The 288358-nt window shown below is 40.0% G+C and overlaps 15 protein-coding genes and 2 long non-coding RNA genes across 66 annotated transcripts in view; 8 read left to right on the top strand and 9 right to left on the bottom strand.

Moving 5' to 3' along the window:
- The window catches only part of LOC105689444 (ankyrin repeat and fibronectin type-III domain-containing protein 1), a 50363-nt gene extending 20696 nt beyond the window's left edge, over positions 1-29667 (top strand). For 2 of the 6 annotated variants that reach the window (XM_020854207.2, XM_020854208.2), the window contains exons 6-16: positions 3780-4036; positions 20946-21080; positions 21293-21371; positions 21839-21942; positions 24594-24848; positions 24941-25243; positions 25327-25766; positions 25861-26240; positions 26341-26950; positions 27067-27810; positions 28441-29667. In XM_020854207.2, coding sequence (XP_020709866.2) covers positions 3780-4036; positions 20946-21080; positions 21293-21371; positions 21839-21942; positions 24594-24848; positions 24941-25243; positions 25327-25766; positions 25861-26240; positions 26341-26950; positions 27067-27810; positions 28441-28776 — 3643 coding nt within the window. In that variant the 3' untranslated portion in view covers positions 28777-29667. Of the gene's footprint in view, positions 1-3779; positions 4037-14233; positions 14850-16834; positions 16884-17447; positions 18765-20945; positions 21081-21292; positions 21372-21838; positions 21943-24593; positions 24849-24940; positions 25244-25326; positions 25767-25860; positions 26241-26340; positions 26951-27066; positions 27811-27959; positions 28040-28440 lie in introns of those variants that run through there. The other 4 variants (XR_001103246.3, XM_012406457.4, XM_048651387.1 and 1 more) reach the window with 4 other exon arrangements.
- On the bottom strand, positions 8197-9256 carry LOC125500081. Its single transcript, XR_007277264.1, has 2 exons — positions 8990-9256; positions 8197-8384 (listed from the first exon to the last, which is right to left on the bottom strand). It is a non-coding gene; the product is annotated as an uncharacterized LOC125500081 (long non-coding RNA).
- Positions 29668-31473: 1806 nt separating the features above from the next.
- LOC105689345 (calpain-C) lies at positions 31474-46546 on the top strand. 2 transcript variants are annotated; one of them, XM_012406260.3, is made up of 16 exons: positions 31474-32219; positions 34874-35017; positions 36373-36442; positions 39269-39551; positions 42938-43124; positions 43214-43288; positions 43366-43535; positions 43608-43780; positions 44006-44100; positions 44180-44412; positions 44508-44677; positions 44829-44887; positions 44993-45140; positions 45843-45959; positions 46042-46100; positions 46172-46546. In XM_012406260.3, the coding sequence occupies exons 1-16, from the start codon at positions 32211-32213 to the stop codon at positions 46196-46198; spliced, it is 2019 nt and encodes a 672-aa protein (XP_012261683.1). In that variant the 5' UTR covers positions 31474-32210; the 3' UTR covers positions 46199-46546. The 2 variants fall into 2 exon arrangements, with proteins under 2 accessions (XP_012261683.1, XP_048507345.1); XM_048651388.1 differs by lacking the exon at positions 31474-32219 and adding an exon at positions 34624-34641.
- A 1224-nt stretch (positions 46547-47770) lies between these two features.
- Positions 47771-51341, top strand: LOC110117188. Its single transcript, XM_048651250.1, has 3 exons — positions 47771-47969; positions 50809-50942; positions 51318-51341. The coding sequence occupies exons 1-3, from the start codon at positions 47771-47773 to the stop codon at positions 51339-51341; spliced, it is 357 nt and encodes a 118-aa protein (XP_048507207.1).
- A 691-nt stretch (positions 51342-52032) lies between these two features.
- Positions 52033-54945, bottom strand: LOC125499787. The gene is made up of 3 exons (XR_007276773.1): positions 54713-54945; positions 52229-52329; positions 52033-52044 (listed from the first exon to the last, which is right to left on the bottom strand). It is a non-coding gene; the product is annotated as an uncharacterized LOC125499787 (long non-coding RNA).
- Positions 54946-56860: 1915 nt separating this feature from the next.
- LOC105689392 (endothelial differentiation-related factor 1 homolog) lies at positions 56861-58274 on the top strand. Its single transcript, XM_012406372.3, has 4 exons — positions 56861-57111; positions 57194-57245; positions 57362-57522; positions 57637-58274. Exons 1-4 carry the CDS (start codon positions 57037-57039, stop codon positions 57790-57792), a joined length of 444 nt encoding a protein of 147 aa, XP_012261795.1. The 5' UTR covers positions 56861-57036; the 3' UTR covers positions 57793-58274.
- A 112-nt stretch (positions 58275-58386) lies between these two features.
- Positions 58387-59647, bottom strand: LOC105689389 (proteasome subunit beta type-1). The gene is made up of 4 exons (XM_012406363.3): positions 59413-59647; positions 59051-59240; positions 58740-58976; positions 58387-58639 (listed from the first exon to the last, which is right to left on the bottom strand). The coding sequence occupies exons 1-4, from the start codon at positions 59508-59510 to the stop codon at positions 58454-58456; spliced, it is 711 nt and encodes a 236-aa protein (XP_012261786.1). The 5' UTR covers positions 59511-59647; the 3' UTR covers positions 58387-58453.
- Positions 59648-59704: 57 nt separating this feature from the next.
- LOC105689388 (endoplasmic reticulum mannosyl-oligosaccharide 1,2-alpha-mannosidase) lies at positions 59705-64500 on the top strand. The gene is made up of 11 exons (XM_012406361.3): positions 59705-59998; positions 60094-60255; positions 60375-60531; positions 60603-60788; positions 60881-61029; positions 61123-61311; positions 61402-61589; positions 61679-61805; positions 61898-62062; positions 62144-62299; positions 62383-64500. The coding sequence occupies exons 1-11, from the start codon at positions 59900-59902 to the stop codon at positions 62599-62601; spliced, it is 1797 nt and encodes a 598-aa protein (XP_012261784.2). The 5' UTR covers positions 59705-59899; the 3' UTR covers positions 62602-64500.
- A 375-nt stretch (positions 64501-64875) lies between these two features.
- LOC105689390 lies at positions 64876-82302 on the bottom strand. 12 transcript variants are annotated; one of them, XM_048650995.1, is made up of 4 exons: positions 77202-77831; positions 75295-75568; positions 74896-75210; positions 64876-66075 (listed from the first exon to the last, which is right to left on the bottom strand). In XM_048650995.1, exons 3-4 carry the CDS (start codon positions 75033-75035, stop codon positions 65733-65735), a joined length of 483 nt encoding a protein of 160 aa, XP_048506952.1. In that variant the 5' UTR covers positions 75036-75210; positions 75295-75568; positions 77202-77831; the 3' UTR covers positions 64876-65732. The 12 variants fall into 12 exon arrangements, with proteins under 12 accessions (XP_048506952.1, XP_020709973.2, XP_025602541.2 ...); XM_020854314.2 differs by having other exon boundaries at positions 75295-75352; XM_025746756.2 differs by lacking the exon at positions 77202-77831 and having other exon boundaries at positions 75295-75473; positions 75541-77176.
- A 136-nt stretch (positions 82303-82438) lies between these two features.
- LOC105688545 (juvenile hormone epoxide hydrolase 1-like) lies at positions 82439-91075 on the bottom strand. Of its 9 annotated transcripts, XR_007277184.1 has the most exons (11): positions 90191-90619; positions 89475-89595; positions 89164-89356; positions 88866-89104; positions 88654-88769; positions 88359-88555; positions 88063-88297; positions 87725-87972; positions 85804-87089; positions 85369-85639; positions 85059-85296 (listed from the first exon to the last, which is right to left on the bottom strand). XR_007277184.1 is itself a non-coding variant. In XM_048650989.1 (9 exons), the coding sequence occupies exons 1-8, from the start codon at positions 90247-90249 to the stop codon at positions 87735-87737; spliced, it is 1398 nt and encodes a 465-aa protein (XP_048506946.1). In that variant the 5' UTR covers positions 90250-90619; the 3' UTR covers positions 86336-87086; positions 87725-87734. The 9 variants fall into 9 exon arrangements, 8 of the variants coding, with proteins under 8 accessions (XP_048506948.1, XP_048506950.1, XP_048506951.1 ...); XM_048650989.1 differs by lacking the exons at positions 85059-85296; positions 85369-85639 and having other exon boundaries at positions 86336-87086; XM_048650988.1 differs by lacking the exons at positions 85059-85296; positions 85369-85639; positions 85804-87089 and adding an exon at positions 87247-87591 and having other exon boundaries at positions 90191-90617.
- A 529-nt stretch (positions 91076-91604) lies between these two features.
- On the bottom strand, positions 91605-94816 carry LOC105689317 (juvenile hormone epoxide hydrolase 1-like). Its single transcript, NM_001308546.1, is given in 6 exon segments — positions 91605-91913; positions 91988-92222; positions 92294-92493; positions 92752-93100; positions 93197-93389; positions 94547-94816. Coding segments are annotated over 6 exon segments (1392 nt in total). The 5' UTR covers positions 94724-94816; the 3' UTR covers positions 91605-91675.
- Positions 94817-100226: 5410 nt separating this feature from the next.
- LOC105689422 (thyrotroph embryonic factor) lies at positions 100227-179608 on the bottom strand. 24 transcript variants are annotated; one of them, XM_048651089.1, is made up of 9 exons: positions 179337-179607; positions 179155-179272; positions 142802-142831; positions 117628-117660; positions 106026-106168; positions 104398-104629; positions 103982-104133; positions 103353-103490; positions 100227-102376 (listed from the first exon to the last, which is right to left on the bottom strand). In XM_048651089.1, the coding sequence occupies exons 2-9, from the start codon at positions 179240-179242 to the stop codon at positions 102290-102292; spliced, it is 903 nt and encodes a 300-aa protein (XP_048507046.1). In that variant the 5' UTR covers positions 179243-179272; positions 179337-179607; the 3' UTR covers positions 100227-102289. The 24 variants fall into 24 exon arrangements, with proteins under 24 accessions (XP_048507046.1, XP_048507047.1, XP_048507048.1 ...); XM_048651090.1 differs by having other exon boundaries at positions 179340-179607; XM_048651091.1 differs by having other exon boundaries at positions 179361-179607.
- On the top strand, positions 164126-167630 carry LOC105689274 (golgin subfamily A member 6-like protein 2). Its single transcript, XM_012406189.3, has 2 exons — positions 164126-164945; positions 165031-167630. Exons 1-2 carry the CDS (start codon positions 164740-164742, stop codon positions 165563-165565), a joined length of 741 nt encoding a protein of 246 aa, XP_012261612.2. The 5' UTR covers positions 164126-164739; the 3' UTR covers positions 165566-167630.
- Positions 179609-184232: 4624 nt separating the features above from the next.
- Positions 184233-190915, bottom strand: LOC105689351. Of its 2 annotated transcripts, none has more exons than XM_048649888.1 (5): positions 187006-190915; positions 186648-186898; positions 186431-186571; positions 186210-186357; positions 184233-185270 (listed from the first exon to the last, which is right to left on the bottom strand). In XM_048649888.1, exons 1-5 carry the CDS (start codon positions 187065-187067, stop codon positions 185201-185203), a joined length of 672 nt encoding a protein of 223 aa, XP_048505845.1. In that variant the 5' UTR covers positions 187068-190915; the 3' UTR covers positions 184233-185200. The 2 variants fall into 2 exon arrangements, with proteins under 2 accessions (XP_048505845.1, XP_048505844.1); XM_048649887.1 differs by lacking the exon at positions 184233-185270 and adding an exon at positions 185307-185926.
- Positions 190916-191809: 894 nt separating this feature from the next.
- On the top strand, positions 191810-213385 carry LOC105689275. The gene is made up of 11 exons (XM_020854229.2): positions 191810-192534; positions 204126-204174; positions 204277-204489; positions 205249-205480; positions 209205-209288; positions 210811-210944; positions 211036-211172; positions 211292-211446; positions 211618-211859; positions 211936-212125; positions 212227-213385. The coding sequence occupies exons 1-11, from the start codon at positions 192500-192502 to the stop codon at positions 212439-212441; spliced, it is 1686 nt and encodes a 561-aa protein (XP_020709888.2). The 5' UTR covers positions 191810-192499; the 3' UTR covers positions 212442-213385.
- A 2306-nt stretch (positions 213386-215691) lies between these two features.
- LOC105689276 (muscle segmentation homeobox-like) lies at positions 215692-250176 on the top strand. Its single transcript, XM_020854206.2, has 3 exons — positions 215692-217922; positions 245630-245635; positions 248012-250176. Exons 1-3 carry the CDS (start codon positions 216326-216328, stop codon positions 248368-248370), a joined length of 1962 nt encoding a protein of 653 aa, XP_020709865.2. The 5' UTR covers positions 215692-216325; the 3' UTR covers positions 248371-250176.
- Positions 250177-271634: 21458 nt separating this feature from the next.
- LOC105689277 (homeobox protein engrailed-2-like) lies at positions 271635-275995 on the bottom strand. The gene is made up of 2 exons (XM_012406192.3): positions 273596-275995; positions 271635-272500 (listed from the first exon to the last, which is right to left on the bottom strand). Exons 1-2 carry the CDS (start codon positions 274395-274397, stop codon positions 272148-272150), a joined length of 1155 nt encoding a protein of 384 aa, XP_012261615.2. The 5' UTR covers positions 274398-275995; the 3' UTR covers positions 271635-272147.
- Between the last annotated feature and the right edge of the window lie 12363 nt (positions 275996-288358).

Raw genomic sequence — 288358 nt, 5'->3', positions numbered from 1 at the left:
CATCCTCATTTCATCCCCCCCCCCCTGAACGTCAATTTTTCTCTTATTTATTTGAACGTAAAGATCGGATCGCCTGTTCTTTTTCTTCGCTGATTGTAAAACTCTTTGAGTATTATTTAATGATTTGGCATAAAAAAGTTTTTTTTTTCTTTTTTTTTTTCAACAATCGTTCGTCTCTCCGTTGATTAATGAACGAAGCATTTGCAATTTCGAACGTTATTTTAATTCGTTGTGTATTATAGCAGTTTTTTTTATCGAAGATCATTTTTATCGGTTATACAGACCTTTTGTTAAAGGGGGGAATCGAAATGCTGGTTTCGGGTGTGAACCCCGCGCCGTACCGGTCCGTATGATAAAATTGAGGAATTCGGGATATTTGAATTTCAAAAGCGGGTCAACAGTCCCAATTACTATTCCGCGCAAATAGGGTGCGGCCGACGACGCGGAGGCAGAGTCTGAAGTCACCTTGTCGAGTTCTTGGCTTTCGCGGGACACCGAGAATTCTCTCGATTCAAATTCACCTCGGTTCGCCTCTCTTGCTCGACAATTTTTTTCACCTTGTAAAAGACAATCGAAAGATCAACCGGAGCAGATGCCGTGTTCTCGTTCGCTTGTTAGGGCAAATATTTGACCCCTTTTTCGACGCTTTCTCAGGACCATTGGGTCATGTAAACGTCCTTTTTACGTTTGAATCTCGTTGATTCAACAGAGAATACTTTTCGCCATACCCTCCGCGAGGTTCGAAAGGTGGAAAGAACCGTTCAAAGAATATATGATCGGATTACGAGAATATTTGCAGTTATGGTGGAGAAATTTATATCAGCAGTATTTTATTCTCCTTCGTTCCTACTTTCAAAGTTGAAAAATCTCACCCCTCATTTTCTCTCTTCGCACAACTTCAGGCTTGAAATTGATCAAATTTCCTGTCGAGCGAAACTTTAGTCTACTTTTCGATTGACAAGTTCCGGAACGCCGATACTTTTTTTTATTTTTTTTTTTTTCTCTCATTATTTATTCACCCGTATTGGTAGGTAAATTTTGGAAATCAAATCCGAATATATATCAAATGATATTATCGAACGGACGAACTACATGTTAAATTATTCATCGGATGTCGGAGATTCGTGTGTGCGTATAGCAACCGCATTTCTCTGTGACGAAAGAATAACGAAAGGCAACGGCAAATTGATGGATACGAGTGACGGGTCAAAGGGCAACCTATCGCGTTTGATAACCTGGGCATCAACATAAAATACCTACGAGGTTAATCCCGCGTTTCATCTTCGAGGAATTCATTATTTATGTAGAAATATATAGAATTTCACGAACGGAAGTGCAAATCGAACGTGGTAGATAAAAATCCGTGGATGTTATCGACGTCGATCCAAGAGCCGAGTGAAAATAGCTTCCCTAAAGAAGAGGCGGAGCGAGTAATTCGACGAACGTCGACGTTGTGCCTGAATTACTTCCGTTTCCGTTTCACGAAGTTTCGAAATAACCTTTTCCTCCCATTAGAAAAAAAAATATCCAAATTTTTCAATCTCGTTCGGTTTAAAAGGAATCTACAACAAAAACATTCATCGCCCATTTCTGCATATCAGCGGGTGGCGTAATGACTAAAACACAAAATTTAAAAATGATCAAAGTCATGTCGCCTCAACTTATGATGCCCTCGAGCGTTCTCATTCTCCATCTGTAAAATGCAGTTTGCTCTCATGTATGATATCTCACCAACTACTACCGTACGATTGTATTTAATAATAATGATAATTCAACGAATTGAGAAATTTCCTGGGCGTGGGTTTTTCGTCTAATGACGATGACGGAAAAGGGGACAAACGTTTAATCAACTTGATGAAAATCTGCTACGCGACATCAAGATCGTAATATTCTGAAACACTTTTCTCGATTTCGGGACGGGGGTATCTCCTTTTCCGCGGACTTCAAAGCTTGTCAAGCTGAAAGAAACACGATAAGTAAATATAAGGAAAAATGAAAAAAACAAAGGTAACGAAGATAAGAAAAATAAGAATTTATTACGACGGCAGTGGAGACGTACGAGCTTTTATTGTCGTTGTACAAGGCGCGGAGCGTACCAACCTCAGTGATTAAACACCCTATTGCTGACGGGGAACAAAACAGATTGGGTATATTGTTTGACCCAGTGAGCAAAAGTGGGCGTGGATTGAGTTCGACACTAAAGTATAGGTGTAGGTAATGTGCACCCCTTCGTTTCTCAATCGCTCCGCTTCGCCCGACCCTCGACCTTCGAACTTCGACCTTCGATTTATAATCCATCAATAATCTCAGCTGCTACGAGGTTCCAGCCTTCCTACCTTCCTACGCTCCCTATACACAGTGATGTGCTGGCGGAACGTTTTCCCGGTGACGATAAAGAGGAAGAAAAGAAATGAGAAAAAATAAAAGTAGCTATCCAAAGAAGTAGGCTGCGGGAACCTCGCCCCTGCATGCACGTTAACTTGGCTACCCTACGAGCAGGCGCACTGTCGTCTGTTTTCTGCAAACGATGTAGAAGAGAGAAAAAAAGGATTTCCTCCTACCGTTACCCCTACACCTAGATTTTCTCCCTCCAAGGGCGAACGTCACGTTCATTGACATACCTACGTGATATATGACCGTGCAGGATGAGTCCGCGTTACGACTATTTTTCACTTCGTCTAACTAACTGAGTGAAAAATTTAACGATCGGGGGAACGGGATGTTTGTCTCGATGTGACTCGACTTTCAACTCGAGAAGACAATCTGAAACTTTCGAAAATTGAATGTTTTCAATCGAGAAGTACGTCGCTCCTATTCATACACGACACACGTGTCATACCTAGACGTACCAATTTGTCGCTGGTCAAAAAAGAATTTCAGTTAAAATTCGCGGTTCATTCGTCCAGAGATTGATGCGAATTCGCGGAATGTTGCGGTGATGAATTGCTACGGCGATCCAAATATTCGGCGAAAAAAAATAAAAATAAAAATAAAATAAAGATTGAAGTTACTCGTTGAAGAGAAAAAATATCCATTCGCCAAAAATAAGATATTTATTTTCGATTTGTCGGAAAGTAGTTTTTTTTTTACCTCAAAGTTGACTCGCGCGTTGCGATTGTATCGTTAGTTCGTAGAATCACACCGGCATAGATAGATAATACACCGTTGCAAATGTTTGATAATGTCGCGGATGATCGAATTGATTGAAAATTAGGTACATGCAAGCGATTTTCTGCCGCCCATTCCGCCGGGATGTACGTGCGGGGGTTGGCCGATACTCATCCGTATTACAGAATAGGATATAAACTTGTAAAGAAAAGAGATCCTCTTTTTTCTGCACAGCTCGTAGAGGGTTGATAGGGAGTCTCGGATATTCTTGAATTTCTTTTGTTTCGTTCGTTGTTGGAACCGATACGATGGTGAGCCGGTTGAAATTAGATTCGGCAAGTTGGCAAATGGATGGGACAAAAATAGAATCCAGAACGCGGAAGGGTTTCGAGACAGCTATAGCTATACAACGTATTACACGAGGTTCAACAACATGATATTGCGGTCCGAACGTGACGGTGAGATTGATTGTTTTCGACATTTATCAAATATTCGCTAACTATCTACCTCCGCGCGGCACCGCGTTATATATATCGCCGTTGTTTTCATTCGAATGATTAATCCCGATGCTTTTCGTCCACCGCGAATCGCAGTGGCGAACCTCGGCGAGATTTATTCCACCGATCCGAATCAATTAACGAAAACACGAAATTTCACCTGGTTTCAATCAGGCGAGAAGGTAGCAGCACCGGTTCCTGTCTTCCGCGGAGCAGTTCGATCGACAGTGTGGCGGAATGGGGACTCGTCGGAGGAGTCGGTGGCCTTGGAAGTTCGAACGCCATAGCTCAGGGTAGCAGTTATGGTTTGGCCGTGGAACACCCTCCTCCCCGAAGAAGTCCGAGCCCTCTTCTGGGATCGAGGAGCGATCGGCTGAGCCTGGTTTCTCCTAACATCGGTAGACGGATCAAAGGACATCGAGCGGTGGTCGGTGAGTCTGATAATTTAATCATATTTAGATGGGTAGAATTTTTTTTTCAATATTTCCGCGTCATCGTCACGGTATCAACCCGTGCAGCATTCTAATTTCCGTTACACGTATTATGGGATTACGCTACTGCATCACGTCCTCGGGGGGGGGGGGGGGGGGGCACGCCTCTCTTAGTTTATTTCCTAACTACTGCAGTCCATACCGCTCTCTGGAATTTGAATTGGAGAGCAAACAAGTTTGAATTACGTCATCGGTGGCGTAACCTGTAACCCGAAGGCGGGTGTATATGTATATAATACATGGTGCGAGGGTGACGAAATTCCTTAGGGGTAGAAACCCGATTACCGCGAAACCCTCGGGTCGGTGAGAAACGCACCAAGGTTCTCGTCGGATCAAGTCAAGACGCCCAATTTCGCACGTCCGGTTTCTTCTACCCCGAAATCCTTCGTCCTGCAACACCGCACAGCTCCCCATATCTCATTTGACCTCAAGAATTTCCGGATTCAACCAGTTTCCCATCTCGCTTCGTTCGCTCACCGGTCGTTAGCGGGGGAAAAAAGCCCGTAATCCAGCCGGAACAAGGGAAGAAGAAAAAAGACCGCAGCAGACATTTTCGGAGCTGAAGAAATCACCGAAGAACGTGCGAAGCGGAGGAGCTTGTCGAGTGAATTTCCTTGGGAAGAAAAATAATGATGGCGAATTTTTCACGGTGGGTGTAAATCGCGACCGCGGTTAACTCGATGCCTCGCTCTACGTGAGTTATCGGACTGACCGCATCTGTTTTGCCGAGATACATCTGTAACACATTTACCTGGAATATGTGTTTAAGGTTCCACGCGGATAATGTAAACGGAATAAATATACCATAAAAGGCAAGATCCACCTTTGACCTTTTCTGCGAGAATACGAGCCCGCAAATGTTATACCTTGTACGTCGTCATTGTACGAACCATCTCACCACCGCCGATCTTAAACGTTTGCAAGACTGTACGCTCGGTCTCGTAACCGAAGACCTTATATATAATGGGTACTCGAAGTTCATGCAACAACTGCAAAATGTCTATACCTCTGATGGGAAATAAAAATTCGATTAGCCGTAAAATCCTGTACCGTAATGTCGCATGTATTAAATGTGGTTACAAACGTACGATGATGTGCTCATCCAACTATGAATTTCGAATAATTCAGACAGTAGTGAATCACATACATTATAATTGATTCGTCGATCTATACGTTATTTGAGGGGAGGATTTCAACTTCGGCAAGTGACTCCTGTAGGCGTAGTATCCCTAAATTATTAATTACCTGCATCACCGAGGGTCTAATATGACATGCTCATAGGTTGTACATACTACTTGAAATCGGGTTAAGCAGCGTGACACCGTATTAAACTATTAGCGAAGCCAGGCTGCGTTGATTCAAAATAATAAGGCGGAGGAGTATTTGGGGTGTATATCCACGAACCATTAATAACTATTAATAAGATTACCCGTCAAGACTCACGAGTAACGTGGCGTTACTCGGAATTGGCTGGATGGCGCGATACTTTGAGCTTTGTTCGTTGTTTTCGGTTCTCAGACCGGAAATCAATGAAGAGGTAGATAAATAAATCTCTACGCGAACTTTTTGGACCGCGACGAACGAGAACAATATTCGAAGCTTCGAGAATCTCTTTGTCCGTTAATGACCGTGAAATTTGTTTTTCATTTCTTCGTCGTCTCACCGTGTGTTTATTTTACGCACCGAGTTTCTAAAATTAGACGAAACTTTTTGGGCAAAAAATGGGACGGTTGAGGAAATCTTACGATCTTCAGGACTCTCGAAAGCTTTCGGACTCCGAGAGCTCACGATCAGACTCAAGAGCAACGAAATTGAAAAAAAAAAGAATTCCACAGTTTTCGACAAAGTTAGAAATCTTTGAACACTTGAATATTCCTCTTTCTTCGCAAACTGAGCGCGTCAATTTTTCCGTTAGTAATAAAAATTAAGAAAGGATTGAGCTCGAAACGCCGTCACTCAAAGCCACACGATTCGTTTTATATCCGCCTATGGTTCTTCACCCTACTTGCAAACATCCCTCTTTTATAGGGGATGAGAGATTGACGTTCCAAAGGGAGATTTTCATCCGGAGCGCTTTAAGCTGGGTAGATTCAACTTTATTCTAAGATCGAGATCCTTGTCCCCCGGTATCGTACTATGCTAAATCCGACGAATTGCCGCTGATTTTGAACAGCGCGAGGGACTCGTTTTGTATAAATATTTCGCGGCTTTTCTCTCCACTAATTCTCGTCTACTTCGGCCGATTTCTAATATACTTTCACCTCGGCGTATATATACTCTCGTATTGAAGTTGGCATTTTAGCGACCCTTCGTCATTCGAGATGCTCGCTAAGGGTTGCATAGCAAATTTCTAACCCCCTCGAACCGCCACGGAATTCAACCAGATTAAGATATTTCGAAATCCATTACGCCCGACTCGTGGAAAATATCTACGGTAATATTCACGGCACGAGTGAAATTAATAGCAATAATTATTATGGAACATTTTTCAATCCCGCGACTCTTTACTCCGTCGTTATACCGCTATTGACTACATTCGTAATAACGTTCGGAACCGTATATTACAAATGTACAAATCTATTGATAACATTTCAGTATGATTTGGCGGCCATCTTTGATGTTTTACCTTAAGAAATTAGACCGAATAGGTAATTCCTTTCAGCGGTATTCGATCGACTCCCCCGGGCGGCCAATGGAAACGTTTTATTCGCGGTATTTCTTGACCAATAAATGAGAGCCTTTGGAATATCGTGTCCCCTCTCCCCTCGGAACGCGGTGGTTCTCCCCCCTCAGGTGAAAAACCGGTCGCCCCCGCCACGTTCTAAGGAGAAGAGTGGTCATTGGGTGAAGAAACGAGTATGTCCTTCGAATTTAAGAGGCACTTGTGGCTCTCGTGGAACTCAAGAGGGGTCGGCATATGAAGAAGAAACTAGAGGGACTCTATACAAGCCGATTCACGAATGGCTGCGTGACGTACGGAGACGAATCCTAATAGTAATTTTATTATTATAACTGCACCGCAATTACGAATACTTGATAAAGCCTGGAAAACACGACCTCCATTGTTCTCGTTTTAAACCGATTTCCAATATCTAGAAAGGAGCCAGACCGTTGAAAAGAGTTTAATTAAAACTATATACTGACGAGGATTCGTGCATCCGTGACGCCATTCTGTGTGACTGATACGCGTATACGACTGCAGTTCGTTGAATCCATTAATGGAATTTCAACACCCTCTTGTTTTTTTTTTTTTTTGCGAAGAACGTCGCACGTTCGCGTATCGAACTGAAATGAATCCGCGAATCGGCTCTAATCGCAATATAAACTTTCGAACGTCGAATTTGAACGAAGCTGTATCGAACGAATACTTCGGTACTTGGACCCTTGTACGTTCCTTCTCGTAGACGATCGCCGTTCAAATATCACCGTTAGGAAGTTTGTAGAACCGGCGATCGGTTGAGCCGGAAATTTTTTCAATCTATTGCTCGAAAATCTATCCGCCTGTTAACTGTAGTGTTCAAAAAAAATCAAACCTCAACATCTCGCGGTTCGAACGTAAGAATTTTTCGAACCTTATGTACGATGGGTCAATTATTTTCAAACTCTGGTCGGTTTATGCGTAGGTACCTGGAGCCCAGTCGGCGATGTGGTTCTCGTGGCGACAGATCGGTTTGCGAGAATGATCTCTAAAAATGTTCTAAAACAATGCAAATATCGCGGAAAGTTTAGTGGTGCGGAGATAACGTGGGACCGTGAATTCGTTTACGTTTTTTTCTCCCTCATTTTTATTCTCGGGGACAAAATTCTCGACCGGCAAGAAACTCGAGAAATTCGTTAGCCGTACCTAGGTCCCTCGTACCTCTCCGAACGTGGGTGTTGGTTTTTGTGAACAAAAAAAAAAAAAAAAAATTTAAGTAAAAAAAAAAAAAAAAAAAAACAGAACTTGATTGTAATTCTTTCGGGACCAGACGCGCCGTGGACACTCCCGCGCAAATTGTACTCACCGTACGTACACGACCTGATGCGATAATTAGAGTAATTGCTTCTGTGCAGGCTGCTAATTGAAACCGGGAGGGACGATAGAAAAACTCACGACCATATTACTCAACGCGACATTTATTCAGTTATTTAATCCTCGAGCTTTATTTATTTGTTCATATGCTTTTTTTTTGGCATTGTTTTAGCTCCATGTTTCCAATCGATTACATAGAAATTCCCCTCGTTGCACCGATTGCCAGTACGTATCGGACATTGTCGAAAACATCCTCGAGCATCTCACGTAGTGCACCTATAGAAATTAATGCAGTTTACCGGAGGTACGAAGTTTGCAGACCGGCTAATACTATGCATGGTAACGAATTATCCCGGGCTAGAAAGCCCGGTCGTGTGAACGAGACCGAATATACATGTATAGGGCCGACTGCAGAACGTAGAGAGTAATTACACGTAGAGTAGCACGAGAGGGTTAGTAATTGAGTAAACTTTTCCGGGAGAATTTCATTTTTTTTTTTGTTTTTTTTTTTTTTCTCTCTTCTTTCGATCAACCCCCGCGTGAAAATTATAGTTGAGGTACGAGTTGAGAATATTAAATGCGACAACGTGTACATATAAGAGGATATTTGTTTAGCCGAGCCGACGACGAAATTTTGTACATATTATACGGTGTATAACAATTCCTGCGAACGTGTGCAGGTATGGCGTGGGTATAATACGGAGTACGAGGCAGGTGCCCAACCCTACCTGATGTCGGATCCCCTTTTACCTTTCTTCCCTCCTTCCTTCCTCCGTCGTCGTCACTCCAACGGTCAACCCGCATGCCCAACTCCTGCAGGTACAGTCGGGCCTCGGAGTAAACTATAATAACGTCTGGAAATTAACGAATTCCCAACTCACCTGCTGACGCTACACGCCTCGATGCTCCTACGGCGGCCCTACAGCTGCTACTCTTGCACTTTTCGTACCTCGCTCTCTTTAGTTTCGTTGGTTAGTCTCGTTTTCTACTCCGAGAGAATCGGTGGCGGTTTTATACTCGTTACACATCGTCGCCGGAATTCAATTCCTCCCGTACAATTTCATTCGATTTAGGTTTTGCCGGAGAAATCAAACCAATGAAGACTGTTAGTAAACCAAACGTGCGATATACGTGCTCCTAACGCAACGCGATGATATTCCAGGCGAAGCGTTAAACAAAACAATCGAGTGATTCAAAAGCTCGTGACCTCTGAGAATTGCTGCTCGGAACGACATAGCAAAAACTTGTAATACCGCGTCATCGCCTCCGCGCAAAACGCATTGCGAAAATACGTGAAACGAAAAAGAAATGATAAACTGAAGAATTGTCGTTCAATTTTCGAGACACTCAAAAATCGCCGGAGCTCGTGCTCGCTAAATATGTGAATCAATGCCAAACGTACGCCGAATAATTACAGAGTGGGGGTTTCGCATGGCGAATTTGGGACAAAATTAAACGCCTGTATAAATATGGATTGTTTGCATTTCCGTGGATTGATAGAATAACCGATGAGTAGCGACGCTTATTCTACACGAGGCAACAAAAGTGACGGATGGATCGAACAGCGAGTAATATCTTGAAATACGCTAATTTTCACAGAGTTCAAAAATGGCTGACCGACCACTAAAGGTCTCCGAAAAGGATATTTTGCGATCAATGGTTCTCCGATAGAAGTTGGAAGGTACGTCTACGCATTTATTCGTTATTTTTCTCTCACCGCGACCCGGTTTACCGGGCGTCATGATTCTTGAGAGTTATGTATATTAAAAAAATGAATATCCACCTTCTTCCCCAGTCCGTGCGAGGTGTATATAGAAAAAAACTGAAAATTCTGCTAGAGTTACAACCACGTACTGAATACAAAAGGCATTGTATTATAGCAGCGATGTATAGTGTATTCCGCTTCTAGTTCTCTTTTATATTTTTATTACGAATAGACGTAGACGCGGGTAGATGACGACAGTTATTCTCATTCGTCAACTTGCTGTTAACTATACCAAATCGTATACAGGGTGTCGTAGTATTTGAACCCAGATAAAACTCGAAAGATTCCTAAATTTGGTTCAGTAATTTCTAATGGAAAAAGTCTCAAACTTTTCCATTTGAATAAAATAAGAGTTTTATCATTCTGCAATTAATTTGTTTCCTCGTTTTTCTCCAACCGCAGTGTTGATTATCCGAACTGCAGTAGTTCGTCGATAACTTTCCTAGGAAAAATATTAGTTCGGATGTTGTTTCACCTCGTCAAAAGTTTATTTCATTAAATAGAACTGAATTCAGAACAAATTTCACGAATTAGAAATACACGAGGGTTTTCGATGTTATTTACAAATATAAATTCGGAAAGATTTTAATTATTGGGATTATTCAAATCGGATATGACCTAATCGAGTACCACCCGACTATCACATTTAGTCCTGTCAACATTACGTACCTACATTTACGTACAGGGTGAATCTTACCGAAGCTACACAGAATGGGTTGGACTTACCCGATTTGACCAATCAGGCGAGTAATCGTAGCGGGTAGTTGGGCGGGGTGGGAATGAAGGAGCGTGTATGGTATATCAAAGGAAGAAGTTCGAAGACCTGATGATAACTGTGTACCCCGTGATAAAATTATTTTTAATCAACTCTCCGGTCGTTTTGCGAATCTCTAGGAAATCGACTCTTTTACCACCCCATTCCCACCCCGACGATTATTAGCCTGATTGGTCGAATGGGCGTATCTTCCTGAAAACCAAGTCCCGCCCATCCTGAACATTTAATAAGACTCACCCTGTATGCGTACAAGTTCGAAGTGCAACGAGTAAATACGGTCTGCAGTGCCTGCATTATATAACAACGTGACGAGTAACAATGTGACAATGATTATATAGGAGAATAGGAGGAGTTGGAGCTCTATTCATCAGGCTCTGATGTCGTTTCGTGGGAGACACGGAATACTGCAGGGAATGGGTTAGCTTTACCGAGGAAATGTCAATTTTACCGGGATATATAACTATTTCTGTTTCCAATAGCAGTTTCCCTAGCGTCCTTGGATTCGCAGTGATCCTCACTACTCGACTCGTGTGTTCCCACTCGGTTTGTTTGTTCGACGTCCGGCCGATGGCGAAGAAACACTCTCTGTAGTGCCATAAACATCGGACGCCAATATTGTTTAACGTTGGATAAAAATCAGCGATCTATCCGTTCGAATCCATACCCCAGATTACGCGAATCGGTCGGATTTTCATGAACAAGATCGAATCTCGACACACCTCAAAGAATTTCTGTGCGAATTGAAGAAAAGGAATGTAGTTATGAAACAAGGGGAGCCTCTTCACTTGAGGAAACGGAAAGGGTTCCGCCCTTCGCCTGCAGGACTCTAGACCGGCGCAGTAACCTGCTATTTTTGATCCGTCCGTTAAAAACGTTCAAGTCCAACACAGGCGCACGGTGAAGAGAATATCGCTACACGTTTATAGGTACGTGACATACGCTCTTCGAGATACGCCCCAAAGAAGCGTTGAAAAAATTTTAAAGAATGAAAAGCTTCGTCGAAGCCTCTTCATCCGACGATATGTCCCCTACGTTCCATGGCTGGTGGTGTCATGCTACAATTTCCGGTGTCTGAAGACGTTGTGATACAACGTCCTCCGGTGAGAGACAGTTTGATGAGAACTGCCGGGCTGTGGAGACGTAAAAATGTGAAATTCGAAAAAATCTGTGCAATTTGTCGAAGCGCAACGCGCAAAGTTCACGTGGAAGAAGAAGCCATGAGAAAATTGGCATACGACTACACAACGCGGATTTGAGGTGCATATTTTAATTGGCAATTTACATACAAACGCGACTCGCATATCGGAACTTTGAAGAAAAACGAATTCGCTTCGTGTACATGCATATATATATACATATACATATACGTCTGTACGGTGTACGATTCGTCGTGTACGGTGGTGCGGATTTCTAGCAAAACCTGAAATTGTCGGGGCGTAAAATGATTTTCCCAAACGATTCGTCGGAGCGAAGCAGGACAAGATTTCACGACAATTAAGGCTTCGATCGAAACCGCACGGTACGATGCTGCAGTTCCATTCATCGAACAGTTTTATTCATTAACGAGTTACAACGTACGTACGTCGCAACTTTCACAGAGTTTATAATCTCGTCCAACTTCGGGCTTCAATTTCGCCCGCGCATGGTATACGTACATACATATATGTTCCGGTTAATACGAGTAACACGGTTACGTCGGACATGTTCGAACTACATGTAGAGATTTGAAGAGCAATCGAAGGTGTTATTGGATAACGTGAAAGAACGTCTCGGAAAAGTCGTTTTGAGTATCTCACCCTGTTCTGTCGACCCTCGTCAGGGGAGCAAAACTTCTCCATGGATCCGACCGATTTTATTTTTATTTTATCTTTTTTTTTTTTTCGTTTTTTCTCTTCTCTGTCCCCTTTTTTCTTTATTTCTCGCTCCTCCATGCATACCTTATATACGTAGGCATCCAGGACGTAACTGACTTGTCGAACGTAGAAGAAGCAAAAACAACCCACCAGCATCCACCAGCCACACTTTATGGCCCTATACACGGCTCGCTCCGTTCCATTATATCCCTACCGCCTCCAGGGATGATGAAAAACAAAAAAAAACAAAAAAGAAGAAGAAAAAAAAATCCCACATGGCGCAGGGGTTAAACAAGATTTTCACCAACCCCTGGACCAATCGTCTAATACCCGGATCGTCAATCGCGTTCGGATGTTGGAGCGACACCAAAATGTGACCTTCACTTTTTTCTTCTGGGTTTTGGTTGAATTTGTTTTTTTTTTTATTTTTATTTTTATTACCTCTGGATGCAGAGTGTAAACGAACCTTTGGGAATGAAAAATAAAGTGTTCCCGATCGATATCATAAAACATGGTTAACCGTATAGCACGCACGGTTCGATGGTGGGAGAACACGAGTATTAAAGCTATATTGTTTGATCGACGTTGGAAAGCGGTGGAATATAGAAATAGGTTTCTCACCAACCGGAGACAATGCCTTCTACGTACGTAGGTGAAGCATGTGTCCCCGCCCCTCGTGTGAACTGGGATTCAAGTTTTCACTTTGAGCATATTATACTTTCATCGGAGATTCGCAGGGCGCCAGATTCGAGGGAAGAGGGGGGTAAAGAACTTTCTTTCGTTTATCGTTGACTCACGCGTTCCAACGCCGGTTTTCCTCGACGGTATTATCGTATGGTATGTATTATCGTAAAGGGGGGAGAAAAATTTACTCCACCAGTTAGCATGGCGTTCTCGAAGTATCTCCGAAAATTCGGGCAAGCACTGCGAGCAAGGCCGTCGTTAGTTTGCTCTCCACTACCTGATCCTGCAAAGGATATTCAGTCCCCAACGCATCCGATGTACAAGGAGACTGAAAAAAAGATCTTTCTAAGAATTGAGACGCTCGAAGCCGCACCTCTTCGAATTGCCGGAAACGACCGTGGAGAATTATATACCTTTGAACACCGTCTTCTTCAGGTAAAAATTCACCCCGAATAAGAAACTTGGAGCATTGCGACTCGCTGTACAGTACGAAAATTTGCCATCCATTTCGTTTTGTATTTACATCGCGGATCGATATGAAGTTTCGATGTAAAATTACGGAGACCGGTCCACTCTCTAATGACAAAATGGTATAGCAAACAACTCGAGATATGTACCGAGTTGGGAGTTAGAAGCACCGTCCGCGCTATGATAAATCTCGATGTAGCTATGGTACGTACGCGAAAACTTCCTACAGTTTATTTATTCTCTTCTAATCGTTCGAGAGAGAAACTACGGAGATTATCATCCGCGTACAGATTTTATTCGAGTCGAGTCCGCTGCTCCGATAATCGCTATAGCGAGGATTATATTCTTCCCTGAATCGTTAGCGATCCGATGATTCTTGGTTCCGTTTATGTTCAATTGGTAAGCGAAATGGAGAACGATGTGGAGGGGCGTAACGTTTGAATTTAACAACTCGACGAGAGTTCCGTACGAGTACGGAGAGCGCGATATCACAGAAGCATATCAGAATGAAGCGGAGTGACGTCGGACAGGGTATGGAATGGGGTCCCCCAGGTCTCTTCGGTTTGGTAGGGATAGAAAACGGGCAGCTGTTCGTTCAGCCCGCAGGCAGCCAGCAAGCTAAGCCAGCCCCGTGTACCCATGTGCTAAGGCAACACAATCAGACGTCGGTCGAGTTGTTGGACGCTGTTCGAAAAATTTTCGAGTAGCTTATGCGTCCGGCACGTTGCATGGGTGGAAGTGAAAAAAAAAAAAAAAAAAACTAAACGTATATCACGGTTGTCGATAAATTTTTCAGTTTTTTTTTTTTTTTCTCTTTTTCTACACATTTTTCCTTTAAATAAACAGTCCGGGAAAGTGTAAATAAAGTGAAATATGGAAAGTGAAGTTTTCAATGGGATACATGAAAACGGAGTGCTTTCGTGGAATTTCAAATATTCCTGGCACTTGAACGGAAAGGAAGACACTCTATTCGTCCGGATACGTTGAGAAATTTAATAATAATAACGATAGGCGTCAACCAAAGTTTTGAAACGATAGTGTAAATGAAAAAACTTTTGGACAAAAGTTTGTTGCGATTATATCGTGGTGAATACGTTTCGTGTAAAAAGTACATTCGGCACAATTTATATTCTACGTGAAGAATAATTGTCGTTGATACGAGGCCGATCCCGACTGTGATAAAACAATACATATAGGTAACTTTCAATGGTTTGAAATTGTAACTAGAAACGAGGGTCCCGGAAACTGGTTGAATCAAGTGCGACTAATTACGAGACTTTTAATTAACATAATCACGTAGTTGCGAGAAGCTGGGACGTTTGCGCGAAAGCCAGCTTATTCTTCCCGATTTAATTATTTGCGTGAATCATTGCGAATGAAAATCCCGCTCAGCTTACGCTGGGATAACCTACTCGTGATCCCCGCGGTTTCTCTGTTACGTATACGTGTACACGCATCGCGATCGACAATTATACATTATTTTCCAGAATATTGCGGGGGAAAATTGTCACAATTCTAATTCAAGCGGTAGTTGCCTATAAAAAAATGACGATACCCCGTCGACGGATATGACGTTCCGTAAAACAAACATAAACCCCGGGGAGACTTTTTCACCTTTTTTTTGTTCGACACGTTTCACGTAGCTCGAGTCCCTGCGACGTTTTAAATATGCGCACCGCATACCTTATGCCTGCTCGTCCGTGTATGTCCTCAGCCATTTCGTTGTGGCCAAATATAATTGTTAACAATGCGAGTACCGGTGAGAGCTCTAATTTGAAAGCGAGAGGAAACGGGAGGCTGTTATACCCACACCGTTTCCGGTTACTCTTCGGATTTAGAAATCAGGTTTCCCTCACCACCGATTATGCGGGGTCTTAAATTTTTCGTGGGGAAAATAATTATTTTGACGGTTCATTTTTTTTTCTTCTTCAAACGATCCCTTATCGTTCTATTATCCTCTATTAGCACACATATGCCGCGCATTGCAATCAGCGAAAATTCGATTACGGGTTTTAGATAATGGAGAATGTTATGTGGTCAATAATACCGTAAAACTTCGGATCGCTCATGGCTACGGATAATCAGCGCAAGCTGTAGATATTCTTTCAGTCGGATCCGTTCAGCCGTTGAACGTAATTAATTGCGATCAGAAGCGAAGTAAAAACCACGAAATGCGACCCTGAATCTCGCGGCGTTTACCTCAATTTTTTTACGTATGTTTTTTGTTTTTTTTTTTTTCTCTCTCGTGCGATCAGCACCATCGAAAATCCTTGGATACGGTGAACGGAAATACAAGATTACCTTCCAGCCCGAAGGAACGTATTTAATACGCGTGTCCTTCCGTTGAGGTTCGTACCACATTCGTCGCGAATTTATCGCGCTGTGTGCACCGTGAATTCCGGTTTTGTTTTTTTTTGTTTTTTTTTTTTTTCTTTAGTTTTCAGCAACGCCGATGAATAATTAAAGTTAGCTCGTAATTTTCATTAAAACGTCGCGTGGACTTGGCTTTGTAACTGTGAATAATTTTGCTCTGTTTGTCATTACGTGGGTTCGCATATTTAACGTTTACTCAAATAACTGTGCGGTCGTTCGTTATGAATGTATATCCTAAAACCGACGTTAGGATGTGACCTACGTCGTTTCATCAGATTAAACTCGGTAAGAATCAACCGGTTCAAACCCCTTATAAGGATAATGTTTCAAAACCACGCGACTTTTCCACACCGTACATGGTTCTTAAGTCGTAACTGGTTAAAAATATATTATATATATATATAATATATATAATTTCACACAGTGCAGCGCTAACGAAAGTGTGAACGAAAGTCTTATACACGCGCCCGCCCATCTACACTAATGTTGAACACGTGCTAACGCAGGCGAATAATTATAAGAAATTTTTTTTTCTCATCATTTCCTTATATTGCGATAAGGTACGAGCCAAACGCAACATCCGTACGAATACTATGCGACATTAATTGTGACCATAGTTGCGTCTGGTTGTTAATTCATTTATTTATTTATTCAATTTTCGCGATAACTAAAACTTTATCAAATCAAATTGCGATAACGCTATCAACTTCCTCTTGTCATGAACTGCGGCGTTAAACGCGTATTCGTGTTGGTATGTTGGCTATAAAACTAGAATAACTCGAGCTTTCACCATTGTCTGTATTTTCGAAGCGTGGAGTGTGTAATGATAAAAAAATTTTGTAAGCAGCAGCTAAGTGGTACGTTGAAAAATTGAGCACTGCTTTTCCGTTCTATCTAGACAACGAGCGCACCTAAAACTGCTTGATTATTTACTTGGGGTTGAAACGCTTAAAATACGTTAAGTAATCCTTCTATACGTCCATACAATTGGCTATTAAGCTCCGACGATAAAGACTAGGATAAGTCAAGGGGTAATCTTTCTCGGGTGGACACTTGGTCAATTTAGTTCTTCAATAAATTTTATTGTTGGCGTCCGTCCGTTGGTCGCCAAAGTATAATAATATGTTATAAGCTCGAGAACCGTACATCGCCGACGATCTGGAAGATCTCGCCAACGTTGGCGGGAGCGGGGGGGGGGGGGGGGGGGAGGGGGGATTAAAACGCAATTAACTCCTCCCACCACTGACGATGGTGTTGATGTTGAAAAGATAAACAATTTGCAATTATTACTGGAATTATTATTAACGAACACAGTCGCACTTGATTCACAGTTTCTTATGACCGCAAACTCTGAGGGCCCGTCGTACTTCGGTTACGGTTACAATCTTTGAAAGAATTGAGTTTGATTTTCAATTTTGCAGCTTTAACCGAGCCAAAGAGAAATAATTAATCGGGAGGATGCTAGTGGTATGGCATACCTCGTACACGGCGGAATAAAAGTTTTAATACGGAAAGATATATTCCGATGAAATTTCGCAAGACCATCTCAACCAGCCCTAAGATGGAGCTGTTGAGCAGGAGATCGTCGAGTAACCCAATTTCATCGCTGAGGAGATCGCGGTCCGTGAGAGCTTCGCTGAAACTGGTTGCGAAAATTCGAAATCATGCGAATCTAAGTGTAAATTCCCACCCCGTTCCACCACCTCCGGTTTCTCTGAATCCCGAAGGGATGGCTCCGCATCAGGGGAAAAGTCCCCTTCGACAGAAAAACACGGTGGAAGATATCAAGGTAAAGGGGGAAGCGAACTCTCGTAAGGGTAGATCCGAAAGAACGGCCGAAAAAGGAAAGAGGATCCCTCCCTCGGAAACAAAAGAAGGGATATTGTATCAGACGATGAAAAGTGTTGGATCTGATCTGGACGAGGTCGTGAGCCAAACTTCTGGAGATAAGAGAGAGAGGAAAGCGTCAAAAAGTGAAGAAAATCGCCTAAGCACATCTGCTTTCACGATCAGGTCCGAAAAATTCTCTTTTACGGACCGCATACGGGGTAGACACAAAAAGAATACGCCCGAAATATTTTCGGAGGGGAAAATAGTGCCGAGATCATCGCCGAAAAATGAAAATACCGTCGCCCCCTGCGGTAAGGAACAAATCGCAAAATCACCGAAAAGTGGCAACTTCTTTCGTCGAGATAAATCGAAAATTGTCAACCCGGTAAACGTCGTCAGCTGCGGATCTCCGGATCGATCGATTCTGAGACTCCAGACGCTTCGTCAGATATTAGGAGAATTTAACTCGTACGAAAATCCAACGTTCAGTTTGGATAACTCGACTAATTCAGACGTTTCCAACGTTCAATTGGATGTCACGGAGTCGTGTAACGCCGGCTCCGATGTCAAAGAAGATCAATGCGAACTGAAAGAATCATTTTACAAGGACTTCGATTCGAGCGAATCGAAATCGAACGTGAGCGACGAAAGTTTGAAGGAAATTCGAAGCTCGAACGAAGGGACGATTTTACCAGATTTACCAAAGTCCTCGAAACCAAAGACGATGGACAACATCGCTAATTTTCTTTATAACAAACGGGGAACAAGCCTCCGTGTTAAAAAATCAAAAAGTAAAAAATCGAGCCCCAAGGATTCCAGAGAAATTGAAACCAGCCAAAAATCTACAGCGGAATTATTTCAGCCAACCAACACTCGACGAAGGCTGAGTACTTCCGTTTCCAGTTCGAGTACGTTATATGGCTTTTGCACACGATATCTATAGTAACGGCATCACCGATGCTTTTCGATTTATTGGAAATATTCATTCCGGCGGAAGCTTTTAATTAGCAAAGTACCACCATCAAGGGTGTCTTAATTAACTTTTGTACACAACCGATAATTAATCAAAGCTGCGCGTTATAAAATCACGCCTCGGCATACCGATGTGATGTATACATGCACACAAATACTACGCAATTTCCGAACGATCGTTGTCATTTCTCCGAAACGACGGTAAATTTAATCGAATTAAATAAAACCGAGGTCCGGTTTCAATTCCATCGACTTCGAAGAGTTTTCATTTCAATGATTTCTACGATTCCACTTCCTATTCGTGATTTCTGGGATTGCCATTTCTAATTTGTTCATTCCGCACGAGTTCGTAGCCGTGTAACGCTTCTCGAAGGAACGTCGTCGTATAGTTCTCATCCATTTCGCTTCCGGAATACAAACTATGTTAGAGAATCTTCTTACCTGTCTGACGACGTCAAAGACGGCCAAATTGATTCGCGACCTACGTTCGAATATTCTCAACACTTCAATAATACACAGAGGGTGATCAAAAATGAAACCGACCCGCATTTCAAGCCGTAAAATGAAAATCGAACGCCTCGACGAATCACGGCCAGATACACATCAAACCTGGATAAATTTTCGATCATCATTTTTTTTTCATAATCACCGGCGAATTTCTTGAACAATTTCTATTGAGTCGGTATGATTCGACGGCGGATAAATGTTTTTTTTTTTTGGTTCTTCAAAGCGGAAACGTTCGGTTTAATTTCTCTCTTCAGTCGGCGGAAAAAGTTTTTGCCCAAGGATTCGTCGAGCTGTTCATCTCTTCTGATTGAATACCTTTTTTTTTTTTTTTTTTTTCTTTTCAATTCCTAACCACCCTGTACGTAAGGAAAGCATAGAACTCGATTTTCTCTCAGAACCTGTATAACTTAACTAGCGAAGAACCTGCTGAAAGAGCTGCATTCAATGAATCTATAGGAGACACCGGTGCAAGGTGACTTCCATTACTTTACGGAATGGAATTTAATTCGATGGCGCAAAATCATCTCGCGATTTATCGTATTAATGTACCATCGCGTATTTACAGCCAGCGCCGCTATCGTTTTACATCATCCACAATATGTAGAAACCGTAGAAACTTGACTCGCAACTAATTCGTCCGGAGTTTAGATTCCCCGGCGATTTCGCGCTAGCCTTTAGAATCTCCGGAGTGAAGTTTTGTTCTTTTTTTTTAAGTTTTTTTTCTCTCGTTTACTCCAAAACGGTACTCCGATTATCTACTTCACGTATTCCGACGGATAGGCGTGTACCATATGTGTGTTTGAATATAATTAGTGGAATACGGACGCTTATTTACATCCACTACATTAGAACTTTGCTACCGCGCACATGTAACGTTTGATTATATATATGTAGAATTGTTACGCGCAGCTGCCGCATACAGGGTGTATTGTTTCGAAACGGAGGTCCGATTATCCGCAGAAGTATAATCACGTTCGAAATTCCGGATTTGAAAAAAATCACGTAGAATTTCGTACCCCGAAAAAATGCCGAGAACCGTTTTCTCCGATACGGCGATTAATTTTCGTAACAATCGAAACCCTCGTTCGAAACGTGACACCTTGTAGGGTGATTCGCAAATCACACGTTGCGTAAGTCATGTGCAAACCATCGGTAATGTCCAGCACAATGCTACCAATTTCTCGACGCGATGCCGAGCTCTCGACGTTTGACATTATAACGGTATCAACGGATCAACCCCCGCGATGGCGACCGCAGGATATGCGATCGGTCAGAGCGCTAAATTTCTCTATAAAATGATTGGGGGTACTATTATACATTTGAAAAAGCAATTCACGCACGTTCGTAGAGCTGGCGTTCGTTTGTCCCGCAGTTAGAGTCCCATGGAGGAGAGATAATCTTGGGAAGCGCGCGCGCGGTCGGGCGTTATTGTATCATCGGATTTCCGTCGAGCGTTGTACCCCACGTATAGCCTGCGGTCGGGGTATTTTAATTTAATTTAAATTCACGTTTAATTTATACGTTTTACTTGTTACGTTCGCTTGTATTATTTTCCCCCATTTGTTTTTTTTTTTTCTTTGTCTCACCTATTTTTAATTTGTTTTCGACAGTGTTGCCTACGCGACAAGGCATGGAGTTCCTGGAGGGATTTGGAAAAAAAAAGCACCAACAACAAATTCAACTTGTCTCGGCAACTAATTTGAATCCACTTACGGCACAAGCTAGTCTCAACGTACATTTACACGGTATCTGATTATTGGTTTATGATTTACATTTGATAAAATCCCGCTTCAGTTCTTTCACCTATTCCCGATACTTCAACATCACCCAGTTTCACCCCCTCGCTGTGTAAAGTTGACCTTTATCGATCCGGTAAAGAAGAGAGAAGACGTTTTGCGTAAAGTCGAACGTGAAAATTAACGAAACGATAATGAAGATTCTTTATCTTTAATTACAGGTCTGTTCGCTGCGGTGGAGAACGGGCACTTGGACAAAGCGAAATCGATACTCGAATCTACGGACGTTGACGTAAACAGGTAGAGAATCCAACTTTGTTACACGAATTCAAAGTCGATCGGTAGAAAACTTTATAAATTTTCAAAGCGTTACACTCGTGCCGGTCGTATAGAGACTGTTACTCCTTGGCCCAGTATTTGGTTTATCGCCTTGACATTCTGATCTCATGGTAAAGTTTCAACCTTGCTTCATAACCAACAGCGAGCTGAAAAATACCCTCCACTTTATAGGGTCCACCGGGCGACGGAGGTCGCGAGGCAATTCTGCCGAACTGCACTGCGCTATTCCCATATACTTTTCTCTTTTATTAAAAATTTTCACCGCCGGTATTAGTCTTATACTCAAGGTACCGCGTAACTCCCCATTCGCCTTGATATTAAGTTTTAACCCGTTCAAACTAATTGAAAAATCTTTGGACGTTATAATTATAATTTGCTCGGTTAGCATCGTTTGTATTGTAATTGATGTTGTTATTTTCTCTCAACAGTGTGAACAGCGACGGGTTATCGCCGTTGGACGTTGCTGTTCTCAGCAATAACAGACCACTCGCAAAAATGCTGGTCGCATTTGGCGCTCAGGAAGGAAACCAATGTGAGTCGACGAAAATTTTCATATTCACCCACAGCCAACATCCCGATGACGTTCGACCTTCGATACCGATTATTGAAATTGAAAATTGTATCCGTATATTATTTATGACCGAGGAAATAAATGCGGAGTTCTTCATATTCTTTTTTTATCCGATACCGCGAAGGATGATAGAGATATAGATATAGACATATATATATGTAGAATAAAAGGAAAAGTCGACACGTACGTGACGCGCGAGCGGTTTGGTATTTTGATTGCACAATCATAATCGAGTTACGCACGTAGTAAACTCGATATGACGTATAATTGTAATAATTAATGCTCGCGGGATCGTCTAAGGCAAAGATCAGGACAACGGAGGTGATCGATTATCGGAACCGCAAGGTCTTTCTAGTTTCCGGTAACGATATCATTTAAAGAAGAAGTCCGCTATCGCGTGAAGTCTCGGCCGCGTGGTGATCGCGCGGAAGACAATGATACGTGCAAAAATTCTGGGCACGCGTTCACCGAGTCACAGGCGACGCCATGCGCCTAAGGAACTCTGTGCCGTCTGTGAGCACATTACCATTTCATCGGCATTCGCGTTTCTACATGGGTGATTTCACGACGAGCGAGTGAGGGAACTCAAATTATTTCCAAAACATATTTACAACGATCTACATCGAAAAAGGAGGTAGTCTCCGAATTGTACCGGAATTGTTTCCCGACGAAATTCGGGGGGACCGGAGCAACTTCGTTCGGGAAGATATGTACATTGGTTTTCGATGTGGATCGTTATAAATACGTTTCGGTAATAATTTGTAATTTCACCGATTCTACCCGGTCTCATTTGACATGAAATCGTCCACGTTGTACGTAGCTACGTATCAGAATACACGTAGAAAATCTGATACCCTAGTCCTACCCACACATCGATCGTCCTTCTACACATGCTTATCAAGTAACTATACGTATCGACCAACATACCTATCTTTTTCTGAGAATCATACACACGAGTACCAAGAGGGGGGCAGCATTAACCACTACCATAACATGGCTTGATTTGTTCCTTTCTGGCTTTCTCGGTGAAACGGACAGACTAACGGACGAACGGACCATCGGGAGGTCTGGCTTTGCTGCTTAGCTCCAGAGTGTTCGCTCGATCGCCACCGGCAACTTATCCTTAGTGTCTCGCGATCGTCTCGAGTATTTGAATTTCCAGCAGATCTTTGTCCGAAGGTGTTCGCTTTGTTTCTCGTCCGAGCTCCGATTCCGAAGCAAAGAGTAATAACGGGTCTTACGGTGTGAGCTTTTTTGTTGTTCGAAAAAACTGAGATAGTACGGTAAACGTATAAGTTGACCAGACGAGATAGAGAGAGAGGGGGGGGAGCGGGAGGAGTTTTATCATTTGAAAGTGAAAAGTTTTAAAAAGTCGGTATGCGCCGTGATACTGCAACAGTTGTGATAGAATCAAAGGAAGATTGTACCGTGGAGGAAATGGATATTGTGAATATATTAACGTTGAGGAGGAGCAGCCGAGAAGCGAGTACGCCGTATTCCTCTGCCTCGGGTCAAATGTCTGCTTCAATTTCATCGGTTTTGTAGACGGAATCAGACACGGCGGACTTCTCTAACGAATAAAATTCATTCCAAGATGATTCTGGCGAGCTGTTTGGCAAAACTTTATATGAACACGACGTTTATTGATACCAACAATATCAATTTTCTCGATATCCACAACGCTGATGGTATGGGAAACACTTCGAAAAAAAAAAAGCTATAAGTAAAATATTTATAGTCTGGCATTCGTACTTACGTGTATACCTGTATTCGCGAGATGAAATATAGTTTATGCGACACGAACAACCTGGCGCAAGTATACCTGTACACCTCTCAAAGTGATAAAGATCTTTACGCATATACGTACACGTATATGGTCGCATCAAACGTCAAATGCAGCCTCGAGTGTATATAGCTATTACAAAAGCGTGTCTCTGACGTTGATGTGGAAATGTTTTTCAGACCGTGCGTATACTTCAATACATTGATGTTATACCGTGTAAAATATTTTCATACAGATGTAGCAGTTATACTCGTTATCTCGTTCGTGTCCGCGAGGATTCACAACGAATAATTATAGATCTTTGCCATACGAATGGAGAAAAGGATGATACCGGCGATAGATATTGATTTTTTCCTCATTACATCGTATGTGAAATCCTTGAGTAATTTTATACCCTGTGATTACTTTTCATTTGCCGTATGCATCTATCGCGTACGAGTATATATGATAATATTATATGATCGTGTAACGCTCTCTCCGCCGACGCGTTCGTACCGTTAACATCGAATGGTCCCTCGAGCCCAACTCCGAGTTGAACTTTAACTATAATAATGTAATATTCCCTTATCCTTCTGCACATCCCCCTGCGCTGACTAGATTTAATATTCCAGCGGTCATATTCCCGGGGATCCCCACGTCATTCACTCGCGCAAAAAAGGTCGACTGAAGAAAATTTCATACACCGCCCACGGTATCTCCCATATCATTGTCAGTTTCAATTGCAAACGAGAACAACAGTATGGAATAGCAGAAGATTAGGGTTGATTTTAGAAACAAACGATGAATAATGGAATCTTCAATCCTACAGTGACCCTATTCAATTTTTTAGTCAAATCTCCGGAGTCTTTGGGAAGCCATTTAGCCTCCTTACTTTCCGAAGCGGAACACAAAGTCCAAGAACTCGGCGGAAGCTCGAGTAGCACCGGAACGACGCTTCTGGAACCTCCGAGTCACAGGGCGAGTTTCTCGACACCTCACAACAATCTAACCGGATGTGGAGGCAGCGCGGAAGACAAGCAACTTGCCATCTGGGAAAGGAGAGCTCGAGCATTGAGGAAAATGTTACTGGGTTTCGACCAAGCTCGTAAGATTAATTCACCTTTTGTTCGCAATGCTCGGGAATTGAGAAATTCTCTTTATTGAAAACTTTCGGCAATGAACCGTCTCCGCTTTCAGGGCCACCAGATATGCCATTTTTAGTGGCTGTTGACGTCACCGGTACGACCTCGGTCACGGTTAGATTTCAAGAACCAGATTCACACGATTCTCCTATATGTACAAAGTTCAAGGTTCAGTGGAGCGTTAGGGAAGATTTTTCCATTATATGCGGAGACAGGGAAGTATTGGATATGAAACAACGGGAATGCAGGGTAGACGATCTCACACAGGGGCAAAGATATTATTTTAGAGCTGCTGCTGGAAATTTGAAGGGATACAGCAGGTTCAGGCCGTCGACACCTGCTCACGTTACCCCAAGCAGTAAGTGGTCGGAGTTAATTGGTTCGCGAAACATTCGGAAAATTACCAACGGAGTGACACTGCTTTTACTCCCTATTCTTCAGGTTGGAGGGATATCGACGGTAGATTGCCACGTTTCGCCGGTCGTCTTCAGCAATTGGATACTTTATTTACGGATATACGACGACCGGAGTATACGCAAGAGACGCCGGCGGTTCAGCGACGAAATCATAGAAAAAAAACCACCATCAAACAACTCTTTACCGCGACCAGCAAATTTCAAAAGAATTTAAGAAGAGGCGTCTTTTTGGCTTGCTTGTTGTACCACGAGGACAAAGTACTCGTTACGAACGAGGACTTCTTACCGGTCATAGAAATTGATGAAACTTATCCTAGCTGCATTTACAACGATTTTCACTGGCTCATGAAAGTCGCCTGTACCTGGGACGACGTGAAGTCCCTCAGACAGGATATGGAGAAGAGTCATAGCAGTTCAACCATTCACTTTAGGATAAAATTACTGCAGGCTGCCGCTCAAATGCAAGTAAGTTTTCGGCAAATTTAAACTCCACGAATTTTCTTAATTAACTACTTACGAAGCTAATTAGAGCCGAAACTAATTAGAGAAATGGTTGCAGGCTGCTCTCTGCATACAAGATTTGGGTCAACTGTATCATAAACCAATCAGAGATGTTCAGGGAACGTTGGTGCTATCCACTGTGAATTACGTTAAATCGCCAAAGCTGGTGTCTGTCCTAAATAGTCGCTGGTTGCCACTCAGCAAAGTTACCAAAAAATTGATTACCCACGAAGATAGCAGTGTCGCCGATATCCTCATGGCTAGCATAGCAGAACAGATGACCTACCACCAAGTCAGCAGCGTCAATCTATCCAAGGGATTGTATTTGGGATATCTGAAGATGCAAAGCAGTGTCGACTTGATCCAAGTAGTCGTGCCCGCAAAATCTCCGAACGTTCTGCCTCACTGCAAAATTCGCGACAATCCTCATGTTTCTGCGTGAGTATCACCGTTCAGTAATCGACCAGTGTTTCGATCAATGTACTCCGCCAACGATTCCGCGGAGAATGACGATGCGATAAAAATTTTTAAATTCCAGAGAAGAGTGGGAATATTTGAAACGCTTGACCAAAATTCAACCGGGTGATCAAGCGGTTCTGGAGGACTCCGAGGAGAAGGAGAACGCGACCAACGAATCGCAAGGAACCGAGCAGCAGAAATTATTTGTGGATCTCGTGTCCGCGACAGCCAGAAGACTCTTCAGTTACATGGAAATAAACCCGGACGATTCGTTGAACCATCGATTGTACGACGCCGAGGTCATTGATTTGACACCGACCGTATCGTTTCTGATAACGGTACCTCCGGCTGAAACGGCTTGTTCCGTACCAGGGACGAGAGAAATCCTCTTGAAGAGGGGTGACCTCCTATCTTTGCCTATCCAAGTATTCGAAATGGTGCACCTGAACACCTATCAGAAGGACGTGATAAACAGATACTCCCGATTGAGCTGCATCCTCGAACTCGACACCGCTCTGGCGCAGCACAATCACCGCGAAGCTTTCAGCTCCACCGAGCTCAGCGTAGCCAAGGACAAGTTGGTCAAATTACAGGATTTGCAGACTCAAGTCAACACCGTTTGGAAAGGGGCTAGGTGGCTCATCGACGTTATATCGTTCGCAAGAGACAGAGGTTCGTCGCAGCAGAACGTGAGTCGTTGTTTTTTTTTCAAAATTTTTTCCATGATCTATTGTTAGTCGATGTCCTTGGTACACCAGCTCGAAAGATTTCTGGTATTCTGATCAGAGTTACTGACTCTTTCCAGGTGGGTGGCCAAATGGCAGGAATTCCGATGAAACTTCTGCTCAATCTTGATCGTAATAAGAACAGTAACAGTCTGAAGCGTAGTTTGTTGCAATTACCTCCACGGGATCCCAAGTTGGTAAAATCCAGCCCCGGGCGCGGCAGTTGGCCAGGTCCTAACATAACGAATTCAACTTCAAATTTGTTGACGACAGAATTCAGTAAAAGTGAACAGCAACTTCCGAGCGGTCAGTACATCCGTAAGGGTAGCAACACCTCTAATATATCAACTGGATCCGAGTTGATGAAAAGCAGCGTCACGTCAAAAAACAATCTGATCCCCGTTCAGGCACCCAGACTTCCTCCGTCGAAATCTGAGGACACGTTGCTTTTGACTCATTACAAGCATAGCCCCAGAAACAGATCCGCCACGATAACTTCTGCGTCCGCGAGTACGAGTCCGTTGTTGAGTATAAAACCGATTCTGTACGGGGGATCGCTGCTGAGTGTTTCAACGGCGATGACAAACACTACAAGCATGTTGAGCGTTAGCAATACCAATTCGGACAGTCTTCATTCGTTGAGCAGTGACGAATACTCCACTCCGAATTCAAGCATCAGTCATAAAGCTAGCCACGTCAAGTCCAAGATTTCGAAGCCGACGGCTAGCGTAGCTGCGATAGCCACTTCCGTGATGGAGAGTCAATTGGCTGAGGAAAAAGATGAAGCCACTATGATGCCCGCACCGCTTCCCGGGATACTGCAGGTAGATTGGAAATAGTCTTGTCACGAAGGCGTAACAGGTGCCTTTGTTAAAGTTTCAATTGATCGTCACGATTTCCATTATTATTACATAGATCGAAGACGCGTCTGCTATGCTATAGAAATTAAGTTTCACTAATATTTTTCTTGTAGGAGACTCGAGTTTGACGTGAAAATATTACCAGCTCCACACTCGGTCTCCTATCGTAGCCCGATCGGTATAAGCGTTATAAGTAAGCCTCGCATTCAAATTTTGCTTTGCTTGAAAAAAAAATATATGAGCTAATCGACGTGATTGGTTACGCAGCATGATGAGCTTTGAAAAAGTTAAAATTTTGTCAGTGTGAATTGAAGAGTTTTTTTTTTTTTTTGGTCAAATTTCCGGAAGGAAATTACTTCTTTTTTTGCACAGCACCAATTGATTGGGCTATATTAGTGGTGCGTTTATTTTTATGTCATACCGTTCGTCAATTTCACTGTTCATTCGAGTGCATAATCTGAAGAGTTTTTTTTATTTTTTTTTCTGTGTCTTATTGGCTGTATCGAGTTGCGCAGTGGGCTTTTGTGCCGTTACATTATCACGATGAAACGAATCGACAAATTGTTTTAGTCATGACGCTTTGATTTCCGACAGGTATACGCAGCATACGAAACTGGTCTTGCATCGGGTACGAGTCTGAAGCTACACGTTACTCCAAGAACAACCGCGCGCGAAGTTGTGGATTTGGTGGTTACACAGTTGAACGTTGCGGTGGTCCTCAAGGATCAGGCAGGGCCAATTTACACCGCTGACGAGCTACCGAATTTTTGTTTAGTCGCCGTTATTGGTGCTAGGGAACGTTGCCTGAGGGATGACTTCAAACCACTGCAGCTGCAAAATCCTTGGAAAAAAGGGAGGCTGTACGTCAGACAGAAACAAGATGTGCTAGCTGCCCTGGAACACAGTAGCAAGCACACCGCGTACTTATAGCATAAGGAAGTTGACGAAGAGAAATAAAGGACAGCTTGCTCCGACCAGATTTGCCAACTTTGAAGTACATCGAGTTATAGTAAAATGTTGATTATGCTTTTTTCAGGAGCATGATTGTTGCGAATTATTTTCCTTCCACCTATGTTTCACATTGGTCGTTCAATCGTCAATCGAGTGCTGTGCATTGATTCAGACGTGAAGATTTTACGACAAAACTTATCTTTGTTACATCGGAAGTAAACATTAGAGTTGGAAGAAATTTGAACGAATATTTGTCTCGGTGAAAAAGTATTTTTCAAATCCCTTAGTTTGTATAAAATACTCGTGTTACGAACGATTATATTTTAGGTACCGATCTCAGTGTGTAAATTATGTTGTATGAGAATGAGAACGCAAGTCCAAATGACGGATTGGCGCGATTGAAAACGCGATTGAATAATTGAATCAAATTTGATATGAATATCGAACAGCTGACGTACCAGCTTGTCTATTATATAGAAATATTGAATCACAGAGTATGAATAAATTAGGTAAAAAAAAATAGAAGTAGAACAGATCTGATTACCGTACGAGCTATCGAGTTATCAGACGGAAAAAAAAAAGAAAATTAATTTGCGATGTGTCAAAAATTGAGCACTCAATGACGAGTGTAGATATACGTGGTGTAGATTTTTGAAAAAATATGACTATTTATTTAGAGAAAAAAAAAAATGTTATTGATAAATAGATATACCGTGAACACATGACAAGGGCTTATAGACTGCTTTAGGCTAGGAGAAATAGAATGTATAATTTATAAAAGATAAATCGTTTCCTGTTATTTTAGTTTTATGTTTGATATAAATGTTGAGTTATATATACAATATATAGAGACACAAAATTACATGTAAATTTGCTAGAGGCTTTTTTATTTCTACATTATCTCCTTCCTCGCAACGGAATTGTATGGATTTTGTTCCCTCATAAATTTTGACAGGGTCCCCGCAGGTTTTACAACATAACGTCGCAGTCGCGATTCCCGTTCAATTTCATTGTGCGAAAATCGTTCGCGAACCGACTTGATGTTCAATCGATACTCTTAGAACGTATAGAAAATTTTATGTGGTAAAATCGTTGATTAAACTTGTATATATAGACATATATGTATATAAGTATAGGTAATATACATCAGTGTTTTTGGGAACATTGCGAATTACTCTTGGACACCAACTACTTTTAAAAATCGTATGTTAATTATCGTAAGAAGAATAAGGTGCCCTATTCTACCGGGTAGGCGTTTGTTGTCCGATTAATTCTAATTACTATTCGGTATTGGACGAGTTGCAATGGCCGATATCCAATCGGTGGAAATAACGCATTATAAGCAGACACTGGACGATTGATTCTTTTCTGCGACTAAAATTACTAGTATCGGATATGTAGGGTGTACGTAATTGACAGGCTGACTCGGGCTAATCGGTTAACATTCTCTCTTTCTTTATTCGTCATTTACGCAATTTGGGCAAAAACGAACGAACTAAAATCAAATCATATAAACCAAAATTCTTGAAATAATACCAAGTGGCAAAAAAGTACACGAATAGGACTGCGAAACTATTATGCAATTCCCTCCCCACACACGAGTCAGTTTGGCACAAAAAATGTCTACTCCATATTGTTGAACGAACCATCCCAACGAAAAGATATCAAACATAAAAAAAAAAAAGAAAAAAAGGTGATTAATATTAAAATAGTTGTTCACATATTTTTTTATCCGACGACAAAAGATAATGTTGTAATTGTACGAGATAAGCTTAGTTTTATCGATGAGTGTTAAAAGTGGATCTATGTTGGATGTAAAAATATTTGATTATAATAGGTAATATTGAATATTAAATAGGTACCTAGATAGAAAGTAATAATTTGAGTGAATTGATTATCACGTATACATCATACGATTACACCCCCATGAATAGATATATATGTATAGGCATTTAACCAGCTGATGGCAGCCCGCGAAATTGTACATAAATTATTAGGGCTTAGATATTGATTTTTAAATTTTTTTATTGACAAAATTCTTTCTTTCAACTTTCCCTTTTCGTTTTAGCTCGTGCAAGTAGGGATTTTGAAAACCAATGTTATAAAAATAATTGTTATCAATGGTCACATTCTATCATTATACGGGGTCTCCAAAATATCACTTGACATTGGGCTTCAAGTAATTCCAGTTTCTTCGTGTTTTTTGTTCCGAAAATTTACTTCGAGCCCCAGATGATGAAAATATATTTCGGACGCCCCGTGGGAAATAAATATTGTATTATTAAAAAACCAAAAAAAAAAGTTATATCAATAAGTATACCTATGTGTATCATAGACTCGGTGTTTATAGACAAATGCTTTTATTAAAGTCACTGTGTACGAAGAACTTGCACGAAATAAAATCAGATATCATAAAATTAAAGAGAAAACTGTGAACGCCGGTAAATCGAGACTTTTGCCAAACTTCGAAATTGCCGGAGAATCAAGTTTTTTGCCGTGTAATACCTGCTTTAAGTCCCAAGCGATACGAAGCGGTGTATCAGCCCGCAGAGTGCTCTGGCTTTCACCTGAGCAAGCCATAGCTCGCGGCAGCAATCAACCTGATCTCTAGGCTCCCCTTCCTAACGTACAAAATGTAAAGACTGGCAGCTCCGGGAATCTTTGAACGTTGAGGACCTCTACTCGGATCCAGTACAATAACTTCGACGCTAAGGCCCAAAACCGAGCCGCGCAATCAACCTTTTGAATCGATATAATACATAATTCAGTTTCGCCCGTTTTCGACCAGATCCCATTTAAAATTGGTCCCCAAGCCGAGTGACTCAAGCCTGCATTTTTCCTGCCTCGATGATGCGGGTGTTGTAATTCGATAATGGTAATGGTAATAATGGAAGAGCAGTGATTAATACGGGGCCAGTATTGCGAGGGTGTTAAGCATTGCGAGAGGGGCCTGAGAGGTGAGGGAAAATAAACCGAGCTGGTGGGCCCTAGGCCAGGAGTTCCAAGTCCCTCGTCAGTCCCCCGCCGAACTCTGACGCGAGAGGACTTCTTCGTAGCGTTTAGAAGTGCTAAGAAAGTGATCGTTTCATTCCCCGAAAGGGGCACCGTCGTTGACCTCCGAAACGTCGCCGCAGGTCGTCGAACGCCCGGGCCCAAAGATAACAGAGAACGTTTTCAACCAAGTCGAATACTCGCAGCGTGGAAAAACTATTCAGTGCCGCGTGGAAAACCTTGGGGGAAAAATTTCGAGGCATGTGAAGGTGAAGTGTGTGAGGGACGGAAATATAGTGCTAAGGAAAGTACGACGGCTGTGTGTCGCATAAATTCGTCGCGAATTGTCTTGAACAGTGAATTAAAAAAAAAAAAAAAGGATCTCATCCTCGATATAAAGTGATTTGGAAAACCATCTCCGAATGGTGAACGTAAGTGATATTTTTTTTAAATATCAAAAGAACCGAATTATCATATCGAATATATATGTATACGTTAACAAGATGCAGGGGCCGCGAAAGATTCGCTCACGACTGTCTAAGAATCTGGGGCGATCAAAACCTGCGATAGGAAAACCCAATTAGTTTGGCGTTTACTTAGCTAGCGTATAATTTCTCTCATAAATAAAAGCTGGAGCCAATTATTTCCGCTTTTTAAATCCGACTTCTCCGATGGTAGCTGACTCGAAGAACTATATGGGCTACGCGTAATCGGTAACCGAAATTTTTTTTTTCCCTCCATTTTCAAGTACAACGATAATTCGTCGTGCATGTGAAGATAAAGGTTGAGATTTCCGTTTTATTTGATAAGACATTCCTCAGTACGGTTTCCAGGAATGAAAAAATGAGGTAGTTACTCGATCGAATAAAAATCTTGCAACTACGGGGATGAAGCTAAAAAAAAAAAACAAAAAACATGAGGGTGGAGTTCACAGGGTACGGTTATTATCAAGATAATTACCCACAGAGTGAGAAAGAAGAAGGATAAGCGGGTTTTCGGGTCGGAACCAACCGTTTGTATCGCTCATTACGAAATGAGGCGCGAGAATAAAACGTCACCCTGCGTATTACCATCGGCCAGCGGACTTCGTTTGGTAATAATTGGTGGGCAGTTGTGGGCGTTGCGGGTACGCACGGGAAACCATACTTCGTTCTGCACCGCAGGCTATTTTTACTTTCAATAATCGCCCACGAGGCATGATTCGAGCTAGCTGGGGTCGTTCGGAGCGGTCCTTCGGACAAGCTGCAGGATCTCGAAGTGGGAAATTAGAGGAATCACTTCAGGATTTCTTCGTTAATCCCTGTTGTTTCATTATTTACAAGAAAAACGCCGACATTATCTTCACGCTTTATCCATCTATATTCTATACGTTGGAAAGGATCGGGGACGCAGGGACGTGGGAGGACGTAGCGATGAACCCTACGGAACGCTGTCAAGGCCATCGGGACCCCTCAAAGCCGTAGGTTGCCTCCGTAAGTCCCGAGAGACGATCGTACTCGGACCTTACGAGTTACCGGATCTTCATGAAAGTCGTTATGGCCACGGCGAAGCCGAGAGATATCTCGTTTGTCCTTACCACAGCTGAGGCGCGCGCGCTGTTTCGCAGCCCACCGCGAGTACAAAATAATCTAAATTAATTCGACCAGAATATTTTTCGGTTCAGTTCCTTTTCCCTAATTGCCACACCACACGAAATACAAAATAGAAAGCTTAACGCTTGTTCGGTGGATAATAGCCTCACGTGATTATCGAAATATTCGAATACCGTACCTATCCGATCGCCCGCAGCACCGACGTTATTTATCCAAATATTAACGATCACGAAAGTTGAAACCAAACGAAATTGAACATAGATACAAACGAATAGACGTTTGCGTCTCTGTCTACTGTAAAGTCGACGACGTAACAACTGAGTTTAACAATCGTTTTGTAACAAGCTGACTATCTCAAAACAATATGCATTCTAAAGGAAGTGAAAGTAAGAAACTTCAGATTGTTTGCACATTATATCTCCTGCGCGCGGGAATCACATGCCAACAAAAGCACACGGCTGCGTGAAACAATTAAGAATCGCCGTATTCGCGGTTTGACTAGACTTGGAAAAAAGAAAAATTCAAAAAAGAAAACCGAACTAACGAATCGAAAATTCGGCCGAATCATCGTCTTTTCCATCGTGGATACCGCTGAACGATATAACCCCGTCATTTCCGGTTAGACAATTATTCTTTCTACCATTTCCGGTCGAAGAACGATCCGTCGAAATACGTAAACACCATACCTCGATTTTTGGAAAGGTGAAGAAAACGTTGAAAAAATAATTTACAAGTTCGTTAAGATCTCCACGGCCAGTGGTTACATTTAGCGAGCTACTCGACCTGTTGAACTCCATTACCGCAACTGTAAGACGAGAAGCACCGACAGCGTACAGTGGTCGGATGATGTCATATTTTATGCACAATAATAATCTCCCTCTGCTGTATTACAGCTAGTTTTTGTTACATATACCCTCCCACTAACGCTGATACTGTAACAACGTTATATCGTTCCTCGAGCTGGCCATTCCGCAAGACAAACTTTTATTATGGCTTTTCTAGACGCATGGGTACGATCATACGTTCTGTGTAATAATAATACACTCACATCCTCGGATCTTGACCTACCTTACGCACTGCAAACGTAGTTCTTGTCCATTCTACGAACGCGCACGTCGTACGGCGGAATATATTATGTGTGTAATATACTTTGGCAAGCGAAAAAAAGAAACGAAATGAGAAGTAGTTCGTCGTTCGTTGCGTCATACACCAGGTTCGGGACACTGCGATATTAGATCAACTGACCTTGGCACTAATCAGAGTAAACAAAATTTCTTCTTGTTACTAATGAAATCTTCCTGAGAAATGTAAAGTACAATTTTTGAGTCCTGCCCCTGGCAGATTCTTATTGCCAATCGAATTCTTTTCAACGATTGTCAATTGTATCTAATTTTTTGCTTTCTTTTTTTCAATTTTTGAAAATAAAACTGTGCAGGAGAAATGAAAACAATGGCAGCTGAGACATTAATTCCTTGTTGTTTTTTCGGCTTTAGGACGTGATGAGCGAGTACGAGCGCATCAAGCGAGCGTGCTTGAAAAGCGGAGAGCTCTGGGAAGATCCCGAATTCCCGGCGACCCAGGCTACCGTATTTTACCACCAGACACCCCCGTTCCAATTCCAGTGGAAACGGCCCAAGGTGAGTCTCAAATTTGTGCGATTAGTTTCGTGCGATTCCAAACATTTGGAACATTGAAATAACAGCGTTTGAACCGCAGCGCTTCCCTTACAAGAATTCACTACGGTTCCCAGGCTTTCGGCGGGACGGTGACATCCTTCGCGATTCCGCTTTATCTTTTATCGAATATTAAGCAACATTATACAACGAATATGGTTGTAAGATGTACGTTTTTTGTTTTTTTTTTCATACATGTGAAGAATTCACTGGTCCACAAAGGTCACGTTCGCAGCGGAATGTTATACCGACTCACAATATTCTGGGTTTTACACGGGCCCGTGGGGATTCCATATTATCATTCCTGATCTTCAACGATACATTCAAGCGAACTGCACAATTCTCGAGGCAACCGAAGCACGTCGGATATTTGCTTATCTTTTATCTCGTGTCGCTATGGGCCATAGCGTATAGTTTGAATCGAAACTGTTTCTATTACGGTTTTTCTACCAGACGACGCGGTTCGTCCTCTCGTTTAACGAGGAACTGGAGCATCGTCGGTAGACAGCCTGGAAACGTTGAGCGCGCAAATTTTCACCAGTCTTTTGTAGAGTATCGTGAAAAAGTATGAAAAATTATTGAATTGAACACTCCTAAAGAATTCATGTGATTTCTGCAGTTGAGTCATGATAATCTGAATCGCAATACGACCGCAATTCAACCTTAGACTTAACGCGCTGTACAGTCGAGAAATTAGGATTTCAAGGCCCCGAAATCGGGGCCAGGATCTTCGTAGCATCCCATATCATGTTATGGTATATGAAACGCATGAATTATAACTGATTGCGCAACGATTCATGTAGTGTGTATTCAAATAAATAACCGGAAGAACTTCGTGAAGACCTCGAGACGAAATAAGTGTGCGTTCTTATAGCAAATCCTTTGGCTCCAAGACTCCAGGGACTGCTTGTATCGCTACAGCAGATGTTAACCTTAGTTTCACTTTATTCCGATTGACTGATCACACTTTTATCTCTGTCCAACGGAGCGATCGAGTCAGCCTAGTAGTACAGCTGTTGCTGTGTAGAAAAAAATGTCAAAGAAATAAGGAGCGAGTCTTGTAAAGCAAACTTTATAGACGTCAGGCCCGAATTCACAGTGCGTACAACGGTGATTATTTCCGGTCGCGGAAAGGAAACGACAAACGTGGTTGGGATAGTAAAAAATGCTTCCCCCCTCGCTCCTTATGCCGCTTATATTGTTCTCCGAGAGTCGTCGCGACGTATAATATCTACGTCAAAAGATTCGACTTTGCATACGACAATCGAAATGAATTTTTTTTTTTAATATTTATTTTATCTATGCGTTTTCTCTTTCAGGAAATCTGCAACAGACCGATATTCGTCAGCGATGCACCAACACAGTTCGACGTCGTACCAGGAAAAATGGGTGAGTTGCTCAATCCTGATTTCATTTACCTATTCCACCTTTGATTCGGTCAAAATTCTGTGAAATAAGAAGATTCGTTTTTACAATTCAGGATTTTGTTGAAGTCGGATGACTTTCGAGAAGGTTTCACAGGATCAAACGGCCATGACTAATGTTCTATGAAATCCATTATACTTGAGAAACTATGTGCTTTTGATTCCTCGGAAACTTTCAGAAAACGACACGTCATTTCAGCAGAAAACGTGATCTAAGTATTCCCGTTTTCGGAATTTAGTAAAAATTTCTGCATTCAGAAAAATAGCTACGAATCGCGGTCTCGAAACGATCGGAAGAGCATAATCGAATATTCCCAAAAGGCTGGTCGAATGCTCAAAATTCCAAAGAACGAGTGTAAATCGCTTATTTCTTTTCTCTTTTTTTTTCGTCCAAAAACGAGTCTGCAGCTCGCACCCGAGATGCGCCACTATATAACACGTAATGATACACTTTGCGTATATGCTCGTGCATCGGGAGTTGGAGTTGAAGAAAATTATCAAGAAACCGGTTTCTCGTCGAGCAGCGTGGTCGTCGTCGTTCTCTTCCTCCACTCCGACGGTCTATTTGCTCTGTTTTTCTTTTATATCTTGCCCTAAGATTATTCACCCATTCCCCCATTTCTCTCGCTCTACCTATAGTTATATCACATAGCCGGCTCGATATATGATCGTTCCTAAAAGTTTCGGTCTCGGGTGCGTTACGTAAAACTCGCTCGTGCTCACGTATACCTTTATACGTACAGGCACATACGCGTATTGTACACTACAAAAAATGTACCATTTGTCAGGAAGTAGAAATTATTTTCTCACAAAGAATTTACATTCCCTGGTATAATCTCCTTGTACGATTACTAACTTGAGAAAAATTAACAAAATAAAGACGAGGACTGATATCTTTCTATTTATACGTTTAACACGAATGTTATCCTAGGGGCCCCGACTATAAAACCTGCGCGGGATTGGCCACGAATAATTCATGAGCACCTTTCGAAATTGTGCCAGCTAAAAAATTCAGTGAAAAATAATAACATTGATTATGTAGACGCGTTCGTGTTTTTTATGTACTCCGATACATAACATACATGTGTACGACACACATCTATACACCTGTAATTTAAAATGTACGCGTACATTACGCACGACTAAAATTCCGATTAGCGCCGCGCCTCTTTGAAGCTTCGCGAATTTCTATCGTTTCCAGCGTGTATATCATTATGATGAATATTATCAACGTCCCATTGACTCAGGATTACGAACCACTGCTCTTGGTCATCTCGAGTCGTTTTCCCATTTATTATGTCGCCGCATTAGTATTCTCCGTTAATTTTCTTCGAATAATTTTCCATAGTCAATCGATCAATGGTATAACGCGTGTATCTTGTTCTTCCCAGCGATATTATATCGGCCATAGTTTTACCGCATCGAAATATCTGAGCTATTATTCCGTCGAAGAGAAATTCGTCTAAGAATCGATCAATGGGAAGTCGCACTTTCTAGCGTATAAGGTGTACGCACGCTCAGGAATGTAAACGTCGAAGTTGTGAAATCGGGAGCCCCAGTGATGCGTATGGTATGAAAAGTATGCTTCAGAATGCGCGAATAGCACAAATATGCCTCACATCTACACAGATCGCACACACCCGTACCTGCATCATCGAAACAACAAAAAGGCACGTATGTACGTAGTACGTATGTACGATTCGATTGTCGGCGATACATATTTATCATTCGAATAAAAGTATATCGTCGCAATCAAGAAGAATTAATAAAATACAGCTGTCGCCCGTAGCTAAATGAAAAAATTATCGTCCGTTGAATAAACGATGAAAAGAAAAATAGATAACAACTTGAAAATTGCAAATTTTCTTTCTCCAATTCGATATCGAAACTGACTAGTTTCTGATAATACATATAGTTATAGGCGAAAAATAAATTTCATTTAAGTTACCTGTATGAAACGATCTGGCGCGATCGAGAATTTTCTAAAATTTCTTCATACGATCATCAGGGAATCGGAAGCTGGAGAAAAAAAAAGAAGAACAGAAATCCCTCTTCGTCCGCAAATGCTTCACACATTAGTCATTGTCCCACGTGGTTTATTGAGTGACCGGCACGCGTGGCTTTCTACTCGTATCGTGAGGATTATTAGGTTCACGTTTCGAAGCCTACTTCCTCGCACCGTTCGTTGATGTACGAAAGTAACTACGTACTACATGTACACATACTTACAATTAGTTACGCGCACGGATATGAGTGTGTGTATATATGTATTTAAATATTCATATTTGATGTGTATTGTATTGTAGTTTTGAAAAAAAATCCGCGAAACTGGCTCAAGGTGAGCCAGAATGGGCACACCCCGCAGAAATCCTCAACGAGAATTAAACGCCGAGGTATTCAGCAGCAAGAGATGCTGATGACTTTTGCTTCGCATGTAAACATCGATCTTCGAATATTACGTGTGTTGTGAATAAATTGAATTGACTGAAACGAAAAAATTGAATAAACCTACAATTTTCAAAATGTCGCGATCTCCCACGGAGTTTGATGGCTATTCTGATTAGAATCGAAATTCTGTAACGGAGTTCGAAGCGTATATACGCGTACATACATCATGAATATCATACTTTCAGCTACCCAAGGTCGTCACTTGAATCATTATGTATGTACCATTAAAAGAGAAACTAAAATATTTACGCATTAATTATACTATTCTTGGGAAGCTAAAACGAAATTGTCTCACAATCATTAAAATTTCAACACTCAATGTTCTTTTCCCCCATTGTTTCAGGCGACAAATGGCTGGTTTCCTGTCTGGGAGTCCTTCACCTGAGTAAAGGACTATTTTACAGGGTGGTACCGGCTGATCAGGGTTTCGGTGGTACGACGGAACTCCCCGGATCCCCGACAGCGGAATACGCCGGCGTCTTCAGGTTCCGGTTATGGTGGTGCGGTGCATGGGTCGAGGTCCTCGTCGACGATCGTTTACCCGCCATATTCGGGAGACTCGCCTTTGTCCAGAGCAGGCACAGCGATCAATTCTGGCCTGCTCTACTCGAAAAAGCTTACGCCAAGTGAGTTTCAAATTTTTCATCCGCATACGAAAATCGAAGCGATGAATAATATTCGAACAATTTCGCTAGCATTCATATTATACCGTTGATTTACGATAACTCGTGTTCAGAGCGAATTCTGGAGTCGGGGAAAAAAATCGAATGTCTTCAAAAATCTGAGTCAGTTCTCAGAAGGTCAGGGTTTTTTGGTCAGACCGGTATAACTTATTGCCCGATTATCCCACACGTGTACATACATATGTATATGTATACCTGTGTACATTTTACAATCGATACATCGACACGTGCGAAGGCGTCTCGTGGGCGTGTTTCTCCGATGCAGTCCGGAGAACGCAAAGGGCCGTAACAAACTCTTTGATTTTCTCTTGAATTTTTTTTTTCTCTCTTTTTCTAATATATTTATCGTTTACAGGCCGTTATATACTTTCATCTACGCGGCGTATAGCAACCTTCTGCAATGCAGCTTCGGTTGAGAAATATGTACACGCTCTATAACCATTACATGATCGTAGTGGCAACCGGACTGCCGGACTAGAGCCGGTATAACCGCCATTAACTCTATAGGTGCTGGTCGTTGACCCGATGAACACTTTGAAAAAATAAATAAATATATAGAATAGGAGAGGAAAAAACGAGACAATTTTCACGTATTATTATTCTCATATTATCGAATAGGAAACAGCCAAGCGAAACATACAGACGATTGTAATAATTTACACGTATGGACTTTCCTTTCGGTATTTTTCATCTCTTTCCTGAATGGACTTGAGAATTAACCGCAGGTGCATAATGTGCTGCAGCTGATTACTACAGGTATAAGACACATGTACACGTGTATCTTCTGTAATTGTACAGCTTTTATCGTACCGATGTCGAGCGAAAGGTTCTTGCATTATATGCGTAGATATGTAAGTACGTACGTACCTACGTACACGAGGTTCTCTTACAAGTAAATTTATACTGTGAAGCGAGAGAAATTTCTTAATGCAATTTTATTGGCTCATAATTATAATTGCATATTATATGGACGTTTCCTCGCACGGTTTATTACACTACGTACACGATTGTAATAAAGGAATTATGTAAAGATTTTACATATCCAGTTCCGGTACGGAGGAGTGTATAGGCATTGATTGAAATATTCATCAGACGATGATATCGAATGGTTCATTAATCGATAAAAATCCCGATTAATTAATGTCCATCTAATGACTCTGCCGCAATAATTATGTGAACATGATTATATCATACGATTATTATTTAGACTCCACGATAAATATATAAATATATATAAATATAAATGCTCGCTCACGCCATGCACTACCGCACGGTCTGTCTCTTGCGAGGAATCTCGTTCTTGCGCGGTTCGCAACCGGCCGGCCAATTGCGGATCTTTGCGGATTATAATAAAATAGAAAAAAGAATCGTAACAATAATTATAATAGCGACGAAAAAATCGAATAATAAATACGCGCATTCTACAAGACCCGCGAATAGTTTATCTGTAGACACATACGCGGATGAATATTGGAAAAAGAGAGAAAAAAAAATACGTTCCTCGGCTGACCCATGTGCCAAAATAGTCGAGACGATCGGTCTGAAGACTGAATTATGCTTTTTTTCATAAATAACTTATAAAATGAATACTCAATTCTGTCCACTTTTTGGCAATGAATACACAATATACAATCAAGTATACGAAGAGGTGAAATGTTTAAGTGAAAAAACGGAAGCCGAGATAGAGGAGGAATAATTAACGGCGTTAATTTTTTGATACGGACGATAAATTATCATTTTATACACATGAATATAATGACAAAATTGTGTAAGGAATTACGGAATTTTATTACGCATGTAACTCGTGAGCAGGTAACGATATTGAATGACGTTGGGTGTATACCTGTATGTAGTAGGTATATGTCTTCTTCGGTGGAGCAAATCTCCTTTATAATCGGTGAATCATTTGCCGCGTCCATTAACCGTTTTACTGAACATCAACCTGAAACTCTGTGCAGCAGGAATGGTCGCATGCTGTGCACTGTATGTTTTTTAATCTTCTGATTTTTTTTCTTCTCCTCGTTTTAATTTTTTTTCTAGATCATCTCTCAAAACGTGTTTTCTCCGTGCATACATATGCATGTGCAGGCTAATTATATATGTATATGCCAATGTTCGTACGTTAGGTATATCGTATATTATACATGGATCGATGTACTCTGATGAATTCAGACAACCAGGTTTTATGTAAAATGTATTACGCCGCACGCATCACGCAACTGTATGGGAAATTTCACGGATCGATCGATCCCCTTCCGTAATCAGTGATGTGTGTTTTTTTTTTTTTTTTTAATTTTTTTATTTTTTTTGATTTTGTAATTCTAAAACGAACGATGCGGAAGAAAGAAGTCGTTCTGTTAAGAAATCACGGAACGGCGGCATAGCCTTAGGTATGCCGCGCAAACCAATCGCCAATCGATCTCGACCGCTACCGATTGCCTATAGTCCTATACGATCGGCGATATCAGATAGAAAGCTCGTACTGCTTCGGAGATCGACCGGCACGTCGACCTGACTCAGTTGCTACCGGTTGATTTCCAATAGAAATTGGAATAGCTGTTGGAATATTACGGAGTTATTGAAAATCGAAATATTATCGCAGATCGGATTTGATTTTGCGATAGACTTGGAAATATTCTGGAGGCCCTATGGTTCCGCGATACTGCAGGAAATCCGAACATTATCCCGGGTGTATTTTCCCATTCAACTTTCTCACGTTGATTATTGTACTACGCGTGCACAGAGAAATAATTTTTGAATCGCTCGATGCACACTTTCTCTTTGAAATTACCGATCGCGTAGGGACGGTGTCAAAGACGGTGGAAAAATTGCGATACAAATGTACGTGGTTGCATGTACTAGAGGGGAAACGGGTGCCTACTAGCTACCGATCACCTACGCAGGGTCGAGGTGGAAAGATGAAAGATCGAATCAACGGAGTGGATAAGAGGTGCGCCTACTTTCACCGGGTATGTACCCGATCAGGGCCGAGGTCGAGCGGGCTTCTATAAATTAATAAATAATATATAATGGTCGGACTCGGGTGCCCCTGGCTGACCTACACCTCGAACATCGATCGAAATCTCGCAAGAGAAATTCTCGTCATTCTCTCGCAGTTGGCTACATTAATGCGCGACACAGTTGAAAAATTATATAGCTGTGTGGGAACCCACTGACCATGCATAATGCATGCCCGGTTCAAATTGTCGACCCTATTCCGACGTCCGTCAAAGAACCTTTACTCCGAAGCTACCTGCGTCAGCTTCTTTCACCGGCGATCAAAAAATCCTCCGATTGTTGTTTTATTATTTTATTATTTTCCTTTGAAGATTGCACGGGTCGTACGAGGCTCTTAAGTATGGCACTTTGCTCGACGGGCTCTCCGATCTTACCGGGGGAATAACAGAGAGCATCGCTATTCGTCAGGATCCCACAGCCTGCGGACGCGCCCTTACAAAATTACTGGACATGACCTCTTTGATAACGTGCACCGTAAATAATACGAGTCAACAACAGGTTAGCGCCTCATTATCTAGTACCGTTACCGAAATTTGAAAAGCAAATTGTTTGATTAATGGTCTCACGAGTCAATTTCGTTGTTATAGATTCGAGCCAGTACAGAGAAACTGGCGAACGGAGTACAAATGGGGATAAATTACAGACTTTACGCAGTCGAAAGGGTGAGTTTCTTCTTCGTTAGCATATAACGGGTATGGATTGTCCCGCATGGCTTATATTGAATCTGTCACTTAAACAGGTCGAAACCTTTAGTGGCGAGGCTGTTCAGCTCGTCAAATTGAGGAACCCCCTCGGTCCCGGTGGCGAGTACATCGGAGCCTGGGCACGGGGTGGACTTGAATGGGATGAAGTTCCACCGGTAGAGAGAGAGCGTTTAGCGGTGAGAAACATGGCGGAAGGGGAGTTCTGGTAAGGAATAATAATGTCCTCGCGTTCGGGTTGCAACGACTCGGGATTGATGTTTACGATTTTTCTTTCTAGGATTTCGTACTCGGATTTTGTTAAGACGTTTACCCACCTCGAAGTCGTTCATCTAGACGCTGAGACGTCGCGTGACGAACCTTCCCTCCATACCAAACACACGTGGCAAATGAAACTTTATCAGGGTAGCTGGAGGAGAGGAGTTACGGCTGGGGGATGTAGAAATAATCCAGGTTTGTTTTTATAAACACTTATGCGAACCAAGTTCCGTACGTATCGGCTCGTGCATGATTGACCGGTGGGAAAATGAATCGGATGCAATATTGGCAAGTGTACATATACACCCACGTGAGCGTGCGAATCGCGTTTCTATCGAGGTCACATCGGGTAAACTCAACCCGTAATCACCGCAATCGATTTTACGTAATGATTAACGAACGTTTATATCGCAATTACAGAAACATTCCATATAAATCCTCAGCTCCATCTTATACTGAGTGAAATGGAGGAAGTCATCGTATCACTGAATCAGCACTCAATCGTCGAACCTAAAGTGCGTAATCCGATTCCAATAGTATTGTATACGAATTGATATTAATATCGCGATGTCCTAATCCATTTACTTTCTACAGGTTGTAGGGTTCACAGCGTATACTTTGCCAAAGAATAGCACCGAGTCGATAAACAAACAGTTTTTCAAAAAAAATAAATCACTGGTCAACTCACAATACACGAATAGCCGGCAAGTGAGCCACAGGTGTCAACTCGATCAGGGTGGATATCTTCTCATTCCCACAACCTTCGAACCCACCCAAGAAACTAGTTTCACGCTCAGGGTTTATAGCAGCAAACCCCTCAAACTCAAGTACGTGAAAACTGTCACCTTTCGTGCGATAAATACATATAAGTGAACATTTCATAAGGAATGCAATAATAAGATCAATTCGATCTCTTTCGCAGACTACTCGACACCCCCCCATCGCTGATAAAACCTGCTATCGTTAAGGCTCACGGTCTCGAGGGAAAAGGATTCTCGCAATACGAGGCCGTTTTCCTACAACTTGCAGACGAACACAAAACCGTCAATGCTTTTGAACTCCTCGAACTTTTGGAAGCCTGCTTACCCAATGGTGTGTATCCAGTGTTTGAGATATAAGAAAATTTTGATACCGTTCCGCGATTAATTCGAATTGGATTGGGTGTAACTTCTCGAGATTTCACGAGGGAAGACGTAGCTTTCAAAAAGATGAGTCAATATATAATTTCAAACTCTCGTTTCAGACTATATCAAAAGCTGCGCTAGTTTGGAAGTCTGCAGACAAGTAGTTCTCACAATGGACGTATCCTTTACACTCGATAAATAATTGAAAATTTTCAAACTGCATTGGCTTACGCCGATCTGTAGACGTATTTCGCAGCTGTATTTCCCTAACCGTGTTGTACAGAGTTCTGGTGGCGGTAGACTGAAATTCAACGATTTTAAGGATTTAATATCGAGTCTGAAATTCTGGCAGCACTCTTTCAGAAATCACACGAAAGAAAAAACGGGCATACTTAAAGCCGAGAGGCTAAGAGACGCCCTCCTAGAAGTTGGTAAGTTGGATTCTCGCAAAAGTACATCTGTACACAAACCGTGTTCATAAGTGGAGCATGTAAACATTGCGCGATTTGATTCAGGTTCACGCAAAATATCCCTCGTCGAATTTACAGCAGCACCACAGCAGAGGTGGGGGGATCGCAACGACCGGCCAAGATCTGTTATGATTCACCGCGTGTTTACCGAAAATATTAGAATGTATCTGCCGATAATATCGTAGAAACCACGACCGATGTTGTTATTTTGGTCAGAGAAATGACATGGTGAATTAAATAGGATAGGATTATCTCCGTCGATGACAGAGTAAACACTTGCCATTGATGCATTCGAAATGAGTGTTGTAAGAAAAGGACAATAAACGAGACGCATCAAGGATAATAATTGCATGCTAACTGCTAACTCCTTCAGACTGCCAACGCGTCTCGTTTATCGTTAAATCATCGTTGAATGGCTGTATCAGTTTCGTGAGGTAAACACGCCGTGGATCATAACAGATCGTGGCCGGTCAATGCGATCCCCCCGCCTCTGCTGTGGCGTTGCTGTAAATTCGACCAGGAATATTTTGCGCGAACCTGAATCAAATCGCGCAATGTTTACATACTCCACTTATGAACACGGTTTGTGTACGTAACATTGATAACAAAAATTATACGAAAATATAACATTTTGGGCGTGAAGATAACGAAATTCCTCCGCAGGGTTTCAACTCAACACCGACGTTCTGTCGATTCTGATTCTCCGATACATGAGGAAAGACGGTACCCTAAGATTCGGCGATTTCGTATCGGCCATTCTACACCTCAGCGTCGCCTTTAGTAAGTATTTTCTTGCGATAATTTTCCCACTTTCTCGACGATAGGTCATAATATTAATCTAGAACCCTCTACTTTTGTCCAGATGTATTCGAGAACAAGGATCCACTGCAAAATGGAACAATAAAACTGGGCTTATCAGAGGTAATTTTAATCAATATGGACACGAAACGCCTATTTATTTTTTACCATCGTTAACATTGTTTTATTTTTAGTGGCTCCGGTCCTCTCTGATGTGTTGAACATCCGTGCGACACCGATCCAGCAGGGTTGCCGAAGGCTTCCAAATTTTGTAGATAATATAATAGGTATACGTGGTACCAGATGTGCTACCACGGAACTCTCGTTATAGTCTCACCCTAGCCATATTAACGATTAAACAATAATTAAACGTTGCATGTAATTATTTTTCACAATTTTATTCGTAGAGAAGTAAAAAATAATACGAATACTGCCCAGAATATGCTCTCATGCGACTATTGATATAGTATACCTGATCATAAGTCATTGTTAAGAATTAATGTACAAAAAACACTGTACCTATAAGCATTTTATGCAATCTTTGATGTAAATAAATTTATTTTCTACAACTCTATGTTCTCTCGTTCAAAGCACTAATCCTATAAAAATTCGTTAAAAGTTCTAATTATACAGTATCCAACGAGACAGTTATACGATTGATAGTCCTTTCCCCGCTGTCTGTATACTCAACAAAGGCAATGAGATGGTGCCTAAAATATAAGTGGAATCTTCCGAGTAGTCACGCAGTTTGCATCCATCTGCATTACTAAGTAAATAACGCTATTTTCTATCTATACATAGTAAACTCACATTTGATAAAATCGGAGTTTCTGAGCTGTAAAAATAAACATCTGTTTATTCCGAGCAACCCCATATCGTAACGGCCATTTCTTGAACCCCAGTATTCAAGCTTATGGGCAGAAAGTACTCAGAAGCGATACCGATGCCTAAAAGCATCTGCTGATTTCGAGCTTTTTACAGCAGTTGGAAGTACGAAACCTTCATAACCTCCTGCAGAACACGGTCTGTTTGACCCTCGAAGGGTGTCTCAGGACAATCGATTAAAAGCTCAGTTGTAAAACAGCCAACTTCTTTACCGTTCGTAAATACCTGTTTTCTCGAACAGGACAAATAACTTTTTGCAGCAAACTGCGGGAAATAGCAGAGCTTTTCAAGTTGAGTCTGATAGCTCTTGATACTCAACACCTCAACTCACGATAATTCTCCGAGCTGTATTGGATAAGTTGTAGTAACCATCTTCCAAAGAATTACATGAAAATTGTTACAAAAATTGTAGCAAAAAACCTGAAAGAAAATCACGATTAATCAAAATTAGAATAACTCTCCGCAACCCCATCATTCCAACCTGGAGCTCCTTCGATCATCGAAGTCCCCACTGGAAATGACAAAAAAAATTGCGCAAAAAGTTCTGGAAAAAATTAAGGCCATCCAGAAGTGAACCCGTGCAACATTTCACCTCTGTGATATTGTTTCCCGAACTCCATATAGTTCTTGGATTAGGCCACAATTGCGGAATATCGTCTTCCTTCGCCAAGAATGCAATAACAGCGCAAAAAAAAAAAATGCGGGAAACTTGGTGGAACATGAAAATGAAGCTCTCGACACCCCGTTTGGTTTTTCGGAAAAAAAGTTCACGGAAATTCTTTCCAGGGGATCAGGCAGCGAATTTTCGGATGGCGAAAAATTTGGGAAAATGGCCACGGTTGAAAATTCGTACCGAGATGAGAAACTATGGTAAATAGTCCCGAAATGAAGCTGAATCTATCCGAGTAATGTTGAAACGGTCAATTGCGAACGTGCGGTTCGGTATCCTTCTTGCGGTAGATCCTTCTTTTCCGGAGCAACGGCAGTACAGGTGCGACAGCCGAGGCGGTAACGTCGTTAGGAGCGTCATCGATGGCAGCGCGTACATCCTTGGAGAAGAGAAAGAAGAAGCTATAGAGGAGAGAAAGAGAAAAGACATACATCGGGGTAAGGATTAGTACGTAGTTACTGCGGCGCCATAGTTCTCGGTTTTGTTGAAGTTACTCCAGTCGCGTTTTGAACGTGTACCAGGAAGGAGAATCGAACGAATTTTCCACGCGGTGAGTCCAGTTTCCAGTTAACATTGGCCGATGATTCGGAAAGTAGTGTTAACTTTGATCTGCATATTTCAAAAAAGTACCCAACTATCAGTAGCTACTGAAAGACCAATATCATTGGAAATTTATCGAACTCCGTAACTCTGACATTTCTCCGTGAGCAGTGGTGAGCAGTGTAGTTTTTACCGTGACTATCACTCGACATCATACCAGTCAAAAATTATTGATAATTGATCGGTGTGATCTCAATGCGTCTGAATATATGTGTTTCTTTATTCATTATTGATTTAGTTAGTCATCAAGTTATTCATTTATCGGATTTTAATTTCATTCGTTATGCATGCCTCTATACTCTGAATGTGAAGCAATCGTAGCGACTATGATTGCAGACTGTTTGAGTAATCAAATAATTCATTATCGATATGAGTAGATTGAACTATCTGACAATTGATTAGTATTTCAATTGCATTAATTTATTTATTCATTCGGTTATTCATCTATTACTCCAATTATCAGATCATTAATTCACGTATGATCTCTATAAAATCATATGTCAAGCCATCGTCGCGTCAATGATTGCAGACTGTTCTAGTAATGAAAAAATCACTTGCTCTTATTAGTATTTGAAACTTTTCGATAATTCATTAGTATCTCGATTGCATTTATCCATTCATCAATTCATTGGATTATTCATTCGTTCGTTCGACGTTCGTTCATTCATTCATTTTTTTATGCAGATTTTCATCTATTCATTCATTTGTTGGACCAATCATTCATCCATGATTTCTAGAGAATCACATCCCATCGTCGCGACTATGATTGCAGACTGTTCTAGTAATCGAAGAATCATTCATTCCTATTGGTATTTGGAACTTTTTGATGATTCGTTGGTATTTCGATTGCATTATCATCCATTCATCCATTCATTCAATTATTCATTCGTTCCTTCATTTGTTCATTCATTGATTTATTCATTCATTCATTTATTCATTCGGTTATTCATCTATTGATTCATTTCTTCCTACCCTGCTTGAAAGTGCGTGTGTCGTCCCTGCCTTCCGGGGACGTAGGTGCTTTTTTTTCTCCCTACTATCGCTCCATCACTTATTGTTAGCAGGGAGCAATTATTTATTTGCCGGGATGTGAGTTTTTAATATCGCGAAGATAAAAACTTTTCCCCGACCCGGGCTCGAACTTCAGACGTCAGAGTAGAAATCTGCAACGCTACTCGCTAGGCTAGCCGACGCTCATAATTGATGAGATTAATTTTTTAATATTTCGGGAACTATCGGAGGAATAACCCATGCAGCTACTTCCTCCAAAGCCAATCAATTAAATTCAATATCGCAATGCGATGATTTTGATGATAATTTGAATGAAAACCAAAAAGAGGATATCGGGAATTCAGAGCCATCTACTTCCAGTAATCGAATCCTTTCTTCAAACATGATAACAGCCGGTGAAATTGCTCTGAATCGGAAACGGAGTTTCATGAACAAGCCTCCAATAAAAGTTTTTGAAAAATCTGGAAAACTCTGAAACACCAGTGCGGAAAACGAGGACCTTATTGTTAGACCATGACCGACGATCTGAGACCATAACCTCAGAGACTTTCAATAATCTACATTCCAATATTGATCGGATTTCATCTTTTGTAAATTGTACTTTCAGTAATTGTGTTTTCAATATTACACCTTGCTCGTGTAATAAAAATGACCGTTCCTAAATAAAAAAATATAGATTAAAATGTTCATTTTTCTCTTGATGATCTGAGAATACCCGCCGTCGGCGAGCAACCCTCGCTTTGCTCGGGTCGCAAATGCCGGCGCGCATTCCCGATAGACATGAACATGCGATGACAATAATTACGTGCGAACGCATTTTCAAGCAGGGTAGGAAGGAAAATAGTATACACACTACGGGACGTGAGTGAGACTTACGTCCCTAGTTGTGTAATGTACTATTATCGAATCAATCATTTATGCATGATTTGTAAAGAATCACATGTGAAGCCATCGTCGCGTCTATGATTGCAGACTGTTCTAGTAATCAAAGAATCAATTATTCTTATTGGTATTTGAAACTTTATGATAATTCATTAGTATTTTGATTGCATTCATTCATTTATTAATTTATCCATTCATTCATGCATCAATTCATCCATTACTTCAATTATTAAATCATCAATTCACACATGATCTCTATAAAATCACATGTCAAGCCATCGTCGCGACTATGATTGCAGACTGTTCTAGTAATCAAAGAATCAATTATTCTTATTGATATTTGAAACTTTCCAATAATTCATCAGTATTTCAACTGCATTTATTCATTTATTTATTTATCCATTCATTCATGCATCAATTCATCCATTACTTCAATTATTAAATCATCAATTCACACATGATCTCTATAAAATCACATGTCAAGCCATCGTCGCGTCGATGATTGCATACTGTTCTAGTAATTAAAGAATCATTTATGCCCCTTCGTATTTTCTATTATAAGCTTTGCTAAAAGACGTATATTGCTAACGCACTTAATGCCGCTCGCGAATCATTCCTCGGGATTCGCGGGATGATTTTACTATGATTTACTTTATTCCTCCTTTCAAGTAGATGCTCAAAGATTTATTGATCTTATTCTTGGATACAAAAATAATATAAATGTAAGTGATCGTTATACCGTGACTTGAACTGTGCATTTGATATTTCTTTTCTTTCTGGCAGATGACTATCGCGCGATGGAATCAAATCGGGACATCAACGAGTCTTTCCGAAGATTGACTACTCTTATTCATCCCGTCCTGGTAAAGATGATGGATCTGCAACACCTGAGACGTGCAACTTCTCTTTTTGCAGAGGTATGATTCATTCTATTTATCCCTTCCGAGAGTCCCTCGTATAATACAGCATTCGGAATCTCAGTATATGAATCGCACCCCTTCGGATAAGATTTTCGAAATCCTCCTCAAGAAATCAGATCAACCACTCTCATCCGATGGACTTGGTACATAAATTCATGCACTCCCATGATATAATTGATCAGACACGCCAATAATGCAAGACAGTGATATATTATAATGTATAACTTGGTACAATTTAATAAAATTCGAGCGTCTTATACTTATGTACTGAAAATAAGTCATTGAATAAGTCATAGTTTCAATTACATGTTAGGTCATTGAGTAAGTCATGTATAGCGTTAACTAATTATTTATTTGTTATTTGTGTTACAGGTCGCAGTTCCTCCGACATTGTAGCCCGGACTCCCCCTGTCCATCGGGGGGAGTCCATGGACTGTCCCCTGGGACAGCGCGGCCTCCCACCGCCCCCGGGGTCCCAGGGGACCCAGTCCCCGAGGACATGTCTTCGGGGATGCGGTATCCCCGTTGGAGGGGATGCCATATCCCGAGGGACATGTCCTTGGGAACTGGTCTTCGGGGAAGTAGTTCCCCCAGGGACACGTCCCCGGAGATGCGGTATCCCCGCTGGAAGGGATGCCGTGTCTTTGGGGGCGTGGCCTTGGTGGAATACACTTCCTCGAAAATCCCGGGAAAAGGAGGTCCCAAGCGGACACTTTGTTTTTCGTTTCTCTAGAGAAATCAAGAAAACGAGTGTCCGCTTGGGACCTCCTTTTCCCGGGATTTTCGAGGAAGTGTATTCCCCCAAGGCCACGCCCCCAAAAGACACGGCATCCCCTCCAGCGGGGATACCGCATCTCCGGGGACGTGTCCCTGGGGGAACTACTTCCCCGAAGACCAGTTCCCAACGACATGTCCCTCGGGATATGGCATCCCCTCCAGCGGGGATACCGCATCCCCGAAGACATGTCCTCGGGGACTGGGTCCCCTGGGACCCCGGGGGCGGTGGGAGGCCGCGCTGTCCCAGGGGACAGTCCATGGACTCCCCCCGATGGACAGGGGGAGTCCGGGCTACAACTATAGTGACAGCATCCCCGAGAACCTGAAACATACAGAAAACTGAATAATAATGAGATACTTATAAGAATATATCATTATAAATATTATATTCTACGTTGATCTATTAATTATATGTTATAATATATTATATGTCAATATATTGATGCCAATGTGTTGTTCTAATAAATTGTATTAAATATAATTTGATAATATATTTTTATAATCACCTGTAAACGTATCGTGCGATTCCATGCAAGTCCTGTCCTTCGTGGTCGGAAGTTAAATGAGTAATGCGATGAACCAGGCACCGTAATAACAATTTGAGAGCCTAAAAAAAAGGCATTCAAAGAATGAAGTGAAATTGTGAACCTGGAACTGTAATATACGAATAAATTTGGTCAAAATACAATAGCAGAGATTATTTCTGAATGGTAAATTCACAAATTCTACAGATAGACGAGGTATAGCGTTTAAACACGGGTACCACTATCCCGCGGTTGAGAATCATCTTTTTCCCCCCAAAAAAAAAATAAGCTTATGACCAGAAATTTTTCTTGAAATCTGATACCGACGAATTGATCGGCAGTTCAAAATACTATCAGTAATCATTATTGTTCATCCACTAAAACAATCTGCAATCATAGTCGCGACGATGGCTTGACATTTGATTTTATAGAGATCATGTGTGAATTGATGATTTAATAATTGAAGTAATGGATGAATTGATGCATGAATGAATGGATAAATAAATAAATGAATGAATGCAATCAAAATACTAATGAATTATCATAAAGTTTCAAATACCAATAAGAATAATTGATTCTTTGATTACTAGAACAGTCTGCAATCATAGACGCGACGATGGCTTCACATGTGATTCTTTACAAATCATGCATAAATGATTGATTCGATAATAGTACATTACACAACTAGGGACGTAAGTCTCACTCACGTCCCGTAGTGTGTATACTATTTTCCTTCCTACCCTGCTTGAAAATGCGTTCGCACGTAATTATTGTCATCGCATGTTCATGTCTATCGGGAATGCGCGCCGGCATTTGCGACCCGAGCAAAGCGAGGGTTGCTCGCCGACGGCGGGTATTCTCAGATCATCAAGAGAAAAATGAACATTTTAATCTATATTTTTTTATTTAGGAACGGTCATTTTTATTACACGAGCAAGGTGTAATATTGAAAACACAATTACTGAAAGTACAATTTACAAAAGATGAAATCCGATCAATATTGGAATGTAGATTATTGAAAGTCTCTGAGGTTATGGTCTCAGATCGTCGGTCATGGTCTAACAATAAGGTCCTCGTTTTCCGCACTGGTGTTTCAGAGTTTTCCAGATTTTTCAAAAACTTTTATTGGAGGCTTGTTCATGAAACTCCGTTTCCGATTCAGAGCAATTTCACCGGCTGTTATCATGTTTGAAGAAAGGATTCGATTACTGGAAGTAGATGGCTCTGAATTCCCGATATCCTCTTTTTGGTTTTCATTCAAATTATCATCAAAATCATCGCATTGCGATATTGAATTTAATTGATTGGCTTTGGAGGAAGTAGCTGCATGGGTTATTCCTCCGATAGTTCCCGAAATATTAAAAAATTAATCTCATCAATTATGAGCGTCGGCTAGCCTAGCGAGTAGCGTTGCAGATTTCTACTCTGACGTCTGAAGTTCGAGCCCGGGTCGGGGAAAAGTTTTTATCTTCGCGATATTAAAAACTCACATCCCGGCAAATAAATAATTGCTCCCTGCTAACAATAAGTGATGGAGCGATAGTAGGGAGAAAAAAAAGCACCTACGTCCCCGGAAGGCAGGGACGACACACGCACTTTCAAGCAGGGTAGGAAGAAATGAATCAATAGATGAATAACCGAATGAATAAATGAATGAATGAATAAATCAATGAATGAACAAATGAAGGAACGAATGAATAATTGAATGAATGGATGAATGGATGATAATGCAATCGAAATACCAACGAATCATCAAAAAGTTCCAAATACCAATAGGAATGAATGATTCTTCGATTACTAGAACAGTCTGCAATCATAGTCGCGACGATGGGATGTGATTCTCTAGAAATCATGGATGAATGATTGGTCCAACAAATGAATGAATAGATGAAAATCTGCATAAAAAAATGAATGAATGAACGAACGTCGAACGAACGAATGAATAATCCAATGAATTGATGAATGGATAAATGCAATCGAGATACTAATGAATTATCGAAAAGTTTCAAATACTAATAAGAGCAAGTGATTTTTTCATTACTAGAACAGTCTGCAATCATTGACGCGACGATGGCTTGACATATGATTTTATAGAGATCATACGTGAATTAATGATCTGATAATTGGAGTAATAGATGAATAACCGAATGAATAAATAAATTAATGCAATTGAAATACTAATCAATTGTCAGATAGTTCAATCTACTCATATCGATAATGAATTATTTGATTACTCAAACAGTCTGCAATCATAGTCGCTACGATTGCTTCACATTCAGAGTATAGAGGCATGCATAACGAATGAAATTAAAATCCGATAAATGAATAACTTGATGACTAACTAAATCAATAATGAATAAAGAAACACATATATTCAGACGCATTGAGATCACACCGATCAATTATCAATAATTTTTGACTGGTATGATGTCGAGTGATAGTCACGGTAAAAACTACACTGCTCACCACTGCTCACGGAGAAATGTCAGAGTTACGGAGTTCGATAAATTTCCAATGATATTGGTCTTTCAGTAGCTACTGATAGTTGGGTACTTTTTTGAAATATGCAGATCAAAGTTAACACTACTTTCCGAATCATCGGCCAATGTTAACTGGAAACTGGACTCACCGCGTGGAAAATTCGTTCGATTCTCCTTCCTGGTACACGTTCAAAACGCGACTGGAGTAACTTCAACAAAACCGAGAACTATGGCGCCGCAGTAACTACGTACTAATCCTTACCCCGATGTATGTCTTTTCTCTTTCTCTCCTCTATAGCTTCTTCTTTCTCTTCTCCAAGGATGTACGCGCTGCCATCGATGACGCTCCTAACGACGTTACCGCCTCGGCTGTCGCACCTGTACTGCCGTTGCTCCGGAAAAGAAGGATCTACCGCAAGAAGGATACCGAACCGCACGTTCGCAATTGACCGTTTCAACATTACTCGGATAGATTCAGCTTCATTTCGGGACTATTTACCATAGTTTCTCATCTCGGTACGAATTTTCAACCGTGGCCATTTTCCCAAATTTTTCGCCATCCGAAAATTCGCTGCCTGATCCCCTGGAAAGAATTTCCGTGAACTTTTTTTCCGAAAAACCAAACGGGGTGTCGAGAGCTTCATTTTCATGTTCCACCAAGTTTCCCGCATTTTTTTTTTTTGCGCTGTTATTGCATTCTTGGCGAAGGAAGACGATATTCCGCAATTGTGGCCTAATCCAAGAACTATATGGAGTTCGGGAAACAATATCACAGAGGTGAAATGTTGCACGGGTTCACTTCTGGATGGCCTTAATTTTTTCCAGAACTTTTTGCGCAATTTTTTTTGTCATTTCCAGTGGGGACTTCGATGATCGAAGGAGCTCCAGGTTGGAATGATGGGGTTGCGGAGAGTTATTCTAATTTTGATTAATCGTGATTTTCTTTCAGGTTTTTTGCTACAATTTTTGTAACAATTTTCATGTAATTCTTTGGAAGATGGTTACTACAACTTATCCAATACAGCTCGGAGAATTATCGTGAGTTGAGGTGTTGAGTATCAAGAGCTATCAGACTCAACTTGAAAAGCTCTGCTATTTCCCGCAGTTTGCTGCAAAAAGTTATTTGTCCTGTTCGAGAAAACAGGTATTTACGAACGGTAAAGAAGTTGGCTGTTTTACAACTGAGCTTTTAATCGATTGTCCTGAGACACCCTTCGAGGGTCAAACAGACCGTGTTCTGCAGGAGGTTATGAAGGTTTCGTACTTCCAACTGCTGTAAAAAGCTCGAAATCAGCAGATGCTTTCAGGCATTGGTATCGCTTCTGAGTACTTTTAGCCCATAAACTTGAATACTGGGGTTCAAGAAATAGCCGTTACGATATGGGGTTGCTGGGAATAAACAGATGTTTATTTTTACAGCTCAGAAACTCCGATTTTTTCAAATGTGAGTTTACTATAATATTCGGTTTTTTTTAACACAGTAGGCAAAGTAGGTTGCAGAAGAAAAAAATCAACATCATAATAAGGAATAAAAAATTTCCTCACAAGGTACTGATCCTAAAAAAGCAGCTCGGTGCAAGAAAACTCTGCCAAGTACATTATTCTATTCAAATTCATCCTCTTCAAAAAGTCGTATCTCAAAAATGACCACAAAATGAAATTTTGCGGCGAAAAGTGATCCAAATCAATCCCTGTGCTAAGTACATACACGCCTTAATGTTACTTTGCGAGTATTTTTTTTTCTCCGAAGCACAGACTTCCAATTGCGTTTACACAATAAATAATTTTGGATGTTGATACAATTCATATAGTCGGCAATAAATAGTAAATCCCCTAGGGAAAACTGCGCTCGATGTGACACGTCTATAGTAAGTATATGTATAATATATTCTTCCAGCAGCAAACTTTAATATAATGAATCTTTATGGTAGCTGAAAGCTTTTCGAAAGACAGTTCTCTGTTCTGCCGCCCCGTTATATAGCAAACTACGTCGACTGAAGATTTTTAAAAATCATCAGTCAATGGCCTCAGTCAAGGTGGCATCAATAATTTTCTCATTTATTTTTTTGAATATCGCGGTCGCCGGCAATCTAACAATTTTAGGTCGATGGTCGGCGATGTGGGAAAGTGAGATACGTGAAAACGATAGTGTGCCGTCAAATATAGCGCAGTTCAACAAATTGCGAGGTTTGGAACTTATCAAGGAATTGCTAAAATAAACTCTGTGGATATTGTACATAAGTCTTGTAAATTTTCATCGAAGAATCAATTATTTTTACTCGTAACTCTACAATCTGATTTGAAATCATCATGTCCGATTGGGATACTGTGCCAATTACTTTGCGTAAACGCGCTCCAAAGGCAGCTGCCATGAAATCAGAACAGGTAAATTATATTTCTAGGATTAGCCCATTAAACTGTTACCCTATTTACTCATTTTTAGAAGAGCTAATTTTTCTTATTTCAGGCCGTAAATGCAGCTAGACGTCAAGGTGTTGCCGTCGATACACAGTCCAAATGTAAGTTTGATGTTATTTTTCTGTATGCATGTGGATATCTCTTCTTCGTACAGCTGATAAAACAAGCAAAATATTTTGTAAGATCGACGGAAATAGAGCCTCATATCAATTTATAGGGGGTGGAGGTGCGAACAAACAGCATGTGACTACCAAAAACACTGCTAAATTAGATCGCGAGACCGAAGAACTCAAACATGACAAAGTTCCCCTCGATCTTGGAAAACTTATACAACAAGGACGCCAAGCGAAAGGATTATCTCAAAAAGATCTTGCCACAGTAAGTCGACTGCTGACGTGTCTAAAAACCTACAAGTATTGCTCTATTGGAGTGTAGTTTTCTGCTTGCTTTATGTCATCATTTTCCGAATGATTTTCTCTCTTCCCAATCCAGAAAGTAAACGAGAAACCACAAGTGATTAATGATTACGAAGCAGGCCGAGGAATACCTAATCAACTTGTAATTGGAAAAATCGAACGCGTACTGGGCACTAAGCTACGTGGAAAGGATCGTGGCCAGGTTCTGCTGCCCCCCGGGACAAAGAACTAAAATCTCGGGGGAACAAATTCTCGAAAATCTTTCTTGAACGGAAGAAAAAAATACAATTAAAAAGCAAATAACGTATAAATGGATAGTAACTAATACTTTATACATATTTTATAATTGTTTTGCCGAAAAAAAAGAAAAAATGCTGCATTAGAGATTATTCTTCTGTAGAATGTGATTTATTGCTGTTTTCTGTGTTTTTCTTTGGTTATTTTGATATCATCATAATAATAAATTAGGCAACGTTTTTCCTTCGTACGGAATAAAAGTTTTAAAAAAAGTTCAACAATAATTTGTTCCAATAAACAAATAAAATGATGAAACCAAATGAGTAAGGATGCATTGAATGAAATCAGAATTGTAATAAGTGTTATTATTGTCAAGTGAATCCAGATATACTTAGCATAGAAGGCTGTAATGACACATGTTATATAACTGTATACTAGATGAAGATGAATAAAGCTTATCTCATAATTTATTACCTATTTCCACGAATCAACAAGTTTATTGCGTTTAGTATCCTATGTATTGGATTTATCCGTCACGGACTAACAATATCGTAGAATAACTGGACAGTTCTTGGGTAAGAAAAGAAAATTTGAAATTACCATATTTTTATTAGAAAGCAGATATCATTATCCAGAATTTGCATAATTTCAGCAAATTAATCTTTCCTTAGCTCAAATTTGTCAGACTTGATACCGTCTTTTGTAATAATATTTATAAAAATACCATCACCAGTATAAATATCCCTTTCGGCTGCGGATATAAAAACATCTTTTAGAATGGCCAAAGCACGATCCTGGGATATAGGAGTTTTCTCAACACCTTCTTGATTTTGGTAACCAATCTGAAGAAAACGAACGGAAGAAACAGACGGTTATTGATGATTAGATGTAGGTCTTTTTGAAAAATATATCAAACGCGACTTCTGGAGACCGGAGTGTTACCTGATTGTCCAGTAATGGTTGAAGAAGAGCACCAGCAGAACCTCCAGCTCTGAAGTTGGATCTTTCACAATGTCCAATTGGATCATAACTGAACACACACCCCTTACCATTCTCATCAAGGCCAGCAAGAATGTTGCTTATATAGTATGGAAAGAATCTTTTATAGTATAGCATTGTTGACAGCATTTGAGCGGTAGCGGGTGTACTTAAATCTTTATGATGCTCGTGTTTATACATCTGGAATTATAAATATTTTCATTCTAATAAGGTCAAGATCTAGACACTGAAATTTGGTGAAACAAGGTGTTCACCTGCATGCGTGCTCCAAGAATCCTTGTTAACGTCAGGGTATCACACCAGCATCCAGAGCATCCCAGAACAGTAGTGCTCGACAATGGGAACAACTTTTGCTGCTCACGAGTGAAAATAGAGAAGCCAGTACTTAATCGTGAATCAGCTGCAATTATCGCATAATCCTCACCAGCTATGGCCATTACACTCCTGTTAAGAAATAAAGAAAATGAATTTGCAAGTCATCATTCCACTGTAGAGTGCATAGTTATGCATCAATGGTTTTTATTTTATTCATTTAAGAAAAAACTCGTATTATCTCGTACGGGGTTATCGAAATCATGAAATCATGTAGGATTTAAGTGAGGTTATAATTTCGTACCCTCCATTGTCGGCGTAAGGACTGAAATGTACTTTTTTGGCTCCCTGGACCTCGTAATCCGGAAAAGAGCCGGCTGAATATCCTCCAAGGAGAGCCATGTTCAAAATATTTATTTAATGGAGTTTGAAATTAACAACGCTCACTACACTTTTCGGATGACAACACACTTTTCAAACCGTTTATGAATGTCTGAGGTTTCTTGGGTTTCTTCTAGCAGGACCGTAAAACGTAGATGGCAGTCCCGGCTCAATACTTTTAAGATTTCCTGTTGCCAGCTGTTTCCTTCAAAATACGTACACTAGCTCTGCGAGTACGTCAAGAGCAAACCCCCACGAAGTCTAAAAATCTGTAAAACACGCTGTTCAACATTTCATGACTGATAACTACGGGGGTTGCCAATTTAGTTATGTGAAAATAAACTCCATACCAAAACGTAGTTTTTCAGCGTGGTAAATGTTCCCTTTCCGATAAAAATTGTAACCCAACAATGTACTCACCCAAAGGATTAACTAGAACCGATTATATCAGTTTAAATATCAATGACACTGCTGCCTTTGCTCGAGGTACTTCCCAGAGTCTCTGGAGGGTGAGTTCTTGTGGAAACAGTCTAATTGAATACTTATATCTCTAAATGTAACTCTCAAGACTTGGTTCAAACAAACAATTACTTTTATGTTACAGAGATGGAATCAATTGTCTAGGTTTCAGAGAAACCTAGTTTATTTTTCAGTAATCACAATATGTTTAATCATTCTATATTTCATACCAAACGATGCAAAGAGTTCAATTATAGATAAAGAGACTAACCACGATCAACTACAGAATATTGAAAAACATGACAAGGTACCTTTAAAAAGAACAATCATCTTTTTGACACAGATTATTCATTATATTCATCATTGTGCATGCTAACATTATGTTGCATGACTTATTCTCCAGGATTCACACTCTCGTTTTTTCAGCTCATTGAGGAATTAGTGGTTGATAATGGAGATCAAGGTGGTGGTGCAGGTGGTGGGGAGGTGATAGAAGAGCCAGAATTTCAACCTGAAGTAAACCAAATTGATGATGATCAAATAGGTCCTCCGCAGCCAAAACCAAATGCAATGAAGTTCAATGGTAAGCCTCGACACCCCCTCCAAAATCGGTACACGTTTTTTGAATCCACCTGTTAATTTAATCATATTCAGGTCCGCAAAATGAAAGGCAACGAGCGGTGGTTGGTGCTTTCCTCCATTCATGGAAAGGCTACAAACAGTATGCATGGGGTCATGATAATCTTAAGCCAATATCAGCTGGCCATCATGAATGGTTTGGTCTTGGTCTCACAATTATTGATGGACTTGATACAGCATATCTCATGGGTCTCAACGCAGGTATTCAAGAGTAATAAATCATAAGTGTAACACTTTCATTTCGTATCTGAGTATCCAGGCTATCAGCAATACTAATAAACATTACATGGTAGAATTCGCAGAAGGAAAGAAGTGGGTGGAAGAAAGTTTAACATTTGGTCCTAGCAAGGATGTGAATTTATTCGAAACTACCATCAGAGTTTTAGGAGGACTACTGAGTGCCTATCATATGTCAGGGGAAAAGATTTTCTTCGAAAAAGCGGTAAGCTTTTTATGAAAAAAATGAAGATTTGAATGTATTCTCAACAAGATCACTACTTCTTGTTTCTACACAATCTCCAAACTACGATTACAGCTTGATTTGGGCGACCGATTAATGCCTGCATTCTCAACGAGGTCTGGTGTCCCTTACTCGGACGTGAATATCGGCACTAGAACTGCTCACAGTCCGAAATGGGGCCCTGACAGTAGCACCAGCGAAGTAACTACCATTCAATTAGAATTTCGTGATCTTGGTCGGATCTCACAACAGCCTAAATTCGAGGTACGAACATACTATTTATAACAACAATACTATTTATGCGGAAGTAGCTAACAAATTAAATTCGAGAACATTGTTTCAACTCGTGTCTAGCAAGCAGTGGCCAGGGTTTCGGAACATGTGCATCACCTGGAAAAATACGATGGACTCGTTCCGATCTTCATAAACGCCAACACTGGAGCATTCAGAGAATTCTCGACCATTTCTTTCGGGGCACGTGGTGACAGTTATTACGAATACCTACTGAAACAATGGCTGCAAACCGGAAAAACGATGGACTTGTAAGTTTTCTATTAATTTTTTTACAAATGCCTAGCCGTTGATGCCACGCTGATAAGGAATTAACACGTAGTCTCATTTTTTCATACAGTTTGCGAGAAGACTACATTACAGGGATATGGGGTGCAGAAAAACACCTTGTTCAGTACACGGCTGCTAACAAGTATCTATTTCTTGCCGAATTAACCGGCTCGCAAAAAGACATTAAACCAAAAATGGTAATTGGCATATCTAATTTTCGAAAGCATATAAAAGTAAATCTATGTTTCGTAATCTGTAACACTTGGTTATATTTTTAAATATCGAGCAGGATCATCTCACGTGCTTCTTGGGTGGCACATTGGCTCTGGGAGTACACAATGGCTTGCCGCCCGAGCACATGAAATTTGCAGAACAACTTGTGCGTACCTGTTACCAAACTTACGCGATCCAGCCAACTTTCCTTGCTCCTGAAATCACCTATTTCAACATTCAGGTGAGTGCCCAACTTCAATCAAGTCCATATTGCGGCATGTGTTGCATATAGAAACATGTATTTGTTCTATCTTCCTTGCAGACCCCACAATCAGGTGATGCCAATCAATTAGACATGTTTGTGAAAACCAATGACGCCCATAACTTGCTACGTCCGGAATTTTTGGAAAGTTTATTTTACATGTGGTACTTGACGGGCAATAAAACTTACCAAGATTGGGGTTGGCAAATATTTCAGGTAAAAAAAATCACTGTAGTTTCCATCCGATTATTCCCAGAGATGTTTATACACCGTTGCATTGAATTATCTAATTATTACAGGGTTTCGAAAAGTATACAAAAGTACAGCATGGATATACGAGCATTGGTAATGTAAGGAATACTCAAAACACACGTCCCCGTGATATGATGGAGAGCTTTTGGCTTAGTGAAACTTTGAAATATTTATATTTATTATTCGATGATTCTCGTAAATTAATAGATTTGGAAAAATGGATATTCAATTCCGAGGGTCATATTCTCCCAGTCTACGATTCATAATGCATTCTAAAGCACGACTGGAGGTCTTATTTTGGTGAAAGAAAATCATTTCCAGAAACATTTCCGATGGAATAAACTGCCTAGTTAACAAGTAGGAAAGAAATATTGGATTAGTTTTGTTTATAAGAAAATAAATCATCGAATGTTTTTAAATTAGATCAAAATAATTAATTAGCCAAATTTAACTTGAAGATTTATCATTGTTAATAACATATTGTCATGTAAGTAGGTGTAATTAAATAACACAATTTTATATTGACTCGATAATAATCCACTGTTAGAGAGAATGTGTGTTTTGTGTGTTGAAAACGGTAAATCAGGATGATTTGCAATCAAGTCGTACTTAAAGTACAATACTTAAATCTCTTCAGTCCCAAATTCAAGCGACTCGAGGTCCAAGCCACAAATAATAGTCAATTTTTGCACAATCAAATCTGTGAAGATATTAATAATACTGGTATTAAAACAACGAGTTAAGAATTTGATGTTTTTTTAAGTTGGACTAGGGAAATGGTTCAAGTCAATGAATCTGTACAATACAATTATTACGAGAATCAGTGCTCTGGCACTGAACAAGGGTGTATTATAGTTGACATTATTATTACGTATCGAATTTTCTAGTCGTGAAGTTGTCATCGTGGAAGACTCACACCAAAGCGAAATTGGCACTGGTGTTTACGTTACAAATCAATACCGTCGAATAACGCAGTATAAATTATTGAGTTAACTAATCATATTGATATTCGTTAATACTGTTTCTAGTGAATAAATAGAGAATTAGAAATTAATGATGAATCTAAAATTTCAGCAATAATTCAATTCCAACAATCCGTAGACTATCCTCTCATTAACGGCGTCCATTAACTCGCGGATAGAAAATGAAAACGAAATTTATATCATTCAAAAAAACGAAAAGGTAAAGATATTGCGGAACCGCTTTTGAGTGTAACAAGAATTTGTTGGAATGAAAAATAAATTAAACCTCATAAAAAAATCACCGAATCACCGTCTCACTTTACATTCGGAATCTTTTCGAATTGCTCAAATGTTCCCGTTCTGCAAAAGGTATTGGTCATTGTAACGTCATAGGTGGTACGAATATGAAAGGTCATCTAAGACATTATAGCGTGTGCAAATTTGAATCATGGGCTTTCCAATGAAATTCTAAGATCTACCAACGAACTGATCGATCGTATAGCGTTAACAGTTGTAGTTATGATTATCATACAAATTTTTCGCGTTCCTATCTAAAGATCGAAAGTTTTGAGAACAGACGAGTAGATATTGAAATCTGTACCTTGCACAAGGCTTAAGATACTGTATGTAAAATAAGTTTTTAATTGCTGAGAGTTGGTTCATTTGTCTTATTCTCTTTTTCCCCCATTATCTACTTGTACATAATGAAAAAATTAGAAAAAAAAAATCGTATAACTACATACTACAGTAGCCACTTTGAGACATGGCTTCAAGTAAAGATGGCTAGCTTCATATCAGCTCGCGAATCTGAGTTGAAGCTGCCAATGATGAGAACGGAATTTAAAAAAATATCAATATTTTTTACAACCGCAAGTTTAAAAGAGTTTAACAACCGAACAATAATGGAATTCTTTTAGCCATGGCTCAAAAAAATAAATACCATTTAAGAAATAAGTATAATCAATAGATGACATATATTACCGATGACATCTGAAAACGAATTGCACTTCAGTTATCTGAATCAGTCATCTCCATAACATTTATAATTCAGTGATCTTTTTTACAACAAATTGAATTCACCGCTATATTTACATACGTTATCTACGTAAACTGTTATACCGAGTGATCATTATTATAAATATTTCGATTTGTAATAAAACCTATCAGTTGTGTAAATATGTAAATATTGTTTCTTTTTCATCACTTACCAAATTGTTATAATTATTACCCTAAATATTCATAGGCATTTTTATGAGATCTCATAATTAGCAATTTCCTGCACTCTATTGATGGTACATAAATTTCGATAAGTCTTCACTCTCTGTTACCTTTTTATCAGATCTGATTATGAAGAGAAATATTTTTTATTACCTCACTATTTACATCCACGCTTCGAATAGCACCTTATAATTTAAGTATGGAAAACTAATGAATTGAGCGGTAAATACACAAAAATAATCAGATAAAAACAGAATATTTTCAATCTGTGGCAAAAATTTCTTAACAGATCATTTAAAAATGGACGATTTATGGTATATGATAATGAAAAATAATGTCATGATATCAATATCAAACGTATAATCAGAATCGAGCAGCAATGTCATATCCAGAGTAGAAACACCCTGAAAAAACACTGCTTATATTATTTATATTTAAATCGATAAACATTACAGAACGATAATTTGAATATTTTACAGTGCGATCTTAAATTCTAACATTTTTTCCATTTCATTTACGTAGAATAAATTAGTATCAAAGTAATATATATTTAAATATATCCATATAGTATGTGTACGTACATCACTTTTTCACATCTTTCTATCAGTTTCATTTTGCTTTTTATTTCACAGCTTATCAATCTGCAGCTGTTGGACTATCTACACGATTACATGGTAAGTGTAACACAATATACATACATATATATGTTTTCTTCAATAATTCAGTCTGTACAAATTAAAATATCCACCGGATAACATTGTGATTAGACATGAGTTCCGGGAATATTCAAGGCTGGTATGAAAATGAATAAATATATATATGTATGTACATAACAACAATTTGATAGACATTTTAGCTGCTCGCGAGAAGGAATGCCCAAAAAAGCTTTTGTGTATAATCGGTTAATGCCATCCCGAGTAATTCTAAAATACATAATCCAAATGTAGGGTTTTTGTTCCTTGCATTCTACCAATTCTACTGATATAATAATTTACTTTTTTTTTTTCCTGATCAAAATAACGCCACACCCTACTATGTTTGTAGATTTCGTAATATCGTTTATTAGTAATATACCTGACAGTATATTGAATCAATTTGCCCATCTAGTTATTTTCAAAAACGAAATGTTCATGATATTTTACGTTCTGATATGAAACGTATTTTAAATCTATTTTCATTTTTATATATATATATTCTTCATACGTAATAACCGAATCTCACAGTATCGTACAATCGCAGCACTGTTGTGTAAAAGATAGGCACTTTATAACGCATGAATTGTCTTCGTTATCGTAATCGACGATTTTTTTTCCGTCAGGTGTTTCGTAGTGAGAACCGTTTTTCTCAACTTTTGGTCTTGGTTCAGGGGCTGGTAAGGTTTTCTCGACAATCGGTACCGCCTCTTCAATCGCTTCGGTATCCGAAGATCTCAAGGTTTTCGACGTCGTACTTGTCGGTGAAGTTTTTCCGGTTCTAACGTCATCCGGTACGTCAAAACCAGGCGATGGGGGAACCGATACTCTGCAGAGAGGAGGCGGCGAGTCGCCGGACATCATAACACTGGAAACGAGGAATTAGAAAGAACGTATAAATTGAAGAAAATAAATTCAAGCTACGATGGTTCATACGGTTTTTAGCTGATGATGGGAAAGAAGCAGAAGCTAGTAACCATCACAATGATAATAATGAGTAAAGTTGCAAAGAGACACACGGGTCTAGAGTTACTGCAGTAAATGAGTAAAAGTAGGAGCTGGCATGATGAGCAGGCTTTTTTTTAAACTGAGTATGCAAATGACTCAGATTTGAATTTCGATTCTTATAGCTGTCTGCCGCACAATTACGGGACCATAAATTACGCAGTTCAATTGCAGATGGGTGTTATCGGAATATACACAATATTTATGTAATACATATTTATTATATGTACATATATACACATATTATGTACTGCACGTGTGCAATGAGAGTCATTTAATACGGGTCGTGCAGTTCTAAATATGACATTTGAAACCTACTCAGCTGGGTCATGTTTCCAACCATGGATATACGTATATTGTAAGTATTACAGATATACTTCCAAGATCTGAACTCAGCGGCTACCAATAAGGAAGATGTAGCACAGATGGACAACCAAAGTCTATTATATAGTATTCGATTTTTAAACTCTTGATTATCCTTCAACTCATCTTGGCATACCCGCCGTTTATTACGTACATACATAGGTACCTATATGTGATTTCGATAAACTACGAGGACTTAGTACTAAGGGTATAAAAAAACGAAGGATCGTATATCAATAAATTTTAGATCTATCTAATCTCGTGTCATCATCATAATCGCATTGCTCGAGATTCCAGAATAATATAGAATAATAAAATTCCATGTTACAACCGTCGCTTCTTCGTCAAATATTGAAAATACACGATGTAATATACGTGGATAAATTAATTGTATCAGTTGACGTCGACCTGCAGCAGAAGAGACGTGTGTTATACCTACACGTATACTAATATATGGAGTTATATAACTACGATATATATGAATATATGTACATAATCTGAATCAAGATTCTCGAGTGTCAGTTCGTCGTGAGGTCGGATTCGGAGTTCAAAGGTTGATACGTACGTACAGTAACGTCCCTGACTGTAGATCTTATAGAATGTTATGAATTTTAAACTCCATTGCAACCGAGATTAGAACATCAAACGTCTTATCGTAAAAACATCCATTTTTTGCCTATAGAATTTATAAAACATTGCATGTGTACTATTTCGAATTTCACGGTGATTGTCGATCTGAAATTCCTCGCCTCGAGAAATTCGACAATAACACAAAAATAATAAGTGTCATAAGTAGATATAGATAATCCACACAGTCCTTCTAATCCGACTGGCGCATTGGTACATATCGAAGAAAGCGTAGTAGATTATATCATTCAAGGGTTAAACGTACGTCGCCGGCCCATATAATTATCAATGAATTATATTCAATTTCTCAAATAGATTGATAGCATATAATTACGAGAAAAAACCTTATCAATGACATACCACCGAACTGTTTTTATAGGATGCATTCTCGCCTCCTCTTCTTTTGTCAACGACAGATAAGACATCCTTGTCATAATACGCGCGGAGCACGTCTTGCAAAGTGAGAAAAAAAATCCACAGACAAAAAAAAGAACCGCTAATATATTTATCCTTCAAGTCTATTCGACGCGTTTATTATCAGATATAATTTATTCACGTCTCAAAGTTTTCTCCGTTCATAGCCAAATCAATATAAATTTATACTGCAGTATCACCATCATATTATTTCTCATATGAACTTCACTTCCAACAAAATGTCACGCACTAACACCGGTCGATATAAATGGGACAATTTTTTAAACGATCGTACACACCGAATATTTTCGATGAAAGTTTGTGAAATAAAAATTTTTTTTTTTTTTCCTCGTGCTGGTTGACACGAGAAACGAAAACGTACGGCACGACCACTCGGCGCCAGAACGTAGACGTGAATATCCAGCAATGGTAGATGGCAATAGATATTCAAGCTATTAAACTATCCCACTAATTGTAAGAACCGCCTGGAGGCCTCCGATCCTCAAACTACCACTGGAACAAGAACTTCACCTCATCTCATTCCATTTCATTCCACTCCACTAATCGTTAATCAGCGATCACTTTCTAGATTAGCTTCGTGAGATCAAACACATTGTTTTATTCTCTCACCGGTCGTATATCCGTTAAAAATGTATAAGACAGGAAAAAAGGGTTTTCGGACAGACCGCGGTTGGTTTTTATTTTCCGCAATGTTTCGGCCTCACTGTATACAACCGGAACGTTTTCTTTCAAGGGACGTGGAATTTTCGCAGCTGCCGGGTGGACCAAATCGCACCCTATTTTTACCCCTCGAAGGGAACAGCCATCGTGGGTAATACAATGAACGAATGACGTGTCGTTATATACTTATACACGTCCACATCGCATTCGGTTGTAACCGATAGCAACGAAATCCACGAAAGTCTCACATCACCACGACGACATACCGTTGAATTATACGTGTAACGTACTTATACTTGTACAAGTATAAAAGTTCCTCCAGGGCACCTTATTTCGGTTGCTTTTATCTTACTGATTAGAAAAATAATTAAAATCAAAAATTGTTGCACCGTCACGATCTAAATCTTGGTCACAATAAATTGGGACTGTGTATAATTGGGTTCCTTTCATTCTTCAAACGAATTAATTTATTTATTCATTTTTTCCATGTGCTGTGAGCAATTGTTGAACGTGTAGTGTAGCGCACTATTTGAAAATGTATTTAACTTTATAAGCGGAGAGAACGCGAACTACATCCGTAATAACGATGGTGATTAAATGATTTAATTGATGATAATCAAGCACGTTATCAGAACGACCTATTATTTCCTATTTTCGAGACACGCTGACGGTTTACAACTCGTACGAGAGGAGGACGTGCACATACGCTTCGTATGCCGGCTAACAACTAACTGAAGTAAGCTGTATCATCATCATTATACCCATGTAATATAGGTATATAGGAGCAGAGGAGTACCGAACGACTGCTGCAGCAGCCTAAAAGCGGCAGTCTCATTTACGATCTAACAAAAGTGCAATTTCTCAACAGGGTTTTGGAACACAGGTGAGTTTGGGGAGCAGGAAACCATACATAAATATCTACGTTCATTAAAAGACCACCCCGCTTTGGGGCAGAACAGAACTTAGGCTGCTTGATGAAATTGTACAATTCCATTTCGAAAAAGCTCGTAATTCTATCTGACGACGAAAGCTTGAGCCCGTGAAATTTGTGCAAAAAATATCAAAAAATTTGCAAAGGTAAAAATTTGCCACGACCGTTAACATTCAGGCGCGTCAAACCTTATATTTATTCGAAATACGATACAGGCTTATATTTTCGATAGAGAAATCTTCAATGTGGTATCCCATATCAATATACTTTGATGTGGTGGGTACACGCAAAACCTCCGCAGAATGCCAATAAGGGTATTTTCACTTTGTATAGTTTACGTGTAACTATATACCTACCTGACTTGAGGTCCGATATATCTCGGTATAAGAATTCAAGCATTTATACGAGGGCAATGAATATCCTGTACCTACTACATTATATTTTGATAGTATGCAAATTATTATGAGCCTCAACCAAAGCGAGAACATAATTTATTAAAGTTTTTTTTCACACTTTTTCATGCCTTACTTTATTTTTACTAAAGAATTGTCGGAGAGATCAACGGGCTCGACTTGCATAAGAAACGTCTTTGCCGTCTCCCCCTCTCTGTATTCGCCTACGCCCAGGCAAATCGATTATTGGATTATGTGAATTTTTTCTGGTATATAATGATGCTAAACTAACGGTGTGCAGCAAGATTGATGTTATAAACTTAAGAAATAAGCGAAAAAATCAAATAAATAAATAAATGGATGAGAAAAATTGAGAAAAAAAACTCCTCGGATAAAATGAACGGGACTTTTGAGGACGGTTCGCATAATAATATCAACGATCATAAAAATATCAATAATAATAATGCACGCCGCATCCCAGAGCTTCCCTGTATAAAATCGTTATCAATTTTTAGATAAATATATATGTATATGTACGGGGTGCAAGTCGCATCGATTATGTCATTAGAGTTACTAAGTACACCTACTAAAATGAGAAGTGTCCAAGGCACATGAAGCATCGATTATATTTTGTAACCGGATAATAACTAGACATGGCCGATATGGAATATGGTAGGAAGGAATTCTTAGGAGTGTGCAGTGTAATAAATGTACACCGTTCGTCAAATAGAAAAAAACTCAATCAACTGTTGACACATCACAGATAATTATGAACAAACTTATACCTGTGATCTTAAACTTTTTTATGCCTGTGTACTCATGTTTATAAGCCGCATAAATGATGTCATTCCAGAGAGGACGAAGGCATCACACGTGGTCCCAAATTCATAGAATCTTTTTTTTCGGCGTCACATTTCATTTTTATTTTTTTTTGCATTTGCTCGTGTATAAGATATTACGCTCGATTCGATTGACGGATATAATTTTTCTACCAAGGTCTCTGACCAACACCGCGTGGGCGAATAAACTAACATATACATAACTAACATATGTACATACATATTTGTATATAAGTGTGGTAGCTATGCCGGAAATCTATGATATCTGATTGTTGGTTGATCTCGAGGTTGATTCGAAAGACACGTTTTCTTTTTAAATTCAGCTACGTTTAAAATATGTAATCTCAGCAGTGTAAATGGGTATTGCAATCACGTAGTGAAAATTTTTATCTAATCACTTAATAATTTCAGAAATTGTAGAACACAAAATTAAAAATAGTCTATTATACTCATACCAAACTCAGGTAACGAAATATAGCAAATTTTTTGACTTAACGATTCTTCTGAAACGAATATTCGTTGAACAAAAGAAGGAATAAAAAACGTACCCCATATAGTAGAGTAAGGACATATTTTCTTCCTTGAACATCACCATTATTTTATTTCTTCAATTTTGTTTATTTTTTTCAAATTATCTTCGAGTTTTTCTCAATGATCCGAACTCGAAAATAACGCTCCCAAGGTGTTACAGTGGAGCGGAAGAGGTGTTAGCGCAACAGAGGATTTTGACGGACTAAAAACGTTGCGTGTATCGTGGTCGCAGTCGATTACTGTACTATGAGATTCCAGTTTGGCATAGACGTAGCTATACATTCAAACGTGCAAAAGGTAGAGAGCAATTGAATAAAAACTCCACCTGAAGTACCTCCATACAACCACCTACACTCGGAATTATTACTCAACATTTGAAGAATATCACATTATGCAGCTAGGCAGATTATATCTGCTGGTGAAGAGGAAATTTGAATACAGTATCATTATAAACTTCGAATCACCACGTATGAAGGTCTGCACACTTATGTTATATCTACAATACAAGCATAACATAAATTTTTCCTCGGGGCAAAACAAAAAAAAAATGTCTTTTTTCATAAGCTCATATACCTTCTCTGCCAGCAGGGATTGATTTTTTCTTCGAATCGCGATTTGCGGACCAACTATCTACGGCACTGCCTGTTGTATGTAGAATTTAAAGTTATACATATAGTCACTTGCGAGGGGAATTCTAATGCTGTTATTTCTACTATATGGGTGACGAATTCCTGCAGTTATACCTGTTCATGAGTGATGTACAATAATACGTCATTTCAGCGAGTAAATGTTATACTCAACGTTAAATAATTTTTACAAGTATTTTTAGTCGCTGATCTAACGTTAACGCTGTGACTGTGATTTTTCTGTTATACATATGCGTACGTTAATGGGATTAAAGATACAAATGAAATAATTAGGTTTTGGAAATTTCGCAAAAGGATAGTTAAATTTTTTGTCAATTTTCTTATTGTGAAAACCCCTTGATGAGTACAACGCGATTAAAATTCATTCATGTGCAGGTATTTTTGAACGAGTTCGAGTTATTGAACCTGCAGATTTAAAAACTGACACGTATACATTATACATATATTTAGAGATAACTACGTGTACATTATGGGTATGTATACATGCATAGTGTATACCTGTTACATGAATTATACTATGTGCTAAGGTGTTAACGAAAACTAAAGCCGGTCAATAATTATATTTATGATTAGATATGTTTCGCCTCGAGATCTCTAGGACACGGCACAACGATCATAGGTCACAATATAGGTTGTAATGTTCAATCAACTATAAACGCGTGAACGGCGTACGCTTTATATTTTCGTCTGACTCCACTACGGCTGTAATAAAATATTATTACATTACAGATATACATATCAGCATAGTAGTTACTGATTTTCTTATACGCCTTTTTATTTTATCTTCGTTCATTCATTTATATATTTAATGATCGTCATATCATCCACTGTGTAATTTGACTTGCCAGAAATTAGGAGATGTCGAACCATGGTATGTTATGAGAACATTCAATTATATTTCACTCGACAGTCATTCACGGTCAAGCTCAAATGACTGGTCAAACGTACGTGGACCTAATCTATCTGGTAAATATATTTATCGTACGTAAAAAGTAGGAATATCGAGCTGAGATTTTCCCTTTTTTCATATCAGTATAATCTTTGTTAAGAGGGAATTGCATTCAGATATGAGGCGTATGGTATACTTTTGAGTTGACCTTGCAAAAAAAATGTAACAAGTTGTTTTAATAATTGTCTTAAAACAATTTATTTTTAATTTCAAATTCAGTGATTACTTACTCGTAATCGCCCCGTTGCGGTAAAGGATTTGGGAAGCGCATCTCAATTATAATTGCAAGCTCTCGTTGATTTTATCTACTGGAAGTTATTCAACACTTTGAAGTATTATCTATAGTTCGAACTAATGATGTAACGACGACAACGGATTATGGAATATTCCGACTATCAAATATTATGTAAAATAATTCAAATTCTCTCGAGCACCGCACACCCATATGATTGAAACAGACGAAGCACCCGAGTATTTGAAACTTCATCGACAATGGCGCTTCTATCGTCCGCGATCGCGGACGTACTCGTGATCCAAAAGCCGGACCGGATGCGGATGATATAGGTTAAATATTTGAAAAGGGCGGAAATCTTGCGACACATAATTTCACCTTGAAAAGATGAATACATTTTTTTTTTTTTAATTTTGTCCTTTAATCTATGACTACGATGAAAAAGAGGGAATAATGAATTTTTCAGGAGAATCATGCCTACAAAAAACCACGAACATTCACAATAAGAAAAAACTTACCGATCGTCGAATTTTGGATACTTGTTACACAATAATTGACGGAATCGTTATTCTTAAGTTGTACAAAAACTCCTTCAAAGGAAATACAGTTATCTATGAAATAAAATGCATGTAATAAACTTCGACTCGATGGATACGGTTTTTCGATTTTTGGTTAAAATATAAACTATTTCTGACGCGTCACTTTTCCGAACTGTCACGTTATTGCTGCAGGTAGGCAGAAGACTGTCGCGATGTGTAACACATCTATCGATATTTCTCTGAACAAATGAAATATCGACGTCGGTCGGATTTAGAGTTACTTTTCGTTGGTGAATTTTTTATGTTTTATCTTCACATTTGGATCCCGATCTTTTTTATAGACACCTTTCGCACAGGTTCGTATCGTTAATTTCGGGAATAATTTTCTAACGATTTAGCAAATCGGAATGACCGTGGTCTGCACTCGCGAAGTAGATTATATAGAGACGCTCCACGAGGGACGAGTCTGGATTTAACAGATTAATGGGGCGATTTCCACACGTATATCTGCTCGGAATCCTGCATGATTATACGAGTACAAAATGTTACCAGATGTTTAGCTCGTGCACGGTGACATGTGTTCGAAACTAGGCCGATCTAAATAACGTTTTTTTTTTTTTATTTGTGCATAGTTAAATACTTCAATTGGTCACGTGTACTGCAGATTTGATTACGCTGTTACTCCTCATCCGTTCCCGCTACTGCGGCATCTGCAACTATTACTATGCAATTACCGTTGCGTTTATAGTATATACCTTCAGTATGCATGTATAACTGTATTCGCAGAAATGAAATAGAAAATGAAAAGAAATTTCAATCAGAATTCATTGATGTTTGTTCGGAGAGAATATTATAGTTCGTAATTTATTATCGAATCGCGTGCTACGCTGTACGCTCACGATTCAATTCACCGTCAAATAATAATTGGACATCACGCGTCGTTTCAAAAACTTGTCCGGTTTATACATTCAAATCATATCACGTGTACGGAAATAGATCGTTGATAACAAATATAAAAAATGTGATGCTATACCCAACCTTTGGGATTTGGAGCATATATTCGTGCCCGCATCGTTATTCGGAGTAGTAAACGTGCGAATTATGTAAATCCGAGTTTGAAGCATATGTGGAATCTCGTGCAAAGGTTTAAAAAGAAGGGCTCGATTTTTAGATCTCGCTGTCTATTTTTCGAAAATTACACAGCTGTTCCGAGATTGTTATAAAACTCCAAGTTCATTGCACCGAAGAATATGCGAAGTGCACTTTATTTGAAAATTCAACCTTTGAAAAAATGTTTGCAATCTAAAATTGGAGGGTTCTTATACTCATACATAAGAGTTATTATGCAGTGCGTATTCCGTGTTCGGTTAAACAGATTCTGTAAAGTAAAGTTGATTGTGGATTTTTTAGCATAAGGTATTCGGCAGCAGCACGGTGTAGAAATGAGGAATTGGTTGTTCCCGCTGGAGATCAATCTTAGGGTTGGTGATTTAGTGGGATTTACTATCTGATCCAGACTCCAGTTCAACATGACTCACCCATCTTCGTGATGCTTGTGCTTCTTCTTGCCCAGGATGAACCAGGGACGGACGTGGTGTTTTTTGCTATTTTTTTCCTTTTTCGGACGGCCAAAGTTATGCCGCCCACTACGTCCCGAGGATCTTGACTGCGAGAACATCTCCCTTTCTTCCTCTTCTTCTTATTTATTTTTTTCCTCTCCTATATTTTCGCGTCGGTCGATTTCTTTCAGTTCTGCGATATTAGCTCTTATTGTTAGTCCTCTTCTTTTCGCCGCTTTGTCAAGAAACCAAGTTTTCATTGGCTTAGTACAAATTACCCGGTATTATTTATATCTGAAAGTTTTAAATAAAATAAAATACTAATTCTTGGCATGTGAAAATATAAACGCACGTTATATTCCGTACACATAAAATTACCATGTACTTTGGTCTCTACATGTCGTATGTACACGAATTAGCTTTTCTTTTATGTTCACTGGAACATGAACCGAGGATGTTACATTAGAATGGTCACAGCACGAAAATTTCAAACATTATAAACCGAGAGACTTCAACACCGACGTAGACTTTCACCACAACCGCACAAATTCAAGGTCCTGTAGAATTTATTTTACAATACTACGAGCTAGGCCTGTGAGATATAAAATTCACGTGCAAACCAACCTGAGTAAAGTTTCTATTCCATCCCTCTCTAGAGAAGCCAAAATTTTTTCAAATCACTCGAAATACGGACAACTGCGAGATCAACGTAAAAGTAAAGAGAAAAGTAAAAATAATCTCAAGTATAACGTCGTCCAAAAAATTAGTCTGATGCAGTGACGCGAAGCTGACACATTATGGGGAACCGCTCCACGGGTCGCTGATGACCTCCCATGAACTCCGGTACCTCCTGCCTTCTACACAGGTACGCGATGTTCCCCTCCCGATTTCTCCCGCGTACAGGTACGTACGTAATGTACATAACGTATAACGGTGCTTCTCGTTTCTTTCCGTATGGTTTCAATTTTTTTTTTCATTCGAATTAGTTCTCTTTTCATGCGTTTGCAACGGCGCGTATAGTACAATTTACGCGTATCGTTGGTTTGAATGGGGCTAAGAATCGCATCGGCGATTATTTTGAATTTCAAAGGTTGTCGCTTGTTTCACCTTTTAAAGCTATGCTTTGAATAGAGATCGACCGCATCGGGCTTTTGGTGAACGCCTCCGTATATAAGCTGTGAAATTACGCGCCATAACAACCTCAGATTAGATACAGACGCGATGAGAAATCGTCAAGGGTTAATTCGGAGTCACGGACTCGTCCAAGACGAAACCATACCGCATTTAAACCATTTACACGTATGATCGATGCGCGCGCGCACATGCACGAGAAGTCCCCGCGAGTTTTTAAACAAATCAAAGTTGAACGCTCCAACGAATGTACATCGACAATCTTTTTTCAATCAAATCTAAAAAGCATGTGCGTTTGAAAATGCCACCGCGAGTGCGGCGATATTTACGCATATTTGCAAAAATTTTGTGCCTGTCAAACAAAGTCCAGTTCTCAGAAGGTTTCGAACGCTGCAAAAGAGCCGGTACTTATGCAAACATTTGACACTCGACTCTCCATTTTGCGCGCTGCAACGGATGGCTAAATAACGAATCTACTCCGACGATTCGTATGCTAAGAACAAACAATTGATCGGAGTCGAGTGTAGACGGTATAAAAAAAATATCGCAGTTCTTCCCTCTCTCGAAGCAAAGCTATAACATCGCGATATCGTCATCGCGCAACGCTATACGTGTTCAAATGTCACCAAAGTCACACCCGCTCGGGTTGTTGAACACGCCCTGAACCGTGACATTCGGTACACCTATACTAAGGTATGGCAATAACTTGGATTCAAATTTGACCTTCCTGTTGCCGATTGCAAGTACGTCGTACGGCACGTTGTATTCTTGTCTGAGTTTTACATGCTAATTAAGCGTATAATCGTAACCAAATCCACCTGTACAGACTCATTCTTAACCGTTGTGAAAACTGTTTCAAGTCTGATATTATCTGATTTTGCATAATATTGTTGCACCGAAGAATAGAAGAGATCGTTGGCCGGCCATGAAAAAAGTGCACTATTCACTTCTGCAGCTGTGGCTTGATCTTCATAAAGCGGTCGTAAGAATGAAAAAAAAAAGAAAAAAGACACAAATAAATGGGCTGTCGTTAACGCCATTGTTTCAGAGGATATACAACGTTTCTTTAAAATCGTTTGCGGAACTGTTTAATTTATAAACAGTGGGACTAACTGGTACCCGATGATAACGGCACATTGTATTATCATACCTACTCCGTGGGACTTATAAATCACGAAGTCGCGACTATTGGTCGAAGATAACGAACGAACAATCGCCAAACGGATTCAATCAAGGCTTGACCCCCTTGGTCGGCGAAAAAATTATTCTTCGAATTGACATGGATAATAATCGCGAGGCAGACCGGTGGTCATTGGACTAACACATTTATCACAATAAATTGATTCTACACATTTCTTTTTATTTTCTTTTTCCATCAAGATGACGGATAATTATTTTTGTCTGGATGTAAATTCAACGCGACGACGCCGTAGAGTACAAGGGAACGCGTAGATGCATGTCAACGGAACTCACGAGGAACACTAAATAAAAATTGTGATATAAGAAGTTCTAACCGCCGCTTGGTTCAAGTGGCTCATAGCGCAACTGTACTGTAATATGCTATATCTCGATCTGGGGAAAGTTTGAATTACGAATACTTTATATCCTAAATGGATACCGAGGCGTTCCTCGTTTATAAGAACTTGGAGCGGACGGTGCAGTGGTCACCATCACTTATTTTCCTTATGTCCATTGTTGTGGGGCATTTCACGTGAAATCCGCGATCGTCACAATCTGACTAACACAATTTTTCGTCTTATCAAACAAGCGATTGTTCTTTTTGTTTCTCAAATCCTCAAAGAGCGGTACGTGTTCGAAACGAATTCAAATCACACATCTATAACATTGAAAAATTTGAAAATACTGTTCTTAAAACATGTTTTGTTAAATTCCAAATCGACATAGCCTTATTCGATCAAACTGAAAATAGATTTCCATTTTTGTTTTCAAATATCTTACACCATTATTCTGGAGATGATTTCCTGGAGAACAGAAGAGATTCTGAAAATTGTGCAAAATCATCGAAGGCTGATCGATTTGACATGAAACGCGGCATAGTCTTGTCTTTATGATCTTGAAGTTGCATCATCACGAGCATGATCGCAAGAGTTTTACGAAGCTGACCAACGCACTATACATGCACATTTATGCAATACAATCACACGCCCATCCTTGTATAGCGACCGCAGCTCACGACGACGACGACGACGACGACGACGACGAATACGACGTCGAGTATAAAGTTATACTATAAGAGGCCTGATGCCGAGAGGAGAGCAAAGCGGGTTATAAAATCCACCGGAGAATGTTGCCGAGTGAGATTTCAGTGTGCTAGGTGTATAAAATAAATGCTATCTTTGCAGACTTCGGAATAAAGCAGCGTTTGTAATAACATTTAAGATTTCAATTCCTCATCTATTTCTTCAGACTTCACGTCTAATTGTAAAGGTGAAGAAATTTCAGTGATGGATGATCGAGCGTATACCGATATTATACCTGAAAAATTTAGCGATATTTATTGTATGATTAAAAAATGACAATAATAGAAATAATAATTGATAATGACTCCGAATGACTAGAACAGAACGGATTTAAACGACTTTAGATATTTCGTAAGAGCGTAACTTGAGACTAACCATAAAATAAATAAATATATGTGCGACGGTTACCACAAGTAAATGCGGTGTATTATCTGGAGTATCATTTTTCCAAAGGATTGTGCTCTAGATTTGACGTATATCTCTTTGGTAATGATTGCTTTTGAGAAGCTATTAGGATCTGATTGCTCAAACGGTTGCTGGTCATATTTTCGAATCTCAAGTTTTAGAGAAATATTGACTGTTTAGTATACGTGCGAAACGTGAACCCCAGCCATAAGATATTCGAAACTTTTTTGGTACTGACGTTGAGATTCGTGATTCTAGTCTTCCATATTTTTTGGAATCTTATCACGATTTAGGAGCAGAGCTCTGAATTTCTTTTGCCCTCTACCCTAGATGTTTAAAAAACGTGTTTGATGTGGTAATTTTGGGGATGAAATTTGTGAATGCATCATAGATCATATCCAACTATTGCCACCCTATAGCACGTTTATTGTTTCGAACGCACATATAAAGAGATACCTACGTAGGATGAGATCATAGAAATTCTGCCGGTCATCGTGTGCTCCCCAAAATCAAATCCTGACGTAGCGTTATTACAAATAAAATTCTCACCCATGGTTCTTCGCACACATAACGTACAAAAAAAAAAAAAAAATCAATAGTTCTTCGAATAGAGGCGGTGAATGGTTCGCCCATTTTCATTTTATCCGTTTTCGTCAAACCGTAGTTCGAAGGGAATATTTCTTCCTCCTGTTACGGAAGTCAGAAAGCCTACAAAGCGTATAAGTTTATGACAAAAGAAGCGGATGTTCTCAAGATGCTCGGAGAAACCCTATACGCCCACTGCAGTGGTCAAGTTTCTCACAGAAATCGCCAGCGTCGTTGCAAGCGACGCGCCAAACTAAATCCACGAACATGCATTTGACCTTTGGAGAAAAGTGGAAAGAAAAAGTTAAATCGGCAGACACCTACGAAATCTGTTTGTACGCTTGTTCGGTGATTCGATCATCGGTCTGTGTGCTCGGATAATAAAATAATATGTATACATACACATGTGCTGATCGAGTCGGCGTTGGTTCGAATTTGACGATATTAACTACTTATATGACGACGGCGAAGCGAACAATAAATGTGTTTAAAGTACCGGAAACAGCTCGTGTCTCGGCCCCCGCGAGGGTTTATTATTTTTCTCTTCTTCAATGAGTCTTTGAGCGTATAGCAAGAAATGGAGCAGACAACTGAACAGGGTTGATGGTTAGGGGGCTGGCCGATGACTGGAACCGTGTTATTCGTACGAGCGATTTGTCTGAGTTCATGAATTTTTGTTAGACGGGGTAAAACGCAAAGCTGGTCTGACTGGAAGATTTCCAGCTCGCAGATCGCGACCATCCCGATTCAAGACTCGTTGGTTATTCGCCTTTCGTATCTATTTTCTACTTTACAATTGAAATTATCGTTGAATCGGTTTTTTAGGCAACCGTAGCCCTGACCCTCGTAAGGCATAATACATTTGAATCGCTTCGTGTATTCGACCGTCTCACAAATCGTGTACATAGACTAATAATGAAATGAAAAATGTACGAGTACGTATGCTCGCATATATTTATGTTCAATAAAACTTGCAGATTAACGAACAATGCGGATAACTCAACACAATTTATCACGTGCAACACCTGGCGTACAGCTTTAATTGCCACGTAAGTAATTACGTACATGAAAGCGAGTACATATTTTATCGTCGACGTCTTTACGCAGGTTGCGAAGCAAACAGAAAAATCTCCCACAGTGCGACGAACGGTTTCATGAAAGCGTTTTAATTCGTAACACATGCACGATTTACCTATACGAGAAAAACTAAACGTGAGAATCAGGACGGTGATGAATCGGATAGATCGACCGACTTATATAAATTCATTCGATTGAAATTTGAATTTGACGTTGAAAAATATGGCAGACTTGATTTTCATCGTAGTTTTTGTTGAAGTCAAAATTAATTCCATAGGCCCTCTACCTACGTATACGTATATATTTGAAGGAGGGCTGATCATAAAACCTGAACAATGCAAAACCGGTTTTGAGTTCAGAAAAAACGGAAGAAAAAAGTTTTTTCATCTTTCATCATAAACCAAGAAATTGGCCGGTTCCGAAATAATGCACATGCAATAGCAAAGAAGATCGTCAATTCTTAAAGGTGAGATTTCTAATTTCAATTCTTTTCATCGCATGCTAAAATGTTCATGAATTCAAATCGTAGCGAGAGATGAAAAATCTGGTAAGATGAATGAGTATTAAGATTAGATGAAAAAAAAATTACAAATGAAAAAACCAGTTTCATAGGATTGAGCTCTTTGGCGCAGTTTCTGCAAAGTTTGTGACGCTGACTTTGTGACGTCTTCCTTTATGCGTATTTCTTAAGACGCATTAATGTCGTCATGCAGATCGTTCTCCATGCATAAATACAAACTGCAATGAGGATATTGTCGTACATACATGTATACATGAATAATCAATATGATTAGATAAAATAATGTCGATTCATGTTTTTTGGCGCTCACCTCTTCGAAGTACTCGGTAGTTCATCGATGTTCCAGTTGTAAACATCGGCGAACGTTGTGATCGTATCCTTCATAATTTATTTATGCTCTCGCGTTATGTCATTATAAATTTACACTTGTAAAAGATACATAATTATATCTATTGCAATATAATCATGTCAACATAATTAGAATTACGAGATCAGCGCAGCTATGCGCTATACTACAATGCAATGTCACGTACTATGTCGCGATTCCGTACACAAAACAATTGCGGATGACCGCGCTGAGTTTGTGAGAAGACACGTGCGCGTCCCGATGCGATGATGTTTTGTATATTTGAATCGTGGAAATGAATTTTCATCAAATTACCATTCTACCAGTTTTGGTGGCACAGAAAGCGAACACTGTTGGAAAAAGATAATCGCTTTCACTTTGCAATTGTTTAAAGAGTTTTTGTAATTTTTTTTTGAAATGAATACAAAAAACGCAACTGTCACGAACCTCGAGGGCCGTCGCGCGCAACTATGAAAAAAGAAGAGAAAACCGACGAAACTCGTTCGACCTCGATGGCGTGGAAAGCCGGTACACAGTAGAGATATCGTGTGTTGTACAAACTCTGTGGTGGTGCTGACACTACAACGGACTTGAACAGTCTTCCGCTGAAGGTTCTGTTAACTTCTGGGATTCCGATTCAAACGTCGACCGCGCCTCTGCGGCCGGAGTGAGAAAGATACGAACGAAAGCGGGACAACTTTGCGCCATTTCTGACGTTCTTATTCGACCTTTTTCAACTCTAAATTATTAATACTTTTCAAGTTTCGTTCAAAATCAATCAACTCTGTATCGGACAAGCAATACCTATTGACAAAAAGTCACCTTCGAATCCCTTTCTTTTGTTCAGTAATAATTTGTCGCAGCGGAATTTTGGAGAAAAATTGTTCACCACATACCTACCCACCGCCTTTGGTTCGAATTTAGCAGAGTTGGGAAAAACTTTCATTTCCTTTCCGATTGTAAATCCACCATGGTTGTATCCGAATAATTTTTCACTTCTGATAACCAGTGAATTTTCATAATAAAAAGTATGGAATTCGAGAAACCTTGACTTGCAGTTTTGTAACTGCGTATTCGACATTTCTTCTCGTACTGTTGAAAACATTGGAATAAAAATAATTCAACTGAAAAAGAGGGCCGCTATACGCTCACGTGAAAACTTTGTGTGTTCAAGCGATGAATGAAAAAAAACCGAAGCATAATTGAGAAGAATTTATAGACGTCTATGAATCGACCCGTATAATACGTCGAGACATTGAACAATTCTCTACACTTACTGTGGGTATAAAATGGCTTTTCAAGGAGTGCATTATAGGAATGCGTGTACAGATCCACAGAACCTTACCTACATACCTATTATAGTATAATCCGGCGACTACGAGTCCCGCTATAGTCCTATGACTCGCTTTGTTCTTTGCTACTGTACGCGAAACTGTCAGGCATTTAAATTGAGTGCTCCACGTGCATTCCCTACTTCCATAACGTGACTTCTCTATCTCACGTTGAAAATATTGTAAAGGCATTTTTTGCCAGATATTCTTCGATTTGATACCTACTTTTTTTGAATTTAGACATTTCGTATATTCGAATTATAGTCGAAGAATCCTTTTCCGAACGTATACAGCGGATTCCATTAAAGTTACCCCACATAGAAAGTGATTGATGGGATTTTGTGTTCTTGTATAAGATCTTGGGATCAGTTTACGGGGATAAAATTTTCCCAAGACGGAAACGCATTAACGTTGGGGCTAGTTCACGTTATGTATAAAAATACTTATTCGGGCTCTTTACGAGGGTGAAGCGTCGCGTCTCCGGATTTTCCCTGACTCTATAGTTGGCCCTTAATCGCAATATAAAGGAAGAAGGGCGTTCTATTTACGGGGAGCGTATTCAAGGGATGCACGCTCTTCACCCCGGGGAAACTTATTGTTAGTCATAGGATCACGTGGAGAATCGAGAGGATTCCGGTTCCCAGTTGAAAGTACCTGACGCGAGAGAAACACCACACCAAAATTTTTCAACGACTATCGGAATAATTGATTTTCAACGTCTGTCGAAAAAAAAAAACTATCATCGTTGTGCGCGTGTGAATAATTATTATAGTTCCGATGATTCGGCAACTTTTGCTGCCTTCTTGTTCCCTTCAACTACGCCGACGAATGTCCAAACATCGTCGGCTAGAAGCTGCGGTTCTTCGAATGCTGCGAAGTGACCACCGCGAGAAAAATGATTCATTTGAATTAAATTACGGAACCTATTCTTGAGGAGCCACTCCGGCGTGTACATAAGTTCGTTGGGGAACGCCGCGCAGGCTACGGGCGTGTGAATTGGAACTCTGAAAATAATGTGGAATAGTAGAAAGTCAAATTGATCAATTCCGCACATTTCGTTTCCGAAAAACCACCTATAACAATAGATACTTACTGCTCAGAGTTCAATGCTCGGTGAGCGGTGCTGGAACTTTCAGCGTACAGACGAGCACTTGTTGTGATGGAATTTGTAATCCAATAGACCATTACGTTATCCAGAAGTTCATCGAGCGTAAATTTTTCCAGCAATTTACCATCCTGGCTGAATCTGTACTCGGGATTCGTCCAGGTGCTGAATTTTTCAAGAATGTAAGCAGCGAGACCGGCTGGAGAATCGGTCAGACCGACACCTGAAATTTTGTCGATGAATTAATCATCTTCGTTCGGATCACGAACACCAAATACCCTAACCAACGGTGTCTGGCTTTGTCGACTGGATGTGAAGATAACCGGACTCTTCAAGTATCCGTGACCAGTGATGGCTCAATGGGTACATTCTGGAAGCATATTTCTCCTCGACGATCAAAGATGGAAAGTAGGATCCTAACCAGACCAACACTTGAGTCCAAGGCGACGCATCGAGGCATATGAGATGTAATCCTTCAACGCTGGAACGATTTGGATGTGAAAATTTGATGAACAGTCGCGGATTCGTTTCAAAAAACGAAAAGAAATACAACATTCGAATAAGTTATCTACCTCGAAGGATAGAGCACTCCTAAGACGGCAGTTATTACGCTGCCCCAATCACTACCGTGCGTGTAGAATTTTTTAAACCCAACTCTGTCCATTAAGTTTTTCAGTATCACCGTCATCTGATAATAGCCACACATATGACAAAGATTAGGATGTATCATGATACAGCCTTACTAAAAAACATGATTTGCAATAATTTTACCTGCGTGTGACCGAGCCCAGGACGGACCGCAGCATCGGAGAAACCGTATCCCGGAAGACACGGGATGATCAGTTCAAAGACAAAATCGCGGTCCGGTCTCGGGGTGGTCAGGAGAGGGATAATCTTCTGGAATTCAACGATGGACCCGGGCCATCCATGGACCACCAGCATGGGAAGAACCCTGACCGATCGATCCTTGGGGATCGTTGGTTTGACGTGATAGAAGTGGATGTCCAGACCTGGATCATATTTGTTGCTTGTTACCGGAATCCAATTGCAGTTGGGACTACCGATTCACCTTGGATGTTTGTTTTGAATTGCGGGTACCGATTGAGGAGGGACTGCCTCTTGTTCCAGTCATATTTTGTTCTCCAATAGTCGAGAACGGTCTGCAGATAATCGGTGCCTATGCCGTAAGTCCATGCGGCACCTTCCAGCGGTTTGACGAGGGTTCTTGTCTTTTCCAGTCGGGATTTCAGGTCGTCTATCACCTGCGAATGACGTTATTGTGACGATAAAAGTCATCAAACTCTACCGATGGTAGAGAAAACAACCATCGTCATAAATTGGGAATAAACGCCGAGTGACCGTGACATTGAGGACACTGACCTCTTTTGGTACGTCGATTTTGAACGGGCGGATGCTCTCGTCAACTTTTCGCGGTTGTCCAGGTCCCCACCATTGGTCGTTTGGAACGACTGGTGCTTTGACTTCTTGGCCACAGTTACAACTGAGAATAGTATCAATGATTCAAACAGATTACCCCCACTTCAGCAGACAATTTCATCTCTGGTGGTAATTCAATTGCTAGCGAAGATTTACCAAAACTTGCAGTCGCGAAAATCGACCTTGAACCAATGAAATTCGCACTCGTGCCAGAGGTTCAAATTCATCAAGAGGAGCAAACGCTTCATACTCACCGTGGGTAGGGAATAAAGCTTTATTTAATTGTTTTTGTTGACTCCACGATTTCATTTTGGATACAAAGGAAAAATATCCGACCCATCGCACTTCCAAGACTTTTGTTCCTCCTGATTCGGAATAGATATGTTGAGAAAAAGAAAAACAATTCGTCCCGAAGATTCAACAAGGTCAATGTATATTCGAGGTGACATGTTTTCATTTAGATCCACACCGACTCCAAACGAGAGCAGCACCCCGTGGAGTAATGGTCGAGCATTTTGTCACGCCCTGATCGGTCAATTTTAATTGCAATGGTGTTCAAGATCAATTGAGCATTAATATCACATTTATAGTTATGGAACATGTTGAAACGTTATTGCGAAGACGAGTGCTTGTCGGGTTTATTAACGCACCAAACTCAGGTGTCAATAAAATGATATATTCAAACTCACCAGAAATATTTTGCCACCCCATAGGCCAATAGAAGTCCGAAGAGAAGTTTAATCCACATATTACGGAAGGAAGTTTATGGGTAATCTATTCCTTGTGAATCAAACCGAACAACTGAGCCGAAGATTATTCCCTTTCTATATGATGGACTTCGACTCCAGCCGACTATTCTGAAGTGGTAATACTTATCGGAATAGGTACGTATGTGTAGCTTTACACATCTACACTTCCATACATGAATCTGGGAAACAAGTATGACGTCTGTTCCACAAAGATTACATACATACACACCTTGATTCATAAATGACGAGGTAATCATGATCGTATATGTATACTCATACATGAATGAATGAAGTGATTTGAGGATTGAATGTTGATTCATTTTTTTTTGGCGCTCAGCTTTTCGAGGTATACCCGTTATTTCATCGATGTTCCAGCTGTAAACATTGGCGAACGTTGTGATCGTATCCTTCATAATTTATTTATACTCTCGCGTTATGTCATTATAAATTTACACTTGTAAAAGATACATAATTATATCTATTGCAATATAATCATTTCAACATAATTAGAATTACAAGATCAGCGCAGCTATGCGCTATACTACAATGCAATGTCACGTACTATGTCGCGATTCCGTACACAAAACAATTGCGGATGACCGCGCTGAGTTTGTGAGAAGACACGTGCGCGTCCCGATGCGATGATGTTTTGTATATTTGAATCGTCGAAATGAATTTTCATCAAATTACCATTCTACCAGTTTTGGTGGCACAGAAAGCGAACACTGTTGGAAAAAGATAATCGCTTTCACTTTGCAATTGTTCGAAGAGTTTTTGTAATTGTTTTTTGAAATTAATACAAAGAACGCAACTGTCACATAGTGCCTCGCGGGCCGTCGCGCGCAACTATGAAAAAAGAAGAGAAAACCGACGAAACTCGTTCGACCTCGATGGCGTGGAAAGCCGGTACACAGTAGAGATATCGTGTGTTGTACAAACTCTGTGGTGGTGCTGACACTACACCATTGACTGAAGAATCTTCGGTCAATCCTACTACGGATTGAAAGTTTTCCATGGAAGGTTCTTATAAGTCTTAGGATTCCGATTCAAACGTCGTGCGTCGACCGCGCCTCTGCGGCCGGAGTGAGAAGGATAAAAACGAACGCGATACAAGTTTGAATAACTTCTGATGACGTTCTCATTTTTCCTTTTTCTGCTCGGAATTATTGATAATTTTCAGGTTTCGTTGGTCCTCAAGCAAGTTTATCTCCGAGAAGCAATACCTGCTGACAAAAAGTCACCTTCAAATTGCTTTTTTTTCCGTCCAATAATAATTTGTCACCGTAGAACTTTGAAAAAAAAAAATTGTTCAACATGTGGCTTCAAAAAGTTTTTCTTTCATCCAATGTAATTTTTATTTCAAAAAGCGATTGATGAAGAAAATTTCGTTACTTTCATTTTCATTTCGAACGTAAATGTACTATTGTTGTTCAATAATTTTTCACTCCTGTTAACAAGTTAATTTTCGGTATAAAGCGTATGGAATTTTTGAATGATTAACCATTCAATTTTGTAAGTGCGTTTTTACGAGGGTGAAGCGTCGCGTCACCGGATTTTCTCTGACTCCATAGTTGGCTCTGAGTACAATACATATGAAGGAAATAGAGAGTTTTATTTATGGGCGGGTGTTTCATTTATTTGAGGGATGCGCGCTTTTTACCCAAAGAGAACGTAGTCATGTATAATCGTGTGCGGAATCAAGAAGATTTCGTTCACAGCTGAAGGTACCTAGACAAGAGAAAAGAGGGACACCACACCAAAATTTTTCAACGATTATCAAAATAATTATTTCTCGACATTTGTAACAAAAAAAATTATCACAACGATTCAAAAAGCGTCGTGCACATGTTAAATGACTTACTTAATAATTATTATAGTTCGGATGATTCGGCAACTTTTGCTGCCTTCTTGTTCCGTTCAACTACACCGACAAATGTCCAAACATCGTCGGCTAGAAGCTGCGGTTCTTCGAATGCTGCGAAGTGACCACCACGAGAAAGGTGATTCATTTGAATCAAATTGCGGTACTTAGACTTGAGAATCCACTCCGGCATGTAAATGAGCTCGTGGGGGAACGCCGCACAGGCTACGGGCGTGTGAATTGGAACTCTGAAAACAAAGTGGAAAAGAGAGAAGAAAAATTGATCAATTTTGTGAATTTCATTCCCGAAAAATCATTCATAACGAAGGATAACTCACAGGTCGGTCTTCAATGCTCGGTGCGCAGTGGTGTAATTCTCGGCGTACAGACGAGCACTTGTTGTGATGGAATTTGTAATCCAATAGACCATCACGTTATCCAGAAGTTCATCGAGCGTAAATTTCTCCAGCAATTTACCATCCTGGCTGAATCTGTACTCGGGATTCGTCCAGGTGCTGAATTTTTCAAGAATGTAAGCAGCGAGACCGGCTGGTGAATCGGTCAGACCGACACCTGAAATTTTGTCGATGAATTAATCATCTTCGTTCGGATCATGAACACCAAATACTCTAACCAACGGTGTCTGGCTTTGTCGCCTGGATGTGAAGATAACCGGACTCTTCGAGTATCCGTGACCAGTGGTGGCTCAACGGGTAAATTCTGGAAGCATATTTCTCCTCGACGATCAAAGATGGAAAGTAGGATCCTAACCAGACCCACACTTGACTCCAAGGCGACGGATCCAGGCATATGAGATGTAGTCCTTCAACGCTGAAACGATTCGAATATTAGAATTTGATGAATAGTCACTGGTTTGATTCATGGAACAAAGAAAAACATACAACAAAATATCAGAATAACTTATTCACCTTGAAGGATAGAGCACTCCTAAGTTGGCGGTTATCATGCTACCCCAATCACCGCCTTGCGTGTAGAATTTTTTAAACCCAACTCTGTCCATTAAGTTTTTCAGTATCACCGACATCTGTTTATTGCCAGACGCGTGATGCGATTAGAATGAATCATGATCTAACTCTCAGAAAGAATGATAGCTAGGCACAATAATTTGCAATAATTTTACCTGCGTGTTACCGAGCCCAGGACGCACCGCAGCATCGGAGAAACCGTATCCCGGAAGAGACGGGATGATCAGTTCAAAGACAAAATCGCGATCCGGTCTCGGGGTGGTCAGGAGAGGGATGATCTTCTGGAATTCAACGATGGACCCGGGCCATCCATGGACCACCAGCATGGGAAGAACCCTGACCGATCGATCCTTCGGAATCGTTGGTTTGACGTGATAGAAGTGGATGTCCAGACCTGGATCATATTTGTTGCTTATTACCGGAATCCAATTGCAGTTGGGACTACCGATTCACCTTGGATGTTTGTTTTGAATTGCGGGTACCGATTGAGGAGGGACTGCCGCTTGTTCCAGTCATATTTTGTTCTCCAATAGTCGAGAACGGTCTGCAGGTAATCGGTGCCTATGCCGTAAGTCCATGCGGCACCTTCCAACGGTTTGACGAGGGTTCTTGTCTTTTCCAGTCGGGATTTCAGGTCGTCTATCACCTGCGAATGACGTTATTGTGACGATAAAAGTCATCAAACTCTACCGATGGTAGAGAAAATAACCATCGTCATAAATTGGGAATACACGCCGAGTGACCGTGACATTGAGGACACTGACCTCTTTTGGTACGTTGATTTTAAATGGGCGGATGCTCTCGTCAACTTTTCGCGGTTGTCCAGGTCCCCACCATTGGTCGTTTGGAACGACTGGTGCTTTGAGTTCTTGGCCACAGTTACTACTGAGAATAATATCAACGAATTAAATCAAAAAGATCACCTCTATTTTAGCAGACAATTCCATCTTTAGCGCTAATTTGGTTGCTAGCGAAGAACTACTAAAACTTGCAGTTGCGAAAATCGACTTCGCACCAATTAGATTTTTATTGGTTTCAGAAGTTGAAATTCATCGGTAGGAACAAAAGTTTCAGGGAATATACCTCCGATTCTTTGCTTTTGTCAACTTCATGATTCAGTCTTGGATTGGAAAGTACGATGTGTGACCCCAAGACTTTTGTTTCTTCTAATCCAGAATGAAATTTTTGAGGAAAAAGAAAAACAATTCGTCCCGAAGATTCAACAAGGTCAATGTATATTCGAGGTGACATGTTTTCATTTAGATCCACACCGACTCCAAACGAGAGCAGCACCCCGTGGAGTAATGGTCGAGCATTTTGTCACGCCCTGATCAGTCAATTTCAATTGCAATGGTGTTCGAAATCAATTGAGCATCAATATGACATTCATAGTTAGGGAACATGTTGAAACGTTATTGCGAAGACGGATTCAGTAACGCACCAAACTCAGGTGTCAATTATATGATATATTCAAACTCACCAGAAATATTTTGCCACCCCATAGGCCAATAGGAGTCCGAAGAGGAGTTTAATCCACATTTTGTGGAGGGAAGTTTATGGACAATCTATTCCCTAGGGATAAAACTGATCAACTGAGTCAATGATTGTTCTTGTTCTACTATATGACGGACTTGGACTTCAGCCGACTATTCCGAAGTGGTAATACTTATCGGTATGGGCACGTATGTGTAGCTTCACTCAATTACACTTTTATGCATGTATCTAGGGAACAGATTGCAGTAATCCCCCTCTCCACATATGGAATACAAGCTTTGAATATCGTCTTATGGAATGATATCTGCTCGTTATGTAACCGTCGGGACTATTTATAAACACATCATGACCACCTCTACTGCAGCGTCACTCCGATCAACACTTTTCCCAATTATGTCTCGTCAACTATTTTTTGCTCGTTTTAGATTCGATGATTCTGACAGAATTAGTAAACACATCGAATACAGACATCATTGAAAATTTAATGCGGTAATCGTTATACGTCTACTGCATTTGATAAGAACTCTGACGTACGATTAATTATCGGTAAATTTGTAAGAGCTCATCGATACATTCCACTTGTTTAATCGATTGAATTATTTACAAAGTAATGAGTGAGGTCGTTGTATATTAAGATGGAAAAACGCTAGTTACTAACAATAAGTAGAACTTCGCGGGTCGAAGGTTGAATAACTGATTACATCAATGTATTAGTGGTTGCGTTTCAAAAGGCGCTCCAAAATTGCCGTTTGCTTGACTCGCGCAATGAGAGATTTGACTTTGAAAATTTCATGTCATTCCCAAGTACTTGACATTTTCAAAAAAACGAATAGCATTCATCACGCGACGGTGAAGCGAATATTCGATGTACCCATTTGGCGTTAGCTTTTTTTTTTGTACAGCGTGGTGTACTTTTTGTTGACGAATCCCAAGAAGATGTAAGATGGTTCATGTACGTTTTTGAATGACGCGATGTGCGTATTTATAAACTATTAAACTATAAAACTGATTTCAAATAAGTATCGAAGTAATCAATTTCGATCGTACAAAAATTTTTTACTCGGCTCGCAGGTTCAAAAGATCGCTGAGAAGCTGATTTTGCAGTATCGTCATTCGATAAATGTTATCGCAGTTGGTTTACGATGTACTCAGTCCAGACCTAGATTGTATTTTTCGAAACATATTCTGTGAAAAAATTTTAATCAATTACAGCTCGTTGAAAATCTGTGGCTCAAAAAGCTCTGCTCGTATTTTTAGCCAACTTCCATTATTTGTTTGGTGCACACATAAACACTCTCGTCGTATTAACACTCGCTCACTTCTGGGTAGTCAAATACGACTGGCATATGTTCAGTTTGCGATACCGAAACACGGCCAATAAGAGGGCTACAAAAAGTTGTTAACAAAACACTTCCAACAAGATTTATTAAGTAGAAAAACCATCGAGAAATATATTTATAATCACATCGGGTTAAGCCGATTTCTTAAGTTTATCTTCTCTCTGCTTTTTGTCAGCCTCCATTATACCGATCGACGTCCACACCTCGTCAGCTAGGAGCTGCGGCTGTTCGAACGCGGCGAAGTGACCACCCTTCGGCATTTTTCTGGCTCTTATTAACTTTTTGTAACGGGCGCTCAAAAGTGACGGAGGTTGGTATGATATCTCGTGGGGGAATTGAGCGCAGGCACTTGGGACCTCGATCGGAACGCTGAAAAATGATGGAAAAAAGTTTACGACTACAGTCCTAGTTTCCAGCGATTAATCTTGAGCTCAAAAACTCACTAATCCATTCTCAAGGCTCTATTCGCGGCGCTGAATGTTTCGGCGTAGATACGTATGGCGGTTGTCATGGAATTCGGCATCCAGTAGAGCATTACATTGTCCAAAAGCTCATCCGGCGAGTGAATATCGAAAAGACCACCATCTTCTTTGAATCTCAACTCCGGGTTTGTACCGGTTGAAAACTTTTCGAGTATCCAGGCCGCCAATCCGGCAGGAGAATCGGCGAGGGCGGCACCTGAAAATGAAAATTTATAGTCAATGCGATGCAATAGTCGAAACGATTCAATGATCGCAATTTTTTAATACCTAAAGTGTCGGGTTTCGTTGCCTGGATGTGGAAGTAGCCAGTTTCTTCGATGGTTCTCGACCATTTTTTGCTCAACGGGTACATCAAATGATAGTCTTCGTCGGGAACAAGCAAAGAAGGCCAGTAACTGTATAAGTAAGTTGTGAAAAAAGTTTGTGGTTGCAGAACGGCACACATATTGGAATGTATTCCTAGGACGCTGAAAAAATCAAACGGAAGCAAATAGTGATTAGCATAATCATTGATCAAATATTACGTATCGTACTATCGTCTGTCAACTACAATGGAATAAAAAAAAAATAGTCTGTTGTGAGTAACGCTATCTTTGTACGCAATATTTCCAACCGTAGAGTTCAAAGATTGCTGGTCTGACTTACGTAAACGTTTCGTATCTGATTGATCCATAGATACAAAGGGGATAAGGATTTTTATTTTTTCAACCAATTTCAGTACTCACTGTTCGGGGAACAACGCGGCCATATGCGCGGTGATAATGGCCCCCCAATCACCGCCTTGGGTGTAGAATTTGTTGAAGCCGAGTCTGAGCATCAAATTTTTCAAGACAACTGCAATTTGCGCCGCTCCTAGACCGGGTCTCACGGCTCCGGATGAGAATCCGAAGCCAGGAAGCGAAGGAGCTATTACTTCGAACACAAAATCGTAGTCGTCACGGGGCGTTGTTAGCATTGGTATAATTTTGTAAAATTCTACAACGGAACCGGGCCATCCGTGCTGTATAAGCAAAGGCAGAACTCGTTTGCCTCCCGAGTTCTTTGGCTTCACGTGCAGAAAGTGAATGTTTAGACCTGTAAAGTAAGTATAATACAGGCAAATAGGATTAAACTCAATAAAAAAGAAATTATTATCACGCTGCGATACAATTGTTATAACACAGTATTTACCCTGTATATTCGTCACGAATTGATCATACTGATTCAAATATTGTTCCCGTTTTTTAAAATCGTATTTGTTGAGCCAGTAGTCGACAATTTTCGGTACAAATTTACCGTCCACTCCGTAAGTCCAACCTGCATTTTCCAGAGCCGGTGTCAAGTTCCTTGTATTTTTCAGCCGAGTTTTCAGGTCTTCTATATCCTGCGATGCGGGGTAACGAGAATACATTTAATTATCATAATATGCCTCGTGTCGCGTGAATTTCTCTCATGCGATGATTTGTGAAAAATTTTTTATTCACTCAAATAGAATCGCATGCCTACGTCAAGTACTAAATCTTGTACAACTCGCCTCCACGTTTTTACCGGGAGCTCGATTCGTAGGCAGCAGATGTATGCATACGTGTTTAAAATTTTGACAACGTGTGTTACTAAAACCTAACAGTTCAGTTGCGACGGTTGGATGTTGGTTGATTCTACCTAGGCGTAGAGTCAACACGTATGCATCATACGTATTTGATACTACAGTATTAAATTATTACAAGTGTACTTTTCGTCGCCGGTTGTTTCTCATACCTACATGGACCAGTGACTGAGGTTTGAGACGGTTATAAATAACCCGAGTCATTATCATTCAAAAAGAACGAAGCCTCCAACTCTCTCTCTCTCTCTCTGAACACACAAATTCCAGTACTGACGTCTGTTTCACGAAGATTATATACATACACGCACCTCGATTTATAAATGACACATCAGATTATCGGGTTTCATTTGCCTTTAATTATCTGAGATGTCAGAAGAAAGGCTCACTTATGTTTCTACCTATTTATCGTGCATGAATATGCGTAATTTTTCAACCTTGGAGGTATTTAACGCCGTTCATCTCGCTTCAAGATGACTCAATCCTGTGCGATACGCATTGTTTAAACCCCATGCGTCTCGACATGTTAGATTACAACCGGCGGACGAGCGGAAATGCGTTTTCCCATTTGTGCCAATTTGAATATCTTTCAATGCGCGTCGAACGGTCCCCACGAAATGGAGAATAAAAATATCCCCGGGTCGATCGGTTTCCAGGCGGCAGTGATGAAAAAATAAAATGTCGATATAATTTCAACCTGACGGTATCATACATAGTGTATAAGCTCCAGAGAACGCGATCGAAACCATCCTATATGAGTATACCTATGTAACTGTACAGTCCGTTATAAAAACAAAAACTAGCTACGTCATCTTCACGTTTATGGACGAAATGTACGCATGCAGGAGTTTTGTACGCATTATAGCACAACCTTACGAGTCTCTAGACACTTGAAATTATTATATTTTTCTATATGAATTCGATGCGACAGAACTCACCCCTTTCGAAAAGTTGACCTTGAACGGCACCACGTCCTTGACTATTTTTTGCTCTTTTCCCGGTCCCCACCATTGATCTCCTAATTTTGGTGCTTTTTGATTTCCACCTTGATTGAACAGGTACGATATTCCCACTATTAAACCCACCCCAATGAGGGAATACTTTAGAATGGTCATGTCGACGACCTACGAACTCTGGAGTCTGGAGGCCGACTGCTCCTACCTTTGTACGACGTTCAATATATCTATGGTACGACTGACTCGCCGGGTACGCCGGCACATACGCCCCTCTGAAACCAAACGCTAGCGCCGTTCAGAAATTTCAGCACGCCGATATCGACGCCGGTGATGACGACGAAGGGGATCGATGTTAAATGGCGACGTCCAGTCAAATAAGACCAAACGGACTCGACTTTGGAAAAATTTTGAGCGAACTGAATTCTCTCGTAGACCTTGAACTTCACGAGCGACCATTTTTCCAAAAGCTCGTTGTGAAAGTTGACCCGAAGTATGATAATATGACTATACCCAATTCCACACCCTCGAGTGGTAGCATAATATTACTTACACTTCAGGTCAACTTTCGCGGCGAGTTTTTACTCCCGCAGAAAATTAGCACAGTACTTTTGTATGAGCAGAATTTTGTGGGATTAAATCAAATGTACGTTGGGTATTCTGTTTCAAGCCGTTAAACAAAGATGTGTGAAAAAATCGAACTCGACTTTGATTTTTGCCAACAAAAAACCTGATTTGATCGGACCACTGAAATCACGCTTTCGACAAGCGCGTATACCATCGACACGTAAATGAGAACGGAACCTTGTTTTCGAACGTTTATCACTTTTTTATTGATAGAAAATCAAACGACTCAAGTGAAATCTGTGACCCATCAAGCCGTTTTATCAATCGTTGTGAAGAATTTCGATGATAAAATAACACGAAATTTGATAAATGATCCAAAAGCACGAATTTTCATCTAATCTACAAGTGAGTCCTTGGTTTCATACGATTAAAAAACATATCATTGTAATTTCGCCAGTCGGCGGTGTGATTATCGTAGCAACTATTTCCTGAATCGCGAATTCGGTGAAAGTTTCCACGTATTTCGGTGCTGTACCACCGCAGGGATTCTTGAATAAAGATCATTTGCAAAATAGAAAAGATCTAGAAATAAAGACAAAAAAAACAAACACCGTTGTTTTATTAAACAAACGATATCAAAAGCGAACGTATGAGCATTCTATAATATGAGTATAAATTGTAAAATGGTACGTGTTACATTAACAAGAGAACCTCGATTAGTGTTGCCTGGAAATACGAACTATAGCTAAAGATCAATACAAGAACCCCACGCGGGTGGATCGTTTAGGGTAAAAATAGACAAGTGAATTGTAGAAATGTTGTTTCAACTATTATACTCACGTAACCTGCTATAGGTATATCATTAGCATAATGAAATGATATTATCAAACAAAAGACGAAAACTGTAATGCAACTGAACCATTCATTTTACCGACAAAAATGAACAATGATAACCATGACCATGATAACAATGAGTTGGAATTAACACGACGTGAACTGTACTCTGTTTCTCGCACACTTATCACGCAATATGTATATCTGTGTTACAATGAACATAATTAAATTCACTTACAGTTGTGGGGGTCGTTAACGTAAGTTGTATAGTTGTTATTTTGTTTATACGAAATCGCACTGTTCAGTCAACTAATTAAACCTGTATAATTCATTTGTGAGTTGTTTCGACTTATCTCACATACGATAACCTACCCTTATCTTTGGTCGAGCGGTACACGATGCGTTATAGTTATCAAACTGAAGCGGTTGTAAAACGCAAAAAATTATCAAACAAATCATTCATGAAAATAAATTTTGTTTCATAAGTTTAGTCATCTTGTACGGTCGATATTATCGATTACCTATATAGAAGTGAAGATGAATTTTATTTGCAAAAATGAGCCGAATTCTTTTCCAACAGAAATTATATCCCAATGAGTTTTTGAAAAAGCGGTAACGGCTGTCTTCCTATTTTGGAAAAAAAAAGAAGTAATTCGGTATTAGTTTTTTTGTGAATCGTCATTCGTGAAGCGCCTAATAGAAAGCAATGTGTTTTGCATCAACTAACAGGAAAAGTTACTCCCGAAGGATGGCGCTAGTGTTTTTATAAATCGATAAAAAAAATTCTCAACCCTTAGAGCTTTCCAGGAAATTCTACATTTCTAATACAGATGCCTCTCAAAATCCAACCTAATGATTCCCGTTCGATGCTCATCGTAAGAAATATTGAAACAATGATAAGAAATCGACTAATATGGTAATATACTGAATCAAAGTATATTATTTGACAGTCGTGTCAAAAAGTCGATTCATAAAAGGGATTCATTTAGTTTTCTTCTCTTGTGTTTAGCGGGATTATCAACACACAGTAATTCAATGATACCCAGTATAGTTCGGAACCGAATTGTTTCTGAGGAATATAGGAAATATTACACACAATTAAACGAGCCTCATGTCAATTAAAACAATAACAAATACATATATTTTTCGAAATGTGATACAGTAGGCGTCCTTTTTTTATGGTCGTTTCTTGCTCTTTTTTTCGTGAAAATTATTTTTTGTTACAAATTCATCGCGGTCTAAAATCTTCTAATCTTTGTAGGTTGAATTATATTTTATAAAGTTATACGTATGTCCTTTTAGCGTGAGTGGCGCGGTGTGTTAATTATCTAATTTGTTTATCATCATATCGTTACTATTACCATGGTTTTCATTATTATTATTATTATTATTATTATTATTATTATCATCGAGTAATAATGATCATCAATATTAATTAATAACATTATTATCAACATTACTATTATTCCATAATAACGTAATCCTTAACGCGTATGAGCAATAAGCCATCTTCGTCCTAGCTACACATTTGCTCGATAATATCGTAACTCGTCAACTTCAATTACCGCTGCACGATACTATCTTTACATACATACATATAAATATTTATATAAATATATATATGTAATATGTAGCATATATATTTATAAATATCAATATTCTACGTCTTCTTCATCACTAATATCTGTATTATCTGTATTATAATATCTCTCCCCTACCATATTTATCAATAGCGTAAATTTATATATAAATTCTAAACAATATCGCATCACGAATTTCGTATTTAAAAATAAAATTTTTCCTTCCCATCTTTCTCTTCGTAAGTTTATTAATGTTATTATTGTTATCACTATTATTATATAGTTGTTACTATTATTATTCTCATTTATAACGATATCCTTCACTCTCACGTATATCATTCGGTGTTGTTCGATTATTCTTTTGGTTCTTCTCTTCGTTTTCTATTCAGATCAACAATTTGAATGTTCTTCAGAAATTTCTCTTATCTACATTTATTCATGGGCATGAGAATTTTATGTAAATTTAACGTTAACGTGTCATTTCGTTAATGAAATAATTAAGAATAATTTTTTTATTTAAACGCTCTATAACATGACTCGGTGATAAGTAACAAGACGGTTCTTCTTTTTCTAAATTATTATCATAATCATTTAGAGAAACTAAGCGCGAAGATGTACGGAGGGTGGAGAGAGGGAAAGAGTGAGAGTAAGAGAGAAAGATAAAAAGAAAAAGTCAGGGAGATGACAAAAATTGAGAACAAAAAAAAACTCTTTCGGAAAATTGAAGTGAAACGAACGGAGAGAAACTGAGTGTATTTTTGTGTTCGTGTGGGCGTGAGATCAGGAATTGAGGAAGGAAAGGCATAATAGTTGCGAACTACAATAATGCAATCTGAGAAAAATTATTATGTAACAGATAATATTTACGATAATATATACAGAATCGATATGAAGTGTAAGAATTGCATGAGTTTCGAATGTTCATATCTGAAATATTATATTTGTTTATGTTTATATATTAATATATTATATGTCCACATAATAATCATAAAAATGATAATAATGATGATATAACAACTACTACAACTATATCAACAATAATAATAATTATTATTATTATAGTAGTAGTGATAGTAGTAATAATAGTAATGATAATAGAGATAATAATGGTAATAATAATGAAAACAATAGTACTAATAATAATAGTAATAACAACAACAACAACAATAGCAACATTACCGATGAATGAAAATCATAATGATAAAATAATGATTACCCAACTCATCAATCGCAATTAATCGACCAGTCTGTACCGTCTCTGTATTCCGTATTCCTTTTCTTTAATACGGATTCCTCAGTTTTCGTTCCCTGTTGTTAATTAAGCGTATCATCACTGTTGCAATTTATATCACAATGGGTGGGAAATGAATTTTTTCATTCATTTATTTTTTTTGTTATTCTAGCCGTTGATCCAGAATTGATGTTCGAAGTTGTAAAAAAAAAAGTAACATGTAGCCAATGTAAACGTCCGGAATGAAATATCACTCGACTTTAAAATCGAAGGATTTTTATTCGACTTTTATGTACTCAAAGAACCTTTGCAAAAATGGATAGGGGAAATAAAATTTCTGGTGTCGATTGATCAGTCAATCAATTTTGATAGATGTGAAAAGGGGGTAAAAACAAATTTTCGCTTGTGTTGTTGAAAAACGGTTTGCGAAAGGATGTAACGTTTATTTTGTACGATTACGTAGTATTTGCAGTGGTTAACCTGGAGTTTTCCACCTAATTACGAAAATTACGAAATGAAAAATAACAAAAATTTAAAATTGAAAGGAAGGAAAAATATTAAAAACAAAGGGAGTGAAAATTGTTATTGTTTCTTCCTATCAACCAGTAAGCGGCAGCAATAATATTAATCGTTCAACAATCACCTCGTGATTATATCCATATTTTTCAACCCTATATACATATACAACCCATACGTTGTGTAAGTATACGTTTTACATGTATTACATACTTATGAAGGACATCGGGTAGAAACGTTTATATCCTCCGGATGTCAATTGGAATCTCGAAAAAAAGGTACTTTACGCCGAGAAATATGGACTCATTATAATCGATCGATCAATTACAATTCGAAAATGGAAAAAAGAAAAGGGCAAAGAAGTATCGAAAATTAATTATTCTAAAAACAACATGTATATATATAACAACATATAGAACATAACAGACGTTTTCAGAAGAAACAAAAAAAGAAGAAAAACGGGAAAAAAATCGTGATAATGATCATCTACACTATAATAATAGTTGTAATAATTATAATAAAAATTTTAACATTAATAATAACTATAGTTGTGATAGTAATAACAATAACAATGATGATAATAATGATAATAATACTAATAACAAATTGGTACAATTATTTGTTACAAATGACTTTTAGCACGGATGAAGAAAAAAAGATGAAATAAGCTTGAATTCTACGGCTGACCATGTCAAGGGTATTTCTACTAATCGGCGTTGTAGTCACGGGGCTTTACTACTTGAAGTCGTCGGGAAAGGCGTTCAAAGTCTCAACGGCAGACGGGTAAAAAAATGTTCGGGGCAGGTTGGTAAGAATTTTATAGATGAATGATTGATTGATTAATTGATCGATTGATTCATTGGATTTGCAATGAATAAATGAATGAATATGATGTAAATATATTTTAAAAAGTTAATTGAAATAGTTTTTCAGTAAGTTTTTTTTCTTTTTTTTTTTTATCTCTTTAATTTACAGCTGCGGGATTCGTAAACATTACATCGACGTTCGTAATTTATTTTTTTTTTGTTGTTTCATTTTTTTTAATTTTTACATAGCCAACTGAAAACAATATGGTAAAAATATAACATAATATATGTATATTGGATGTATATGTATATCGTGTGTATAATGTATAAAAAGAATGAAAGAATGAAAGTCAAGAGAGTGAGAGGAATAAGTGTGTGTTACATGCAGTTTATAATTCGTTAAATCGTTTCATCCCGATTATTTTAACGAAATTTTATTCGCACATTGGCATTGATTTTAACGCGAAATATTCTCGTTAGTACGAATACCGTCTACAGTGTTTGTGGTAACCACGAGTTATTTTTCACCTGTTTTTGCGTGCTATTTATAATTTCATTTATGTATCTATATATGTATGTATAAAAGATTTTATTTACCTATTCATTCAATTTTTTTTTCGTTTATCGTTACTTGGCTTTACTATTCATTCTAGAGGACAATAATCGTCCTCATTTATTTAATTCTTTCTTCAAAACTCCGCGCCCTACAAGGCACGAAAGTAAGCTCTGCATGAAGATATTCGTAATAGGTATATGTATATAAATTTTCATACAATTTGATCCTAATACATGATGTCCGGCAATGACATTAATTATTGTTGTCTCTAATCTATGTATACTGCAGCGTGTATTCCATAGCTCTGTTTGGACTCTATTTTCCAAATGCATCTAAGGTCTGTTCTCGTGTATTACTTAAATATTAACGTCATACGGTATATTCCGAGTTTCGCACAACGGCAATGATGCTTCCGGAGTGGGCTGTGGGTAGAAGCATCACCCCTATTTCTCATCCCCTCTCCCTCCCTCGCCCATTTTCCTTATTCCACTCTTTTTTCTTGTCAGAGATAATCACAATTCCAATAAAATGATAATAACAACAAGAAATTTACAATTACCGGTTTCGACCCAGCTGCAGCACTATGTATATAGGTATGTGTGTTATATACTATATAATATACCGTATAGAGTCTGAATTCTTCACGCGTGTTTTTCATATTTATTTATATTGCAAACATAATGATAATAAACTTACCTCGCGCGTATGAATTTCTCTTACTATATACTGTATATATATATAGAACAATGTACGAGTGTTAGGTACATGTATTACCATCTTTCTGTCTATCGATCGTTTTCTTTCTTTTTTTTACACATCTCTTTTATAAATCTTAAACAGGTATATGTATATCATCTCTGCGAGTATGTATGTATTGTATATATGTGTGTGTCTTTCTTTGCGTGTATTTCATTACATGATGTATGTAATAATAATAATAATAATAATAATAATAATAATAATAATAATAATAGTAGTAGTAGTGTATTCTAAATGTAGGTATATAGATACACGGGGTATCTTTCTCTTTCTATTATGTCTCATACTATAACATGATATCAATATTATATGTATATATATACACATATATATATATTGTTTTGCTTGTTTATAATACATATATATCTATATATATATATAATGTATATCTAACTATACATATATAACTATGTACAAATGGGTGGGGGGCTGGTGGTTTTCAATTATACGATTGAGGAACCATAGGACCGTTTTTATTTTTCTCCGGCACTGTAGTTCTCCTTTTCTTTCTTTTTTCTTACGTATATCTCATATCTTACAATTTGTAGAGACGTATTAATTTTATCCTGAGCATGAGATATATTCGGATAAATGAATATATAGAATACATGCGCTTTCCTCCATGCGTTCCTCTTTTTACGTATAGTTTCATCTGCTGCACTCCTTCTCTTGGATCTGCTGCATATTTGCGACGTCTTTTTCATCCGAACAGATCGCCCGGGGGTGATGATCATTCTGATTTGATGATTGCGATAATGACGATGATAAAGATGATGATGATGATGATGATGATGATGACGACGATCACGACGACGACGACGATCCTGGAGCCGCCCCCGATGTCCGAACTAAGTTAGGAAGAGGTTAAAAGGCCGTTGGTTAGACGTCCGTGTACTTGCTTAGCTTATCGCGTAGGAGTATGTTCTCGTTCTTTAATCTGTCTAGCTCCTGCCGCAGGCCCATATTCTGAAAATTAACAAATCAACCAACGATTTAGAAGACATTATTCTACGAGTAAAACTGTCGTACTAATACCCGAACAATGGAGAAAGTTTCGTGTTTTGATATTCTCGACTTTATACCATATGACTATAAATTACAAAACACAAAAAAACCAAAAAGAAAATCATCTATCCAATGACGCGTTTGTGATGTTTTATTCGAAAAAAAAAATCTATTCTCATAGTTTTAGATCGGAGATACTATACAAGTCTATAGTTGACCGGTCGAGTTTTGCTGCGGAGTCCAGAACAGCTAGTCTCTCTGGACTTCTTATAGAGATATCGAATGATAACCAGATATGGTAGTTGAAATATCGTATAACCGGAGATATGGCTATAGATCATCGTGCGGAGTGAGTCGACTTGGATCTACTGATCAGAAGGATCAATAGATGAATATAATTTGAACCTACCGGGTGAAGCTGTTGATGTACTACAAGTTGATGTCTCCAGAAATGTTATTGAATTAAGGAAAATATGGCGGTAGTACAAGTGCTAGGTAAATTTCATTCGTCATCTTGGTCATTAAACCCGCAGTGGACTTTGAAACAAACTCAACACAAATGGACGGATTCACACCTTCGTCAAGACTAATGTTCAGTGACTCGTTTTGACAATTCCGATTTTATATTTTACCGATTCATTGAAGACATCATCTTTGGAACGCTTTTTTTGTCGTATTTTTTTTTTCAAGCTAAAGACCTGATCCTTTCGCTATCGCTCGGTTCATGTTAAACCAACATTTTAGGTGACGAAAGAAGTAAGGGCCGATTGAGACGGTCAAGGTGACATTGATATCTTCTCAGCACGTTCACCAACGAGCTCGATAATAGCACTGTCAATTTTCTTCTATTCGATCGTCGACAATGTAGCTTTTGCAGCAGTTCAAATGCCACACCCTGTACATGATTTATGCATATATCGGTATGTACTTTGCTTACCTCCTTCTCTAGGAAGCCTGCTCTAAGGGCGATCTGGTTTTCCTTCATGCGACGTGCATCCCGGGACCGCTTGGCTGCCATGTTGTTCTTCCTGCGTCGCGCCCAGTATTTGTCATCCTTCAAATCATCCGGAACGAACTGAGACATCAAACACAACAGCGTTACGCATTCATACCAGAGGGTGAACCACTGAGATTTCAGCGCTGCTGTTTTTGGGACCGGGGAGGGATTTTGAGGATGCGGTATACCACGGGAATTTCAAAGGATACGGACAAAGGATCCATTCACACAATTGAACACATTCTCTCAACTATTCTATCGAAATTTACCAAAAACTTTTCAGATTTTTCCACGACAATTATCGATTAAAATAACCGATTTCGACGGTGATGGCGTATAGTTTGAATTTGATTCTGTTAGCAATGGTAAATTTTGAGATCGATGCATCATGAGTCAAAGGTGATCGCGTGAATAAAACGATACAGAATAAGACTAATCAGCCATAATACAAGCATTTCTGATGAGAACAGAAAAGAATCGCATCGATACATCGTTTTCACCGATTCCCGTAACTCTTGATCAGTATAAGCTAATGGGGTACAGGAAATAAGTTTTTATCATGAACTCACCTGTTTCCGAGACTTCTTAATCATCGGTTGTGGTTTCAGTTCTTCGTCCGAAAAGGCACGCGTGCGAGGATCAAAATCCCGCCCAGAAGATGCCATTGAAAGGGCTACAAGAGACAATCCAAATTGTATTGGTGACGACGAGTGATCCTCCGCTGTTATCGTCCAAATATAGCGCCATCGTGGAAATCGACAACGCTCAAGGTTAGACTTAATTTACCATAAAACCGTTACCACAGCTCTCAAACTCTCAAAAAATTATCCAAAAATTTTTCGTAACTAATTGTATAATAATCGAGATCGTTTGGTACCGTGCAACGGTGCGATGATTACAAATAAGCTATCGAAGGACGATTTTAATCCACTTGTCATTATATTTGAGTTTTTTTTTTCTTTTCTCTTATGTTTCGTATACTCACTCGAGTCCGCAGGCGAGGGTGGATTCAAGGTATCTGGTGAACAGCATTCGCTTGGGGAAGGTGATCGTTCGCGTTTTGTTACTTCTAAATGAAGACCCGCGGGTCCTTGATGTCCACCCGCATCGGAGTTCATTTTATGAAGTTGACCCCCTGGCATAGGTCCTTGACCACCTCCAGCAACCCCGTCGACGGGGATTCCGTTTTCCGAAAGAAATTCGTCCAAATCAACGTACTGAAAAACATCATTTTTTTATTAAAAAATCAATTCTTATTCCTCCCCTAGTTTCTCAAATTAATTTCAATCGTCATAACCTGAAGCGTTTTTGTTAATGTGATCTTATGTTGCATGTACGGCAAAATATTAGTACAGTTTCGATTGAATTTCAAACAAACACACATTCTGATTGTTGCATGAAAAAAAAAAAAAGAAGATGGAATGGATTATCCAACTTGTTGCTAATTTCTTCGGATATTAAAAAGATTGGATGTTAAAAAAAAAGTCATTTGGCCTTCATTTGATTCCCTCAATGCGATATAATTTATCAGTATCCACCTCAGTTCCGAAGATGTTTTATCGCGGTAACCTTCAGAATTTGCTACCCTATAGATGTGTGTGAATCTGCAGCTATACACATATTCGATTCGAATAATATGATTGTATATTAATAACGATATACATGTAATCAATTTTATGCGAAATTAATAAACGTATCTGTGGCAGTGAAATTCTTCGTCATATATTGTACATAAGCTGTAACTATGCACCTACATAATCAGTCTGTACATTACATAGAGTTACGTCAAGAATTAAGATATAATACGAGAGTGCGACATGAGTATATAATACGCAAGTAAACTGCTGATGTGATGTACCATCTGCCAAAAAGAAAAGAGATGTAAGAACGAAGAAAAAAAGAGAGATGAAAAAAGAATCTCGTCACACGTTTTATCCGAACGTTTCTGGGCGCCTGCAGCGTCGACGCGTCTTATTCCTTATATACTTTTCGTACGTACGTTACTCTTCCTCTTCTGTTGTAAGAAACTCTTCGGTAGCAATTTATAAAAATTAGGTTCACGGTCAGTTGGTCAAAAACTAAGTGCACGTATAATATAGCGGGGGGGAGAAAAAAGACGATGATAATTTTGTTTCTCTTATTGCTCTAGATAATTATAAATACATCCGAGTGTGTATAAGGTAATATCATATCCATACGTGACACCGATAACTGCTGGAAGAATCAAATATGAAAAAAAATCAAGAATTGCGTGTTTTCAAAATCTTAACATGTAATGCAACGATCAACACCGATGACGATCGATTCACGTGTATAGGCATCAATTACTTAATGCGAGAAAAGCGAGTTAAGGGTTACATGTAAATGCAAGCGTGTATAAATCTTCCTTGTTAATATATTGTTAATATAACAGTTAGTTATATTAACAAAAGTATATTATTATTATTGTTATTAATATTATTGTTATTGGTAGAGGCACTTATGGAAAACGGCACACTGCAGTTTTTATTTTTTATTCAAATTTTCTCTTGTTTTCAACAATATGCGTATATGATAAAATTGCACGCGAATTTAGTTTGACCGAGGCTTACCGTCTCACGACCGTATACATACATGATTCAATACCTTCAGGTCAGCGTCGTAGGGCAGCGTTTTGTCCCAAAGATTTGGTCCTAAGAAGGCGGCCTGCGCCTCCACATTCCCCCACAATTCACCGTCATCTTTTTTTTCTTCCGGTACGTCCTTTCCCTGTTTTCCTGTAACAATCAGCGTGAGGGTGATATTTAAAATATCGTCGTTATGAGGTGGTCAGAAGCGGAAGGATTCTATTTTGAAGAATCCAAATTTTCCATGCTGCCGAAAGGAAGTATATACTCAAAAAGTATAGCGCGGAAGATGGTGTTTTCAAGTGCGTTCGATTCGGATCAAAGTTGTTCTTTTTTTCATCAAGAGTCTGTTCAGTTCGATTGTGAAAGATATGTTTTTCACCGCTCGCGTACAATCGAGACGTTACCACCTACGCCCTTTTGATTCCGAGCCCTCGACGTATGCGGATATCTTTTCGGTATAAACAAAATCGCGGACCTTAATATTTTATCGATGATACATATAGTTATGCATCGTGCACTTATACACAGGCGGTCGAAGCGTTGAGAGATTTTTAGAGAGGGAAGACAAAATTACACCCGCAAAAAGATAAACCGGCACCGACGGCCTTCGGATTTAACTTGCCCAAAAATAGCAGCATCGCATCGCATCGCACCGTTGCGGAACTATACGGAGGAGCAGCGAGAATGGAATGGAAAGATGTAAGAGATGAATTCTCTCTTCTATATACATCCACGTTATATCAGGTGTATATATGTGCGTGTGTATACGTGTATGTATCGATGCGTACGTGTGCATACGTGTGTGTGTATATATATGTAAAAATACATGTGTTAAAAACTCGCGTGCTGCAGGGAGATCGTCGCTGACTTTGTGGCGAGGTCGCCCAGGGCGACTGATCCCGGGATCGTTCTCATCAACCGCTGCATAATACATCATTTAACGAGAAAAGAATAAAACAAATAAAACAAATAAAGGAATATAAAATATATACACGTTCATAAGAAAAAAAAGGTTGAAAATCACTTTTTCGCTATACATAATGCTTGTCTAAAAAAATTGGTTTTTTTTCTCGCCAAATATAACATTATATCGGGCGCAGGAAACTGCCGACCATCAATCTCGATGGAAATACAGTATATCCTTGACCTAAGAGGTTTTAATTTTCACAAATAACTTCTGCGAGTTTTTCGGTATTTTTTTATTGGTTTTCAAAATTTTCCAGATATATGTTACAACGTCGAATGTATTTTGTTTTTTTTTGTATCGTGATCGTGTCAAGCTAGAAATTATAGGTTCTAAAATAAAATTGGCAAAGCGACTGTTACAAGATATAGCTATAGACGAAGCTAGACGTTCCGATATACACGTATCTTCTGTCCAAATATACATGTGCGTATACATATGTTGAGGAAAAAAATAAAATAAAAATTCGAACAAAATAAAATGAAAGGACGTCTCACACAGGCGAAACAGCCGGGGTGCGGTTTATTAGTTTCTTTGGACGAGAAGTTGCTAAGAATGAAGGAGTATAAGCGTAGAAGAGAGTGAAAAAGTGTATGAAATTTGCCATCCACATCTACGCGTGTAAATAGGTGTATAGATGAAACAAAAGTGCGTGGAGGCGGGGATGAAGAGGCCTAGTGTTTCTCTACGTAGGAAACTTTAAACGGTTCTAGAATTATGGCCGGCTCACACATATCCGTCCGTACGAAGATAATCGCGAACACTGAGAAGACGACTTTTGTGGTACTCGTGTGCGTTAAAAGTTCAGTAGGGTGTGTATAGTACACCATACTGCGCATACATATGTATATTCAAGTTTAGAAATACTAGGTATAGTATCATTATCGGTAGTATTAGTAGGATAGTAATAGTATTAGTATTAGTATTAGTTAGTGGTAGGGTCGACTGTCAAGGCCGACGGCGACTATCCTCGTCACAACAAGCGGCGGAGAGAAGAGATCTTTTGCCTACCCACAGCCCACCAAACGAACAAAAATATATTCCACTACACAAGCTACCAACTAACTAAACCAAATTAACTGAACTAACTCAACGAACGAACGAACGAACGAACGAACGAACTCATCCAACTAACTAAGCAATGCAAATAAACGAGTTGTGTACTACATGCCCGACGTATGGATGTACGTACGTATGCAGAGTACAGGATAAAAATAAGAAAATTGTAAAAGAAAAACAATAAACGGTCACAGATCATCATCATCCATCTGTATCCATTCATTTGTTTTCAAATAGAAGCCGATCAATCTTCCCAATCAATTATAATGCCGTCATACGCGTATGGGTATGTGCGTAACGTGCCTACATGCATATATTATAGTATGGCTAATAATATCTCACGTTTTCATGCTTGATGCAAGTTTTCAAGTTTCCAGTAAGATCTAAACCAGGCTGACGACGATGTGAAAGGGGGAAAAAATTGATACCATTCTGGAATTATAGTTCGAGAGAACTTTTTTGATTATCCCACAGAGACATAAAATTCATGTACAAGTTAGTCTCGATGCATCTCTGTTACACGTATAGGAACATCCGTTCATTCGTCAGTTTTATTCAATTCAAATAATTAGTTAATCGATCGATCAATTAATTCATGTTTTCTGTTTCAAGAATCATCTCGAACTTAGTTTTTCATGACGCGATCATACCAATTTACAGATATTTCATACTCGCAATCTTTTCTTTCGTTTGTTCGCAACTTTTCAAATAAATAAGGCACATCCTGAATTCATTTTTCTACGTTTTTTCACCTGGTTTTTTTTTTAGGTTTTTAGTTTGTTTTTTTTTTTTTTTGCAACGACAAGCAACGGAACAATCTACACAATACAAATGTACATAATGATTGGTCGTTTGAACGGCGCATTGTTGTGTGGCAGCCTTGAGTGTGTCCCCCGCGCGCACAACAATTAAATGCACGAGAATGAGTCGCTGGTACCGTCGCCGCGTGCTATCCTATGTATCGCAATGTACATAGGTGTACGTACATGTACGATGTATATCTACATCGTGGCATGGAAAACAGGTAAGTAATAATTGCCGAGTGATGAAAAACAATTAAAAAAAAAAAAAAAAAGTAAAAGAAAAAAGGAAAAGATTCTACATACTTCCTAAAAGAAGAAGTCTTTTATCCTGCGTTCGCTCTCCGTTGCAAGGAGAGCGACAGATGAAGAGCCGACGCGCGGTGAAAGAGAAAATGGAAATGATTGTGCACTTCCGAGGAAATGCGATCGTGTTATAATTTAAGTGGTCGATTTATGTTATACGTGTGTGCGCGCGCGCGCGTGTGTGTGTGTTGTAAGCGTGTGTATTATTATGAATGGATGAAATCATTGTTCCCTGTCTCCTCTCTTAAACATCGTAATACGTTACGCCCCCGCGATACTATAGACGAACCAACAACGCCAGATTGGTTCCGCGCAAAGTCACACTGTTAGCCTTGAACCAAATTACAACCAATGTTGTTTAGTTGCTTAGCTAGAGACGCCGCTGATGCCGATGCTTTTGCTGTTGCTGATAGTGCGCGCTGCACTGTTCCGAGAGTCTACAATATTTATAGAAATTATATAGCTGTTACGAGCCTCGTGTAAAAGCACATAACAGTTTTGTACACATACTCCATCAGGAACTGGTGGTTTCTCATTGGAAACTCATTGCACTAAAAATGAGAAAGTTCTGCGTTCTCTCTTCGTTCTATTCATCCTTCCTCATTTTGTGCATGGAATGCATATTGGAACAAATATATTGTTCGATTCGAAGCAACGATATCCTTCGATCGTTCTTAATTTCCTGTACATTCGCGTCGGACATCTTCACCACAGTTATGGCTGGACCAAATAATGTTAAAGATTGTTCAAAGAACTCCATCTTTCTCCATTCCAAATTGGTCTTATTGCCTGCACGTACGAATCAAACGACTTGTTCGACATCGTGTCGTAGAAGAAAAAATCTGTCCAGCCAGATCCTTGGACACGGGCTGATTCCGAATCAACCTCAACGCCGGTAGTTTGCACGTATACGAGGTGATAGGGTTATAAACGATTTTTGTGAATCGTTCGATGAAAACGGACGTCAGTTTTAAGTGTTATTTTTGTATGGGTAACATTATAACTGTATTCACCGAGTAAACAATCACATTTGTTTAGAGATAGTTTCCTGTAACCTTGGCCGTTAGCTATTTCGAACATCCGAGTAGCGTACATAATTATACTTAAAATATGTATGCATGTGTATAACAGATGCCTACACGAAATTTTACCTCACGTGGTTTTCTCGACGCGCTATTCTGGACCGCTAGCTAAATTTGGATGTGAAGAAAAAGTCATCCGAAATTTATGGATCATGAATAAGGTGAAAAACCTGAACATCGACTATATCGTCAGCAGCGGCGAATGAGAAAAGCAAATCATCTTGTGAAAAAAAAATTCACGTATTGTCGTACGAGTGATTGCATACGGCATAGGGCGAGGATTTATTGAACGAGACATAGTTCAGATCCGGTCAAACGTTATATACATACATTCATTATTACATACTGTTTAATAAATCAGCACGCGCATTGTCGCGATCGCGATGATACACGGTATCAATCTATAACATAATCTCAACGTTAAGTATTTCCGCAAATCTTGAGGCGTGATAATAGAAAAATATCAGAGTTATTGGTTAGAACCCAAGCTACCTGATCGTATGTACTGTGTCCACATATGTATGGAATATAGCTGGATTATAAATATATATATATATATCATTGGAAAGCTATAATAATCTATCGAATGTCACAGTCGCTGCTACCTACCGGCCTTGGAAAACGTAATCGATCCCAGTACTCGATCATCATGAATGCAGATAGATGCAACGCGCATTGGCGTTCGCGTCAATTTTATCATGTACCATTATGAGCGTGTACATATGTATAGTATTTCATCGATTAAGAATCGGCAATAGTTTAATGAAAACGGATTCAGCGCGAAAGAAATGTATAATGCAAAAAAAAAAATGAATCGCTTCTCCGAAAAGCTCTAGCTTTTTCCCCATGGAAACATGGAATCTCGTTGAAAATTTTTAAATTCAAGTCCGACATGTTTGAATCCAGAATTATGACATGGGGATCGTCGTCTCGAAAAAACTGTGCTTTCATCCCTCGGAGAGAAAATTGGAAAATGATTCCCTGCGACAATCATTCATTTCTCAAGCCCCGAAAAAAGATTGGTGGGTGCGAAAAAACTGTTAATGTCTCGCCGGAATCTCCCTACAATAAAAGAAGTCAATTTGTATCTTTCCGCAGACAATTAATTCCCTTGGGTATTTATATTCTATACCGTCGTAGTAAATGAAATATAGAAAAAAAGAATTTGATCATATTTTTTTCCGCTGCGAAAAAAGAGTTGACAAGGGATGAGTACACCACGTGTACCTTGCGGGTCTTCGGGTCAAGGTAAAACTTCAAGTCAGTCTTTAAAGTTAAATGCAAAAGCATTGCTAAGGGTTTAGTACGATTATAGGTATATCCTTCCCCTTTGCTCTTATAGTACGTACGTGCTGTACGACATTAAGTATATAACACCGTCCTTGACGTAGAAAGATAACGATGATGCCAGCAAAGAACACAAAATTCATAAAACGAGGGGGGAAAGTTTTTAAATCAAAACTGTGCAAAAAATGACACAGTGATTCGCATAAAATTGAATTGACCAGAAGAAATGTTCGATACGCGTGTAGAGGATGATACAAAAAAAACTCGTTCAAATTTCAACCTTTTTTTTTGTTTCGAAGATATAAACATAATATTTGTACGTATGCTGTACGATATCTGGAAAGACCTCGTATTTGTTATAAATATATATAAAACATAAGAGAGAAACGCTTTTTTTCTTATTCGTGTAAAACGCAGTGTCTCCTTCGTTCCAATAATTATCGTCATTCTGCTTCACTGCACGCGAGCTATACCGATAGAATCCGCTGTGTGAACCAACGAAGACGGAGGAAAAAAATGCAAACCGCATATCGAACTTGCGTCTATAAGAATAATGGTAATAATAAAAATGGCAATGGCGATGGATCTACGTGTAGGTACAGAAGAAAATTCAACCTTCCATTTCCGGTGGATAACAAGCTTTTTGATCGACAACTTACGATTAAACAAAAACGGATCGAATCGCTGAATAAATGATCGCAATTCGTGCACAGGGAAGTTCCATCTTTAATTTCACAATCAGCGAAATGGACCGGTGAAATGAGGTTGTGCGACAAATTGTTTCCTAATATCAAAGACGTTATATTTGATCATTATTTTTTCACAAATAATTTTCAAGGGAGAGCACACAATCAATTATAAAAGTGAGAGATCGGTTTCACTTTTCTGGAGATTCGTCAATTTCTATTTCTCATAACTCGATATTTTCGCGTTACACCCAAAAATCAAACGAGAACGATATTCGCGTAGACGAAGAATGACAGCAAAAAACCGAGAAAAAAAAAAACCTAATAAAAGTGAATAGGACCATAAAGAAAACCTGTTCGAATAAGTTGTCTAACGCTTTCTAAAAACTAGTCTGCGCTGTACAATAACCGTTATCATCAATTGGTCGTAAATTTAGAGATCAAAGTTTGTAAAAATGAAATAAAAATTACAACTTCTCATAAAATTGTTTCACATATTCCATGTTTCAATCAACATTACAAGCACTCGTTACGAGCAATAGCAATTCTATAGCACATAATTAATCATACAATGAGTACCATTTTATTACATTATACATATGTATATACCGTGCGATATTTCTTTCCGCGGTGAGCCGCGAGGCGTCCTCCAATCGAGTAAACGCCTGCACGAAGTTTATCGAAAACTATATTATTCGATACGCGGAGCGATGTATCATTTGAAATATATATATTATGGGTAACTGATCGGAAATCGGATCGCGTTACAAATCGCACAAGCGTGAAATTCCCACGAAATTGAACTTGTGCCTAAAAAATGAGCGAATAAAAGAAAATGAGGAGGCTCATCCCAATTATTACCCCCTTGGAATGAGGCCTTCTACATAAAAATCTAGGCGAAGAATCGGAGGCGCAGGTTGGGCATTAGGTACGAACGTACGTACTCCGGGTACAACCGCGCACGGTTGGTCGAATGCGGCCGTCCTACGAGAGTGAAAGAGTTTTCGCTTTCATCGGTTTCCATGAATCTCCCTTTCCCTTGGCTCTCCCCCTTTTTGCCCCTCGCAGCCGCGGCCCCGTTATTAAAACGGTTTTATTTAAGCTCTTACAGGTCAGGTATGTACGTAGAACGTGTGGTGCGTACATGGCGTATTACACGTGTGTAGGAGAGAACTCTTGGCGTTTCCCCGTTACCCGGTGACCTACTGCGACCAGTTTCTCCCCCCTCAACACCATCATCTCCACGAGGACGAGACTAAAAAGAGACTCGATCACGGTACATGCCTCATTGTACATATGTGCTCATTTCTATGTAACTCCACGAATATACATACATGCGTGCGTACGTTATATAGTATATAGTTAACAGCTGCAATGTACCCGCGGCTTAGAAAGTGAAGGTATATAATTCACATGCGTATTACACGTATGGACGGGTACGTATACTTAGGTGCATACGTGTAGCTATCACGGGAAAGGGAAACCGACATAACAAAATCCACCTTCCGCAATGTTCAAGCATGCACGCATTGGAATTTATGCCTTAAACACATAGTTAAAATAATTTCAGCCGGATTTAAAAACGTTATATGAAAAACGTTGACGTGTACTCCTAAGGAAATCTACGGGCAAGAACGACTAGTGTACTTAGTAATTTAGAATACGTGAGCTACGTTTATAAAATTCATTAGAACTGTTCAGGAAACGTGCCCGAATAGAGATCTTGGCGACTTTTTGGAAAAGAAATTAAAAAAAAAAAGTGGTTATACATGTGAATTCGAGACTATTTCCCCATATATTTCAGAATGCGAAATCTCACAGTTCGTTCGTTGTAGTAATCCTCAAATTCCTGTCAGTTTTCGAGATTGCGCTGTTATTTATTCAACCTTTTTGGTCAAATTTATATTTGATTACCGGAAAATTCCTCCTTGAATAACTGAGAAACTTTCTTTTTCTTTCTGGGTATCGTTCGATAGAGTACGAATACTAAAAACTCTTCGATATATAACAGAAAAATAAAAAGAACTTTATTCAACCGATCTAATTTGTTATGTAGTAAAAAATTAACGGCGTGCAGGTATTATGTGTTTTGCAACCTTGAAAGGTGAAAAATTTTTTTATTTCTCTCAATGACTTTTTAACATTTTGCTTCTCTCAAAAGTAAGTGTCGAGGATTCATAGAGACGTGTGACATCTACCTCGAGGAATTCTCGGAGTTTGAACATTGCGGACTTCTTCCATAAACCTGTCGAGATAAATAATTCATAGATGGCTGTCGCGCAAAGCGTCACTTTATTTATTATTACCACATATGCGATTGTTATTGTTATCGCCAGTATTGTTGTTGCGGTTAACATTGTTTTTATTGTTATTTATTCACTGCGAGGATGGAAAAGCAGAGTATAATACCCGCGCGCGGACGACTGGATGAGACACCGCTCGTTTTCAGCATCGCAATTTGGTACGATTTTTCAGACATCGGCACGCATAATTTCAATTTCAGAAATCTAACGAGTGGATTCCTTGAACCGTATTCCGGGAATGGCATGCACATGTTCAGTACAACTGGTATAATTATAATACGAAATTAAACAAAGTTAGAATTATTTTTTCACTTTCTACTTTGAATGTTAAGTATCAATTATCCAGAATAAGAATATACTCGCAATCAAGACCAGAAGTGATTCTTAACAGTTTGTAGGAATTGTTTTACGGTGATTCATTCAATTTTAATTTTCTATGTGATCTACCACTTATACCATTGAAAAAAATAAAGGTTTCTAACTTTTGATCCGTTTGTTTGTCAGAGAATATAGATTCAACGCACGTGATGTTTCTTCTTTTTTTTTTTCTCCAAGATTGTGGAAATATATTCCTGCGATATAGGCGGTGCAATTAATCAGCGGAGTGAAAGAAAAAAAAGGAAGTAATATAGTAAGGGATTGGCGTAAATTCTCGTACATCGAGATTTTTCCTTCTTTTCTTCTATTTTTCCGGATATAATTCGTGCTCTGCATATATGTAATGTATATGGGTGGATTATATATCATTTACGCTAGAGTTGTGCTGTATTCTTGATCTATATACGATATAATGATCTCTGTTTCCTGGTCTCATTAACGATCTATTATACAAGTGGAAATGATTTATTTCCTTTTCTGGCCTTGACGCTAAACGAGTGAACTAATCGATAATTATCGTACACAGATCTGTGAGTGAACTGTCGCTTTTCCTCGTCCAGCTCACGTCTTAGCGATAATACATTTATAATTTTCACTTTCCGAAGATCATCAACTTTTTCATACGCCTGTCATATCTACAGCTATACAACGTGCGTTTGTCAAACTATAATGTATCACACATCCACGCGGTATATTAGCCCAAATCTCTCACGTTCATTAACCCAAATAATTTATACACACGATACGTCACGATACTCTATCTAATTCACGGTTCAAATACACAACAATTGTCCCTTACTGGAATTCTTCAAATTCGGAATAAACTCGCCGTATAATCGAGATAATAATTGAGTTTTTAACGCAGTTTTCTCATTTCCTACCCCATTCTGTCCACGGTCTCCCCTCTACCTTTACACGCTAAAAATGATTAATAAATTTGACAAAAACCGAATATGTACCTAAATTCGCGACCACAATACACACGTATTTAGCTAGGTACACAAAGCGTGCTAATTGCAAAAAACCACACATACATAAGGTGTAGTATATGTATAAAATCTCGCGTGAAATTCGAGGTGTTGCGACTTGGCGGTCCAGTGATTTGTTCGCACGTTAATTGTTTTACTTACTTATTTATCGTTGGTATTATTTTATTTTTCATCTCTTTTTTTTTATTCCGCTCCGTCCTTACCTCGTGTACGTATATGTATACCTAGGTATTCGAACGTTGGTGTGGGAATATAATAAGCGCGCAAGTTTCGTGGTAAGGGAATCGTCGTCGCGGTCGAGGCTCGGCGAACACCAGTGAAAGCTGCACGGCCACTTTCCCCCCGTACTTTTAAGCGTTTCATCGACTGGTTTCCGGGCCGATCCCAAGTAGATAACGCGGGTATACAACCGCTATTTATATGTATTAATATCCGTATATACGCAATAAATAAGAGGCGAATTTGGCCCGGGCCCCCGCTGTACGCTTGTCCTTATTTTTTTTTGTCGCAGGATTACATGATATGATCCTACCGTAGATGGACCGAAATACGAAAACGCGACGTCGACTCCGCAAAAATTATGTTGAACGCGAGAAGGGGTTGAAAATTATTCTCAAATCGATCGAACGATCATTCGGTCACGAAAGTCTCGAAATCTCCTGGTTCGAGTTATCATCTAATCGAAGATATTTCTCCTGCTGGAGAAATATATTCTCACCCTCGATGATATTGAAACAAGTACCCATATTTTATTTCGTTTGAATGGAGGTAAGAATTTTTCATTCCCAAATCTACTGAAAAATGATTTTTCTATAATGAAAATCGATTATGCATATTCGTTTGACCGTGTATTTTTATTAGCAAATATAACGATGATCGTTTTCTATATCGTCTGTCTATTCCGGTGATAATTCGCGAAACTTTCATTCGCACCAGCCCATCGTACGTGAGTTAATCATCCATCCCGAGAGATAAATTGTGGATACGGAATCGTGGTAAAGCGTGGGGTAAACCTAATAAAAAAATAACGATTATCATCTATAAATAAAGTAAAAGTTTGTCACTCTCATTATTACCTATATATTATCCTACTTTTTGCTTTTGAAAGGCGGTCAAGCACATTGTGTAGGTCAGTTTCAGCATATCACTTTCGCTGTACAGTGTACCATATGCTTACATATAACCTGTAAGTTCTCTTACGCGTATTACTCAACTGATGATCTGTGCATTACAACGAGAATGTACGCAAAACTATCTTTATAATTACATCTGAATGCGTGTGTGTTAACCCGATTGCCTATAACGTGTATGTAGGAAAAGAATCTCGTCACATTGACAGAGAATTATGAAGTGATCGAAATTAGTGAAAAACGACTAGAAATTCGGTTCTTATATTTCCGATCATGCAGATCGCTTGTATTTATTTTTTTCTTCGATTTATCGACGGACGTGCAGCGCGAACCGTATTTCCGAACGAACGAGGAAGAGAAATTCTTCGGGAGTCAGATGATGTTCTTCGTTCGTTTCTTTTTTCTCTTTTCCTTGAAATTTAATTTCCGGATGAACCGATGGTCGTTTAATCAGGTATTCGCGGAATCAATTCATTCCGACTCCGATGAGACAAACTTTCGAATTTTCAATGGGGTAAAGACAAAAAAAGGAACGCAAAAAAGAAGTCCGACTTTTATGTGATCTACTACTACTACTTTTGCCTATACTTAATAATTAAAAATTCATACGATTGATACTCACGAAATCCGTCTGTCTTATTAGAAACCGCCTTACCTGAAATGACAAAAATCAAAAGAGATTTGTGAATTGTACTGTAGAGTATGAGACGAGACAAAAGAAAGAAAAAGGAACAAGAATAAATTCTGCAATATTTTTTACACCGCATATTATAACATAGCTGAATAATAGGTGTACAAAATTGCATCTGTACAACGCATGCGAATATGAAGTAAACAATTTAAAGGTTACGAAGTTATCCCTATAATAATATAAAGTTAATAATTATTCAGCTGAAAAACTTGCTGACCGTAATTCACTTTCAAACTTTCTCGACTACCGTTGTCGAGACGACGACGGTATACAACGTATATGGGATAGTAACGTCGATTAACAAAAATGACGAAAACTAAAACTCGAAGTAGCGGTAGATAGGTATGCATACCTATGTATACATCCCAGTGTATATATATATATATGCATATAAATATAAATTATCGGCGTTGCGTAACAAACGAAAGTGACTAGCGTAAAAAAGAAAAGAAAAAAGTAAAAACAAAAAAAAAAAAAAAACAATTACACAATAAAATAAGATAATAATTACGGCGGGAGAAAATTTTTAACAATTTGCAGCAGGTACGGTTTCGGTAAGAGTGTCGGGGAAAAGGAGTTTCAACGGTGTACAATGATTTCATGGTGGGTCGGGTTCACCTGACCAATTAAAATTAAAAAATTAAATTCACGATTATACGCACGCGATCAGATTCTATACGTAAAATATCATCGTATACGTGCACGGATGCGTACACACACGTGGCATGCGTGACAAATACAAGACACACACATTTCGAACTGACAAGCAAAAACGAACGAAGGTAGATGAATAAAATTTGGAAGTTTCGGAAGAATACGTGCGATCGGTGGGAAAATTCACGTGCGTAAATTTCTCACGAGAAAAAGGAAAATTTAACTCTGAATTTTTTTCATTTACATCGAAGGGTATTCATCGTGCGTGGTACCATGAGAGATGATGTAGTTTCTCCAAAAATCTCAAGATGTGGTGGGAAAGTTTTTAAAAATAGCGTCGATTTTTTTGGTATTCTCATCTTTTTTGTCCAGACGAGTAACGGATCACGAATTTCGTCTGGGTTTCTTTTCCATTTCATTTCAGAAATATTTCTCCAAATCATCCATTAATTATTATATCGTGCGGAAAGAGTACGAAGTTGACCTAGTCATGCGCCCACCGCTGCTGTTCTCTAATCTAAAATTAATTCCCGCAACAGCCGCTCCGCCGTTACACACGTATACTCACGTACATAGGTGTATCGTACATGGATATATTCATATGGACAACTATATTTATACGATACCACGTTATTTACGCGCCCACGTTGTGACTACGCAAAGTATCGAGACAAACGCATAATCTATACGTGATGTGATTCACACCTAGCATTGATAGTGATATACATATGTATGCACAGATACGGATAAATACGTGATACATAAATTGCCAACGAATATACATAATATGATATACATATGTACACGTCGTTAATAAACCTACATTATATCGCTAGCGGTGTATAATGGCAACATAAAAATTATGTAAAAAGGAATTTTTTCACGTCTACAAAAATTCTTTGATTTTTCTTTCTTTCCTTTTTTTTTGTTGAACGCGTATCTATATGCTAATACATGTATTTGATTTATATATATATATACGTATAAACGCTTTTCAGTATTGACATTCGAATGTCCCCCTTTCTCTGACTGTGACTGTGCCTATAATGTATATCAACATACAAATATATGTACCTATACACGTACACGCAGAACCTCGTGATTAGTTCATTTGTTGTTCGGTGATGAATTTGGTTTGAGGCGAGAAAGTCATTTCGTATGTATGTATATATATATACATATATATAAATAGGTTGCACATAGATGTATTAATGTGGATATAATTATATGTACACAGTCAGCGATGCGTTAGATCTTTACAACGCACCTGAACACGCCTTTTCAACGGTGTATTGTAACACGTAGATCTAGAAAATACGAAACAGAGGCGATAGAAATATTTCGTACAAGACACACAGGTAATTCAGGGGTATAATTATTATGTATAAAATTCGAACGGAATTTCACGCGATATCTACACGTGGTCGGAAGAGGTGGGGGCCAGGGGGGGGGGGGAGGGGGGAACGCTATCTTAGAAGCCAATGCCGGGTTGATATACCTACAATTGTACATACATGCGATGGAATTATTTATACAGATTTTTCAAACCTGCCGCGGTAGCAAAAGTGGCGGTAACACCAGCCAGGCGTGATTATACGACTCCCTGTAACTTTACACGTCGATTATTATCCCACTAACAATTACTTTAATCGGTGTTAATAATTTCCGGATAACTAAATACGTACGTATGTACCCAATAAATATATGCATATATATGTATACGCGGACAAACACGTAGGCATGTTACATTACATGAAAGTATAATTTATACACATCTCGAGCTCGTGGTGTTGATTATTCAAATATGATGTCTCCGATAATAATCGCGACGATATTAGAGGTAACATTAGTGTAGTTATAGTAGTTCAAATTATCATCACGGATAAATTGCAAAAAGTTATTATAACGAAGCCGTATTACAAGATGCAGTGCATGAACGTATGCCTGTACGCACCGTCAACTCATGTGACAAAAAATTAATGTAAACTTTTTTCACTTTTCTTTCCACTTGCAGTGTAGTTTTTTTTTTATTTCTTTTTTTTTTTTTCTCGTCGTACATCCGTTTCGAATATATATCTGCGGATATCGCGGTGTAAAAGTCTGTCTTATTTTTCCGCAGTGCGTAAGTTATGAAACTTTTAATTATACCGCAATCCTTTCACTTTTTGATAATTTAATACCCTGTAAGTAACATTGAAACTGCCGCTCCTATATTTGTCATCGAACACGAGGAAAGTCTTTTCGATAAAGAAGGCGTACGGGACCTCAAATATGTCGACTTCGTTTCTCTTACGTTTAAAAATTTTCACTATTTCTAACCGCAGTGGTACCTACTTCCGAACAATTTTCACATGCACGGTCCAAATATTCCGTCGATAAAATTCATTCGCATGCAATTGTAATTATTTCTACTTTTCTGTGGAACGAAAAATCAATGAATCGATCATAAACTCAACGAAATCGTGATTCGTCGAGTAGAGAAAAATATCGTGAAAAGAAAAACTTTTATTTACAAAATTTCAATGCAAAGTATCTCAAGAGCGTTCCGAAAAAAGGTTCAACTGACACGAATCGAAGATGACAAAGCTCGGAACGTGCGGATCGAATCTGCCTGGAATGCTCCACACATCAATACACGCTGCAGCGAACGTGTAAAAAATATTATTTGCAGAATTAACGAGCGAAGAAATTTTGTTTCATTTTAACCGGTTACCGATGTAAGTATGACTCCGGCAAATAAGGACGTACCCGATAACGATGAAGAAAAAACAGAAAAAGATAATAAGGAAGAAAAGAGAACCGTATTGCACCTTTGCATGTATAGAGTACACCTGTGCAGCTATACGCCATTACGTCGGTGTCGACGTAGAGATTTGAAAAAAAATGTTAATTAAAAAAAAACAGAAAAAGAAAAATATCAATTTGGAGTATATAATGAGATCGTTGAATTGTTCTTTGATAAATTTCCTGCTGTTAAGAATAAAATGAGACGCGTGTCTGTTGCGGGAGAATGATATACCCACGGCCATGTACATTTATATTTAATTGCAAGTGTAGGTATCGCATGTATAGGTGGGCAGTTAGATATATACGTATACATAGTATATATAGAAATGTACGCACATATATATATATACATATATACACGCAACGGTGCGTGCGTGCGTCCCCGTTATTTTGGCGGTGAAAGTGAAAGTCACGTGGCCGATCCGGTTGTCTTTGACTACTTCGCTCGCCGTACTCACTTCCTATAATAGCAGGGCTGTAGGCTAACCACACCGAGAAACACTTTAAACTTTACGTACGTCCGCGTCGCGACGCCCGCCCCCCACTTGACACCCCGCAAACCCGCGATTTGTCGTTATACATCCCGAGGTACATGAAACTATTAACGAAATTGTATATCGGTAAATATATGATACGCCTATCCTTGCCGCGCCGATCGTTATCGATATTCATATTATACGCTTTTCAAATCCTTTTCACACACATTCATTACACCCGTCTCGCCTGTCAAAATCACTTTCGTTTATGCACCGCGATCAAGTCATGAAAGAAAAAGTCAAAATACTCAGCATCCGGGCTACCTATACGGTCTGAGACGGTTAACCGAATCGAAATCGAATGCAGGTCGAAATGCGGATGGTGTAACGTTTTCGAAAATGATCGATGGATCTCCGTCTGGCGCTCTCGAAAAATGTGCATCCAAGCTGATCGCTTCGGCGCAGACGAGCAATAAAATTAGAAAAGATCGTCATCGCGTGAAAGAAGTGCTAATTCATTTTGTGAAGTGAAATCCAGGCGGTTTCGGGTGATTTTTAATTAATTTTTCCTTTTCTAACTTTTCCTTTGCTTTTTTCTCACGTATGTAAATCATCGTTTCGCTATTTTCTTTCGATCGACGAAATCTATGATATCTACAGAAAATTTGAATGAGAAATTCGAGAGAAATTATATCGCCAAGGCAAAATCGACGCGCGCGATATCCGATGATGCGTGTACGAGGGGAATATAAATAATTCTGTATAAAATTCTCGTTTTATGGTACACGGCGTATACACGCGCGCGTATATATTCGTATATATATATATACATGAAATATAATTTGTGTCGGTGGGCAAACCCGGAAGGCAATAAGAACTTTGCCACACGAAGACTGCGCGCGGAGAGAAAGTTATCCTCCTCCCATATCCCTATCCCGGTTCTCGGTTGAAATTCACCGAAGCTAGGAACGGTGACGTCGTTACCCCCTCGACTCCCCTTCGCCCGCCAATTTTTCCCCCCCACCACCCCCGTAAGCGACCTGTAGCTTCTCCCGCGCAAACTTTTTACGACCAATGAGGTTCTCAATCCCGATCTCGATCTCGATCTTAATCCAAATCTTCTCCTCTTTATTAGAGCGGATCTGAATACCTACCTGATGAAAACGGATGTTCGGGGGGATTATATAAAATAATTGCACCGAGGCCCTCAATTATTTTCGCGGTGTACAACAATCAATGTAACACGGAATGATATGAAAACCACCGATCACCCGGTTATCGAAAATTTCTGGGAGAAAAAAAAAAAAACAACCAACTCAAGGATGATCGAATTTTCCGCAGTCCCAAGACGACACGGGAGCACGTGAAGTAGGAAGAAGACTACGTTCGAACGAATTAAGAGGTAAGGGAAAAAAAATAGAAGAAAAAATGGCAGGAAGCAATTTATGGTAATTTAGTAATTAAGCATAAAGGAAAGTAAAGCGAAATGCTGCGATGCACATGCACTCTGTACATCAATTGTAATGCCTACGATGCACGAGTGCATTCTACTCGTATATATATATACTATAACTTTACTAATACCGTAGCCAAGGCAGAGTCCCGTCTTATGGGAAACTGTATTTTAAAAGCACACACGAACACACACACACACACGCACGCACGCGGTACGTACGGTATAATATAATACGGGTAACGTAGAATATGAATAACGTAGGTATATACTGTATGGTATAATATCTACGCGTTCCGAAAGTGAAAACAATCAGGAACGATTTATGCGCCTCCTTACTCCTCCTGTTCCGTTTTTCCTCTTTATTTTTCAGTTTCTTGCACCAATGTTGCGTTATACGCGCGCACTCGACCGCGCTCACGTTTTCCCGGAAAATCCAGAACGTTTTACACACCGATACGCGTAACAGATGCACGCGAATCGCCAGATTGAGAATTTTCTCTTCTCCTTCTCATCCGCTCAAAAATGCACGCACGTATAACCCGCTCCGTTCCATTCGAACGCGTGATATACGCGGAATCGTAATATAAGATGCTGAAAGAAGATTGAGGAAAATTCATGTAAATCCTTATACACTGAACACCGAAACAATCTCCCTGCATCGAGATATATTGACCGCAGAAAATAGTGAACGGAAGATAAGGATATGCAGAATTTCGTTCCTCTTCTAAATTTCTTAAAAAAAAAAGTAAAGTTTATTCGGTGTACACTAATTACTGCGAATACCCGCACGTATTTTATGTCGGATCCGCAATATGTACTACCGATGGAATATTCTTATCTCAAAAAATATGCTTTCAACGTGGGTAGGTATATATTCAAATTGCAGGTTGAATTCGCATTGTATATGTGATGGTGTGTCCGTACGTACAAAAGTCGTAAGTTTTTCTTTTTCTTTTTTCTTTTTTTTCCTTTTTTTGAGTGATAACGCAAAAAAGTATATACTCGGTAGATATGTATACGTGTATGTGAAAAAAGTACAATCGATAACCGCACGTGTTTTGTGATACAGTAATGAGCTTATAAGCACGATATGCAATTGAAGTTGCGTATAATTTGGTTAACCGATTAAATAAAAACACGTCGTTAACCTACATCATCGCAAAATTCGATGTAATTATTACGTAGATAGATTGACGTATACGTTCTTCAAAGTTTTTTTTTTTTTTTCACCTAATATTATTATACGAATGCAAGTGAATCGAATTCCGAGTTCGGGACACAATCGTTGATTCTTTAAAAGTCCGGCTCATTGACAGATTATCGTCGCAGATAACGTACGAGGCGACGCTGATTTGAATTGAAGGAAAAAAAAAAAAAAAAGATATCTCAAATATCGTGTGACTCTGTAATTTCCACGTTCGAAAATCGGAAAAAAATCAAAGGAATGAAACTCACCGTTAAAGTTACGTTCGATTTTGAGATTTAACGTTGATACTCTCGAAGATTCGGTTGTCATTGTATTCAGTTTATATTTGTTTTATTTGTAATTTCTCTTCTTTATCACGGGTAATCGCGAGTGATAGAAGAAAAAACCAACACCGCACCAAAAAAAAAAAAAAATTGTTATATATTCCACGTAACGTTTAGACGTTCGACATTGCAGTGGAAGAAGACCGTACCGTATTATACGATCGTTTCTTATTGTTAGTTGGAAACGTTTTGAATTTGCCAACGGTTTTGAAAGCGACACTATGTACGCGATGAGAGAAATGTTATCTCTTTGGGTTTAGAAGGCCGCTATCAGACCAGCGGGTCGACTGATAACGCTTCTCTCTGTTTATTTTTACCAGCTCAAATGCCATTAGTTTTACTCCCTTGCGTGGATAAATGTATGTATATTTGGCCTGTACAAGATTATAGCATCGGATGTTGCAGTTGATATGTGTCATATATATACGTATGTATATATATTATATGCCACGCACTTCCAAGGATGAACCAATTTGAGAAGAAAATATATACATGCAATATCTGAAGCGTTTCTTTTTTCTCTTTTCTTTTTCGTTATTTTCATATCGTCTTTAATTAAATGCCGGAGAATGATAATCGATTCGTAATATTATACGTTACATACGGATTGAGAAACTTCCAATCATCGGAGATAGAATAAGATGCTGGAATTAAATCGTATCCGGCAAAAACTGATCATATTTTGATAACAATAATATCGTGGAAATTAATGACTAACGCGACTATCTTCGATCTACAGATTTTTTAGCGACCTCGGCGCACTTTTCGTACGTAGGTATGTATGTTACGTAGGCTAAAATATTTTCAAGTTCATGCGATATTTAGGGTATATCGATCCAAAAGAACATTTTATCCGTACACATCGATCGGACGTATAGATGCGACTAAGGTGAAGGTGTAAATGATCATTGAAGTCCGGGTTCTCGTTTAGAGAACTCCGTTATTATAATGTTTTGAGAATAAATTCTCCAGATGCAATTCGCTACGATCGCTATTCGGCATTATCTCGGAAGCCTACGCTACACTTTATTACGTATACCGACAAACGAACTATTAAGATAAAATTGCAGTGATTTCTGCTTGAAAAGCGGCTCGCACATTTGCGCTGTATAAAGTTGCGAATTTTTAAACGATTTCTCTTCTCAATATATTAACCTAAGTCACTTCGACCGTAAGCTGCTGTACGAGCTTCTTTGAGACGTACGTACATACTTATAGCGTTATTACCGTCGTTCAACCATTTCCTGGGACAATCAAAATCCCATATGGTGAATTTTAACTCGGAGTTAAAACTCCGTTCGGAATGCAGTCGAAGGGGATATGAAAAACGATCAAATGTGCATCGAATATGCAACAGCTGCATCTCCTCGTAAAACGAATGAAATTAAATAGCTCATACACGCATATTTCAATTTCAAATCTTAACGTTTTAATCGCTAACAAAATATCAAGTGACTCATTTTCAATCAGACGAATAACCCCGAATTTTCAGATCTGACAATGAGCTAAAAACCTTGGATTTGATCCACGTTTCTTTTAAGCAATCATCGAAGAAGATTTCAACCCTTATGGTGATCAACCTTCGAACATTCAACATTTTATTTCTATACGCGCGGAAATCATTCGACCGGGGCATCGGACGCGGGGAATTCTGGTGTACAAAATGAAGCACTTTTTCAGTTTGACAGAAAATGTATAGCTGTACGTATAACACGGGGAGTGACCATGAATCGATTGGGCACGTCCCTAGCGAAGGTCAAAATCTGATTGGTTACCAGGCCAGGGACTTGATAGAAAATTATACACCTCGGCTACCTGCGCCCGATTCCTTAAAAAAATAAGATTTCAGTTTTAGTAGGATATATTCTTTCTTTTTTCAGAACATCTAATAACCGCGACGCGAATTCACTTCGTCATATAATTACATATATACGAATGCAAGTCGACTGATGGATTCTTTTCGAATCCATTAAAATCGCAATCCAATCGCTAATGATCATGACTCGACCTCTGAGTATTATATCTTTTATTCTAAATGCAAAATCTTTTCGACCTTGCTTCATATCTACGATCACGAAGTTCCTCCGACCCCCCCGCTTCCATCGCGTTGATCGTTTATTTTATTCAAATTATTTTTTTCGAGAAAAAGCGTTGTCTCGGATTTCACGTTACAGGGCAGGATTGTCGATGGCCATTTTGAAAAAATCGTTACACATAAGATAAGCGTAGCGATCAATCAAACAGAGAGTTTAAAAAAAATGTGTATATCATAATAAAAGTAAATCAGCTTTTCTACTTCACCGAGTTCCTTAAGAATATAATAAGTTATTGCATATGTACAGTTTGTGCATCGTACAGTGCAACATTGGACACATATACGATACATTTAGTGTCATCGTTCGACCCAATTCTTGTGGACTTGACTATGACGTCTACGATCTACATATTGACTGCACTATGTAGAACAAGACAGCTTTATGCGTTATAAATACATACATATATGTACACCGAAGATCAGCCTAGCAACTGCGCCAGTGGAGTAGGTGACTGATAAATGGTTTTGTTACGATTTCAAATCGCTTCTAGGAGATCGGAGGGTAGGGTACGTGCAGCGTGTAGAGATTCGTGATTTTTGCACAGTCACATTTTTCGGGATAAATGATTTCAATGCAAATGCGCAGATGTATAAAACCAATGTCCGGTTTGTACCATCATCGCGGATACAGCGAATAGACCGACCAGATTCACTAATCAACCCGCACAATTCGGTTGACTGGAGATACTGTGGGATAGGCGTCCGTATGCCCAACCCTGCCATTGTCATACTTCGGGATTAAAACTGTACCAGTATTTTCTATTGTTAGAAGCGAGATAAATATAGATATCACATCGTTCGTCGACACTGCACACCACCATGCAAAGCAGCGATCACCCTGCGGCAAAAAAAGAGAACCGAGTCCGCTGCGGAAGCTCATTTTTAGAGTGATCAATTCGGAAATTAAAAGAACCTCAAGAAAAGTCGAGCTTCCGAAAGATAGAACGAAATATTCACATCACCGAGTTTATTTATTGTTGAAAATTTCATCGACGAAATAGCGTCCGAAAAAGCAGAAGTTTTGAGAATGGGCCAACAAAAAAATAACAAAACATTTTTTATGCAAAAAAAAAAGTCGAGCTCATGGATCTCAATCCATGAACATTGAATCCAGTGATGAAGAAACAAAAAACGCCCCTGAATTGATATTGGATTTTATCAGAGTCGAGATACAGAGAAGAAAAATCATCGAACATGCCTTTGAATGACAATAAGATTTTACAGAACCAGAATAAATCTTTTTTCGAGTATAATTGGGGTGTGAGAAAGGTTAGGTTGTACGTATTTTACGTATATTCATCATTCGGTTCGATGACAATCAACAAGTGGTTGTTGGCTGGTCTCTGAAACCGTTGAGTAGGTATAACGTGAAACGTCATGTTCTCTCCTTTCATTAAACTTTCTCGCTGCATCCCTTCCCCCTCCATCGCGTTTTAACGGTGATTCTCATACATTGACTACTCCTTCGTTTCGCCGTTCTTCCACGTCCGAAATTCGCAATTCACAAAGAACAAGCGGTTTGTAATCCTGGTGATCTTTACTCTCAATGAAATTCAGATACCCCTCACTAAAAATTTTTCTCAATCAGACGTAAACTCAGAAATTTTACGTCATTAATAAATAAAAAAGCTCCCCATTCATTCGAGGATTCTCTCGTTTTCGTTTCATTAATAAAATCGAATTCAGCACCGAAGTGCTGATAATTTGAACAGAAATTTTCGTTGCATTATCCAATAGGATCAAACAAATAAAAAATCTATCGATATTAAAAATTGAGAGGACATGAGGATCTTCGATTATCGAATTCTTCCCTGAACCGTAGTAAAAGATAAAATGAAACAAAAAAACGAATTACTTATCAAATAGTCGTACCGTTCATGTAAACGTGATGTTGTCGCCAAAGATGTTGATATTGCGTCCACCTTGAGCTTGTGCTGTCATCGTGTATCGGTGGCAGAGGTGTATGAACTTGATGTGCATGTGACGTAGGAGGTAAATTAGCAGAGGGTGGTGGTGGTGGTGGTGGTTGTTGTTGTTGTTGTTGTTGTTGTTGTTGTTGTTGTTGCTGTTGTTGATGTGCCGGTGCGACAACGATGTGTGGATGTTGAGTTACGGGGGGAGGATGTTGTTGAGAATGATGAACTTGATGGATCACCACCGGAATGGGCGGTGGAGCCAACTGTTGATACTCCATAGTACAGCAGGTCATCCAAACAGAATGTCACTCTCTCGCTCGCAAGGGTGAGTTTGTGTCACGCTTTCATTGATGTTTTATTGGAAAAAAAAAATGTCGAAAAAATAGAACAAAACGACAACAACTCGCGAAACACCCCGTTGAAAATTTATCAATACAGTACAACGGAAAAATTAATTTTTTTTACAAAAAATTCACTTAAAGTTCACCGCAGCGAAGAAGCTTTTCGGAAAAAATTGTTTTTCACCTACTTCTCTCGGTACTATTTCGTTTGTCTTTTAAGTATAATCTCGTGCGGAACGACGTCGTTACACGATAACGTTGATATTCAACGATTTTCGACGCGTCTTCTTTTATTTATTTATTATATTTTCAACCACTTGGAATATAGGCGTATTAAATTTAAATGATTCCTTCTCAATTTTTATTTAATCAACAAAATCACTCACTGGACCTCTCAGCTCTGAGAGCAGGGTCGTTTACCACCGTCTCTCAACGTCGTGGGGGTGTCGGTACGGAGGAGGTTCGGGGGGAAGGGGGATTCTGAACAACGATTTTTGCAAGATATCCTTTGTCAAATTATCTCTTCTTATTTCCTTTATTTATTTATTTATTTTTTTTCTAATGAACGTTCGTACACCGCGAATTTTGTCGCTTCCCCCTTCTCCTCATTAAACGCGTATCACGTCGTCGATTTATAAAATTTAGCGTGCAGTTGATTCAAAAAAAACTGCATGAAAATTGTGAAACGAATTTATTCTCTACGCATACATTTCAGTGTATGAAAAAACGAACTAAAAGTTCAAATAATCGAAGTAACTCCCATTAACTTTTCCAGGCTGCAAAAGTAGGTAGAACGCAAAACGTGAATTGCATGTAAAAGAAAAAAAAAAAGAAAAAAAAAAAACGATACAAAAAATTCGTAGCAAAAGTCAAAATGGGAATAGAAGTGGTCGCGTTATCGTCACCGCGCTACCTTCGCCTTTCGATAACAATAATGACAACGTTAATGATATTAGCTGTCAAACTGCGGGCCTCGCGCGTATTACGCGAGCGGCGGGGGCGTACAGAGGAGTGCAACGAGGATGGGAATGAAACGAAGTACGAAGGTAGGTATGTCTCGTCGGTGGTTCGGCGATGACGGTTAGGAGAGTTGTTGTATTTAGTGGGGGAGACAGACAGTCGGGATGGTTTAATACAACGGGCTCTGGCTTGGAGCTAAGGCGCGTCTCAAGCGAACGGCGACCGGTCTAACACTGCGGTGCTCTGCCAGTTGGAGACCTGCGAGTTCTCATCCGCGTTTGTTAAAACCGGCGTACGGGACGCCCGCCCCTCTCCTGGTCACTCATTCTCTCTTTCTCTCTCTCTCTCTTCACTTACTTACTTACTATACGCGATATACACGGCGAACGCAAATTCGTCCCGCCGCGCTCCAGTCGCGGAAGGCATACTTCAACCATCCACCAAGACGACGAACCATGTGCTACCGCTCTTGCCGATCCCGATGCCCGTGCCTACGACGACGACGACGACGACGACGACGACGACGACGATGATGATGATGACGATGATCGTGCAGAGGAAGCTTCCGCGTTCTCGAGGGGAAAGACTATCGTCAAGATAGCCGAAATACTCGCGGAATTACCGACTAATTTTTTTATTTCGCTAAACGAAAGAACAGTCGAATCGTCGAGAGATATTTATATTTGACTATAAATGTTTTTTTCCAAAAAAAGTTAAACTTTTATCTCAGACAGCGTCAGTTTAGCAGTGAATGACAACGCGGAAGATTTCAAAAATACGAAATAAAATAAAAAATTCAACGTCCATATATAGCAACATGTCCCATTTTTTTGACACACTAAACAACCGATCGTGGCTGCTCTGAAAATTTCTTTCTCACACGGAAAGAAAAATGGAGGTCCGATGGGTGCGTGCAAAGTGTACCGCGGATAAAAAATATTTTTGCGCGTACCATGGCTGACGTGCAACGAGTAGGACGAGAAATATGTTAGGGGAAAGGGACCCTTAAGTTTTGGGAATGCGCTTTCGCTGGTGGATTGGAAAATGTCCCTGGCAATGGCTGTGCTCGGATTTTCGTTGGTTTGACCTACTTCGTACGGTATTTGAGAGTGTGTACCGTGTCACTTATACACACCGCGCGACGGGTACATAATATATCCCGTCCGGTATACCTGTACATCGGTGTACGTATACCTATAGTGTATAGCGATGATAATGGCGATAATACAGGTTTCTCGTATATGCGAATTTTTAATGATAACGTGCACATACCTATACACTTGTATATTTTTGCCTTCGTAAAGAGCAAGAACTACCGCAGAATCGCGGGGTACGATAACGGCGTCAGTATTAGAGTTCCTCGAGTCGTCGTGGCTCCGGTAAAATCGAAAGTGGAGAAATGGCGTCAAAAGCGAACGGCTCTCTCCGCGACTCGGCGTAGCGAAAGGAGTGGTGGAGGTGTCTACCGACGAATATGCGGTATACGTGGAGTAAAGTTGCCGGTTTCTCGTCGGTGGAATCTGAATCACCGAAACCGGTCCAATCCTTTCCTCTCTTCCCTCCGATCCCCTTCCCAGGCTTTTACCGCCCTCTTCCTGGTCCGCACGCCGGTCTTCGCGAACGCGGAAACCAGCCTCGCGCACTCCCCCTTTTTACTCTTTCTACACTCTGTATACCTTCTTTTTTCCTTTTCCTTTATTTACGCGAATTCCTTTATTTTTAACTCCGCGATTTCGTTTTCGCTTTTTTTTCGCTTCTCCCTCCCTCCCTCTCTCTCTCTCCACCTTTCCCCTTCCATGGTCGACGATTTCGGGGCCCAGTTCTCTTCTTAGGAACCTCGCGTTTCGGGTCGCCCTCAAAATACCCAGGAATTAAGGCTTCCTCGGGCGAGTTAATATTATTCTATCATTTTATTTTCATATTTTCGTGTTTTTTTTTTCTTTCATTATTCTTCAAAAACCAGAATCTGCGATACGGGTTCTCGTGTTCACTTACATGGTAAGTCGTCTCCCTCGATGCGAATCCAAATCCCGAGAAATTAATATCATAATATAATATATTGCAGACGCGAGTTACAATATAATCACTCACTGCAGCATGATTCAGCTTAACGATATTATCACACTTAATTTTAATGCGTTCACCGTCGAACAATAAACTGCATCGTATTGTGCATGCACACAAAGTTTAACAAAAATTATTTCACGAAATTGTTACGACCTTGATTTTGTTCTATTTTATTTTTCTTTTCTTCAACCCTTTGGGCTATATGTCAGATAACCCCTAACAATATCAAATAAATCGTAAAGAAGAAACTTTCAAAAGAAAATCCAAATAGTTTTACGAGGTTAGATATCTCGAGCTCATCCAAACCAATGTTAAAAAATCTTCTTTTTCCGTAAGTCGAAAATCCTGATAGTTTATGTTGTGAACCGGTTTCTCCTTTTTGGAATGGGCTCATTTTTAGAGTTTGCTTCGGAAGTCTCCAAAAGTTTCGAGTCGGCAAAGAAGAAAGATACGTTGTAAAAATGAATTTCCGGTTTCTTTTTTGGCTGCAAAGGAAATTTTCAAACACCTCGAACAAAAAATTCAGTTTTCGATATTTCGCTACACTGTTGAAACTTCAACCGCTATCGGTGGCCTGCGGGCAGCGAACTTTTTTCGAACTTCAAGAACATGTAAAAATCAAGTGTAATCACGATCAATTCCAAAGCACGTAATACACATTATTGATAACTTACTCTGTAACTTTTTTCTACACGCTAATTTTCATCGGAGTATTGAAACAATCCCCGGGGAGAAATAATACGATTACACGCATGCAATAGCTGTTATATAGGTATACCATTAACTTTAATAAGATACATATAATATATCTCCAAGTTCGATCGATGAAATAACATCGCCATGTGCCATATACGTATTATAATATTTATTGCAGCAACAGCAGCAGCGGCAACAGTAGCATAATCACGAGATGTAGACGTACACATTTATGCTAGCGATGTGTATCGAACAGATAACATCGGATAATTCTTGGTAATTTGGTGTCACCTTCGATTAAAGATCCTAGAAACTAACGATCCAACGCAAACGTTGTCATTTTTTCACTTTCCATTTTTTCACGGTATTTTTTTATACTCCATTTTTTATTCAATTCTCAGGGAGATCGATACATCGCCCGTACAAAAAAAAAAAGCTCCCAGATGATCGCTTGGATTTTTTGTCTCGTCAGATAAACGTGACCGGAAGTGCACCTGTTTAAAAATGGGACCCGCGTGACGGTCGTGTACTACATACGGGCAACCTAATAAACCGTTTATCTATGAATATACATACATGAAAAAAACAAAAAAATCCGTACGTACGCACGAATGAAATAAAAAGGATCAATTTTGTCCGAGTATCCGAACAAATGATCCGTGCACATCGCATTCCATAGTTTTTCGTGCGGTTTCTATATGATTTATCTCGCGAATGAGAATGTACAATCGTATACATCCTTCTCATTCGTTCGTTTGATTTTTCAATATAATGGATATAATGTAAAAGTGGAAGGAAGCTGTTGTTGTTACTGGTGGTGCTGGTGCTGCGCCCATCGAAAAGGTTAACCATTATGGTGACTTATTGATCATTGGTGTCGACAGACTACCAGTAGAGAGTCTTGATTTCATCCTCCCGCCTACGGTACGGTACGGTATCGAGTATATGATATAGGTATATAATCATATACGTAAATGGATGCAAAAAAAAATAAATAAATAAATAAATAAAATGAAGGAGTGTAAAATACACACTCATATGTATAGAAACTATACTCCGGTTAGAATTATACATGCTATTAACTATGGAGATATTTATTAGCCTTTTCAGTAAAGTCAAGGAAAGAAATATTCCGGCTTCGGTATTAAGACTGAAGCGATATAGACTTTCGCCTGCATCGATCGGATCTTATTACGGGTCATGAGAAAAACAAAAAAAAAAATAAATAAATAAAATTATAAGGAATCAAATCTGTCAAACAAATATTTGCAAGATAACGAAATTAAGGAACTGAATTGAAAGTGTAATTTTGTAAAATTCCGTTTCTCGTAATCATTCTCGCTCCAGTTGATGGATTTTCGAAATTTTTATTTTCGTACCGCCTAATTAATTATCATTCAATTGGTTTATGAACCACCGCGAAATTGATTATGTAATTCGAAATCTACTTGGCGTATGTGCGGTATGCGAAAAAGTTATTTTTTTTCTCACCATTTTAAAAGTTCTCAGGCGGTCGATCTGAATATCAGCAGCGTCTGGTAAACTTCAATTTTTATTTCAACCAGATCCTTTTTTAAAAAACAAACGGAACATGCGTTTGAAACGTCGTAAGTTCATTGAAAAAAATTCACGATTCGCCTGCATCGTAACTTTCTTCATATTTGGAAATTATCAAATTAACGGATGAAATAATTGAAAGAATTTTTTCGAAATTTCGTAAAGTCGTCGATTTCGAGTCATTTAAATTGTTCCACAGTCGGACAATGCTCATCGAAAATTTCATGGGAACGAGAAATCTTCGAGGTATTTTTGAGGTACCACAATTGGTTGAGAAACTTTGAGAGATCGAAAGAAAGAAGAAGGCAAAAAAAATTGAACAAAAAGAATGGCGAGGATCAAGTTGGCAGAGAATGGCCTATATATGTATATTCGTATACACACGCGCGCTTCGCTTTTCGTTGGTAGTATACGGTTCATAACTCGTGAACACGCCTCTTGGGAATTGACTATACTTGCTTATCTTGACAGCGTATAACTGACGGGGATTTCATTGCTTTCGGAGAAAGTGTATAACGAAAGTCTTCCGATTGCTAGTTATAAGCATTCGTATATGTATGGATGATATTTTTCGTTGATTCCACGCGTCGAATATTTATACTTATGCGTATAAATATACACATATTATGTCGAAATCCGCATCCCATCGTAATGTCAACGATAATCAACGGCTAAACCGGACGCACCTTCGGTCCACACTGACCGCTCAAATTTTCGTAACTGAAATCATTCTTTTTTCGAAAACTGGAAAGCGATAAGTGCCAACGCAATTATCGAATCCAATCATTACCCCACCGATGCAACGTATTTTCAGAGCTAGGGACAAGGAAGTTAAAACCTTCAAAAAGTTGAAGATATCGCCAATATTCGCAAAGCATAAAAAGCGAGAAGCTCCGTCCAGAAATTTAGTTTTTCAAATCTTCATCGAAATTATAATTAAATTTTCGGAGCACAGATTCCCGACCGACGTAATTTTCATGTTTTTCGAATTCGCTTGATATTCGAGGAATAATGGAAATTTCCTCGATGCGAAAATTGTTGGTCAAGTCCTTCCTGTAGTTCTTTTCTCATATTTGTATCGTACACCTACATTTTTAGCCATGAACTCTTTGGCTTCCTTGTGTCACGGTAGAACGACGTCGTTGGACTAATAACATAGTCCAAAAATGAGAGAAAAAGAACCGAAGGAAAAACAAAAAAACACCCAATCCCCAGCAAAAAAAAAGTTCAAATATAAAATAACTATACGCGCAACAGCGTTCCCTAGTGTTGGCAGGGGGTAGAGGGGTAGGTCAGAGTTTCAAGTTACAAGAATATTAAGCACAAATTTTTCACTCACCCCTTTCCGCCTACGACGTATAGTAAAAGCCAGTGCACAGCAGGCAGTATTATACTATAGGGCATGTAGTATGTGTGAATATGTATACGTGACACATATGTATGTTGTACATGGTGTATACATACCGGCAGCGTTCGTAAATATAAATATCGAGTTACCCTAAGGCCTAAGGAAACTCCTCTTGACGCCCGATCGCGACGTTGGGTGGGTGTGAGAATTCAAGTGTGCATAATAACGTATGTAAGTATGTATTAGGTATACCAATGTAAACCTATTTACTTATCTATATGAAAAGTGAATTTTGATTCATTTATTTATTCGTTAATTCGTTCATTGGTTCATTCATTCGCATCTTATTCGAGATGGAAAAAAAAAAAGAAACTTTATCATTTAACTCGACATGTCTGTATGTGAAAAGTATCAAGAATTCCACATAAATTAACCATTAGATATACATATGTGTGTACATACATGACCGTACGTATACGTATATAAATTATCAGATATACGTGTGGTGTAGAAGTCGCGTGGATGAATAATTTGAATCTTATCGTATGTATACGACATGGTATCCATGTGTTTATATATATATGTATATATACCTTATATACTCCTAATATATTCGGTTAGCTCACGTTTAATTGTTCCGATCAAAGTCAAGGGCACGATAAAAGTTGCGTGCGCGTATATAGGTACAACGTATAATACGTACATACATGCCATTTAACCGTCAATTGAACACAGCTAAAAATATACGTAAGTTACAGTACATCAGAATCTATGTGTATGAGATCGACGACGACGACGTACGATAACTTTTGTACCTTTTTCCCTCCAATACAACATAGGTACCTACCTATTTTGAAACACCTGTACTATTCAACAAACAGATAAATGCACGTTTATGTATATGGATGTGCATGTAATTGTTTTATTAATATACATGTATATATACAGATGAACCGGATGTACGTCGAGTAATTTTCTATCATTTAAATATGAATATAAACGTATAAAGTTGTAATTATTTTATAGTTATTTTTTATCTATTTTGCTCTTAGAATCCCGTCATTATTTTATTGATACGAATTTCAAAAATATACATTCACACAAGATTGTGTATTGGGCAAAAAAAAACATATGTGAGCTATGACGCGAAATGACCCATACATTTATCGAAATTATATAAGGTTCATTTCGCGTCAATTCGACCCTGTTCTCATAATTTCCCGATTATTTTTTTTCTTTTCAATGCCATCGAACAAAAATTGAACAATTTTGGAAATGCTACGAAACTGATGATAAAAAATTAAAGGTAATCAATCATCTTCTCTAATTCTTGAAGATTTTAGACAGTCTAATCGAATTCACGAAATTAGTTGAAATTGGTATTAAAAAAAGACGAAGCTTTAAAAGAATTAGGAGCTAAGAAATAATCATGATGATTTTATCGAAACCAAGAACGATTGTAATAGTGAGGTTATAGACAGCTGATGAACAGATGCGCGAACTTATGAATACGATACGTCAGATACACGAGTCTTAATGGTACGTATACGGTACATGTGCGGAAAGGGAGAGAATTTGTGACGTCTTTTTTTGTCATTTTTTTCTTCTACTTGCCTAGATATAACTGAAATACGTATTTCAATGCGAGAACGCATATGTCATATACACGTGTATTTATATACGTATAAGTCTGCATGTGTGACCAACGAGTGTGCCTTGAAATTCATATAAAAGAGGCGACGTACGCCTCGTCGTACAGTGGCCTTTGGGTACGTACATAATACTTATGCTTGTACATGTTTTTCACTTTTTCATCTGTAATAATTTTTTTTTTTTTTTTTTTTTTTTTCGTACACCCAGGATTGCGTCTCTATGATGTATACGAACGGTTCAGCGGGTAACGTACGAATATGTATATACCTATATACATCGCGGAATATATTTACCTATAAATATATCCATATATATGATTAATAAAATGGGTATTTAAACACGTTACATATATCGTGTATGTGCGTAGCATGTATATATACTCCACCATACGTGGGCGTACATATATATGTACGTGTATGGTGGAGTCTACTAGCTAGTTTTGCCTTTGTCATCGGACGTTTCATTGTCGGTCGAGGCAATTCAATGGAATTGCTACTTCCTGTCCTCGGAAATTTGAAATCAGCACGAAACTGTGTCACATAAAAATTATAGAGATACGTATATACCTATAACTATATCTGTATTATTTTGACATTTTTCACATAACGATACGTTTGAAATTGATTTTGCGAGATCCGAACGTCTAACGAGATTTTTTTTGCCATAGAAATATTCTACCCGAATTCGCGTCTCGCGTTCAGCAGCTTTTCATGCTCATGACACTTTAGATATATGTGCATTCATATAAGCATTCGTATGCGGTACGTTAGCATGGGTGTATAACTATATATGCACAACATTAACCGTGCATTATGTTCACTGTTCGGTGCAGTGTTTACAGTTCACACGTGGTTGCCCCATTTAATTAGGGCAATGGTAGGCGATGCTATAGCTGCGTGTTTCTACGCGAGCTTCCGGGGTACACGCACCAACGGCCATTTTCTTTTCTAATCAGAAAAATGACGGGTATTTTTTATTTTCTTTGATTTTATTCGTTACTTCTTTTTGTCTATGAGAAAAATCACGGAGGAAAAATTAGCGTCTCGACCGCCTCCCCGTCTGCGAGGCTTACGAAATTTACCAAATTCAACGGAGAGAACAAAACTCTCCGCACGACTCATCGATGATAATGCGATGGGTGATTGCAATTTTGGTCGTATACATATGTCCGCTTGTGATTTTTTTTTTTTCACCTTTAGAATATAATTATCGTTTACTCGTACACTTGCAACGATGCACGATATTAAGAAACGCGATGTTTGAATATTCATATATGAGGCATCCCACGTGAAAACGAAGACGTTTCAACTCACTGGTCTCCGATTGAATTCTAGAATTTTTTTAAACGGAGTTTTTCCAAACCAGAACCCACACCCGGAAGCATTTTTTGATCGAAACTGTCATCTCCGATTGCAATCATTTGTCAGTAACCACCTTTCATAATGTATAACAACGCAATGTATGGAAAAAAAAATTTATTTAAATTTTTTTATTTCGTATACTCGGTGACTCTGGTTCTGGACTGACAGGCTATGCTTTGGTATGGCGAAATGGGACAGAATTGAACTCGCTCAGTGTACTCTGAGCCATTTAGGTATCTACTGAACTTCTACATATTTACTTTCTCGAACGGTTTACGACTACGAACAATTCGCAGTAATACCGCAAAGGAATGCCGCCGATCAGGTGGATCAAAGGGTCAATTCACGAGGTGTGAACGAGATCTCTATCAGGTGTTGACAGCTCGTCTGACACCCGCTCACAATGGGAGCAAGCTAAACAGAAAAGCAAGTGCTTTCACACCTCATCGTCAATTAAAAAGCTATAAATTGTGTTTGAATTCCTGCACGTGCCGGCTGTCACAATGCCTGACGCACGTGTAAAAATTGGGTAGCGATCAAAGGGATGTAGGTATCCCTTTTATCGGCGAACCGGAGCTCGCTACCGCACTACGTTCAGAGTGCATTTGCCTAATATTTTTTAGATACTTCGTTTGGTGCGAGAAAGCTAAGCGTGGCGCGAGCACAGGGCGTGAGGCGGTACGCCGCGGAGCGGTAAACATACGAAGGAGATCGAGAGCGCTCGGGTGCAGCCCGCCAGAATATGAAATCTAGAGTTATGTGTAATCTGCCATCACGTTTTTCTCACGATTTCGCATGGAATTTGTCGCGTATGTAACTACTAGATGACGAAAAGGGGTGAAGAATCGCGCATGCATTAAATTACCGAAGTGTCATTTAGCGCCCTCGTATGTTGATTGTGAGATGAAAAAAAATTAGGTGTATATACGAGTGGAATAGTACTCCGTGAATGGCATAACGTACAACTAATTGCAAATGGGCGATTGACAATGCGCTATAGTGCAGAGGACCTTGTGTCTTCGAAAATGTTCGAGCTGTTGTTCGTTCAGACTCGGAACTTGTTAAAGGAGAATAGAAGAGTAAAGAAGCTGGAAATGGCGACGATCTGTGGAGGCAAAAGTAGGAGCAGTTTGAAGATGTAATCATCGTTATATTATGTACTACGTACCTATACACACATATGTACATCGTTATAAACATTATCATTATAACGAAATTCTAGTATGGGAAATCTTTCCAAGTTGTATCGTCGACAATTTCACCGAATCATTTTACAATTTCGGAGCATTTGAAAATTTTGAAATTCCAGATGAACAAAAATCATACTGTTTCAAATATCTGTGAAAACCTTCCTCAACTTAGAATTACATAAGAGATGATGTGAATTTTGATTAAACTTTTGTGAAGTAAAAGGATGGTCTCTATCGTAAAATTGATCCCAAAATAATTCTCGCAACAGGTGTCAAGCCTTTTTATCAATTAATTTCTAGATTGTCGGACAAAATGTATACTGCTGCAACAACGAAAAACCAAAAAACAAAGAAATCAAGGACGTTCGTAAAGAAAGACCCGAAGCACCGAAGCAAATCTGACGTAGATTTTTGGGACGCTACTTATGCTATTGGTTGAAAAATTTGTAACGAAATTAAAAAAAAAAAAAATGGAGGTGATAAAACGTTCGTCGAATTGTCATAAAACGACCCATGTACGGCGATAGCGACTAGAGCGAGTAATACATAATATAAGCCTCTATAATGTATGCAGGCCGAATCAAAAGGCCGTTGAAATCTCATGAATAGATCTGCAGAAAAAAGACCCTATGTAGAATACGTATAATGAGTATACTATATTCACGTGTTATAACATAGGAGCTGCGGACGCGATCGGTGTACCAATATAATTAAATATAAATTCCAAAATCTGTTTTCGAAGATTCGTACGCGTTCGTGTGCACGGCAAGACTTCCACGCAAAAACCGGAAATTCGTTGTCAACGACCGCTCAGAATTCTGTCATAAATTGATTGTGTTGGATTTCGAATCGGAGAAAGAATTCAACGCAATCAAAGAAATCTCTATTTTCACGCGTTTTCGAGTATAATACCGAATTCAAAAATTTTCAGTTCATTTTTCTTCGAATCATCATATCTCCAAAATTACAAGTACACCACTGATTCTGATCCGAAAAACCAAATAACGGAATTCGGAGTTCGTTCTAAAAATTATTCGACTTGTCGCAATTCCGTTTGATCATTACAGCGCGGGAATCCCGTCAAAAGATTGGAAAATTGAGAGTAAAAAAAAGGAGAATTAACGAGAAAAAAAAAAAATAGAAAAATTGCGACGTTGCTGATCGATGATCGCGCGATATCCGGTTCTGGAGTTATGCGTGTCTTGCACAGACTACGCGCGGAGGAGCACGAAGAGTCCTTGGGAGCTTTGCTAATATAGGAACGCTTGGAAATTGCGTGTTGCTTTGATGGCTAGAAAAGTCAGGATGAAGGGATAATCCGCATATTATACGCACGTAGAATACAGGTATAACGTAGGCACATTGATTTTCAATCAAAGATCGGGTTACCTACCTATTTAAATACACGTATACACGTCACTCGACTCTGGAGAGGTTGAAAAAAAATATCGAGATCAAAAATGTCCTCCGTTCTCTGAACTACATCTATACGTGCAAAATATAATAATAACAATGATGGAGATAAGATCCATCCCTTCGATCCGATAAAGATAGAGATTAGGAGACAGAGAGATGTGGAAATTGTTGGATGATAATTGAAATCTACGTGTAATTGGCAATATACATATGACAGGTATATGTGAAATAATTTTAGAGCGTCTCGTACGTCGAAAATCGTTTGAAATTTAACGGACGTATTGAAATGATGGGAACCGATCAAACTGAGTAAACCGTCTAACGCAGGGAACGAATAAAACGTGGATGGGTACTGTGTGGGTAAATGCGGTATTCGCTATACGTACACCGATAAATGTATGTGTGTAAGTGCACAAACGGATGGGTAAGAAGGAGGGGTTCGGTTCTCTAACTCACAATCAAATACAGAAGGCACGTACATACATACGCCTCAACGAATATACGCGTCGAATCGAATCATTGTCAAATCGCTTCTCAGCGTTAACTGAATCTGTATCTTTCGAGCACCTATATCGCCATCGATATCCGATACATAGATTTCTAATTATCAATCACACGCAATAATCGACGATAATTAGGATACTGATAAAAGACCTGCGTATATATTCACACCGTATCGCACAGATGCGATATGCGTGTACATAAGTTGCATTACATACGACACGTATATATGCGTATATATGTATACGCTACGTTTATGTACAGGACGTACCTTCATAGTACAAGAAAATGCGACAGGATGTGACGTCACAAGGACAAAACATTCTCCTCCCTGTCTAATAAAAATGATTACGTGTTTATACGGAGTATATAAGTTATGTATCGGTACGTATATATGAAAAAAAAAAAAGAAAAATATAAATTTATATCTGAGTTTTCTATGTGTATTAGATCGTACTTCGCTTTATTGCTTATACGTGTATAGGTCATACGCCGGGCGTACGTGTGTGTACGTGGTATAAAACTCGAGATGCAACCAAGTCTCCGCAGTCTAATAGCCATGCATGTGCCATAATCCGACGATGGTGGTTAGATACGGAAGATGACCTTCTTCGGGTTTTGATATCTTTCATGTACATACACTTGAAACGCTTCGATACATAACAATTGTATAGATAATATACGCGCAGAGATACAGATATGTAGATCCACCTACAGCTGGTACATATAGGTACGTGCACCTTCAATTATCCTGGGAAAGAACGATTTTCTTCCCCGCGCACCATAAAATGCATAGGTGCATGCATATGTGCATATCTAGGTATATACATATATATTACATGTATGTTACGTATCTGAAACTACTCTCTCGATACATTTTATAAAAATTTATTCAAAAGACGTGCAAAATCAAATATATATCACCCATGGAAACTCGCACACGTCTAAAATATATATATATGTAGACGATAAATGCAAAAGTAACACAGAATAATAATTGGAAAGAAAAACAATACAAAAAAGGAGAAAAATGAAAATGAAAGTAGAAAAAAAAAAAAAAAATCAAAAAAAATTACCAATATGGCGTTTGCCGCGACTTACCCTTCAGTGAGGATGTTATCATGGGGTCACCTGAAAATTATATGATTAAAACATCTTGTAATCTTTTTTCAAACATATATTAAAAAATGTATTCAGATATATATTACGAAGGTCTTCGATAGAGATGTCTTGGAATTTCCATTTTTCATAAATTCTAGAAGTATGAAAACTCCAAAACCACATTATCGAGAACCACCCTGCAGATATATGCATATATGATTTTTGTGAGAATAATTTCAGTCGATGTGGATGTGCTGTAAAGTTACACCGTATGACAACGAATGGATTCGTAGCTAATCTGTTACGAGTGAAAATACTCTGACGAAAGACAAAGATTGAAAAGGGAGAAAAAGAGGCACGTGAGTCAACGATCTTATAATACGGTTTATAGTCTCGCGGTCGCGAGAGACATGTAACCGCGACGGGAGGGTCTTTGAAAATTGCATAAGGTGTTACACGTAAAGCGTTGAAAGAATAATAGAATTATCGCCTTTTATTATAGTTCGCAATTTTGCATCGTGGCGCGAAGAACGGCATCCTACGTTCAATATGTATATCTTATTGCAGTACGATGAATGTATCGTGTTTGTTGTAAAACACAAAGGTGTACGTACGTACGTACATGTTCGTGTGTTTCAATGAAAACTTTGGAAAACAAGAACACAATTTTTCGCAAAAATCATCGATCATAAACGCTGATTTCAGGTCGATTCGATAACTCATAGTGTAACCATCAAACGAGAATTTGGTTGGTCCGAGTCGGAGGCTCGATCCTGTCAAAGGGATGAAAATCCATTGGGAGGCCAAAACGCGGGTAAAAATTCATATCGATCAATAATTGGTATTTGAGAATTTCCTCGACGTATACGTATGTTTTTACCGCATGTAGAACAATGTACAATACGTATCACGTGGGTATGCGTATTCGTCTATGTGGACGCACACGTAGTTGTAGGAAAAGGTTTGGTTAGGGTTGGGCTCAACGGGTCCTTGCAGTGCGTGGGCCACGCTGGGCAGGGCTCGGGGTCAAGGGATCATCGCGGTTTAAAAAAGGGGAAATGTTTCTCTTGAGATACTCCATCTCGATTCGCATATAATGCTCCGGTGGGAGGTACACGGCATCGGCGTCACCGACGATTTTCTTGACTTTGAACTTTTGAAGAATGCTGCTGCAGACTGAACAACCTCTCGACGATCATTGTAAAAAAAAATCATTCCACTCGTAATGAGGAATTCCTCCGCTATTTATTTACAATTCCAGCTTATGTACATGGTAATCGCGAACGAAGAGAATACGAAAAGTGTTTCGATTCACGGAGTGGAAATTAACGTTCCCCTTATTTATATCAACGTGACATTGTGGTCCGAAAATTAAATTCTCTGTTACTCGAAACCGAAGTCAAATCAGACGAAATAACTGTTCGAAGCTCGACGGAGTGAAAAATCGTGAAAGTAGGCGAAATTTAAGGCGGGGGACCGGTTTAAAATCTTTGAACGAACTTTTTCTTTTTTTTTTTTGTTCTTCCGTTCCTTGCCGCGCGATATCGAAGTTTTACATTTTGAGAACAGTTTCGGGAACTTTATGTTCCAGCTACCAGACGTGATAACCGCCAATATTTTCCGGTCTTTTCATTATTCCAAAGTTCATATCCACGAATATTGACGAGATTCGCGCTTCGAATGTTAAATAATTATGACAATAAGCAGAATTCGTTGTATTCTCCTATTGCTCACAGCGCATATAATGAAATATGTGGAATAATTCTAAGGTGTTTGCAATACCTCCGCGCAGGTGCGCGGGTGTGAGTTGTATAGAATTTCATTTTTATTTGTCTCCTTTCATCTATGATTATTTGTTTTTTTTTTTTTGCCATTTTTTACTCATGATGCGTTGAATAAGAAGGCCTGACTTATTCGTTCCATGTAACTCATGTACGTACAAAAATAGTCGAGCAACAGCAGCGATGTTTGTACATAAAATGATACACATGCACAGAAAGATATAATACATATCATACATACGGCTTCGTGACATGTGTATATACATGCATATGTACGCGTGTATGTACATACCGAGCTTTGCATTTCTCTTATGTATATCTTTGCATTAACTTTGTCCTACTTTTTATCTGATCTAGACGCTAAAAATCTGTATAATGTTCATTGACAAGCGGGACGAATGAAAAAACAAAAAAAAACCCCCAATCACATATCGATTTCTCAATGAACGGCTCTTCGAAAATTGCGATTATTTGTCCGTATGGAGAAAAAAAAAAAAATTGAAGGAAAAATAAAAATCCGAAGAGAAGGGAAAAAAATGAATTAAGTAAAGTGGTCGAGAGCGTCATGTCCGATCGATTTATGGTTCATCGTGTCGTAAGATTATGAAGTGAACTCTCCAGAGTCTAGTATCTGAGCAGGAGAACGCGTATAATATATATATACACACGCGTGCACACGTTATATCAATATATGTAATATACATAGTAAAATATAAGCAGGACAAAGAGGAAAACGGGATACCATGATACGGATATGGGATGTATATATATATAATAGAAGGTATATAAGGAATAAAATAAGAAGAACGAGGGAAGAGCAAAGGGTAATACATCAAGAGCGACAGGATCGCGTGTCTTCGCACACGCCAAAGTAGGTACACGAACATTATAGGTAAAATACTATCGGTATGGGTATATAAACGACACACTATATATCACATACACATATACTATACCATACGTGTCACAGCGGACAATACAAACTTTATATGCATCGCGACATTCTTGTTCGCTCATACACATCCATGTGGTACATACATGTGTGTACATGTTATAATAATCTCAAAGATCTCGCTAATCTTTACAACGTTCTTCTAACGCGTCCATATACCGAGTATGTAATGCATATATGTACACATACATAGCGATACGTGTATGTATATCACTCGCGGATACTGGAATCGTATACCAATTTTTATTTCATTTTCATATATCCTCGTGCACGGACCGAGAAGGAGAAAATGAGGAAAAAAAAAAAATTGGCAGCCAGCGATTGGCAATAATTCGATCGTTTCGATGTAGAAGGATCAATTTATTTTACAGATTCGAGACATTCCCCCAAAAGATATCAAGGAAAAATCGGTGGTACCATCTGGTACGTATGTACGTACGTAGATGTAAGAAGTATTTTTATTCTAACGCGATAAAAAATTAGCGAAAATTGACTCCGATATTATCATAGTCATCGAGCGATCCGAACGGCTCAGCTGATCAAAATGAGTTCACACCTGAAGATCTCGGTTCAAGGTCGTCTCAGGGTCAGGATACAAAAGGCCGATCGCGTCGTCTAATCGAGGTCAGCCGAACGGTGGGGGTGTAGATTAAGAGAGAATAAAAAATTTATGGTTCCTCGTGAAAAAAAAAAAACTACCGAGAACCTCGTCAATGACTTCAAAGTCCAGAGAGCAATAATATCTCGACGAATAAAAAAATTATAATAATTCCAATGAATGAAACCGTTGCGATGATTGTTATACATGGCGTCGGTTTTCTCGAACGTGAAAGGCCAAAATTTTTTGGCACAGACGGTCCTATTCACGTTCGAATTCGTCGAGGAATCTTCGATTTGAACGGACCACCCTGTATACATGCGAAAAAAAAAACCATACGGGATTGTGGAAAACTGCTGCTACATCTAATCATCGTTACATTATCCTAGGCAGCGAAAAGGAACGCTGCGCGATGCAGGCTGTTTGGCCTTGAACATATAATAGCCATACAACAGAACCCAGAGGAATCAAGACATCTCTACATACCTATACGTACTCTACGTACGTACATGAGTAATATACCGTGTAGTATTCTTTCGGAATTGCTCGTTAGTCACCCACACATATTTGTGCAGCGCGCGTATACATATATGTGGATGTTTAGTTGGTACGCGAGCAAATGTTAACAGGAAGACCACACAACACCGATCAATTGAAAGACAGAAGAGAATTGAATTTATGAAAATTCAGAAAAAAAGAATCGAAAAAATCGACTACATTGACGAATTAACGGAACCGCGTCTGCTCATTCGTGTTTTCTCCTCCTGCACATTCGATTACACATCGATTTTGTTTACTCATTTATTTAAAGAGCGTTTTCATCTTATTTGTTGAGTTTTCTTTTATATATCTCTACTTTGGAAGTTGGAGAAATTGACAGTTTTTACTGGTTTATAAATTTGAAATTATATTTTTTTTTTTTTATATCTATTTCCAATTCGACATCATGTACGTACGATATACACCTGTGTCCTCACGGTTCAGAGTGTATAATACAACAAACACCTGTACATACTATAATATAAATGCACGTGTGCGCATGCTATATGTTCACCTATCAGTGAGTTGAGAGTATTTAATTGTTTTTTTTTTTCTCTTCTTTTTATTCTTCTTTCTTTCTTTTTGTTCACACAGATGTAATCAATGGGTTCCGAGTAATAAGTTTCGTAATGTCAAGTCTGAAATTCCTTATACCCAGTGCAGCGGGGAAACGGTGCGACGAGATAATGCGGACTAACGTTTTATCGTCGTAATTGGATATACTAATACAGGTACAAAACAATTGCGGTATCACTTGAATTTCGTCGTGAAAAAAAACGATTTCCGAACGAGTTCGACTTCGTTGAAACTAAACGGATTGCAATGAAAATGAATTAGTTCTGAAGCTGGAAAGGTTGGTTGTCTTCAAAATTTCCATCCCGACGTTTTTTTGTTCAACTTTTAGCAAATTGTCTATCAATAGCAAATTGTGCAACGATTTTTTGAAAATCTAACCATTGAAACGGTACGATATAACTTCAGAGCTAGACGAAGAATTGGAATCGCACGATACACGATATTATACATCCATACATTATTGTTGGAGAAATAGGTGTTCCGCGAGATGGAAAAATGCGGCGTATTTGAGTCGAGAATGTAGAAAATGATATAATATCACGGCATACGTATACAGATTAGATACAGTTTTCATGTAAAACTTCAGACTGCAGAAGAAAATGGTATATAGCTACCATTTATACCATTCTTTATTATGCACATCCAATATTTAAGCACTCTAGCGTTTCAGAAAATTTGAAAATTTCCATCTCTTGTACACAAGTATTCGCGGAGGGGATAGAAGATCTTCTCGAGAAACGATGAAATTTTTTTACATACATTCATACGATCTTTTTCGTATCTCCGTGTACCCTTTTCTCCCTTTTCATAAGGTGTCGAAAAATTGAGCACGCTTGACCAATGCGTACGGACGGGTACGCGGGTATGAGTGGGACATAATTTTCATGAAAGTTCTCGAATCCTTTCGTATTTCGCTTTTGTTCCATTATCCCGCAATACGATTCGTCGCCTCTACTCATGTGTGCAGAATGTAATTTCGAAAATAGCGCACTCCATACACGAGTTGCGTAAGGTACGTCTCTATACCTATATAATAGGTAATGGATTTTTAAATAAAATTGCAGTTTGCGGAATGCAGGGGCGGGCGAAGAAAACGTTTTACTTTATCTCATCCGCCTCTGGACAGCATATTTATCTTTTATTCATAGCAATCTGTTGCTTCTGTAACGTGTACATGTTCCCGCACGTTATACCTACGATTCGCATAGGACAGTGCACTCGATAAGGTGTCTAAAAATCGTATAATATCGTAATTTTGGGTTTTCTCGTCCTCATCCTTCCGATGCAGATATGTAGCTACACGATTGAGTATAACATACATGAGCACTCTGCGTTTATTAAAACCGAAATACTGTTACTTAAAAAATCTGATAGTTCCCATAGGAAATTCCGTTATGCAAGATGTATAAAAACCAAGCAAAGAAATAAGCGAAGCAATTTTTTACTTTGAGGGAAAAAAAGGAAATTTACAAGTTAAACTGAATAATTTTGAAACGATTATGGAAGGATTTTTCGCTACGAATTATCGAATTTTGTACGAGTTATCCAATTTGCTCCCACGTTCCTTACGTGGGTACTGTAAATTCAATGGGCGTTTGTCATTATCCCGGTTCAATTACATGCATAAATGATATTATACACATATCAATCTCGCATGAACCAATATAATCTTGTGCACTAGATCAATGACTATTAATTAATTATACCTGAAAGGTTCCATCAACTTAATAAGTATTCATAGTACCGCAAGTATAGTTCATCTGTATTTTGCCGTTCATTCCCCACCCCTGCTCCCACCCCCTCTAACGTAACCACAATTCTCCCGGGGATTTTCGGTTTTCTTCTCATTTTTTTTTTTGTTTCCATATTCTTGTTTTTGCCCTATCGAGGGATGAATATTCTCAAAGATTACGGTACGGAATTGAAGTGACCCTAATATAACGTCAATTTAGTGATTGGTATTACATACAGTAATTGTCCATCACGTGAAATATTGTGTTAGGTAACCCGAAAAATGTTACAACGACTATAACGACAAGAAAAAAAAAACAAAACCGCATTTTTCATGCTTCGGAAACTTCATCAGACGGAAGTATGTGATGAATTTTCGAAGAGAAGAATCGCGTCGTCGAAACAAAAAATAACTTTTCATTTTATTTATTGGAATATACCTGGTACGGGATAGGAGTAAATCCTGCGTGTTGGCATCACTCCCGTTCTCGAGTGAAAGTGATATTGTTGCTGTTGTTGTTGAACGTTTTGAAGTTGTATGTGATGATGTTGGGGTGGCGGAGGTGCCGGTATAACGGCGGGAGGTATCGGTGCTGGTTGTGAAAAGTGTTGTTGATACTGTTGATGGTTGTGATTGTGGTTATGAGAATGTTGTTGTTGTTGTTGTTGTTGTTGTGCATCTTCCCATCTTCGATGTTGCCAACAAGACGAACCCGCCTCTGTCTCCACAACGTGATCTTGGGCACCACCCATACCGTGCCAAGCGAGGCTCTCTATTGTGGCGATTTTTTGTTCCCTTTATAAAACCGAAATTGATTCGAAAAAACTATCACACCCTTATTTAACTGTGATATTTTTCCGATTATTATCAGGATATTTTATACGTGTATACGAATATTATTTCATTTCTTTTACAGCGGGCGTTTGAATAGATCAATTATTTATTTATTGTTCTATTTGATTCGATTTAATGTAATTGTTTCGTTTTATTTTATCAATTTACCAATTACATCATATTCAATATTTTCTCACGATTAATAATTATTTATGAATAATTTAATTTCACAAAATTTATTTCATTATTAACACGTATAGAGAGTATAATTAGTTGAGAAGAGAACCACAGATTAAAAACGAAGGGCGAATGTGTTTTTTCTTTTTTTGGTTACTTCCTTCGATGAAGAAAAAACCCAACGTCAATTCTCGACGTTATCTAGTTTGTTACACAACGACACTTCCAGTAAAAATGTTTGTATCAGTCTGTACAGCACGCTTTTCGATAAAACACGGAAAAAAGCGTTTCTTTTTTCTCTCTAATATTTCACAATCAAAAGTGGATCAGAAAACGCTGTCTTACATTAGTTGGGCTTTACATAAAGAAAGCCACTGATCTAAAGACCTGGAAGTAAGAAGAAACAAACGACGCGTCGAACTGGCAAGACGATGAAACGTCGAAGCGGATCGGTCTTTGGTGGAAAGAAAGAAGAAGACTCGGAAGATGATGTAACGTAAATATTACAAATTGTGAAGACACCCAACAAAAATGCAGAAAAAAATAATGTGTGATAGATGTTTTTTCATTTATGTATTTGTTCAACATACTGCCGTGTAGCGACGCAGATTTTTTGGTTTTTTCATCGACCACTTGGCGGTACAGACGAAAAAAAATATATATATATATATATATACACACATGTATTGAGCAAAAAGTCAATCGCAAGAATAAAGACGAGAGGAAATAAAAACGCCAACGGGAATTTCAAAGTTCTAGATATTATACGCGTGAAATTTTTCTCTCTGTTAATTAATTCTCATTCACGCACGCAAATCAAACGCGTGAAATATAAACCCATGTAGACATACATTAATCTAGTGTAAATTATATAGCTACCGACTGACCGCCGTATAATTTTTATCTTTATAAATACGGTATACTTTCCCTTTCATATTTTCTCTACTTTGCAAACTGGATTCAAATAATTTATATAGATTTACCATGCTCATCATAATGTGAAATATTTTTTTGACTTCCGTTAGATTTACGTTCGAAAAATTCACCGGAATCTACGATTTGTAAAAGGAAATAAAAAAAAACGAAAAAAAAAATATATATCCAAAAAATAGATGATGTTTCGCTTCTTGTGACAACGTTTATGGCGCCGATTATAAAAATTAATGCGTATCTAAAGGACCGTCAAGGATGTATATATATATATATATATTTTTTTTTTTTTATTTAATAGAAAAACGGACGTTGGCGTTCATCGAACAAAATTTGCGTAGTTGACGATGAGTTTGAGCTGAAGTTATAAGGTGCGTAGGCATGTGAAAATTTGTGGTAACTATCTTTGGCATTTTTTTTTTATGTGACTTTATACTGTAACGGGAAAAAAAAATAAGAAAAATAAATTTCGGGATGTGATAAAAATTTCGTAGATATCGATAAATGCAGAAAAAACATATAAATATGTACAGATATATGTATGTATATTACATCAATATACATAAATATTTGCGTACATATTATGGTTGAATAGAACACGTATAGACATGACAAAGAAAAAGGTAATACAGCGGACACAGTAAGAAAGATGAAAAAAGACCATTGCATAAAAAAAAATATTACGATCTAAACAGAGAGATTAGAATTGAAAAAATATACGCCCCCAATGAATATTATATCATTTATAATAAATATTCGAGGATATTTTTTGGTAAAATTTCACGCGTTTATCGTCCAATGATGGTGCTATGGTATATATCTTCCCGAATTTTGTAAACGACGGCATCCGACGATTATAAAACAACTCGAATGAAACTTCTCAGTCTTCTTCGTGATTTTTCTCTTTTTCTTTCTTTTTTTTTTCTCTGTTTTTTATTATTTTTCTTTTACTTTTTGATTTTTCTTTCTCGTTTTTTTCCAAATTTATTTACTGCTGATATAAGATGAACGCGAACCTACGATCAAGTATATATTCCGTTGAATTTTCGCAATGTAATATATATTATTATTCTTCGATTTTGTGTTTTTTTTCTTTTTTTCTTTGGTCTGATGGCTCGGCCAGCTACTAATGTGCAACGCGCGGTAGCGGCGGTGGTGATGCGGTGATTTTAGGTATAAATTTTTATGCTCGGTAAAATTGATAAATATTAATATGACACGATTTCCCGATCGCATCGGAAACGTATAAGTTATTTAATATAAAACTGATGACTTCTGAGTGCCGTGCGAGACTTCGAATAACTGAGGGCAGTTTCCCGGAGGGTTGTATACGTCACCGGAGTGGGGCAAACTTCGGGGTGCAGTGGCGCTCGGCCACGTGCACCAGGAGGCACGTTTCTCGGGCACGTGTTTTCTCGGCTACAGCCAACCCAACGGCTACCAATACCACCGCACAACCGCTGACGACAACACCACCACCACCCCCAACGATCGGATACCCGTAGTCGTAGCCAACCGTGTACGTGTGCTCATCATACTACCGCGAATGCTGAAGAAAATGCTTCATTGTCCTACACCGGTGTATCCACACTCCGCGTGTCCGCGTGTGTGTACAATAACTAGATGTGTTCATGCCGATCAAAATCAGTCGATGAATGAACCGGACAAGGTTACGATTTACAGGCGTACAGACGCAGCTTGACAACCGGAAGGACTTTACCCGGAAAATCATCGGGAAAATCGCGGGGGGAAAACAGAAAAATTTCAAGCCATTATTCCACCTGAATCAAAGCGGAGAAGGGTTCGTTTTTTTTTTAAATTGCACGGGGTGTGCTACTAATGAAATTGAAACGATTTGAATGGACGCAATTTTTGTGTTCTTTCGTTGACAATTAGCTCATTTTCGAGGGATACGTCTTTTTGGTAGCTTATTCCTGCGTGCAAGTCAGTGTCAGAGAAGCGCAGGACGAGAGAAATATTTGTGTTTCTAGTCTAGGATCTGAAAATATTCTTTTTTTCTCATTGCTTGATTTATTTTTCAAAAATACGATACTTTCTTACTTCTGGTATTGGAAGATGGAGACCTTCGATTTTTAGAAGCGACAAGTATACGGAGACTACATTTTTCCAATCAATGACTACCCTAGACGAGGACGCGGTTCATCATGATTAAATTGATCCACAGTAATTCCGATATTTTCGGTTTTTGAAATTCCGGGGGCGAAAAGGGTGAAGGGGGAGTCAAGATCTATTGTGCACGGTACAAGGCATTGCTCAAATCTGCTTAATTGTTTTCTGCGTTTTCAAGAACCATGTCTTCCCCTTTTTTGATCTTATTCTTATTTATTTTTGAATCAAGTAGAAATCATATTCATCCAATCGAATTTTCCACTAAAAAGGACAAAGAACAAAACCGAGTTTGTTGCGTCTTCCGGAATGACAAGTCAAATGCTGAATGAAATTGATTCAATGTTCATTGCAGTCGCAGCGATGATTTGAATTTCTTGTTTGTTTGTTGCGCTTTCCTTTTTCGAAAAATGGACCGACGTCTAACCTATATGTATACCTATTCAAATAATATCTACACGATATCATGGTTGCGTCGATTGTTGCGCAATACAAATTGACGTACCTTAACGAAACGTAACTTACCTAACCGCGTACGTTGCACCTCGACAACCTGACCTGTCTCAATACAAACGTTGGTAACCGTCGAACCACTGCATATCAATGTTTGACCGTATGCAAAAATCATTGTAATTCCTCCCGGAAATGTAGGCAGCCATATAGGAGTAACCCCTGTTGAGCGATGGCCGATATTATTATACAATCGATCTGGTAGAGATCAAGAATTCATTCCTTGTTTTTCTACTCGTCGTATAAACGATTCGATTCGGAACCATTAAGAGATGAAAAATAAAGGACAATCTTCAGTCTGCGATCTCCCGCCAAAAAATATTCCCCGAAATTGCGCACTCAATCGATTCGTGATCTCGCGCTGTAGGGTCAAAAGTATTCTTCGTTATGGAAGTAAGAACTGGTCGCGTGGATTTCGCGATCACGGAGACAAGTACCCTTGTACAAACGATAAAAGGCGGTTCATCCGCGAACGCAATCTTATTTCTACGATGTCAAGTGATATTTAACGCGATACGCATACACTCAACGGTTATCGGCCAGTGTATGCGGCCTATCCAGGAAATAGTCAAATTTTTCCACCCTAATTTCTCTTCTGCTCACAATAAAACGATTCAATCCGATGTAAAGTAGGGAAGGGCGGCGTAAAACGGGGTATTCAAAGGAAGCCCGAGCTTTGTCAAAATTGAATACGATGAGACTTCTTTCTCTTATTTGTAATTGAAGTGAATGTGAAAGATTTTCAGTAACCATCAGACAAAAGAATGAATAATTATTTTATTGGATATTGTTGATAAAAATTATATAATCCTTTGAAGTCATTACCATCAATATTTGTTTGGAATTAGTTATAATAAAGAAAAAAAAAATGAAAATTCCAGAATGATGTTTGAAGTCCTTTCCGATCATTTTTTGAAAAAAATTTTTTGGGGTACCTCGTTTTGCCCCGCCTTTCCCCACATGTATTCTGCGATATCGGTTAATTTTAATTACATATCGCGGATCACGTTGCTATGAGCGTGCTAAAGCTAAATCTGGTTTGTTTTTGAAACCTCTGAATCGATTGACCATTTTCTGTGCCAGAGGTATCCGGACGTATTACATGTATACTCGCATAGTGGTATAGGTATACCTACTTCTGACAATGAATGTAAAATTGTACCCAACTTTCATGTACGTGTGCGTGTGCTTCCGTTTTGTATCATTGTAATTATCTGGCTATAGCGAGCTGATAATTTCGACGTAATTCTGATTTCCAGCCTGCGGGCAGAGCGCGTGGGTTTATTGAAATAATACAATAGTTGAAAATGCGGGTCTGTCGCATTCATGTAAATAAATTTATCGACATCTTTATTAACTTGAACACAGCACTTCTTAAACGCTGAATGAAACTTCTCTGTGGCTGTGATTTGAATATAGCTACGTAAAGACGCATACATTTCTATCCGTGTATCTACATTGTCACGAGGCGAACGAACACGTGTCTAGTGTGATTTTCAAACATGCTTTTCGATTCCGAACTCAAACTTCTAAAAGTACGCGATCTATACCGTGACTCCACAAGAAGAGCTATGCCGCAAAAAGATCCATCCGAGTAAATAAAAAACTTATGGCGTTGAGACACGTAGGGCGAAGTAGGGATGATCGGATCATCTAGCCTCTTTTGTACCTACATCGTTCGCCCTATGATATTTCCCAAAAGAATTACGGTTTAATTTAGCGGCTTAGGAACATGAACGTTCTATTTTCATCTCGGTTCGTTTTCTTTTCAAAAACCTTGTCTCACGTGGATTATCGAGTCCACTTTCAAAAGATTTTTCCCATCACTGTTCCTATCATTTTTATCGAGAGGAGAAACGGACGTGGTCATCGTTTAAATTCGGACGCCCGGGGACGGCGGTCAAAGGGTGCTCAACGAATCGACTTCGTATACATCGCCCGGAATTCATCCAATTTCAACACTGCGCACTCGTCCGTTACTCACACCGCGCCAAAGATCGAGAGTCGAATTATATCAGAGCTTATCTTCAGGGTCACAGCCGACAGTTGTTCGTCCGTAGGTTTGCGCGAAAAAATGAATGAACAAAAATCTATAACTATATTAAAATAAAAATACAATCAAGAGATATGGAAAGGGAGGAAAGAATGAACAGTGGAGCGATTTCCACTCGATATGTAATAACGGCTATATGCCGTAGACAGACGCTCGTACCATTCAAACCTTAGCCGCAATGAGGGATGAGAAGGATTTTTTTTATTTAAATATATATAATACAGGATCGGCGAAGCGCGTGATGCGAAGGGTGGTTCGTTTGGTTCATTCGTCGGACGGATATCAACTGTTTAATACACCTATATGAATATACATGGGGTTGGCTAGAAAAGAATTCTTTTCTAGCCACCCCAAAAATCTGTTTCGGATCGCCTCAACGCGAAGCTAGCGATGCGCGATCCTGAAAATCAACGCCTCCACGTCCAACGATTGGATATTTTTTCTGGAAACGAAGAGAACAAAATGTATGCATTCTCATGGTTTCGAACAGATCCGGAAGACGACGAGGTGAAAACTTTTCCGGCCCCTGCAAGAGGATCGTTTGATTCAAAATTTATAATACAGCCATACACATTGAAGGTACGGTATGAGGGAACCAAGGAAGAAAAGGGTGAAGAACACGTGACCGGTATGGAAAATTTTGGGATCCTTTCATCGTCCGTGTAAACAGCTGAACTATTGCCATTCTTCATTGAAATATACGGAAAATTGGTCTTGACGTCGTCTTTACATTATTTTATTGTACTCATTCGTGTGCAAAATGGCGCATGAAAATTTCGGATGGGCATGTATTACAAAGCGTATTAGACAAATATATTATTATTCCCATTATTATTATAATAAATGTGTACCTAGGTATGACGCGATGGACTGCGCGATTTGAATAGTTTAATTCAATTCCAATTTCAATTTTTCTTTTTCCGTTTTTTCTTATACGCGTCACACTATACATATATGTGTGTGTGTCTAATTATTATATATATATATATATATATATATATATATATAATAATTAGACACATATATATATATATATATGTATAGCGTAGATTCGTTCGTGGAAAAAAAAAAACCATATACTTCGTCAATGGTGCACAAGGACACCGGACATGATGCACAGCAAACACGCAATGCACAGTGGTTCCGTGCACACCTTCGACTGCGTTCCCAGGCGCACAAATATATCTATGTATGTACATGTACGCCACTAAATAATTGTTCAAGTACCTATATGTTTACATATGTATGTGTAAAGAATCATAGAAGAGTATTGTATGTAGGCCCAGCAATCTAAGACCCGAAAAGGGACCCAATTTTTTTCTTTCCGTGACGTTGTGCAGCCAGCAGAGCCTTCCTCTCAAAATTGGCATAAAATGGCATAATTATATCAAATCAAAAAAAAACGTGATTGGATAATTCATTGAATCATTAGACCGCGTTGCTTCTCACGTAAATGATTCCAAGAACTTGAAAAAGGGTCAATCTAAAAGATGGCACTTTTTTGTGGCTTACGTTATTTTCAGTTTCGGCCTTTCCTGCCAATTCGAATAAAGCACCCGGTAGGATTTATGTAAGGTTATTTTATATCCTGATCCCGATCCAAATCGGATATTGGTTTCGGAATCGGTTTCTTTCAATCCAAAGAATAAATTGGCGAGTGAATATTTGTAATTTGAGAATTGGATTGATATATCTTACTTCCCGGAGTTTTTGTTTTTTTTTTTCACTTTTTTCTTATTTGATTATTATACGAGCAACGTGTTGCTCGGGGTAGTCGTGCAAGGTACACAGAGCTTCAGGTGGCCGTATTCTGGGGCTACGTGAGCGTCGCGATCGAAGGACAGGGAAGGAACGGAAAGGAGAGGGAAAGGAAGGGATGGGATGGAGCGATTCACGTGTTCCGCCACATGACTACAAACTCAACCCCATTATATGATATCATGGACCCGAGGGTGCTGCCTTCCACATTCGGCATAGCAACGATGATATATATTAATATACTTATTATGACGTCGCAGTGATCCTTCTTCATTTTTTTCAACATGTTCGATTTTCGTTTCAAATATAATTTTTTACTTTTAATTTTTTGCATCTGCATCTCGCGGCGAGGACGATCGTACGAACGAAAAATGCGATCATCGTGACTAGAAATGCCGCAACGTGGCGTGAGTTTCCTAAGTAATATCGTAATTTAGATTGCAATTTAGCCTCCACCTTAATGACTTCTTATATTATATATTATACAGTTGTATTATAGTTCGTAATATCGCAGGATGTTGAGGATAGTCAATCTTCATCAACGGTGGGTCCATTTATCGTAAAAAATTGGCATCGGAGCCGCATTCACAGTTTCGTAGTAAAAAAAAAAAAAAAAATGATATTTAATTAACTCAGGCACCGAAAAAATGTGAGAATGGAAACGATCGAAATGTTTGATTGGATTTAGAATTTCCAGATGAAAAAATTGTTCACATCGCTCTGATGATTTTAGTTCAGAGTAAACTCAAAAAATTCTGCTACCAATAGTTCGTGTAGGTGTACTTTGGTTCACAGGAATCATTTTGAAAAAAAAGAGAAAGGACTTGCTACATTGTATACCATTGGCATTATCAACTTCATCATTATAATTCACCAGTTTCGTTTTTTAATACCTTTCTTTTTTATACAGCGCATTTTTCGGAATCAAGTTTACAACGTTCAACTACTCGGTCGCTAAAAATGGCCTCTGCAAGGAGGCTCTCAAATAATGAGTAGCACCCGTATTTCGATGGTCTTTTTCAAGATATACTTCTATTTTGGATATTCCAGGGAATATTCCATAAAAGGAAGACGTGGTAATCTTTTTATCTCAGTTTCTTACCATTTCGAAATAATTTTTCTCACCAACTTCGGCGAAATTCATTTTTTTTTTTTAGTATGACTGCCAGTCAAAACGAATCAATTTGTACCAACCGCTTTTTTTCCGTTCAAGTGAAATTATTGTTACCACGCGAACAAAATTCAGCGCGTTCGCGACCCGTCCTATGACGATAAATGTCTAACGACCGATGCCAAGTGCCGGTAAAGTCCGTTCTCTTTAGTGCTGCGCTCTATAGGTAGAACTGGTTGACAGAATAGTTTAATTCTGTTCAACAATCAGTCTTTTTCCCGCGGTTTTTTAAACAAGAATCACAAGTATCCCGCGAATCCCGTTGCCCCGTAGGGGCAATTTCCCCCTGTGCGGAAGACTTTGGGATGTGAATAGAAATTAAACGAATACTGAGCGAACAAGTAACACTTTCCGCATATTATTAATATGATTTTCGAATAAAAAAATGAAAAAGCTCAAATCAGAGCACGCTACAATTGTGAATAATAACAGAGTTTCAAAAATCATGTGTCATTTGAGTGGAAACGATCGAAGCCTTCTGAACCGCATTCAGAATCGAACCCTCGAATATCCAAAGGACTTGGTGCACTCGGTAGCATCTTCCCCAAATTAATTTTAAGACATTTCGCTTTCGCGATTGGGTAATTTTGAAATTTTCGAACACTCCATCGTCTAAATGGGTAAATAAATTTCTGGAAATGATCAAGGAGAATAAAATATTGGATTTATAATTTTCAGCGGTATAGATTTTCCTCGCGTTGATACAAGTATCCTTCGTAACGGGCGCTTCGAAGCGCGGTGTTTCTAATTTATCCTAACCCAACCCAAGTCGAGTTAACCTAGGCTAACCCGACGGTATCCGCGTGGGCTCAAAACTCGTACAAGTTACAATGCCTAGTTAGCCGCCTCTATAAACGTCCGTTCCTTCATTTGAAGGAAAATTTTTTTGCTTCGTTTTTTTCCACAAAAATTAGTCGTTGATTACTTGGACTTTGATTACGTGCAATTCGTGTACGGTTTATTAATACCAATGACATATAATTTATTCACGTTTCCGAGCTAGCGCGTCTGACTTTCTTTTCTTTTTTCGTTTGTTCATTCCATTTTTTTTTTTTTTTCTCCCATTCTGAATTTTAATTTCTTTACCAATGCCTGATGTTTTATCGAACACTTTACATGGCATGCGGTTCAAGGTAAGGCGCCACCTTCGATGTGTAAAGTATGAAACGCGGTATAGGTAAGCACCGTAACGTTTCGAGTTTTAGATTGGTACAAAGTACCAATAATTATGATAATAATAACGACGATAACTTTACGCTTAATAAACTTCTAAGAATTATTACGCACGCACCTACACACGTACTTTATTCTCATCTCCTCACTCTTCTTTTTCTTCAACGTCAAGGAAAAACCGTTGAAGACTCGCGAAGAAATCAACGTATCTCACATAGATATTTACGGCTATCTAAAAAATTTTACACTCGGGTATCGCGACCATGACTGCAGTGATAATATGAGTTTAACTAGGCGGTATTGTATTTATTGCAAGCAAGATGTTTCGAGAATCGCTCCTCTGCGTAATTTTTTTCCTTTCAACTTCGTTTGGTTAATAAATCTACCGAACGATAAACAGTTGAAGCTCAACTAATTGCAATTATGATATAATGTACTCACTTCGTGATATATAGCAACAGAAACAAGATATCGTTTCTTCCAAAATTGAGCACGTATTTGTCGCGGTATTAAAAAATTTTCCTTCTAATTCCAATTTTATCTAATACACAGATGTATTTCACATCGATGAAACTTACCTGAAACAGAAAGTGAAAATGGAAAAATTGAAAACGTGATCATAATCATCATGGTGCATGGCTAAATGAAATTTTCAAATTCACAACAGCAAGTAGTACAATTATCGTTAAAATTAGAAGAGAAAAAAAAATTTATTCGCCGCCCATTCGCGTACTACTCGTTCGGTTATTCAGTTCTGCTAGAGATGAGAAGCTGGTCGACATGGGAGAAAAAAGCGCGCGAGGGGGTAAAAGAAAAAGAAGATGAAATATCGCGTATGCATCCGCGTGTAGTGCACCCTGAAGATGATAACGCGTTGATAGGATTTCTAAGAAATATCTCCGAATTACCATAGCACACGCGGTGTGCAACAGCAGCAACAAGCAACACGGAGAAGATCGTAGTTGATCCTTACGTGCAACTATAATACTCGTAATAGTGCGCGGGATGATTCCTCCTCCCTCCTCATCTGGTACATATATCACGTTATAATATATGGATATCCCTATAAGTTGTTTCTGTGGGAAGTGCTTCTGCACTTTTGCCAGAAGATACGCGCACAGAGATACACCTAATACCGGGAAAATAATAAGGATATCGGTACGAGTTACGTGTTATTAGCAAACATTATAAAAATCAAATGGCATATCGGAATAAAAGTGAAATATTTTCTTCCTACAACTTTATGCATGAACGTGTATTTCCCCGATATAATAAAATTTATCGTAAATTATGCGGAAACAACGTGCGGATTCATCCCTCGCGATCTCACCTGAACGTACATAGCTGCTGTGCACACTTATAACATCAATGCTCCGTGCGGTTTACTGAAAACCAGTAACAAACATAACTTCTTAAATTTTAAACTTTACCGCTAACTCCGGAATTTTCTCAGCTAGTTGGCAAGAGAATGAAAGAAAAAAGTTATTATTTCGCCAAAAATCCTTCACGAAGACTTTTTTTTTTTTTTATCACAAGCTCGAGACGCGGGTTCTAAAGGTGGCCCTGTATTTATAAACGGAAGTTCACATGGGGGAATAATGACGTCAAAGATAATGTCATCACCATCTGATGTAAAGATATTTCTATACTATTTTATTATCAGAAGTCTGAATAAACGAAGGTTGGTATACCTATGGATGTGGGCAGCTATTTTTGTGCTGCACCAACACGTGACGTTGAAAAGAAGAAGAAAAAGTAAAGGATAGAAAGAGAAAAAATCAAGAAAGCAACGAAGAAGAAGAAGATATATCTTCAACTCCCGAATGATAGAAATATTCACGATCCAATTGATCTGATTGCGGAACCGAAGAAAAAAGGTGTACAAAAGCAGTGTTCGCGAGATGTATATGTACGATAGTAGCCATGACCGAAATCTCGTTCACTGTCACACAGCTGTCTGGGTATACGTAATATTATACACTATCTGCATTTCGTACACCCTTCGCACCATAAGATGATTTAAGAAATACGCGAGCGAGAAGCAAGTAAAAAAAAAACCATCGTTCCGCAAGCACAAGAGTGACGGCTAATAAGATAAGGGTTTTTTTTTTTTATTGGTGCGGTTATCACATTTATCATCGTTATCTAACAACAAGACCTTGTCGCAATCATCCTCCCCTCTTCTTTCACCCTCTACCCCGTAAGTTTACAACATGTTATTACAAACAACATCGCTGTTTTTTTTTTTTCTTCTCTTTTTCTACTCGAGTGTTCGATACTAACAAAGTGAATATATTCAGACATAGAAATTTTATTCTTCGATACACCGGATTGCAGAAAAAAGTACATCCACTACACATCCGAATGAATGGAAAAAAAATTTTAATCTACTCAAAATTAATTACATGCGTGTACTTGAATGTTCATTATAAGCGTGTGTAAAGTAGTCGAAAAAAACGTATTCAAGGTATTAAAAAAAAAAGGAGAAAAGAAAAGAAGCAAATTAGGATTGAGAATTATAATTCAAGCATCATAGTCGAAAGGCATAATATTTTTGATTTATCCACAGCAGGTATAACTATATGCGTATTATTTATACATACATATATGTATACGTATATTACACTTAATCGGTGATTAATGAGCAAAAATTACGCGTCATATTTTTTTATCTTTACTTTGCTTCTGGTTCCTGGACATGTGTGTAAGAAAATAAAGTAGGAAGTTTGAAAAGCGAGGAAAAGGTAAGGAATGAAAAGGAGATGCAAATGATAGAACGAAAGTGCGCTTCGCAAAGTTGTTTCAATGTAAACTACTGCAATTCAATAACGGCGCTGTGTTAGATGGTAAAAATAAAAATTGATAATGTTTTACGAGAATCTGCACTCTGGAAAAGTGAAGATTTTTCGCGTCGACCACATGAATTCACAACGGGGGAACGGATGGGGTTAAAAAAATCCGCTAATTCACATCGAGTCATTTTCTGGGGTATGGGATGTATTTTCATCTAGTTATAGAGACAACTGGAAAACGACGAAGTCCGGAGTGCGTCAGGTTTTGTCAATAATGACCCATATATCGATACACCCGCACGATTACTTACCGATACGAATAACTTTTGCGAGGCACGCATGATTTATCGTTCGAGATAAGCGAGTAGTTCGCGCTCTGCGACACGTACAGGTATACCTAAGCGAAGAAATGGAAATGCCATTTTTTGCTTCAATTTAATTTTCGGTTCTATTTCTTTCATTTTTACGGAGTAACGGAGAATCCTACTACTACGAAGATCGGTAGACCTTAGCAAAGATTTGTTTTAAAGAAAAAACAACACCATTTTTCTCCGCTGACAATTAAGATGATTGATTTCTGAATTATATGTGCTGATGTTTTTAATTCAACTCTATTTGCGTATCGTCATTACGATAATGATAAAACGTGTGCTACCACGTGTATGATGTAATCAATTTTTCATTACACATAATATAATAAAGATAATTTCGCTGAATTTTGCTTCGGACAAAAATTATCTATTCCATTTTTATTATTCTTTGCTCGGTTCTCATGAAATTGCACGGTGGCTTCCTGACACGTGACGATATTCCCTTCGAATGTGGACTGTGACTGGAATCAGTAACTGCACAACGCGCAAACGAGTCATATACTTGTAACTTTTTCATCTATACTGGCTCGAATTAAATGGTGATTCAGACGTTACCTTATTAAATTATTAATTTGTTTTTATTATTTTTCATTCCATTCTCGTTTCCGTAGACTACGTAGTACGAGATGTGAAATTATATACGTATGAGAATAATGAGTTCTGAGCAACAGTTCGCCGGATGATGATGATCGATTTCTTTTAAATCGCTCGAAATTCATCGACCGAAATCATATCGGATTAATAACGAATAAATGAACGTATACGAAAACTGAATTGTGGAAAATAAAAAAATTTCCAACGACTCGAGCGGGACAATATGGATAACCCCTTTTCTTATTTTATACATCATATCTATGTACAAATCCAACTCAGCAAAGACCGTTACAATAGCTTTATATGCCGCGGAGTGTTTTCTGAAAATTTGAATTGCAAATTTCCCATACTCAGAATAAATTTTGCTCCTACGCTCGATCTCACGAGTATTTATACGTGTACCTAAAAGCAGAAAAATATCCTACCGCACAATCGGTGAAATAAGGGTGAAATAGGAAATTTCCATGGCACAACTTTTTTTTTTTCAGCCTCGAGAAATTAGCGATTAATTGCATGTAGATGAATTCGCCTACTCCGAATTATCATCAGCTGCAGACACGTGCGAGGCGTGGTTATTTTGAGAATGAAATTTTATCTCGTTATTTATTCAATTTTTTTCTTCCATTTTACAATTTGAACAGCGTTTAGTTCTCGGGCTGACGTACGCTTCTGACGTGGTGCCTGAAAGTCGTTAACCGGATGTGCAAGCATGTAATAACAGTAAAAGGTATTTAGGTAATAAGATATCGTGAGTGTTCGTCGCTCTTGTTTTCAGTTTTATTTCCAGAAAACTTCCGCGGCTTGCGGTTGTCGTTCGGCGATGATAATCACTTGAAATTACGAACAAGTCAGTGAGGATGGAAAAAAAAAAAAAAAGAAAAAGAATCGAAACAATCGTATCCACAATATGAAGCGACATTTTCAGTTTTTTGTCAACCGTTCTTTACAAACGGGTCGTATAACATGTTTTCTATATTTGATTGAAAAATAATAAAAATTATTGCGTTTCCATACCTCGAAAATATTGTAAAATCCCCGATTGGATCGTTTCGAGGTTGAAAAATAAAACGTTCTCGATGATCGGGTGAGTAATGTATTGATATTCGGAGAAATTGACAATAAATAAATGTCGATGAAAAAAACAATTCGTTTAAACTCGTCAAATTAATTTTGTTGAATTCGTCCGATATCAAACGCCAGCCGGTAGCCGAGCCGAACACCAGAGGAAACCGATTTCCGCATGCGGTGAAACGACGAGAAAAAACAATCATGCCCCCCGTAAGAAAAGCGCCGAAAACATCGGCGTTGCTCGTCGAAGCCATACAAAAGCTGAGAAATATTCACGGTTCCACGTCGCAGGAGATAACTAACTACATAGCATCGGACTGCGATGGCCCAAAGAAAACCATAAGACGTCAAATGAAACTCGCTCTCCGTCGCGGTGTGTCGGCGGGGATATTGCATCGATCCAAAGAGTGAGTTTCCGTTGAATATCGATCGGAATATCGTCGAACATTCAAAAAAACCATCGTTCCATTCGCGATTATCCATTTTCTTCAGGGGTTACTACACCTGTGCCGGATTTGATACGGACCCGGCCGACAGATCGCGTCGCGGAAAATGCGGGAAAAAACCGAAACGAAGTCGTGGATGTCGTCGGAAAAGGAAATCCTGCGGTAGACGACGTCGTCGTAAGATGCGTTGCGGAATGAAAAAACAAAGACGTAGATGCGGCAGCAAAAGACGTCGAAAGAGGAGGAAGTCGTGCGGCGGAAAAAGTCGATCGGGAGCAGAAGGCGAAGACGTCAATTTGGACGCGGTCGGTACCGGTCATCGGGAAGGAACGCCATCGGTGACGCTCGCGGCGAAAAAATCACAGCGGGGAAATCGTTCTGGGAATAAATCCGGCAAAAATGTGAGCAACGGGAGCTCGCACAGCGGAATCAGCAGCGCCAGCAGCGGAAAAACGTTAGGATCAGGCGCCGGTTCGGCCAGCGCTACTCGGAGCGGAGGACCAAGTCGAAAGGAGAGTTTCAGCGGGCAATCCGACATTTCAGGGTCTTCCGACGGAGAGACCGGAAGAAAAGAACAGTAGCCGTTCGCTTAAAAAATCTGCCTGATCATTCCGGGACAATAATTGTGTCAAAGGATTTTTAAAAAACGCCGCATACGAAATTCTACGCAAGTCAGCGAACTAAATAACCGCGGTTATACTTCTTGTTTTTGTAAATTCAATTTTTTAAAACTCTGTTTTTTTACATTCAATATTGTATGTATATTGTATATATCATGTATATTTTGTACTAGAAATATTTGTCCTTGTCCAAGCGGCTCAATTGGCATACAGATATAAAACCTGTGGTATAATTATACCAAATTTGCAGGACTTTTTATTATCAAGTGCACGTGATTCGCTTTTTGACATTCCCTCTTCAAACGATGGAGAAAATTCTGTAGATGCAGATCAGTCGCGTCATTTTCTCATTCGGCTACAGTATTTTGAAGAGTTTTTTTTTTCGGTGAAATGTACACGTCAGTTATTCGCCGTGCGTTGCGGCAAGAAGTTTTGCCGCTTTGGACGTAACGATGGGACGAGGAAAACGATGCGAAAAATGGGGGTTACATGTGAATTTGCTGAAGCTGTAATAACGAGAAGGTAGTTTAGAGCGTGGCCGCTGATCGCGCCGAATGCAGGAAGAGAACCTAGCAACCTGCAGCAATTCCACGGGGATGGTGCGGCCCTGTTTGGCCTTGTCGGCTAATGATAGTCCCCGCTAATGATGCGTTCACACACGAAGCCCCGCCACACAACTAAGAGAAGAGACCAGCATCCCACGTGACCATCGCCTAGCAACTCTAGACTGCCTAGAATTCACACTACGCTATTATAAACTATCTCTATAGTGTTCGAACCGAAACCTACCGACCAACCATCGTCGTCATCTGCAGCATCTCGTTTCGGATCTCCACAGTCGTCATAAGAGAAACCTAATGAACGCAATTTCAACATATTCACGCCTCGAAACGATACGAATGGAAATGCCGCGTTTTCCAAAATTATATTGTCTTTTACAAAGCAATGACTACGAGATAATTACATTTAGGTGTACGCACAGAACGATACTTGAGAGAATTAATTAACTCACGTGGGGTAGTAACGCGATTCCCCTGTGACGTTTTTATGGTATTTAATTTGTAAGAGTAGGTATGCGTACACGTATACGGGGCACTCCAGATTAATCGACCAGGGTTTCCGGCTCACTTCATTTTTAGTTCTGTTTAAAACTTCTCCGAGCCATTCCGTCGATTATAAAGTACCTGAATTTTTCCATCGGTTTTGTATTTCGTAAAGTTTCCATTTTATGTTCTAGTCATTTGAAAATTTTACTCAACCTTTCGCATATTCTAACATTTGTTGCTAGAAAAAAAAACAAAAAAAAACGAAAAACAAATTGAATAGAACATATCTACGTGGTACATCGCGTTGCTGAAATTGTAAAGAACCCAAAAGCACGATCTCTTCGTCCACGTGCGTAGGTTCTTCGATATTATAGACCATACCTATGTACGCACACACGCAAAAAATTGCATACCAATACTCCCGTATTAATATACTCGCGACTCTAGTATAAGGGAACACGTCGAAAGCTCGGAAAGTATAAGCAGCCCCTCCGTGAGCGCACCGCAGCAGAGAGCAGCTTTGCTAGCGTTATTTTCGACTCTACTCCGATCTCTGCTGACGTCTGCTGCTCTACGGATCTTAACGTTAGCGTCAACTCCCCGTGATATGGTCATTTCCACCTAGTCACGAGGCTCCGATCTCCCTCGGCATCCACGATTCTTATATTATACCTCATTTTTCAAGCCCGCGATAAATCTGCTATAGTAAAAATAGGTGAATGGGGTATCCTATGTCAATTAGACAACTTTCGCTCCCACTTTTTATTTTATTCTCACCCAAATTTTTTTGTCACTTTAAAAACAGCCGAGAAATTTTTCTTCATTTTTTCATCGTCAAATCCAGCTGCTCGAGGGCGATAAGCTTTTATACGCCAGCGCAAAACTTTGCAATTTTTCAAGCAACGGAGAAAAAAAAAAAACTCAAAATTCTGTTATCGAGTCCAATTAGTTTGAGAAAAATAAAGGAATAATTCGTACAGTGGGAGGTACACGACGAGAAACAATAATAATGTGAAAATATTAACGCGGCATTGAAACCGTTATGATATTTTAATCGCAAAAATTACGAGAATCAAATTCAAGGAGATAAGCGTCCGTTCTCCCTTCATTCCTCCGCGCACCACATAAATTCAATGTGTGTTATTTCTTAACGAGTTATAAATTGCTCGTGCGGAGAGATTGAAAACAACAGGATTTTTTGCTAGTTGATTCACTTTATAGACAGCGTTCTTAATTTACGTTCGCGATGAATATCGTAAGAAGAAGGGATGGGGGGAAAAAATGAAAATAAAACCAAATATCCGAGTAATAATAATTGCGCAGATATACCATAGTCGCCGAATCGTCTACGATGTAACGAGAAAAAAACTGTTGCCACCGTTAGGGCTGCCAAAAAATATAATTTTGAATTTGAAGTCGACCGAATACGCTTAATATAAATATAATTCCACCGCCCCCGACCCGCGCAAGCTCATCACGATTAAGTCAGATAGAAATTCATGGTTGAGAAACAAATTGTCTTCAATTTCTCGCACTTTCGAGCTGCGAAGGCACGATTGCAAGATAAAAAAGTTCATTCGATTACATGTTGAGTTTGACTAGCTTCGAAATGAAAAAAACATAAATAAAATGGTATTTGACACGTAATTCGCATTGAACGTCTAATCTTGACTGTCAAACTGCAAAGCCAATATTTAATCGCACGACACGATGCGAGGGGTCATTTTGCGATTGTATAATTCATTTTGTATATTTCGCAATTTTTCGAGTATATTTATACGGAATCGCGGTCAGCGGGGGGGAGAGGAGAAAAAAACCTAGAATAAAATCAAATCGTATAATTTATGTGTACGTCTGCACGGCGAACATGTTCGCACTTTCTCCTTTGTCAGATTCGATCTCCTTGATTTCACTGTGCCCCCTGTACCAATTTAATTGTCCCCTTTCTCCACAGCTCCTTCGATGTTGTGCGGTAGCCGTGGTGGTAGTTGCGATATAATATATACGCGTGTGTACAAAGTCGATTTCGCAGATCTTCCTTCTTGATATACTTTGAAAAATAATGGCGACAAGACCGAAGCACCGCGACACAGCTCTCGATCCTTACAAGGACATTTTATGGATGTACATAAAATATGTGCGAGTTTTTGTTCGAACTTTTTTTTTTTCGTCTCTCTTCGGCATAGAACAGCGGAGCGAATTATTGGATCCGAAATGAATGTGTCCCTCCGGTTTCGCGTGCTCGAATCTTTCATCCGCTTTGGTTTTTTGTCGCACTAATTTTTGCCACACTATACGGAAACTTCGGTCCACCATTACCAATGCCGTCTTAAAACTCTTAGAGAAAATTTTATCATGCTTGGCTTTGTTCCAGTTGCCGAATATTATTCGCAACTCAACTGCGCGCGTAGTTATAAAATACATCAGAAGTCAGTGCATACGGTCTAGCATAGATCAAGAGTTAAAATATTCTGCACGAAAGTTGCTGCTAAATATAAGAAATAGAAAATAATAATAATGACGATAGCGTATAACATGCGTGTATAGGTTTTTTCGTCATATGGTGTTTAAAAAAAGACTTTGAGGTTGTCCAGTTCGTTATATCGGGTCGTCGGTTCGATTCGACATGGGCGAAGAATTCATTAATAAATTTTACTATTTCATTTGCACCTGTCAGAACTATTCGAAGAATGGACAGAGTGAAATTGTGTCGCGGTAGCGGTTTCGTTTTGTCTCGCGTCGTCTTTGAATTTGTAGAGAGGTGGAACGGGTGTGTATATATTTTTAAATAGGATAAAAAAAGAAATAAATAAAATAAACTAGAAAAAGACAAAAGCTCGAGAACTCGTACGTATATACATATACATATATGCATATTTCTGGAGGTGTCAGGTTATATCGTGCATATGAATACCTGCGTTATATTGCTCTAACAATAAAGAGAAGGACGTGCTGTTAGGAAACGTCGATATCGCAGTCCTCTGAATTATCTACCTTCATAATTTTCATACACAGATAACATTATCGAATAAAAACTAATTGCAAGCCACGTAACGCGCTTTCGAGAGACCGTTGTTGAAAAAATTGACCGACTCTAATCGTTTCGCGAATATTGCATGCCTCGGTAGATGAAAAAAAAACAAATTCAAGTAACAAATATTCAATGAGGATCCATAGGAGCGAAGTCTCTTTTTAATTGCAAGTTGCGATATAATTTTCAAAGTGCAAGATCCGAAGGAATAATGCAGAACCCAATTGAACGTCTTCATTTCACGAACGATGAGCATAAATCTTTTTTTTTATTTATTACACCTCAAAGCGAGCGTGCGTCAACCCTGTCGCGCAGAAGCCTTATCCGAACGAAGGTAACACCGAAAAGGTTTCCCACCTTCATTGGAACCGTCAGAAGTAGGGGACGAGAAGAAGATGAAGCACATGTCTCTACGGTCCCATTGCGAAATTAGTTGGGCCGATAGAAATTCAATGACAATTTTTCTCCCGATTTCTCTTTCTGCCCTCATCTCCCTTATACGTCGCGGGCTAAATCGGCTTGAAGGGGGTAACCCACAAAAATCATTATAAGTGCGCGATCTCAAAAGCCATGGGGACAAATGATTTCTGGAAACTTTTTTCTCCCAATCACATTTTTTTCGAACAACCGTCATCTCGAGGTTTTTTTTTTTTTTTTATTTAATTTTTTTGGGATACGAATTTATGCCAATGAATTAAATAAAATTTCAAAAAGTGAGGGTCAAGTCCGTCTGGTTCTCAACCCTCGGCGTATATCGTATACTGATACAAAGCTCGCCGTAGTTAATTAATAATTAAGTAGCGGCCTGGTCGGACCTTCGGACACCGTCGTCGTTAACATTTGACCCGTTCATCATCCGGTAGGGAAACTTACTACAAAATTGTTATCGGCTTGTGGGGATACAACCGCGCAGAGCCGTTGCTTAGGGATAATCCTGCTCTATACTTATGTCGACATCTGATACACGATTTTTTCGGATTTTTAGAAATCAGACAAAACGTTAGACTAAATGAATTAAAAAGTCATTTCTGACGCAAAACCTAATTATAATACGAAGAAAAAAAAATCGACTGTTTTCGAAATAAAAAGATTCAACCGACGGTGAATCATCAGTATTTAAAATTCGGATAGGAACCTGTGCTTTGGGTAAAATATACTCATTCAAATACATCACCCAGTCCAGGGCATAGATGAAATTCGAATATGACCCAATTAATGGGACCACCTCGATTCGGTATCGTTAAAAACTATCCAGTAAACGCTTGTTCGCACGAGACGGTGTACCAGACGTATAGAAAAATGAATTCAAACTAGACGACTGGGAGTTCCAACCGAGGTTCCAACGGTCAGATGGAGATGAATTCCACGTGATATTGAAATTTTCTGAGAATATACAGGCCATAGATATTTTAATTAATCTGCATACCGCAACAACATACATATGACTGCAGCATCTCGTGTAGGACAAATTTTCGTTTGATTATTATCCCAAAAATACCTATTTCTGGGTGACCAAATAATAATATACCTGCGCCCCGTAAACTTGGGAATGTTGAGGAGACCTGGCATAAGTTTTGGCTTAGGTCCAGTAAATCGAAGCTGTCAAGGTATATAAGCGCGTATTAGCGTCAGCACAACTTTTCAAAGAGTATAACAAGTATAGGTATACCCGTGAGTATAATACACCGTACGTACGTACGTACGTACGCTACCGGACGAGGTGCAGAGTTTGGACTTGGTCTCGGAATCAGCATATCTTTGATTTTCAGAGTAGTTCGAGAGAGACGAGAGAGATGGAAAAAAGAGAGAGTTTCGCAGGCGTCACTCACTCACGAGTCACGACGCGCACCGTGACACGGGACTGATGCTCTTACCGAAAATATATGCCGGACGTCTTGTAAAAACAGGCGACGAATACCCACACCTGTACATAACGCGGTTATAAATCACTTCCACATCTTTACCTCACTGTATATCCGTTCGGATTAAAAAAAAGCCAAATCGTATCGAGATTCAATTTCTAATTCGTTATTGCCTCACTATACCTTATTACCCGCGCTAATGTGGAATTCGAGAATTTCAATGAGCTGATCGTTTATATTCAATTATCACAAGCGATATGAATCTTGAGTGACGCGAACTGCACGATGTGTTACATCGGACGGTTTTTTCTAAGGAGTTGAAGATAAAAATTACATACATATACCATGCATGTGTATGACGTCAAAAAATATTAGAAAAAAAAAAAAACGTACGACTAGTCGTGCGTATATTATCGCGAGTCTATACGTGCGTTTAACCGAAGGGTTGGAACCTCCTCAGCAGAAATTCGTGGGTTGAGTCCAGATGAAGAGGAACGGGTTATTTTCTCGATTATCACTGAGCCTTTACACGTTAACGCCTATAACGTGTACGTACATAATTCTATACAGGCATCGCAGCGTCGTCGCGTCCGCGTCATCAGCGCAGCTATTGTTTGATCTAGCGTGTCTGGTTCTCGTAATTATTACTTCATTAGCCAATTTAATGCTCAAGGCTATCGTGATATACATATATATATATATATATATATGTAGATAAACCCATCTATATTACTTTTACAAGTTTATAATGTGCACGTGAAAACAAGCGTACGTTTCGAAATAAATTACGCGTCTCTCAACTCGAAGAACGCGTTCGAAACCGGAAAAAAAAAATTGAGAGAAAAAAGACACGAACAAATTTGAACCACCTCGTGTTCGAATGATCATGCGCACGAACTACCATTTTCGCTCTCATCGTGGTGCAGTTTTTTTGGAGAAAATTTTCCAGGCCCTCAAAAATCGAAAAAATCATTCTCAGTGATACGTGAATATCTTTGAAACGTCATCATTTTAAGATTTTTCACGAATAACGTACGGTTATTCGATTTTAATCATGTGCTGAATAATCGTAAGAAAAAAAAAAAAAAATGATAATCGAGTAAATCGCGTGACAAAATTATCCTTATCATGAATCATACACATCTTGGCTTCGAATTTCGTCATCGTCGCGATGTGTATAGTTTTATGTTCCATACGTGTGTGTAGATGTACAACTTTATCACTACCTTGAGGTTTCGAGAGCTCGTTATCGAGTCTATCGAGGATCGTATATAATTGTAGTAATTTCCTAATCGCGATAACGAGACTAAATGCGACACCGTTATTTAAGCTGTCGCTGTACGCACAGCTGCGTAGACCAGAATATAATAACCAGAGATGCGGAAAGCGTAGGAAAAATTGGTATCATTGCTTTTTTTTTTATTCATTTCTCAAATCTGATCTACGATGAAATCATGTTGCTACCTAGCGGAAAAATATAATCGTCTTCAATGATCGTGAGAAAATGTTATCACCGATTTTTCGGCAGTTCATTTTTCTCGGTCATTTTCCCCCAACTTTCTCGGTCAAAAAAGTGCTCATTGCGAAGCTAGATCGGAAACTTTCAATCTGTTATAATCCGTGTTGGGATTGGAGTGAAATTCGTGAGATGCTAACAAATTTTCTGTCGATAGTCGGCAGCGACTATACGCAGTAAGAATAAGATTGTAATATCAAAACTATAAAACGTCACAAGAAAAAGGAGATAGTATCTGAAAAATTGGTCTTGCAGCAGACGCATTTAGCTATGTATTACAGATATCGCGCGCATAATATTATGGGGCGTGTCAAAGTAAGCGAATAAAATACACTATGGAATATAAAATCTTTGCTGCAGATTAAATAAGTACGCAATAAAGAAGACGAATTTAACGACCTTTTGGTACACGAATAGCGCATGCCGTGGTTTGAATCTTTTATTCGGATATTTATTCCTATAGAATTTTACGCGTGCTACACATTCACGTACCCACATTGCACCCTCCGTCGTTCGCGAATAAAATTTCTCCCATCTCTAGCGTCTGCTACATTCGATACACCGACGAGAGTAAAAAAAAAAGAAGAAAAGAAAAAGGCGCAATATTCCTTGCGAGAAGATACCAATACACGTATCGTTATACGTGTGACTCGTTAAGCTCGTGTTATTAATTGCCTATCGCACGTATGTGTGTATAGGTTGAGATAAGTTGATCAGGAAAATCGAATTCTATTTATCTATCAGCTATCTATGGCGTGTCTATGTGTACCACACACGTACGTGGGATTGTTTTGACGTTTTGCAGGGAAGTTAGAAAGTATGGCGATGCCCCTATTGATCGGGTATATACCTATATATAACGTTGTGTATATATATATATATGTAATAAGGAAGATAGGATTATAGTTGGTCTATTTAGGGAGCGCCCTAACACACCGTATGTACACCCACTATGTGTACATAGAAAAATATCTCATCGATCTTGAGAAGTTTCGTATACGTATCCACATTCATCGGTGCCTATTGGATATAATATGCACCGCTATACGTAGTACATATATTTCTTAATTCAGAACTGACTTCTGGCAGATCACGCGATTTAAAACACCATGATATTTATTATGCACCTACCCTCTTGCAGCACGTGATGCGCGGCCACCCGCTCAACGATAACGTGCACCGCGCGTATGAGGACATATCAAATTTCTTCAGAAGCAATCACCGAATATTCGATTGATTATTTTAATCGCCTCATTCGTGTACGTAATTACTGACGTGGATCGAGGGCTCGGATCCGCAAGGTCGCGTATTATCCGGTCGAAACAAAAATCTGAGCTTTTTTCACAGAAGTTTGAAAAATTGCGAATTACGCCTTCGCGAATTTCAACTTCGAATGTATTCGAAAGTGTCGCGTCAAATTCCGAAGGTGAATTTCTGGTGACTCAAATATGAGGCCGAAGTTCACTTACGACGGAATCGAACTGAAATAGACTCGTGCGATGTTCGTCTGCGTATTCCGATAATGTTGAAATAGACTTTTTCACTTTCGTCGCAGTTTCAATTTCGTCGCAGCTCCGTCAAAATTTTACTCTTTCTTGCGGGTGACTTAATTTTCAACGGATCAGATGTTCGAACGGAAGAAGAATCGAAAAATTTAGACGAATTTTGTATAGTGGAGTGAAACCCGAAAATGGACCACCCTAATATCCATGCTAGCAGGTAGTTTATGAACTCAAATAACAATAATAATATCTTACAACTCGCTAACTACTCGATATACATAGCTCATTATACTGTTTGAAATGGCGCTAACTGAGTTTCTCCCGGATGCACAAGTGTGTGTTACACTACGTACATGAATATAGGTGTGGGTACAGCTAGGTATACAATTCCCCAGGTCATAACACCGATCGACAAAGATCGACAAAGTAAATGTGCTTTCTGCAGTTATCTGGTACACGCGAGTACATACACGTACAGATATGATACACAGATATAATCTCCCCAGTCGAATGAAATGAAGAAGGTTGCGTCGCACAGATTAATATACATACTAAATACCTAAGCTGTATGTGCATGCGTCGCATGAGTTCGCAATAAAAATTTTAAGCTGACACGATTAGTTAGGATCTAGAACTCGCGACATGCTTGGATCATAATACATCCATATCCGTACCTATGTTTCTATCTCCGCGAGGGTGGTAAATTTATTCAGAATTCCACTCCTTTTTTTTTTTTTTCTCTTCACTCTCCTACGTGCGAGTCGAGAAAGCAACAGCGGCATGACTGATCTTATCATTCAAAATTTTCATCGAATAATTGTTGATAAGAGAAAATAAAAAAAAAAATAGTTTATCGTAGGAGAACCAGAAGAACACGACCCAAAAAAAAAAAATGGTATCAAAAGTGGTATTCTCGAAACAAATTAGATTCGTTCCTCTTGTCGTCTCGAATATTACTCCGATCCAGATTATAACAGGTAAATTCCATTAGTAATTTTTACAAGTGAAAATGATTAATAAAGCTAATTAGGTATACGAAGCCTTCCGTTCAGTTTCAGCAGCTTTAATACCTTCGTGACTCGATTTGCAGTCCGTAAGTAATTCCTGATTGATGTTGCGATAACCGTACGTCACGTGGATGTACATATAATTTATATTATGACGTTCGAGTGGCGATGAAGAGCAGTTGTTATTTATATGCGACGATGAACTTTTCACGCGATTCAACGAAATACGAGATTCAATTAACGTCGCGCGTCGATTCATATCGGTCGAGAATTTTCGGATAAAAAATTTAACCGTTAAATCGCATTCCCAACTCGAACTGGTGCGATCGGTGTTTCTTTTTCCATTTCCTTTTCGTCTATTATCTGCATTTCATCTGCTCTTGCGGGACATGCCTTCGCCATGGTATCCGCAGTGTTTTTTTATTTTTGGCGCATTACGCCCACCCAGGTGCCGAGCATCCGAATCTAAATACTCTGGAAAGTCATTGAAAACTGCGAAGAGTGATTCAATAATTCTCTGTATACCAGAGTTCTTAATTCACCCGGATGATCAAGTAATTGGGTTAACAAATCGTTATAAAAACGGTCGAACAAATATAAGTAGCTACTCTCTATAATATTGATCGACACTCTTCTCATGTACTGCACTATACGATGTTGCTGCAGTTGTAGCCCAGTCTGCTGTCGCAGGTACACTAACAATAAAAGTCTTCCCCCTGCACCCTCGTAGTATATATATATATACATAATTCCCACGTACACACAAGTGGAATTATTCCGTACTATCGAAACGAATGAGAAGAAAAGTACGTGGTAGAATAAAAAAAAAAAAAAGAAAAAAAACAGATCAAGTCGGAAAAAATAACTTAACTTCATTTTGATAAGCTCAAATGTACGACGTATAACATTCTTACATCGGATAGATGTACAATTCATATCAACGCCTGCCGAAGCTTATCGGACGTATCAGGTATCGAGTTTTTTTTTTATTTTTTTTCTTTGTCGTCACCACGCTCGGAACGAAGTACCTGTACAGTGGCCTCGATGGAGGAAAGAATTTCTCGAGAATTCGAGAGAAGGAAAATGAAAAGAACATCATGTACGTACGATTGAATAAATGAAATAACGAATTGCCGGCAGGTATTCGTACGTGTAATACGTGTGATATTTTCGTTTGAAATTTACGACAAGAAATATAACGCATGTGTTACACACCTCACTTACTTATCTGCGCCTATGCTAATAAAAATACGCATTGTATCAATGTGTTGCGAAGAATGTTTTATGTGCTTCTTCTTACAAACCTGAACCACGTGAGTAGGCCTACGTACTATAGGTATATGCCGAGTGATCGTCTGGCATCTGGTATCGAACCGATGTTATCGCGAATACCCGACCGTACAGCGTATCCCTATATTAATATAATACAACGTGTACGAGGATTTTCAAGTATTTTTTTTTTTGTTTACAACAATCTCTGATAGATTCGCTTCGATTGTAAGATACACGCGATACAATCGAATGGATTAGCTGAGAAAAGTAGCGATAATGTTTTGTGAAGATGAATGGAGAATTTTTCGAAATTCTACTCTTCTGTCTGTGAGCGAGAAAAAAAATGCTTCGTTTACTTACTTATGTTATCTGGGAAAATCTTTGTAGGTTTTTCAAACACGATGCTCTCTCACTATTCGTTATATACGATCGTTCTCGATTTTTCAGCGAAGGTATTCACACTTACCTGTGGCGCGTGTATGATATTTATTTATAAAATAATTGTTAACATAAATATATAGGCGAGCCCTGGAGCCCTGCGCGATTCTTGACGACCTTGTACGCGATCGGGTAGAGGAGAATGGAGAGAAATCGTGAAAACTTTCGCCGTACCACACACACGTGTACCTATAGTAGTTACACGCTCGATGTACGTACGTATGAACGAGTAGCCGTGGTTAATATCGACGAAAAGACGCCGAGATAGATCAATGATTCAAAACGCAGCCGTAAATCGGAGGCCGTGACTCGAAGAACAGTTTGATTGAAATACCCGTACGTGTGTCGATGATGTTCTTCGTTTTGTTTTTTTTTTTTTTTTTTTTAATTCGTTTCTTCTTTTAAACGCCGCCGTAGACCCGTAAGGGGTAAGTAAATTCGTAGGTGCGTAAAGTATACCTACTATTTTTGCGGGAGAGCACGAGTGGAATTAATTAGGTATTCGAGCTCGGGCCATTGACCTTAAACTCCGTGTGACCCGCACCCTTACCTGCAGGAACGCCGACGACGACGACGACGTATATGATCCAAATAAACAGTGATCGGTTATGCGGACGAGAAGTTCATCGTACGATTACCTGCGCTCTGATTCGTGTGGGTGCAGTGATTTTGGAATGAAGTTACTTCAAATCGTCCGTTGATTAAAAATAATACTCTCGTGATGTTTACGGTTCTTGTTCTTTCAGAAATTAATTATACTTTCGTATCAATGACCTTGTCACGGCGAGGACCGAATGATCAGAAACCATCTACGTATGACCTAAGAAATACTAAGAGTCGTCGGTTCATTTATGAGTTTTTCTTTTTAAATATCATCAGTACAATTTTCCTGTTCTCAAAGGTTTCCGAAGGCAGAAAACGCAGGGAAATATACTCGACGATGATAAAATGATCGAAATATCATCGTGTTAGGCGATAACAAACCAAGCGGTTGGTAATCTAAAATAACGAGACGACCAGGTGATTTGTCACGTGAGAGATTGATAGGGGATCTCCGATGTTGGAGACATAACAGGACTCGTTTTAGATCTCCGTATCTACGATTCGTGAGAATTTCGTTTATGAGATGATTCGTCGTGGCACGTTGACGGGCATCGGGGATTTCGCGGCGTCGGTCGAATCGTTCGAAGAGTATTCGAGTTCTCTGTGAGCTCGGCTCGGCTTAAAGCGTCGGAGTCGAGTTCGAGTGGCTAAGGTAAGGCTGGGTCGTTGCTACGTGTCACGTGGTTCGCCACGGGGTCCGAACGAGGTTAATCGGGACTCGAGCGCCGACGCAACAATAGATTATTCGCGGTGCGTTAAAAAGAGCGTAGAACAACTACGAGGGCTATGAAGATTTCCTAGCTAGTTTTGAACCATCAATGAATCCGTTAGCCACCAGATGAAGACGTTGTCACTCGGTACATCGACCGGCACGAGTTGCAATCGAATAATTTTGAATAGCGTGCATGCATCCGATGCGCGCGTGGGTACCAAGGAATCCGGTACGTTCTGGTACATCTCGGCGGCGTGGTATTCATTCCACGGTATAAAGTGATTTAAAGAAGACTCGGAAGTCTGAGGACGGTGTTTCAATTCTTGGAATACCGATAAGTCCAATTGTTTTCAGGGATCAACGACCACCTCGCTAACGAGAGACACACACGCTCAGGAATTCTATTTCATCGTCGGAGACATGCGGAAAAAAAACGAGATTTTTTCAAAGACAGAAGCTAGAGAGACAGAGCATCGTTCGAGGGTAGAACAAATGAATCGGAATAGCTGGGTTCGCGCTGCGTTGCGTGTATAGTATATAGTGGAAAATTATCGTGCTCACCAATTAGCGGAAAGATACTGGGCTGGTCGAGGAGTGATTTGAGGCTGTTTTCGACGAGGGTAGGAGATGATCGGTCCTTGTCGCTCATTTCACGCACTGCGCCGAGCTCAGTTAAGTCCTGAAGCACAAAATTTCTGTGAGCAGGAATGAAGGAAAAAAAAAAATATATATATAATATTCACCACGTCCGCCAGGAGAACACACACCGAACCTCACTATTGCTTAAGTCACCCACAGCCCACTGTAGCACATTAAAATAACACGGGCCGCTCGCTGCTCTTGAAAATCAATCTAAAAGTGGCTCGCCTCGTGGCGCGATCTCAGGTAAAACTTGCGCACCGAATAACGGAATTTCAAACCAGAAAGAGGTTCTGGGAAGAAGACTTACACCGATAACAACGACCATCTACCTCGACAACGACTCCCAAGCTCGCGGACGTCGCGGGGCCACCGTTGGCAAACGACTGCCTTATCAGAGACAGAGACCAGATTCTATTCCCTCGCGCCATCGCGATCATTGCGGTCGGTAAGCCGAGCCACCAGCTTTGAGCTGATAACGACCAATCGAAACGGATGCTGCTAGTCGTCGAAAGGTTCGTCGAGAAATTCGAATTCGAAAATTCAATCTTCGGGGACTGACGCAAGAGTTGAACGAAAAATGACTCCGTCTCCATACCAGTCTTCCTCGAATGTACGCAATGTCTTGGGCTCCAATCCCATCCCGATGCAGTGTTCGAATCGAACAACGTCATTGGTCTCTTTCCTTGCGATCGTAGATTCAAATTTTGCAAGCTGCCGCCATTGACTGAAGATTTAAACGCGCGTTGACTGAAGCGCGCGTTGACTGAAGATCGCGCTTGTATCCACAGTTGCATAAACTTCAGGCGCTGTGGAATATCGATGGCATCGCGAGTGATGAAGTAAACTTTGATACATCGAGTGGAGAAATCAAACCTTCGGAATTCTGACCTTTGAATTCGGATTCACACATTGTCGACACTATTGTCCAGGCATAATTCAACAGGACATCCTTCGAACAGTATACTGGACAGAAGAATGGTTCTAGTTTCCGCAAAATCTACGAACTTCAAGGGACTCCGCGAGTATAAATGAATGGGCCTCCATCCGATCACTCATGAAGTTCCTTCAAATGTCAGTCTGCGATGGTGAACATGAACATCGTGCGAAATGGACAATGGTCATGAGCATCGTATCGCGTAGTACGGTGCAGAGGTAGTAAAGGGCCTTGAGTTTCACTTTCGACACATCCTGGAAAGCCTTCCATTATTTTAGCCTTCACCCACATGCCGGACTATACTTCGGACTTCCTTCCCTCTGCTTAACTCCGAACTTACAAGGAACGGTCACTGACTTATCTATTCCTCCGATCTTGACGCGCAGTCGATTACGCCTCGAGTAAAACGTAATAATACTGTAGGTACTAAAATTCAAAACGTCGTTACTTCTATTACGGTTCGCAATGAACATCAATTGTTCAACGTCTTCAGAGACCATAACGCACGAACGTCTACCGCCTGATACACGAGGCGAGGAAAAAATCGAAAGAAATTTAAAAAAGCAGATAATACTGCATGAAAAGTAAATGACAAAAGGGGCAATCGTCATTCGATCGATTTCCACATGCTTCCTCTTGCCAAACGATATACGTGTCCATTCGATTGTTCCGACGATAGTTAACGTCACTCGGTTCTTTCTCTCAGGCCACGTTGTCTTTGTGGCTATACACTGAGGCCAAAGATCGCGGCAATCTTCACAACGTTGAACACATAAACGAGAGCAAACAAGAAACGAATAGATTCTGTTGGTGCACAAAAGTGGTCAGAATTTTTGTGACAATTTATAATTTAACGCTGGATGAAACCATGTAATGGCGATTCGACGCAAAGGAGGCGTTTACTTCCATGTCACGGGTATCCCCATAGTCCCAGCCGAGTACGGGAACAAGAAATTTATACGGGGCAGTCCCGTTTAAGCAGAACAAGTTCTAGGGTCACGTCAAATTTCTGCTCTTGACCAAACTCAACGAAAACTCTTATAGAGTCATATGTGCCCTGATATCAATAATTGGTCAAAAGTTCGTGTTTCCATGCACGTGAACTTGTTCGAGTTGAACGATACCACACGTAATTGTAGAATCTTTTTGATTTTCTGTCAAAGAGTTGAGTTTGGTGTCTACAGGTATGTACTATTTTCAGTGAACTATGTGACGGATGGCAATACCTATACAAATGCATACCTGTCCGATGCCTGACTTTATCCTAAGCGTCCAGTCATTTCGAAATGGTTCAACGATCGTTTCGGACTCTTGGATATTCCATTAACAGATATACTGTGTGTCTATGTATAAGTCTTTGTAACCGCGCGATGCAATGGCAATAAACTAAATTGGTTTTGCCAAACGTCTTAATTACCAGTAAGATTCAAATTGTCCGAGGAGGATTGAAATTTTATCACATTCATCACTCGCAATCCGGAGACACATTTTTCACGTTGAACCCAAAAAGGATCGGATCTATCAGTTTTCGTTACGCGCCCCCACTTTATAGATGCGGGTATACTTGTGAGCACTTTGCGATTTTATGGAAAAGATGCTATAATGCAAAAACGGAAACGGCATAAATATGCGCTGATGACGACGATAATATTAATGATGAAGTTAGTGTTAAATATATCATAGAGGTGTATATTTTTGCATCGGTCATTGAACGTATGTATGGAAATGACAACAATTAAGGAAGACAAAGGATATTTTAACGCCAGTTGTTGTTATTATTCCTAGCAGTGAGATAACAATGTCTCGAGTCTCTAAAGGTTCCCATATTATTTTTCCATAATATTCTCCTAATCTTATTACATTTCCTTTGCGGAATGGAGAAGCATCAGCGTCAAGAGCCAGCAGCAGCAGCAGCGGTGGTGGTAGGAGCGGTAATTTATAGAAAAAAAATTCCATTAAACCAACATTACAACTTACTATTAGCAGGGAAGAGCGGGTTATACGATAATAGTAACACCGGAGCCGTTGAAACGTCCCGATGCGATGGCACCGCACCGGGCTAAAGCTCCATGAGCAACGAAATCGCTCACCGTGACGCCGATCATTTACATTCGGCCGTCGTTCACTTTTCTACTCCTTCCTATTTATATATTTACTCTATACATGGGGTATATAGTCAGAGGTATTGTCAGTTAGGATCTGCTCGTTTTCCACTCTTCTTTCTTCCTCTTTAACAATCTCAATCCCGCGCGCCGTGAATCCCACGCCCGAGGTTAACTTCAGTTTAGGACCGCTTATATTTACACCTGCTACTGTCTGCTCAGATGCCGATGCCGAATGCTGCCTCGACAATTCCCGTTACGTTATATTCTGATCCTCAATTTTCAGGACGCGTTCAAGAGACAAATTTTGTCCCGAAATTTATCGCTGCCATTTAAATCGGCTGACCAGGGTCACGATATTTTTGCACCTGGAGGATCCACAAATTTTCAGCTAGTCGATTTTTCATCTTTCTTCCGCCTTAGAATTATTTGGGCCGATCGTTGATTGTAGAACCTCCGAGTCTACGCTCCATGGTGATCGCGGTGGAATACTTCATCGATTGTTGGCTCGACGTGGATTTTTCGCATTCATTTGTATTTATGTTGAGACGAAAGACTCGTATAAACCTCAGGGATTATCGCACGCTCATATTTCATCTCTGCACGCATCGTTACCTATACAAATTGAGAAGACTAGAAATATTATATTGTTTATACCCGTTATAATAAGTGCATCCACTTTTTCATTCGACGATATCTTCTCATATCTCGTGAAATCATCACGTCTGTGTTGTATGGAAAAAATCTCGTCCCGCACCTCTTGCTGCCTCAGCTTATATCCAATACACGATTTACTTCGTTTGAAAAAGTTCGTCAATTTGAAACAAAAAAAAAAAAAAGGTTTCCATCAATAAACAAACAAATTACACATTCTTCGGAGTCATCCATACCAGTTATTAGATTTGTATAAATGGTAAGAACTCAAGAATTATTCAGAGCAACCGAGTTTTCCGTTTTATTTCAGAATAGAAATCAAAAAGTTCACGAGTCAGTTTCAAAGATAATTTCAAACTTCCTACAGTCTGAACCGAATGGAAAATTCGAAAATTCATTCGAACGACACCGACTCGGTTGCCACCGTTCCAATTATCTCGTCAATTCTTTCCTTTTTTCAATAATTTAGTTCACTTTTTTTTTGTCGAATTGTTTTCCTTCGCCGCCCCGTTCAAGCTGCACTATCTTTGTTCCATTCTTCTTGCACGCATCTACCTACAATCGCATCGCATAATAGAGAGGATTGCGTGATTGCGTGATGGCGATATTCACCTTGTAACTATATTACAGTGTATCCTGATCGTTAAAGGCAACTTGATACATAAGTATAAAGAAAAGTCGACGACATTGGGCCGATTATTTAATTTTCCTCCTCCAAGTGAACTTGAAAACGACCATCGTTTAACCAGGATACCTGCAGCGCGAGTATAATTTTCTGATCGAATTGCAATATATTTTTATTGGACGAATCAGCTTCTCCGAACATGGGTGTAGTATACATATACATGTATATTCGATGATTTTATCCGCTCGACTTCCTACAGTTTGAACTATACCTGTATATTTGTATAGCACATACCTTGTGCACAATCACAATTCGCATCGCATGCAGACGGATTTACTTGCGCTGAGAAAACTGACTCACAATCAGGAGCTCCGTAAGCTTCGCGTTCGGTTTACGACCTGAACTCAGGGAAGTCAGCTGATCGGTTTCAGCTGTACGCCAAGATTTTACCGTTCCGAAAAAACGGTAGAAAAAATCGCAAAAATCAAATGCGCGATTGTTCGAGGCTCTATAATTATTGCATTAATAAAATATATTCCGAGGGAAAAAAAAAAAAAAAAAAAAAACAGAAAACAAACAAAAATTAAATTACGGCACAATTAATTCATTGTAGTCTGGCAATTAGGTATGCTGTTATAAAATATTCTGACAATCGAAGGAAGCGTCTTATCCACTCGGTGTCTTTTATTTTTTTTTTCCTTCACTTTATTTTATTTGCGATTGTTACCCGGTTTGCGAAACGCTATCTGTCACTTTACCAACTGCATCGAAGTATCAACGGAATGTTCGTTCCACACTTTTCTGCGGACCATTGTTCAAATTTTTGTTCGCAGATTCTATTGCCGGCTCATTATGTTCCTTCTGGTTTTTCACTGACTCTTTTTTTTTTATTCGCTCAATTTTCGGTGTAACGTAGGTGCATATAGATGATACATAGATAATGAATGTGAGATGGTTATAATGAGAATAATCAGGACCTGATAAAAGTTGCAGTGCAGGTTACAGCTTATGTGTATAGTATAACGAAGGCGAGCTTGCCTCTTTGATGTTAGGATCTCTGGTCGTACTTTACTTTATACTTCACTTTACTTTACTTTACTTTGTGGAACTTGATAGTTGCCGTTGAGAGGCAGGCGTGTCCAACTCGATGCTTCGTGGGAACATGGTGAGCAACTTGGACCCGCTATATATATATATATATATATAAAATAAAATAGATCCAACGTTGAATATTGTAACACTATAACTATGTATACACAGTGGCTGTATATAATACACAATAAACCTAACTCTGAATAATCGTAAATCATCAACCTCTTTAAAAAGTTCTGCGAATATGCATATCGCCGTCAATATTGTTTTTTGCCAATTTTACCACTTCCTAGTCGTTGATCCTCCTCAAGGATACGATCGCCCGCGCGAAAAAACTCTCATTCGAGCAAGGATCAGGATCTGGAAGCCCGCAAAAAATCCTCAGTCAATTCTAGATAATAAGAATCGTATGGTTAAATATTGTTAACGTGCGTATTTTATCCAATTGCTTGAATGAAATAATATTTATGTAGGTATGAGTGTATCATATCTAATGTATATACATATATATATATAAGTAACGTGTAATAAGCGCGTTCCGTTCTTAGAAATAGGTGATTATTCTCGGAAAGAAACCATCATCATTCGCACGCGGTGGTCCGACTTTGCTATGGTCAGTTTCCTGTAACTGATGAGGTTAGAATATACATAATTGTCACGTCTGTACATATGTATAACGTGTACTAATAACTTTGAAATGATTAGACGATTATTTGTTTCTTATTTTTTACAACATGTCTATGGATTCCTGTTTTCCATGGAACCCACATTTGTGACGCAAATAACGTAGGGTACGCTCTGCATCCCGCGGGGAATGAGGGTGGCCCAGTTTCTTATTTTTCTATCTGAACTACGACAAAGATTGGGACAAACGTTATGGTGATCGGACAGATATTTTATGCCGCCTCATTTCGGTGACGGAAGATGCGTGTAATTGAAATGCGACGGATAGCGGTCCTCCACGTTCTGTATTTCTATATACCGTTCAGTTTTTATGCATTCCACGAGAACGACATTGCATTTATAACAGTCTCGCCGCGATTCATAAGTATCTATAAATACACTCCAATTAATTTATTGGAACAAAAGAGAATCACGTAAACCAATTCCAGATGTATACAGTATATATGCAAGTAATTTTATACTAGATTAATTTTTTACTTTGTCGAAAATTAATTGCCGACGTTGCAAACTTCTGGGGTTGAAGATCCGGGTGCACCGATCAGATACAAGAAAAATAGGAAAGCCAAGATGGCGCCCAGACCCTTCAGCATGTCGGCATTGCTGAAAGAGAGGAGCGTTATGGATTTCCAAATCGATTCGTTCGACCGCTGTGACAGTCGTCTTGAATTTCAACCAATTTTCCACAACCGCTGTTGGAATTTACGTCGTACCCCAATTGCTCCCGGAACAAATCGAAAATCGTTCATAGGACCGTGTAATTTTATCGCGAAATTTCAACTTTTCTACTCGATGTGACTGTGGGAGAAGGTGGAGGTGGACTTGTGGAAAATATTTATCTAAAATTTTTTGTCCATTTTCAAAGTAACCAATGTACTGTACGAACTTTTTCGGTCTCAGGAGTACGTTGCGAAGACCTTCGATGAGTTTTTGATTCACCCAGAAACAAGTTTCCGCTATATAGATACCAAGGATGATCAGGTAGAAGCAAATCATCCTGTTTACCACAATTGCTTTTCGCAGGTAGTTGCCATCTGAGAATAAGCGAAGAGATTCATTTTGTCGTATCGAAATATCTGGAAAGATTCTCATACTTTTGACCATTACCTGTAACCATCCATAAATTTTTCAGGTATTTTATCGACGCTGATGCTTCCGCGCACGCTACCTTGTACTGATCCTGTAACACCGAAATCCCAGACTCCGCTATTTCACCGAGAGAACCCGAAGTCTGCAAAGCCATGATTCCTGACGTATAGGATATACAATGAAGAGCATTATTTTCACTTTCTTTCGGATGACCGAAACTCCTTTATTTTCTCACCCCTTTTTACGTCCTCTTCCGGTGCACTGCCTCTGTTATCTGGTGTCTGATATTCGGTAAAATTTTCTGAATTTACATTCGAGAATCCCACGTGGAATGTTTTTTCCCAGTTTTCGTGGCCCCGGAATCTCCTCGGTCCTTGATCTTGGTGTCCGGAAAAAACTGGGTATTCGGTAGTTGGTTTCGCTTTCGATAAATCAATCGGAACCTGTAGGAGCCCACGGTCCGCCAAAATTTTACGACCACAGCACCTGGTACCGGAAGGTTATGTCTTTTTTTTAAAAAAGTCTGTATAAAAAATCAAAAAATATTCATGAAACGTGAAGAATGAAAGACAAAGAAAATGACGATAACCCACCCAGGGCAATTACGAGTGATTTTCCGCGTTGCGGTTTCAGCCCGCGGCAGCATTATGTTCATGAAAATTCATGGCATAATTTTTTCCCCCATTATCCGATTCCGAATTAATGTCGACGGTGTGAAGTACGCGTCATCTTTCACGTATCGCTCGATCAAATCAACGCGAAATTGGTTATCGCTCGGCAATTTTTACGACAATCAAGCAGAATAATTGAGAGAATAGGAAAAAAAATAATCATTGGAAATGGAAAAACGGAGTGTAATTTGTCGCCAGCTACGGGGCGTGAAACGATTACAGTTGTCGATGTAATAGAAGACGTAACCGAAGCTTTTGCTCTGTACAGCGCCTCGTCGTTGAAAATAAGTGAAATAAATGTCGGGCCGTGAGAGGCGGCAGACTGGCAAGGAGGAGCAAACTACTCAATGGCTCGATCTTGACGACCCCCGGATCGGTCAACTATTATAGGAGCCGCTACCCGTGATTATTCGACGGACTCGGATGACCCTGAGGGACACCGTAGCTGAGCGAAGAACCCGCGATCAGATCAATGAACGACGCCCGGGGATGGTGACCTCGCCGATCTTCTTTGTGTGCAGAAAACTATGAATTCTATCCGAGATAATTTTCAAGAAATACGAAAGCAATTTTATATCCACCTACGATACGCGCCTTTTGTCTCCAAAATGTTATTAAAAACAACAAATTTTCTCACAGTTTTTGGGGAAAAAATCTAATACGATTACAGGGATTTGATTTATTTATTCATTTATTCATTTTGTTCGCGTCCTCTCAGTTCTCTACAAGTCCATGAAATATGTTTTGTAGTTTCATTTGAAAACGGATGTGGTGATTTCGAGCAAGGATCGAGCAACAATATCGACCACAAAATCGGTGCAATTTTTTTCTTTCGTTCCGGCTTCCGTTCATTTTCATGGCTATGACGATGATAATGACAATAATATCCGCAGAGTCGATGGCAAAGCGCAGCAAGTCGGGGAGATCGAGCAGTATTTCAATTGATCGTTCGATCGCTCATCCGCGGGACATTGTAAAAGTCGTATCACAAATCGCATTCGCGTTACAGTCCAAGTTGAAATGGCGGATGAGAAGGAATCGAAGCTACAGCGTCGCAAAATGAATATAATAATACGACTGCAATGATTCCTAAAATTCCGAATCCTCACAATTACGCGATCGAAACCTTCGAGGATGTTATTTCTCGAGGAAATCGATAATTTATTCATTATTTCAGAATCTCAAAGCTGCACCAGCCGCCCGCGACCTTACAACGCAATTTCGAATTACAAAGGCGACCTTCACGTCACACGGCGTAAATATTTATGAAGAAGTTATTCGAGGGTAGGACATTGAAAAATAGAAAATTAAATTACACGTAACGCGCCGTATTCTAGTTGCTAATTTTGCATTACTCCGCACGTATAACGTTGTAACATATTTCTACGAGTATACAATCCTAACGATTTTGACGAAACGTGAAGCTGTCTAATTATTGCAGAAATATTGTGGCATTTTTAACCGTTCTTACCTAATATAATATATACGAATGACTCGAGAGTGCAGAGGCGTCAGTGTTCTATCCTGTGAACCAGGAAGGGTTGTTAAACTGGGTCAGAGTTTCTGAACGAGCGCTGCTCCTGCGTATACCCGTATAGTCATACGTACAACGAGATCGGTAACTCATTACCACATCACAGCTAGGTATTATATTAAAACTAAGTTTTTAATTTGCAGTAGCTAAAATTATAATTCGCATCATCAGGTGAAAATTAGCGAATGTACACTCGTGTACACGTGTACGTACGAGCGCACGTTGTATTACAATACAACAGCGATAATTAAATCTCCTCAAGATCTCCGCGTATAAAATCATACGTGTCTTTACGTATTTTTACACGCACCCAGAACCACGTCCACCAATACCGACGTTACTTACGCGTATAGTTAGTTATAGTAAGCAGATACCCAGGCATAATTGGGTAACTGTATTATACGTGGGTAAGAACAAAAGAGAGAAGGTATAAAGTGCTTAAGATAATTCACAGCTAAAATTCACATTATTTCTTTACTCGTTTTTTTTCACCTTTCTTTTTTTTTTCACTTATAATTATTTAAGCCCTTCCTTCCTCTTTCTTTGGTCTGCGCTGTTGTTAATCGCGACATTAAAATTAGGTGTCAACGAATTTATGTCATGCGATAAACAGTTATCTCAATCGTTTACGTTCTTCAAATCGCATATACATGAATTTTACACGATTTTAGACCAGGTTCATCCAATCGATTCGTCGCCGAATGAGGAAACATGGTAAAATTTGATGAACGCTGAGCAGATGCATTAGATTATTCTGCGAAAGCGTATAAATCCTCCGCAAGTTTTCTCAGGTATAGTATACGAATTTATTGCTATAATTACGATACCGTATCACGTTGTACAATATCATATAAATTGTATACAAATATTTTACGAGTATACTATTTTTTTCATGTACATGCTAGTATTTATATATTGTACGTAGTCTCATATGCTCTGCGCGTGGCAGTAACGGTATTACCGATCTGCACGATCGCTGCCGCATAATCTTTACCCGCTGCAATAATAATTCTGCAAAACTAAACCAATAGGAGCAATAAGAGGAAAAAAATTATTTCAATTTATCTCAATATCGTTCATTGCGTATGGGCACACATTACCGCTACATGTATACCAGGTGTGTAATACTAGTACGTATCAACCGCTAGATCATGAACAGTTCGACTCTCGATACAGATTATTCGAATACTGCAATTTAAAAGAAAACAACTTGTTTTCATGAAAATTTGCAGCAGATGACGCGACGATGCGCTTGACCTTCGCAAACAATTAACAACTGCTAGAAGGAAAGCGGAAGAAACCAAAAAAGAAAAGTAATGAAAACGCAGAAATTTTACACACTGGTTTTTATAATAGATCCAGATTTACATTTCTCAGCTCATTTGCAGGTTTAAGCATCCGAGTAAATATATGTATATATATATATATATACGTACATATGGAGACATAAAGTTAGTCACAACCAGTTTGATGTAACGGAATTATAACTGAGCAAAATGATAATGCGTGTTATAATTTCAGGAGAGAAGAAAAGAAGAAAAAATTAATCGCAAATGTCGACGCGACCACGATGTCAACGTATGATTTTTTGTTTTTTTCTTTTCTCCTCCTCCATTTCTTCAAATGGGCAACGATCCTGCCATCATTGTTATACTCTTCGTGGCAATGAAATGTTTTTTTCATCCGTCCCCCTTTTTATATTCCGTTCGATTTTTCGAAGTGAAAAATATCCGCCGGAGTGGGTGGGTGCGAAAAATTCGAACATGACCATTTGCAGTTCCGGGTTCGATCTTCCCAGGCAATAAAGAATTTTCTGCACTTACTTCCCTTGCAAACTGCGGAGAAGTGGGAACGGAACGATCAAGATATTGTCTGAAGTAAAACAAGTAACATGAACCTCATGGGCTGGCGATCGGTACAAGATTTTGTAATAAATCGTTATGTTATTACTGTGAGATCATTTTCTACGAGTGTTGCAGAACGATCGATCGATCCCGGTTATTTCGTGTGTATCGAAAGACTCCTCAGAGTCTCGGCACCGGGTACATTCCAAAAGAGTGGTACGACGAACTGGCTGGTCTTTAGTCTTCACCGAATTGAATTACCGCCTGAGAATGGCGTCAGTTAATTTTCATCGAAAAAGCCCACCAAGTTTCACCACTTTCAAATTTTGTTTGAATTTTTTTCCCTGTGGTTCTTTTCATCCAAATTATCCAAATTTCTTTTAGATTTTAATTTTTTTGCAGAGACTATTTGGCGAGGCGAGAATGACGATTCTTCTTGGCGGTTGATTGGGAACAATTGATGTACTTGGCGACATTTTTTTGCGGCTGAGGTGTTTTTCGCGGGTATATAGTATCTTGCAGAGACGTAAAAACAAATCGAGACGATGGTCCTCGAAAGGCTGGGAATGGTGTGCGTCGTTTAAAAAAGTGATTCGACGCTATTCTTCGGGGCACACTGACTCCGCGACATATTCACACGTATACGTATACGCGAGTGAATCACACGCCTAATCAGAGGTGTATTTTATATAGGTTAATTAGCATGACGCCCCATTCAACACTTTTGGAGTTGGTATAACTTTGAACTGAGAGGCTATTGACGCGTGGTACCGGGATGCGGTAACTGGAGTACGTTATGTACATACGTATGTATGTATATACAGGTCGAGGCAGTCCCTGACCTTCTCTTGGGCGTAATGTGAATTCAGCAAAGTAAACGGTTTTTAAAGAACAAGAAAAAATAAGAGAAAATTAAATAGCTCACGATTCAAAACTGTACACATGTACGACACATGTATCGCTGAACATTGTAATCGACCGTGCGTAATCAAATCGATTATCATACCTCCAGTCGGGTCTTCCAGTCGTTAATCATTGGGCAGAATGGAGAGTGATGTATGAGGCATTTCGCTTGAAATCGAACTCACCGATCTCACGATTTACTTTCTTTCGACAAAATTGCGTTATTGTTATCTCCTTTTTATCCGATGTCAAATTTTTTTCGAACGTGCGAATCGAACATCTGAGAAAATCATCTGTGAAATTCGTTTCGAATTTCTTCGTACTTTTGAAATCGCCACGGTACGTCGAGATAAGGTATTTTTAGGATAAAGAGCCGTTAGGGGTGGTATTAAAATTCTCCTCGTGATTTTCTGCGGAGAAGATGTACCCACTGTACATGATATCTCTGGGTAGTATGTATAAATAAAGTACATTATCTACTTGGCTAGATGATGCTCCAGAATCTCGGTGTTCGATTGGCTCTTTCTTCCCGGTGGGAAGAACCGTCATTGGTCAGAGTGGAGATTCCCCTCCTAGGTAAATTCACTTTTTACATGGGATATTACAAAAGTGAGGGAATCTCGTAGAGCGTGTCACTACACCGTTGTGCCTCTCGAAGCTAACACCACATACCACCACCGTATATAATAACGTAGGATAACAACTTCGACGTCGTTTAATTTTTTTCCCCGAAATTCTTGAACCTCGGATTCGATCGGTCGAATCCTCTCCATCCCCGAAACGTGAAGACAATTTATCTGAATTTTTTTTTCACTCCATTTTTCGCCCATTTTCATTTTCGATGATTCTGTTCGGTTGAAACAGCGCAAGAAAAGGACGCGGGAAAAAGAGTCGGAAAGAATTTTGAATTGGTGTGAACGCTTGTACATTTGAGTTCGATTAATAAGAAAAAATAAAATTCAAAATAAAAAAAAAAATAGTGTCGCAACGTTTTATAAATTGTATAATGTTTAAATAGTGAAGAGCAGTATTCAGAAAAGACTCGTTGTGAAGCTCGTGCAAAGGAGGTCTGAACACAAAAAGGATTCCGAAAAAAAAAAAGAATACACGTACCGATAACGCAAGACCCGGTACGATGGCTGCAGGCGCGAGGGTATTCCTCTTCAAGTCGTAAGTCAAAAATCGAAAATACATTACATGACTGACATGATTTTTCTCTGATGATCGCATTAAATTCATCAACGAGATGAAAGCAAGGATTTGGGACCCTAATTTCTCGAACTTCGAAAAAGTAGCACAGGGGATGAATTTTTGAGAAGCGCAAAAAACTTGATTGGCTCTAATCCTAAAAAAAAATTTACAATTCAGAGCATTTACAGATTCAAGCGAGTTAACAAGTTTGACGAAGTAAAAAGTTCAAACTCCCTGAAACTAGTTTCAATGTTCGCCAAAAAATCGAGTACGGTGATGAAGGCTGCAGATAATCGCAAGTGGCATATCCCATGGCGCAATGAAAAATACAAAGGCGAAGAAGGAGGGAAAAAACTGAGATACATAAAAATTTCGTCACGAACTCATTGGATCCACCATTAGCTATAATTTGCAAACTATAACAGTACGTGTAGTACATACATGATCGTTGAAACGTAAGTTACGTTACGTTTCGATAAGTTTTCAAGTACATTGCGCTGCAATCAAACGGGACACCGACCGCATTGCTTGATCTGCTTCGATGCTGTACTTGAAAGAAGTATGTAGTGGGCAGCAACGTATTCGAGAGTGTGGTTAGATTACAGCTATACTTATACATAGACAGAGAAAAAAATATGATAAATTAACGAGATAAAAAATTACGTATCTGGATCGAAGGACCGTGTTCCTCGTAAACATGTCATCCCTCTTCATACGAGACGCACCCGGACTTTGAATTTCCAAAAATTTTCAAATTTTCGAAGCTTTTTTCAACGAATCTTTCGCTCCATCGACGTGGTACTGAAGTGTTCACTCCACTTCCGAAATAAAAACGGGAAATTCTTTTGAAATCGATTACCGGTCCACAATCATTCCTAATCCGCGATTGCGTGAAATCCAAAAATCCACATAAATATTCTTTCATTCTGGGTTGTTTAAAATTTTTTTAAACGGCCTTGTATATGCGGATGAAATTTCTACCGCGGTTCGGAGAATATAGTAGGTATATATAACGTAAAAAAAAAGTACGGCAAACGTTCCAATCCGGAATCTGACCAAGGTGTTGAAACGAGCGTAGAGTAGTAGGCACAGCTGAGCGAGAAAACTATTCCTACCAACAGTGTGACGAGGGTGCAAAAAGCAAACCACGGAGTCCCAGTCCTTACAACCGTTGCCGAGATATGTACCGCAGAAAATTATATTATTCTAGCTATCCGTAAACGCGAAACTCCCCGCAAGTTCTCGATCGGTATATTTTTAAGTTTCGTTTTGTCTTACGACCGGCCACGTAGCCACTTTATACATCACCTTGTCACTTTTAGCCACTGCCGTCGCAAACGGCGTCGATTTACTTCAAATTAGCTACACGCTCGGTGGGACGTTTATTATATCCGTAATATTATAGGTACACGTGTGTAAATATTATGGTGGTCATTACTTATTCGCGTAATTTTATATCTGGTCGGAGAGATTCTACAAACTTCTTCGATCGCCCTTTCTTGTCCGTATTACATAAGTGTAACGTACAAGTAACGCAGGTATTTCGTATGAAAAAATATTCCGCGGCAGAAGGTCGAGAGAAAAATAACTGGGGATAAAAAGTTATCTTACTCGCTACTCGCGGATATCGTAGCGAAGTGCGTAACAAGTGCGGCTGCGAGTTATTCGAATTGTCCGTGTAACGTATTTGCATACACGCGTACGTACGCGAACTTTATTTTTCCCCAGCAGCGCGAAAACTTGCGAACTCGTGTATTGTGGCTACATATTTTATGTATACGTTCGTCGTTTGTAAACTCGTCCTGTACATGCACCGCGAATGTTATATATCATCATAGTTATGCACGGGTTTGTAAAATCCAGCTTGGTAACGGGCGAAATGCGAGCGATGCGAAAGTAAATTAGTTTTACCGCTGCTGCGAATACCCATGAAAGAGACCGTCATTTCAATTACATGCGACAGTTGTTTGACACTCCACACTTATAATGTTAAATCTAGCTGTGTAGTCTTGTTAATATCTTCCTCAATTTTTTTCGTGCCATTTTTATTTTATTTTAATTTTATTATTTCCTACGTACGTACGTGTTCGAGTCGGTCCATTGTCGGAACGGGTTTCTCGTTTCGACGTCGAAATTTTCTCGGTCAGGGTAGCATTATCAGTCGTCATCATCTGACACCGAAATTCGCTAACACGTTATTCGCGATGCACGTACCAATTAGTTGGAGCGAGAGAAAAAAAAAAAAAAAAAAAAAACTTATCCCGAGTCGACGGCCCGAAAAATTCCCGGGATCGATTATACATGGTCAGATAAGTGAAATAACGAGAGAAGAGGTCGTGACACGGGTTGCGACCCGTCGTCGCCTCTGTGGGAAATGCCGAATAGTACGGATTCCGGCATTGAACAGTAAACCGAAAAAATCGTGACGACGAGCAACGGCGAACAAAATCCGTCTACGTTTCGACTGTCACTCCTCCACGATATCCGTATCCGTCATAGAATTGCACGATATCGAAACGCGATGACGGTCTTCGTCCGACGTCGATCAAGGATAAGACAGGAACGTCACGCCGAATATCCTGCCACCGAGGGAGAAAAAATTGGGAAGTGAAAAAGAAAAATAGTGGAAGTGGAAGGAGGAAAATACATTTCAAATAAAATGTTGGGAAGGATTTTGCTAGGCGGTCAAGCGAGAATGGTGAAAGAAAAAAAGAAAAAAAAAAAAAAAACAAGAGTTAGTTCTTCCCACGTGATTACGTCGGACACATAAAACCGGCAATCCCGTGGGATAACTTAAGCCCAGCGATTCCGAAGCTTCCAGCGTCGATTCTGCTGCAGGTGAGACGAACACTTCCGCTTCCAAGTTACCCGTCGCTCTAGTCGTACTCGCGGTAGCTACGCTCCGAAAGAAGTTGAGCCGAGTCGAGTTCAGTTTAGTTCGTAGCGGTGGACCCCGCAGGAGGAGTTTGCGTTCGATGATTGCTGGATCGCTAGATCGGTGCAGCAACATCAGACTCCGGTCGATTCTTAAGGCCGTTTGCTCGAAGGTGCCGCGCTAGGGCGTCCATAAACCGAACAAACCACCCATCAAAACACGGATATTATACACCCGTACACCTCCTGTTACCTTATTTGTCCGCGTTCGGAAGTTTAATCTAAATTGCGGTTCGATCTTTGAAGGAGGGAAAAAAGCGAATGGGAAAAAAAGAACATCAGCAGATACATTCCAGCGTACGGCAGAGATCGGTTCTTCCGCGTGCAAGGCGGACGATTTCCGCAGCCAGCACGTTATCCTTGACTTCGAATCTGGAACAAAATGAAAAAAAAAAAAATTACACGAACAATTGATAAAAGCATTTCATCGCGCTTGGTTACTTTTTCCAAGTGCATTATACGTATTAGCTGCGGCAGATGTTATATACGCCCAAGTTACTCCAATGGCTAACTGTACCTACACCCAAGACGTTAGCTTTTATGTATAAATATATATATGTATCTATATATCTATATTTCTGCAGATGACTCTGGTGTACGGCGTACACGTATAGGTATAGCTGAAGAATGAGAAGCGAACCTCGTCGTGTGGAAACAAAGCGAATACCACGAAATAAACGAGCCAACTCTTCTTATCTGCATATTCCAACACGTTTTTCTCTAACCTCATCAATTCGACAATTCTTCGATTATTCTTTGTTCCTCTCTTTTTTCTTATTCGTTCAAGCTCGTCGTCATCTTTTCCCGACGCCTGCATATTTACTTATTGATTTTTTTCCGTTGATTTATTTAGTTTTTACACCGGTGTTTTATTACTCACCTCGGATATTGCACTTACCCTTTCAGTTCGGTAGGTAAATCGTTTCGTTGTTGATTTTATCCGTTTTTATATCGATTTTTTCTCTCCATAGTTTTTCTATTCCGTCGCGGGTCAAATTTACGGCAGTCACGAACTAGACCCCGGTGTTATATAGACCATGCAAATGGATGAGTTTGACGGTTCCACGATTCGTCGGTGGTTAGAGTGTTGAGTAATTTGTGGATCGTTAGATCGGGATGGTTAACGTCAATAGCGTGATGGCTTTGTTCCAAAGTCGGACGATTTGATTCTTGGTGATTATTCTTTTTTCGTTTCACACTTTTGGCGGAATATGAGATCCTCGTTTCCGCGACCTCGTACTCGTACGACACCGCGGTTCACGAAATCGAAGCGAAGTTTCTGCATCTCCTCCGTTGATTTCTTCGGATTTTTTTCTCTCTTCACCGCGATCGATACCGGTTCTTTTGCATTTTATTTTGCTCGAATAGAATCAACAAACTATCAATAGAACACCGTGAACCTCGCCATCCTCGATTTCTTGTTCCACGTTAAAAGCTGCAGAAAGGATTTCCGTGTAGATCGGTCTCTGCATATTTTTAAACCATATATAGCGTGCGCAACGCGTACTTCACTTTGCCTTTGAATATACGCTGTCCCGGGTGCGATTATTCACAGCCCGAAATAATTTCAGTATCATTTTTATGGTAGTTTTTTTTGTTAAAACCGAATCGAATCGACGATCATTTTGCACGTTTTCGCGATTAAGTTTTTACGCTGATTCAACGAAAGAGAAAAAAAGAAGTAATAAAATAGAACGAAAAACGAACAACGATACCCGAAGCATTTGAACAGAAAGACCGACTCTCGATGTAAAAGAAAAGAACTCGTCTCAATTAAAAGTTGAAAGTTTCATCGCTCCCCGAGTCGCTTAAATATAAAATCATCGCATGTATATATACGTGATGACAGTTATGATGAATGAAGGAACATGAAAAATTATTAACGATGCAATTTACTCCAGATACACCGCGCTGTGTATGCGAATAATATCCTATACGTAGATATCATGTACGTTATAATTCACAATAATAGGTGAGTTAGAATTAAATACGGAGAAGTATAAAGAAGTGGAGAAAATAAGAAGAACCATCAGATGCGGAGGTGTCGAGAGCGGCTCGCCTGCTACAGGAATAGCGGACCGTTCCACGAGTCGCTCCGGGTAACAGTCACCTGTGCTACAGTCTCGTTATACTAATTACTACAGGCGGCGTGCGACGTCACCCGCCTTACCATGGGTACCGGGCGTCCATAAATTTGAGTAAATTTTTTTCATCGTTTCACCTATGAGAAACAACGTGACGCTTGAAAACTTAACAAAAGAAACTGGAAGAACGAACAAAAGGAGTGAGAAAATTATACGACCGCGGATAATCGCGGATTTTCAATGTTCTCACCACCTTCGCAATCGGGAGCTAACCGATCATCGATTATCGCGGTAGAGATTCATCGATTTTCAGGGTAGTAAAGTAAAATTATGGTCGTATAATATATTACTTCCTATGGGTTGTGAAAATTTTACTACTCAAGGTTATATTTATGGTATTTTATAGAGGCACAACGGACGCAGATGAAAAAGTTTAAGTACCGCGGAGGTTCAAAATCCCGCTGCGCTTTACATGGAACTTGATCCGATATGGACATTAAAGATTTATGCACATGAGCCACGGCTCGCTAAATCTCGCAGTCTGTGAAACCGACGATATCACATTTTTTCAAACGTGCGTTTCGATTTCCGCGCTAATTAACGTCTCCTTTCGTTAAAAATGAAAGACTAGTTAAATTCGATAATGGCGATTTCCGGAAAACTAACCAACCAAAAATTATGCAGAAATGAGTGGAGTCGCGAGATTCGATACATAAAACGTCTCGTGGCGTGTATGCAATTTTTTCATTGCAAGTGAATCAGTTTTAAATCATTCCCCGCGAACCTTTGCCTTGGGTAAATACTCGCGCCACACGATATGTATCGGGGAATAATCTAATTAGAATTTATGTCCCAGCTGCAGATACTGTACACACATCGTACATACGTACATCGCGTACATACGCGCGCATGGACACACATAGTGCGGATCGCGCAAATTTTTCTCGACGGCGAAAATCCGACTTCCTTATACCCCGTTGCCGATGCAAAATACACACGACGGTCGTACGTACGCAACGTGTACATCCATATAGATATATGCAAAATGATCTAGTACGGCGTGAGATTTACAACACCTGTGCCAACGTATACCCACTGCACATCCTGATGCACTGCGGAACGAAAAAAAAAAAAAAAACTGCCCTCGAGTTCGACCGATGATTGAAACGTTTCCTCTCGCCGATGATGAATGTGCGTAGATATATGACAAGTACGTTACGTACGTTATAAATATTCGCGGCTAATTTGAATTCCGCGGATCGTAAAATGAAGTGAAACGACACCGCACTTATTTTTCGTTCTCTCTCCCCCCTGGGTCGTATTCCGATCTATTCGAGGCGCGAGATTTAGGGCGTCGATGAATACCGACCCTGGCGTACATAATATGGGTGCTCAAGTAGCCCGAGCATTCGCTGTATTTTCTTCCATTGCACGGGTTGGAGCGTACATGTGTGCGCGTATGTATACATTTATACGTACTCGAGCAATTGACTCTCGACACTGACTTCCGTTGGAGATCGTACCCATCTTCTACAATCTTTACATGCGCGAGTGAGTGAGTGAGTGAGATTCTTCGGTAAGATTATCTTGTAGGCACGCACGTGGCTTGAACGGTGACGCGATGTGAGCTGGACGTACGTTGGTATTCGCAGGGCTCCATAGAACGTATATTATATGCATGCATACATCCCGCATTGCTCGAAGGGGTTTTTCGCAATATACCGTTCTTCACTCCACTCTCGTCATCCGGGACGACCGATACCGTGTGATATATGTGTGCAATAATGGGATTAGATTACCGTAGATTTCTTCGTTCACTCGCGCATCCGCCAATCAATTTGACCATCGGGAAAACTTATCGCCCTTGCTCGCCAACTTCCTTCGCCGAGCTTAGCGATTGCGGGTCCGAATATGTGCGTGCAGTACGTTGAAAAATTACTTTTCATTAAGATTTTAATTCCATCTGATAGAAAATTTGACCGGATGTGAACTTTTCGAAAGTCTGGAATCTGAAAAACTTTGACGCTGATCGGAGTCGATCGGAAAACGATACTTTTTTTCTTCTCGGTTATTCCGATCAAGATTTTATTGATTTTAGAGATCTCAAATTTGAGATCGAGGGGAGGAAAAAAAAAAAAGGTTGAATTTTTGCGAAGAGTTGAGTAGCGGCGACGGTCCTGTAGAAATTGATACAAAGAGAGAAGAAGGAGGGAGATATTGTTAGAAGGTTATTTACTGCGTAATCGCAGTTACCGCTCTGATTAGTTCCGAGATGATGCGTTAAATTCGGAAAAATGAACGGTAGCAGCAACAGCGGCGCAATCTTAACCGCGATCATTTTACACCACGTATTTATAATATGGCATGAAAAAAAGTGTAACTCTTCTTCTAGCGAAGCCCCGCGCTGCTGCGGGTAGCCAAAGCCCATAAATTTTATGCGCACGCGGTATAGGTTGTTTCCGATACAATAATAAAATGAAGGAAAAAAAATTTCATCGTTTCCATAACGGTGGGACGATCTTGTTACATTTACCTGGTCTTATTTTTTTATAAAATCGAAAATCGGACGAACATTCGTTGATTATTAAATTGAATTGATTAATAATGTACATTATAGTATATCGCAGTTATGCATACCTACGTCACTCGGTATTGCGGCGGATTATATTAATTATATGTTCAAAATCAACGAAGCAAAACTACTGCGAGATGATATCTACAAGGCTAAGAGAGTTCGGAATTTGGATAAGAAAATATAAATAAAAATCAGTTTAATGCAGCGCAATATATCAAGCGCCTTTACGTGTCACAATTAATTAAAACTGGTATATGTAATGTTTGAATTATTATCGCCGTTGTGAATAACTTTGGGATCAACAGAATTATGAGAAAATACATGCAGATAATTAGGAGTGTAAACTAGTTTCAACAAATGGGTCTATCTGAATTGTCGCGTTCAAAAATTATTTCTTTTCTCATTTATTTGACAAAAGTTGAAATCGTTTGGCAAAATCGCTCGTGTAGGAATGATAATTTTTCTGGAATCGTAGTCATGAGAATGAACGAAACTAGAAAAAAACTCAGAGTTGTTTCGCCCCATTAAACTGTGGGAAATTGATCATTCGAAGCGGCGATATAACGGACATTTTTTAAATACAACAGTGCAATTAACAGTTCATCATTCTATCACCATTCGTCTGATTTCGCGATCGCTTAATCATCGTTCCATATTAAATTAATACATCATCCGTAATGTCCTGTCTTCCTTTTGCATCGAATGCCTCGTGACATCCAACGATAACAACGCACTCCTAAATGAGACGGGAAGAAAGTAAAATGAAAGAAAAGAAAAAAAAAGAATCGAAAATTCACGTGCGAACTGATTCGTCTAATAATTATACAACCTACCTAATTATACATATATTTGAATTTTTATCTCGCGCTCGTTGTTAAGTTCAAACGACAAACCGTGGCAGTGATTAGCAAACATAAAAATAACGTTAATTCCGCTCGCGGGATTCGTTGGTTTCACACAAACGCGCGCGGGGTGAAGGGAAACCCGTAAAAGAGCAGTTAGTTGAAAATAAAACAAAACTGAAACTATACTAAAAAGATGAATTCTCACGCGGGGCAGATAACAGCGACTTCACGAACGTATACATAGACAAATAGTGCAGCAGCAGCTGGCGCTCCTGCTGCTACTTATCATGTACTGCTGTTTCTGATTCTTTTTCTTTTTTTTTTTTCTATTTCATTTCTGTCCCTTTTTACCCGCAGTTTGCATCCTATGCACGAACCGCGTCGCGCAGCGTATCAGTACACGATTCGTGCAATTATAATTAAGATCTGCGTTAACTTTGCACCGCTGACCAGATTCATCTCCTTTTAATATACGTGTAATGGTCGAAAAGATAAAATAAAGCTCTCAGGAATACAACTACCTGATGACGAATTCCCGTTGTGCCGCCTCTGCGCTGCAGATGCAACGCAAAGTTAATACGTCGTACATGTACGCGAAGACAATGAAAAATCGGATCAACGTTAAAAAAATTGAAAGAGAAAAACGGAGAGACAGCGAGCGCGAGAGAGAGAGAGAGAGAGAGAGAAAGGGGCAGGAATTGAAGGAAATAAAATGGACAGTAGCAGCAAATAACTCCGGTTGGTAATTGTTTTGAAGAATTGTCGGGTCTAATTTGTCAGCACAAAGTGGGCTAATTTAATCTGCCAGTCAAGATCACGGGCTCAAAAGTTAAGGAGAGTTTTTGAATTAACAAAATTGTGTAACGGGAATTTCATTCTCGTTACACATATATAACATACGTACAAACATACGCACGTACGTAATGTACGTAAGTATACTGTGCGTGTGTGCACGCATGTGCCGGTCTCTAGGTTGGCGGCATGATAAATAATTCACATGCTTTTCGTACGTGTACCGTTGTTGTCTTACACGAGATCGAGCAGAGGCTAAAGCAGTGTTACATCGTGTCGTGAGGTTTACATTAAAACCGAATGAAGAAAAATTAGATGGAAAAAAAAAAAATAATACATCGTACTGCAGAATCTGAAATTACGTAGTCGTGATTTCGGAGTAATTTGTATTTTAGTCGAAATATTTGTACTTCTAGGTATACAATTACAGCATCGCATGATCGAGATTGAGAATGGACGTCTCGAGAAGAAGAAAGAAAAAAAAAAACGAATGGAAAAAAATTGAAAATTGAAAAAACGAACGATAATGAAAAGTTATTCTCCCGTTAACCGGAAGGATTCCGTACCTAGCTGCTGATGCAGATGCGAGAATGAGACAAAAAAATAAAATGAAAGAAAATAACCCCGAACGTGGATGATTTTCATCTAGCTCGCGCATCTCCTCAGAAGAATTCTCATCCGATGCGTTTATAGATCCGAGAATTGGCGTAAAGTTTGCCTTGGGGATTGTACATACGTATATATGTGCAACACTTATATGCTGCTCTATTTGTAAATATATACGTAACACTGCTTATACGTGTAGAGGAAGGAAACGAATATAATGTAGAACCCGTTTCTGCAGCAGTTTCATTCTCTTTTTTTTCTATCTCTTTTTCTTCTTTCTTCCTTCAACTGCACATAGTAGGAGATATCAATTAGATTAGTACTACCTTTCTCAGGGCGTTCACTGCCCCACTTATCATACATACCCAGTAATACGTTGTATATACCATGTACATTATGCACAAGTTGCAAATACTGGTTTTCAAAAAACTTGTCGGTCTTCTTCTTCACAGAATTCATATCGATCCAGCGATCTACTCCCGCCCCTGATCCTTCCCTAAATTTATCTTAGAAAAAACGTTTTCCAGCAGACAAGTGGTATAACGCACCGGAAGATCTCCGAAAACAATCAAAGATAATCTACAGATCAAAAACTTAGCCGGAATAACTGACACGTTCGATTTTCAACCACTTTTTTTACTGCGTGCGGTCGTTGTTCCGCCTCGTTATGTCATTAGAAATAGTTCGAAATCAGCTATCGTGACGATCGTCAGATTCGCGAGGATAAATGTGCGTTTGAAAAATCTCCCCTGGGACGGACTAAATAATAAAATAATAAAAATCCATAACCACGTAATTAATCCGCGTAGTTTACTATCTCTGAATAACGGTTTTATACAGCTGCAGTTGCATAGGTATCTATGTAATACCTATATATACCTGTATGTATATGTATATATACACATAGATATACATAGATATACAGGGAAGTAGATGCCGCGACGCCGCCGACGCCTTTGCAATAAAACCGATGCAGTAACAGCGCAAGGACGACGGCGAGGTCGGTGGACGCCCGCAGCTCGCGATGATGATGCTGCGCCGCGATCGCGAGGAGAAGAGCGAGTTCTGACGGGACTTGAGTAACTCACTATATATTTAAAGCTATATACAAATCATTATTTGATCTCGTACCGAACTGCGCCGGGCATCGCGGTTACGTGCATCGCGTATACCAACGAATGACATAATTGATAGTCGATCATCGATCGCTACGCGAACCTGTAAGAGCGTTGTTATATCTAAACGCGAGATCTTTTCCCCCATTTAATACCAGGTTGTGCACTCATCTCTCTATACCGCAATAACGTAGGATACCAGCGTATATATGGATAATTGCTACCTAATTATAGATAGATCGTACCCACAAGTTGCGTTCCTTCAGGACTATCTCTGCTGTACATACGTACGTACACACGTACAAGTACATACGCAATTCTCGATCCAACGAAGTATATACCCACGTATAGAAGAGATTATTAATAACAGGAGTCGCGAGATGCACAGTTGATGTTGATGCGCGCTTAAATTCCATCCGACAAACAAGGTGAAAATCGCAGTTGGTTCGCATGCGTGGTACATACTATTCCACGTTGTATCATCTACGACCATCGCGAATCACCAGCAGTAATATGGGTGTACACAAATACCGTTAAAACATTTAATTCATCAGATTTTTCAATAATCCAAGATTTATTACACATTTCTTGTACGATTATCCAATTTTTTTTGTTTCAGATTCACAATTTTACTTCTAACCGTGATACTATGTCCTTCGGGAGTTCGGGTAAGTCAACCACCTATATGGCAACCAATGATTTTTGGCGAGAGAATTATTGAGAAAGGAGAAAAAAATTTTATTCAATTTTCAACACTCCCCATGACACAGACAACAACGAGTGGTGAACAGGACTCGAATCCTGCGGCTATGGATACACAGGAAAATGCACCGGTCGTTGAAGAATCCATAGTCCCGGAGGACGTCACGGACGATTACTGGGCCGGAAGTGGAGCTGGTCCCGAATCGGATGATGGAATTGAAAATTCCGCTTACAACGAAACACGAGAGGCTCTAGCTCACGACGCGAGTGATCACGACGCCGTAAGTTTTCGATGAAGATACGGTAATGACTCAAATTCAAAATTTCATTCTCATCGTAGAGAAACGAAGCACGAAAATACTAGAATTTTTACTTTTCGAGTTGAATGTATTTTCGACTCAGTTATACGTTCGAAACTATGAATGAAAGAAAAGATATCAGGGACCACCGGAGGTCTGCACGCGCATCATCGTCGGACGGTTGTGAAAAAGAAGGGAAAAAAGAAATGACCCATATACATCATAAGTATGTATTTATGTACATTCACTCCGGAAGATATTAGCTATCCAACATTTGCGCGTTAACTCCTACGGGTAGCGTTTCTTACGTCCTAGATTATCGTCCCGAAGTGCTAGAGCATCAGCATCCGAACGAACTCGCATGCGATGTTGTACACGTTGTACAAAGTTTTGCCAACGTGTGTGCGTGTCCTAATGCAACGGTGCAGTTGGGTGCAGTCCGTTCCTCCAGAGTCGTCTATAATAGTCAAGATCTAACGACTTTCGACTGGAGTAAACCGCACGACCGTTATTACGATGCACTTCTAGTAGTGCACCCGATCCGGGAACGTTGAGTGGTTTCCCTTCCGATACTACGATATTATATCTACGTTCGCGTCACACGTGGGCGGTAATGAACTTGGTCTAAATCATATAGATTCGTCTTCTTTTTTCATCGCAATTTCTCAACCGCCTCCGACTCTACTAATTCCACTTTTAATCAACGATCGTTTTACTCAATTTATTTTCTCCCCGTCGCAGGTGGTTTACGTGGGAGAAAATGGCGGCTACATACCCTTGCCTTCCGTCAGATCGAGACCGAGCGCTCCGACGCTCCAGGCGCTTCAGACTCTCCAAGGTCTCCAGGGTCTCGGAGGTGGCGGAGGGGGCGGTGGAGGAACCGGACTCCTCGGCGACGAAGACTGGAAACGGCACCCCGAAACTTGGGACAGGGAACACAGACGCTACCGACCCAACACGACCAGAGTTCAACGTGAGTATACACGCACGCACGCGAGGATTACGACGCTCTTGACGAAAATAAGAAAATGTCCGGTAATTTTTTTTTTTTTTTCCATTCATTTGTCTGTTTTTTTTGTTTTTTCTCTTTCTTTGTCCCATCAAGCGTGTGTACCGGCGGAGAAAATTTGAACCCCAAGGCGCCGCTCGGGTAGTTTAAAATTTGACACGCTGCGCTGTCTTATGATTCGCTTATTCTCGAATAAGACGTCTTTCCTGTACATTACCTTCCCGCAGGCATTCGGGACGTATTCTCCCGTATACCACGATCACATGTTATTTTAACAGTTGGCTCAAAAATACCAGTTTACAACCATCCCGGAAAGTAGCCGTTTCTCAGTTTACTTCCATGCATACTACTGACGATATGCGACTCTCTTACGCATATGGTGATCGTTACGCGGAAAGATCGAAACCACGTTTACCCTACCTCTACGCGTATATTCTTGTGTAATTTATTCAGGAAAATGACTAGGAACACACGTACGTACTTCTTTTCATACGCGATACACAAAGGACCTGTAGCGTACGCGCGATACCTCATACCGGCGAGCCTATTAAAAAAAAAAAAAAAAAAAACAACAACAACAACCGCTTCGAACAATCGTTTTAATTGCAACATACTTTTAAACGCATTCTGAACTAACCGCCCGAGTCCACACTGTACATGAATACGTACACACACACACACACAGGTACGTACGTACATCTTCTATACCTCCGCAACTATAATACTGCATCATTCCGCATTATATTATACAAAAGTTTTTAGCATCATTTATACATGTCACCGGATATTACAAAATAGTTATATCTGACCATCGCGCATCTGTGTATACTATACCGATCTTCAATTTTATCTTCAGTTTTCATTGAGAAAGAAGAAAAGAAAAAAGCACGAACGTCACGACGAGTCCGGTGTAATTTGTTACAATTCCGCGTCACAAAAAGCGGATTTAGATTAGGAGAAAAAAAATTAGATTTTCAGAATCCGTAGCTAGTAGACCCCTATTTTACGTCCACATACCTATCCTGCGCATTGTCGGAAGACATTAAAAGCAATGAATAATTAACACGATGTCACGTACGCATCTGGGCTGGAAGTAGAAGTGTGCTTAGAGCCGCCAGCCAGTATGCGTTCATAACGTGCATCTGACACACGAGATGATGATAGTTTATAAATAGTTTATAACTGCATTGGTATATGAAAAATAGCGCTGATCTTACGGCCGAGTGTACCACCCAGTTATACGAACGGGTTTTCGAAGGTGATTCACGACACTTATTATAACCCGTAACTGTAACATACCGGTATGTGTGTTGCGAGTTTGCCCACACACGCATACCACGCTGCGGGGTTGAATAAACGTCATTTTGCGCATAGTCGGATCCATGACGAGATATTATTGTATTTTATTGTACGAACGTACGAATAAGTATCTTATCCGGAGGGACGTTTTGGTAGAGGATCGCTCGGTAGGTAGATGTATTTCGCGCTGGTATTACATGAGACGAAGAAGAGAGATTCTACCGTTAGATGAGCAATTAAAACGGTTCCGGAAGTTGACGGCAGGCGCCGCGACGCCTGGCTTTATGTCTAATTGCTTTTCAGTAATTTCGCATTATGGGGTATGAAAATATTTTTTCCGCTTCTCATCGGGGAACGCTCCCGTCTGTCGTAACACGGTCGATCCGATCCACGCTGGAAATCGTGAAATTTTTCTCCATTTCACGATCAGTTTCCGTTTAAAAAATTTCGATATTTCCAGCGAGCGATCGAACCAGCGGTACGAGATCGTATGCAGCGCGTTCGTGTAATTAGGGGAATATCACACCGCCACATTGTAGGGTAGATGATTTTCCGGTAAATTATACAGGCGGAGGGAAGCTAAAGTTGGGATTTTCTGAACTGGGTCGAAAAATAACGATCTTCGGTTATAGTTGTAGATGTTACGTCACAAAGGTGTATGCACCTAAGCGGCTACACGTACACCATATATACGTATACATACATGCGAGAATATACCTACGTAATGAATAGCGGGAGAGCAACTGCACTTCCAACTGCAACTGCAACTTTAACTGGAACTGCAATGAATCGTTGAAAATTACCCAGTAGTGTATCCACTCAACAGCCGGTCAATGGGGTTCCGCGGATACTTACTTCGTAAAAGTACATACATACGTAATTCGCATGCGCATCTATCTAATTATTACATAGTTCGTATTCTCTGTAACGATCGTCGGCGATCTACGTACGTACGTACGTATACGCCGAGTACGCGTATAAGCGCGAAATACGATTCCGCGACCAGTTCTGCACTTACACACCTGACTCCGTCCGGATAAATAAAATACCTGAAACTATAAATTCCTCGGGAGTCGCGTGCTCCGGGTATGATGGCATACGCGTCTTACTGTTTTTTTTGTTTGTTTTCATCTCATTACCAGCGCCACTCGAGAAAAGGAGAAGAAAAACGGAGCGCTAGAAGAAAAAAAAAAAAAGTGGACGAAAAAATAAACTGTGTCAGTTATATTATATATTTCCTTTTCTTTCCGTATCTACGCAAATGCAGAAATCATCTAACTGTAACAGATGTAAACATAAATATATATCTGTATGCAGGGTAGATAAATATGTTACAGATTGCGGGTAATTTGTTGAATAAAAAGTGGATATTCATGCGTAATAAGTAGAGCAGTGGTATACCATGAATTTTTAGTTCAGATATGCGGGGATTATCGCTGAATGGGATGAATCGTAGCTGGGGATATTACGTGTATATTTAAATACCGCTATGCGTGTATACCTCTGCAACGGCGTCCTAATATTCGTCGAGAAGTAACGAAACCAAAGAAAGAAAAAAAAATGGAAAAAAAAAAAATTGGAATATCTTATCATCAGCTGACGCGACTGGATGGCGTTACGTAACACACCTTTTCATCATTGTCTCGCATAATACGAATGAGATAAGAAACGAAGAAGTGAATATATTATACAACAGGTTGAAATATCCACTCACATGTGTATGGAGTGGACGCACATACTCCCGCGTACCTCTATATACGCACATGTCGTTCACATGGCATAACCTACCGTATTCACGTTTTAACGGATGATGAACACGCCACTGGTATTGATATACCCATCCCAACTGACCAACGCAACGCAACGGTCGTTACACATATCTTTATATACGAATACACCTGTGCCACCACGTTCGCATACGTGTACACACATGTGTACCCACATTCTCATAGATATATACAGATGAAGACGACGGCATAAAGATTTTTTTCTAATTGCTTCACTGCCACTCGCCATTCACTGTTACTTATTTTTATTATTACTGTTACGATTATTATTATTATTATTATTATTACAATTATTGTAACTTTTTTCTTCGTTTATTTTTTCCTATTTGTCTGCATTTATTTTTTTCACCCTTTGTTTTTTTCTATTCATATGAATCGTGATCAACGATCGTGAAGGTATTTCACGTGTGCCGTGGTATTATTGTATCGTCTACGTTCGCGTTTCGCTTGACGAAGATGCAAATCGTGGTCGAGAATTATTACTATCGCTTTCATCGCTACGTATATTCAATCATGTTTGTAACGTGGAGTTGTCCACATCACGAATTTAGATGAATTTGAAAATTTATTCATTCGGATCTCTTCGATTCTTCTTTCAACAGATATCGAAGCCGAGTGTCAAGACGACTACATGAAGATACGAATAGGATTCAACGGTTCGTTTGCCGGTCTTCTCTACTCTGCAGGTGAGAAAATAAAATTTTTCTACGTATTCGAACTTATTTTTGTAGACGCGCGAATTGCGAATCGCTGCGTTACGACGATATCCGAATAACTTTTTCCAGTAGATGTACGTGCTCGCGCGTAACATCTACTTATTTTTTTATTATACATACATTACAGAGGTATGGCAGGATGTAAACCGGTGCGACCTTGCTACTCGCATTTACATTTTAATTGGGACACGTTTAATTGATATACGAGTGTTAACCATGCACGTAAACTCTATGACGGGGGAATTTCAGTTCGAACAATGTGTAACGATATCATGTGTGTGCATGGGGTTATCGGATAACTAACTGCACCGTGTCGTCGATGTTCTGAAAGAAAATAATAAAGGGAGGGGTCCGTCTAACGGGGTTAAAACAGTCGAGCTACATATGAATGATTATATGTATCCCATCCCGCGCTTACACTCGTGTACCTACACAAAACGTAATCGTTTCTTCAATCAAACTGCGAATGTATCTAATACAGTTCACGAAGTGTTCGGTATGAGTGTAAAATGTATATATATACATATACGTATAGCAATTAGCGTTGTACTTGGGCATGTAATTATTACAATTCAAACTACTTCTCCATTCAATGAATGGGTATAATGAAAAAGAAAATCGTGCAACGCGTAAGACTCGAAGATCTACAATACATATGAATTTTCTTCTCTGGTAAGAAAGGATGCCAAGAAATTCCCATCGTTATTACACCTCGGGGTTTACTTCGAGCTTAAGTAACCTGATAATACACTCCATGCTCGGTGCATCAGCATCAGCATCAGCAACAAGCAGGGCAACACCACTTCTTCATTCTTCCTCTTTTTATTGTACCGCTGCTCCCGCATGCAGGTTAACGGTAATTCAAGAATATTTAACAAAAAAAAAAAATAAAATAATAGAAGAAAAGGTATACCAAACTACACGATGAATCATCGGCCCCGGATCATGTCAGATATATTTAGATAAGGCATCGCCTAATCGTAACAGGTATTAAATATTCGTCGCTATAGGTAGTCAACCTAGATATTTCCTGCGACACCAGCTTCATTTAAATTGTTGATCCCTGAACGCGATGAGGAAATAAAGAAGGGAAAGAAATATTTTCGGTATCGTAGCGCACGGGGTTAACCAGAGTGGGGTATTTCAGCGTATACGTCATTCGGTGTATGTGTATATATATGTATATCATAAGTTTGTGAAACCGTAATATCTCGTAATGTGTTTCGGACAGCTCATTCTCGAGGAAACGGATGTCGGACTTACGCGCTTATGGTACCAGCGGCTCAATTATTATTAATTTTAATTCACTAACCCAGAACTCGTCGCTAATTAGGAGAAAAAAAAATTGAGAAAATGATTTTGTAACGCCGTGTAACGAGTATTGCAGAGATTGCGAAACGAATGAATCAGGATCGGTTCATTCGTTCGTTGTTCATTTTCGACATCGATTTTTCGCACGTGGTACATTATTGTGACAATTTTTTTTTCGCAGGATATTCATACGATCCGGATTGCATGTACGTTAACGGTACCGGAAGGGATTACTACGAATTCTTTATTCAACTCAACAGATGCGGAACTCTCGGAGAGAACACACACCATCAGGACAGTCGAAAGAATCCTACGGTGGGACTGAGTTTTGCACGTTATTTTGAAGAAAAAAATTCTCAAAAAAAAAATATCAGTTGTATTCATGTTTCATTTTTCAACTGTACAGAAAAACTTGATGTGGAATACGGTGACCGTCCAGTACAACCCTCTGATCGAAGAAGAATTTGACGAACATTTTAAAGTGACCTGCGAGTATGGATATGATTTTTGGAAAACCGTTACTTTTCCTTTTTTGGACGTTGAGTAAGTCCTTTGTTGAAAAAAAAACAGAACTGTATACGTGAACGTGTTTTGCAAAAGTTGTGCAAAACTAAATTGATAACCAGAGCGAAAAACTAAAGGCAATGAATTTTATCTCACAGAGTTGCGACCGGAAATCCTGTAGTATTTACTCTTCAACCACCTGAATGTTACATGGAAATTAGATATGGCTATGGAACAAGTGGAACTCGAGTAGCTGGACCAGTTCGAGTCGGTGATCCATTGACGTTGATCATTTACATGCGCAGTAAATACGGTGAGTCTATTTTTTACTTTCATTGCTCGATTTCACAGGATCTCACGCCCAGAATGAAAAAAAAGTGAATAATTTTGCACTGCCGACGCTAAAAATGGCCGGAATTGGATCATGACGTTGGTTTGTCTTTCGACGCGATCTAAAACCACTGTTATCTATTCTCTTTTCCAGACGGCTTCGACATCGTTGTCAACGACTGTTACGCTCACAACGGTGGTAACAAAAGAATTCAATTAATCGACCAGTACGGATGTCCTGTGGACGATAAGCTGATCAGTAGATTCCGAGGCTCATGGTCGGAGAGTGGACTTTTTGAAACCCAAGTCTTCGCGTATATGAAGACGTTCAGGTTCACCGGGTCACCGGCACTCTACATCGAATGCGACGTCAGGATGTGCCACGGACGATGTCCGGTGAGTATTCGCATCTACTGTCGATGACCAGTCACAATCGAAAGCTCTTTTAACTCATTCTTGTTCGTTATTCCAGAGCCAACCCTGCCACTGGAGGAATTCGAAAACAGTTTCCAAACGTTCCATCGATGCGATAGATGAATCCAGTTCTACCCCAGCGACGAGTTTGTCGGAAAATGTCAATCTTTTCCAGTCGTTGAGAGTCCTTCAGGAAGGAGAACCGGACACGGAATCATCGTCCTTCAAAAATTCAACGATCGGTATACGTGAGTCAAATATTTTTTGAAAACCATCCCCTTCGACGTACTGGATTTCCATGGATGGTGCAGTGGCCAGAATCTACAATCGAAATCGATTTTATTTCCAGATGCGGGAGACTCGACGTCGTCGTCATCAACGTCGGGTGAAAGGGTGTGTTTGAGATCTACGGTTGTTAGCACGGTGGTGGGTCTTGTTTGCGGTCTGCTTTGCATGATGGCCGGAACATTGTTGGCCATGTGTTCGCGAATGAGACGCGCGGCGCGAGATAAATTGTTATCGGATAGCATAAGCTACATGACCCACAAAGGACGTATAAACTAAACAAATTCACACCTATAAAACGGTGTACGTCGTTTTCGCAGTTGCGGGGATTTATTTTATGAAATATATCGTATTTCAATACAATGATATTGAAGCCATCATCGCATGATTTTCAGCATGAACAACAACTGGAGAATTATACCCATAGTTCGAAATTAAATCGGTCTTTATTGAGGAAAAAATGAAAAAAACAATAGCAGGTTCTTACCTATTTTAACATTGCTACATTCATTCTTAAGTTAATTACTGTTACTTAAATGTAAGTCGGGTTATTATTCGGCATATTCAGGAACGTACATTTATTACTTCTAATTAATCAATCCCAATGTTTCTGAGTGTCTCGGAATAATAACAATTTTTTATAACTAGCATAGTAATTATTTCTATTAATTAAAACTATTCAACGATTATTCCACGCATTTTAGGGAAGATATTACGATGTAACATTACTAAAAGCACACGGCTAGCGAGGATTGAGTAATATTTCAACGACTAATTACCTAATTCACTTGATTTTTTTTTTCTTCTCATTCTGACATCGCGAAGCCCAACACTATTTATCATTTCGCTTTGCTGCATAGCGATCACGACAGATTGAATATTATGTGGTACAATATGAATAATTGATTAGCAGTTCCTGATCACCCTGTATTATTATTAACGAATAATGGATATTAATTTCCCCTCCTAGTTGTGCTGTCTGTTGAAATAAAAGGTAACTGAAGTAAAAATTCAATAACATTATTATAATATTTAATATTAATACCACATAATATATACTTGATAATACAAAAAAAAAAAAAAGATAAACATGATAGTTATTTCGATGACTTGTACATAGTAAAATATAATAATTATACATTATTTAGCATTCTTTGATTATAATAATATGCAATATGATAAATACTGAAATATAGGAATCTGTATCGAGGTTTTCAAATAAAAGAAAAAACTAACTGAACGACTATAAATTTCTGTATAAGGTAAATCGTCTGCTGTTGGCAAATGGGTTTCACAGCTGGGTAAAGTGATCTGCAGGAAGAAAGGGCCCGAAGGGCCCGTTTCCCCAGTCGGTAACAAAAATTTCTGCAATATGTTCAGTCGTAAAAGAAGTAGTACGTTATTTCTGCAGTCGGTAAAATCATGATCTCTCATACTCAAGCCTTGAACAATATTTTTTAGGGACTACCTCAGGTAGATGCGAGGGGACAAAAAGGCCAAGAGATCGGGTCCGTATTCTGTGCGTCCCGAAAAATTGAGCGTGAAAAATATGTTGTTTGGAAAACACGATTCGTTCCATTCGAGTTATTTTGAAATAGCGGTTTCCAAATTTTCAGACCTTACATAGAACTAGCTGAGAGAACGATTCTTTCGGTTAGTCACGCTGCCCTTCGGTGTTCCGGTTCTTCGACCGTCGCTCGTCGCGCTTGAGTTGCATAGAAAAATTTAGAGACAGCAGCAGGTGAATTATATTCGAGGTCGAAAAAAAGAAACTCAACTTCTGAAAATGAAAATGTGAGGGAATGCGAAGAGAAAAATTCTTGGCCCTATTCCCTCGCGACCGGCAACGAGCGGAGAGCTATTTGTTTGTATATTTATTCTTCATTTTCTCATTTAAAAATACTTGTCCGTATTTTATCGTTCATCACAATCTCTGCGACGAAAGTCAAAGAAAAGTCTTGATTGCTCGATTTCGAGAATTTTGATTCGTCTTTGTTCAACATTCCCGACTTGTACAGGGTGAGTCGTAACAAAAGTCTGATTTGGGAGGAGCTCAAATTGGCTGAGGCTCCGCCCTCATCCACATTGACTCGTCATTCTCAAAATTCCTGTTGCCAATCCGCGATCAGGTAGCGATATTTTCGGATATTCTTATCATTGTGTCAATAGAGAGTGATTAGTTCTTGAAGACTGATGAAAGTAATTTTGAGAATCGCAAGTGAGAATGGATGAAGGCGGAGCCTCAGCCAATCGAAGTCCCGCCCCAATCAGACCTTTGTTGCGACTCACTTTGTACAATAGTGATGAACCGATCGTGAGTCCTCAGCATCTGATCTGACTTTCTCCTTCACTTATATTTCGCGAGGAATCCGGATCAAAGTCATCCAGGTAAATGACGCAAGTGCCGTAGTTCCGATTCGAGTTCAAGATCAGAAATTGAGTACTCCGTCAAATTCTCGTTGTTCGCTGTACAACGTGATCCGTCCAGAGATGGGGGTGGAAAGAACTAATGGCTTCATCGACCAGTTTGCGAGCGATCTCGAACTTTCCGTCATCGCAATTGACGGTTCAATTGTCGTGCGGCTTGTTTCTGCAACGCTGTCGATTCTTCATCCGTGTAGATACATCAATTCGCGGATAATGATAATTCGATTAAAGGGTAATTCATCATTCAGTCAGGCGCGTTCTAAAGCAGCTCAAGCAATTACACTCATTGTAACATATATCTGCGGCGTGGCGGTTCATCGGAATCGTCGGCTATATTGTTACAATGCCCATTATATACGATCATCACGACGACGTGAGTACCTATTAGGTACCCACTGATATCTTTGATGTATACTCGTAGGTATGTGGTTATAACGTACGTAAACACACGCCATGTTCTACACCGAGCTCGTCGACATCATATAACATCAGACGATGATTATACAGCTGCCAATCTGTCCGCGCGTCTCCATTCCGCGACATTCTATCACCATGGTATAATGCGGTGTTATAGCTGTTCACCTCTCTACTCGGTTCTCTCGCTTATTCTCTCTCTCTCTCTCTATTTCTGCCTTGTTAACGCTACCGGCAAGTTACGCGCGATGTTTAACAACAATCTACGATAACGTGAAGAAATTTCCGCGCAAGCGTCCATCAGTGAGGAATACCGCGATTCAGAAGTTATCCAGCCCGTAGAATAAAGGCTCTCGGTTTCATTTTCATCTATAGGCCGCCGGGATGAACCTATACGAATTTTAATCTCATGTGTGTGCATTGGCTCTCCACACATCTGGGATAAAACACACCTGGCCTGGTCCCCGAGAGAGTAGCCACTGAGGTGTTGCGGGATGAGTCGAAGAGGGGGAAAATGATTTGGAATGGAGGGAGTTCGGATAGCGTGAGGCGGGGCTTTGGATAACTCGTAGTGAGTGGAAATCGACCGGTGGTGAAACAAGCAGATGTTGAGGCGGAGCTATCGCCGGTCGGTGGGTGTCGGCGGTAGTATTGCCGCCCTGAAACGCCCCCCAAATACCCTTCTGAAAAGTCAGCCAGCAGACGTGCCTCGGCAACCAAGAGATCAACTAGGTGCCCACTGCACGGAACGACATCGTGACACAACCGGGTCCGACAAACGTGTAATCTTCGGGGTCAAAGAGAATATCATTCGCTTGTAAACATCGCGTTTGTCACATGACATTTCCGGTAATTATCGACGCGCATCACTCTGGTCGTTGACCCTTCATCGATTTCGCAAAGTGTCGTTTCGAGTTATTTCGCGATTTTTTTTTTCAACCCTTAGTGATTAACATTCGAGTGATATATTGTAACGAATTCATTTCTAAGTATACTGAATAGGACGGTAAGATATATAATCGAACGAGTGAACAGTGTATAAATTATCAACTTAATCAGCCGGTTGTAATCATCTGAAAACCAAACAAGATGATACCATCGCCGCTGAATTGATCACGAGCTCGATCCTGAAGATTCGCTGAAAATAAGGCCTGGTATCGAAGACACATCGGTCGCTATGTAAGAAATCGAAGGGGTCCTGTTGAAATCTCGATCCCATCGGGACGTGTAAATAACTACCTACCTGAAGATGGAAGAATCAATGGAAACAGGATTGGCGATAAACTGAAGTTGGATTGGTCCGGCGGGTCGATTGATCAGAGATGTCAGGTGCGATACCGGATACGATGCAGCTTCTAGAGTCTCGGGAGCTGAGGAGATCGAGTTCTGTTTCCGACCATCTTCGGGATAACCAGGACCAGACTGAGATGAGCGATTGCGAGAGCGACACCAGCGAAGTTCTGAGCGTTGGTAGCGAATCGACACCGGCAGGTTTGAGTCTCGAGGTGGACGTCGACGTCGACGTCCGAATCGGCAATGGTGGGGTCGACTCGTGTACAAGATTCGACGGCGTAGCGTCCGCACTTCCGGAATCCGAATTACGCGAGGACACGAGCAATACCCGAACATCCACAACGTCTTCCCCCCCTCGTTCCCCCGCCGCTTCGCCAGCCTCGTCGAGTTGCACGGATCACACCAGTCATCAAAATTATTACAATTCACTTCAAAGAAGCGGCACGTCCAGGATACCGAGTCCGGGTTACAGCAGCCATCCTCCCTCGTCTCCAGCGGCTTCCGTCAGATCACCGGCGTCCTCTAGCATCACAGCGTCTTCACCCGGAAGACCGGAGATGCCGGAAGCAGTCTCTTCGACTCGTTACGGTGTCGGTAGTGCCGCAAGTTCCCACTCGCATCAGATTCTCGGTGCGTCTAGGTACTCGAGGGACTCTTCGGAAGCATTGCAGGAATTTCCTGCGAGGATTGCGGCCTCCTGTCATCCGGCGCTTCAAGGACACGACGTCATTTATCCCGGGGTCGAAAGGGCGCTTCATAGGACTCCGATAACCGTACCCCTCGTTACGAGGCTCTCCTTATCGCCACCGTCCGTCGGTCGACCGTCACTCGGGGTAGCTGCCGCAGCTGCGGTAGTCGCAGGTTTGCAATCCTCGTCGCCGGTTCTTCATCCGGGAATGATTTTACCCCAACAGCAACAACTTTTGCACCAAAATCACGTGCCGCCTCACACTCCGGTCGGTCCTCCACATCCACACTTGCCGATTCAGCAGCAGCAACAACAACAGATCGCATCTATCGGTGCCTCGACGTTACATCATCATCTGAACAATCAAGCTCAGCATCGACTTCCGGTCAGCAAACTCCTTCAAGGTTCTTCACCGCCGCCAAGAGAATCCAGCCCTCTTTCACCCCGCGATACCACAGATAACACGACGACGACAACGTCTTCGGGAATTCGAACACCCGCGGTACCGGTAGCAACGAATAATCGAAGTAACAACAATAACAACATCAACAACAACAACAACAACAACAATAACAATAATCTTCAGCATCAGGGTAACCTGAAGTTTAGCATAGACAATATATTGAAAGCCGATTTCGGCAGGAGGATAACCGATCCGATATCCCTGAAGAAATCGCGACCTAAAAAAGTGGTGCAACGTCCTATTGACCTGACGAAAGACTTTTTAGAATCGTCGTCAGAGTCTTCCGAGAGAAGTTGCTCCGAACCATCGACGACATCAGCATCGCCCGGGGGAACCAACAAGACCACTACCGGGGCTTCTGTTCCCCCCGGAAACAACACAGGATCAGCCGGAACCGGAACTCCCGATCCTGGAAAGCAGATTCTTTGGCCGGCGTGGGTCTACTGCACGAGATATTCGGACAGGCCTTCTTCTGGTAAGATGATTTTCTTGACATTCGTCTATATATTCATCACCGATTCTGAACACAGAATACCGTACACTGCGCGGCTACGATTCAGGCAGGAGTTATGAAATTAAACTTCACATGAACTTAATGGGATATTGCGAGTCGTTAATTCGAGTTTCTTTTTTTGTTTGTCTCTGGAAACTCAATCGCTACGCCAGGTCCTGTTTTAAATTCTATTAAACCCAACCCAGCTAATTACCTAAGCCTAATAGAACGTAATTAATATCGGAAATCAGTTGTAATTACAAACACGGTTATAGGCCGTGTATTCATAAGTTGAGAATACACCGGAATTATTACCAGTATAAGATTTAATCGTCCATGGATTACAACTATTCGCAGGATTCAATTTTAACAACTATAGCCGCCGTATTTATATTTTTGTATACGTATACATATATTTAATTAACGGGTAGTAAACGCGGATATGTTCGATTTTCAAAACCATGAGAATTAACAGTAATAAATACATGCAAATCGGTTCAACGTAATTCATACATATCTATCGAGTCGTTTTTCTTCCATTTTTTTCTAACACTAATAGCGGGTATCAAAAACGTAATTGTTTATTGACCCTACATCTCTAACGGCAGTAATTTGGTCGGTTTTTTTTTTTTTTTTAGTTTAGTAGTACGTTGTACAAATTAAATGCGCAAAGTGCAGCAGCAGCAGCAGTAACGCGCCGCAGCAACAGTGCAACAACAGCAGCTAGCAGCTGGCTTTATGTTAATCTATTTCACTGCAACGTAAGTCGTGTTTCACCATAATTTCGACCGTTATATACAATTTTGCAGCTATATCGTGCAACTCCGTAGAATAATTATCGTATGACAGGTTGATTTTCTTATTAACACCTTTCATGTTGTATAATGTTTTACTATTCAAAGGAAGCTTTAGTTATACATACACATATGTTGAATTCGCATGGTATATGTATGTACGTATAGATATACGTACATGTACGTAAACGAGGGGCACCTACTTGTCACGCAAGAAAATACGATTCCGCTATAGGTGTACCTACATAAATATATGTACATATTTATTAATAGATACATGTGGATATACACGATTCTAAATAAACGACGTTATAATATTGAACAACGGTGTACAACCGTATATTATCTTAATCGGACAATATAATTTTCTTGGATCTTTGCAAAAGTGAAACGAATAAATGAATTTTAAATAAATTTAATACCTCGCATGTTCCTACAATAGGAATAACCTGATTATTATCAATTAGCGAGGTACGATAAGATTATCTAATTCCGGTTGTAATCTCGAACGACTTCTATTTACACGTCCACCTCTCTCCTCGGGTCTCGCGATGGCGAACGAATGAAATACCGAGATTTATTCTTCCATCATACATACATCGCATTCGATGCGTTATTAGAGTTACGCGACACGAGTCGTGATATACAGTCGTCGAGTCGAAACCACCCACGAATTTCTCCGGGGATCCGAATAATAATTAATTACCGCTTAACGGTTGTAAGATGTTTATTTTCCTTCCGTTGCCCGAGGCGGGTCTCTTTCTCTTGTAGTTCGGGACCTTTTCTTCGTCTTCTTTTTTTTTTTTTTCTCTTTCTCTCGCTATCTCCTTTTTCATCTCCGCGAACCTTATTTCTTTCTAATTGTATCGGCACCTCGAAAAATTGATTATCGAAGATAATATTGTAGACGCGCAGACGGCGTCGTGTGAAGGATGAGAATTTTTTTTTCTTCAAAAGCAAAAAAAAAAAAAAATAAGGATCTCATGAGCGGAAAATTTTATTTCACGAGATGAATCGGGTGCAGGTCGAGCTATGGATTGAGGAATTTTGAAAGGGGCATAACTAGACGTATATTGAAGCAATACAAATTTGATTAATGTTCAATTGTGGTGTTCAAGTTATATACCTATACACACCTAATGTAAGTTCACTGAATGCATTCTGACCGAAGAAAATGTCAAAGTAATCAGTAATCGTAGCTCGAGGCGGTACACTGTATTATATACCTTATTGGAAGTGTCAATAAATCGAGTGGACAGGTATGGGTGTAATATGAACACGAACCACTCGAGTGAACGCTGTATGGTAAGGTGTACGAATAAAAACCGCGTTGATTTCTACAGAGAAAAAATTCTGTTCTTTTTTCCTTTCTTATATACTCTCAACTAACTGGTAGCTCGTGAACTGTAATTCTACAGAAAAGTACAACGTGACGTGTAACAATGGATAAAAAATTGTGAATAACTTGGGAGCCATTCGATGCCGCTGCGAAACTCAAATCATCAATCATAAAATTATCTAGGGGGAAAACTTGCAAAGTTAGCGGTGAAAAGTAGGCGATAAACGTAATCGAACAAAGTGATTATTTAAGGGTGGAGCGGACGCATTATCGCAGACCACCCGTGGTTCAGCTGATTAGGCATTTTTGTATCAGTTGAACATAATCAGCGGCGGAATAGACTGGGTAGTTTATATACATATACAAGGGTTACTTCTGGGCGTGGTTTAGTTTTCCCTCTCACGCATCCCTCGCCGTAAAAATCGCCATTTATTTCAACCCCTGGCTGAATTAGCCGTGCTGCAGCTGGGCTGCGTTCGATGGAATTTTCTCCGAGAGGTCCTGGAAGATTATTGAAAAAAAAAAACAACTTATAACACAAACGCATGGCTACCGGTCCGTAGCTAATGGAGATATTTGAGGTCTCTGTTTACGTTCGAATATCGGCAAAACATTGGAATGCGTGTCGCGCGTGAAGGTGGCGACGGGTGAACATCCGCAGCTTGAAGGACGACGGAGGAACGGTTACGATTAGGTCGGGACTTCAGGGACCCCTCGGCGCTGGAGGGAAGGGGCATCAACCCTCTCCGGTTGATGTTTCCGCGTAAAGGCTGTCACATCCCCTGTCTGGCTGATTTTCAAACTATGCCAGGAATTCAATTGCTTCCGATGCATTTTACACGCTAGCTTTTAGTCAAAGCCAGGGGGGTAGACGTGCTGCAGATCACGGCTGAGGGACGTATATTTTGCCATGATCGGTTCGTTTTAATCATTTTACTGTACGCGTTCACCGAGGTGGCTCAGAGAAGTAAGCGAATTCATGGGGATAAGTTAACTGCGTGGGGCGAGTCTGGAGATATTGCAGGGGTCCGAAACCGAGAAATTACCTAATACAATAAATTATTCAGTGCATCTGTCTATATCGGAACGGTGTCGTATGTTTCGACAAACGAACGGCTCTTCGAATCCTCTTGAAGCGACGAGACAAATGAAAAACTAAAAAATTCAATCACTTCATGACTAAACACACGAATTATAGGATGACGAGGAATCAGTTTCTTCCATTTTTTTTAAGAAGAACGCTCGAATTTTTCGTAACAGTACGTTGGTCACGTACATCGTTTCTCCGAGAAGAGTATATTTCTTGAAAATTCGGAAGATCTCCGAACGAAATACGTCCATCTGGATCTCAGTGCTCGCCCGTGGCTTGTTTGGGCGTTTATTTTTCGTTTTTGTTATTTATTTCGCCGGCGCTAATTTCGTCCCGATGTCGCCGATGACATTTTTGTAAGTTACCCGAGGTGCGGTGTGTTCCTCGAGGGTTGTATGGTTCGTTGAAAGATTTCCTTTGTTTTTTTTTTTTCTTTCGTAAACGATTTCAAGGATCCTGGTTTAGCGCTGTACGGGTGCGTATTCGGTATTCGGTATTTCGAGTATAGCGACGCAGGATCTCTTGGTGGTCGATCTGCAGCAGCAGGAGTTTCGAGCACTCGAACGAGTCAAGAATGTTGAGCGCGGCTCTTTGACTTCTCATCTTCATTGTCACTCTCTCATCCCGTAACATCCAATACTCACGAAATACCTCTCAAACTATTTTCCGACTGTTATGCCAAGCCGAATCTTCTTCTTTTCGACTGCGACAACTTCTTCGTCTTCTTCTTCTTCTTCATCATTTTACTACAATCTCTTCGTACGGCTGAGGATCCTTCGAAAAAGTTTATCCTGCCCGCACACAATAGGTGTCCGTATACCGAAAAGGTGCGACTTATTATAACAGGGCGTGGTGACAATCTATCGTATATACGTCACTCAATTAATCCTGATGAGGATAGAAACTGCAGGGGCTTGGAAATATATAACTCAGCCGGAATATTTAGGGGTCGACTTATACGTCGCGTGAAGTGTGGCTATAAAACTAAAACTCGTATAGATGACCCGGAATGGATATTATGACGGAAGCCGACCGGCTGCCCCGGGGTGTTGGGAGAAAAGAGGAGAAGAGAAAAAAAAAAAAAAATTTCAGGACTCCTCGCAGGACTCTAGGCGTCTGCAGCAGGATGTCCGAGTATCTGGAATCTTTTTACGGTCATTTCCTTTTTGACCTTTTTTTTTTCCTTTTCTTTTGCCTTTATTTTCGGTCAACGACCTGAGCCCGGGTCACTACAGGTTTTTTCTAAAACAAATTTTTCTATACACATTCTCGAGAAGTTCGAAAGCTCATTGTATATATATACTGTACAGCCCTATTACCTATATTATAATAATTATCGTGATAATTGCGATGGTGTTCGAATGGATATGACTTCCTTCTAGAGCAACGATTATTATTTTATTAATTTATTTTTTTTTGTTATTTATTGTTAACGAGCGGGTGTCTTCCTCGTATCGTACTTTATATATATACTGTACTCCGTTACGTTTAATTATTGAAAACGTTTATCCGACCTTTATACGACGGCCATAACTATTAAGGTTTCATTCTCTCTGTATCTGCAGCAGCCCGCATTATATTGTTCTTTATAAACATATATTGTGTACGCATACACACGTATCTATACGTATGATATTATATTGTATGCTTAAATAATATTTAAACGTTACTATATACGAGTTAAAAGCACGTTACTGCTTATTTTGTGCCGTATAGTAGAACAGTGTTCACTTTATGTGAAATTAGCTAGTAAATCTACATTATTAGCTTTAATAAGCCGAGACCGCCGGCTCGAAGGGGAATGAATATCGTGCCTCGGGCCTCGCGAGGCAAGGTGTGTGGCAAAACCTCTTATATGGCAGGTCAGCTCTCGGGCGAGGTATAAGGATATAAAGCACGAAACACACCGTACCACAAAACTCAACGTACGCCAGACAATTGGAAGTCGGACCAATTCTTCTTGGGTACAATACGACTCGCACCTCTATGGTACGCGTGCACGTGTCACGTACGTACATCGGGCACCTCGTACTCGAGGTGCAAGTTTCGCGCGATTCATTCATTAAAAATAACGCTAAAATAGTCGGTTCCTGCATCGGCGCGGCGTCATGCCGTGGAGTTGTGCACAACGCTCTTGCGGAGGTATAGGTATACATACACTTGCGTATATACACATAATAATACGGGTTCCTCTATACTCCGATGATGCCATGCTGCCGGCTGCCGATGATGCTGCCGCTGCTGCTGCCGCCGCTGCTGTTGCAGTTGTTGAGGATGATGTGATTAAGCTCTTGACTCTTTCGCAGTCAAACACCCGTCTACCAACGACACACCATTTTCTTACCGTACACACCGACGTAATTTGTTGTACGTACGTAGTGTACTATTATGGCTATTTACAAAACGAATCGTGACCCCAGAAATAAAATCAGATATGTGAACGCATGCCACGTCGTATGTACGTGCGGCGCGACAGCATTTTCAGTTTTAGAATATCGATAACAAAATATTCAGAGTTCGCATCTTATTTTTTTTCATTGTGTTAAAATAATCGCGGTGTTTGTTCTCTCGTTATTTGCCGGTGTTCTGCACAGCCAATTTGGAGCGGTGTAGACGAGGGAGCGAGTTGAAAAATATTTGAAAAAAATGAGGGACAAGAAAAAAAAAAAGGATTTCGAACATTTTATCATCACCGAAACAGATCACGTCACTTCGAAAAATTGATTAGACTCTCGAGAAACATACGCGCGTTGTAATTAAAATGATATGAACCGAATGCCTTGGGAACGAGGAGAAAAAAAACAATAAAAGTACGAAGGACGACTCGAGTGGCCAGGGGGAAACAGGTGAATCATCACGTTTCGGTGTTGTCCGCCCATTTCTCGTATCACAAGAAGAGTTAGCTGCTTTCCTAATTTCGGTGTAATATTCATATGGAATATAGAGTTTTTTCTGCTCCTCGAAGTTTCGTATCTCGATCGGTGGCGTATACCTTATAAATATACTCCTCTATACCTGCATCCCGTTGATAGGTGGTATAGGTCTTCATCACTGCAGTTTACAGGTTCTCCCCAAGTGTTACCAACTCTCTCGAGCCAGCTCTTGAGTCTCAAGTAAACTTTGAGAGGTTCGCTCGCATACGAGAGAGCGAGAGAGAGAGAGAGAGAGAGAAGGATACCGATATACGTATAACCAGCTAGGCCTGTAGTAACTAACTACTTAAGAGTCGAGAGCCGATCGTATCCCCCTTCACGCCCCTCTCGAGTTGAAGTTTCACCGGAGACGACGCGATCGGGTGCAGATGTCTTGTAGATGAAATAAAGGACTTGGAAAAGTTAAGAAATCAAACGGCGAAATCACACGTGATACCGTTCCATCCGACAACCATAATACCCATGGGCACTTAGGTGGAATAATGAACACCGCGGCATATGGCAGATTCGACGCCTTTACGTACGTACAGCACGAGTCCCCGTGCGACACGTAAATATGTGTACGCACATGTGTGCTCGCGGTCAGCAAACTAAATAAGGACTAACCCGGTGCAGCGGCGGCAGCGGCGAAGACGTTGGGTACACACATATACATGTATATGCGAAATAAATGTAAAAATAAAAAAAGCTCGCGCCGCTCGAAGATCGAAGCGTATATATACCTGTGCAGTATTATAGGTAATTCCCGATCGTCGCATGGAGTCATAACTTTTATCTCCCCTTCACTCTCTCGATGCTGATGGTGATCTTATAGTCGCTTGCAATCGGTTCAGTTATCCCCATCCACGATGCTCATCGACGGTGCGGATCACTCCGTATAGCAGGAGATGCCAATTGCGAATCGCCGTCGATGCAGTTTGTTGTTGCCCATATCGCTATTGCCCGATGCTTTTCTTTGGCGTATACCGTCGACGCTCGACCTCACAGTACTTACGACGTTTGGTGTATGGATACGTTATTACCTCGGTGGTATATTTCTTGCCGCATGAATCGTCGATAGATCGAAGTCTACGGCGAAGACTTCCCCGACGGATCGTCCCGATCGACGTAATCGCGGTATACACGTCGTACGTATCTCCTCTCTCAATTCAACGATACACTCTTCCATCTTGGTGTTTTTTTTCTATCTTTTTTTTTTCGAAGAGTTGGAGAATAACTATCTTCGCGTTCATAACGCGTATGGCAAAGGAGATCCAACTGTATGAAGTCGTCCAGTCACTCGCATTTTATGTTATCTTGCCTTGCGGATATAAAAATTGTCGGTATGAAATAATCGATTCGAGAACGTCGTCGATCATCGGCACTCGTATAATTTTCAATTCCTCACATTTTTACTCCAACGATTCGCCGATCGCACATTACGTCCTTGCAGCCGTTTTGAACGGAGAGAAAAAATCAAGAGAGGATAAAAACATTGGTGAATAATCGGAACGATGAATAAAATGGAAATAGAATAAATACGAAGATAAGAAAGCGAGTTAAATTTTCAATCGATCAATCAATCTACGATCTATCTATACCAATTCTTATTTTATACCGTATAACTTCGACGGTCTTTGATCTCACACTATCACAATAGCGACTCACCGGGATCCTCATCAATCGCTGTTGTAATTGGGTTATTGGTATCAACATTATTTCCCTCCGGCCCACGTCGCCATTTTTATTTATCCATTTTTTTTTTTCATCATTTTTTTATATATTTTTTTTTTTTTTTATTCTCTCGGCGTTAATCGAATCGATTCCATTTCGCAATCAAACTCTGGTATATATAAAACCGCTTTCTACCTACACACGCGTTTTAAATACCTATAAACATTACGTGCGTAGAATAATTCACCTCCGCCAATATACGTTACATGTATAACATATCTATAAATATGTACAATACGATACGTACATAGGGTATGTGTATGTAGTACAGTGTATTATACAAATAGAAGAGAAAATTGAAAGAATGATCGATCGATCCCGCGGTGATCAACACAGGTGATCCTATAGGAATAAAAAGAATTATGAAAAAAAGGAAAGAAAAAAAAAAAATCGTCCTAATTTTGGTGCGCCGTAAAAATTCTGTGTGGTTTCTCGCTACGTGTAAATGTCTGTGTGGATTATATCCATAGAGAGAGAGAGAGAGAGAGAGAGAGAGAGAGAGAGAGAGAGGGAGGGATATCTGTGAAGGTATAAATTATTTGTATGTATATATATAAATGAAGAGGTCCGATAAAAGCATGGCCGTTGTAACACTCGGGGGCACAAGTATACCCTGTCGAGCAGCTTAACCGAATGAAGCCCAATCCGCGACTGACAGTTCAATGAAACCTGCAATTTCACAAACGATCATTATAAGACTCGACTGAAATAGCTCCGCTGCTGCTGATGTGTTATTGCACCGTTGCTCTTGCTGATTTTGCTTCTGCCGAGGAATAGAATTAAGTTATGCAGGATACGACTACGATCTCACCTGTATCATGACCCCTGGCCGTCGTTCGTCAAAACGAGTCCATTTCGTTTCTGTAAAATCGACGTCTCGATTTGCGTCGCGTACGTCTTCGGGGTCAGGAACTGACGCGATTCGAAAAATCTAAAGAAGACGACGATGAGGACTTATTGCTCGTATACGTTTAGATGGCACACGCATCTATCTCTAATATTTCTAAAGTTGGAACGAATAGCTGTGCTCATGGGGACGGATAACCCGCTGAGGATTATTAACTGCTCAATAATTCATTCTGGCGAATGAGTCCCGTGCATAAATGTGCAGATTGTATATATATATATATATATATATATATATATATACGTGGTGTATAACTATACGGTGTACACGTATATATACCTCGTTCGAATTTCATGAATATAATAGAGGTGTAGGAGGGTCGTCGTCGCGTTAGTTTTGAAACTAGGAAAAATTCAAGTATAGCGAAAGATCATCGCGTCGTGAAAGAATAATTTGATGTATCAATATCGTTATTAATTGTGGCCATATTTGGAGAATTTTTTTTCTTCACTTATACCAGATATCGCTCCTTGGTATTACAGATATCCTGCAAATGGTCGTATAATTATTATTATTCACATAATACGCGTTCGCATACGTTCGTAGAATCGAGTCAATTATTGATAAGTGAACTGCCAAAGCTTATTATATTATGTATATATATACGTATTATATGCGTATAATACGTATGCACGTTATGTACAGTGTTCGAGGAACTTACATATAAAGAGGGCGATTATCACTCGCGGTCACCACGCTATCTTAATAGTAATTACGTAGATACATACCTATTAAAACCGTGGCCGATGATACTGCTGAGCTTTTACGAGAAAGTGAACGCTTTGTACGTCGCAATAAAATAAATTTGAAATCAAAAAACCAACAAAAGAGAAAAAAAAAAAAAAAAAAAAACGGAAGAGATCTCATTTACAGATATGCGAGGCGTTGACGGATTTAATGAAGAGACGACGAAGTGTTGTACGCTTCGGAATGTGCGCAGTTTGTTTCGATGATATTCCACATAGTGCAGGGTCGAGGAAAATAACGTCAAATTTAAACGCGCCTTTTGGCAAAAGATCGAGAACTTCTTCAAACCGTTAAAAATTGAGTGAAATTCTTCTTTTTTTGGTATTTCTCAGTTTCCAGAATGTAAGCGAACGATATCGTGATTTCTCATGAGCGTATACGCATACCTATCTTTCTTCTCGACTTTCCCCTTCAGCTATTCGAAAGAGAAGAAAAAAAAAAAAAAAAAAACGCCAACAGTTGAATAAAATTCTTCATCCTAGTGCGGAGTACACCTGTTACACGTATTTGCTCCACATTCTACGGATACGAGGTTCGTACGCGCGGTGAGAATGAGATTTCTTTTCGTTTTCTCAAATTTTCGTCTCTACCGACGAGGGGGAAATTTGATTTTGAAATCGCGAGCGGTACCGCCGATGTGTCGCTAACGTTAAAAGATCCTTCAGCTATACATACACGTGGGTATATATACGGTGTATCCGAGAGTCTGAGGTGCATCGGTCGTCGTTCGGTGATATACAGAGAAGCTTGGAGTATAACAGCTATAAGTATAAGCCGGGTTTTCTTCTTGGGTGGTCCATCCGCCGGAGGACCGCACGCAGTGGGCTGCCCTCTCTACAAAAACTCGAACTCCCCCCCCGCCCTCCCCTCGCCTCGTCCCTTTGCCATCAGCACACATGAGGAGATATCCGTATCCGTATACGTCGTCGTTTCGTATATCCACTCTGTACGTACACCTCTCAATCTTCGTATTTGTGTTATAGTGAACTTGTGTACCTCCCGAACATGGACGTAACGCGTGTACGTATATACGAGGCGCGTGCATGTGCCCGCCCCGTGCACGCATCCCAACAGTGGGATACAAACGGCAACTAGACGGACGGAATATCTCTCAATCTAGCCGACGAATTCCGCCCGGTGCCGGCTAACCAACGTTATACTATATGGCGTATATAGTACCGTCTATAGCGTATATATACCTTGACTCTAGATGTTTAATGTGCCCTTTAGTGTGACTCATGTGATCCCCTCATGATCCGTATGCGCTCCTCACCCAAACCAAATACCGAGTTTAACACCGAGGAATTTTTATTATTATATAAACCACACACCGGGGTGGCAATACTTCGAGCTGCACTTTTTTCATTCCTTTTTTTTTTTTTCAATTTTCTTTGTTTTCTCGTTTCGATTCCCCCCCCCCCCCCCTCCCCCCAACGACCGCGAGCAAAAAAGTTTTTTCGTATTCTTGAAATGAGAAACTTTTTTTTGAAAAATTTCATCCACCGCAGATTAAGTAAAATTCGAATACCTTGAGCGATTTTAGAATTTTTACGCATGGTTTGTTTTTCTTCTGCAACGAAGCACCGAAATTCTGCTTCGAGATTTGATATGAGATAACGAAGATTGAATTACCATTATATTTCGTACACTGAATTTGAAGAGGGGGGGAAAAGAATTAACCGATCGATAACGTTTATCAGCGCTCGACGAGGTGTGGAGATAGTCGGCGAGGTGCGTGCACCGATCGCACACCGGTAAGGAGTTATGAAATTCTTTCCCGTGCTTGACCTCATCCTCAGCGTCCTTCTTTCGCTTCTGTTTCCATACCGCGTTAAGCTCATCGCTAGGATCGAGTCAAGTCCACCGCAAGTTTCATTCAATTATACCCCTGAACCACGTAGTGTATAATGTCTACCGTGTAGCCTTCATGAATGAAGATTCGTTTGTAGATTGAATGTGCAATTTCATTGTAGCAAACCCGATCCTTTAGATCTTTATGAACGATTTAACGGATCATCTGGAGAAAATAATACCTTATGTTGTCCGTTCGGTGTATGTATATGTATGTATATACGGGTACATAAGTTGTATCTGAAAAAGGCAGTCGGTCTTCGTAGATATAAAATACAGCTAAATTGTAAATTGGCCGTTGCGGTAAAGTACCCGCTATATACTCACCCGATATTTATGCAATTGGCAAAAATGGCGATACTCGCGTTGAACGGTACATAGGTATAAAATATATATCTATATACCCATGTACATCGCGGGTACAACGTAGTTCGCTTCTAGCCACGGGTTTATAAGGAGATCGATTTTGTTACTCGCTGGTAACCATATCAGGCACATAATCAGCAACGTGCCGCATTATCGTCATCATTATCATCATCCTCGTCATCGTAATCACGATCATCGTATTCCAGCGGAAGCCGTATGCGATATGTGAATCGCGAAGGCTTCCGTCGTACCTATACCTTCCTCAAAAGCTCGCCGAGAATCGACATCGAGAGTTGGGCAGAACTGGGAAAATTTTTCTTCCATATCTCTCGGAGAATATTTCAACAATCCATCGACTCCCACGAGTCGGCGAGCATCGGAATACCTCGACGTCTCAGCGAACGCGCGTAACGCTCTCGTCGAAAAATTTTCGTCGAATCTTCGGAGGTGTTCGAAGAAGGTGTACAATAGGATATGGAGCGCGTCTAAAATCATTCTTCGTGTCCGAGAATTCACTCGAACTCTTCGAGTTTTTGGCCTGCGAGTGGAACGCGTGGCCGAAACCGCGTGAAGGATTTGAATTTAGTATGGGGTATCGGTATCGTGAGTAGCGGCAAGTAAATCCGGAACGAAGTAAGTTTCGGGGAGGCGGAAAACGAGGCAAACGATGACTCGAGTGATTAGAGAGAAAAGAGAGAAGACTATGACTAGACCTAATCCAGCAACTATATATGAGCTACGTACGTTATACCTACGTACGGCAAAGAAAGGGCTGATGATGGGCAATTCTACGAACCATATGGATCAGGCTTTAAACTCCGTGGTCGTAGTTCCTTTATAGTCGCTACACGGAGCGAGTCGATCTTCTTTATTTAAATAATTCAACGTCCGACGTTACCGTCCACATGCATTTAGTAGACCATTTTACCGTGGGGCCGGTAGTTTGACTCGCAGTTACGGTATTCAAACTATTAGGTAAGAATAAATTGACGACGACGATGATCGTCGTCGTATTAAAACGAGCGGAAAAAGATATCCGTCTGATTGATCGGGGCGTAGAGTTTCCAACCCGAGAGATCGAGCAGTTTCTTTTATTCCTCCGTCTTCCGGTCTTCTTTTTATTTTTAAAAACAGGTGAGGTTTACGCGGGGTGTCATAAAATTCGTTTTTGCTAGCGCGTCGTCTGTCCGGTGTACGTAGAGAGTCAAAACGAGAGATAAAAAAAATGTTTTTTCTTAAATTCTCGTCATATCATCGGTGTGTATATATATGGTATAAAAACCGAAGGAGATTTGGATTCTTTCAAACAGAATGGAGGGCGAATGGGCCATAAAGGTGGTCACAGCGGGGATGCGGACTCGCGCGCGCGCGTCTGCAAATAAATTAACGGCCGGTAAGAAGAAGAAGAAGAAGAAGAAGAAGAAGAGGAGAAAGTAAAGAAGTGGAGGTAGAAAGAGGATGAGGAGAGGAAGAAAAAGAACAGGATGTAAGGAGTGGGCACGTATAAGAGCACGACGATTCCTATTTTGGTATTATTACACTGCTCCGCTAGACCGATCGACGCCATGAAATTCTGTGCCGATATCTCGAGGAATCGACCCCCCCCCCCTGTGATTTACGACTAATTTTAAGTGAAAAAAAAATTTGAATCGAAAATAGACCACACTCGATAATGACGCGCCGGCGTTATTCGCATCGGGGCATAGGTGACGGGTACTTACTGCATCTACCCACTTTATTATTCACATTCTGAGTTATATCGCCGCGTTGTCTATTATAACAAGTATATATGAGTTACGATCGGTACAGAGTTAAGCCGAGTTCTTTATATCTCTCGCCAAATAAGGACGATGGTATAAGAATATCACGTTATGGGATAATTTTCGATTTTATTACCGCAGTAAAATGATGAAACAAAAGAAGATTACGATCCGGAGAGTAATTCGTGACAACAAATTTCAAAATGACATCGAAATCCCATAATAATTCAAACACACGCGGTGTTCCGACGTTGTGTAGTTTACACGTGTATAAATGTATAAGTTGTATACGTATGTATATGAGACGGTGTTAATTCACTCGTCACGATCATCGTTTAGCGGGTTTTCATTTTTCTCCAACGCTTTCGAAATAGTCATTTAACCTAAGACTGGGAAGCTCGCATCAGCTTTCCTTTTTTTCTTTCGCTTCTTTCATTTTTTTTTTTTTTTTCTTTCCCCTTTCCCCTTCGCATGGTGTTTTTCTATTCCACTGCAGTTTAAAAGCCTCGTCTGCAGAGAGTTTTATAGTATTGGTTATACAAGCGTATAGCATTATATAGAAGCTGGATACTTAAACGCGACATTAACGGCACCGTATAACAACTACTCGGTTATAGCATAGAAACCAGATGTGAAAAACTATTTAGCGATGCCATACAATTATTTGCCCCCGTTATAAGTCCTCGCTACATTTCCACGTAACTTTATACACCCGAATGTATACGGAATAATGTAAATGATATGTGCGCATATCACGGAGAAAAATTTTTCTACCATTTCTACGAAAGAATTGATTTATTTTTTACCGATTATTTTTTTTCGGCTTCCTCTTCTCTGTATAATATTTTTCTTTCATTCACTCAAATTTCACCCCAATCCTTCTTTTTTTTTTTTTTTTATTTCCTCGGTCTAGCTTGTTAAAGGAGAGAAAAAAGAACGAAATTATGAGAAAAAAAAAAGCTGCGTGGTGTGCGGTTTATCGAAACAGATGACAGCCACGGTTTACCACCGTTAACTTTCTTTCCGGTCGCTTCTTCGTCTGTAAAGTACAACCGCAGGGGTCAGGTGGGTGAAGAGCTAATTGTATATAAATGTAAGTGTACATACATTGTGTGTATAAGTTGTATGTGTATATCTGAAGAATTGACATATGGAGTCGCGTCTCTTTATAAGGGACTCGAAGAAACTAGAAGAAAGAAAAAAAAAGCCAGAGAAAAGAAAAGCAGGGAAAGAAAGAGAAGAAAAGAAGGGAGGAGGAGGAGAAGAGAGAAAATATGTATGGGATACGGTATAGGGGGAAAATTGTATAAGCTCGCCAGTTGGGCATTTAGCGTGGTGGACTTAGGATTGATACGTACTAGGCGCCGGTGTCGCACGAGGAGGATATTATCTGACGATGGGTTTGGCTTTGGGGTTTTGGGTTTTGATGGGGTGGGCGAAGCGCCACTTTCCCCGAAGTTTATTCCATCGTTGTTGATTTAGGGGATGGGATTTGAATTTATGTTCCTATTCGACCTGCTACAAAGCTTCTCGCTACATAGGTATACAACACAGTTCCTCTGATACCCAACCGCTTAAACACCCAAAACCAGACCCTGATGGAATACCGGAACTATATCCTCAAGTTGTTAACCAAATTAGGAAATTAGAGATAACGATCGTTATACCGCCGTACCATAGATCAACCGAAAAACGGGAGAAAATTCAATTTCTCATTCCATTTCAAAATGATACATAATTGGGAACCGTCGCAAGGATGTCAGATCGAACGGAAAAAAGGACTCCGATCTTGCATAAAGAGCCTGAGAAAAGTTGGATTTTCAAATACCTTGGATGGACCAAAAAATTAGCAAAATTAGTAAAAGGAACCGACGGTTTCAAGTTCGGATCGACGCTGAGTAAACTCTACACGACCGAATGAACTTGTAATAATTCGATTTACCTTTTATCAGGCGGTCTGTTACATGTAACCGTACGAGCGAACGTTATTAGCGTGTCCACAATAGCATTGAATCGCATTCAGCGCCATTGTTTGTTCGCATATACCGAACCCATAACCATGCAGTAGATTATCACCGTTCATTAAACGTGCGGGTATATTTATCCGATCTTGTTCATAATTTATACAACGTCGGAACCAACCTTGTTGCATACTTATCACGCACTCGTATACATACATGTATACCGTAAAAACAAAGAACGCGAGCGCTCCTTTTCGGTTGACTATTTGCTATTATATTGTAATAGTTTTGCATTTACCTTCGATTTAATTTCAACACATGCCGTAAAATCCTTCGTTACATTACGACCGATTCCCGTATCGTGGAATGCTTTGTACGCGCGTACGCACTAGATCGCGAATAGTGAAATCATTTCTCTCGGATACAACAATTACCTTAGACTTTAGACAGCGAAACGGTACGACCTGTAAAATACATTATCGGTACATTATAGCTGCCCAATACCGGCGTGCGGTATACCTGGAAATGCCACCGGGAATATGGCCACCGACTGAACCAGGAAACTACGTCGACGTGCGTGACATCGGACATTTGACGTGGTTCTCGGTCGCGGTGCCATGCCACTGCGATACACATACGTATACATATATATGTATATATAATATTTCAACGAACTAACCCAATGAACCGAGAAAATTTTAGTCGGGATTTCTGGCAGTCCACCGATATTATGCAATATACAAGGATACGTCGTTATTACGGATCTGGGTATCAACCACCATAAATACAACGACGTTGTATGAAATTAGGTCCCCAACTACGTCACCGTTATACGTATAGGTATCGTAAAACTTTCCGCTAATTGACAAGCAAATACAATTTCATTCGATACGGTAATTTGTTTTCGGGGGTAATGATAATAAAAACAGTATTGATGATATTTCTGTAATGGCCGCGGGAGCAGGAGGAGTCCTATCCATACGCTCCGGTTGAACATGAAATCGGTATGGTATACATTCGTCAATCGATGATAGGTACGTAGAGTAGTACGAGGAGGTATACGGATAATCGCGCTAATTGCAATTCGAAGGCTTGAAATTTTCTTCTCTGCGTTTGTTTTATTCGATTATGTCTCATCAGAAGTATGCGCGTATCGTTTATCCGCAATCAAACGCCATGACCAAAAATTCGCTGGGTTGACAGTTGTGCGGAATAATTAAGGAAAATCGTTGCAGTGATTACGGTAGATGTATGATCAACCTTAATCGCGGATAGCGAGCCAATTAGTCGCCGGAAAAGGTAAAACCTGTAAATTACATTACATTCAAACCGTTCTAGTTTCCACGTAGAATTTTCCGTCCTCTTTTCATTCATCTACACGCGTTGCGGATTCTCGTGATCTTTAGCGTCGCTCGACGAGAATCACGCGACGATCGCGTTTGGTATACAATATTATAATACGCGTATAATATAGTTGTTACCGAGCCGATATACATAAAATAATAATGAATACGTAATAACCTCACCGTCCAACCCGAAGTGTCCGAGGAGATGACAGCCAGTCTGGCCGCGTCTTTAGTTTTCCCTCACTCGTCGGTGAGCGTCGAAAAAAACCTAACCGAAATTACGGTGACTTCCGTTCCACCGGGTTTCGCCGATGCTCGCTTCTGGTGCAGTTAGCTTCTCGCATCTGTCCCTAATACGACGACGATTCGTTTGTCCCTCGTAAATATATGGATACGTCAACGGTTTATTTCCATTTTTATACAGTACGCGTGTGCGTACGAACACATCGGGGTGACAAGATTTTCAGTCTCGTATCCCCGAACAATATAATCACAGCCTCGGTGGGCTCCGATAACGAACGCAATGATTCGTCTTCTTTTTTTTTCCTGTGTTTTATCTGTGACGAGTCTGAAAATATTGCGGCACGTATTCAAAATTTATTCAATAACAACGGTGACATGTACATGATTACCACGTCTCGTGCATTGTAGGCTTTAATTATACGTCTATACGTTCATGTACTGCGAACTAATGAATAAACGTTAATAATGATAAACATTTAAAGATATAATAAACGAACATTTCAATTACACACTCATTCACTAATAATCAGATCACCCCGGGGCGGGTCTCTGGCTCACTCGGAAAGCTGCTGCTGCTGCCGCTGCTGCTGCTGCTAAGATTATCTCTACCACGCATCCGCGTGTGCTTTAATGTACATACGTTACATGGATACGTACGCACATCGGTGTATATTCACGTGTACGTAAGATGGCCCTATGTTCGTCAATAATCGCCGAAACACCCCAAAGGTTCGATCGATGGATAATGGAGAAAAAAAAGAAGAAATTTTTACAAACTGCAAACACCATCGACGACCGATCGGCGAAATTACATCCCACGGAGATAGTCGTGACCTCCACGTTGTGATCGTATCAATTTTATCCACCCGATCGATAACGATGATGTTACCGAACTGAACAATTAACAAAAAATAGAAAGAGAACAAAAATCATAGATCGCTTACGAACAATTGTTACAGTATAAATAAATCTCATCGATCACGACGAACGATCTGATCAACAACAAACGACAAACAACAAACATCAACGACATATAATAAAATACGAGGCACATTTAATTATCATATAACCCTCCGCGACACTATGAATTCCGACGGTATATCAAACAGGTATATGGGGTACATGAATATAGCATGCCCGTACACACACTCGTGTACCTGTAGTAGTAGACATACGTGTGTACACGCATAAAAGTGACCGAATAAGTTTTAACATGAAAACGTTATGATACGAGCTGCTGCTATGTCCGTTGCCGGGATGAATATGGTCCACCGAGAATGAACGAATGGACGCAGACGGACGAACGGACGGACGGACGGACGGACGGACTAACGGACGGACGGATGGACGGACGGGAGAACGGACGTTGGACCACCCACGCCGATGGATGGACCACCACAGTCGCCTACTGGCATACATTAGAGCCACCACCGGCACCACCGGTAGAACCAGCAGAAGCGGGAGGAACGGCAGCCCCGGGTCCCAGTGCGATGGGTCTGCTTCGCGTATATCCATCGCGTTGACTATAAAGCCGGCAGAACGGTGTCAGGGCGCGAGAGAACCGGCAACCGATCGTACGTGTATCATTCGATGATCGCCCCCTTGCTCGCCAGGGGAGGGGGAGGATCGCCTCGATTTCAATTTCCGATCCACCACCACCCCCTCCCCCTGAAATCCACCGAACGTTATGAATCGGTTATTCTACTTTCTATGAAAAACGATGCAACCCCGCTGTTGTGGAAACTAAAATTTGCTGCTATCATTTGACACGTTTTTTTTTTTTCTAATCAGAAAACTCTCGCCTCTTTGCCGATCCGGTACAGGTACATTCTGCCTACAAATGTATGTAGATTTTCAGGTATACGTGTACATATATGATGTGTCATACGTATACTTTGATGTACTCGACACCCGTTCAATTGACATTTGATACGGTATAAAGTGCCGCGCCGGCGGGAAACAATCAGCTCAAAGTAAAGCGGATTGCGACACAGTGTGCATGTAATTGTGCTCTTGCCACGGATAAGGGTAATCCGTGGAAAAAATTTAAAGGTGAAGCGTGTAATAATTGTAGAATTGCGAGGACGGAATGTACTTGAACTCTGGCAATATTTGGAATTTCTTTTTCCGGGATCTGTACGGTCTACACGGTTTTTCGAGTGAGAGTTACGTGTTTCCGAGTTCGTAATTTTCACGATCGGTTGACGTACGTACGTCATAGGTGTTTTTTTTTCAACCGCTTCGCTTAATTAAAACGCGCTCTTTATTTCATTGGATTGAGTGTTCCCCGAAATTAATTCAATGGACGACCGACAATGAGCGCGAGCCCGTTTTTATTGTCGTGTGTATTATAATATACCGTATAGATGAAACAATTTTTGAATCGCGCGAATCAATTTGCTGCAGGATTCATGCAGTCGATATTACGTGTCATCGATTAACCGCTCACCAATCAATCGAATCGATCGAAATCTTTTTAGAAACAATGAACATTCTCATTTCTTTCTATCCGTAGATTGGTCGATGTTGAAAATTTGAAACCGTCAAATATGAAATCAAAAGTTGTCGGGAAACAACCGTCTACTACAGAGTCTAGACGGATCGAATAACGACCAAGTTTAGATGATGGAATTCCGCAGTCGATCGGCATTTCGGTAAAAAAAAGGCTTCGGCAGATGCTGACAAATCGGTGAGAAATGAAAACGTCACTTCACCAGGATGAGCCCATAGTCTGCACTTTTCGAAGTTTTAATTGTAATTTTTTCTTCATTTTTTTTTTTTTTCGTATTCATTCGTTCATTTTACCATAATATCACGTTACACCGGCGCGGCGCGGTCGGGTCCAAGACCCGCGAGATGGACGAGTTTCTTCGTCAAGGTCGACCTCACGCCGACCTGAATGAAATTATACAGAAACAGGTGAAACGATTTTAAAATTCTTCATATCCTCGACTCGCTTACAAAGGTTTACGTACGGTTTCGATTATTCGTCGAAATTCGACGAGTCAAAAATCATCTTTTTCCTTATACAAGGGGGTTTCGCGGGTCTCAGACTTTCAGACGCACCAGAGGATTCTTTGAGGTCTTTTTTTTCGTTCGGTGATTTTTCAAGATATCAAAAACTTTTGGATGACTATTTAATAAGCTCGACGCGTATCAAACTTCCGGCCCACATACGATGCGGTGGACCGTTGCTTCCGGTTTGGTTTAGGCAATAGCCGAAGGCTGTACGGCACACCAACTTTTTCATTCTTCCTTCATCTCCGTCGTCTTCTTCTTCTTCTTCATCTTCATCTTGATCCGTAAAAGTCGAACGTCGTGACCTTATTTTTGACGTGATGTATAAACTATTTCTGGGTAGACCGCGCGCGCACAGTGGTGGGATGTGGCGCGGATATAAGACGAACCAGAAGAAGAATAATAGTAAGAAAGACTCTGGAAAAAAAGGAAACGAACAAAAAAAAAAAAAAAAACTACGAAGAAGACGAAGAGTCACGCACGTAAGTTGGGAGATACGCAACGCACGCCACCTTGCATATATACGTTTATATTATGTATTCCCCGTATACGTGTGTGTTCCCTATACGCATCTGCGTTCGTCGTATAGGGCAGATTTTCGAAGTTAGTAGGTACATCGCGCCATTGGTCATTCGAAAATGAATCGATGAAAATCGAGGAAAATCGGGGAACTGGATCGTATCTTTATCCATGCGATCGATCACCCATACAATTATGCGAACTACACGGGACGATACGCGGTGTACGAATTTGGCAAAGCGTCGTTACTGGATAAAGGAAAAAAAAAAAGAAAAAAACGTAGCAATTATACCTATATACGATGTAATAATTCATATGACATTAAGTAGTCCGAGGAGAAAGTGGGTTATTACGCGTGTGGGGTAATTAAATTGTGTAATTGACTAACTAATTTGTCGACGATCGCATAAATAAAACATATTCCGTATCTATACATTGGCCTCTCAATTTTATATTTATATATGCCCGAGATGATGACGATAATGAGCATGACGACGACGACGACGACGACGACGATGATGGTATATCGGGGGATGATGCACCGTGGTTACATGGTTGTATATAGGAAACAGCAGCAGATGCTGCAGGCGTTGAAAAGAAAAAAAAAACAAGTAAAAGAAAAACGGAAAAAAAAAAAACTATATGAGAACCTCGTGTATTTCACTATCTCTGTAATAATAAAACACACAACATGAAATGTTGTTTTATTAATGTTTTTTAAAGCAACGGGACTTTTAGTGTATATGTATAACCCTCTCAATCAATTCTGTAGTATGTTATACACCTATGCCACTCGTGTTCAACTTTACACACACTTACAGTTTATAGAACACGTCTCAATTTGTACGAAAACACGTTGGTTGGGTACACGTGTATAACCGAATAAAATACGTGCGAGTCCTTGCGCCAATGAAATGTCTCAATATACCCCACCGTCACAGGTACATATATTTCATACTATCACCTCGTGTGCACGTTTTTCATTTTTTCAAACCCTGCAGCTGATGCAAGAAGAGATTAGGAGTATCAGCCATACTTAATTACTTACCTCATTCGAGATGGTAATTATATCTCTGTGCGTACAATTATCGGATTACGTGTCATAGCTATGTAATAAAATGTTGGTCTGATTGACACGGAAGAAAAAACTTGTCAAATGTTCGGCCGTGTAAAATCAAATTCTCCGTGAATGCGTATATGAGGTACAGGAAACACATTATAATAATACACGCGATTGAACGATCGTTAATAGATTTGTCAAGCTTTTATTTGTTAGACGTTTCGAAATCAATCAATCATTCATTTATACATGTATTTATTCATTTATTTATTTATCTATGTAACGAGCAAAAGCGATGAGTTATACCGCCATAACTCTGCGAATATGTACGACGTGTACTATGTGAATTTCTAAGTACGTCACGTTGTACAAATTTTACGTTACACGTTTTATATCTACGTATATACGTGACATATACATGTATGTGAAAATGATCGCTTGGGGCCCGTACGTTTATATACCTATGGATATTACATGTTCCTATGTGTTCCTAACTGCACGGTATTATAATGGGTACCTACCTCTAAAAGGAATGAAAAAAAATAAAATAAAATGAAATGAAAAAAAAAAAAAAAAAAAAACGAGTAGTTATCGTAAAGTTAACTTTGCATGATTCTGCCACATTAAACGATCTCTAACTCAAATATCCACGACGGTTATTGTTACGGGTAACATTTTTATGGAGATTGCATTCCAAAGCAATGAAGATTATTAAGTGGTTTCAACGATAAAAATAAACTAACCGAATGTACGAATATATAGACGTATGTATATGCACACGGGTATGCGTATATGAAAAAGGGATACAGAAGAAGAGAAAGATGAAGCAGACGAACGAAAAAAAAAAGAAAGACGGGAAAAAAAGTAATAAAAAGAAATGTATTATACCTCAACCAAGCCTTGCAAAGGTGCAGCAGCATCGGCGCACTCCTTCACTTTTAGCACTACGAAGCGCCTGATATGTTTATTATACAACGAAGTTGAGTTTCTCAACAGAGTTCAGAAGGTCCTGAAATGAGAAAAAGTTTAAATAACAAAAAATGAAACAAGAAAAAGCACGAAATGAAAATGAAAAAAATCACAAGATTTATCCACTCGTTCTTAGCACACCGCCGTATAACAGAATAAGAAGTCTGCCAACTCAACCGGGGTTCAACCCCTCGGCTTATATATTTATTTCGAAGTTTTTTTTGTTTTTTTCTCAAACTTGAAGTATAAAAGACGAATGAAAGAAATTAAACGAAGCGTTCGTATCTCTGACGTACTGCATACGGTAATTTATTTTAACGTATATTTATTTCGCTCGATATCATACCTCGGATATTCGAATTTTGCGCCATTCTAACGACGTCAATGACGATGATGATGATGATGATGATGATGATGATGATGTGAGGCGGGCGATAAACTATGAGCGAGACGGTTCGCGAGAGAGAGAGAATATAAGGCGAAAGCCCGTGCGCGTGCCAAATATAACTGACTTCCGGTGGCTCGTGATGAGGACGTGGCGTACCATGTCGCGTATACGGGGTATTCCAACGACAAATCTACTTGGTCGTGATCCTCGTTACTTTTTTCATATTTTTTTTTTTTCACTCGCAAAACGTCGCAGTGTCGCAGGTACGAAGACACGACCGTAATGAAGATCAATTTCTTTTTTTTTTTTCAATTAATTCAACGAATAAAAAAAAGGGTTGCGATCACAGCCAGGCTCGATTTGGCACGAAACGCTCCGTACGCGTACATATCGTACGCACGAGCTGGAGGGTACATATGTTAGCAAAGTAGCAGTTTGAGAGGTGCGCAGTGCGAGCGCGGAGTTTATTTGTAACATAATATAACACGCCCCAAAATTGTCATTGCCGCATGCGAAATTTAAGGGACGTTTCACCCACGTGTTCCGAAATAATTTCTAATCTCCGATTCTCAGGTCGTGTGGGAAAACCGCGAAATTAAGCGATCGTCCCGTTAAAGTAGATTCACGAGCGTCATCGTATCTCGAGTGAGCCTTAATCAAGGCTCGCGTTAACTCGGATCGTGACGATTACACGACGCTCGGAGTTCGGGAAAATTTCACGCAATGATATTCGACATTCCAAACCAACTTATATGGCCCCCTGACTTTCGATGGAACTTTTCCTACGATTTCACGACGAATGGTAAATGAGTCGAAGAAAAATTTCCGCTTTTCCGAATATTCCGGATGGACGCGAGCGTGCGCGCGTGCAGTATAATTCTGCGTGTAATTACACGCGTGTGCATCGTTTGTTGGCTCGTAAGGGGAAACGGGGTGAAACCTTACGCGCTCAGCTCTTCGCCCATCGGCATCAACCTCTTGCGCGTGTTAGTTTATAATGCTCCGGACTACTCGAGTAACACGCGCGTGCAGTGTCTCGAAGTCAGCTATGGGTGGCCCTCGTTGTTTCCCCTCTCACTCCGCGCCATCGCGGTCCATAATATAATAATACACGTGTGTATATGTATCATCCGCGTATAGGTGTAGCATATACTCGCGTAGAGACACACACGCGTATTGTACGTACACACAGCTAACAAAACTGAGTGGGCGTCACGGGACATGCAAATTACCCGTACCAGATTTGGCGATACATCTTAATTTTGTGCGAGCTAGCTCGGCTAAACATCTCTATATATATATATATATTTATATACATCTACTTGTGTACGGATATGTATATTATGTCTACGTATACATATAGACATATATAGACATACATAGGCGGGTTGATAATAATATTCGGTTCAACATTTCGCGTGTAATTCATTAGATGAGCCGTTCTATTATAATTGCTATATATATACCTATAGGTAATTGAATTTCAGTTTTTGCGATTTTTTTTTTCCTGTTTTCTCTACGAATAAATTATGCACGAATATCCTGTAATTATGTGTTACACGTAGTGTGAAAAGGTAACGGTTTCACACGTGTTTCCATGAATCTTGTATAATTATACGAAGCGAAATACCTGTTTCTTATTTCGGATCTTCAGTATATAATTTCACGGAATTTCAATTAATAGCTCAATTTTTAGCCACGAAAAGCAATTGGTATAATGACTGATATTTCAAAAATGTAAAAATAATGATATGCGGCTTATAACTATTATGCGAAATAAATATTCAACCGCCTTGCTCCCATGTTGTTACCGTCGTTGTTCTTGTTATTATCAGTACGAATGTTTTAATTATCTTTTAACTTCATTCATATGTATGTGCATGTATTTACGAACACTCGGTCGTCATTTCGTGTATCGTGTATAACGTAACACAAGTGATGAGGTTGAAATTTGTCGCGTGGTGGTCCACGCGGGCAGCTGGTATATAAGTTTTAATCGGGGGTCAACCTAAATTAAGATTTATGAAGTAAATCATTTCATCGCACTAACACATCAACGTCCATCCCCGAAGACCACCCTGAACATAGCTACGGTGGTATAACTATAAGCTGACGATCTCGAAACTTCTCGTCTAGCTGCTGCTGCTGCTGCTACCAACCACGGCTGTCCATCATTCGAAGAACCGGGTATATAAAAATTCTGACAGTCGCCGAGATCAGAAAATTTATTCCATCGGTTTCTCTCTCTAATTTCTTTTCTTTTTTTTTTTTCATTTTTCATTTTCTCTTTTTCTAGAGAAGGAATTTAGTCAATGACGTGAAGCGCACGGTCATATAAGTTGGGTAGGCGCAAGGAGGGCCCTGCGTTGACATTTAATTGCCTGACTGAGTGTCGTTTTCAGGGGGTGGACACCCTAGCACCTATTGGTATAGTTGTGTATAGCTGGTCGCGTGTCAAAGTTTAGGGTCGGGGTCCTAATCATCGTCATCGTGATCCCTCTCCCGCACTCCACTGTATACGTATACGATAAACCGGCAATTAATTATCTCATTTCTCTCTCATCGTGCGTGGAACGAATTACCGGTGTAGTTTAAATTTATTAGAACCATCGACGATCGTATGTGTTTAACCGTGACGTATAATATCGGGGGTATCGTGTTTAATTTTGCGTACATTTACGCTGGATCGGATAATTATTCGCGATTTATAGAACGAATTGTTTCTATACACTGTACGCGTAACATGGACAATTTTTTTTCGACACCTGTACACCTACCGTTGGCGAGGTAGATCAAACCGATCCGCAAAATTGCGAAAGAAAATGGATTTTGGAAAAACGTGATGCGTCGTTTTCGAAGCGAGCCCACCCTCGACTGTCTTCATAGTCGAGGGAAGAGGTTGAACATTTTCATCGGCATTCTTGAGTAAAAAATGAAAATCTCAGATGATATTCTTCTTACGCTCGATTTTTACTTTGCCTGGGAAACGATACACATAATAGATACATACCGTAGTAAAATAAAAAGCTCAAACTTGAGTAAAAGAGTGGCCATGAAAAGAAAAAAAGGAACAGAGAGAGGAAAAGAGAGAGAGAAACAAGGACAGCTGCTACCGCCGTTGGTGCAGTGCTGCTGCTGTAGCGCAGGGTCGACTGGGTGGCTGAAATTAATGTTGCCCGCTTAATTGGAGCCACTGAAGTATGCGTGCTACTAGGTGCTTTGGTATTCTTTCGGAGTGCAGCAGGTTGCACGGTGATCGAGGTGCTCAACTTTTTAACCCTTTGGCGAGGTGGGAGACGCTCCGAGACCCTGAGTATGCAAAAAACGTTATTGCTCCCGAATGTTCTCCGATGCTTCAATTTTTTGGGCAAAAAATGAATTCGAAGATCCCCCGCTCTCGCGCCATGAACCATATACGAATGTAGAGAGAGAGATCGAGATTTCGACTACGGTGACAATTTCATGGCGCATTCATCGAGATCCCATCGGATATGCGAAAAAATGAATGCAATGATTACAAGACTCGAGAACGATGTGGAGGAAGGAGTATCGAACAATTCGGTCCCACGATTGCTTTCGTACGCGAAGATAAAATCTTTACAGAAATACCGATTTCCGAACAAAGTATGTTAAAAAACGTGTTGTAATATTCTAGGAAATCGGTACACGTCGCCTCTTTGTAAGGCTTTTCCAAATCTCAATTCGTTGGTACGTACGAACGAATGTGCACGCTATAGATATACGATGGTGCGGATACGTTGATGCTGGGCGGTTACCGATCGGCGAACCCTGGCGGTAGTTTTTTGTAACTATGTAATTAGCACCGAGACATGGACGGGAGCAAGCCCAACTTCTCGATCCACTTTCGCATAATATTCACGTAGCATTAAGAGCCGCGTGGCAAATTATAAATAAGATCTTTCGACATACATACCGTAACCGTATACAAACATATCTCTGCGTAGCTCGCGTACGTACGAGTATGCGTTGCGGTTGTGGTTGAGCAAAAAAAATTTCGCGAAAAAGGAATATATCTTATTTAACCCGATCACTCGACTCGCCTGCTTTTCGCTGAATATTTCCCGTTCGGGAATCGGTTGTCAAATAATGAAGCAGTTAATTGTCGTATTTTGCTGTTGCTGCCGCTGCACAAATCGATATACCCTATCGAGAAATAAGACTCGGAACGACTCGCCGCACGCGCTCTTCTTATTTTATATTTTACGTACACGCAACGGGTTCGTTCACGTGAAACCTAAATGGCCGAAAATATTATTTTCGCTAAACTCCTTCTCTCGGTATTATATTTCCAAGCATTCATGGTCGCTGAAAACGCGATTTTTCTATTCCAAGTTTTGCAAAAATTAACCGAAATTAGGTGCAGCCATTTTGTATGTTTTTCCCAACTGGCTAAAATCTGAGTCTAAAGACTCTTGGAATTATGGATATTTTAGTAGAAAGTCCCTTTTTTCAGTTTCAAACGTCAAAGTTGAAATTGATTCTAAATTTCTGACGTTGTTTCCAAAACATGTTTTTTGTTCTCCAAAATGATTGTTGTAACCGATAGAGAGTTACTGTACAGGAGAGGAAAGAAAAGATGAGCGTAAATAAAATAAATGATAATTTGTTGTATAATTATGTCTGTATAATTTTTAACCGGTATGTTTTTCTCTTTTTGTTCTCAGGACGAAGTAAGTAGAACTGCTACACCAGAGCAGATGATAAAGATTGCCGTACTTCTAGATGAAAGAGAGAGAAAGAAAGAAAGAAAGAGAGACTTAGAGGTGAAATGGAATCGAGAAAACGTGAGCTTTTGAATCTAACAAAATTTTTACATCAATGTCACAAATTCAACGAAATAAAAACAAAATTATTTTTAGAAAACAATATTATAATGTCCACATATAGGTGTGTACTACTTATATCACGTCATCAAGTATATTGTACAATGTGTATCGAAATTAATTTATTATTGTTTTATAATTTATTTCAACTTTACATACATGCAGTGATGACCGTACGTATTTTGAAACGAAGACATACGTAGTATAATTTTAAGAGCTGCAGGTTTTCACATCCCTATTAGCAAATAATTGATTTTCATTAATCTATGACATGTAACGTCACGTTCGGAACATGATCGAGACATACGTTTTCGCTTTTCATTTCAACAGAAATTATTGTGAAACCAAAAATCCAACATAACGACAAAGCATGCGCAATTCAATTGATTAGCAATGTTCTAGAATCTAGATGATAGATCGATGTGTTATATAAAACGAATAACAGCATGATTATATACATTAACGATTCTTGGAATAATCCTCGAGCGATTTCTTTTTTAATTTCTTCTTTTTTTTTTTTTTGTCATTCCCTTGTTTTACTTTGTTCGTTTCGAACGCAGTAAAAGCTTTATTTGCCGTATAGTTAAGTTAAGTTACTGCGGCGACATTTTCTCGTCGTCTTAAATCTCATCTCTTAGCTAATACAACGCGAGCGAGTATGAGAGAGTCCGGCTCTTTAAAGACGACAAGTTTATAAAAAGGGTATTGAATCGGTTCTCGCGATTCTGTGTTATGACTTCAAAGTGGTCGATGTATATACCTATACGTATACGTACGTGCGTACCTCTATGTGTTATACGTATACCGCACAGAGCGAGCACACGTGTGTACGGATATCTACCGATATAACATTCTCTCGATGAAACGAAGCAGCCGGCCATACGTATACCGATCGCGTCGCGACGCGTATACGTCCCCAATCGGTCTCCAGGAAACTTTCAATCACCGGGTTTCGAGCCGCAACAGCAAAGCAATTGAACGCTCATTGCGCCCATTTACTCGGTATCGCACGTTCACAGAAGCGTGCGTGCCGCACAGCTTACCAGCTCCAACCCTTTCCCTCCCCCATTTCGTATCCCCCCTCACCTATCCCCCTTACCTTTTTTCGCTCTATCAATTTTCTTACCTCTCCTCAGTCCTCTGAAATCCTCCTCGTTATGCTCCATATTGTGGATTTCTAGCCGATTCGATCGACGAGGCAACGCGCCGCGTAACACGCGCCTTCGGTCGATACGTAATGACGTTTGATTTTACAAGATTGACGTGAAAATTCGCCTATATCTTCGGTCGATGTTTTTCTGCGCCGGAGTAAAATAACAACGAGAATTCGGTGGAGAATCTTCTCTCGCCCGTCGAGTTTATATAGCGAGGAGAATCGAGGTCAGAGGTGGCTGACGGGCGCGGGGTATACGAGTTTCGGTACGGGGGAAGTAACGAGCGGCGGTCTAATTACTTAGTCGAGTCAAGACCTCTTCTCTTCCTCCTTCCCTCTACTCCTTTTCCATCCCTTTCTCGCGGCAGAAGGTGTGCGCGGGGGTAGTAGAGATAGCAGAAATGCGCGCGGCCGGGAGAAACCAATAACGCTAAAACGTCTTTCCTCAAACAACCACCTACCACTCATCCTCCTCCTGCACCCCTACCCACTCTTCTTCCTTACATTCCAACCCCCGAAGACTCTTCAACAGTCACCCTCTCCCTCCCCCCCCCCCCCCCCCCCCCCGCCGCCGCTACCCTTCAAACCTCCACCACCTCCAGTTACTTCGAACTAAACGGACAACGAACCACTAATTTCAACGAGCTTGAGTTAGACGTTAACCCCTCGCAGTCTATCACGTGGATAAACAAACCTAATCGTAAATTATAACTTCCAACTTCGCAGAAATAAGCTTCGGAAGCTTCCTCATCGCCACCAGCGAGTTAGCTTTTCTTCAATTTCATTCTTCCTACGCTACGTATCCGTCGATTTATTTTCGATAGTTTCATCGCGGTGGCAAAATCTTGAAATAAAATTCTTATTCTCCTCGGAAAAATCGGCGACCGCGTCCGAGGTGTTTAAAAATGAATTTTCGAACCTATGGTATAAAAGTTTCAAGTTTTTCGAAATTCACTTCGCTCCGGTCTCCGGTCTCAATTACAGATCGCTGCGAATATAACGTCGTTATCGAAATGAATAATCTCTGAGCCATACGACGTCTGATGCACCGTCTCCCGGTATGCTTTCAGGTCCTCGGACACGTCGAGTAAAGAGATCTAACGGTGACAGTCGAACGACAGGTTCAACCCCCGAGGAAAAACGTCCTCGGACAGCTTTTAGCGGCGAGCAGTTAGCCCGTCTAAAGCGAGAGTTTGCCGAGAACAGGTACCTGACCGAGAGGCGAAGGCAGCAGCTTTCAAGGGACCTGGGTCTGAACGAGGCGCAGATTAAAATCTGGTTCCAGAACAAACGAGCGAAGATCAAGAAGGCTAGCGGTCAGAAGAACCCCCTCGCTCTACAGCTGATGGCGCAGGGTCTCTACAATCATTCAACCGTTCCACTCACGAGGGAGGAAGAGGAACAGGCAGCCGAATTACAAGCCAAATGACAAGCGTAGAATATTATTTTATCACTTAGCTAACGTATTTCGTAGATACGGTTTAACTTCTTACACTATATGTAATACATTATACAAATGAATGGCTACACTCGACGTACTCATCATCATTCGCATGGAAACCCGTTGTAGAGAATTATCGAAGAGAGAGAGAGAGAGAGAGGGATGAAGAGAGACCGCGAAGATTTCATCAATTTCCATCGAAATATTGGATAAATTTCTTCTTTTTTTTTTTTTTCTTCATTCATCATCCACGTGACGACGTGTAGTCGGTCTCAAAGATGTGACAATTTTTTATACACATGTACCGTTTTCTCCTTTTATCTTTTTTTTGTTTTTTTTTTATCGATTCTTCGTACAGGATAACAAGTCGAATTCATCCTGGAGGCTATATTTATTTGGAAATGAAGAAATCTAGTCCTAATAATATGCTCTGCAAATTGCCCCACCCCCCCTCCCCCCCCGACCCCTTCCCACTGCGACACCCTTTATAAAATTAGCCATTGCCGATTTTCAGGTGTGTACAAAATTCGAGTAAAATAAAATAGTCTCGTGCCATCGTCGGTCAATTTAAAGCATAGTTTTTTTTATTTGATTTTCTTTATTTCGTCCAAAATGAATTCCGCGATGACAGATAATATGTACAACCGATGTAATATGTACTTTAAATTTATCTACACTAATTATTATGATTTCCTTAAAGAACCGTATAAATTAATTATTTATAATGTAGATAAGGAATTATTGATTCTCAAATCGATCTCTGGGTATATATCATTTCTTTCCTTTTTTTTTTTTCTTTTGATTTACTTATTTGCGCCGATGATATATTTATAAGCAAAGAGAAAATAACTAATAATATTAAAATTACTACTAATAATCGTAACTATGGTATAATGACAACGCGATGATATTAACATTAATTTATTGTAAAAATGTAAATTATATGAAATTATACATATATACATATACATATATATATATAAATATAAGATATATAGTGTTTCATGACAGGCGTGATTTTGCAACGTGCAATAAATTCTAATAATTATTTAGGCATACATACTACACGTTATCCATATATATACAAATTACCTACCCCGCTGATAATGTGAATTTTAACGAATACATGAGAATAGATAAATAAACGAGTTAACGAATGATATGAGATTGACAAACGAGCGATTGAAGATATGAATAATAAGAAGAACAATAAAAACAATAAATCAATGAATGAATGACTAAGCGAAACAAAAAAATCGAACTAACAGTAAACGGACCTGTATATATCATATTGAAAATTATTATAAATAGTAGCCTATATAATATAATATAATTGTGTATAATATCTAAATCAGCGAGATAATATTGCCTATAGACTGTGTAAAATTAAACTTAGTTATTTATTTACATAATATTATTATACATATTTAAAAATAAAAATATTATAGAAATGATGAATCTGAGGAAGAATCTACACACTGCGGTACACGCATACATAGAAAAACATTCACACACACGCGTATACATACACATACACATGATAGTTATAATGTATATATACATAAATACAAAAAAGATAATACATGTAAGATTATTTAAAAATCAATTAAATATTACCAGTATCAAGTTATTATCAATCCGAACGCCTATGATTATTCAAAAAATTCCATCGCCTCCCGTTATCCACTTCATCCGAATTAATTTCTCACCAGATGAAAGTTTTTGGATGAATTTTCAAATGGGTAGCAACGATTCCTCAGGATCTGTTTTACTAGGATTCCGAGATCGTCATTCTGGGATTCCTGGAGTACCGCGGGTGAATAATCCCGTAATCTTATGTGCTTACATCGTATGTACATGCCCCGTACATATGTACGCGAGGGTGTTGCTGAGCTGAGCAGCACAGAGAAGGGGATCTCTGCAGGACGCTGTATGTACATATTTCTAAGGGCGGGTCGATCGGGCGCCGTTTACGTTCCGCAGGGGTGGAAGAATTGGCCGATTTTAACGCGCATGCCTTAACCCGAGTGCGGGGTGGCGATGGTTTCTCCTCGGTGGTTTTCAACCCGCTATAGCACCTTGTCAATTGATTTAAAGCCGAAAGGTGGCCATCGCTGATATGAATTCAGCCACGCCTTAAAACGTACACGCGCCAGCCTCGAACAGCCTTCGTGTTACCCTTAGAACACTTCAAGGGGGAGCCCTTAATTCAGATTTCTTTCCTACCCCCTTCGTGAAACTAACCCCAAAATAAAGTCAAGGATTTCTAGCGGGCAAATCATCTTTCCACGACTTTCCACGCGTATTTGAGGCAGCCGGAATTTACTTCGATCACCCCTGATATTAAAAGTTTGAAAAATCTGGATGTCCGGATACGGGATGGATTTTTTGCTCGATTGAATTCGCTGGATAACCAGGCTTTCCTCTTCGTTGAATCATCGCGATAATGCGACGAGATTTGTTTTCCAGTTTTGGGATTGAGGCGAAAAAATATTCAACCCCGTCCCACGGTCTGTGTGTTTTTCTTTCGTTGTTTGGCTGCTGAGTTTCCGACCGAACTTCTGGCTTTGACGAATAAGGGTGGCTAAATTCTCGGACATTTGACACGAGTTTTAGTTTATGAAGATTTCCTTTCAGTATCCTGAAATTATTAGCTACCCATTATTCACTGCAATGTCCACGGCTATCTTTCGGGGGACTGATGTATATATACGTAAGAGATTCTCCCTCACGTTTACATACCCATGTACGCGCACGTATACCTATACGTATATCGGTAAATAAAATATATATACCTACTCTACTCCGCAACACCAAGGTCTCTAGTAAATTAAACGACTTTGGGGTGAATTCTGTCAGCGTGAGGTACTTAAATAATAGCCAACATCAAAATACATGCACCGTAAGCAGAGGTGATCGGTCACCGAGTAGTCGATAAACGAATCGCGATAAGGCGTCCGTTTAAATAATATATAATTTATATACGGCGTACCCTCGAGGGTGTATACCTGGAGTATTCATTCATTCATCTCGAAGGAAAAACGCTTCCGTTTTACATCGACTTAAAATTCCGACGAATCGTCTCCTCTGGTCCAGGTAGGATGCGAAGCTGTATACGTGTACGGCTTATCGATACCATTTTTTTTCTTCGAAAACTTCAGATTGGAAAAGAGATTTTTTTCTCCTCACATTTTTCCATTAGTATAAGTAATATAGATACAAAACCTGCCTGAGATTTCTCGAATAAGAAAATTGTAATGATGCGCAATAAATAAAAGACAACAGCGAGGTGGAGGAGAGATCTGAGAGATTTTCCCTGTCGCACACAAACGCGATATATACTCGTGCACATGTCAAGATGATAATATGTTGGAAGTTGGAAGGTCTTTCGTACGGTATCGGCCACGCCACCCTTTTCCCCTCGCTTTTTCCTCACACAGCGACCTGTCATTCTTACGTTACCATCTTCTCAAGCGTATGCTCAGATATTGCACTCCTAGCTTGGGAAATAAGAAATTTGGAAAAGAAAAAAACAAAATTTCGGGATCATTCGGAATCTTGACCTCATCCTCTTCGTACTCTATTCATTGAAAAATTGTCGAAAGAATCAGAACCCGAGTCGTATAAGATCTCATATACGGTTCAGAATTTCTGCTTCTTCGCCGTACCCGCGTATTTTACATATTCATGATGTCAGTGGCAGTAGGTCTGCCGTCTTATATATCCACACCAGTCGTCACGAGTAAAGTAAGACGCTAATACCGGTAGGTGTACGTATCGTACGCATACGTCGGTGATTATCTTACGGTCTAGCTCCACAAATTCTCGTATAAAATATTATCACTTGTAAGTATTTCAAAGCTAACTACCTACGTCAAATTGGAACTACTTAAACAATTTTTATTAGCGTATAAATAATAAACGCGTACACCCGTGCACGTGCATATGTGCATTCTGCGAAACGTCAATTGGAATTAGATTGACGTATCAACGAGAATTTTGTTCTCCCATGTTGGGAAAATTTGCTATTATTTCGCTGTCGCTAAATTTCGAAACAAGCGTACTATCGTTAGTACACGACTGTTTACATTTTGCGAACAGGGACATAATAGACATATATATATATATGTATGTTTTTTTTTGTTTTCACTCCCTCGACGTTCGTTTACAAACACTGGTTCGTGCAGATGGCGTCGTTACGACTCCGTGGCAAGGAATTTTCGAGTGTGGTGTAAGCTTGGTTGACTCCGCAATTAATGGTAGAGATTGAATCTGGCAGCACCTAAGTTTATAACGTGTGCATGGACTCGCAATCAGCCGTCTCCCGTTAGCGTGGACGTCGTTAAGACGTCGTCGCCCACAGAACGATCTTCCTCCATGTACTCGCACCGACGTACGTATGTACAAAACATACCTATTTATACACCTATATACTCCACATTGCATGTATGTACATAACTTTTCCATCGCTATATTCGCACTCGCAAACTTATATGTGTACATATGTATCGTGCACGTACCATACCCACATAAGTACTGCTATTTGCGTAATAAAAATCCCCCCGACGCTGATTCAGGGTGAATTTCATATTTATGTGCACGTGAGGAATATACAAGTTCTCTAATTGATTCGACTTCAGGGTACGAAAGGAACCCTTTTGCATATGGCGAACCACCGAATTGGTAACACGTAGTGTACACCATATAAACTGGAGGTTTGTACAAATTTACTATTTTTTACTGCATCATCGATATTTGTGTTTATGGGCAGTCCACCGATCTCTGCGAAGTTCCAATTTTCGACCAACGATCACGCATGGAAGTGGTCGCTGTCTTTTTTCCTTCTCATCTTCCAAAGTTCGGTACGAAGTGCCTTCGCTTGTGTACACTCGTATACCGTACATCGTGAATCGTCTTCTTCACCGTTTGTTATATGAGCGGTCAATACGTCGCCGTCAGATTAGCATCGGGGTACTTGACAGCCTCGCGCTTCTGTCTGTCAGTGAAATATCAAAGGGTCAACCGTGAGATGTACCGGTACGATTATTTCCTTGCCCAAAAAAAAAAATCTACGGAGGCGATTCTCAGACTGACTAATATGTCGGTCGACGTGTTTGGCATTCCAACTCCTTCACCAATACCATCCAACATCTGCATCACCGCCGCCACCTCAACGTCGCCGTAGAAACGAATATCAAAATCCGAAGGTGGAACAAAATTTATAATGACCACGATCAATGCAAAAATAATCCCGAGTCAAATCCTCCCGCGCCATTTTTTTTTTCTTTTTTTTTTTTTTTTTTTTAGTCAATTGTCGAATTATCTCGTCCTAAATAAGTACGGCGAATAACAATTTTCCCGTCCTTTCGACCGTAATATTTCACTTCATCGTGTGACACGAGGCACTTTACGTCGAACGTGGTCCCTCGGAGAGAAAAATAATATCAATAATAATCACAAGGTACCTATATATTTCTACATACATAGGTACATACGTATACGTGAATTTACATATAGCCCCGATGCTGCATATATCCATACTTAATAAAGTGGTGTAGTTTCGTATAAAATTAGGGGATGCGTGGCGTAGATTCGCGATAGCCGTATATAATCCGGCCACTGTACTTTTATCATACGAATGAGCATTTAATCGACGCGTGAATCAGGCATTTGTTACAGAAAAATTTCGACGTTATTCGTACGTGGTAAAATTTCTTCCCGTAAGGAATTTCTCGTTCGCTCGTCCAAGTCGACGCTAATTCCGGGAAGAATGATTTTCTTTTTTTTTTTTTCTATAACCACAAGATATGCTCATCTCAATTTTAAATTTATTTTATCCCGTGACGATATCGCGCGTCGTGACTCCGTGTATACATATACGTTTCTATATATAGTTTTTAAAACTCTCGGGCGAACGTTATCATTAATCCCGATGCGCAGGAGCAGGTAACTAATACCGATCATCGTAGCGGGCATCATCGGGCGTACTCGGTGTCCCTTTTTTCCTTCGGAATCGGGATCGGGATCGCGATCGTGATCACGGGGATCGGGATGCTGACGCATAATACAAAGTTTAGTGAGTGCGACCCGCGTCCATCAACATCCGCGGTAGCTACCGTATTATATTATCTATAAAAAGAAATAGTAGAAAAAAAGAAAGCAGTAAAAAAAAAAAGAAAAAAAAAAAAAGATGAAGAAGGCCGGTATAAGGAACCTCCGATATAATCTCATACCAGAATCTCCTTTTCAGACGGCAAAACTAAAGTCCCGAGCCGCTCAGTTCCGCACCCCGTAATGACCGGTCACCTTATACGACTTCCATTCCGAAAAACGACACAAACATGTAAAATAATGAAAAAAGAAATAATTGAAAATATGAGAAATAGCTGGGTCCGAATTCAAATTGCCCGGGTATCAAATTCGCGGATGATTATAGTTTGCTTACTCAGTTATTGTTATTATATTATTTTATTCATATTCCTTCTGACGGTGAATATAAAAGCGCGACGATGATCTTCGGGAAATAGGTAGGGTATATTATACGTACAAGAATACATTTGCTTTCGATTTTAGGTCTAGCATAACGGAAAGTTGTACGAAATTTCCATTTTTTTCTTTTCTCTCTATTCTTCTTCTCAGTTCCGATGATTAAATACGGTATGACACGCACATCAGGGCTTTTTCATTCCGCATGAAAAAGTCATTCCAATGTATCACGAGGGGTACCTTTACTTACCTCACATTATATACCTACTCCACCTTCAGTCTTTGGTCGACCGGCAGATTCTTATCTGCTTTCAAATCCATTTTTAACGACGGAATAGTGCAGGCTGTGTGTACAGTCGTGCCTTCCATATTACCTTTTCTCTTCCTCCTGGAAAAGGGAAGTTACGTAATAATAAGACGAGAGGTAAGAAAAATCACAGAGTGTAGTAACTACCGCAAAACACCTGCGTCGGGGGCTATGTGTTCATTATCAGATTTTATCGATGGTAGAAAAAAATGTACATTTCATTCCTTCCCAAATTCGACCGGTTCGTCGAACGCTATATAATTCCACCGCGGATCACTGCTGGGGCACATGATCCGGCCGAATTTCACCGGAGCAATCGACAAAAATTCCTCACAAAGCGCATGTCCGGAGGTGAGGGCGCGTGAAAATCGACATGACGCTAAGAAACTAGATATCACATAGACGGGATTTAAAGAACCCGCTGTCATCTTTAGCTACGAAGAACTTGATCCGTCTCACTTATGTTATACGAGGCAGACGATACGCCAGACGGAGTATAACGTGAAATAAAAAAAACACATCGGATTTTCATCCCTTTTTATTTATTTATTTATTTTTTTTTTCGTTCACCTTTCATTTACTCCGCGCCGATTCCTGGTCACACGCCGAACAATGAGAATCTCTACCGGAGCTAGAGCCACGGGATTATAGAATGTAAGGGCTGTGTAGGAATCCCCTGATAAAAGAGTTCGGGGTGTGAGTCATTCTCCGGATATCTTCGATTCGATTCCCCACGGCGAAGGTGGGAGTAAGAAACCCGATATATATATATATACTATATACGCGAGCAAAAGTAGAAGAAAAAGGAGAGGACACGGGGAAGGGGAAGGGGCGGTAGAAAGGGTTAAAAAGAGGGGATAGAAGTAGAAGGGCGAGGAAGAGGGAGAGAGGATACAGAAAAAAAAAAAAAAAAAAAACAGAGAGAGGACGAGAAATTCTGGAAGGGAGAATCGAACCCGAGACCACACACGGTGCTCCACGCGTCTGCGACTCGCTTACATTGCTTAATTGTAAACGGCTCAGCGGCTCTCAGTTCACGGCGATTTTGTACGCGGATAAATCAACGTGCTAACGTATATAGTAAACCGTAAAAAAATATTGGTAAAACGGAGAGTAAAAAAGAGAAAGAATAATTTAATCAATGAACAAAAATAATGACGAATAGAAATCAAACGAAATATAGAATGGATGGATGCACGCTACTACGATTTTATCGGGTGTATAAAATATACAAGGGGCTTTGATTTTTATCCACCTTTTTTATTCCGTACCTGTTTTTTTTCTTTTTTTTTTTGGTTTTTTCGAATTTATCGTTCGTCTTTCTGACTGCTGAACGATTTTTTATCGACATAATAAACGCTAGGTTAGCCATCGGTGTAATAAAATATACACTTTTGTTCGTATATATTATGAGAAAAAAGTTTTATGACCTAATTAGAATAAGATAAGTTTAGAGAATATCGGATAAATCTATAAATAAATTGCGGGTTCAAGAGAAGAAGAAATAGAAAAATTCAAATGAAAAACAATACGATAATCGTAAAACGAAGCGATCGTGTAATGAAATCGAGTGTAGACGGGTGTATCGAAATGTAACATAATTTGCATGGGGCGGGTTGTGTGCATGCGAGATAATATGTATATAGAGTAGAGCGCGCGGTCTCTGAAGCGAGTTGAGTTTCCTTATCGACTGCCATAATTAATTCCATCGATCCTCGACGAGCGATGTGGCGGTTCCAACTAATTAAAGCAAGAGCCTTTTGGACCGATCTCCTGTTCTACATTCCTAAAATTTTATTCACCGTGTGCCGCATCAGAATCCGACGCCCCACGCCGCGCGATCCTGAAACAACTGAACAGCCCATCGCGTATATCCGATCTCGTATCACCCGCTGAAAGGACCCGAAAAATCCTCTCTTTTTCTTCTACATCTTCTTCGTTTTTTTTTCTCATTCCGCTAACCCCATCTTTCTTTCTCTCTGCCGATTCCGCGCCATGATTATATCATGACACGAATTTGAAAAAAAGAAAATGAGAAATCATTCGCTCAGCATATTTGGTGTAGAATATTGAAGATCAAAAATGTAGGGTTGGTAAGTAGCTGGTGCAGGTGGCTGTGGGTGTCGATTTCTTTTGAATTCCATTAAGTGAATAATTTGTTTGATTCTTGGCAAGTTCGGACATAGCCGAGTCGTCTTTTGAGATGTAATTTATTATCTTCTGGTTGAAATTTGTTGATCCGTAAGTTTCGTATGTTTCTGTACCGATCGTCGATAGGTCGTCGATGTCATCGTGATCGATACCAGTTACCGTACCGGAAGTAGAAGGGCCACCCACGACCAGGTGGCTGTCAGTCCAGCGCGAGAGGGACTCAACTTATTCTCCGGGCAGGGCAGCGGGTCTCCAAGGTTCGTTTGATGGCCCGTTTTTCACTCCACTCTTCGCCCTGACCCATCCATATCGTAACGCGCTGGATCGAAACGGCGACTCATCGATGACGCCGCGACGCCTTGATTTTGTCACATCATTATTGTGCCCCGCAGGTATACGTCGAACTCAATGACGTTCGTCGTACGTATCACCGTGGGCAGCTATATACCTATGAGGATATCGTAATGACCCGCAAGTGACTCGTCTTAAATTTATCCGATTGATTTTTAAACGTCAGAAATGGCCGATACATCGGAGTCAATTAGGTCGGATTGATGCGATCGGAAATCGTTCGTAACGCACTCGATTCGCTCGAATCATTTTAGTGGTATTCGAAAATTTTCATAACTTGTTTAACAAACGTTTTTCGAACGCCCGTAGGGACATCGCGGCAACACCGTTCACACGGTCAGGTTTTAAACTTCAGACGCCGGGTTCTCCGGTTCTAGGAATCGAGACTGAAAGGACAGACCAAACGGCGCCCGGGTGAATCCCCAAAAAAGATCGTCGACCTTAAATAGCGTCACATATACATATAGATATATATATATTCACGCGTTTTACGCGCGTATCATGCACGAAACGAAGAAGCTTGACAATCAAACGTAGAGAAGAAAAAAATTTCATCCTCAACGAAGACAAAATGATCGAATAATAATTTTTGTCATCGACTATGACGGGATGTATTTTGTGTGAAATGAATTTTGGAATATCAATTGATTCTTAAAAACGCAGTTAACAGAGAAAAGAAGGGCGTACAAAAAAAAAGTGAGCCATTTTCGGTACTCGACCAAAGTAATTAATACGTTTAATTACCGATGACATCAAATACCTCTATCCCCAGTCTTTGACCTTAAGGCAGCAAAAGAAAAAGATAAAGAAAAAGAAGCAAAAGAGGAGGAAGGCGGGCCTGGATTATAATACAGGGTCGTATTACAATTAAAAAAAATTTGAAATCTCGCAAACCCGAGACTATGTGAAAAAAATTCAATTCATTCTTCAATCGGCTAGACTAAAACGACTTTCAACCTCATGGATAAAATCTCAGCACATAATAAAATGAAAAGCAAATAAAACAAAAATCAATCTTGATTCAGAGGGTTGAAACAATATCATTTAAAAAAGCAGCCTTAAAAAACTGAACACGCTATGAATCGTACGATTTTGAAAAATTTTCACCGAAGCCCGACCGAATAATGCGACGAAAAAATCATCGGTAAATTAACGAGTCGATTATTCGGATCGTTGAACAGGTGCGGAGCGAAAGACCCTCCGCATATCGAAAATAGTGTATAAACTTTCGTTTAGAACCCTTCAACTCTCGCCGGCCCTGGGCATGGTAGCATGACACAGCGGGCCACCCATGCCGTCGTGTTGCGCCCGCATCTATCACTGTACCACCTCGTCCTTCTCGTTCTTCTCCTGGACCACGTCCTGCACCGGCTCAACAGTTCCTTTTTTCCTTTTCGGCCACCTAACAAAGGTCGCTGTTTACCCTTTGTCGTTCCAATCGTCCAATTACCATCAAATCCGTTGTCAATTACTTTGTAAGAATCGAGAACGAGCCCAAACGCTGCTCCTTCGCGGCGCGTCGCGCGGCCCGATTAAACGATCTCGCCGAATTTTTTCACCGCACACGGATGTACGTAGAGGAATCAGAAACGAAAGGGCGTGATCGGCAAAACAGTGCAGTATGTGAATGTAAATTGAAAAATGTTACAGCTCTGAAATGGAGACCGATGATTGATTTCATTTTCCCGAGTTTACCTCTTTCCGGATTACTGGACAACTATACTTTTTTATTTTTCTGCCCGTTCAATTCATTATCGGGAAAAAGTAGAAGAAAAAAAAACTCATCGCCTCTCACCGCGCGGAGCGTTGACAAAAAAATTTATCATACTTGGTTGATCGAACAGGTTAATTATGTGAATTTCATCACTGTACGCGCTACCGCTCACGGTCCAACCGACGGTTCGTCCGGGTAACTTTGAAAAAGGAATTCATACAGCGTTCGAGGTAGGTAAGGATGTCTGCGAAATTTTGTCGTTACAAACAACTTCCAATAACTGCGATGGAGTCGTTACGCGGAGAAACGTTGATTTTAATTGAAATCGCAGCAGGTACGCAATTAGGCTCAAAACAAAAAAAAAAACAAGCAGAAAAGAAAAATTTCCACCGATATCTATATACATATATGTATAAAGCTGATTTGAATGGCGCGCATTTTAAAGGGCGGTGTACACGCACGAGGTATTCGCATTTATGCATATATATGTATACATACGCAAGCGTATAGAGCTACTCTTGTTTGGAGAGTGAGTGATTGGTAAGCGGCGCGCGATGCGGTCCGAAGACTACGGGAGGCGAATCACACGGTGGTCAGTGGTCAGCTGAAGTGGTCGATGGACCCTATTAGTCAGGAGATGAGCATCTCTTACATGAATTTACACAACGACCTCTGCACCATCGCCGACCGACTCTCAACTTACGGACGGGAGTGCTGCAGGTGTGCGAAAGTCCGGCGGTATACACTCGTTCGCGCGAAAAGCTGCTACCAGAAACTCGCATGTGCGCTCGCGATGAGAACGATGAAGAAAAAAAATTGAAAACAAAAAATAGAATAAATGTACAAAGAGATGAAAAAAAGATAACCGATCTCCCTCATCAGAAGCGTATTATGTTTCTGCCGACTCGCTCATCGCTTATGTCCAGCTTTTTCGTCTTGTTTGAATTTTATTTTATTTTTTTTTTATTCATTTTTTTTATCATTCGAACATTTTTAATCAAGGAACGAAGCGTATTGGAAACATATATTTACTCGAAATGGCCGAATTAAATGAACCGCGATTGTAACCCGACTGAGTCAAATTGGTTCGAAAAATTATTAGAAATGGCGAACTTGGATTGAAAAAAGAAGTATATACTGTATTATCTATTGTTATACGTTTATATCCTGGGATGAGCGATACGATCGTTTTGTAGATGTGATATATACATAAATTGTTTAATTGACGAGTAACTCTAAATAATATGACGTTGTTCCGTATGATATTTAATTGTTGACGTACCGAATTGATTACCTAATTGAAACGAAGAAACCCTCATTAAAACTATAACAACTCGCTCTCGCGGTATTAGCGTCTCGACGTTATAGTTATACATAGGCGACGCGACGCCGCGAGTTTCATACGCTCGAGAGTTAACAAATTCATTTATTCCACTTCGATTCAATCAAATCTTACGTCTACAAAGCGTACGTAGATCGAAGTAAATTTTTCCAAATGTTCAAATTTCCATTTCGATTAATCCACGATCGTCGTAGATTATTTTTTTTTTAAATATCTACGTTATTTTCTTCGATCAAACGAGAAATCCAAATTATCTTTCCTATACGCGCAACGCACGCGAAAAAGGACGCTCGTCGCGAGGATCCTTGGGATTTTTTTAGCACCGCGGCGGGGACCGGGTTTAAAATAACCTTATCGAGAGCAGAATCTTGGCCGGGTAAGATACCGGTCAGTTGACCATTGACCACGTTCTCGGCAGTTCGGACACGAGCTGGCGATGCTCGGATCGGGGTATTTCTTTCATGTCACCGCATTATCACGTCTAAATGCCTTTAGTACCCATTACAGGTAATAAAACCGTGAGCTGCTATCCTCGAGGAACGAGAACAGCACTTACGTTATACGTTAAACCTCATCACGATGATTCAGCGACGTTGCAAATATTTATTTTATTTATTTAGTTCCTTTTTTTTCTTTTTTCAGATTTATTTCAGTTTTCTTCGCGAACGGAAAACAAATTATTTACAATTATCCCGTTCTATAGCTGTATAATAAATCGGTAGACCATAATTACTTCGGACATTTACACTTGAATATCTGCACGTAATTTATACAAGTATATGTATAATGTACTTGACTTGATTCGACGCTTGTTCTATTGTGAATTTCGAAACTGCACGTGCGGTGGTTTATGAGTGAAACTTCAAAAAAAAAATAATGCAAAGATATCGAACACGTAGAATTTGGATGTACGTACATACATGTAAAACAGAAGTGGGTTGTATTTTTGAACGTTGTACAGGAAGAGAACGAATGAAAAACATCTCGTTGACATCGCGTGAAGTTTTCGTAGAAAAACAAAAAAGCTCAGCGATACGATAGGATTTTGACAGAAGCTGTCGTCGAAGTGTTTTAAAATAATTCTACGCGCACGTCATACTCACCCGCACCGTCAATCGTCGGGTCGTTGGAAAAGCAATTCTGTGAAAAAGTAAAGTAGAAACAGAACTTTGAGTCGATTACGATCACCAAAATTTTCAAGCAGACCGATCTGGTCGGGATGGAATGTACCAAATCTGGATAATCATGAAGTTTTTCTATTCAATTTAATAGCATTTCATGAGGTTCCTATTGAAATTCGAGGAGATATTTCAGTGGAAGAGAAAAGAAAAAAGAACCGAAAGGATTCGTCGGATTCAACTTGATGTAGTTTTTTTTTTTTTTTTTTTTTTTATTCTCAATTTTTTTGTCTTAGTATATTTAATGAATAATACGGTGTATATGTTTGGCGTACATTATATTACGTCTGTAGAATAAAGCTGGATGGTGTAGATCGGTGAAGCGTAAGTTATGGTTTATGAGGTTGGGTAACCGCGATGATCTATCGCCGTGGTTGGAAGCCAGCGATAATCCAACAGCATACCCGTATAACCACCATGAGGTGTAACCCCCATTATAAATTCTACTATGCCAAGACACGATCTCAAATACTAGCCACCCTACGTGCCCACGCCAAAGTTAACCGGGACGACCTAATGGTCCTGATAGCTCCCGTTCCCACTTATCTTTCACTCTACAGTCGTCAGGTTTATAATATTCACAAACTAAAACGACCAGGTTCAAGATCCTCAAGATCGTTAATCAACCGTGCTTCCCATGGAAATTAAAAGACCGAAATGGTTATTTGATTCTCGACCTCCGTATCCCCGAGGAAACGGTGCATGTCTCGGTTGCCTCGTGATAACTTTCGAGAAGCCATCGACCGGCGAGTGGAGAGAAAACGAAATTTGCAACAGCAAATTAATACGCATGTGGTTTACGAAAAGGTTCGAACGGTTCACTTTCCCGATACCGACTTCAACAATGGCACCCGAATTTTAGAATTTCGGTTTCACGAATCTTTCGGGTATCCGGCTGTTTCTGAGACGCCGACTCGAGCGGTTGAGAGAGACGGGAAGAAACGCGAGAATCATTTGTCTGTAACGTCGTTCACTCGCCGAAATAGAATACACCAGTCATCCCCCTCATCTTCTGATTCAATGCGTCGGTGTGGTTATTTAATCAAACATCTCCGCATCAGAGATCGTTTTGGGGAGTACAGAGTGCCACGGAGGAGAGAAACGCCGCGGAGAAGAGGGTGTTGCGGCGTGAAATAGGGTGAGTTGGTCGTTCTTCCCCACATGTAAACCCATCGCTACTCTCCCCAGGGAATATGCTGTTGTTGGATAACGACACGCCACTTACTTTTCCGTCGGTTTATCGGTGCCTAGGCTTATGTTATACACTCTACATGTTTTTCTTCACAGTGTATACACACGTACACGCAGGCAGACGAATCGTACGGCGAGAAGTTTGTCGGATTAGGGGAGCTCGCTGATAAATATTTAGTACCGCGGCAATAGAAATAGGGGTTCAAACAATATGCTATCACGGCGAAAGTATTGCATACAAAGGTAAATTAGGGTGGTGAAATATTTAGAGCTTTTTTATTCAATTTTGACCACCAATTCCGAAATCGATGTTTCAAAAAGTACCCCTGTTCGGGATTTTGCGGACCCGAAATCTTGCGAGAAAAAAATGGCGTTTCGAAGAGATGTTCCATTTTTTCCTTATCTTTGACTTTTTGACACGAACAACCAGTTTCGCAATAGGACCGACAAAATCGGATCGGAAACGTTATCACCGGGCGATCTGTCCGACTGGAATATTCGCAGAGCGTCGACCGAATTCATCTTCATTTAATTCCGAATTTAAACTTTGCTTGTCAAGTGCCTCCTTCTTTCGTCGCGTCGAGACTTTTTAATTAACTATTTCTTTCTCCTACTCGCTTCCTCTTTTCTTTCGAAATTTTCCTCAAACCTCCCCCTGTGAACGCGTACTTTTCCTCGGTGGTAAACGGGATCGCGGGATTTTTAGCTCTCCTCTCATTTCCTCGAGAGATCGTAAATTCGCTGCGGATGACTCGACTCTTCTTTGCTCGTGTGCAGCAACCGTAATTGCAAGTTGGAAATAGTTTTTTACGAATTTTCCCGAAGACCTCGACGAAAAAATCAGGCAAATATAGTCCGAATCCATACACAGGGGAATCGTGCGCTTCGATCGACTTTGTCATTTTATATCTACGATGTGATTGAAAACGAGGTGTGAATTTCGTTTGAAACGTTGCGTCCGATTTCGAACGGCGTATAACTGAGAACAGCGAAAACTTTTATAACAACTATTTTGCACGTCGCGATCCCCCGAACCGTTTCGTTTAGGGGAGTAAGCAAGTTTGAGGAATTCCGCAGCTAAGGAAATAGGGGCGGGAGTTTTCTCCTAACTTTGGAACTCGCGCGGGTACTTTTTACGATCCGTACGTGTCTATTAGTCTCATTAGAATTTTAAGGGTTGGTCGGTTGTGCCGCAGGGTTCTCGGGAGTCTTCCCGGCAAGGAATATTAGACTCGACGGCGGAGTGTTTCGCAAAGAAGGGTAGGGTGGACGAAGAAAGCGTAAAACTGGGGCTCGGCCCCCCGGAGGATCCCTTCCCCCGTCCCCGCCCTCGGATACAATACCAACGGTACGAGGGTCGTTCGCGAACAGGACTTTATTCTCGGCAGAGTCATTTGCTTTAGGATTAATTAAAGGATTTGCAGGATTAATTACACCGAATAGCCCTCGCCTCGTCCACGTCCAGCTCCGCAACACCACCCACCGCGAGCATTTAACCCCTTTCAGAATTTTCACCTCCCCCCCCCCCCCCTCCCCTTCTAGAAGCAGCGAACGCTGCGTCGGTGAATCTCTCTCGGGAATTAGGTATCCGACTTAAATGGCTACTTCCCACCTCGCAGCGTGTCAAAGTAGATAATTTAGAGATACATACATATATACCCCGCGCTATCTTATAGAGATAAAAATGCTTTCGGGTTTTTTCAATATTTTAGTTTATGTTATCTCATTTCATATTATTTTCTTCTCTCTCGACGCGATAATGATGAATTTTTGTTACGGTCTTTCTCAGCGGTGGTCCACGAGGTGAATTACAGGGGGTAGTTTGAAACGTGGGCAGGTGTATGGTCTAGAATATACATGCATTATTTATGAACGATGACATTGAAGAATTTTTTCTAAAAAAATACCGAACACTCGTCCGAAACATCTTTCACGAATCCCTCCTGTACCAAAATTTTATACTATACATATACGTACACGTACACATCAGCTACACGGAGATCGAGTCGGGCCGCTGCAGGTTGAATTGAAATAGTTTGAAACAATTATCATCCGGATCACCCACCTCCTCTTGAATTTTCCCTCTTTTTTAGGGTGCGCTGTCCGCGTTCGAATCAACCTAACCCCTGTCGCTGCCCACCCTTATCAAATCCCGACACCTTTGCCAAGTCGGCCCTACGGACGTCTATTATTCGAGTTTCTGGTAAATGGTGCGTAAAATATATATATAAAATTTTTTTCTCTTCCTTTCCGAAGAGAGAGGAAAGATAAGGAGATAAAAAAAACGATTCCTGCAAACTACCCCCGGTACATGCGGTTGTGAACGATTTTTTATTTTCACGCTCTACCATTCGCGGATATATTGAAAGTAATTCAAAAAGTGCGCGTGAAAGAATTAACGAACGATCTATATCGTGGCCCCGTATAGCTGCAACACGCTTGAATTTTCAATGACGTATCGAGGGTGCAGCGGGGGCTACTCTTACGCCATGTTTATTTAAGTCGAAGTAATTTGATCAAAAATTTAATCAACTTGAATTTTTCACCGCTTGTACATGCGCACATCTATATACATATATATATATATACCCCGTGTACATCTATACCGCTTGCTTTATACCTAACACGCGTAGAGAGCGCGTAGCGAATCGGCTATGCAGACCAATAAAAGTCCAAAGAATTTTCCTTCTGTCACCCAACACCCTACGCTACGTTCCGGCTGCACCCCCGTCAAAAGTCGTCTACATCAACGGGACGACATCCCTCTTTTTTCCTCGCACCCTCCCTTTTTTCCTTTTAATTTCAATTCGCGGCTCGAATTTTATACATCTGTATTCGCCTCGGATGATCATCTTACCGATGATGCGGATCGCGCCGTGATGTGACATTCGAAAAGAAAAAAAAAACAGACTCCATTTCGATTTCTACCGGATATGAATGAAAGGACTCCGTTCTTCGACAAAAGTTTACAAGGGTTTTTCTTTTTGACGTTAGAAGTCAATCAGTTATAAATCATTCTCCTCTCCAAATGAAAGAAACTGCAAGGGATGAAGCTCGTAGATTCAATTAGATTCACATAACGCTTTGATAAATTTTCTTGTTTCGGATGTAATTTTTACTCCCTTCCGATCGTCGTGACGTTAGTTTCGAGTCAATCGAAGACCAACGAGATCTAATGTGAGAGATTGACATTTCGCCCCGACAAAGTGCGGAGATTACAGTATAAACGAAGTTACTTTTAAATTGTTTTTCGTATTCGTTTGTTCTTTTGGTTCATTTTTTTTCTCCCGTTGATGGGCGGGGGATTAGTGTGCGGGGCTCGAGTTTGGATTATTATATTCCATCGGACGCGTTACGTATGCACAACGATGGGAATATCGTAGTCGAGAGTAGCCGAGATGATCGGCGATCGGTCATTCTTTCGGTGAGATCTATATGGCGCGTGCATACCGCAAGGGCATTAATGAGCCGACAGGCATTCCTCTTTCGTTTCTTCTCCTCTCTCTTTCTTTCTTCATCTCGATCTCCACTCCTCTTCTATTTCTCTTTTTCGATTTTTTTCTCCTCTCCTTTTCTTCTTCTTCTTCTTCTTCTTCTTCTTCTTCTTCTTCTCAGCTCGTTGGGGCCAAAGCCAGCGAGCGCGCGATCACGTTGGGTGGTCCGCGACGTAACCGCGCATGCATCCTACATACCTATATGTACACATAATGTATGTATATACGTGTACTCACGTGCACACGTGTGCGTACGCCATATACGCCATCCTCTTGGACGCGTGTGCGTGCGTACGTGTATAGGTATATATATATATATAAAATATCCACCGCAACCGGGTGTCCCGCAAGCCGCGTCGCACCGCCCTCGGTATTTCTTTCGCCCAGATGTTACCGCTGTTCTTCTGATCTCCCCAGATCCGCGAAAAATTTCTTCTCATTTTCTCCATCCCACTCTCGGTTTTACCGGAAAATCTTCGTAATCGTCTCAAAGAATTGTGAGCGGTGCGGAATAATGATAATTATCATAAAGAGAGCGAGAGAGAGAGGAAATCGAATGATCGATGGACGAGCCGTGCTATATGTAACGTACAACCAGATACGTATATCATCTGCAGATGAAACGAAAGCAATTATTCGGAATAATATCTACAGTGAAATTTTGTACGTGGTAGTGGAGGAGTACAGATGTACACTTCTGTATTATACGTACGCGGTGCACAGTGTTTGCTTTTGACGAATTCTCGAGCGTAAGGAATAAAGGCGGAGAGCCGCGAGCAAGCGAATTACGACCGAGTCAAATTAAGGTGCGGGTGGTTATTAAATGAGGAGATAGACGCGTACCGAAGGTTTGTTGGTTCGTTGGGTTAGTTTCTCGGTACAAAGCAAACCCAGATTTATTGCCCGGAGTTTTAGGAATTGAGAGAGCGTTGCAAGGGAACCGAGACCACTTAGCGGACTGTAAATGCGTCGAGTATTCACCACGCTTTTAACGTTCGTAGTGTGTCAACCCATAGATCACGCGAAATGAAATGAAATGAAAATGAAAATGAAAGTAGAAGAAACGAAAACAAGAAGACGGAGGAATTACCCCGCAAAAGAAAAAAAAAAATAGAAAAAACAAAAAAAACAAGGAAAAGCTCGCTTCTCCCGCGAGCCCGCGAACGCGGACCTTCTTCGAGTCGAGAATTTCGACCGAAGGACTCCTCTCTTCTCCCCCTCGCCCCCAGCGCCTGCGACCCGGTAAAATGATACCTACTCTCCGCGCGCGGTAGATTTAGTCGGGACTATATTTCCACCCTTCCGTATAATTGCTGCTTTAAAGACGCGACTATACGGCGTAACGTCATCAACTGGTTACCCCGTAACGACCTCAAATTGCAAGTTCGCTACATGTATAATTCGTTATAGCGAATTATTATATTTATAACATAATGATCGGAAAATCTAAGGCGCGCGGTGAGTCTTTGAACATCCGCTCCTGCGCCGTAAATACTATATGTCCCAGATTTCTGCGATGTGTATATTATTGGTAAGCACGCGTGTAGTCAGTTTCTTCCGGATCTTAATTGCGGGGAGTTTAATTAGGTCCCCAAAACCGAAGTTATTTCTGCGTATAACGCGCAAGAGGAAAGAATGAAGAATATATGGAAAAAAAAAAAAAAACAGATAAGAAAAGCTACCGTGGCGCGGATTCGAGTTATATGGATATACGTATACCTGTACAAATGAACGTATATATATATATATGTACACACTTATTCATGTACGCGCTATAATATACGCTACCGCGACGAGATTGTGTATATATATATATACACCGTATGTATACCTGCGGTACGAAGACCGTCGAATTATATTCATGGTGGAGCAGAAGCGATGTCTCGTGTTCGTTTATCTCGGTACCAGAATGTTCGATTCATTAGAGTTTGAGGCTGTGCAAGGGGACCCCATTCCCCGATATACCTGCAGTGCAGTGCAGTCCGTACGCTTATATGTATATATATATGTATATCTCGCGTTATACCTGGACCTGTTTGTAGGTATATATGGAAAACATTTCTGATCCCATCTACGATTGCAAAGGGGTTTACAATTTCCGTAACAACTCGTCGCTCTCTTTCATTTATTTGTTCATTTCGGTTTTTATTTTTTATCCCAGATGTAAGAAATTTGTTCCTTTTTCTTTTTTCCCCATATATATATACATATATACTCTACACGCGCTGTGTGCGGTGTGACCGCGTCGTTCCCCGCAATAATCACCAGCGGAGTATTAATTTGTACCAATCGATCCGACTCTTTCGGAAATAAAATTTCTCCGCTGCGGAAGAAAAATTGGCAATTCCAGCCGTTTGACGACGAATTCTGACGCTCGCGTATCCACCTCGTAGCGAGGTCGTATGGCGCGGGCAGAGAACCATGGAAACTAGCTGGGCGCGGGGGTGTAGTAGCTACAGAGGCGACGTTTGAAGGGAAAAATTCGACGTTTTCTAGTTGTTCTATTTATTCTCGGTAGAGCCACTAATCTTTCACTAATGGTAGAACAAGTTCTGAGGGTAGATGCGGAGAAGCGCAGCAGCTGCCAATTACCAAAAGTCATGATACTCCGCACGGTTTATACTCTGACACAGTGCCAAACAAACGCTTTCTCTAAATACTAACGAAACGTCAGCGTCGTTTCCACGCCCACGAGAAAAGAGGACGTTTAGCGGCTCGAAAATTAAACTAAAACCAAAAGGAAACCCCCCCGCGAGAATATATATATGTACGAATACACGCGCGTATAATATGATATGTGCGTATGCGTTCGGTTATGTGTACCAGGAAACCCAATCAATCCTTACATACACGCGACTACCGCTAATTGCCGTGATTAACATAAAGCTGTATACTGTACATATGTATATACCCGATACCCGCATGTGTACTTTATTCGAAAAATTAGCCGCGAAGGGGTCGAAAACACTGAGCAAATATGTCGCCTCGAAATTATCTGCAATCAATGCGTCTGTGGCAACAGTATTTCAGAATCATGAAACGGACAAAAAACAAACTATTGAGTCAAATCGAGGGCGATAATGTCCGAAAATCTCCATATACCTGTATAATGTAATCGAGAGACCAAATTGAGACGAATGTAACCGCGCAACGTGCTTGTCGGAGGAAGATTTCAAAAAAGAAGAAGAGGAGAAAAACCAAATTAACATGGGAAAAAAGTGAAGAAAAGGGAGATTCGAACGTGACATTCAAAGGCGGGGAATTAATTGATGGCTCGTTAATTATCGATGCTTCAGAATTTAGTTGGAGAAACCGTTCGTAGCAACTACAAGCGAGTATATGCGTATAGTATGGCTGCATTTAGTGTTAAAATATATATTCAGCGAACGTATCGTGGCGCGAGTTACCGCAAAGAATATCAATTAGTACGGAAAAATTTATGCGAACTTCTTGATCACAATTCGCATTATACGTTACACCAGAGATTCAACAGCGATACGATATCTCTCGAGACTCATTTGGTATCGCGCCCGCTTTTGCGAACTGCGCGGCGGTACGATAAACGAACCGTAAAAAGGAAAAAAATAAAAAAACATTGGATACCCGCACAGTTATTATTTGGAATAAGAGAAACGAAAAAAATTTCCAAAATTCGACGGAGACTGGACAACCCCTAACGTCATCCCCGATTGACATCATTGTGCTGTTGAAATCGAACGTTTTTTTTTTGTCGAATTTATATCATGTCACGGTTCTTGCTCACCGACTAAGATGTAAGGTAGATTTTGATGAGAACTGTTTAATTCGCGAAGTGATTGATGAAACTAGCCAAAAATTAGGTAGAATATATCTACATATCGCGCGTGAAGTCACTTGCGCGCAGCTTGAAATTGACGGATGAAAGAAAAATGAATAAGTCTACGGATTCTTATCGACAGCGTTGACGTGTACACATATTGTATATTCCGATCGCGTATTACGCGATTCATGATTCACGCGATAATTTGGTTAATTAAATACACTTTTCTGCCCCGTTATATTATATGGATCAGCTCCGCGAGTAATTGTAGGAAGGTAAATTTGCTATTCACGTTTAAACGAAGCATAAAAATAGATCACCGTAATTATAATTTTATCAAAGTACATGTCCTTCAGGAAATTCCATTCCGTCGAAAGAATTTCGAAGGGGAGAAAAGTAATTCACCATTTTTCTACGACTGACGAATTCTACCCGAAAACCAACAAAATAATTCAATCAATTCACATCATCCCCTGCATCCATTGAATTGCGTTTTTCTTTCTCTTTTGAATCGAACCTTTCCCTGTCCAGACATCGGAGCATTCGTCAGTTTTTCGAATTATACGTGACTTACACCGCTCGAATCGTTATTGCGATTATAATAACGTACTCTCGTAGCATGCGGTTGTACGCCGACATAGTAGTACGCGTGTATCTGGACATAAATAACCGGGCAAGTTGTCGGCCCATATCGTATTTAGCAGCCTCGGGATGGCGGGAAAGAGGCGGAGGAGAGTGGGGAAACTGCAGTAATGTGTAATTGCTGCTATGGGTTCTAACGAGTTGAAAACGGGCCGAAATGGCCTGCGGTTGGGTCAGCGGTCTGCCCTGGCGTACCCATTAAGGTTAGGGGTTGGGGTCCTCGGGGTCGTCCGTTGCCTACAGTGGCTCACTGAATTCCCTTACAACACCCCCCCCCCCCCCCCCCCCCACCAAAGGTGTCAACGCTTTTACTCCGCCACCACAAATTAATGTGCAAATATACCCCCCCCCCCTTCCCCCCACGAGCAACCCCTTCTGCTACAAATTATATTATACGTGCGATTCGAGTTATGGCGATGTTTTTTTGACTCTATCTCGTGAGTCCGTGTCGTGCTCTCGGAAAATCGATGCTGTCTCGCGGCAAGTGGAGAGCGAAAGAGAATGAAATTTTCCTCGTGGCGCTGATCAAGGGTTGTGAAAATTTGCAGACTCCTCGCTTCGAATATTGCGACCGCTGTAAGAATCCGCACATTTCATCCATAAACAATACTGGTTTAACAATATCATAATCGTACTTTAATTATTTTCATAAATCGTTTGACAGTGCAGACTATAATTATATCCATTTAATTAGTATTTTTTATACGAATATATCTATTTCACATATGTATACTGATGAGATCGTTTCCATGGATCGCTCCGGAGAATAACACGTATACGATTATCTTCACATCGTTACGATAATGACAATTATTACGATCTTAATAATAACAACGATAATATGTATTTTGTACACGGCATAAAATAAATACCTCGCAATTTTTTTTTTTCTATCTATACTATGTACAAGATCTAAAGTGTATATATGACCTACTGTATTGTATAATGTAAGATATAGGTACGCGTAAAATTTTTCACATCAACAAAATAAAATATATATAATAAATCAGTCTATAAAACATAAAATATATACATATATGTGTATGTATGTATTACACCGGACTTTTACGTGAATCTCATTACAAAAAAATTTTTCATCTCGTTCAGTTTTCAAGATCGATTCTCTTCCGGCGGTATCTCTTCGCCGTCCTCGTCGACGGGAACCGTTGAATGATTGTAGAGTCCTTGAGCCATGAGTTGAAGAGCGAGTGGATTTTTCTGCCCGGTAGATTTCTTAATCTTGGCTCTCTTGTTTTGGAACCAAATTTTAATCTGAGCTTCATTGAGTCCGAGATCTCTGGATAGCTGTTGTCTTCTCCTTTCGGTGAGGTAACGATTTTCCGCAAATTCCTGTTTGAGACGTGCCAATTGCTCGGCGCTGAACGCTGTTCTCGGTCTCTTCTCTTCCGACGATGCATTTTTGTCACTCCCGCTCGATCTCTTTACGCGTCGCGTTCTGGGCCCTGGAAATAATAATGAAAATTTTCATTCGTTTTCACGTAATTCTTTGGGAATATTACGAGCTATAAGCTGCATCGTGTGGAGCGTGGAATCAAAGGGAGAATTAGAAGCTGGAGATGAAAATGAGAGGATTAAATACCGAATGCCCCCGGAAATTTTATACGGGAAAAAACTGCCCACGAACACGCGAGATTCCTCAAGGAATTCCAACATTCTATCTTCTTCATTTGTGTGCAGCTTTGCCTAAATGATTCCTTCCCCCCACCTTTTTTTTCATCATTTCGAATAACAATATTGTAAACGAGGGACTGTGTAATGGACGTATTGTGGAATAACGATAGTAATAATTACTCCGGAATATAATGAAGGATGATATTGAAATCTAGTATGCACGTCACATACTCCTTCCCCCCCCCCCCCCCCCCCCTAATTCCTCCATTTGGATTCCGATAATGGTACGTTGTTAATTTTCAGAAGTGCGTGATTAATTATTAAAACAAACGACTAATGTCAGTACCCGTATTTCAATTCTAGTCTTTATCAAAATTTCTCTATGCATGCGGAACGGTTTCATGCGTACACGGTATAGTTTACGTACTACTATACCTGCAGCGTATAACGACGACTATAATGTATACCGTAGACTTTGAAATCGTGATTATTTATTCAATACGACGGTAAATTTATAGACTCAAGAACAAACTACAGAGACATAGACGACACACATACGGGGAAAAGTCCTCCTCTTTCTAATCGGGTAATTTAGTCCGTAATTTTATTATTTCATTCCTCTTTTCCCCCCCTTTCTCTTTTGCCCTCGCCCCTCGATTTTAGTTATTTATTTGTCACAGCTGCAGCGGCGTGCCAGCATCGCGCGCGCGTTAGTAAATACACAATAGGAATATCCGGTCGCGGAAACGGATCATTACAAATTTTATACACCTATACGAGCATCAGTTAGAAACGCGCGCGGCGTTGTGCAGCTGCATCTCCCCGCGGACGTGCGTATCGCGGTCTCGTTTCGAGAATACCTTATCAAATGAAAAATGGCGGCGTGGATAAGGAAAGTCAATGAACGAACGGATAAATATACCAACCGGAAGAAGGTCTGTCCGAGTATCTGGTGCAGTAGACCCACGCCGGCCAAAGACTCTGTCCGTTGTTCGAATTTTGTTGGCCACTTCCGGTCCCCGTGGCGGAAGCGCTGCTTTCACTGGGGCAGGAATCGGTACCGATCGAAGAAACGGCCGAGGATATGGAAGGGGTACTGCAACTTCCTCCGACGACCGAACTACTCCCGGTTATCGAACTTCTGTTGCTCGACAAACTCTCGAGACTTCCGCTTCTGCTGAGTCTTCCGTGAATGAGAGAGTGCGCGGATGACGAGTTGGAATTCAGAGGCGATGACAAACTGCCGTGCGTCGAAAGGACGTCTCTCTCTCTTTCTCTATCTCTGATACAATCTCTCAGGGAATTGATGTGCAGCGAATTCCCTTGATTCCCGTAGACAACGGGGGACGGTGACAGTCTGTTCGAGCTACTTCCGGTAACGCTGAGATCCCTCGGTACCGGAAGCGGACTGTGTCGAGGTAACACGGTCGCGGTTATCGGAACTTGCGGTCTCCCCGACGCCCTCGTCTTTTTACTCAGTATCGCCTTCCTTCCGAAATCTGGTCTCAGTATATTCAGTACGCTGAATCTCAACGGATTCTCCGTCAGCGAACGACGGTCTTCTTCCTCTTCTTCACCCTCGTTATCCCCACCGTGGAGAATATGTTGCTGCTGCAGTTGGTGCTGCTGATGGGACGGGGAACAAACTCTTCGACGATGAACCGACGAACCGACCCCTAAACGAACTCCGTATGTAGAGTCCATCGCCACAGCCATCGCGACGCTCATTTGGGGAATTTCTTTTTTTTTTTTTTCGTTTTCAATTCTAATCCGTATCCCTCGGGATCCGGCAATGTTGCAACGCGAAACGATGAAACGAAAAGAGAAAAAAAGAACAAAAAAATTACGAAGAATGACAAAAAGCTCGAAACGCGCACTGGACGATGAATCAATCACACTTGTTCGTGCATCACGTGGGCGACAAACTATCGTTCGATTCGAATCTGTCTCGCCGATCGAAGAAGGAGGGTTGATCGCGTCTTGGTACTGCGTAGCATCAGGTGCATTTAGCTTCGATAGCCATGCACCGTAGCGCAGTTTGAGGAATTGTGTGTTGGGTCGTGTTTTCTGGGTACTTGACCGAGTGCCGTGACGGGTCTGACTGCCTGTCTATCCTGCCGTCGCTGATGTCTAAACTACGTCCAGCGGCAGAGGCAGTGCAGCTATCCCTCCCCCTCGAGTTGACTACCCTTCACTTTTTCACTCCTCCTACACACCGACGACTCGGACTCTTCCACCTTCCCCACAATTCCTTCGGCCGCTGTACGCCGGACCAAAAGAGAGAGTGCACTCTCGGTCCCAGACCCGGTCCCAGTTCCAGTGCCGGTGCACTAGACACCCTCGATTGTATCTCTATTAACGCGATGCCTCCCTGCTCCTCCACGGGCAAGTCCCGCCCTCCCCCGTATAGGAAACAACTTCCCAACACTCTCGCTCGACTCACTCCACCCGATATAATGTCCCCACGATCGTCCTCCAATCACGAAACTCCTTCTATCCCTACTCCCAATGGCGTAGCTGCTCGAAATTGTCCCCCATTCGACCGACCGGTCGAAATTACTCGTCCTCAGGTTCACAATTAAAAATCATCCCCGTTCGACCACCGAAAATTCCAAGTACCAAAAATATTGCTTTTCTTTTCATTCGGGCTAGAACACTGAACTTCAATCATTCCTCAACGGTTGCGATGAAAAAAATTGGTACTTTACAATTCTTTCATTCGCTTTTTCAATTTTCATCACGAAAATTTGAGGCAATTCACTTTCAGCTCGCGACGCGAAATTCGTTGATGATTTTCGAACACCGCTTGTGCGATGATTTTTTTTTTTTTTTGTTTTTCTCAAATTCGTCGAGTGGACAATTTTCGAGGATAAGTTTCGACTACGCCGTTGGATATTTGGATTCTGGCAGCTGCAGCCCGACGATAGTCCCTCCTTGGTCGCGTTTTCCCTCCATTCCCTCCGGACGACTGCCCCTTCCGCACAAAGTCCTCCTCCTCTTTCGGAATTATCCACGCCTCATTCAACCCCCACCCCGAATAAGATTTTGTTCCGTGCAGTCCGCGGCAGAGGTACTTTTTTACTCCATTCTTTGTTCATCCCCACCACTACTCGTGGATGTGTGAGTGCACCAGCACATGTCTACAGTCTTATATAGGTGTAAAAGTAAACGTCTCTCTGCAGTTCTTCTTCCCATGTGGGTGTGAGTATATCGGTATTATATAGCGACGCAACAAATAAATATCATCCAGTCGACACATTCCCATAGCTATATCTCTCTCTTCGCAGAGATAAATGAATACATGGAAAGAGCGCTGCAGCGCGACCCTCTGTCTTTTCCTATAATATACGTATTATGTATATATACGAGATGAACGACGGGTGTGAAAAAAGTGAAAAAAGAAAGGATCGCGCGGGCAAACGGATAATCGTCGTATGTATATACGTACATCTACCACGATGTGAAAATTTAGACACCAATCATCGGATTCATATACCCTGACATTTACAACTTACATCCATTACATCCACGTTGTATATACAACCTGAGATAACTTCACGTTCAACGTTCGAAGCGAATGATCTCGATGAGAATGCATGAGAAAAACCAAAAGAATTGAAACCTACGTCTCACGTCTCAAAGGTTAATCCTGCAGGGAGGGGGTTGAAATGCAATTACACAAATATTTGTAGATACGTATGACGTCTGTTTGAAAATTTTTGCACGCTATACCGTTCGCCGGTTTCTTCCGCGTGTGTACGTCACGTATACGTACACGAAATTATACGTATACCTACACCATGCAACGGAAGATCGTGCAGCAGGAGATTCGTTTTGTATAATCGGGCGAGACGGTTTCGCAGCACGCAGGCGTCGCGACGCTTCATATTTATTACAAGTACCCTACTGCACAAGGATGCGGGATATATACGTGTATGTATATGTATATATATATATAAGTATATAGCTGCAGCATATACTGCAGTACAGTGCACCCTCTTTCAATTAACATGCTAATTATTTTATCTGATTATCACCGCGCGCACTGCTTTTCGAGACCATAGAGCGCACGGTCGTACCACTACGGGGTAATTATTGCCAAGTTTATGTATACCTGTAATGTACCCCAGCTTCGGGGTGTGTGTATATAATACAAGTATATTACCACCGTACGCGCGCACACGCACGCACACGCACACACACACGTGTTCGATACCGAGAGGGATAAAAAGGGGAGGAGACGAAGAAGGGGGAAGGTAACGGAAAAGAGGGGCGGAGAAACGCGTCGAACGGAGGAAGGGAAAAGGGCGGAGGGTGTGGCCTAGGGATATCCACACGTATATATTTGGTATATAATGCTTACACATGATCTCTGCTCTATACAATACACAAGGGGGGAGAAAATGTGTGCTCCGATATTTTCGAGTTTGCGCCCTCGCGGCGGTGCATAGATTTCGAACTTTGCAGTCAGTTGATATAGATTTAGACGCGGAGAAGTCACTGTATACAAAATGTATACATATACATGCCCGTGTCTAAATACATTAATGTATTAGAGATTTGTATAATTCAATTGAAAATTTATGTCACGAAGGAATATAGGACGAGGATGAAGAATACGCGCGATTATCGCGATGTTACAATACGCACTTGGAAGTTTATTGAATAATCTGTAAATAAGTTGGTTTTTTTCACTCGTAGATATGTACTTGCGTTACATTGAAATTGAGATAATAAGGAGCACGTACGTACGGCGATGTTGTTTAGGTTACGCTGAATAAGTATCTAATTGAGTTTTTTGCGAAACAATAGCGACGCGCACTCGAGCATAGTGTATAACCACTGGTATAACTTGTTACATAGCCAAGCAGTTTAATGTACATAATTGAAAAAAGAACAATATAATTAGTAATTCCATGTATCACACGCACGTGACTATGTATGTACATACATAAGATGCGCGTATGGAAACTCGTTATATACCTACCTATATTTTATTTAAAAAAAAAAAAAAAAAAAGAACAGTATAGTATACACCTATATGGATGGCGACTTTGAAACGTTATATCTCACGAGTTGATTACTATTCTAGATCGAAATCGAACTATAGGTACCAGTTGTCCGGTGCTATAGAGCTACCGACTTTTCATTCGCAACATGTAACCACACGGCGGTTTTCTGAAGATATGTAATTAGATAAATACGCGAACATGGACTAATTACTGGATCTTCATTTAATACTTTTTTTACCGCCACAGAAATTACGCCGCCTTCCAGGTCGAGGAAGAGAAAAGGGATATATTATTCCCGTGCATAACGTTCGGACATTAAATGAAAAAAGTAATATAATAATATTAACAATAATTATGATAATAATAATTAAATAAGGAGAACGAGACCCGCACCCCACTCTATAGGAATATAATATTATCCATATATTTATACTCGCATATGCAGTTCTTGAAAATTTGATAACGATCTCGAATTATAAGTACATATGTATATACGAATGTGCAGGTATGCGACTGTACGATAACATAAATTGAGGTAAAAAAACGAGAAAGGAGCGAGGAACTTGTTTCTTATTTTCTATTGTTTCGGAACTGGAGCCCCGCGTGTACAGCGCTAGGGGTTCTGTATATTCTATTTGCGGAACCAACTATAATAAACTCAACAATAAAGTACCTTTAACGTTTTCAGTTGTGCGGCCGTTGGCGATGCTGCGCTCGCGAGCTCAGTCCGGTGTAATACAACTATATATTGAAAAAAAAAATAAACAAATAAATAAAATAAATAAATGAATAAAAAAAAACTTTTCAAAACAGTCGAGTTCCTCCCAGGCAGAGGATATCGTCGTTTGACCAATTAGAAACTTTCCATCCCCACGCTACGATCCGAGTTAAGAGGAATGGGCGGAGTATGCCGGGAGGAGTTTCATCTACCTCTCAAAGATCCCGGGACTCTTATACAGCTCCTCGCTCTCTCTCTCTCTGCACCACCGCGCTAACTATACGGCACAAGGTTATTATTATTCCTCTTCTTCTTCTTCTCCTTCTTCTTCTTCTTCCTCTTCTTCATTTTCTTCTTTATTCTCGTCTTTCTCTCTCCCGTTTCCCTTAGCGGGAATTAACTCTTGAAAGTGCCGCTGCTCAGCTATATAATCCGAAAGATGATAATTGTATCCCACGAGATGTACTCGTACGAGATGCGCTAAGCTGCTGACGAACGGTTACTTCAAATACACGCAGGTACTTACATGTATTCAAACAAACAAATTTCTAACGCACGCCGACAAGGAGACGTGAATGATCGTCGTCTCATGGATGTCGACGATTTCTGCAGTTTTCTGTTACAAAGTTTCGCAATTTTAAGAAAAATCGATCGTACAAGACTCGGGATATTGCAGCGGATACGCAGCATTATGATCGAGGGCCGTAGCGTTGACCACGTTGTAATCATTTTAATCACTCAATCAACGGTGTATACACGTCATAGGAAATGATGATATTAATATATGTATTCGTGTGCGCACGGATGTGTATCGATACACATACGTGCACGTATACATAACGGGTATCTCTCCTTAATTTTTGTTTGCTTAAATTGCGGATAGCGTGTCGCCGGATCTCTATAGCTGTGGTATAAACAAAGGGGGTAAAAATGAAAACGAAATGAATTTACAACCTAGAGGTGAGAAATAAATTTCCATGTGGTCTGAGATATTCAGCTCTCTCTCTCTCTCTCTCTCTCTCTCTACAGCGCGTAGACAATGGGGTAAACTAAAAATCGCGTGCCGCAGCTTTGGGGAAAAATTTATAATCATGAAAGCTTTGGAAAAATGTTTATCCACCGGACAATGCGGACCGTACGTACATCTGCGTAAAAAAAATACGCTTGACAAATGTGTGTTCGTACGTGGACGGGATATGTATGCATATTACTGCAAAATGGAAAGAGAAAGATTCAACGAAAGCTACGGTGTGAAAAAAAAAAGATTGAACGTGATAATTAATGTACCTAACACCAAGTTGGCTTCGAACTATATGTGTGTGTGTAACTGAGCGATGCAAGTTGCGCGTTGCATGCTGCGGTGGTTATAAATGAAGCTTATATATATTACAATATTATATCGGTTGATGTGCGAGCTTTCGGGACTATCCCTATGAATGTGTATATTTACGTCGGGGGGGGGGGGGGAGTAAACGCCCCCATCTACGTAACAAACAAAGCAACCAACCGAACAACCCTTGTTACAGGGGTTGACGTCGAGAATCGCGTATCTCTCCGAGTATAGCAGTTTTATGCGGTACGCACGTATACACACGTAACGTTGCAGCTGTAGAGTGTATTTTGTATAGAACACGTATATATACGTGTATATATCGAACGTCGCCTCGTGTGCAGGGGTTCTGCTACCACCCGATAATGGTAATTTACAAGTTGATATAAACCACACCCAGTCAACTTCGTAATAAACTGTATAAAACTACGCGTTACCTACTCGCGCTGATGCAGTATTACAATCGTACGAACATCTCGAAGTTCGTTAATCTTCGAATACGCGCGGTATTGTTGTCGAGCTGTTCTGCAAAAAATGATTCGTATAACACCTCCGACATTTACTTTCCTTCTTTCCTTGCATTCGCGCAGAGATCGTTTGAGGATTGAAACTAAAATCGTAAAACTCTTCATATTTATTTAAAGTACCCACACACTTCTTTTCTATTTCCAAAATTCCGAATTTCGGAAATTTCGAACCTGCGACTCAAAATATCTCGTCGGAAATTTTTTGATCGATTCGGGGTGGGATAAAAAATCGAATCAGGTCTCGACTCATTGTCAGTCGATATTTTATCGATCCTGTACGCACGGGGATATCCGGGTGTAAAAGTAGTAACGTGCGTAGCGCGGATGATACCCAGGGCGACGGTGTCCGTAACTCGTACGGTGGTGCAGAAGCGGAGGCGGCGAGGGCGATATACATTAGGTATACGTTATACATGAGATATAAATCCGTCGGTGTTGGCAGAATCAGACCGTGTTCACCGTGTTCCACCTCCTTCCAGATATGGAGTTACATACACTGTAGCACGCGAACCTGCAGGACTCGACTCTCCTATTCTAATAGAGGCGGAAGTCATATTTTCTTTTTAACAAGCTCAACAGCAGCAGCGGCAGGAACACCAGAAGCACCAACTTCAGACGATAATAATTCCCGTTCTCCGTCGCATCCCCCCGTAAGCTGCACTGGTCATGCTGCAAATATTTCTATATACAACACCTCGCCGAACAATAAAACCCCCATATCGATCGCTATCAAAATTCTATACCTCGATATCGCAACCGCCGCATGAAACACCTGAACACCGATGTTATTTATGTAGGTAGGTGCGTGTACACCCTGCGTAGAAAAGTGAAAATGTGAAAACAAAAAAAACAAAGAAAGAAAACTGGAAAATGAAGGGAGAAGAATAAAAAACTGAAAATAATGGTGAAAAATTATTTTTGTTTGGGAAACAAAATTTGTTACGGCCAAATTGTTATCGTATAGAAAAAGGATACGGTCACGGTTTCATTTTCAAACGCGAACGGTCAACTTTACGCACATATATATATCGAATTTTACCTGCGAGTCAACTCCTATACAGAGCGTATAGTCCTTTCGATCCTTGTAGTTGCGCTTTGGTCACACCGACGCCGGATGTTGGCGACGGCTCTCGACGCCCTCCGAATGACAGACCCTGAAATTCCGAAGATTTACTCGACGTTTAAGAGACGGATTTCGAACGAGGATCCTCGGATATCATCCTTTCTTCCTCTGTCTCCTTCATTTCTGTCTTTGCCAATTTTAGTGAACCAAATTTTGGAATACCGTTACACGTGAGACGCAGTGAAAAAAAAAAAAAATCACTATCCTCTCTCCTCTCCGTTGATACATTTTTACCCCGAAATCCGTGTATCCGATTTTTCCCTGCTATGTATTATGTATAACATTCGGCGAAAGAATAATATGTTTTGACTGGCAAACAATGGAGGCTCAGCATTGTCTGGCGGAATACTGTAGCCGGTGTAGTAAAACTTGCGGCTTCCTCGGCGGGCGGTTTTTTAAACTGCAGACGTATATCGTACGGTTCGTTCCTTTCTCTGCGCATCCCTGATCTCAACTTCCTATTTTCATCTATCAGTCCTGCATACACATTCAATCATACCGTCCGTACGTTTAAGGTCGGGCGAAAAACTAAGAAAAAAAAAGAAGCAAATATGAAAAAACTACGCCATCTTTAACTGCAACCTGCAATTTCTCGACTCTCTGGGGGTCCGGGTCGAAAGCAAACCAATTTTACGACGTGTAGACTTACCGGGGACTATGTTTTGAAAAAAAAAAAAATAAAAATGAGATGAGAGACACAGAGATCCGGAGGCATGAAATTTTCACGGGTTATCCTTCGAGAGAATCGGAGCTGCGGGAGGTGTACATCCGCAGCAACGTTTTCGGGAATATGACGTGTAAGGATGAGGTGAAAAAAAAATATTGACGGGGGGTCATCGGGTGCCGTGAGACCGAAACGGACTTTAAACTCCGTTGGGATAATCCGGTGTACGCGGCGTGACTAAGTTGTCACTTTCAACTTCGGATCGTCTCGAAGCTTCAAAGTTCCACTCCTCAAACGAGACGCGGTCAATGCGATAGTGATTGACAGCCGCACCGTGTGCAGTCCCTCGCTCCGAGATGAAACCAGCTTCTACATCGTGATCTCCACCTGATCCTACAGATGCGTCCGTCAACTATGAGCTGTATCGACGATCTTCGCTGCTACCGCCATCCTCGTCATACTCCATCTAGATTAACGACTAATATGGGGATTAGGACGGTAATATGTTACGCTCGTTTATTTCATAATTTTCAATCTCACGCCAAAAATTAACGCGCACCTCATCATATGCGATGATGGTCCGGGAGAAGAAATATATCAAAGATAATTTCCAATTTCAAATTCACCGAAGGTCTGCATTTTCAAATTTTCTTTTCTGCTCGGTGAGCCAAAATTTTCGAATCCATTATAATTACACATATATGGTACGTGTCCTAGTTTTTTGTTCCACGCCAACGATCTTTTGCGATAATTTATTTTTCGAGTCCAAGTACGGCGGGTTCTCGGGATTAAATTACCAAAAAAACTTGGCCCGATATCGCGATGGGTATTATAAATGTTTTTTAGCAGCTTCTCCGTCTTCCTCTTATTAAATAACCGTTTTAGCGTAGCTCGGTAGCCGCGGAAGACACGGTTCCGCAGGCCAGTCCGAGTAGCCCTAAAGTTTCGGCGTTAAATCGTTGCGATAAAATTTCACCCATCGCTGTGCAGAAATATCGACGCCATGTACGTGCATTATACACACGTACCTATATGTATATCGAATTACCCTCCTTTATATTTTTTATTTTATTTTCGCACCAGCGAGCGTTCGAAATTCAGCCAAGCCTGTTTTACACGGGTATACGTATACATATACATCCTTAGCGTACACGTATACCTATATACCTGTAATAATTCAGGTGTGGCGAGGATGTCTGCACTCCGCAGGTACTAAATCCTAGACGTCCAAATATTTCCGCGGCTTTTCTCGCCATAACGAATCAGAAGTTATACGTACGTACAACAACACACCTTTATACCGGACCATAGCCGATTCGAGAGACAAGTGAAAAAGGCACCACCAGCTACAGCGGAGGATACCCATTTTGGCGTCCGCGCGCAAAAGGTCCATAAAAATTGACTCCTGTCGAAATTCACAGTGGGGGGGGGGGGGGGGGGGGCGGGGGGAGCAGTAGACGGCTAGCCGTAAGGATTCCGCTTCTATATCCTGCGGTATATAAACAACCTGCACCTACATTTCCCGATGGAGAGCGTATAACAGAAGCAGCTTTGCTTCATCCCGGAAACAAAGGAGGCGAAAATCGCACCGCCGACCCTGACCCACTCCGCAAGGATTTTAAAGTCGGCGAAAATATTTCCGAACTTCGAAAGGTGTTTATACACACAATACGATGGAATTCCGATCGGTGTGCGGGGAGTCGAGCGTCTTTTGACTCTTGCGAGAGCAGGTACTGCGTCCCCCTCCCCCCCCAATACGCAGCGAAACTAATCGGGGTAAATCCTGTTAGGGGATATCCAGCGAACGCTCGTCCGCCCGAATCTCTTACAACTGCAGCGCGTAGTACTTACATAGCGACGGTGGATATTACCGTACAGCTGAAACGAGCGGGAAGAATATTAAGGTGAAACAGACTTACGACTCAAGCCAGCCAGCCTCCTTCAGCTTTCCTTGGCGCTTTTAACTCGGAACTTGTACACACACACACACACACACACACACACACACACATATCAACCGACTCCAGCGTCAGTTTTGTTACGTGTTTACCCTACGCCACTCTAAGCCGCCCCGCCTCGTTGCCCCGGTGACACCTCACGTCAAAACACGACGGGAACCACGCAGAGAAGAGAAGCTCCCTACGCCGTAAGTGTATACGCGTACATGTATACCATAGAAGCCGTCGCGTGTATAAGTGCGCCGCGTTTCATCCCGAAGGTTAAATGCGCCGGTATTTATGATTTTACTTTTTAACTCCGTCTTTCATCCCCCTCCTCGTATCCATCCCTCTCGCGCACACAATCAAATAATTATATAACGCGCGAACTCCCGAACACGTTTTTCATTTCACGCTTCGTAGTGCAACCCGCGCGTACGTATATACCTATACGCTATATATATATATATGCAGAAAACACTTCACGCGTTAGCCTCGCGTTTCAACTCAACGTTCATAATTGTGTTGTTTTTTTTTATTTTTATTTTGTTTTTTTTGTTTCGTCTCTTTCATCTTTTTTCTCGGGTTCATTATTCAAAGAAGATTGCTCTCCGAGAGTTTCTTTTTCTTCTCAAAATGTCATTATTTAATGCACGCGTGTACACATGTATATGCATATACATATACGTGTACAGACCAGAGGATATGTAACGAAAAAAAAAAAAAATTGAGTAAATAAATAAAATAAAATCGAACGAGGGCAATAAGCGGCGTTATATAATTCACCCCATGGGAGCGATCGTTCGGAAGTAAAAAGGGAATGACAAAGTAAACAACGGTGGAAAAAAAATAAAATAAAAAATAAAAAAAAAATAAACAGGAGTTTTTGTCTTAGTCTCCCCCTTCTTATTTCAGTTCTTCTTTTTCTTCGTTTCTTTCTTACTATCCTCCCTAACGAATCGCGTCCACCGACGGGTACATTGCCAGGCGTTTCACGTCTGCATATAAAACTTCTCGGCGTTCAATAGCTTTGGGAAAAAAACGCCGAGGTGTCTCCATAATATGTATAAACCCCGTGTAAATCTACCTGTATAGGGTGTACAAAGGTGATGCGTTTATCGATACGCAGACGTGCGCAAAAAAAATCTCGCGCGCACGGTGAATATGGGATAAAGTAGTGGAGATATTCTTATCCTAATGTCCGATTCTGTATATCGACGGATATAAACTCGGATCTAGCGATGGGTCGTGGTACGGGTATAACGCATTATACGTATGATAAGGGTTTGATATTGCTGCAGAAAGAGCTGGCGCACGCGCGCGCGCTTTCCTTTGATGCGAGATGTGATGATCGCATATAGGCGGATGGTGTTGTGTTCACCGATATGCTGCCGTTGAAGGAACTAAAAGATGTTAAGCTACTCGACTGCAGCATGATGCAGGAGCGGCAAAAGTCCGATATATATATATATAATACGTATATATATACGTGTGGGGTATATCGTAGGTATGGAGTAGACGACGCGAAGCGACAAACTGGTTAGGGCTAGGTGGTATAAATAAAGTGAACCTTTAAGATCGAAAAAACAAGATAGCCGCGCAAACCGCCACTCGACCATTTCAACGCATACACAACTTCGAACCAACCAGAAACTTCGCCGACCGAAGTAACACCCTCGCCAAAGTTATCTGCACGATACGCAAGTTACGTGCGTCCATTTCGAAACGATTAAAAATTGTCTACATTTGATAATTTAATTTTTTTTTGTTGTTTTTTTTTTTTTTCTCCTCATCGTACAACGTCCCTTTCAAGCGTACAGCATTTCATTTCGGTTATTACCGGTGATACGGAAATTTTGGAAAAAAAGAAGAACCCGATACAAGCTCCTCTCTGCGGTGAAGAAGAGAAAGAACCGGAGGATCGGTGGCAAACTTACAAGAAGTCGGCATGGTCTATTTGAAAACCGCAAAAATCGAGTGGTGGAATACCTCAACCGCACAAAAAGTAAAAGAAAAAACTAGCGGGGGTCAGGCGGAGGAGGAGGGGGGGGAAGGGGGGGAGATGAAGAACGAAGGGAAAAGGAGGCACCGAAACACCGCACACGCATTAAGGAAAAGATATTCCTCCACATCCTTATGAAGAGCGAACGAACGAACGACAAGCGTGCGAGCCGAAGCGAGCGAGCGAAACGAGCCATCGAACGAGAGAAACGAGGAGGGGAACAAGAGAGGAGAATAAGAAGAGAGCCGGTTAATAAGGGCGACCGTGTGCCGGAGGGAGAGGGCGTCCTTAGCGTCGGAGTGTGGAAGACAAGGATCAACGGGGTCTTAAAGTAGATTCGTGCCGAGCGCCGGAGTATAATGACGTGCGAGAAAAAGGGAGATGGACTTACCCCGTTTAACCGTGGGGGGAGAAGTGAGAGCGTTTTATTCGAAGGAAGAAACAAGAAGAAGAATAAGCGAAGACGGTGAGGAAGTAGGGGGAATTTGAGTGTCGGCACCTCGCCGTCGCAGTGGACCACACACGTTGAACAGTGGTTTTCAATTCGTGGATACGGGGGACGAAGCGAAGTCCGGATAAATATCGCGCCGATCGCAACCGAACCGGGCATACGAGGGCTAATTTTAGGGGTGGGAAAAATTAACTCCTGCTTCTGTCGCGTCGGCGATAATAATTTTTCGCTCATTTTTATCCCGGGTTCTGTAGGTTTTCAAAATTCTCAGTTTTCTATCTACTTTTTTCTTTCCACCGTTTTCTTTTTCATAAAGCACACAAAATTCTGCACCGCTTGAACCCGCTTTCTGATCTTTATGCCGCGTCTCGTTACTGTGTGAAAAATTATATTCCCACGTCAGAAAACCGACCCTTCGAAGCTCACGCTGTGCCAAATATGTTTTTTACTCGTTCGTTTATTTTCGATTTTTCAATCCATTGTTTTTGATTTTTTAATGCAAAAATCGTGAGATCATTATGGAATAAATTAGTGTATCGAGTGAAATAAAATTCGCTTCGGAAGGCGTAATTATGCACGCACGAAATTTGAGATGTTAATTAATTCGAGTAATTCGTACGTGTTACTTGTTTGTTCTTTTCCTTTTTTTTTTTTTTTTTCTCGATTCTTCGTAGGTATATAGATTTGGATTCTTGATACATAAGATACATATACATATATATTTAGTTTCCGTATAGATGTATGCCGTGTATACCGACTAGAGGCATACGTACCAATACAAAGAATTCAAGGCGAGATGAGAGCTGAAATGCTTTTGTACGTTGCAACTGGCCCAGGCCGGCCTTTGTTAGCGTCGAAGGCGCAGGCAACCCGTAATCATGTCACGCGCTCCTTCTAACGAGCCACATTTTTTACGAGTTGAACAAATAATTGGGGAAATTAGCATAGATTCGAAAACTCGGAGAATCCATCTCCGATCCCGAATGCGTTCAAAAGCTACACCAGCTATTACATGCTGCACTCCTCGGAACGAACTTGTATATTTTACATAGAGCGTACATACACCCGTATACTCGTACGGTCCGCACCCATACGTCTGCGACGGAAGCACCCCTAATTGCAAAAAACGATGTAAGAAAAATAAAGTTTGATATATTTTTTTTTTCCCCCCCTCGGTACTTTACGCCGCGCGGAACAACGAGGATCGGTAATTTATATTATCCGAAGTCAAAGTAGTATCCCATACTCTCTGGTGCGCTGCAATTTCACAAACTTCGCGAAATAAATCAACTTCGTTTAAGCCGCGATATTCAGGCTTATAAATATAAAATGCTAATTTACGACCATCTAGCAAAGCTACACGTGTCGCGCCAAGTACTTCGCAGCAAATTCACTGCTCGTGTATAGCTTCCGTTTTTTTTTTTTTTTTTTCCCCCCCCCTCTTTTACTTCTGCATCGCAATAATTCACCTCTGCACTTACGCACGTATACGCGCGCACCATCGACACGTCTGAAATGGACGACTTTCTTGTCCAAAAAACAATGAAATATAGCGTGAATTTCTGCGACGAAAGATGCCGATCGGATCGTGTTACTGCGTACGGTATATTGTAATCGACGGATCGATAATTATCGCATACAACTTTTCTATTTGGTTTGTCTTTTCGCCGACGTTTCCACATTTAACGCGCAGGGATTTGCGAGAGTCGAAATCCGCGCGCGTGTGACGCGTGCGGATGTAGGTACGTCATGTACACTCGTGTATATGTATATATAAGAGCTTTTCGACTATGTACGACAACGCGTATACGTATACATCGGAGGGGAAAGAAAAAGGAGGAGGAGGAGGAGGAGGAGGAGGAGGGAGGAAACAAATCACTACGCGTGTCTGGAATACTTCGGCACTGCACGCCCTCTTCGTCGAC

Source organism: Athalia rosae, chromosome 2 (genome assembly GCF_917208135.1).
Source record: "Athalia rosae chromosome 2, iyAthRosa1.1, whole genome shotgun sequence".
NCBI classification, from domain to species: domain Eukaryota; kingdom Metazoa; phylum Arthropoda; class Insecta; order Hymenoptera; family Athaliidae; genus Athalia; species Athalia rosae.
Note: the sequence above shows the minus strand (reverse complement) of the source record. Positions and strands in the feature narration are given on the sequence as shown.

Excerpts from the sequence above, each read along its gene's own strand:
- LOC105689276 (XM_020854206.2), top strand. The coding sequence starts at position 216,326 with ATGTCAGGTGCGATACCGGATACGATGCAGCTTCTAGAGTCTCGGGAG.
- LOC105689392 (XM_012406372.3), top strand. The coding sequence starts at position 57,037 with ATGTCCGATTGGGATACTGTGCCAATTACTTTGCGTAAACGCGCTCCA. Across the intron at positions 57,112-57,193 it reads CTGCCATGAAATCAGAACAG|GCCGTAAATGCAGCTAGACG; the intron begins GTAAATTATATT and ends TTCTTATTTCAG. Across the intron at positions 57,523-57,636 it reads CTCAAAAAGATCTTGCCACA|AAAGTAAACGAGAAACCACA; the intron begins GTAAGTCGACTG and ends TTCCCAATCCAG.
- LOC110117188 (XM_048651250.1), top strand. The coding sequence starts at position 47,771 with ATGTTGAAACGGTCAATTGCGAACGTGCGGTTCGGTATCCTTCTTGCG. Across the intron at positions 47,970-50,808 it reads GAGAAAAGACATACATCGGG|ATGACTATCGCGCGATGGAA; the intron begins GTAAGGATTAGT and ends TCTTTCTGGCAG. Across the intron at positions 50,943-51,317 it reads CAACTTCTCTTTTTGCAGAG|GTCGCAGTTCCTCCGACATT; the intron begins GTATGATTCATT and ends TTTGTGTTACAG.
- LOC105689388 (XM_012406361.3), top strand. The coding sequence starts at position 59,900 with ATGTACTCACCCAAAGGATTAACTAGAACCGATTATATCAGTTTAAAT. Across the intron at positions 59,999-60,093 it reads CTTCCCAGAGTCTCTGGAGG|AGATGGAATCAATTGTCTAG; the intron begins GTGAGTTCTTGT and ends TTTATGTTACAG. Across the intron at positions 61,312-61,401 it reads CACAACAGCCTAAATTCGAG|CAAGCAGTGGCCAGGGTTTC; the intron begins GTACGAACATAC and ends ACTCGTGTCTAG.
- LOC105689422 (XM_020854340.2), bottom strand. The coding sequence starts at position 149,732 with ATGGGTGGTGCCCAAGATCACGTTGTGGAGACAGAGGCGGGTTCGTCT. Across the intron at positions 142,832-149,419 it reads TTACTCCTATCCCGTACCAG|GTGACCCCATGATAACATCC; the intron begins GTATATTCCAAT and ends TATAATTTTCAG. Across the intron at positions 106,169-117,627 it reads TAATAAGACAGACGGATTTC|GAAAACAGGGAAAGGACGTA; the intron begins GTGAGTATCAAT and ends TGATTGTTACAG.
- LOC105689389 (XM_012406363.3), bottom strand. The coding sequence starts at position 59,510 with ATGGCTCTCCTTGGAGGATATTCAGCCGGCTCTTTTCCGGATTACGAG. Across the intron at positions 59,241-59,412 it reads CCTTACGCCGACAATGGAGG|GAGTGTAATGGCCATAGCTG; the intron begins GTACGAAATTAT and ends ATTTCTTAACAG. Across the intron at positions 58,640-58,739 it reads AACCATTACTGGACAATCAG|ATTGGTTACCAAAATCAAGA; the intron begins GTAACACTCCGG and ends CGTTTTCTTCAG.
- LOC105689351 (XM_048649887.1), bottom strand. The coding sequence starts at position 187,067 with ATGAACATAATGCTGCCGCGGGCTGAAACCGCAACGCGGAAAATCACT. Across the intron at positions 186,572-186,647 it reads GGAAGAGGACGTAAAAAGGG|GAATCATGGCTTTGCAGACT; the intron begins GTGAGAAAATAA and ends CCTATACGTCAG. Across the intron at positions 186,358-186,430 it reads AAATTTATGGATGGTTACAG|ATGGCAACTACCTGCGAAAA; the intron begins GTAATGGTCAAA and ends GCTTATTCTCAG.
- LOC105689390 (XM_048650995.1), bottom strand. The coding sequence starts at position 75,035 with ATGTTCTCGCAGTCAAGATCCTCGGGACGTAGTGGGCGGCATAACTTT. Across the intron at positions 66,076-74,895 it reads CACAAGCATCACGAAGATGG|TGTTATGATGTCCGGCGACT; the intron begins GTGAGTCATGTT and ends CCTCGTTTCCAG.
- LOC105688545 (XM_048650991.1), bottom strand. The coding sequence starts at position 90,249 with ATGTGGATTAAACTCCTCTTCGGACTCCTATTGGCCTATGGGGTGGCA. Across the intron at positions 83,901-83,961 it reads GACAAAGCCAGACACCGTTG|GTGTCGGTCTGACCGATTCT; the intron begins GTTAGGGTATTT and ends ACAAAATTTCAG. Across the intron at positions 83,577-83,665 it reads CGAGCATTGAACTCTGAGCA|AGTTCCAATTCACACGCCCG; the intron begins GTAAGTATCTAT and ends CATTATTTTCAG.
- LOC105689275 (XM_020854229.2), top strand. The coding sequence starts at position 192,500 with ATGGCTGCAGGCGCGAGGGTATTCCTCTTCAAGTC. Across the intron at positions 205,481-209,204 it reads CAACACGACCAGAGTTCAAC|ATATCGAAGCCGAGTGTCAA; the intron begins GTGAGTATACAC and ends TTCTTTCAACAG. Across the intron at positions 211,860-211,935 it reads TGTGCCACGGACGATGTCCG|AGCCAACCCTGCCACTGGAG; the intron begins GTGAGTATTCGC and ends TCGTTATTCCAG.
- LOC105689345 (XM_012406260.3), top strand. Across the intron at positions 43,289-43,365 it reads GACTTTACGCAGTCGAAAGG|GTCGAAACCTTTAGTGGCGA; the intron begins GTGAGTTTCTTC and ends TCACTTAAACAG. Across the intron at positions 44,413-44,507 it reads AGCAAACCCCTCAAACTCAA|ACTACTCGACACCCCCCCAT; the intron begins GTACGTGAAAAC and ends TCTCTTTCGCAG.
- LOC105689277 (XM_012406192.3), bottom strand. The coding sequence starts at position 274,397 with ATGAGCGTCGCGATGGCTGTGGCGATGGACTCTACATACGGAGTTCGT. Across the intron at positions 272,501-273,595 it reads CTCGGACAGACCTTCTTCCG|GGCCCAGAACGCGACGCGTA; the intron begins GTTGGTATATTT and ends TATTATTTCCAG.
- LOC105689274 (XM_012406189.3), top strand. The coding sequence starts at position 164,740 with ATGCCCCCCGTAAGAAAAGCGCCGAAAACATCGGCGTTGCTCGTCGAA. Across the intron at positions 164,946-165,030 it reads ATATTGCATCGATCCAAAGA|GGGTTACTACACCTGTGCCG; the intron begins GTGAGTTTCCGT and ends CATTTTCTTCAG.